The sequence below is a fragment of the Manis pentadactyla genome, chromosome 2, assembly GCF_030020395.1.
Source record: "Manis pentadactyla isolate mManPen7 chromosome 2, mManPen7.hap1, whole genome shotgun sequence".
Classification (NCBI taxonomy): domain Eukaryota; kingdom Metazoa; phylum Chordata; class Mammalia; order Pholidota; family Manidae; genus Manis; species Manis pentadactyla.
In genome coordinates this window covers 84,373,839-84,662,196 of record NC_080020.1, presented here as the reverse complement: position 1 = coordinate 84,662,196, position 288,358 = coordinate 84,373,839, and the positions used below count along the sequence as shown (strand labels likewise).

Below are 288,358 nucleotides of genomic sequence, written 5' to 3'. Positions count from 1 at the left end.
GGGAGGACGGAGAAGAAAGCATGAGGGCAGCAAAGACTGTGGTGGAGGGCCTTACCCAGCTGGCTGGGTAGTTGATTCATTCTGTAGGGAAAAGGTCTGGGGGATATGGAAGTAACTGGCAAGAGACCGGCTTCTGTGTTAAGGTCAACCCCGCGGTAAAAGCATCCAGAACTGTGGGCAAAGGCCAGAGGTCTTCAGATAAGGTGTTCATAGCCTTGGGCAGCCACAGGACTTTTCCAGGGGGTGCATATGCCAAACGGACCACTGGAAGGCAATCAATGCCTACACCCTTTAACTTCTATGTGTCCTTTTCTCTAAAAATGCCGATGATCAGAACACACTTGACAAAACACCCCTCTCCTCGGCCAAACCTTTTCTTGGTGGGTTGAAGAGCCCCTGGCACCTTAGCCATGCGCCTCGTGTCTTCCCTGTCATGTTGGTTCCTTCTGTTAAGAATGAAACTTGACCTTTGAGGGAGGTTCTGAATTCAGAACTGAAAGGAAAGGAGCGACACACAGCAGCAATTCACCGGAGAATTCCGCTTTATTAAGGAAAGGTGCTCGGTTATATAGGAAGGGGCATGAGCTGATTGAGGTGTCACTTCTACGGGGCTGGTGGCTATTGGCTAGGTGCTGGGATTGGGAGGGGGGCGAGGGGTGATTGGGCTTCAGGTGGCGCTGGCGGGAACCGAGGACCCAGAAGAGAAGCAGGAAGTTCGCCATCTTATGGGTGGGGGCCCTTCATTCCCCCCTTTCTCCTCTATGGGGTTGTGGACGTTGCTTTCTCTCTGACTGCTTCCTGCTGAACGGGGGCGGAGAAGGGAGTGAGGGCTTGAGGACTGGGAGGAAAGGGTTGATAGGACTCCCCACAGTAAGGACGAGTAGATGTGGACTTCTTCAGGTTGGAAATCAATGAAGGTTCCCTGTAACCATAGGTCGAGGACTTGTTGATTCCAATGGTGCCAAGAGGATACGGGTGCCAGAAGCCAGGCGTCTGCGGCCATTGTTTCCAGGAACAGTTTCCAGCGGAGAGAGGGGTCCATCTCAGCGTGTGGTGAGGAGGTTACGTGAGGGTGAGGGATCTTCTGTGGCTAAAAGCTGGTAGTTCCTGAGTAAAAGCTGGTTGAAAGTTTGATTAGAGATTTTACCGACTTGGGATTTGATAAACTTTACTGTACAAGGCAAGAAGAGACAGGCGAGAAGAATGATTATTATAGGGCCTGCAATGGGCCACAGCCAGGTGAGGAAGGGGTTTGTTAGTATTGAAGAGAATGGGTTGGAATTGGAAGCAGAGTGGAGACTGGAGGCAAGGTCGGTGAGTTTGGTAATGTCAGGTTCTACAATGCCGGATTCGTTGATGTAATAGCAGCACTCTTCCTGAAGGAAGACGCAGGTGCTGCCCTTTTCGGCTGTAAGCAGATCTAAGGCCCGCTGGTTTTGAAGGGTGACCTTAGCTAGCGAAGTGACCTGTCTTTGGAGAGAGGCCAGGGAATCGGCAGTGGATGTCAGGGCTCCCTCAAGTTTGACATTGAGATCTCTAATTGCCCATAGAGAATGACCCAAGGCTCATCCTGAAAACCCTGCCCCAATGCTGAGGTGGTCAAAGAGATACCGACCATGATGGGAAGGAAAGCAGCCCTTTTTGTGCGCGAGGGCAAGGGAGGTTGGAGCTCAAGAAATTCTGCCATGCTGTTAAGTGTAAGCTGTGGGATTAGGGTGACGAGAATGCAGGGTATATTGGAGTTGGGAGGCAGTGAGTTGAAAAGACTGCCATTACACCAAAAGAAGTGGCCTGGTTGCATAAAATTCTTAGAGCTGGAGGTAGGGGTGTAGATAGAGAGACAGTGAAGTGCGCTGGAGGGGGGAGGGGTTGGGCCTACACAGTGGTGGATGGTGAGATTGTTTACGTATTCTGGTTCCCATAGGGGTATGTCTGCCAGGGGATGGAAGGGTTGTCCTTCTGCATGGAAGGAGTAGTTGGAAATATTAAGGGGCATGGCGGCCAGCAGTGGATGCTGTAGTGATGCGCACAAAAAACAATTGGCGGTGTTGAGGGTGTGGTTGAGAAAGATGGTGGTGTCTTGAATGAGCGGTAACCAAGAGTAGGAGCGGGGGTAAGAAGATAAAGAGGCGCAGTCAAGAGTTTGGACAATGACTTTTTCAGAATGTCTGATGTCTGATGCAACTTGAGAGATCTGGGAATGAGAGAGAACATACTCTCGAGAGATATGAAGGGTACTGTGGGGGGTCGAGGACCCCCCATAGTAAACTGAAGCTGTGACTCCGGTGGCCCATCGAGAGTTTCAGGGATCTGGGATTGATAAGGAGAATGAGCTGTTGGGATATTTTATGAAACGGTTGGAGGAGTAATACTGTGGGTACCGGGAGTTACCCATGTAGTGAATGATGCAAGACCTGTAGGGACATCCCCTGTAGGTGTCTGGCCATCGCCTGCAATAGGCTTGTTTTTGGTCATAGAGGAAGCAGAGGTAGGGAGAATAAAGGTAGCTGCTAGTGAACACTTCGGTGGAGAGAGGAAAGTGGAGGTATAAAGGCTCAGAGCAGCCTTTCAGAGGGCAGTCTGATGTGGCAATGAGGGTAGTAACTTTCGTTTGATGCTGTGTGTAAGTCTGTCTGACTTTGAATCGCCATACAAAGGAGGCTGGGGTGGCGGGGAAAACAATAGGAATGAGGAAAAAAAGCGAGAGAGCAGTAAAGGAGGAAAAAGTCATGATTCGGGTATGGATGGCAAAGGGGGTGAATGGGAGATGCGGAGTTTCAAGGGATCAGAGGGATGAGGCGTGGTAGAGTAGACAGCATCTTGGGCTGTATCCAAAGGACTCTGGATTGTGACTGATGTGTCTTGGTTGTCCAGAGAAGGTGGGTCCAGGATTTAACCTGGAGATATGAATCCAAGGGGTGACAGAGTTATCAGGCAGTAAGAGCTTGGCGGCTGAGGGGGTGCAGAGAATAACTGGGTGTGGACCTTCCCATTTTGGGGTGAGAGAGGGCTGATCCTCTGGTGGCTTATAAAACACTAGTTGGCCGGGCTGTAAGACAGGGGGATATGGGGAGGCGGATGGATCAGGAAGGAGCCAATCCTGATATTTCCACAATTCAGTGCGGAGGAGAGAGAGTAGCGGAAGGGCCATATTGGGAGGAATCGGTCCTTTGTGGGAAGGGAGCCCTGGGGGTAGAATTGGGCGGCCGTACATGATCTCAAAGGGTGACAAGAAGGAAGGTTTCTTTGGGAGGGCCCAAATGCGGAGTAGAGCTAAGGGAAGTAAGTGAACCCAGTCAAGGTGTAGTTCTAGAGATAGTTTGGTCAGGATGTCTTTTAGAGTCCTATTGGCTCTTTCTACTTTTCCCGAAGCCTGTGGTCGATAAGGACAGTGTAGATGCCAGGGGAGTGAGAGTAACTTGGAGAGGTTCTGAATGATTTGGGCAGTGAACTCAGGGCCGTTATCTGATTGGAGGGAAGTGGGCATCCCGAACCTAGGAAAGATCTGGGTGAGGAGGATAGAGGCAACCGTGGATGCTCGTTTGTTAGTGGTGGGGAAAGCTTTGACCCATCCTGAAAATGTATCTACTAACACAAGTAGGTATCTGGTATGCTGTACAGGGGGCATGTTAGTGAAGTCTATTTGCCAATCTGTGGAGGGGACATTACCCCTTGCTTGATGAGCCAGGAAGGGTCGGGCCTTGAGGGGGTATTAGGGTTAGTGCATTGGCAAATGGTGCACCTGCGGGTGATTTGGTCAAGTAGGGTTTTGTCTTCAGGAGAGAGAGAAAAAAAGGATTGTAAAAAATGGATTAAGGATTGGGGGCTAGGATGGAACAGATCGTGTAAGAGGCAGAAGAGAGACTCTTTGTCCTGGCAACAGAGGGTGTCTTGTGATAAGGCTAAAACCGCAAGGGCAGACGGATCGCTGTCTGGTGCTTCTTCTGATAGGGCAATCAACTGGGCTACTCTGTCAGCTTTATTGTTACCTCTTGTAATGGGGGAGTCATCCTTTTGATGTGATTTGCAGTGGACTATGCCCAGTCAGTGTGGGAGTTGTGAAGCCTCTAGAAGTTTAGTAATTAAGGCTGAATTAGTGATGGAATTTCCTTTTGTGGTGAGGAGGCCTCATTCTTTCCATACTGCCACGTGAGACAAGAGAATGTGGAATACGTATTTGGAGTCAGTGTACAGTGTGAGAGACGTGTCCCGGGCCAGAGTGCAAGCTCTGGTGGCTGCAATGAGTTCGGCCTGTTGATTGGTTGTACCGGGGGGTAGGGCTCATGCCTTGATGACGTCTTCGAGGGAGACTACTGCGTATCCTGCGTAATGGGTGCCCTCATGTTTAAAGGAGGACCCATCAGTAAACCAGATGAGGTCGGAGTGTGAGAGGGCTCTTTCGGAGATTGTGGAGTGGCATGGAATGAAGTTGTGAAGGGCTTCCAGGCAATCATGCGAGGGAGTATGAGGAGAGTAGGGTAGAGGAAGAAGAGTGGCCGGATTCAGGGGCTGGCAGGAGAGGAAAGAAATGTCTGGATTTTGGAGGAAAGAGGACAGCAAGGTCAGGAGTCTGGAGGGAGGGAGAGTCTGTAAACTTTTGTAGGTTAAGAGATCCTTTAGGTGATGAGGGGACAGAATGGTAAGGGGCACCCCCAATGTCAGTTTATGAGCTTCCTTCTGCAAGAGCTGTCCAGCGGCTAATGCCCATAGGCAGGGGGCCCATCCCCGAACTGTGGGGCCTAATTGCTTGGAAAGGTAAGCTACTGGGGCAAAGGATGGGCCATAATGTTGGCCTAGGACTCCTAGAGCTTGACTGGACCTCTCATGAATATATAATGAAAAGGGCTTCAACAAATCAGGAAGATGGAGAGCTGGGGCTTCCACAAGGGCTCGACGAAGCTTAATGAAGGAGTGTCAGGGTGAGGAGGATAATGGTTCTTTAGGGGGGCCCTTGCTGAGGTCATACAGGGGTCTTGCCAACAGGGAGAAATTAGGGATCCACACTCTAAAATACCCAGCCAGGCCTAGAAAGGAAAGGATTTCTGTCTTGGTTTTGGGAATGGGCAGGTCAGAGAGGAGCCATTTTCTGTCTAAGGTAATAGACTTTCTTTGTTGAGATAGAAGGAATCCGAGGTAAGTGACAGAAGGGGAAGAGATTTGAGCTTTGACGGGAGATACCCGGTAACCTCTGGAAGCTAGAAGGTTAAGTAGGGAGGCAGTGTCAAGTTGAGACTGTTCCCATGAGGGACTGCAGAGTAGAAGATCGTCCACGTATTGTAATAAGGTGGACTCAGAGTGATCATGATGAAACTGTTTGAGGTCCTGAGCTAGGACCTGTCCAAAAATATGGGGACTATCTTGGAAGCCTTGTGGCAAAACTGTCCAAGTGAGTTGTTCAGAATGTCTTGTGTATGGGTCCGTCCAGGTAAAGGCGAAAAAATCTTGGGAGGAGGGATCCAGAGGGATAGAAAAAAATGCGTCCTTGAGATCTAGGACTGAGAAGTGGGAGGCCGAGGCAGGGATCTGCGATAAAAGGGTGTATGGATTTGGGACTAAGGGATGGATAGGGACGATGGCCATGTTGATGAGGGAAAGGTCTTGGACGAGGCAGAAAGATCTGTTGGTTTTTTTAACAGCTAATATGGAGGTATTAAATGGGGAGTGAGTGGGTCTGAGGTAATTTTTGTTTAAAAGATCTTGAATGATGGGTTGGAGGCCTATGAGGGCTGAAGTGGTTAGGGGGTATTGGGCCTGACAGATATACTGAGAGGGGTCACGTAATTTGATAGAGGCAGGAGGACATAGAGCCACGGAGGGGCTTGTAATGTCCCAAACTTTGGGATTTACAGGGTGTATGAGGGCAGAACTGGAGCTTTCATTGGGTAGAGGGGGGTCGTCGGCTATGAGGGCCATCAGAAAGGGAGTACTGGGGGCTGTGGGAGTGGATATAGTTATGGAAACATGGAGGAGAGAAAGGATGTCCTGTCCTAGTAAAGGGATGGGACACTGGGGCATAACCAGGAAGGAGTGGGAGAAAGGTATGGGATTGTCTTGGATTGTGCATAAAAGGCGGGGGGGAGTTTTAATCGGAAAATCTGTTTACCTCCTACCCCGACTATAGGAGTAATGGCAGGCATGGTAGGGCCCCGGTATTCCCACAAGACTGAGAAGGTGGCTCCTGTGTCTAGGAGGAAGGAGATGGGGCGACCGTCTACTATTAAAGTAACCCTGGGCTCCTGTTTGGTGATGGAAATGGTCGGGCGAGAAGCCCCCGGGCCCCGTCAATCTTCTTCTGCCAGCCCCACTACGGCGGGCTTAGGATGGGGGTTGTTCGTCCAGCCTCCCCTTTGGGTGGTTGGGCAATCAGACCCCCAGTGGCCCTTTTTGTGGCATCTGGGGCATGGGGTGGTAGGAGATCTGGGGGAGGGGCACGCCCTTGACCAATGTCCTTCTTTTCCGCACTTGAAACAAGCTCCTGTGGGGCTTGTTTGTAGAGGGGCGCCCAGGTTGTGGTTTTATCAGCTGGGCCAACATTTGGAAATTGGCCTGATCAGCCTTTTGTTTACGGCGTTCTTTCTCCTCCTCCTGGTTATGGAAGACTTTAAAGGCCACTGTTAGGATCTCAGTCTGTGGGGTAGCGGGGCCCTGTTCTAACTTTTTGAGTTTAGCTTTAATGTCGGGGTAGCTTTGAGCTAGGAAGTATGTCATAAGGACATGTCTCCCGTCAGGCGTTTCTGGGTCCAGGCTGGTAACTGTAATAGGGCTTGAGTGAGTCTGTCTAAGAACTCGGAGGGAGCTTTTGAAAATTGACTCTTTACGAGCTGCCTTTTTCAGACCTGCGATTAAGCAGCAGGCGAAGATATCTCTAGAGCGGAGACCCACAGTGGTGGGGGACTGAAGGGTTCTGGCTCAGTCTGTGGGGGAGAAACAGGTGATGGGGGCAAAGACGGAGGAGGCTCGTGGGACTTAGTTAGAGGGGGGCTGAAAGGCTCAGGCTTGATCTGCAGGGGGGTGAGGTGGGGGAGGAGATGGTGGGGGAGGAAGGGGGAGGGGCTGTTGTAGGAGAGGAGGGGGAAGGGAGTGAACGGGAGGCTTCTGCGGGGGAGACAGCTTGCAGGCTAGGAGAACTTGGGGGGAGGCGGGGGGAGGAGGAGGCGGCGGCGGCGAGGGAGGCAGGAGGAGGAGGCGGAAAGCTTCGGTATAGGGAATCTCCTTCCATTTTTTCAGGCGCTGGCAGTAGTTAAAGAGATCGCGAGTGATGTTAGGATCAAGAGTTCCCCCTGCGGGCCATTGGTTGTTATTGTCTAGGGGGTATGTCGGCCAGTCTTGGGAGCAGTATTTACGGAGAAGTTTTGGTTTTATATCAGGCGTCAGGGAGAGGGTGGCTAGATGCTTGAGCAGGCATTCAAGAGGTGAGCTTCCAGGGAGGGATGAGGAGGCTCCCATGGCTAAAGGACAGAGAAGGAGACAAACAGGGGAAGACGAACGGAGATCCTCGGACTGGGAACAGACCGCAAGGAGACAAAGGGCGTCCCCGATGATCCTTGGGGGTCTGCGGAAACTCGTATACGAGTCGGTTTCTTAGGAAGTGTGGGTCGTCACCCAGACTTCTCTAAGAAGGCAGAGTGCCGGAGTCCGAGGTACCTAGTACTAGGAATTTTCGGTGGAAGGAACGGAATTTTCGGTGGAAGGAATGGAAGGGGGGGCAGAGAAGGGAGCGTTCTCATCCGCAAAGGAGTCACCTCGTTTATGGCTGTTGGAGGAGGGGCCTGAGGGTCCGCCGCAGCCGTGAAGGCCTGAGGCCGGGAGAGTTCCCTCCTCGTCCCCGAGCGTCAGGGCCTTGCCGGACGATCACGGTCAATGGCGCTGCGATAGCTCGGGGAAGAGCGGCCCGCTCCGGGGGAAAACTTACCCAAAGGCCAGAGAGGAGTGGTGAGTGTGAGGAGCCAGCGCCGGAAAAAGAGGACGAGGGCAAGCTGCTGCTGGTGTCGGGGGAAGACGGGGTCCAGTTGGGGTGTCCCGTCTCCCAGGTTTCGGCACCAATGAAAGGAAAGGAGCGACACACAGCAGCAATTCACCAGAGAATTCTGCTTTATTGGGGAAAGGTGCTGGGTTATATAGGAAGGGGCATGGGGTGATTGAGGTGTCACTTCTACGGGGCTGGTGGCTATTGGCTAGGTGCTGGGATTGGGAGGGGGGCGAGGGGTGATTGGGCTTCAGGTGGCACCGGCGGGAACCGAGGACTCAGAAGAGAAGCAGGAGGTTCGCCATCTTATGGGTGGGGGCCCTTCAAGAACAATCAATGCAGTATGGATTAACAACATTGATCATTCAAATGTTCCTGGAAGATTTCCAATAATTATCAACTTTGGAAAGATAAGACCCCTAGGTAAAAATTCCATTTAAAGAATCTTTCTGATTCAAACAGCATTTCAGGAAGTCACCTAAAATATTTTATCAAATCTGCCATAAAAATCTTTATTTTATTTACAATCAGTTCTCATCTTATTTGAAATTATAATATGCCTAATACTTTCCACCTCCCATGAACTAAGAATGAACTTCTTTAAATTCACATGAAAAGTTTTAGACGTTAATTTAAATGTTTACAAGAGAGTATGTAGTTTTGGAAAACTCTGTTGGGAGTGCCCAAGCAAATGCGTTTTAAGAAATCCAACTTCCTTGGTTGGGCATGAACTGGGAAGGGCAACAAAGTAAGAGGGGTTGGTTTCTGTGCTGAGTTAAGTTTGAGAAATGCTGAGTTAGAGTGGGACAGGCCTCAGATCCATTTAATATGCTAATGATGTCAGGATTTTCTGACAGCCACAGTATTCCATCTCCCAAGGTTTGACCGTACAAAAGGGCAGCTCCTGGGGCGACTTGAGAGCTATTTAAGCCTTCTAGTCAATAATCTCCATCACTCTAGCCACCTCCCTAAACACGTAAACTGAGTGAATACAGTATCTATAAACATGAGCTTTAGGTAGCAGTTGCTAGAGCCTGTTCACAGGGGCTCACACCGGCAGCTGGGGCACAGCCAGCAAACAAAATGTCCCCTGAGGCAAAAGTTCCAGAGCAGTAGTTCAAATCAACCCTGAACATATTTACATCATACAAGAGAAGTAGACAACTGAAACAATTGTGAAAAAAATGCCAGACCCTTAAAATGTCTACATACTTCCCTTATAATATCCAGATGTGCAAACTGGATATTCCTTCTACTGAATTATCTGGAACTTGTTTCAGTTCTTAACATCCTTTTGTCTGAATACACACAGCCTCAGTTCATAGGATGCTTAGATCATTCCTGATTTGGGCTTTATTACTGAGAGACATATTCACATACCACAGTGAGCTAGAGGCATAGACCAGAAGTTGACACAAACCCCATGATAAAGAGCTTCTTCCTGTGTCACCAGTTCATGCTACAGATCAAATCCTATCCCCTGTCTATTCCACATGGTATGTCTTTCCAACATAATTACAGTATTGTCTTTGCCCTTCTTGAACAAGATTCCAAAAGTATACTTGAGCTCCCATATAATGCCCCCAAACATCTCCAATTTAGTTGGTTCTCTGAATAAAAAGATGGTTTTTCAATTCCAAAACTAAAAAAATGTCTTGTTTGGTATCAGTTTAACAAGATAACTATTGGTTGACCGAATCTTTGACTCTTCAATTGAGAATTTTGCCTTTGTGTCCAACAATGACATATGTCATTGTGCAAAATGGAAAGGCCATCTGGCAAGAGCTGTTCTGCTAGATAAGGAAGAAAGCTGGTATTCTTAACAGCAATGATGCTCAATGCCCAGCTATGTTGAATGCTATGCAAATAAAAGCTTCTCCAACGAAAAATGTCCTTCAGATGCAAGCTGCCTATCTCCCTGCCACATCTGTGCTGTCTCTGCACAATATCAAGTGATTCTGACATAGCTTTCCCTTGCCCTCAGAGTTCCCACAGAGCAGGCTAAAGGGCTTGGATAATTCTCTAATGTGGGTAAGCAGCACATAATTTCAAAAATTAAATGGAAGCCACTTTTCAAAAGACAGTGCCATTGTCTATGAACTTCCCTTTATTATAATACATCATTACATTATTTTGTAAATACGTATTTTCCAAGCCATCTGTTTCATCTGCTTAACCAATAGCTCCACATGGGTATGGGGTGTATGGGCCTTATTTATCTTCATATCCTCAACAGCCAGCACAGAGATGACATAAAGTAGGCACTCAATAAATATTTGTTAAATGAATGAATGGCAAATTGACTTAAGGAATAATGGATGAAGGAAGGACTTCAAGATTTGAATCACTGTCTTCTTCTAAACCAAGCAGTCTGATAAATTTAAGAACCATCCTAACAGCATCTTTGGATCAAAACGGTTGTCATGATCTGTCTGCACCATAGAGTGACAGGCAACAACAGGCATTTCTAGGTCTTTGAACTCTGCCCTATATTCTCTGAATAGTTGGACTAAAACATGTAGTCCATTCAACTTTGAGCTGTTCTAGACTTAGTCATACTTTTTGTGCTTTGATATTTAACCTCCCTTTTCTCCAGCTACTACTTTATTTCTGATGACGTTGATTTTCCTTACATGTGCATTTCTCCCCTATTTCTCTTCTCTGTCACTTTAAAAATATATCAATACATGCCGTTTTTACTGCCTGGTATTGTTCTAATTAAATTGCTTCTTTGGAAGAAAATTTCTATCTTTTTTGTTTCTTTTATTTCTTTCTATAATTTATTCCCTAGGGTCTTAAAAAAAAAGCTGTCCTCGACCCCTGAACTTAATACTGAATTCCCACAGCCACTTCCTCAGCTGGCCTGCCTGGCACTATCTCTCAGACATTCCTAGAATTGCTCCTTGCTGAGATCGAAACCCATGTGCACACCTTAATCTCAACTTATCTTGACAGCTCCAATTTTTCCATATATGGTCCACATACCTCCCTATTATCTGAAGGTCTACAGATGAAAATCCTGTCTCTTTCTTTGGTTGTCCCCGTCTCCTCTGACATTTTGGGACTTCTCTAGGCTAGCTTCCATCTCCAGAGCTGCCATTGCTCTTCTAAATTATTCCATTGGAGCCAGTGATCACATGTGGAGACTGGTGTTTGTTTTGTTTTTCCCCTGTCTCTGCTACTGACATGGTAAAAAGCTGGAGACAGGGTATTGAGCTTGACTCTCTCTGTGAGTATAAGGCAGGGATTTAAAATACTTGGCATTCATCCCGCTTTAGAGTGTAGCTTTAAGTCTGAATGAGTCTGTAACCATAGTAAAGAATTTACTATTATAGATCCCAATTAGCAATACTATAATTTCACTGCTGATCATGATGGAGTGCATAGTAATGTAATGAAATATATTGGCAGCATGGAAGCTTGGAAAGGCTCTATTTTCATGGTCTATGAGAGTTAACTGCCACCTGTACACCTTGCTTTCTCTAAACCAGACTGGATTTTTTTTTTTAACCAGTATCGAACTGTTCAGCAATGAATTTTTATCTTACCATTGTCTGTGGGTTACCTTTGTTCCAGAGAGATTATAAGACAACATAGGCTCATACTTAATCTTTCTCCCAATCCTCTGCAGTACCAGCTTTCAGTCAGGTCACATAAGTTCTCAATTAACACTTTTTGATTGGCAATATAATTTCATCCTGATGATTCTCTTTATCATAGTAAATTAAGGGTGGCTTATGACATCTAATGAGATTGCAAAGTTTAGAAGTTACTAAATTCAACTTTTTTAATATGTGTTGGGAAAAGAAATTGCTCCAAGCCCTCCCAAAGCCCTGAATGCAGAGCCCACCAATCCCTGTGCACTTACAGCTGAATGCCCAACGAGATTTCCCTGCTCCAGCGTGTTTCCTGCTCTCTGGAGTTGATGCTAAGTGGGAGCTCATTTCTTTTCAACTCACCCATGTTTTCTGGCCACATTCTCTCCAGCCTCCTCACTTTCATAGGTCAACTCCTGAAAATGCCATATTTATTGGAGACAATGGACCCAATGGGCACAATGGCAAATCCACACCAACCCCCACTTACCGCAATACTGTCCTTGCGGTCCCCCTCCTCTCATCTGCTGCTAAGGGAAGGAGGAATTTGCTTTTATTGAGTACCTGATCTGGGTCAGGGAGTCGTCTGCTGATTGCTTTACAATGTGTGTGTGTGCACGCGCTCAGGCATGCAGGTGCTTCTTCTCAAATCTCGCTCTCGCCCTCGCTCCTTTCTCATAGAGGGTTTGGGGAAGTAACGTACTGGTAAATGTGTAACGACCAGTCTGGTGGAGGGAGCCCTGATTTGTAGCATTGGAGATTGTCATGGTGACCAGTACCACCAGGACTGGTTTCAGTGGGAAACATGACACCACTGAATGCAGAGGTGGAAGGCAAACCCGCGGGGTGGAATAGGCTCTGGTTTGGGGTAAGAGTAGGTAGCTCTGCGACTCAGGACTCTCTTTCCCAAAGTTTCTGTGAAACCAGCTCATGAAAAATATGCATAAATTTGGCTTCATTATTTCTTTTGACATCTCAGTTTTAAAAGTTGACTTGGCTCCTTTGTTATACATGGAGGACCAGCTATTTACCCTGAAGGGTAGCAGAGTATGGCTCCCCAAGATACGCCACCCTCTGCCCAAGGTTCAGTATAGACTGCCTGGGCATGCAAAAAAACTTTTTTTTCCAGTTTTTGTCAATGCAAAGCTTGTAGGATAGTTTTAATGAAAGGTACTTAATAAGCAACAAATAGTACCTTAAGAGCATTCATACAGATGACTTCCTGACAATCCCTCAAAGTATCAACTAGCCCATAAGCTAATTATCCTGTTAATTTCCTTTTCTTCCCCACTGTGGAGGTGAGATCTAATTTGAAAGATTAAAATCTTTGCATGATTACAGTATATGGTAATTGTTAAGCTCTGTAGTTACATGCTCAATAGCTGCTAGAGGAATTACAAGGTGATTTGTGCCTGTAAGATAAATTCCAAGAATTCTGCTTTTACAAAAGGCAAGGAAGTGGAGGTGGCAGAATAACAGATGTGCTAAGTGGAGTAATTCATCATGAACTTCAGGAAAGAGACTTAGGGGTCTCTGGGTTCACAAACAGGCCAAGTCATAGAATACCTTTGCATGCGTTCTTGGGTTATGCTAAATTTTATTTACGTAAAAGCACTGCTCAAGTGGGTCAAGTTATCCAAGGAATACGAGGCTAAACTTCTGGAGGGGTTCTAAACTGTCTGCTTTTCTCACAGTAGAGGAACCAACTAAACTATATGTTCATCACTTTCAAACACAAAAAACAGGTACAGTCTTTGTGAACTCAATGCTAGAGCAACTTATATGTATATGTATAAATCTGAAAGGAAAAAATTAATTAAACTTTTAGTATTTATGTTCCCAACTCCATCACTATTTGGTTTTGTTCTAACCACTCTTAGCCTTAGTAGATTACACCAGAAAATCCATTCATTAAACAAATATTTATTCAGCACCAACTGCATACCAGGCTCCTGTTCTTGGCACTGAGGGCATAATGATAAATAAAATAGATAAGGTCCTGCTCTCATGGACTTAGAGTCCAGCAGGAAAGAAAGATTTACTAATACGAGTATGAATTACAATTACTAATGCTTACAAACACTACTTACAAGTCCTGGGAAAGAGAGGGGCAGCATACCATAGAGAGTGCAGGGACTATCCTAGTTTAGGAGTCGAAGAAAGCATCCATGAGGAAGTGACGTTTATTTTGAAACCTTAAAGTTGAATAGACATTATTAATTAGCTCAGAGAAGGGGTGAAAGCAAAGCCAGTCTTTTCTCCAGGCAAGCCTTGCAAAAGGATTTTCCAAAGCTCTTGTCTTTAAATGTTTCTCTCTCTCCAAACCATGATCTCCAGCTCAGTTTGCTTGTTGTAGCTAAGACTTAAATTTTCTGGATATAACTTCTGATGTTACTGATAGCTGCAGGCATAATTCTAAGAGAACAAGAAATATCAGACCTGGTGAAACTGGGCCTTTATGTAGACAGACAGGCAATAATGAGTCACTAGAAATTAAAACTCAGAATGGCCTGGGAGTGGCTTGTTCTAGCATCCACTCTGTGGAGGTATCCAGGAGTCTGGCTGCCCTAGAAAAAAGAAGAGGCCACCTGGGCAGGCCAGAGGAGGGGTGGTTGGACTCTGACAGAGTGACTGAGCTCCCACAGCATGGGGTAGATGTGGCTCACCACAGGGTAAACAGAACCATTTCAGTAACTGAAAAGGGTAATGTAAACTCCTTTCCTTGGAGGTTCACATATGCAAAATGATAAGCATAACTAGGTAACTGTCAATTTTAGGCCTTATTTTTTATTGTAATGACTCAGCTGAAACCATGTCAACATCCAGAATTTTGGGAAATTCACTCATTTTCCTTAATGGTAGGATTTTTCATCCAACACCAGAATAGGAGCCTCACAATTCCCTCATTTAGCCTAACAGTTGTAATGTGTTGCTATTGATGGTTTTTAATTAAATGTGTAATTTTTGAAGCATTGGTTTTTTAAAGAAACTTAGGAAAGTAGAAAAAAAGGAAATACATGATCCACAGCTAAATCATCATCCAAATAAGATCAGTTTACCTGTGTCTATTTCTTTTCAGCCTCTTGTGCATCATTTTTGGGTTTTGCCTTTTCTTCTTAATGTAACTAATTTAATACCCCACATACCACTCTGAGAGCTGCTTCGTTTTTATTTAAGATATGACATAACTTTTGTAAACACTGCATTTAATAGTTGCACAATAATCCATCAAGTGGATATGCCATCATCGTCTTCTATTGTTGGCCATTCAGGGCCTCCAGGAGGGTTCTTTTTCATCTGAAGCTTTCCAATAGTGAGAATTACTTCCACAGTAAGGACTCTCGGATGTGGCATTAACAGGGTCAAAGGTATCAAACTTTTAAGGATTCCTAAAATTTATAGTTCACGCTGGGTCTTAAAATATTGTGTCAATTTATACTCCCATTGACAATGTATGAAAGCCCTTGTTCTGCCACACCCTTCCACTTCCCTCTGTCTCTCTCTCCTAACTTTTACTAATTTGTCAGGAAAAAAATAAGGATGGTGTCCTGTCTTAATTTGCATTTCTGTGTGGTTGATCTTTTTCCCATATTTTTCAATAGTTTTCTTTCCTTTTGATGTATTGTCCATACACGTTTTTTGTTTCCAGTTAGCCATCTTTAATGCTTCTGGGGGATAAAAATGGCTCAGTTGCCTTAGAAGTTTTTAACATATAGAACTTTTCATATTTTTATGTTAGTTCTGAATTACAACTATAACAGAAATACGATTTTCATTTGAGATGCTATTAAAACACAGATCATTTTTATTTCAGATTAACTTGGCACTCTGAGACAGGCTCTATAATGTATCTTTTTACTGGATTCATGTCTTTTCTTGCTTATGTTCTTATAGCTTGCCTTCTTACTTTATCTATATATGTACCAATTCCATCAAATATTTGACTAAGGTATAGCTGCCCATTATATATGATGTTCTTGTCCTTAGAAGCATAAAAAAATTGACAATTGAATATAAAATAAAAACATTAAGTAATGAGAATGTTTTATGTAAAAAAAAAGCATGTAATTTTTAAAAAATAACTATTTGGAAGGCTGTGCGTGGATTTCACTGACAATATTTTTTTAGAATCCTCATTTGGAATTGCCTTCAGAATTTGTTTCTGATTCTCCTTAATTTTTGCCACAAATGATATTACTCAGGTTGATTACAATTCTTATTCACCTATTTTGATTTAACCTACTTTCAGAGAGTTCCAATGGTAAAGTTTCTCTCATCTCAAGAACTTGAGGATTGCCACGATGCATATCAGTTCATATTCCTGAGGACCTAAGTGCAAATCTAAAAACCAAAATGGGGAGGAGGCTGTGGTAATGGAATATCCTTGGAATAAGCATAAGAATCTAAAAGTGCCCATTTGACAGAGGGCAGGTTTATCCGCATATGCTGGTTCCAGTGGGGGTCTCCCTGAGTGGGTGTGCTGTGCCCACCAGTACCACCCAGTGGGATGGTCCTGCTTCTCCAGTGCACATTTGAAAAGTCCTTGGAGACCTTACTTGAAGCTCAAATACTCAGAATTGTTTTTGTTATTTTGTAAAAACTAGGAAAAGCATAAAATCAAGAGTAAATTGAAATTAGTAAGGCTGCAGCATATTAGTCTCATCAAAGTTTTGTTACATTAGCTGTGTACACAAATTTGTGTATTGCTTTTTCCGATGAAATATGAACTAGTCAATTCTACTAAGGTATGATACCATGAGTTAGAAATTATCACACTGTGAGTAGATGAATGAATAAAGAAGATGTGGTACATATACCCAATGGAATATTATTCAGCCATAAGAGGAAAATAAATCCTACCATTTGCAAAAACATGAATGCAGCTAGAGGGTATTATGCTCAGTGAAATAAGCCAGGTGGAGAGAGACAAGTATCAAATGCTTTCACTCATCTGTGGAATATAAGAACAAAGAAAAAAACTGAAGGAACAAAACAGCAGCAGAATCACAGAACCCAAGAATGGACTAACAGTTACCAAAGGGAAAGGGACTGGGGAGGATGGGTGAGAAGGGAGGGATAAGGGGAAAAAAAGGGGGGGCATTACTATTAGCAGACATAATGTATGTGGCAGGGGCACGGGAAGGGCTGTACAACACAGAGAAGATAAGTAGTGTTTCTAAAGCATTTTACTATGCTGATGGACAGTGACTGTAATGGGGTATGTTGGGGGGACTTGGTGATGGGGGGAGTCTAGTAAACATAACGTTCCTCATGTAATTGTAGATTAATGGTACCAAAATTTAAAAAAAATTATCACACTGTGAACCTTTGAGTGTAGAATGGCGCTTAGTCAAAATGCATTTGTTCGGGAATTCCTAAGCCACTCATCTTCTGAGGTGGAATCAGCAATGTGATCAATTATTCATTTAAAAAACACTCTTGGGCATCTTGGTAGATCAATAATTTTTCTTTCTAATCACAAGAAAAGAAACCCAGTGCTTCAGAAAAGTCATCAGCAAAAACATAAAAATATATGTGCCAGCTGTTTCTGGTAGCCAGCCGAAGAGGGGACAGAATAAAACAGTATGAAATATTGCCATATGTTGGGAGATGAGTGGTAATGGAAAATATTCACAAATGACTAACACTTGTCTGTATGTTATTCAGGTGCACAGATAAAACACATCCATCTCCTTAGCGTCTCTTCTGAATGCAAATTACTCTAAGGTTCTGGCAGTCATTTCCACAGCCTTGTAATTCCTCATGCAGATGGCACCATCAGCGGTGTCAGCAGTTTTGCTGCAGAAGCACTTTAAGATTGAATCCTAACATCTGAATTAGCATAGAGCATTCTGTATAAAATAATTCACATTAGAGGCTTTCCTTTTTGATTTTCCAGTTGACATTGCTGTTATCTTCTATTTCAAATCAGCTTAGAAATCTTTCCCTTTCCCTCTAACTCCACTTCCGTGCCAGTGGCTGTCATTCCTCATCAGATGGGCTGCTTCTGCTGGGGGCGACCGTCTGATGTAGGAGGAAAGGAATACACAGTCTGCCCCACCGAGGGTCAAATCCATCTTTGGAGAGAACAACCACTTCCCTTGTTTGTGCTGAGGCAGGCATGATAGATTCATTTCCTCCCAGAATCCGCTGCCTTCTAAAATTCAACATTGCCCGAGCAAGAAGCAGTTGAGCAGACAGAGGAGGCTGTAAAACTCCTACTAGGTAAAGGAAGCCTGAGATGGACTCTTCCCCTGATGTTAATAAATGAGTCAGCCATCGGAAAAATGAGATTGTGGCTTTGACAATCTGGCTCGGGTTCCAACGCTTGAGGGTGACATCCCCAGGCTTTATGGGAAAGCCAGGGAAGCCAACGCTCAAGGCTGTGGGATCCCAGGTATGACTTTGGTCTTGACCATGTGTGCATGTAGCCATGCAGACTCCTTTGGACTACTCTACTGAAATAGAGACCTAATAAAGGTTGACATATGTCTTGTTTTACAAAACCTTGAGAAAACAATTGTTTCAGACTGAAGCAGGGGATTAACTAACTGAATTCTCAAAGGAAGAGACATTACACTCTGGGAAGTATGGAAATTGTGGGAGTATTTTTGATTGTCCCACTGATGGTGAGGCACCACTAGCATTTATTGGATGGAGCCAGAGGTGGTAAACACCCTGCATAGTGGTGATATGGTCCACATGACAAAAAATATTCCCATATACAGCCCTAATTTCCAATGGATGTCAATTATTCAAGTGAAAAATGTGATAGTTATTTGAGCTTAATATCTAACTCCATTTAACATATAAACACAAAGTTTTTTTTTTTCACAGCTTTCATATACATTGAATTTTTCAAGAATGTACCCACTGTGTGTAAATACTTGTTTGTTTGGAATTTTACTAGGAATTGATCTCTCAGAAAACCTCTGATGACAATGTATCAGTCTGCATATGTAAGTGCATACGCCATTCCTTATTTCAAAACACCAAATATTAAGAAAGAGGTTCGACAGTATTCTGTTGAGTATTTTCTTCTCTTAAGCCCAAACTAATTCATTATAAATAGTTGTAAGTATGAGGTAAGTATTAGGCTACTTCATAATATCTTTTAGTTTAGCTGTACAAATATACATATGGTTTACTATAAGTTACCCTCCTATTGTTTTTTTTTTCTATTACGGTTGGTGCTGGACCATGTGCCCCTCCCAGATCCCTGTTGCAGGGCTTTTCCAGCCACTGGAGTGGGGACGGCTGACAGTCCCCAGCTGAGCCCACTTCCCCTCCCAGGAATCACTCCGGTCCCTAGAGGGCTGCTTCTTCCAAGGTGCCACCCCCAGACTTCTCCCTAGGAGTTGCCTGCAGCCATTTACTGGTGGCTGGGGGGTAATAAGGCTGCGAGGTGCACGATTCTGCAGCTCAGGAAGCTCCCTGTGGAATCTGCTGAGTCATTTGTGGGGTTGCATCAAAGCACAGCCGGACCTCGCCCTCTGCCCAGTCCGGCTTCTCTCTCCGCCACAAGTGTTGATCCTAAGAGCATGTCTCATACACGTCCTGTCCCCTAACACCGCCTCAGGTTCTGTTTTGGGGGAACCAAAACTCTGACACAATTAGAGCATTGTAATGGTTTTTAGTCATTGGGTGGTATGTTTTCTGGCAATTTTAATTTAGGATTAAATTAAAGGGGGAAATTACAAAGTATTTATAATAAAAAACGTGGCACTACATCTGGTGAGCATGAGACCCTCTGGGCTATGTGATCTCTTCAGGGTCCCTCAACCTTAAGACACTCCCTTTTAGGGCAGAAACACTGCTTGTAACCTAGGGCCGCAAGTAAGAAGACCCAATAGGTAGACTGGCCTGATGTGACTGTTCCTCAAGCACTTGAATAAACTAAACCGTTCTGTATAGTGCCCCCACACATGAGCACTCTTTCCCAGGTTATCCTCTCTCCATGCCACAAATCCCTCGGTAAGGACTTGCTAGATGTGAGGTGACCAGCGAAACGCCGAGTGCTGCCCCTCTGCTTACCGAGGCCACACGTCCAGCGGGCAGGTGCACCTTTAGCTCTGAGAGACACCAGGTGCCTGAGAAGATAATACGCTGACTCAGAAGCACCAGGCACTTTGTCCTTTGGGATCTTTTAGATGAGATACAGTTTTAATTTAATTCTTCATATCACAGTACTGTAGCTCTCTTTTAAATGGCAGTTTAAAAAGACCCACAAAGCAGAGTAGTGCTAGAGTGTGTGTACATACGTGCCAGCAGACCCTGTGATCTGCGTGGGGGAGTGCTTGCTGGCTGAAAGGACCGCAGGGGAGGTCAGTCCGAAAGCAAGGCCAACGGGACTACGTTTGTGCCTCTCATCTAACTTTCTGACCAGGCTGCCCCAAACCAAGGATTTGAAATCCTTTGAAGGTATTTAATTTTCTCTCATGCCAGATAAGTGTTCATTTTTGCTCAATAAAGCTGGAATGAAGATGATTTACCTGGTTCTGGGACTCCACTCAGATTGTTGCTCTACTACTTTGGTGTGCCACAGTGACATCAGCTATCTTAGACATTGGACAGACATTCCACACAGATACAGAAGGGTGAACGCTGTTCCTCAGCGCTGGCACGCTGCCCCCAGGCTGTCTGAGTATCAGGGGCTGCCTAGTTACTCAGTATCTCTTGACTGCTTGTCTTGTAATACTGGGATGCTGGTCACAATTTCCACCTCCAGTTCCTCCTAGGGGTGTGGTGATGATTAAAGTAATGTTTTTCAAGTACAGAGACATTCCAGATTAAAGACTGTGCATAATTGAACACATTCTGCGTCTAGTGGCATAGGTTGATGTAATTGCAAACTAGGAAAATGACATTAAGCCAGGTGTCCCTACTATAGCTACAGTACCACTGGCCTACTCTCGGGACTTAGGGCCTACCTGCCTCAATATAAAAAGAAACTCTTGCCCCCAAGAAAGAAGACTTCAGGTTGGAAAAGAATGCTTTCATTCATTTAATGTTCAGTTCACCAATAAAACAAATATGTACAATTCTATTCTATTCCAGTCACTTAGTTCACAGTTAAAAATAGAGTTAAAATAAATGGCACATCTATTTGTTCATCATATCATTTATACTTCAGAGAGAGCTTTTGTAAAAATATTTACATTGCTGTTAAAAACAGGAACACAATATAAGGTCCACCAGTTAATCTAGGTAAAGGTTTTGCATGTTCATTTTCCTCTTTCCCATACACAATTGCAATATTACCCTGTTACACATCTGCTCTGCCGCCCTACATGACAGCTCTTAACTGAACATGCCATGGCAATGCTGGTTGACATAGACTCTGGCACATCACTGGAGAGGTTCAGCAGTGCCAAGGTTACAAACCACAGTGGTGGAATCAAATGCATGGCAAAGATATCAAGAAAAGTAGTTTGGAGGTCTGAGTTCTTTGCCAACAGACTGTACTTCTGTAAAATGATGCTCATGAGAGATTGTATTAAAGAAGTTCTTTCCTCATCCAAGCCACTGAGAATACATTTTCTGATTCCACCCATTCAAACATGTTTAGAGTCCCAGGTCTAAACTGACAAAGGAAACAGAAGACAACAGTTAGAAGTGAGATACAAGTGTCTATTAGGCAGCTTGGATTGAGGAGGCCAGTGGGATGTGAAATAGGAAAGGACAAGGATGGATGATAGTTGAATCAACTACTTTTGGACCCCAAGACTTTAGGGATCATCATAGGAACTTCACTCATCAAGGATAACATCCTCTCTGTGGAAAGATGTGTCCCCAGTTTCAAACAATTCTTGCATCAGCTTTTAAACATAAGTCATTCTTAAAGGCCTTCAAAAGGTTGTTACAAAAATTTGTTAACTAAGGATCTACCTTGATTCTTATTTTTCAAAAGCTAGGTGGTTTCAGAAATTACCTCCCAATAGCAAGTTCACATGTTCTCATCATTGCTTATTTGGGCCTTTGGTGCATTTCTGTGGACCATCCCCAAAGGTGCCACATGAAAACCCAACCCTCACCTCCAATAATATTTCTTCAAATTCCCTGGAAAAATATCTCCATCTGGAACTATGACTCTCAGGTCAGATGACAAGTTGAGTATTTATTGTTACTTAAATAAATCTAGTTTTATGTACCACACTATAAAGTGAACAGCCCCAGTTACCAAGATATTTTAATTTTGGTAAAAAAGAAGTTTACAATTATTTTTATCAAGCTGAAACATGAAAACTCTCCAGTCAACTTTTTTTGTATTTTAGAAACTTATCCTTCATCATCTGTCATTTCTCCCTTGGTTAAATTCTAAGGAAGACTTTACAGCAAGGCATGTGGCTGTCAGCGAATCTATTTTAGCTCCTCAGGAACATTTCAAGTGGGTGAAGGACAGCACCCTGACCAGGTTTAACTTCATCTCCTGCTGTTAACATTTCAGCAGAAGGGCTCTTAGTGGAAGTCCTTTAATAACTCTCAAATTACAAATAACTTTATGACATAAAAAGGGAGGCCCCATTCATTTTTTTCCCTGTGACTAATACCGTTTCTTCTCCTCCTTCTTTAAGACCTTTAAGTGAATCACAGAGACAAACTAAAGGCTGAAAACAATGTGTCAGCTTTTTAATGAGTGACTGTCACAACAGAAAATTTAGCATAGGCTGAGAATCAGGGCTCAAAGTCAACCATAAACCCCAGACTGGTAATGAGCTCTGGTCCTGGGATAGGACGAGGGCTGTCTTTGGGGTAAAGAAGGGGTTCAGAGGAAACCTTCATGGAGCATGGAACAGGAGCTCTCAGCTTCAGGGTTGGGCCCCAGCTCAGACTCCTGTCAGGCCTTTCCTTCCCTCTGGAGCGTGACCAAAGGACCCTTGGGCAGGATGGGAACTCCAGGCTGCAGTGCGGGCCACTTAAACCATTCTCAGGCCCTGGCTGATGCCGTCAAGATGTTGGCATCAATTGCGGTCTTTTTTCCAAGGCATCTTCCAAAACTATATACCAAAGACAGAAAACTGAACTTGAAGAAAGATATATAATAAACCAAAGGTGACCAACCTGGGCTTCCGGCTGCTTCCAAAGCAGGCATGTACTCAATCCACACACTTTTCCTGAGCAACATAGGGGTTCCAGGAACACCCCTATGTTCCTGGCAGATGTCCTCAATCCACACACTTTTCCTGAGCAACATTATAGTAGTTTTGGGGTGGGGGGTGTGCAGAGGGCATTGATAGAAGGAAGAATAACTGTCGAACTCAGTGTGCTCAGTTCCTATTTTATAACAATGCTCAAAGGTCTCCACTGGAAAATCTTGAATACATGTAATAGTCATGCTTTTTTAAATGATCAAAAAGTGCTGGGCCATACAAGCATATGTGATTAATTAATATACGATAATGGAGCCATGGACATACAATGGGGAAATGACAGCCTCTTCAATAGCTGGTGTTAGCAAAACTGGACAGCTACATGTAAGAGAATGAAACTGGATTATTGTCTAACTCCGTACACAAAAGTAAATTCAAAATGGATCAAAGACCTGAATGTAAGTCATGAAACCATAAAACTCTTAGAAGAAAACATAGGCAAAACTCTCTTGAATATAAACATGAACAACTTCTTCATGAACATATCTCCATGGGAAAAGGAAACAAAAGCAAAAATGAACAAGTGGAACTATATAAAAAGCTTCTGTACAGCAAAGGACACCATCAGTAAAACAAATAGGCATCCTAAGTATGGGAGAATATATTCATAAATGACACATCCAAAAAGGGGTTGACATCCAAAATATACAAAGAGCTCACACACCTTAACAAACAAAAAGCAAATAATCCCATTAAAAATGGGCAGAAGATCTGAACAGACACTTCTCCAAAGAAGAAATTCAGATGGCCAACAGGCACTTGAAAAGCTGCTCCACATCACTAATTATCAGAGAAATGCAAATTAAAACCACAATGAGGTATCACCTCACTCCAGTTAGGATGGCCACCATCCAAAAGACAACAACATATGTTAGCGAGGTTGTGGAGAAAGGGGAACCCTCCTACACTGCTGGTGGAATGTAAATTAGTTCAACCATTGTGGAAAGCAGTATGGAGGCTCCTCAAAAAACTCAAAATAGAAATACCATTTGACCCAGGAATTCCACTCCTAGGAATTTACCCTAAGAATGCAGCAGCCCAGTTTGAAAAAGACATATGCACCCCTATGTTTATCGCAGCACTATTTACAATAGCCCAGGAATGGAAGCAACCTAAGTGTCCATCAGTAGAGGAATGGATGAAGATGTGGTACATATACACAATGGAATATTATTCAGCCATAAGAAGAAAACAAATCCTACCATTTGCAACAACATGGATGGAGCTAGAGGGTATTATGCTCAGTGAAATAAGCCAGGCGGAGAAAGACAAGTATCAAATGATTTCACTCATACGTGGAGCATAAGAACAAAGAAAAAGCTGAAGGAACAAAACGGCAGCAGACTCACAGAACCCAAGAATGGACTAACAGTTACCAAAGGGAAAGGGACTGGGGAGGGTGGGTGGAAGGGAGGGAGGGAGAAGGGGAAAAAGGAGCATTACGATTAACACACATAATGTAGGAGGTGGGGCACAGGGAAGGCAGTGTAGCACAGAGAAGACAAGTAGTGACTCTATAGCATCTTACTACGCTGATGGACAGTGACTGTAATGGGGTATGTGGTGGGGACTTGATAATGGGGGGAGTCTAGTAACCACAGTGTTGCTCCTGTAATTTAATATGAATGATACCAAAATTTTTTTTTTAAGTACTGGGCCATAGTTATATAGTAGAGCCATGTTATTCTAAAATGCACATTAAATGGCTCCCAAATCCTTTTACTCAAAACCCCCAGATAAAAGGAGCAGTTTCTTTTGAAAGAAACCAAGATTACTTCCTCCTCAGAGAATGAACTGTTAAAGCTGGTAAGACATTAGCAGATAGCCCATCTGAGCTACAAAGAAAAATAATGGTTTTGTTTTGTTAACATGGAAAAGTGCCATTACCTTAAAGCTTAGTTATAGATGGCCAAGGGATGATCACTACTGCTATTAACCACAGTGTTCTAATTGGGTATTAGCTCATTTATGGGCCAGAGTGAGGAAGAGTTTTTGCCCAGGTGACTTGTAACAAAATGAAATAAGCAGATGTTATGTATCCTGAAATTACTGCCAGTTTTCATGAGTTGTTAGATACTGAGATGCCTGGAAGTTCTGCCCAAAAATTGCAGCTTAGTTGTGAACAGAGCAATCATATCACCACGCTCAGGCAGACTGTTGCCAAATGTAAGAAGTTTTCAAAAAACATTTAGTCATCTCCCCAAATATAAAAAAGAAAGTGAAGAAACTAGCCTCCTGAAAGAGATACTAAAAGCTGGGCCACTGGAGTGATCTCAGCCCTTCTACAAACCTTCAGTCACCTGCCCCTGTGCCTGCCTCGACCACATGGGACCCCTGGGCCACAGCATGTGTTGTGATGGCAGTTGCTGTCCTCCCCTGCATCCCTCCTGAGTTAGTCTGGGTCCTCTAAGAGCTGATGTCAAGACAGGATTAGACCATATACAGGGGAGAGGGCTGGGCAGAATCAGGGGAGAAGGCCAGAGAGGGCAGAGAGAGCATTCAGACTGCAAGGCAGGGGTGACCCCTGTGCAGGGAGGGCGGAAGGATGGGAAGCACTCTCCTGAACTCTAACACTTCCTGTTGGTAGTGGGGCTCCTGTGGTGGACATGAGCTGCTCTGTCTACTCACAGCTCTTACCTTACCTTTCTTGCAGGTTCCATCTAGTGCCATAGAACAAAGACTACTGTGCCCTTTGTCCACTCTCTCATGCCTCTCCAGGCCCACCTGTGATCAAGGGTGTCCATGTGTGAACCAAACCCAGAAAGAGAGGGATGGGCAGATCGTCTCCTCTCTCTGTCTCCAATTCCTCACTTCCTGCTCCCTGATGCCTGGCCTCTGATTTCCAGTGCAATCACAACAGCCCCTTCCCACCTTGAGGGTGGCTGCTTTCCTCTCTGGCTGTGAAAGGGAACCTGTGAGCATTCTCGGAGATGGGAAGGCAGGGCTCATCTCCATCCCTGGCTCTCAGAAGCAGGGAAGATCTACTAATGACAACTTCCCACTCAGCCTGAGTAACTCACTGAAGGTTTAGGGTCAGAGTACAAGCAGTGCCAACCCAGAGACCTCAAGACTCCATGATCCTGTGCCCCTGGACATGGTTCTGGGAGGGCAGGAGAAGCTGTGAGGGCCACTCAGAGACTGTACAGGCAGTAACAGCCCTAAACCCACCCCTCACGGCCTTCTTTCTGGTTTGCTGGAAGCAAAAGGCATCCAGCAACATCTACTACCCTCCTTTCATGTCTCTGTACCCCCCATACTTCTCCACCCCTAGGGATCCCAAGGCTGCCCTAGCACAGACCAGCCCCCCAATCTACTGTCATGGGAGAGAAATGCTCTGCTTTCCCCTCGCTATCTTTAATCAGCTCTAGTAGGATTTTTTGAAAGGTCTATTGTTCTTCCCAAATGGTTTGGTTTATATTGGACATTTCTACATTTTCACCTGGGATTATTATCTCTTACCTGTTTTTTTTTTCCAGAAAATAAACCAATGAATGAAAAACTGAATTTCTGGTCACATATGGGCATCGTACAACCATTCAGTCACTTATGAAGTTTGTTTTCCACTCCAGAGAAATATCTGAAAAGGGAAATAAAAATATATTATTATAATCAAGTTTTGAACACTAAGGATTTTGGAGGAAAAATTCTTGCACAAATAGAAATCTCTGAATCAGCGTTTATACTGTGGGTGCAGATAATCACTTATAGGCATTTGCCAAAACACAGACTGTCATTAAGTGATGAGTGAGTTGGTTCTGACAGTGTGAGCTGTACGGTGGTAGCTTGGAATGCGGGACACATATCCTCCTAGCGGCAATGTTATAATTGGTGGTTGGGCTCCCCGATCAGCCATCATGTTTCTATATCTTAAGCCTCCATGGGTGCCTTCCTGATTCTGGGTCCTGGGACAAAGAAAGCAGGAATGAGAGGAAGAGTTTTCTCTTTCCAGTACATGGAGTCCACTCATAGTAACATTTTTCCCCCCAAAAGACTCCTTTTGCTTCTAATGTGATTTCTCATCATTTAGCAGACATTTTTGGAGCAGTTTGAGGTTCACAGCAAAATTGAGGTCAAAGTACAGAGTTCCCATATGCACTCCCCTATGCACAGTCTCCCCCTGCACCAGCATCCCATACCCCAATGGTACATTTGTCACAACCTACATCTGCTGAGAACTTACCTGGATGCATCATTATCACCCAAAGTCCACAGTTTACACTACAGTTCACTCTTGGTGTACATTCTATGGGTTTTGACAAATGTATAATGACATGACTCCACCACTGCAGTACACATGGAATAGTTTTACAGCCCTAAAAGTCTTCTGTGCTCTACTTATTCATCGTGTCCTCTTCCCCAACCATAATATTTTGAAGGAAAATTTCCCCTTTCTCATTCTTCTCTCTGCTGCTCGCACATCTACAGGCTTCCCACTCCTCATGTTCCCCTGAGTACGTGGTAGTGTGTGAGTCCCCCTCAGGCAAGTGCCCCCAGGCTTTCCTGGAATAGCTTGTCAGCATTCCCACCTCCCTCCCACCCTTCGGGGTGGCCTAATTCACATGGATGTGTGAATAAAGCCCCTGAAATGGGGCCTCAGGTATTTCCATTTTGAAAAAGGGTGCTGGTTGGTCCCCCTCCATCTGTTGGACAGGTACACCCCAGGGAGTACCTGAAAGTGATGTGAAGTGGGCCACCACCCACTGGACACCTCCCTGGGTGTATCTTCTGCTTTTTCCTCTCTCTGCCTTCCTTCCCTTCAGAGTGTACAGATGATTTCAAAATTCCAAGATTTGTTCTCTCACAATGTTCTCTGGCAGCAATGCCTTGGCCAGAATGTATGTGGGTGGCTGAGTAAGAAAGAGGTGTGTGCTATCCCAGGCTGGCATACATTTCAGTTAGAGAGCGAGATGCCATAGTTCTCATTTTACAGGTGCCGAGTTTTGTCTACCAAGAGGTGAACTTCATCTTCTTTGCAGTTAAAATGTTAGCGTATCATGCGGAAAAAAAGAAAAACTTCTGAGCCTTTCTAGACTATCCAATAAACACTCCCAGCACCATCTAAAAAAAGCAGTGTAGAAGAATTTCTCATAACAAAACAAATCATCTGATAACACAAGAGAAGGGTTAATGAGAAACTTTGAGGAGATTCCAACTGCCTTTCCTTGACGCAGTCCTCCATCTTCGTGCAGATAAAGGTTATGGTTGCCAAGGAGACAGGACCAGAGAAAGAGAGAAAGGCAGAAACTTTGTCTCATTCAGTTCCCCCCAGACTCACAGAACTGGCCTATAAGGAGAGCTGGATGAGATTATGGTAGATTTTTAATTTACTTAGTCAAATTGCTTTTAACTCATAGTCATGCCTCAATGTACTTTTTTTTTCCCTCTGAAAGTTAGGTCTCGTGCTTAGTTGTCCAACATCTGACAAATAACAGAGCTTTAAAATTCATTGTCTATGATTAAACTCAAATGCAGGACAGATGGCTGTCTGAGTCTGTGTCAGACAGGCAAAGCACTTAAGATTTGTGACAGGCAAGACCAGGAATTAATTGCTAAGTTTTTGTATTTATTCATACAGTCATGTGTACCATGAATATGCTGTAGAACTTACTTAAGTATTCTCACTTTATTCAAAATATTCCCCAACAAAGCAATTGCTCTCTTTTCAGCAAACCAGATGTCCTAATCTCAAACCCATTAACTCAAAATCCATTTTTCTCATACTATATGTATTGTGTACCTGTCATTTTATTCTAATAGTCATGATGAAAACAGCATCCTCTGAAAATCCAGCTTCCCCAGAACCCACAGTGTTAGTGTCTACCTCATTTTTACAAACCTTTTGATTCAAGTATTTAATTATTTCATTGAACAAACATCTGTCTGTGGAACTAAACAAAGACCAGCAAATGTGAAGAGGCAAAGGCTATTTATTCAGAGCTTGCTATCTAGCAAGAAAGTCTGCTACTGTCACTTGCATTTTGGCAGAGACTCAAAGGCAGGCAGAGGAGAGGGAAAGCTCTAGCACAGAGCAAAGGGAAGGCTCCAGGTGTGCCCGGATTGGAGGCTGGTGGCCTGGGCAGCTACAAGCAGGACATCCTCTATACTGCCTGGGGTGCTTCCTCGGCTTTCTCTTTTTTGGTCCTAAGTTGGAAGCCAGGACAAAAATTAGGGAAGGTATGTTATTAACCCAGTCCTGGCCATTTGGGGCCAATTGTTACAGGGGTCATTATTTCACTTCCTGGGCCAGTGGTCGGACTCCCACAGGTCTGAGTTGCAGATGACAGGCTGGCATCCTGGGCTGGCTGCTGCAGGTTGTAGGTCACAGTTCTATCTTTATATGGTCTCTATATTCTTGTGGTCTGACCACTGGCTGTTTATATGTCCACTGGCTGTTTCTATGTTCAATCTCTCAGTCAATAATCATTATACAAACAGAAAAGGACACATAGCTTAAGTGTACAGCTCAATGAATTGTCAAGTGTAACAACCACCTAGGGGCCTTCATTTATTTTTAAATTCTTCACAATTTTATTTTCAAAAACTTGTTGTCTAGGAACATTTGGAGTTGTGATGTGAACTCCTGTTGTGTGCTTCTTTAGTCCTTATGTCCAGGAGCTCATTCCCCAGCTGCAGCCTCCTCGGACATTCTCATGAAGTCAAGTCATCCCAGGCCTGATGGATGCAGGCAGTGCCAGGTTTCCCAGTGAGGCTCAGCCCCATGAGTCATCGTCCTTCACATTCAGGGACCTGGAGGAGCAGGTCAGAGACGTGCCTTGAAATCCAGGCTCCACCACTCCCTTGGGCAAGTTAGATAATCTCTCACAACCTGTTTCTTCATCTGCAAAATAGAGGCAGTCACAGTGCCCACTGTCACAGGGTTGCTGTGAGGATGAAATAAAGCAATGGGTGTGCAGACCTTTTGCACAATCCCTCACACAGAAAAGGCAGTCAGATTTAGATATATTGGATGTTTTTCTCCCAGTGGTTGGAAATGACAGTTGGAAATTACTGAGAACCTACAATGTGCCAGGCATCAAGCTCGGTGCTTTCTCTTCAATTTGTGATATTACTAAATATTTCTATCATAAATTATTAGCTATCCTTATTTTACAGATGAAGGAGCTGAGGCTCAGAGATGTTAAGAAACCTCCATTTGTTGTGAGAATTAAATGAGATGACTGTAAAACATGTTTAGTGCATCCTCAGCACATCATAACCAAGCAACAGGGCTACTGCTGAAAATGACCTTCTGATTATCCATTAACAGATGAAATCCTGTGCATCTGCTGATCCACCATGTTCTCCCTTTCATCGTTACTAATGAAATCACCTTTTTGTGTGGCAACGTGCCCTGATGAAAGGACTCCTCTCCTCAGTCTCCCTCATTTTGGAAGTTCATGTGACCTAGTTCTGGAGAGACAAGTGTAAGGCTCCTAGGTGGGCCTTTTGGGAAAACTATTACTGTCCCAAGAAAAAGGAATTGCTTCATCAGGTACATGCCTTTCCCCCTCTGCCCCTATCCTTGCTTCCTGGGAAGCACGAGTAATGCCACAAGGTGCAGCTGACACCCTGTAAGCAGGAGGGGATGGAAGGCCCCCACCTAAGATGGCAAAGCAGAAAGAGCCCTGGCCCCCCGATGGTCATCCCGCTGGCCCAGCCCTGGACAGCCAGTTTCCAAGCAGTTTTACCATTGTAATTAAACCACCATCACCAGATTTCTATCACAGGCAGCCAGAAGCAATCTGAATACAGCCACTGTTTGAAGTCATCTGAATGTCTGAATGACATTTCCAAATGCATGAAAATTTATTATTTGAAGCATCTGCTTTACACCAATCTACCTACATGTCCCAACTGAGATGATAAAGAACTCCAGGGAACAAAAGGTGGTTCCCAATCATCTCTATGCTAATTATTCAAAACCCTTCCAAGGATTAATATATCAAGTCTTTTCTTAACATCCAAGTACCACATGTCAACTCCTCACTGCTTACCTTCCCAATGTCCTTGTCACACAGCACTGGGTATGGTCAGTAGCAGGGTCTCCATGGGTTATCAGCAATTGCCCATGGCATCTGAGGACTCAGACTTGTTCCCAAAGTGTGGCTCTTCACGAGCATGGAATTGGATGGTCTTAATGTAATACCTGAGGTGTCTGCTCTGGCATCTTGGTCAAAGTCCAAAGGCTGTAATTGCATTCTGCCTACTTGTAAGCTCTCCTAGAGTTCTGATTAGGTAGTACATATTTTCTATCCCAAAAAGAGCATGCCCAACATCACTCTGCACACTAAAACAAGGGGTCCAAGCCAAGTGATAAAGGAGCAGTTCATTGTGACCAGAAGCAATCATGAAGTGGGAGGTTTGAGACTTCATCTGGCTTTAGGCTGAGCCGGTCGGGATAGTGCTTTTCTCCTTGGAAGAGGTTGGGTGTACCAGGAGGGTGGGACAGGAAACAGAAAGGTTTCCTGTGTCATTACTGGAAAAAAATATGCACATATTCCCACTTCTGTTAAATGATTTCTAAGGCCATGTTAGATGAAAAGAGGATGGAATCCAGTCTCTTCTCTCACAGCTTCCTTATCAGAATATAATCCACATGAGGACAAAATTAATTACTTCATATGCTCCCTTAACACTGCATGGTACGTAACTTCTTATATTCTTAGCTACGAATAACCCAGAAGTGAGGTCTTTTGTTTTGCTTAAAGAAATATCCTAAAAGGTAAACAATTTTAGTTTAATTAACATTGTCTTCATTAAGTGTATGTGACTAAATGGTGAGATAAAGGGCATTCAGAAATTATTTGAAATGATCTTTGATTAAATTAGAAAAGGCACAGCTTTCAAGTCTAAAATTATATTGTATTAAAATAAAGACTCACACACAATGAAGAGAAAATCTCTAATAATTTATTTGACCTTCAGTTTCACATTGTGAAAAACAAATTAACAGTTTTACAAAACCTCAAAAATGTAGTAGCAAACAGTACATATGAACATGAACACTTTACTTCAACTTACAGAGTTTCGTATGTGAACCACATATTCAATAGCCAAGAGAGGGATATTATTCAGCTCTAATCACTCTTATTCAGACAGGTGTCAAGCCCAGAGAAAAGCGGGCTACACAATTATACCAGAAGTGGAAGCCTGCCCTTTGTTATCCGTCTCCACAGCAACCAATCCACAGAATAAGAAGAACCTTCTCTGTCTTATGCCAAGGTTTTTGTGTGCACTGCACTGTGAATTGTATTTGCTTCAAAGTGGGGGACGTTTCATAGGGTGAAAATGGTCAAGTAGTGAGCCCAAATGCGTACATCAATTCAAAGAGTGGGAGTCCAGAAAGTTCCCTGCAGGCTGGGGGCCCACCCTGACCACGGCTCCCTTTGGCTCACACACAGTAATTAATAGAGGATTCAAGGACAGACCACAACTTTGAAACAGCTGCAGAAAATCCATTCTGCTTTCAGAAGCCATGCAGTGACACACACACATCGTGGCCGATTTGCATCAAAAACTAGAGCTGTAACTGCTACAATATAATGACACCAACTACACGGCCAGGGTACAATTAGACACTTGCATCGCTTAGAACACATCTAGGCGCCAGGGACTGACTGCTGGAAAAGCATTGTGATTCTTTCATCCCAACAGCTCATTTATTTTGGTCCAACTACAGCGCACTCATTCATGGCACAGACAATGTGTACAATTAGTCTAGTATTCAGGTGAAGAGAAATGTTAAGGATTTATCTGTCATTAGACAATGCAAACACACTCACAATGTAAAGGGTTATTATCAGTCTCAAGCCCTATTTTCTAAAATACAGTAATGTGAGAAACATTGATGCAAGCAGTGTGAGTTGCAAACTCTGGTCTTCCCCTCACACCTCTGAGGAAGCACCCGTGTGAGTCTAGCAATACCACCTATCACGACATGTTTAGTAAACAAGCACTCAAACTAGCAAAGAATGTATTCACAACAGATTACCAACTATCCCGGAAAACCTCTCAATCGGGGCCACTGCTCACAGTTCTTTGGTGTTTGGTAGCCCAATGTGTCATTTTTGTGCACCAAAGGGTAATCTTTTAGAGACTTACCTAAGGGTGAGCACTAAAGTATACGTTGTACCAATGTGAGTATTATCTGGGAGAACTTCCAGCACTTGCTAAATCGCTCAGCAAGACTAAAGAACAATGAATCCAGGTCAAGCAAATCCAACCAGCGACTTAATTTGTATCTGTGACTATTCAGTTTTTCCCCATTAACTGTGATTATGGCAAAGCATTCTCATAGGGTAATAAATAGATAAATAAATAACCTTTGGGTAGTGCCTTTACCTGTGCCCTATATACAGAACTATTCCATAGAATTTTCCAGGATTTCAGGATATTACACAAAGAAAAAACCTACAAAGCGATTTGGTCCTTTACAAATTTCAGTAGCAGAGACTGAAGTAAGTGAATCATCTGGGAAGGAGCAGGGGAGCAAGAAGGCTTCCCTCACTCCACGAGCTGTCAGCATGGCCAGAGCCCATGAAACGCCATTAAAAATTGGTGAGTCTAAGAAAGGGGACCTCCATGCTCTCTCTACCTCTAGGATGTTAAAGTTTGCATTTGTACTCCTTCCCTGTCTTGACATTTACACAATCCCCCCTCCCCAACCCACCCTCCAGTAATATTCCAAATTGTAACTCCAAAGTTTTTTTTGTGCAGCAAAGCACAGCACACAGCCACAAAATTGTGCAAAACATACAACCATTCACACAGGTCCATACACGTGAAGACAACCATAAGCAGTGTTTCAGCATGCAGGTATCAAACAATAAATAGCTAATATCTGTAACATTTCTGAACAGCCAAGGGAAAGTTCAAAGTCACTTATAAATAGAAATGAACACCTACCAAACAGCTAGCAACAATGTCCCCATTGTTCAGAACCCTTCCTGGGGTGCACAGCCCCTCAGACATCAGTGGAGTCTGCGACCCTCCCTCTGCAGCAAGCCCAGCCAGCTCCCCTCCAGCCCCACAGTTGGGCTTTCAATCTCCAACAGCAGCTGGTGTGGAGGCTTCAAGCTTGCTCCTCAGAGAGCGCTGACAACCATTTCAAATTTTACACATAAATGGTGGAGCCCATGTAAATCAAATGCTGAATATGGTACAGCAAGGGAAAGGGCTCGGCTTTTCTCTTCCATTGAAGGGCTGATTAACGCTGACATTAATCCACAATTACAAGACAAGGACTAGATCACAGGTTCATTCATTCATATTTAAACCATGTGCTACTTGCAATGAAAATCCCACCCCCTCCCCCACCCCTTCCTTCATGTTCAGTCAGAGCATTTACAAGATGAAGTGGATCGTATGAGTCTTGTAGCCACTTCTTTTTCTTTTCTTTCTCTTCATTGAATTTGGCCTCTCCAAAGTAGAATCTCATTTTGTCTCACCAAATGATAGAATGAGCTAAAACAGAGGAAAAGATTTCTGTTAGTAGCCTCAAAATAAAAAAAAATAAACTCAGGACAAAGCTGGTCAATATTGCTTCCAAAGGTCTGATACATGTTCAGTAGGAACTGTGCAAGGACGATTAAAGTTAAAGCTTTCAAGGCATTTCTCAAATGCATGTGCACCCGAATGCAGACCGCTTGTCCCACAAGAACAGTGGTGTCCAAAGGATCTGCAGTATTCTCCTAAACACACATAAGTCAAATTCAAACCTGTATACCTACAGGCTCTTAGGTAAGTTGCTGTCTCCTGCTTCCAACATTCACAATTCATCTCTGTGGTTGTTAAACAGAGTTGCTGTGAAAAGATCACCAGGTCAAAATATTCCTTCTAGGCCCATTTACCACAAAAGATTCCAAATTCAATTTATTTACCATGAGGCAGATATATTACTCCTCATTTTAAATGCATTTCTGCTCTTCGTTGTGGCAAAGTTGGGTCTCACTTCCTTCACACAGCAACATAAAGGACACTCAACAGCCCAAGGTTGGAGTTCATTCTCCAAGTTCATCTGTCCACATGTGGGAGACACCAGCTTCGTATGCAGTGCTACCACCTACGGATTCTACCAACATCAAATGTGAATATAAATTCAAGGTGCCATAACCCCAAAGCCTGCACATTTCATGGGAGCTGGAATTTCCACATTATCCACCATTTCTATGCATTTATCTTTAAATAAATGGGGAAATTTTGCAGAGGGCTTTTGTCTTTCCAGCATTCACCCTGTCTGCTCATAGAGAGTCCCAGCCCTCATGTAGCAATCTGTTTCCCTATGACTCTAAGTACAGACAAAGGGAATTCAGGAAGGGCCGCTCAGTAGTGGCACTTCATTATTCTCACTTGCGTGTTCAGAGGGTCTGATTGGTTTCATCAGTTGTTTCTTTTGGCAGTTCGGTAACAGTGATTCAAGCTTTCAAGGCATTCCTTACGCTACAGTGTCATCCCCCCACCTCCACCTCCTTGTAACCTATATATCAACATTAGGCCAAAAGAATGTATCCTGTAATAATATGAAATTTCAAGATGTTACATACTTAAGCAGGAAAAAAAAGAAGAGAAAAACTCTAAAAAGGGAAGAAACAAAGAAAATCAAAGTCCAAATGCTGTCAGGTTGGGGTCATGAAGCACCATAAAATGGACGGTAAATCAAAAGTAATTTCCTTTTTCTCCATCCTCCCCATGTCAGAGAAGCAGGCGATAGACAGTTCAGTTCTCTGGTGGGTGAGCTTTTAGACCAAGGGAAACTCTGTTAACACTGTAGTAGTTCAGTTAGCACCTCCACTTGGAGAGCAAAGAGATGTCACGGAAGTTTTTGCAGTTGAGGACTGAAACCTGCACAGCACCTCTTTTAAGTCACTCCATCCAGCTGATGTGTTTTAACATTATCTGGAGTATGGTAAACTTTAGAAATTTAAACCAACACTCTGTCGGAAACTGCAAGTGTGGCTTTGATCAGGTCCATGCTGCCCTTCCAAAAGGCAAAACCTGGCCCTGTCAAATGTTACGTGCTTAGCTCTCAGGCTGAAAGCACTAAGGTTGGGGGATTGTCATTTCCCATACAACCTAATACTTGATTTGCTCCATTTCCCAGGGACGAGAGGTGTGCGATTAGGTTCAAATACCCAGGATAGGGTGAATTCAAGTGTTTGCTGCAACATACTCTGGGCTGAGAAGAGAGACACCAAAAATGAAGTTTAAAGATAACAAGAAGATGATAATCAAAGCAACCTCATTTTCCCACCATATACAAAGCTAATTCCACTGCAAGCCAAGGTCTTATGTGGAGGGCGGCACTGGGACATATTTTCACCCCTTCCTCTTTTTTCTCCCCTCCTTTATCAATTCACTCAAGTCTGAATCAGGACAGATCTTAGGGGAAGCATAATTCCAATCACTCCAATTTGACCAAGGAGCAATTCGAATTCCACGAAGGTCCAGCCTCCAAAGTTTAGAACTGGAATCAGAAAGCACATGTGGCCACGTTCTGCCTCAACCTCCTTATTTGCCCCAAACATGCCAGTCGGTATACCAGCTACCACCCTGATGTACTGCCACCATCACTGGTGATTTTATGGCTCTCCTATGCAAATACAGGCAGCTCTGGACTAACACCCATCTTAGTTGCTGTTAATTGATGCTTTTGCCTAGGAGGTTCTTTAAACCTGCTTTAGAGGTGAGTCATGCATTCATATCGCAAATGAAATAACCACTCTCAGAGCATTTGTTTATTCAGGATTACTGAGATGCCAGCAGGGCCGCAAAAACCAGTCTGGTGTGGGACGCTGTCTGCCCAGGTGCTCCCCAGAGGTTTCTGACTGTTCCTGCTCTTCTGAAGGAGTTTCATTCCAAGGAAACATTACAGTACTAAGAACTCTACTGACTGTAATAAGCTGGAAGAGATAACTGAAGAACTGAAAAAAAATAGATTAATTGTGAAAGTGAGACCAATTTCAGCAGTTTTTAAGTGAGCTGTAAGAGGAAAGAAGAGGCAAATGAAGCAAAACTCCTCTTTGCTTTAGCTTCCAATGACCCCTGGACTTCCTATCTTCCCTCTGAAAGTCCCCTTCAAAGGTGTGAAACATTCTAGGGGAAAAGGAGGCAAAAGTTCCAAATAATGAGTTAGTTTCTATTGTAGTTCCTCCAAAGCAGTTTTAATTTTATTCTTTTATCATTAGCAATAAGCCCATGAATAACCAAAACAAATCAACACATTCCGTGTGTTCTGTGTTACACTCAGACACAATTAGGTGATTCCTGGGGCCAATACTAAGAGCGCTTAACAGCAGCAAAGCAGCTATTAGCGTCTCAAACACTGAACTGTGTTGGCCTATTAATTATTCGAGGCAAGAGTATAATATACTCTTAAGTACACAAGACAACCATTATGTGCTCAGATATACGACACAGAAACACAACTTTTGTTAGCCCTGACAATAGGGTCAGCCTGTCTGATTAACTCTGAAAGGCTGCAGACGAGGGACAGTATCGGTGGTGGTTCGGTGTATCCACACATCAGACAAATTTATACAATGCAGGTGCAAACTCTTACAAGGACAAACCTCGATTTTCCTCTGAAGTTAAGAAATACCCTAAAGGGAGCTTTTCTCTCTTTTTTTTTTTTCTTCTGAGGAGAATGTTAAATAAGCTAGTAAACAATTTTGGAGAGAAAAAATAAGTATAAGCCTTCAATTCTTCAGGCCCTACTTTATTCCAGAAAGGATTTGAGGAAGCTAAATTTGAATATCAACAAATGTCTCCTGGGCTGATATCAATATAAAGATCAAGTTTATTAAGTGGTAGTTCAGCATGACTCTCAATTGCTCCTGCTCTGGAGCCAGACTGCCTGGGTTGACTTCCTGACCGACTCTTCCACCTACTAAGTGCTATGACCTTGGACAACTCACCCTAACCTCTGTGTGCACGGGTGTTTTTATCTATAAAGTGCTGTTTGTATGATAGTTCACAAAGCTGTTGTCAGGATCAAAAGAAATGACCTACGTGAAACACACAACCAGCTGCAGGCACCCAGGGCGAGCTCAGTAAACATTAGCTGGCATTGTGAACAGAAGTCAGGGCTCTCGGTCTGGCTGTACAGGACTATCACTGGAAAACTTTCTAAAAATGCTGATGCCTGGGCCCCACCCAGACCAAGTGAAATCAGGTCTCTGGGATGGGCAGTTTTTGAAAAGCTCTTTGGGAGACTCTGAGGCTCAGAAAAGGCTGAGAACCACTGTCTTAAGTTTTGAGGAGTTACAGCTATGGTGAACACAAGTGTTTAAGTTTTGGGGTGTAAGTTATTCTATCTTCATAGTTTTTGTAGTACTTCTACAGGACAGGCTATATGGATGTCTCACTCCACATACAAACTTACCTACTGGCTCAATTACATACATACTTACAGCCAAACTGACTTCTTACCTCATGCTCACTTTCTTTAGGCTGTACTGAGTTTAAGAAGGTAGATGTTTCCAGGTGCTGACAAATGCAGTAGGAATTAGAGAGTATGGGACGGTGGTTATACTGCTCCACACATCTAATGTGGGATCATAGCAGTCCAGAGTTTTGCATCGCTGAATGCCAAAGTATCCCCCAACCACGTAGAGCTTGTTTCCGGAGGCCACAGCATGGCAGCTCATGCGCTTTGCTGTCACGTCTCCCACCTTGGTCCACTGGTAAGTCTCACTATTAAACTTATAAGCAGAGCAGGCTGAGAACTCTGTATCTCCCCCCATAATAAAAATCTGGTTACCCAGCACAGCTGCTGCTGTGTAACGCCAGGGCTGGGGACAGGTGGCCGGTACCGTCCACCTGTTTTCACACTGATCATAACACTGAACCTTGGGAAGCTTGTCATGACTGACGCTAGTACCTCCAAAAGCAAACAGCTTGAGTTTGGCACTCACTACTGCGGCATTGCTGACACCTTCTCGGAGTGGGGCCACCATGGTCCATTTGTTGGTTGTGGGGTCATAATGTTCTACTTGCTTTAGAGAGACTGAGGGGGAGGCCGGGAGGCAGCCGGTTGCGGCCGTGTGCCCCCCGACCACATACAGGCAGTGCTTTAGTTCAGCAGAGCCATGGCCAAACCTGGCCACCAGCATGGGGGCAGCTTTGGACCACTCCTCATGCAGGGTATCATAAACCCAGACATCTTTTGAGACTCCATTTTCAGACCCCCGCCCCCCAGTAATGTACACTTTGCAGCCAATTGCACATGCACTGAACTCTTTTCTTGGGCTGGGGATGTCGGCCTTGGGAATGATTTCTTTGGCCTTCTGGTCTACCAGATACAGCTTGTCACACATGAAAGTCTGCCCTCCCAAGAGAAAGAGGGCATGACCGGTTTTCCGAGGCCGGGCACAGAGGCTGGTTACCACGCCATCATTCTGCAGGATTTTCAGTTTGCACCTGATGGCCTCTTCCACAATCTCCTTGCTCTTCCTCTGCTTGGTGATGAGTTCCTCCATGGCCACATTTTCCATGAGATAGATGGCCGGCAGGAGAGCCAGCCTCACCGTCTGTAGCAGCTCTGGGAGGTAGCAGTAGCGCTTCTTCAGGTCATAGCTGATCCAGTTAATTGCAGACTCATACACAAGCCTCTCATCTTCTGTCTCCAGCTCTTCACTGGACAAGAGCTGCACTACCATGTCCTGGGGCAGCTGAAGGAAATCTTCGTTCTTCCTGATGGTTTGGAAGTTGCTGAGACACATCCTCCAGGAGAGCTCATACAGCTTGGTGCACTGGTGCGCATCCGACAGCAGTAGCATGCCCAGGCAGTTGGTGGGATGCAGGTTCTTCTCCAGGAACTCCGCACATGCATCCCGGATGTCTTGAAACTCTAGCATGTCGCCAGCTTCCAAAAGCGATTCTGCATTTTCTTCATTGATGATGACCCGGGAGGAGTACGCATAGTCGAGCAGCAGCTCCAGCACTTCTGGGTGGATGGAGTTGTCGAAGTTGACTTCACTATCCTGGCTTTCTTTCAGGCCGCCACTGAACATGGCTTCAAAGTAGCGGCTGCACGCAGCCAACACTGCCCGGTGACAAGGGAAGGTTCTATTTCCCGCATGGAGAAGGACATCAGTGAAAAGACGCTGCTGGCGTAAAAGGTTCAAGTGAGTGAGGACACTGTCAGCATAGGAAGATTTGTGGAACAGATAGATGTTAATGGAGCCACTGCTGGCCCTGGACTTGCGGTTCTCGTGCACGCTGACGGACATTGTGTTTCCACTCCTATAAAAAATCAAAACAAAATCACTGAATGTGACGTGATACCCCTGATGTTCAGAACAGCAGAAGAGAGCAACAAAGCAACAACCGTCCTGGACAGAGAAAACAGGACGCTTCCACGGGTCAGCCCTGCTGCTTGCAGCTCTGAATGGCCATCAGGCTGTTCCTGTACAAAGTTAGAGATAACTACCTATAAGGAAAGGCATTCATTGTAATACTGTTGAACTGTTTGAACTGTACACTGTTTAAAAAAAAATTCACTGCTTCAAAGCAGGTTCATCTTGGAAAACCTGATTGCCAACTTTCAGGATATTGAAGTCCTTGAGAATGTAAGTCAGCAAAAGCCAAGAGGAGCAAGGTATCACTCTCACAGCAACCTCTGCTTGCCCAGCTGATTCACTGCGGGCACTTAAAGTGCCAGGCCGCCAGCTCTCGTAACGCCAGGATGGGCACCGGCTTTTATGCTCTATGCAACATAAAACCATGTGTAAAACAAATACCTACTAATTAATTCCATTAAGAATTCCTTCAGTAAGATCCAGTCTCTCTGCATACACAGTAAATGGGAAATATGACACTAAAATCACAGGCTTAGGTCAACTTCTGCCAAAGATCAGACCTTGACTTAAATGTTACAAATAATTTCTAAACAGACAGTTCCACCACTCCAGAGCCTTAAAAGAGCCCCAGTGTAAACATTACCATATATTGATCAGCAGGCTTTCATGAAAGCACAGGAGATTCTGGCCACAATCACCACCCACCTTTCTTGCTCTGGACAGTTTCCAAAATGAGGATTTGGGCACCTAAAAGGAAGGGTATTTTGAATAGCATACTCCTCTGAGTGCTGCTTTTCTGTTCTTACTGCTTGATATCAATTCTTGGAAAACCAATCGTAAGGACAAAGGATCCATTCACCCCTTGCCTCTGATTTAACAGCGCTTCACCAGGACCATTCCTGTGTAACTGCAAAATGTTGGCATATGCATATAGAGTTCTAAATGCAAACATTGCTTTATTTAAATAAAGATACAAACACATATGCTTGTGTATGTACATATGCATATGTGTTATGCCAGCCATTGTTATTCAGGGCTGCCCTAGAATTTATTTGCTGACGAAAGTACTTTATTCTGAACCTAAATTGAAATTAAAGCAGAATCTAAACTGTTTTGGGCTTCTGTAGGTAAACTGTAGGCTAAAGATACAGAAAAATGCCTATCACCTATCTTCAAAAACTGAATCACATTCCCCTACCTTTTAAGTCCTACTGTTCTGTTACTTAAGAGGTATAAAGCCTTCAGAACTTGCCTGTCAAAAGATTCCTAAGTATGGTGATACCTGGTACCTAGAATTATCATGTATATAAATGTTGAGTCGCTGTGTTGTACACCTGAAACTAATGTAATGCAATGCTGTTGTCAACTACCCTTCAAAAAAAAAAAAAAAAAGATTCCTAAGGAAGCTGTTTACCCCAGGAAGGTTAGCTGCTTAGTTACAGTATCTGTTCCAACCACAGAACAGCCAGTCCTTTCAGCACAGCTGAAATTGATAGCAGCCTTGTTTCCTTCCACCAGATATTTGTTTCTTTAATTTATATCCCGGGAATTAATAAATAGAAATGAGTGATTTACCACAGGTCCATGCACTAGATGCTAAGCTGCCCTTCCCCTGACCAGCTGTGGCACAGCACAGAAAACAAGGGCAGGTGCCCAACTTCTTTGACACACTGTCCACATACCATTAGCTGATGCAACTTGTTTTCCTTTATTTTTGGAATGTAACTTTTCATTATGAGTAAACATGGAAGAAAGTAAGCAACAAAGTCAGTCCTAGGGCTCTGGTGTTGGGAAGACTTTACAAAGCACCCCTTAGTCTCCACAGAAACTTGGGATCTGACAAAGGGTAAGGAGCCGAGCGCCGCCCCCACCTCAGGCTAAGCCTCTAAAGTCTAGCCTGTGTTAACTAACCACTGTCCGCTGTTCCAGAACTGCCAACATGACCCTATGCGAACACACCAGGTTTCAAAAAAAACATGTATTAGCATCCCTGACACTCTACCACTGTAGTTGTCATTTGAATTATCAGTACATTCAATTTGAAGTATTTGGGGGAAGATTTTAAGCCTAAGTCATACAAGATAGTAAATACTCTATGCCTTATACAGAAATTTACAAAAATTCCTAATGAATAGCTGTGCTTTTTTTTTCTTTAAGCTAATACTTCCAAAGCAACCTCAAAAGCTGACTCCCTTCTGCTCTAACTAAAGAACAAGTCTCCCCATCCAAGGCGCATAAGCTCCAAAGTGCCTGCATATTGAGCTGGACTCACACCGGGTCCAGAACACGCATCCCTAGGCACTGGATTCTGGGCAGTGTGAAACAACATTCACAACCAGGTGTACACTTAATAAAACAGCCGTTTTAGAAGACCTTAGGATATAGGATCTCCATCTCCATACGTCCTGTGCTTATGCCCTGTATGTTCCAGGTTGGCCCATAAAACCAGAAAAAAATAGCCTAGCCTACCATCCAGACCGGGAAGCACTCACAGTTAAAATCCAAACTTCTTGCAGCACTATCTGCTTAAAATAAAAGATAAACTTGAAAACCCAAGGGAAACAACCTGCTTTCTGGTTTAAAATTATGCAAACATCAAAATATCAGCAGAAACCATTTATACAGTCACTAAACATACCTTCAACATTAAATGAATTATCTTTAGGCATTTTTTAAGCCCCCAGAGAAATAATATTCGCATGCCAAGAAATTGGCCCACAAAGTACACACATATACTTAACCTGCATCTACAAAGAAGGCGGAGAAAAGGGCTGCTAGTACTCTGATCATCAAAAGGGCTTCTGGTTACAGTAACTTCGGTTCGCTTAATGCTCCTTACCAAGGTGCTCTGCCTCCAATACTTGGGGTTCTGTCACATCTCTTTAGGTTTTGGACCTGATCTCAATGCATCAACGGAGAAATTAGGCGGATTTTTCTCGGGCATTCACATTTTGGTAACAATGGAACATTATTATAAAGATACTGTTGCCAAGAAAAGCACTTTACAATACAATCCTCTGTAACATTTCAAGGCTTTTTATAACACGCTGCCATGCCTGTGAGGGCGACACCAAATTACATGCGGAACAAGTTCAGTGGTTCATTCGCACCCCGACCACCAAGTCCTATTCTTCGAAAGTGAAGTCTCACGCTAAAGGTCAAATACTTGCAAGGAAAGAAACCGATTTTTCAGAAGCCAGTTTTCATTCATTCCTTAGAGACATTTCGCCGCAGTGAACGCGCCCTCGTCAGGAGTGTCTGCGCGTGGCCACCAAAGTGCCGGTTGGGGTGAAACGTGGGCCAACAATCCCGCACGCTCGGCCCGGGCCAAGCGTGGCTAAGTGCGAGGCAGCGGGACCTCCACCTCCAGGGAAGCGTTGGTTTCCGCGGGGGAAGGACCTAGGTCGTACCCTGGGCCGGCTCCCGGTTCCTCCAGCAGCTCGCCTGGGCGCTGCGCCGGCTCCCGCCTGCTATGGGAGGGCAGCGACAGACACCGAGGTCTCCGCCCCCAAACCCGTTCCCCTCCTCTGCCGAAGTCGGACCTCGGGGTCTAAGGGGCGAGCGCACACCCCTCGCGAACAACCCCCGCGGGCCAAGCAGCCCCGGAAGCCACAGCGCCCGCAACAGGTCCGGGCCAGTGGCGGAAACTTACAGCAGCGGCGACACTGGCCTCAGAGCACAACCAGCTGGGTTCTTGCCTGGATCACCGGGCGGGAGAGGACCTAGCCCGGGGCGCTGGCTCGCAGACCCGCTACCGCTGGCCGTTCGCCTTGGCCTCACGATCCGCACGCCGCGGACACGGTGCCGCGACCCCCGGGGCGTCTCGGGGACAGCGTCTCGGGAGGCGAGAGTGAGCCTGCGGCTGCAGGCGCCGCGGAAGGAGGCGGGCTGCACACTCGGGGGAGGGAGCTAGAAAGCGCCTTGTGCGCCGGCGGCCGCCTGGCGTCTGGACTCGGTCTCCGCAGCGCCACCGCCGCGCCGCCTCCTCCTCTGGCTGCCCCAGCAGTCTGCGCCCCGCTGCCGAGCGCCGGGCTATAAGCGGCGCTGCGCGGCGGGGAGGGCAGGGGAGGGGAGGGCAGGGCGCGTATGCAAAGAGAGTGACACCCGGGGCGGGAGGGAGGAAGCGCGTGCACGCGGCTCGCGGAGGGGCTGGAGGAAGACGAGGAGGAGGAAAAGGCGACTGGCTGGAGAAGAGCGTGTCGGGGGAGTTAACTGGCAGAGGAAGCGGGGGAGGGGGCTGCGGAGGGTGTGGAGACAAAGCGGACGCGGTATCTCCGCTACTAGCAGTTGCAGCCCTCAGGGACCGCGAATAAAATAAGTTTTCCCGGGTCAGAGTTCCGGCGCCTCTTTGGCCCAGCCTGGTTAATACAAAGTCCCGGGATTGAGGGACCCTGGGCAGGGGAACGCACCCCTGGCGGTGCGCTCCGTGCTGCCGGGGCCCTTGAGATGCTCAGGAGAGAGTAGCCAGGCGAGAGCTGGGTGTCCGCGTCATGCGTCCAGGCGCGCACAGCCCGCGCTCTGGGTAGAACACCTGGAGGGAGACCAGTGACAAGGAAGAGGACACACGTTTGGACACTCCGGGACGCTGAAGGTTGGGCAAAGCCGGGCCGGAGGGTTTCTCGCTGGCAGGAGGCCAGAGAGACTGGAGCCCCAGGCGTTTCCTCTGTGTCCTTTCTCCCACCCCGGGTGCGGCACCCCAGGCCGGACTCTGCCCCCAGCCGCCCTGTGCAGCTGCAGCCCCCCGCTCTGCAGCGGGGCGCGCACCGTGTGCTTGGCAGCCAATCGCCGCAGCCGCTTGATTCAAAGAAAACTGCTCAAAGGAGGGACCACAACAAATCCCTCTCCCAAGTGATAAAGCCTGAATCGCCCTCTCAGACTGGGCCCTTCCTGTCTTTTATTGCTCGATTGCATTGGTCGGGAGTTCAGCAAAGAAACGGCCCCACCACATGCATGTTTGAAGTGCCGCGTGCCGGGAGAAAGGAAGGCAATTCAAAAAATAATCTTGCACGGCGATCACTATTCACGAAACCCATTTTTGATCTTTACACTAAGGGCTTGTCTTTCCACTGGGAACTAAAATGCCTGTTTTTTATTAGGTATTTGGGCAAAAAAAAATCGATGAATGAACTGTAGAGATTACCGGTCCAACCCCCTCGTTTTACAGGCTAGCCAACTAGGCCTGGGGAGATGTGACTTGTCCAGTTCAAGATTACACAACCATTTAGCAGTTGCCCAGCCCTGCTGGTCGAGTGGAGATTCTCGACAGAGTTTTCTCCCATCCCCACTTCCCCACCTCTCAGCTTTTAAATACAAGACGCAGAAATGCCTTAAGCAGGAGGCTCCGCCTGGCGCTCCCAGAATCCAGAGCCTGCTGAAACTAAGACTGTTGGTTCTTTATTTTAATCCCACTTTTCTTTACCCGCTGTCCCTCCTGGTATGAGCTCTGAGAAATTTTGCTACTTCCAAAGAAAGACAGTGCCCTCTTAAGTCCTTTGTTAGCATTAACTCTTCAGCCTCACCATGAGCCTTTACACGTCTGTTTCATATTTTAGTTTCTTATGCAGAGTCTTGGGTTTGAGACTGTTCACCGAGCCGGAGAGAGCTGCATAAATTCACCGTAAGAACCATGTGCGGCGATTCTGCCAGCGGCACGGTGAAGGGAGGCACTCTGCCAGCCTTGCGCCTTGGCCTCACGATCCGCACACCGCGGACACTCCTGGAGCGTCTCCGGGACGGCGTCTTGGAGCCTGTTCCCAAAGATGCGGATAAAATCACTGAAGACCAAACTGATAGAAACGCTGTAGACGCCAGAGAGGTGCTGAAAAGAGGGAAGGTGGAAATGTGTAGGTATTGCACATGTGTCTTTTACAAACATGTTTCTGTAGCCTGTGGCAGGTGTACGCGGAAAGCTGATCTGGGCGACCTCAAAGGCACCTGGTAGAGTGCCTCTAGGTTTTGGGTCAAAAGCAAGCACGTTGGTTTTGAAGACCAAATGCTCATGTCTTCCTTTTGGGGAAATGATTCTATTTAAATTAAGAAATTAACACTGTTTCTCACTAAGGAGAAGTACTTGCTTTTTCAGTCACTCAAAAGATCTACCTAGATCTGCAGGGCCCTGCCTGTAAATAAAATATGTGCACACTCCGTTGGTTGGCTGGGGAATTTGTCAGAGGAAGCCACTGAGTTAGGAGCAGGCAGTCTTTCTGTTGTATCTTCACCACCTGGAACCTGTGGTGTCCTTAACCAAGGGGGCAGCAAAGTTTTCTTCTCTACAAATAGCTTTGCTAAGCAGGCAGGGACCCTCTGGCCACTGTATCCTCATCCACTCATGCCACTTTCCTGTGTCTGTTTCGTTTTTCTGTGCTTCAAGAGAAAAGAAGGAAAAAACATTATATATAGCCTGGGAAATCTTGAAGTGTATTCAGTGACCATAGATGTTTGCTTCCTCTGCCTCAGGGAGATCAGCAATGTGAGGCAAGGGGGAAAAATTAGCTTTTATAAGTTATAAAAACTGGAAAACATTTTCCTGCTGAGAGACACAGGAACTAAACTTGCATTTGGGGGAAAATGTGTGTGCTGCCAATGACCTCCTACAAGCTGTGCACTGGTTTGGTTAAACCAATGTAGGAAAACTTTTCAGGCCTATATGCAGTTTCTGATGGTTATTTCCACAGCTGAAAGAGTTTTTGCAAGTTAGCAAATTTATGATCACAGCAATGCAGACTGTGTTATTCCTCCAGCATCTCAGTCAATCCTAAAGGTAGCTCTTATCAGGAAGATTTTTACACAGGTAGCTCTTATCAGGAAGAATTTACACAGGAAGAAAAGGCAGGTTGTATACAGGAAGAACACTCTAGACCAGCCTGCAATCAAACTGGACAGTGATGGCACAGTAGACATCTGAATCACAAACAACTCAGAAGATGCCACAGACATCTGTGTTCCACAACAGCCACCACCTGACTCAAGATGTTAGGCCAGTCCTATAGGCCCCTGGGAGCTGGTCTTCGCCTCTGCCTTGTGACACCAAACCAAGGTCTCATTTTTAATGCTATTAAGAAGCTGTGCCCAAGGCTTTGGCCTTGTTATCTCCCTTAACATTATTTTGTTAGGCTGCAAAATAAGCAGCATGGGGTTAAATGTATTAGCTGTCTTCAAACCTAATTTATCTTCATTCCTTCCTAATTTACACTCAGGCTGAATTAATGAGAGTGATTTAATTAACAGTGTGACCATGGTACCAGGGACAGGACAGCTCAGGGGATTAGACCGAACAGTGGGCTAAGCAGCTGCCATCCTGCCCCCCGTGGTCTCCCAAAGCCCCACCCGAATTTTAGACACATTCCCTGCCAGGCTGCCAAAACGCCCTCTTTGTTCTTTGATCCACTTCCTGAATCTGCATGAGGAAGATGCACAACTTCCCCTCCTTGTATTATTTGTGAGATGGGCTTCAAGGCTGTGGCCTGTAGAACCAGTGTGGCAGAAGGGCCAGTTGCCCCCCAAAGATCTGTGTTCTTCCTCCCCGAATGTCAAGTTCACGCTGGGAAGTGGACACTCAGCCAGGAGTGACATCCCCCCAGCTGAACTTATGTCTTTGGGATCAACACCTGAGGAAGCAAAGGGAGGGAAGGAGGCTGGGCAGAGAGAGAAGCTGAGCTGGATGCAGTTCCAGCAAGGCCTTGGCCAGCCCGTGGAGCTCTGGAGCTGACACGACCTGGGAAAGTTGTCCCCAGTGAAGGCGAGAAGGCCAGGTTTTTGTTTTTTTGGGGGGGGGATTTAAAAGGGGCTTTTTATTCTCATGCAGTAGGTCTCAAGTCTCTCATCTGCTCTGTCCTCTCCCAGTTCTCCCTCCTGGCTTCCCTTCTCTGCTCTCCAAGCCCTCTGCTCCCGTGCTCTGGCTTAATCTTCCAGGAGCACCGGGGCTCCACGGCTCACAGCACTCCCCCAACTCTCCTGGGGGCCCTCTGCTTCCACACCCTGAGTACTGGGGGCAACCCAAGCTGGTCTCTGGTGACTAGTGGCCGCCTGACCAATTGTGTACCAGGAACTGAGGAGAGGAGAGAATGGGTATTTCACCTCCACCCCTCCCCTGGCGCAGCCACTCTGCCCCTGGTAAACATCCCATAGATGTGCAAACAGGAGAAGGCCAGGTTTTACATGGCTGCATCAACCAGTTGCTGAACGCAGGCTGCCCAGGAAAGAGGTCATGGTCTTGGGTAAAGTGGCCCTTTTCCACAGAGGCAATTCTGAAGATGGACGTCAACTGAGTGCCTTCTGGTGCCGGCACACCCATCGGGGAAGAAATCCTTCATTCTCAAGGAGGATCTGCAGGGCTCAGCATGGCATCCACTTAAACAGTTCACCCTAACACAGACATACAAACTAGAAAAATGAGACCTCAGTTCCTGCCAGCAATCCTCTGACTTTTCAAAAACAGAGGGAAATTTTTTTCATCTGGCTATTTATTAAAAAAACAAAGATAAGAAAAAAGTAAGGCAATCAACACAAGAAGTTACCAGCATTATGTAAATCAGCCATTTTTGTCTCTGGGGAAGAACAAGAGGTCTAAACTGATCATGTTCTGCATTTTGGTTGCCACCACTGCATTTACGTCTTCTTAACTGTGTTTGTGTTAAATATCTGTTATGATAAACCTTGAGAGTGTTCTTTAAATTGTGTCCAAATTGGCATGGTCATATTTTAAAAGTTCGGTTGCTTCCTACATCCAATATATGTACTGCCATCTTATATATATTTTGTGAATGAAATCAGATTATAGCATGACTTTTAAATTTCAAATCCCAGTTGTTCACTGCTGGTACATATGAATACAATGGACTTTCACGTTGTGACTTAATGGGGAGTTTTGTGTACAAGTTTGTGTCCTTTCAGTGTGAAGCTCCAGAGCCGTGTTGAACTCCTCTGCTCGGTGTTGTTGTAGGTGGGAAACTCATTCTTCCTTTGAGACTCCATCACCTTATGCAGCCCAAGTGACATTGCAAGGATAGACCATTTATTGGCTGCTTACAGGACACACAGGGACACATTGAGTCACTTTTCCTTGGTCTTACTCTATAGTGTGGTCATTAGTAAATAAAATAATCTAGGCTGCTCATGTTATTTCTACATCAGGATCCTTCAAGGTGAGACAGGGACCATGGATGTAGTCAGAGTAGGGTGAGGGCCTCCGGAAGGGGCAGGGCAGGATATTTGCAGTCACAGCAATGTAACTACATGCAAGGAAACCCCCCTACTAAAACTCTATGTTAAACATTAAGCTCTAGAATCATTCTTCAGTGAGATCAGTTAATGTTCCCCAGATAAAGAAGAGTAGCACATGTTTTATTATGCTAATCATTTGTAACCATGTGTAAGATTCACTTTAGCATGCTAAAAGGCCCAGGCCTATGTGCTGTCTTTCCTCCTTCAGATCTGACAGGTGATTTTGCAAACTGAGCAACTAACTTAGCATGCAGACCCAGCTGTAGATGGCATAGTAAAAGGCAGGAAGGATTCCACCTTAAAGATAAGATTGCATTTTAACACCCAGGAAGTTCAAGAGGCAAGATTCTTTAGCAAGTAGACAATACCTCAGCCCCCCTTGGGGGCTGGGCAGGCAGCCTTTTGATATGCTCCCAGACCAAGGCTCCTGTGTCCCAGAGAGAAACCAAGGCAGGAAATTCCTTATGTTAAGTTAATTTTTAATATTCAGGGACCACTTAACAAGTCCCCACCCCTAAGTTTTTTCATGTTCTCGAAAAATCCTCAACTGCCTATAAAACCCACTAGACAACGCACCAACGACGGACTCTCTTGTCCCCTCCTGGCGTGAGCCGGGAGCTCTGTCCTTTCACTTTATCTCTAAATAAAAGCCTGTACCTTGCTCTCCTACCCTGACTGTGAAGCTCATTCTTCGGCTCCGCAAACAAGAACCCCGGTATCAAAGGCAGTGATATTCATAGCCTACTGTAGGTGGCAGATTGTAGAGTAAGGCTTTTAAAGCAGTATTTGTTCTTTTCTCTCTGGTTACAAAAGCAACACATGGTAGAAATTCAGGGGGAAAAAAAGAGTAAAAGAAAAATAATTAACTATAAACCCACCACTTGGAAACAATGACATTAAGCATTTAAATTATCATTTTTCTATATCCATATAGTGTTATATTTTTAGTGGTTAAGTAAATGGCAGAGATCTAGAACCAAGCTGGAATTCCTGCTCCTACATTCACTAGCTGAGTGTTTTCAGGACAAGTACTACAGTATCTTGTCATGTTAGTTTCCAGTTTGCAATATGAGATAGATAATGGTACCTGGCTCAGAGCATTATGTTGCTGATTAAATAGACTAGCATATGTAAAGCACACAGAGCAGTGTATGGTAAGCACTGTTAATGCTTGCTGTTATGATTATAGTAAGCTGTTTGAGAAGAATGATATTCCTCCAACCCTATAGCTATTTCCAAGTAATTTTCCTAAGCAAATGTGATTTGAATCCTTACTAAAGGTCCTATTTCCACACCTGCCCAGTGGCACTGGGTTAAGGGATACTTCCTGTTTTGAATGAATTTATACACCCTGTTAGAGTGTGTATTTGAGGCTCTGCTCTTCTCGCAGACCCAGAGAAGTGACAGCTTGTGTAATGAAAGCTCACATTCATAGGATTTGCCTTTGCCTTCTTCCATCTCTTACTGATATTGTTCTCAGGTTTTGTACAGGGGCTGTTGGTCTTCAGTTGATGATGGAGAAACAATTCTTTACTCTCCATTACCTTAAAAAACTAAGCTGCTGCAAAGGGAGAAATATTTTAAACAATAGCACATTTTAAAAAGCAGCAGCTAGCTGTATTTAACAGAAGGCAGACAGGCCAAAACAGCTTACTGACTCCTACATTTTCCTGCCCTCATGATCCTTGCAGGGTACGTTTGGTAAAAGCTCACTCATATTTATCAGAATCACACCAGGTCTCTGTGGGGTGTGGCCTTTCACAGCCCAGGGGCATCCTAAACCAAACCATCTTCCCCCTATTTTCCATAATCTTTTGAGTGCCCCAAAGCTTCTGGATCTAAACTCTTAATTTGTTCTAAGTAATTACATTAAAGAATTGACTGTTCTGAGCAGTGAAACTGAAGGTTTTGTTTGGCCTATAAGCTTTGCTTCCAGGGCAAGATGCCAAGCCTCTGAGCATGTCTGGGCATGAAGAAGGGACCAGAAGAAGGGACCTTTGTGGTCCAAGAGCTTGTACCTTTGAATGAATATTAAAAGGATTTTATGACTCTCTGTGAGTACAGACTTTACTCACTACCTAGAGTTCAGTTCAGACAGGAGTCTGAAAAAAAAATCAGGAAGCTGCCAGTTAATGTTATCAGAATGAAGAAGAAATGAAAAAGGAGAGAGTGATAGTTGCTGGTGAATGTATTGTTTTAAAGTTTCTCATAACTATTTCCCTCATGATTTCGAAAACACAGCAAGAGCAAAGATATAAACTCACACAGGCATTTACAAATTCTCTTGGCTTCAGCAGTAATTTCAGAAAGCATTCACTATAAAATCCCAAATAAAGTTGGAAAGACATGCTGTTTCTTTATTTGAGGATATTTGGAAATACTGATATATCAGGAGGAAATGGTAACTTTAAAAAACATGCATATTCAAGTACTTATGAATAAGTTTTCATACCCACAATTTTCTGAGAAATTGTGGTTTCATTAGTTGTGATTTCATTCAGTCAATGAATCAGTCATTCATCCAGCAAGTGTTTGTTTATAGGTTTCATAGTAATACTTGGTGCTGGGGATAGTCCTCAGTTTCACTAGGTTTATTTCAGCCTCACATTGTGATTTTACACCGTGTAGGCTTGGCTTTCCATCAGCAAGCTTGTATTTGCATTTCAAATGAGTCTCCTTCACTCTGAACCCATGGAAAGAAGTCTACTATAGGGAAACTTTAGAGGAATGAGGGGGGAAAAGAACATAAACATAGGCCAAAAAGGAGCTCAATTTCTGTCACCCTTATTAAACTGCTGGTCTACAAGGAATCCATGAGAATGCAGACCACCTGGGATGTGAAATGGTCTTCCTTAATTGCCATTTTTCACCCAAGGATTATAAATAAAGTGATTCTTCAAAGTCTTGCCTCACTAGAAACTGGCTGGTTAAAAATGGTAAAGTGGCTTATAACAGCATAGGCCATGGATGGAGAAGACAAACCTCACAGGCAGAAGCAGCAGGTGAGTGTTAACACTTGCTCTTAAACACTTCTGTTTTCAAGAGGTTCTGAGTTTTGCTGCAGTGTGAGGAAATATCCCAGGCGTCCCAAAAACTGCACCAATTTCTTCTAGATCTTTTCCAACTTTGTAATGCCCCAAATGAGCAGGAACATCAAATCACACTCTAATTTTTCGGACAGTGGTTTTCTAGGCAGACCCTTTATCAATTTCATCAGCCTGCATTTTCTCTGTCTCATTTGTGCATTTTTAAAATTCCATACATAATTTTGCATACTTAAAAATTCTGTCAAGTCTCAATATATATTTTTGTATATTTCTTACTATAGACAACAGTTGTTGTTTTCCTACAAGCAGCCTAAGAAATGAAACTGCTACTCCAACAAAGCCAGGAATGGGACCCTGTAGCCCAGGACACAATGCAGGGCCCAGCAAGCTGCCATGCAGAGTTTGGGTGAAGCAACAGTGCCCTCTTCTGGCCGCAGTGAAGAACCAATTGAGGAAGAGTGACAAAATTTAAGATGAACATGTCCTAGATATATATTGTACAGTACGGTGCCCATAGTTAACAATATCGTATTGTGTACTTAAAATGTTTCCAAGAGGATAAGTCTTATGTTAAGCGTGCTTATCAAAATAATAATACATAAAGAAGGTGGGAAGAAACTTTTGGAGGTGATGGCTATGTTTATCCTAGATTGCTGTAAACTCATCAGGGTGTATATACATGTACAACTTTTTTCTTTGTCTATCATATTTCAATGAAGTGTTACTTTTTTTTAAATAAAAAACAATCCCAGCGTATTGAAAAAGAAAAGGTGAATATAGTGTGCAAACCCTTGTGGAGCCTTTTGAGCAGCTATGTAGCCCCAAAGATTAGGCCTCAGCTGAGCGATGCCCCGTGCAATCTGGGGCCTAGCCCATCTGCAGCATGTGATGCACTCCTATGCTCCACAGACAGGCAACAGGGCCCAGCTGGGCCGTCCGTCTCCCCACAGCCTGGGCAATGCCCACCTAGCCAGTCCAGTACCACCTCCCCATCTGCATTCACTGCTAATATTGTCCTCAGGGCTGCTAGACAGGGACCCATTTGTTCACTGGGATGGTTTTGGAGCTATCAAGAATGACTAAAATCCCTGACATTTATTTAGTCTAATTGTGTGCTAAGCACCCCATATACCCATCTCATTCAGTCCCTGCAGCAACCCCAAAGACTAAAGGTCTCATTGTGTGAAGCCAGAACCCAAAGTAGTTTTTATCCCACTAGAGTTGAATAGGCACTGACCTATACAGCCTCCTCTATTTTCCTGACTAGTCATTAAAAACCCAGATGGAGTCACTTATGCTAAGCCCCATGTCACCAAACCAAGACTGAATTGGTTTTATCCCTTCCAGAAATAGAATCTTAAACTAGTCAATCAGGAATCGCCTGATCAGCACTGGTCGGATAATCTGCCCGACAGACCCCTGCCATTCCCCAAACCCAAGTAACCTTGCAATAAGCAACCTACTTTGAACATTGTAGTGTAACATCCTGCTTCCTGCTCTCTTCTGCCTGTAAAAGTACAGCTCCTCGGAGCTCCTTTCTATCTGCTGGACTGGATACTGCCCAATTCAAATCAATTTCTGCTCAAGCTCTTAAAATTTTTAATATGCCTCATTTATCTCTTAACAAGGTCCTTGAGCAAGTCAGTCTACCTCTTGAGGCTTTCGTTTCCTAATTTATAAAAGGAAAGAATTGAACCAGATGGCTGGTTTTTTTTGTAAGTTATTTTTAATGTGATATAGAGTCCACATAGAAATAGCTTTACCTCTTAAAATTATTGTTTGGGCCATTTAGAATAATTTTCATTAAGCAATCAATGAAAGATTCTCAGGCATCAAACAATATTCATAAAGAACTACAGTTTTTAGAGTGTTTTATGCCATATAATCCTCAAATATCCTTGGCAAGCTAGAGATTATAGTTATCAGGCCCCATTTTCCTGATAAGAAACTGAGTTCAAGAGAATAAATACCTTGCCCAGGATTACATGGTCGCTATGTGGAGGTGTCACAGTCTGAACACAGATTGACTTGGCTTCCATTAGACAGTTAGGCTACGTTTTTTTATTTTTTGGTATCATTAATCTACATGAGGAACATTATGTTTACTAGACTCCCCCCATCACCAAGTCCCCCCCACAAACCCCATTACAGTCACTGTCCATCAGCTAGTAAGATGCTATAGAGTTACTACTTGTCTTGCCTATGTTGTACAACCCTCCCTGTGCCCCCCCACCTACATTATGTCTGCTAGTAGTAATGCCCCTTTTTTTCCCCCTTATCCCTCCCTTCCCACCCACCCTCCCTAGTCCCTTTCCCTTTGGTAACTGTTAGTCCATTCTTGGGTTCTGTGAGTCTGCTGCTGTTTTGTTCCCTCAGTTTTTTAATTTGTTCTTATACTCCACAGATGAGTGAAATCATTTGATACTTGTCTTTCTCCGCCTGGCTTATTTCACTGAGCATAATACCCTCTAGCTCCATCCATGTTGTTGCAAATGGTAGGATTTGTTTTCTTCTTATGGCTGAATAATATTCCATTGTGTATATGTACCACATCTTCTTTATCCATTCCTCTACTGATGGACACTTAGGTTGCTTCCATTTCTTGGCTATTGTTAATAGTGCTGCAATAAACATAGGGATGCATATATCTTTTTGAAACTGGGCTCCTGCATTCTTAGGGTAAATTCCCAGAAGTGGAATTCCTGGGTCAAATGGTATTTCTATTTTTAGTCTTTTGAGGAGCCTCCATACTGCTTTCCACAGTGGTTGAACTAATTTACATTCCCACCAGCAGTGTAGGAGGGTTCCCCTTTCTCCACAACCTTGCCAACATTTGTTGTTGTTTGTCTTTTGAAAGGTGGCGATCTTTACTGGTGTGAGGTGATATCTCATTGTGGTTTTAATTTGCATTTCTCTGATGACTAGTAATGTGGAGCATCTTTTCATGTGTCTGTTGGCCATCTGAGTTTCTTCTTTGGAGAAGTGTCTTTTCAGCTTCTCTGCCCATTTTTTAATTGGATTATTTGCTTTTTGTTTGTTGAGGTGCATGAGCTCTTTATATATTTTGGATGTCAACCCCTTTTGGATATGTCACTTATGAATATATTCTCCCATACTGTAGGATGTCTTTTTGTTGGTGATATCCTTTGCTGTACAGAAGCTTTTCAGCTTGGTATAGTCCCACTTGTTCATTTTTGCTTTTGTTTCCCTTGCCCAGGGAGATATGTTCATGAAGTTGCTCATGTTTATGTCCAAGAGATTTTGCCTATGTTTTTTTCTAAGGGTTTTATGGTTTCATGACTTACATTCAGGTCTTTGATCCATTTTGAATTTGCTTTTGTGTATGGGGTTAGACAATGATCCAGTTTCATTCTCTTACATGTAGCTGTCCAGTTTTGCCAACACGAGCTGTTGAAGCGGCTGCCATTTCCCCATTGTATGTCCATGGCTCCTTTATCGTATATTAATTGACCGTATATATTTGGGTTTATGTTTGACTTTTCACCACCATGTGCCCAGCCCCTAGCTCAGCACACAGTGGTTCAACAATAACTACTTGTAGGATGAACAAATGAATGGTTTAACAAATGAAAGAGTCTTCTAACTGTCTCACAAAGAATTATCCCAAGTATGCTTATTGTCCTGTCCTTCCTAAGGCAAGAAAGTCTAACAAAGTATTTAAAATAGATTTTCAATTGGGCTAAACTCATATGATATGTCTTACATTATCTGGAAAACCTCATTACCAGAATATTTTGCTTAATTACAGTCTCCCTGGATGCCTCAAGAAGTAGGGGCACATTCAGAGCCATGGGTCAGAAGAAAGGTCCCCCCAAACCTCCAGACAAGGACTGTCATCAGCATATGATGAATGAGCCTCTGCAGATAACTTAGGAAGCACGGGCCATTCCATCTGTGAACTGACCGGCATCACAGTGCTTTTCCTCTTGCGGTAAGAAGTGTTAAATCACCCAAGGAGCAAATCACCCAAGGGCGAGGTAATTTATTTCTACCCCTTGGTGATTAATTGACCTGTATCTTTGGTGCTAGAAATGATAAGACTTGGGTACTGGAAAACCAGAATATATCTCCCTGGTGGGAAAGCTTCACAGTAAGTAGAGGGTTGAGAATCCAACATGCCAGCCCACTTCCTCCTGGCCTGGGGTCAGGTACGTGAGTCTGTTCACCAGCTCTATGTTAAATTACCTTTATGCCAGACAGACTGGGAATTCCCTTAAAAGTCTGACCCTAAATTATTATTATTTTTTATCTAATACTTAAGTGTGGAGTGGGGAGTCTACACAGAAATTAAATTAATGCTCACTTTCAATTCCGTAGGTAATACATATACTTAGATCATCTATAAACAAAGCTTATGTCCACTGATAGCCACACCATGGCTTACCGAGTGTGTTGATTGCTCTCAATCATCCCATGAGGTAGGTACCATCATTATCCCTGGTTTGCTAATGAGGAAACAGGGGTAACAGTGCCCTTAACCTGTCAAAGAGTCCACAGTTAGTAGACAGCAAACTCCAGTCCCTAGACTTTGTTATGTAGAACCTGAGCCCTCCCTAGTTCGTGGGCCTCCTGTAGATCAGTGAACCCACTTGGGAAGCAAACAAGCAGCTCCTGAATAGAGCAGCTCTTTGCCTGCACATATTTTCTCAATCAGAGAATACTAATATTACAGCAGCTTTCATGCTTGTGGACATTCTGCAAAATTTTTTACATTGAAAGGGTCCTTACACTTGAGTAGTAATTATGAATTTAGAACAAAAGCTTGGAAGTATAAGAAATGTAATTAGATTTTTCTAGAACAGAACTTAATTTTTATTGTGAGCCCCTAATCTGCTGGTTTGGTGGGAATTTAATTTGAGTCGTTTAAGGAGTTCCCTTCCTCACCAATTCACTTTTCCTCCGGATTGTATCCAAGTTAGAATGCTTTTGAGAAGCTAAAAAGTCAAGGATGGAGGCCTGACTGGTCCTCCCCACCCTTGGCACCACCGCCAAGACAACCCTCACCCCCTCTGATCTTCATCAGGCGTTCCCCGGCCCTCACAGCTCCCCTGAGCCTTTGGCACCCTGTATGTTGGTAATGCTGCAAGGTTCTCCAAGGCCCTCTCTGTCTGAACCCACCACACAGCCTTCTCCCTCTGACGTCTTGCCAGTCTCAGGCTCATTCCTTAACAAGCAAGAGGAAAGCCTCCATCTCAGGGAACTACCCAGCCTACACCAGTGACACAGTGTCTGCTTTTTACATCGGTCATTTGTAATGCCCCATTTGCCTTCCTGAAATGGAATTCACAGACAATAGGATCTATCAAACATAATTTTTAAGAATTCCTTAACTGTAATATAAAGAGAAACAAACGGATATTAAATCATATAAATAAATAAAATGGAAGAAAAATCATTACTTAATTACTTAAATATGTAAATGCCCTAGCACAACTACACTAGAAGACATTATAAAAGAGTTAGATGGTCGCACACGTATGCAGAATCATCATGAATATGCATCTCCAGTGTAGACCGACACTGGGTACTGTACTACCACATTAGTCAGCAGCATGATTTAGGAAAATGATGATCAGCTCTTGAGAAAGTCCCAAACAAAACAGAGTTGTCCCTCAATTTTCTTAGTAGTCTCCCTCCTCAATAATCCAGTGAGTATTAAAACAACACAAAAATACTCTGAGTTTTTAAGGAAAATAGGCAACTTCTGCTTCTGGTCAAATGGAGTCAACAGGGACCAGATTTACCTTCCCATCTGAAACAACACAAACTGGATAAGGTATATGAAACAAGGGCCCTCAAGACAATGAGTCATCAGGCAACCTTGCAGGCCAAGGTCCAGCTTCCAGCCAGCTCTATTCCCGCAGGGCCTCCATTCTAAAACATTAAATACATCCTCTCTTTGCTTGAATGGACAGACATATAATAACAGTTTACTTAAATGAAGCCTCCACAGGAGCTACGGTGATGCTGATTTTGATGTTGCTAAATAAATAGTTTTGGCTAAAAGTGATAACATTAAGCTCTAAAAGTTCATGGAATTCTGTCCTGATTGCGTTCTTTCTGTTACAATGGATGGGATTATACACTCTGCTGACCTGAGAGCTATGAGAAGGCACAATGTACATCACTTAAGCCAAAATCCAGCCACAAACATTTATCGAGTACCCGCTGTGTGTCTGGTTAAGGAGGTGAGAGGAGCTCATTCAGGGAGCTCAGAGGCCAGTAGCGGGTCTTCTGCTCTAAGGGTTCAAAATCAGCGAAAAGGCCCCTCAAACATCTTAGTTTCCTATGCAACAAAGGTAAAGCTGTCACATATCCTGTGGACCCCAGCTAGGGCAGCTCCAGGGTGCAGTTGGTCAGACCTCCCAGCCCTCCCCTGGGGAAGCTGCCCTTTTTCCCTCCACCCACTCAGGTGCACGCTTGTGGGCCCACAAGCAGCCAGCTCACACTGGTGCCCAAACCGGGTGTGAGGAGCCAGCGCACCTCTGGAATCTGGACTGTTCAAAGCATCAGTCCCAGGAACTAGCAGGTATTTTATATTTCCTATTAAACTCTTGATACTAATAACCCTTACACCAGCGCTTCTCAAACTTTAATGTGCATACAGATCATCTGGGGATCTTGTTCAGCTGCTGATGCTTCCTCAGAAGGTCTGGGGTGGGAACAGAGATTCCACATTTCTAATGAGCTCCCATGTGACGTCTGTGCCACTGGGCTGCAGGCTGCACATGAGGAGTGCGGCCTTACAACATACAGTATGATGGAAGTCATCGTAACCACAGATCTCACAGAACATTCCCACGGGTAAGTTAGATGCACAGCTCTCCCACCCCCTCGGACTATGGCTCCTTGGTGATGAGTCTGCCTTCATTCCTCAGTTAAGGTGATCTGACGGACATACAGATAGGTTGCAGAGGGTGTAAAAGAACGATGCGCTTTCTGGGGAAGTCAGTGAAGACTGCCCGGAGGAAGTGATTTCTGAACTGGATGTGAAAAGATAGGAGTTCAGTGGGTGGAGAGGAGGAATAGGCACTGAGGGGCACATCCCTGAAAGACACACATAGCTACACTGAAAGGTTAAAGCAGAGAGACATAATTTAGCAGGTATGTGGAGCCTGTGACTGCAGTGGGAAGCAGGAACCCCATGCCCTCTGGATGCAGTACCTGGTGTCTCTGACTGGGACAGCCTGGGGAGAAGGGAGACAGTGGGCACAGCCGGGGGTGAGGGGGAGACAGTGGGCACAGCCGGGGGAGGGGATGGGGGAGCCAGTGGGCACAGCTGGGGGGAGAGGGGGAGCCAGTGGGTACAGCTGGGAGGGAGAGGGGGAGCCAGTGGGCACAGCCAGGGGGAGAGGGGGGAGACAGTGGGCACAGCTGGGGGGAGAGGGGGAAACAGTGGGCACAGCTGGGGGGGAAGTGGGGAGACAGTGGGCACAGCCAGGGGGCGGGGACAGTGGGTACAGCCAGGGAGGGGAGGGGGAGACAGTGGGCACAGCTGGGGGGAGAGGGGGAGACAGTGGGCACAGCCAGGGGAGGGGCGGGGGCCAGTGGGCACAGCCAGGGGAGGGGACAGGGTGGGGGGGAGACAGTAGGCACACCCGGGGGTCGGGGGAGCCAGTGGCACAGCCGGGGAGGGAGGAGCCAGTGGGCAGAGCTGTACTGATCCTGAGGTGGGGTGGGGTTAATGTCCAGGAAAGGGACCGGTGATCTGAAGCTGCTGTCTGACCTGGAGGATGGGTCTTGACCCCACATGTCTGTGGTGGGGGGTGCGTCATGTGGGGGGATGAGTCCTCCCAGGGAGGGTGGAGGTGCGGTGAGGCACTGGGAAAGCCACACTAACAGGTTCTTTGGCTCTGGGTGCCCTTTAATACTGGGGCACTAAGTATCCAATAAGATAAGAACATAAAATGACATGGTTGTTTATGCCAGGCTCTAGTAAGGACTGTGATAAAACATCAGGCTTTTAAGAATGTTCTAACCAACATCCAGATAAGCATGGTGATATTAACCCTTAAAGTGGTGAACTTTTTTTTTTAACTTTGAGTAGTTTTAGATTGCTGACCATTGGCCTCTCAGCATCTATAAAATCCTGCATTTAATATTGTGTAGGAAAGCCAATAGAACTAGTCAGCAATTAGTCTTTATGCTAATCACACAATTAGATACTAAACTATTATTAAATGCAAATAACTTGAAGAGATGGGGAAAAAAATCAGAGGTCACTATTTTTAAGGAAACCAAATCCCCTTTTGCCAATTAACAAAAGAAAAGTCAATTCTATACCAATGATTTTTCTTGCTGCTTTATGTTATTTTCTAGAACTTCTACATAGTAGGTTTTTTCAGGGTATACATATCTTACTGGTGCTTATTTTTAAGTATAATTCCAATAATCATTTTGTAACTTGAGAGATATAAATTATGGTTTGGAAGAATTTATTTTGATTATTAATAAGGGAAATGTATTCTCAGGATTACATACTCTGAAATATGAAAGAGAAGCAACATTTTCTGTCTTTCTTGAGTCACATAACATAAGAAAGATATTCCAGCAATTTGACAAATTTACTGGACTTTGATGCACACATTTTGTCTCTTCTGGTCAAATGAGTCTACTAATGACATTTATGCATAGGTAAGACACTGTACAGAAGCATGCACTTTAATTTTTTCTTGAATTTATTTCACATATATTTAATGAGCACATTAGGATCCAAATTGGTAATAAAAATAAAAGTGATCTGTTAAAACAATGACTGTCATTTCCATTATTTTTTGCATGCACAGTATTATTTAATTCTTGAGAATCTGTATAGAAATTAAAAAAAAATTATTTCCATTTACAGATAAGACTACTGGTGCTTACATGTTATTTTTCTGCTCTCAATGTTTCCTCAGAAATTTAGATATTGTATGTATACAAATTTATTTTTGAATGTGAGTAGAATAAAATTATTTAGATTTGGGAAAAAAAAACTACTGGTGCTTAAGAGATCAGATGACTTACCCGAGATAACATGGCTGTCAACAGCAAATTTGAGACTCCACCTGAGGTTACCTGTTCTGTGATGTCAGTTGCATACATATTCTAAAGTAAAACAGACGGCTTTTTTAAAGTATTCAAGGAAAAAGAAAATAGTAGAGTTTACTAAAAGAAGCTATTAAAAAGTCAGCTCACCACTCACCTCATGGACACTATAAATAGAAATGAAATCTGAATAAAGTCAGGCCACCTTGGGGCTGGTATTGGCAGAGATGTATCCAAAAGAAACATGAATCCAACTTCGAAAAAGCCTTGCAACTTAACATAAATGGTCTTTTGGAGAAGTAGCAAAGGGGTCACCACAGTGCATGATACCCAGCAGAACATTCCAAAACCCTTTTCCCAAAGTTTCCCTCATCTCAGTAGCTATTCCGCCTGAAGCTGCTCTTCCCCCGAAGATTTCCCTCAGTATCCCCTCTCTGCCACCTGCTGCCTCTTTGCTGGCCACCCCCACCCCAGTGACTTCCAGAATGTCTCTCTTTCCATGGTCACTGCACATACTTTCTACTGTTAAAAAGAAAGACGTGGGACCAACATGGTTTCATTTCTGCTGGGCCAGGGGACCTCACCGGGGCTCACCACCGAAGCTTAGTGCAGCAGCTTCCTCCCCCAGAAATGCAGTTAGTCAGGAATGTTCTCCTCAGCATCAATAAGATAATCGGTCACATGGCTCCTCCTTCCCCCAAAGGAATCCACCTGCTATCCTTATCCATCCTTTCATCCTTATCCTTTTCTGAAATGTACCACACCTGAAATAATACTTTTTTCTTTATGGCTTCCTTGTCCTGCCCTAACTTCTCCCTCTCTGCACCCCTTCAGAACACTTCTCTACTTGCAGAGGGGATACTGCCTCACTCACGAATCACTTGATAAAACCAATTAGATCTTCAAATTCAAAACAAATTTGGTTGAATTTTGTTTTTTAATACTGATATGAATTAGTTTAACTTCTCAGCTTCCTCTAAGGCTCTTCCACAGTTTCCCCCAGTCAAGATGATGATGGGACCGGGAGGCAAAGCAGAACCTCCCAGGCTGAGGATGGCAAAGGGTGTGTTTGTGTGCACATACATGAACTTTTGCTGTCCCTGAGATACAGGCTTATAGGTTACATCTTCCAGTGGCTTCCATCTCCCTTCCACAACCACAAGGCCCTGCTCATCTGGCCTCATCTCCACTCCCACTGCCCTGGCTGCCTCTTTTTTTTTTTTTTTTTTTTTTTTTTTTTTTAATCTTCTTTTTTTTTTTTTTTTTTTTTTTTAGATAATTATTTTTTATTGAAGGGTAGTTGACACACAGTATTACATTACATTAGTTTCAGGTGTACAACACAGTGATTCAACATTTATATACATGATAATTCTAAGTACCAGCTATCACCATACCAAGTTGTTACAATATTTTGACTATATTCCTTATGCTATACATTACATCCCGGTTGCTTATTTATTTTACAATTGGAAGTGTGTACTTTTTCTTGGTTGTTGTTGTTAGGGCATCTCTCATATTTATTGATCAAATGGTTGTTAACAACAATAAAATTCTGTATAGGGGAGTCAATGCTCAATGCACAATCATTAATCCACCCCAAGCCTAATTTTCGTCAGTCTCCAATCTTCTGAAGCATAACAAACAAGTTCTTACATGGAGAACAAATTCTTACATAGTGAATAAGTTACATGGTGAACAGTACAAGGGCAGTCATCACAGAAACTTTTGGTTTTGCTCATGCATTATGAACTATAAACAGTCAGTTCAAATATGAATACACATTTGATTTTTATACTTGATTTATATGTGGATACCACATTTCTCTCTTTATTATTTTTAATAAGATGCTGAAGTGGTAGGTAGATACATCATAAAGGTAGAAAACATAGTTTAGTGTTGTAAGAGAGCAAATGTAGATGATCAGGTGTGTGCCTGTAGACTATGTGTTAATCCAAGCTAGACAAGGGCAATAAAACATCCACATATGCAGAAGATTTCTCTCAGAACAGGGGGGGTGAGGTTCTAAGCCTCACCTCTGTTGATCCCCAATTTCTCACCTGATGGCCCCCCTGCGACTGTGCCTGTCTTAGGTTGTTCCTCCCTTGAGGAATCTTACCCGTCTCTGGCTAACCAGTCATCTTCCGGGGCCTGGCTGCCTCTTTCATCCCCAAACACACCAAGCACTCTCTAACCCCAGAACCATTGCACTTACTGTCCTTCTGCCTAGAACACTTTTCCATAGATATCCACATGATCAAGTAAAATGTCCCTCCTCTTATTCAAGTATCCTGATTAGTGAAACTGTCCCTGAGCTCCAGGCTAAGATAACGAGTTCTTCTTTTCCATTCCTTGGCCCTGCTCTACTTTTGGTCACTACAGTTATTACCACATCATATTGTATATTTATGTATTACTTATATCTCCCATTAGGAAGCAAGCTCTGTGAGGGAGGGACTTGGTCTATTTGCTCTCTGCTGAATCCTCAGCACCTAGAATGTTGCATGGTACCTGGTAAATACTCAATAAATATTTATTAAGTGGAACAGATAGCAATTATTCTTCAAAATCTTAATAGAAGGCTAATAAATCCTTCATTTAACCAAGAATGCATTTTCCTTCTGAAACATCACACTAATTATTTGTGTCACATATTTTCTAACGAATCTCCATGTTCTCTGTGTTCCTTTGTCTGCTTTTGTCATTGACTCTGTGCCTCACATGTTGTGTGGTGTCTCCCACCTGCCAGCCTACTTCACCCATCTGTTGCATGTAAGTCCAGGCTTTCCTGTCCAGTTTCCAACTCCAGATATTTGGTCTCTTTGAATCTCCTAAGACTTTGCTCCCCCAAATCTCTAGTTCAGATGTTCAGACTCTGACTTAGGTGATGGCAGGTCATCAGCTTCCAGAAATGTCAGTGGTCTGCGAACCCCCCAGGGCACTGGTGTCTTGAAACATGGAAGATTTCAGAGCCTTGCCTTGCTAGCATCTCTGATGTCCATGAGCTGCAGGGAGGGAAAGGTGAGGGACTTTGGTTGATGGGCCTCCCAGCATCGAGGGGACATTTCTGGCGCCAGAGTAACTAGGTTTGAATGCTGGAATCCACTAACGAGTTGCTGCCTCCGGGACGTCCCTGAGGTGAGCTTGTCTAGTTGGTGACAAAACATTCTGTGTGTTTTGTCACACATTGCTGCCAGGGGGGTAACATGTCCCAAGACCAACAGCAATTTGCTTTCAGAACCCTCCCAGACTCTGCTTTACATGTCTCTTCCTTTGGATTTTAATCTGTATCTTTTTTCTGTGATATACCATAAATATGAGTAGAATGGTTTTCAGTGGGTTCTGTAAGTCCTTTCTTCTACTGAATTACCAACACTGATGGTGGTTTGGGGAACCTCCTTCCTACAAACTTGCAGGTGTCAGAAGTGAGGACAGTTTTGGGGCCTGTGCCTTCAAACTTTGCAATTTGGCTACGCTGGATGTACCTCCTTCCCACAAGAAGATTGGAGCTTTTGATCCAAGGTTTTTCAATTAATACAATATGTACCCTCCTTTTTCCATTTAACTTTAACTGTTATTTTTATATTTCTTTACATCATATTTAAAGCTTTCGTAGACTAAAGGGATTTTTAAAACAGGAGAAAACATGTCTTTGATACTTAAGTAATATTTGCATCAATAAATCCCAAGATAATTTTAAACTATTGAATTTCAAAATGATCTCCCAGCACAGTATTAATTTTTCAGCATAATTAAGTCACCCGCCTAAGACCTCATAATGCTCATTGCAAAACTGAGAACAGAACATGAAATGCCTGATTTCTCGCTATCCAACAGACCATGGTCAGGGCCAGGACACATTAACCTTAGAACATGCTGGAAAACACATGATCCCCAGCATGGAGCAGGTGAAGGAGCTGAGCCAGGAGGCAAGGGAACCTGTCTGCCTCAGGAAAATTACGGAAATGATGAAGGGGAGCCACAGGCAATTCTGAATTTAAAGAGATCACACTGTGAAATAAGGTCCTTGCCAGCAGGAGAGAAGAAAGCAGAAAGAAAGAAGGAGGGAGAAGAAAGACACAGACACACTTAGTAGAATGTGACCATGGGGAATGTGGGGTGAGATGCCCTATAGACGAGCACCAAGAGCTGGGGAACAAGGCCAGCTCACTCCTGCTCTGGGGAAACCAAGGATTGTGCTAAATTCCTTCTCTCTTATCTTTTCAATTTGTCAACACTCAACACTAGGCCTTTAGCAAAAACTAGCATTGCCTTACTGTCAGTTGATGATGAATGCTTTTCTTCAACTCAGGAAATTGTTTTTTTGTTGAGAATAAATTTAACTTAAACCTTAAAAGCCTGATAAATATCTGATATCTAGTATCATAGTCAAAGAAGGCTTCTAATTTAGAAATAATGATCTTTTCCACCCTGAGGGTGAAGGGCTATCAGGGAATGACCGGCAATACTCTGACCATAACTGATGGAGTAGAAAAGGAGGGCAGGAGCCCAAAGGCAGAGGGAAAATCACCACATTAACAGAGCAAGAAGCAGAGGGAGAGGCGAGACTCTGACCTTTGTCAAAGGAAACAAGGGTCATTTGGAAAGGAAGCAAGGGGAAAGGGCATGTACGGGGCAGAGGCCACTTACACACACATCACGCCCAACTGCTGTTTCAAACCCTGATTTTACTCCAAATAGTGTGTCCAGCCTTAAGTAATAGAATCATAGCAACCCTGTTCCTTTTACTAAACACTTGATTTCCCAGCCTCCCTCTTAGCTTGGGTAGCTCTGCAACTCAGTTGGTGCTAATGAAATGTAACAGGAAGTGTGCTAGGGGATTTCTGGAAAATGTTTTGTTTTTCTGTTAAAAGAGACCAATATGGCCAGTAAACCTCTTTACCTCTTCTTCCTGCCTCCAAGCAGATCCATGATGCCTGAAGCTGCAGTGACCAACTTGTAGCTATGAGGGACAAGAGAGGAGCATCCCAGAGACATCAGCCTCAACTGACATCATTAAACCACTGAGTTGAGCCAGCAGCTGCCCACCTCCAGACCTCTTGGTAGATGAGAAAAATTAGAACTTGTTACTTAAGCTACCCTTCATTGTGTCTACTCTTCCTGGCAGCAGCTGAATGCAGCCTCAATACCAAAATGTCATTCCAAGAATTGTCTTTCAATTTTGAATTATTACCTTTATAACTAGTAAAATTGTATTTTAGATTATCACTGGAGAAGGCCCACAAAATTGAAAAAAAACTGTCTTAGAACTTATGCATCCCAACAAAGAGACCTCTGATCTTCCAGGTTCCACAAACTCCAGTTTGAGAACTGAACTGGATCAGAGACACAACTGCAGTAAGGGCAAGAAGGCAAGAAAGGGATCATCTCAAGAAAGCAAGAACATGGGAGCTGGAAAAGGGACACAGCCAGCATCCCTCTGGCGAAGGGGAAACTGGTAGCAAAAACTCTGCTTTGCTCAGCCTCCACCCTTCATGCCAGACAGCAGCAGACGGAGCCATGGGAAACTGTGTCTGTTGGTGCTGATCAGGGGTGCTGAGCAATAGGTCCCCTTCCTGGCTCCCAGCATGGCAAGTTCAGAGATTTAGCAGAGGACAATTACACATGTAACAAGCACTCATTAGATTCCCATAGCTCTCTGGAAGCAGAACATAAATTGAAGTCCACAGTCCTAGACCTCAAGAGTTATCCTCTGAATTAGAAAAAGAATGGGTTGGGGGGGATCAACAGGGATGCATAGAGGTGGAAAAGCAAAGCCAGAAAAGGAGCAGGTGTTACACAAACCAGCTGAGGACTCGTCTTCCTCTGTCTTAAGAAGCCATTTCTCTTAAAGTTCTGAATAGCATGACTTATATTTTGAAACTGAGTTCTACTTAAAGGAAATCCAACCTACACAAAAATCTAACTCTACAAAACAAATTGAAAGATCATTCACATTATGAATGGAGAGTTCATTTTACATAGTGAGAGTTTCTTCAATGAGCTTTTCTAGCACCTTCACATCACGATTTGAATTCAGCAGAATTCTTTCTCTTTCTGACTTATTTCACTTAGTGATACTTTCTAGGCCCTTCCATGTTATCACAAATGGCAAGATTTCCTTCTTTTTTATGTCTGAGTAATATTCCATTGCACATATATACCATCTATTATTTAGCCAATCATCTACCCATGGGCACTTGGGTTGCTTTCATATATTGGTTATTGTAAATAATGCAGCAATAAACACAGGGGTGCATATATCTAAGATGGATTATTTGTTAATGGAATATTGAATAAATGATGCTAACATGATCTGTTAACCATTTGGAAAAGGAAAAACTAGATTTCCCACTTCAGGCAATATGACAAAATCAGTTCTGGGTAGATTTGTGTCAAATACATAAATAAAACCACTAAAGAACTAGAAAAACACACATTTAAGAAAAGCCTAAGTCTAGAATCTAATTTCAAGCTGGGAAAGCTTAGAAGCCAAAGAAAGAAGACTCTATAAAGGAAAAAAATGAGAGAAAAGAAGTTTAAAACGTCTAAACAATGGGAGGAAGGGAAGAAAACTTGGCAAAACAAATAGAATTTTCCAGCTCATCATCCAAGTTAAAAGGCAAATATCAAACTAGGGAACCAGAGCAATTTAAACAGCAGGCAGAATATTAATATCTTCAATAAGGAACTGTTGCTAATGAGTGCGTGGAATCTGGAACACTCATAATCTTGTAGTGGGAGTGTACGACATACATCACTACACCCTTTCTAAGAACACCTGGGTGGGATGGTATGTATTAAAACAAAGTCTTAAAAATAAAAGCCCATACCCTATTGTTACAGGTTGAGTTTGTTCTGCTCGGTTCTTGTCCCCACCAAAACAAAGAATTGAAAGGCAGAAACGCAACAGTGAGGGAGAGCAAAAGTTTTACCTGAATACACTCCAGAGTGGGCCAGAGTCAAGGTAGACAAAGGCCTCGATCCCTTAGATGGGGGGCCTATATATTGCATTCTGGCTAGGAGGCTCCTCTTTGATTGACAAGGTCAGCTTATTTGATTGACAGGTCCATCTGCATAGCCATCCCTCTCAGTGTGCATGTCCTTTCCCATGGTGAAGCATGTTTTGGGAAGTTCTTAGTTCTGTTCAGTTGTGCCCACATTGGGATCCGGTTGGGAACAGCTAACCTGGTCCCCATAAGTGAAGAAGTTCTTTCCCTGCAAAACCTTGTCTTCATGTGGGACTCTCACCTGGGCAGGTTTGGCAGTTTTTTCCTTGAACCTATCTTCGCCTTTCCTGGCTGCTTATGTCTATCTTTCTACCTAACCCTTTGACCCAGCAATTCTACTTCTAGGAAAGAATAAGAGAGCTATAAAAAGACTTTTACATAAAGATATTTATCATAGCCTATTTATAGTAGTGAAAAAAATCTGAAAAATTTTAAATGTCCCGGAATAAACTAGTTCAGCAAAAATGGTTTGTCCATCAAGACTATATTTTAAAAGAATATTTAATAAAAGGAGAAATGTTCAGGGTATTCAAGTTCCACTGACAAAACAGTATACAGAGCATGATTGTAATTTTACAGAGTGAAAAGTACATATACAAAGAGTGGTGATAACTGGATATAGTTACAGATAATCATTTTCTTCTCATGCTTTTCTGTGTTTTCCAAACTTTCTAAAATAAAAAATAAACGTGTGTGTACATGTGTGTGAGTGTGTGTGTGTGTGTGTGTGTGGTGTTCAGGAGATTTGTGGAATAGTTGCACAGTGGACAATGTTCTAGATAGCTCCATTTACAACCCCCTCCACGTTCACACATGTTAAAAACATCTTGTTGGAACCCCACAAAGGGTTATAAAATGGAAACTGTACAGGTGGGTTGGCAGCTAAGCTTTCTTAATGAGAAACTGGGAAGAAGTGAACAGCAAGTTCAATGAAATCATTTCTTCATAAAACCATAAATATTACAGAAGACAGATAGGAACATAAACGACTGCAAGATCAAAGAATCTGTAGAAAAAAATCCACTAGGAGAGAAGGGGAAATTTATAGACTGAATTCTTTTTCTTAAGCCAGTTCCCTGTAAGTGTCCAGTTTAATGACTGTTTAAATTATATCTGCAATTTTCTAAGCAGTTCGCTTACTTTTCAAGTTTGTAAACCAACACATCAACAATTCTCAATCAATGGGATAGAGTTTCTCCAGGGAGCTATGAAAATATACCTTGCATTTTAAGTGCAATGAAAAGCATAGCTAAAATATGTCTCTGTTCTTCATAACACAGAAGTACTACATCTGGTCATTAAAAAAAGCCATTATATAGAGTTGTAAGGATGCCAGATACTTATTACAGAGAACTGTTTTATCCATTTAGCCCAATTTTCCAGATGTTTTATTACTTGGAGACAGGAGAATTGTTAAAACTAGTGATTGAAGCCTATTTATTTCACGGGGCTTGTATGCAAGCCACAGGAAACATTTCAGGGACAAGTAACTTACGACAGGCCACAAGAGAGAAGAGCTGTCATCTGTCAGGTCGCAAGAAATCCCAACAAAGGATAGAATAACCCATTATAGTAACACCCAGCTTCATTTGCAAAAATTGCCTCTTAGGCAAGTACTTAGTTGTCATTTCACATGCAAATGTTACTCTGGTAATTGGTGCAATTTCCATAATAGGTCAAGTTGGCCACGGCATTAAAAATGGCCCAGGGTGGTTGTGGTTGGAGGCCTGGTACTCATTGTCTACAGGCAGCAAAATTCTCACTTGGACCAGTTGGAAGTCTCGTCCTCATACAGACAACAGGACTGGGTTCATCACGAGCAGGTGACCCTTCCCCGTCTTTTCACCAACAAGCCCCACCCCCGCCACCCCCACCGCCGCCTGCAAACCGAGCATGCGGAGTGCTGGCCTTGGGCGTTAGCGGAGCTGGCCCCTGACCCCCGGCAGCCATTCCTGCTGCTTAATTAGAAAGCACCGCCCTTGGTCAGTTCTCTCCACCTGTCAGTCAAAGTAGGGATTTGAGAGCTGAGTAGAATCCTTTTTTAGCTTCACATCTCCGAAGTTAGCATCTCTGTGTGCTTCACACACACATAGTAAAAAGATGTAAAGGCATTGTGGAGAGGTGTTCTCAGACTGAAAGGGCACGTTGCAAACTGACATAAGCTAGTGTGTCTACAAGGCGGTGTTAGGTAACGTATATGTTGTTTCTTTTATACTTGTACATGCTGGCAGCCTCTGGCATTAGAGACAGTGGAGTCTGTACATCCTCTTCCTGACAACCTCACTACCAGGCTGTTTATTACAATGAAAGGGAGCCTGAGGCCAAATTCTGCTAAATGTGCCAGTGTTTATTAACAAGCAGGTTTAAAAATGATTGTGCAGTCCATTCTTGTGAGTTGGGAAAAGGTCCCATCTCTCTTCAGGCATTCCAGCTAGCTCTTTGCTTGAGAGGGCCACTCCAAGGAGGAACAGTACTTTTTTTTTTGAGAGGGCATCTCTCATATTTATTGATCAAATGGTTGTTAACAGTTAACAACAATAAAATTCTGTACAGGGGACTCAATGCACAATCATTAATCCACCCCAATCCTAATTCTCATCAGTCTCCGATCTTCTGAAGCACAACGAACAAGTTCTTACATGGTGAACAAATTCTTACATAGTGAATAAGTTCTTACATGGTGAACAGTACAAGGGCAGTCATCACAGAAACTTTCAGTTTTGATCACACATTATGAACTACAAACAATCAGGTCAGATACGAATATTCGTTTGATTTTTATACTTGATTTATATGTGAATCCCACATTTCTCCCTTATTATTATTATTTTTTTTTTTTTAATCAAATGCTGAAGTGGTAGGTAGATGCAAGATAAAGGTAGAAAACATAGTTTAGTGCTGTAAGAGAGCAAATGTAGATGATCAGGTGTGTGCCTATAGGCTAAGTATTAATCCAAGCTAGACAAGGGCAACAAAACATCCACGGATGCAGAAGATTTCTCTCAAAACAGGGGGGTTGAGGTTCTAAGCCTCACCTCTGTTGATCCCCAAGTTCTCACCTGATGGCCCCCCTGCGACTGTGCCTGTCTTAGGTAGGAACAGTATTTTTACAGCAGGATTAGTCAATTGTCTAGGTGGTCAGGAGCCATAGGCCCCAGGGCAAGCAAAAACACAGGGTCAAGTGAACATCTGAGGGTCAAGAACTGCTCCAAAGGCTTTGAGCTGGGCTTGCTGGATTCTCAAACGTGCTGGGGTGAGGGCAGTGGGGATAGGACAGTCTTTCTAGTCAGAGATAGATTTCAGCTCTGTCTTTCACCAATGGGGAAATCATTTCAATCATGCCTTCTGCTAGTTAACCAACCCTCTGTTGTTAGATTTCAAAAACTAAATTCAAATCCATAGTTCTAGAGTGTGTCTTCTTGATTAAGGTACTTAAGAGGTTAATTAATCCTCCCTGAACTGTAGATTCCTGATTAGGGGTCCTCAAATGCTAACAGCACCCACACACATCACACTGTTCATATTGGATATAACATTCAAGGAAATTATCATAGGGTATATGACTTTCACTATCCACAGTGGGTGTCTTGGGAAGGGACAAAGGCTCTCAGAGGACAGACAACCTGTCCCGTTTCTGCACAAAGCGATGGAGCCTGGCTCTTTGGGATCCAGCCATAAAATGCCTTGATTGCGATCTGTTTGGAGGCTGGACCCAGCCCAGGCAGGGTTACTTGAAGGAGACAGGAAACAGTTACCTGGATTGAAGATGGGGATGGGAGGGAGGGGGTGCCTTGAGCTGCAGCAGAGCGCCTCTTCCGGGAGCTAGTTTTATTTTGTTTTGTTTTTCCGCTGTACACGTCGTCCTTTGATCTTGAATTCTGCTTTTCTCTTCTGAGTCCTCATTCTGTTTTCTTATAACTTCTGTGCATCTTTATACCAGATTAGAGGTTGGGGAGGAGAAGGGGGAAGCATTTCCAGATTCAAGCTTCAACAACAGAAGCTGCTCTCTTCTTTACCAGCTGAGAGCATTTCACAGAGGCAAGCGAACCCACTGGAAGAAAGTAGAATGTGCACTTAGGCCAACTGGAGTTCAAGTCTTAGCTCTCAAACTTACTAGCAATCCTCTCTAAGCCTCATTCTCCTCACCTGTAAAATAAGACCAACCCTATGTACCTTGCACGGGCATCATAAGAGTTTAAGATACTGCGCATAAAGCAGCTGGTAAAAGCAGGGCTTTTAAAATGGCAGCTTCTCTTAGTCCCCAGGAGTCCCCAGCTGTGCAGAGCACCGGTAGAGATAAAACTACACATAACTAGTAATCAAGCATTGGTAATTAAGTGTACTTCATTAAGTGTTCTAATTGTCTTTAATCTTGAATGATGTACAAAGGATAGCATCTCATCTCATTTTTTTTAATAGTTCACATATTTGAGTGCAGCCAATAAGGTTGAACATTTGTCTATATTCATCAACCCACTGCATTTCTTTATTTGGACATATGTTCTCTGGCACTTTTTCAATAGAAGGTTTACTGTTTGTGTGAGCACTTTACATAGTAAATATATTATGCCATTACTCACTAGCTGTACTTGCCACAACGTTGTGTTTTTTTTTCTATTGATTGATTGATTGATTGATTTTTTATTAAGGTACGATTGATATACACTCTTATGAAGGTTTCACATGAAAAAACAATGTGGTTACTACATTTACCCATACCATAAAGTCCCCACCCATACCCCAGTGCAGTCACTGCTACAACGCTTTTTAAAGCTCAAAGATATATTTTAATTTAGGCTACTTTTTTGAAATGCAAAAGTATAATAAATTTTTTTTAATTACTGATTTTTTTCCTTTATGAGTATCACCCAAGTCTAAGCTAAGAGGGAAATACTCCTCCCTCTTCAAAGGTTTAATAAATATTCACTTTCAATTTCTTCTAGGCTTTTAAAATTTTACCTCATCAATAAATCTAGAATTAACTTTGGGAGGGCTGAGATAATTATCTGAACTGAGTTTTCCCCAAGGAGCTCATTAATTATTCCTATGCCATTTATTGACGATCCTTCTCTTCTGCCCTGATGTGTGGTGTCTCCTCCAGCATGTATTAAATTCTTACATCTAAAAGGGTCTGTGTCGGGGCTGTTAATCCTGTCATCAACCTGTTTGCCTCTTCATAGCCCAGCACCATGCTGACTGTGGAATGCTGACCAGCAGAGTAGGGGTGGAGCGTGCCGAGGAGGTGGGCAGAGAAGAAAGGGACGGACTTCCAGAGCAGACATGATCTGAGCGTGAACATTAAAAGGGAAAGTTTAAGGCCTCATAAGATAATGAAAGGTAAATATCTGAGTCTGGCAAGAGACTGGGGGACATAAGCAAGGGACCAGGGAAAACGAAGACTGGGAAGGCAGCAGGGATTGTACAGTGTGTACAGCCCGAGCCCCAGGTTAACAAGAAATTACCTTGTGCAGTGCTGGAAGAGGCAGACGACTGTGGAAGACATATTATTGCTGTCCTCAAGGGCTAGGGGAGTACACGGCAACACTGATGATAAAATGACAACGGAAACAAGGAGTAACACTGACACACGAGCATCACTAACAGTGCTCCAGGGCTAATAGCAATAGGTGTCTCCTCAGTCATCCCACCCAGATGTGGCATCACCTCTGTCAAACAATCCTGGAGGACGGGAAACAACCCAAATGTCTATCAACTGAAAAGCGGATACATTGTGGTATATCTGTACAATGGAGTGCTGCTCAGCAACACATAGGAACGAACTATTGATACACACTACAACATGCATGAATCTCAAAATAATTATGCTGAGTAAAAAAAAAAAAAAAGACCAAAGAAGAAAACATACTGTATGATTCTATTTCTATGAAATTCTAGAAAATACAAACTAATCTATGGTGACAGAAAGCAGATCAGCAGCTGTCCAGATGGGAGGTGAGGTGGGGCCAGTAGAAACATTTGGGGGTGAGGGATCTTCATGACCTTGATTATAGTAATGGCTCCGCTGTCAGATACATAAAACCTAACAAAGTATACACTGTAAATACATGCAGTTTAATTGTATGTCAATTATACTCAATAAGGTTATTTTTAAAAGTAGTAACCTCATCTTACAATCACTGATTCCTACTTAATAGATCTAGGCTGGAACTCACACATCAGTGTTTATTCTAAGCTCCCAAGGTGAACCATATGCACAATGATGCTGAGAACCCCTGGATGTATGAGCTGCTTCCTGGTTCCCACATTCTGTCTCTTCATAAGAGAGGATTCCTTGATGGACACTAGGACTTGCTTATATGGAGTCTGTACCTTGGTAAGACTAGGAAGTGGCCACTCCTTCACTGTTGGTTATTCCTGCTGCTCTTCCCACACTGGGACTTGGGGCTGATGAAGGCTGTGTGGCTCACTCTCCTGGAGGTCTCTGTTGGATCTGCTGCTGCCCCCGTGTATGCAATGCTTGTTCTGAAGGCATCTACCACACTTCAGCCTGCTCTGGTCCCATGACATGATGAACTACCAGAGGGGGTGGCCATGATCCCCCTCATCTCCCAGCCTTTCACATACCTGAGGGCATTTGGGGTTCATGTGCCCCCTTGTTCGGATAGGGCAGCTCTCCAGGGCAGCCTCTGGCCCCTCAATAAACCACCATGTCCTCAGCAAAAGGAGGAAGCTTCCGTTTGGCTCCCTTCAGAGGTTTGTGGCTGAGCTTTCTGGTCCTCCGCATACCACATCTGCAGCCCTTCATGCCAGCCCTGCCCAGAACCTTGTTTGAGTGCCTGCTGCCTGCAAGACCCGGTGAGAAATGGTCCCTCATGCCCCAGAGTCACCTTCACATGTCATGGGTGATTTTCTGGGGCTTCCCAACCTCTGAAGCAACAGACAGACTGAATGCCTCTGTCAGGGAACAGAACGAAATGTCAACCCTGAACCCCCCAAAACTTGGCTCTCCCCAGGAAGGCAAACATCCCCCAGCCCCACCTCTCCATGTGGGAGGTTAGGTCAGGGCGACACGCAGGCCCGGCAGCAGGACCCTCCTAATACAACCTGCACTGGGTGGCTACTGCCATTTCTTCTCACCTAAGAGATGTTCTCTCACATCCCCTGGTTCATCTACGTAAATCAAATTGAGTCCTTCTGCCCTTACATTTCCCAGCCCCAGCTGGTTCAGATCATCATGGCATCTCACATTCCATGACAAACCGGAGTGTGGGAGGAGGGTGGAGAAGGGGCATTTTTGCAGGGTAGGAGACATGCGGGTGCCAACATGACTCCTGCCCTCAGCCTAGAGCTTTTGGCTGTGGAAGTCTTAGGAGTTTAGTTCCTTGGATCTTTGCATTTTGTGGTGTCACAGCAGGATTTGGTCATAAGACTTGGGGTTTTTTATCTTTGGCCTGTTATGTGGTCTGCATTAACAGATTAAGTGACTAGCCAAGTTGCATACATATTATTCATCCACAGAGGAAGGTGGAGGTGGAACATTGGAGAAAGAGACAAAGCCTGGGTACACACAAGGTGGGACTGCTAACAGAGGAGGGCATGGACAGTTGTTTCTGCTGCTCATCTAAGCCAAATGGAGAAGTGCTTGCCAGTCACCAGAGCAGATTTAACTCCAAAGCCTCTTGCCCTTCGGGGAGAGCCCAGTTTAGCACTCCTGTGCCAAATGGAGCTCAGTCTCAGTTTGCATGATTGCAGTGAAAGAATTCTCAGATATTCCAGGATTGTTTATGGATATGCACTGAGAGCCGAGAACTGTAACCAAAAGGAAGATCCACATCTACCACCAGGAGCTCCCTCCCACCACAGACTGTGCACACTTCCTCCCGAGTGTGTGCTCACAAGTCCCAGCACATGCCCAACTGGGCAAGATGCAATGGGAAAGTGCTCCAGAGACCGAAACCAAAGACCAGGGAGCAGCATACGAGACATCAAGGTTTATTGGGACTGACGTACAGGGAGCAGTTGGCTAAACAGGGTTGCACACCATTATCATGGGTACCCGCTTATATGGGGTGAGGAGAAAGACTACATGCATGCCGAAGAGGATATGTGATCTCTGACTGTACTACATGTTTTGCTGGAAGGAATCATTCTTGTCCAACCATCACCCCAAGGGACAAAACCTTGGTCAGAGGGGTCTGCCTTCCAATAAGATGTTTCCATCAATAAGGCAGGCCTGGCTTTGGCCAGCCCCAGGCCATCAACATACCATATACTTAGCATGCTGCTCAAAGCAGGGGGCTGTATGGACACATGATTATTCTGGGACAAAAGGTTACACGTGGGCAGTGTTTGTCCCCACAAGAGTTAGGCTGCTTTGCCTACCTGTCTGTGCAGGTCCTAGACTGTCTGCACATCTCAATTAATTGTTTCACCTTTTGTGAAGGTGCTGAATTATTTCACTCATCATCCATCCATTTCAATGTCCTTCGTGTAGGTCTTATTATATAGGTTTTCCCATCATCTGCAAGTAAATCGTTCCTATGAAACCTTTTGTAAGCCAAAATGGAATAAAGTGAAGAAGCAATTACCATTAATTCATAGGGAAAAAATTTGAGCATTCCCAGACCTGAAGAATAACCTCTCTTAGGCTTCTCTCATACCTTAGGACACATCTTGCTACCTCATACACAAAATGAATTGAGCTAAGGCACAGACACTGCCAGACACACTTTAAAACCATGGTGGCTGGGTGCTGAGATGCTGAGCGGGTTCCCCTGGGAAGGCGCTTGGCAGGGCCGCTCCCGCTGCGGGGGATGGGCTGGGGTGGAGGGTGCTGCCTCTATAAATGGCTTGCTGCAAAAGAAATGCTGAATGCTGTTTTTGCTTTTTGCCTTTTTTGGTAAAAATAAAAATCCTCTCCAGGTTTCTTTCGGTTAGCGAAACAGATACTAATGTACAGCTTTCATAAAAGCAGAGTAGAGTAATATAAACTTTCAAAAGCAGATTACCTGCATTACAGAGGCAGGAAACTACTTTTCCCAGACTTGCTTGCTGCTGGGATTCCTTGTTCTTTAGCTTCTGTCCACTAGATGTAGTTACTTGAGAGTTGAATTCAGAAGTGAGTTAAGCGGAGATAGATACAGCACAGACCCTTTTGCTGGTGCAGACTGGAGCTGAAGTGGCATGATTTTAGAGTTAGCTGCAGTAGAGGCTTCTCCATCCAGCATTCTGCTTTCTAGTTACAATAGGAGCAATTGCTTGAAGAATTTCAGCTGAGAGTCAAGTTTTCAAGCTCCCACAAGATTCTGTTAACCACTTGATACCCTACAGGTAATTCATTTCTGCTAAAACCAGCTGGAGTGGATTCTGTTCCCTGCAACTGAGCCTTGAATGACTGATAAGTTATCTACTCACAAGCCTGTCCTAGAAATATGATGTTTCCTAAACACCCCCTTCCACCTCATTCCCTGTGGCTAACTGATCCAAAAATATTGTCTAAGTAAGTTGTTGAAAGAAATAATTACTCTGACACTTGTTACAATTGTAATGAAGACTTTATTCAGGACTATCACCATAAGGGAGAGAGACTGGGCTCAACTTTGAACACAAAGACAGCTGAGGTTTATAGCCAAGGAGGGGAGTAGGGGGTGGAGAGGAGGGAGTGTCAGTAGATAGGAAATTCCTAAGAAGAGACATCAAGAGTAAGGGAGGTTCTTGGTAAACTGAACCAAGAGGATTCTTGCTGAAGGAGGCCAGGGTTGAGAATATCAAAGGTAGGGGGATCCTCGATAAACTGACCTGTAAGGGTTCTTGCTAGAACTTGGCTATGCTCGTCAAGAAGAGGCTCAAAGTTTGATCAAAGAGACCCTCTGTCAGGTGATAGAAGAAACGTGCTCAGCATAGAGCAGGGCTGTACTAGTTCCCTTTTCCTTCCCCATTTTGCTAATTCCTGAGGTTGGGGTGTGAGGGAGGAGAAAGCTCAGTGGAGTCAAGCAACTGAAGGCCAGGATGCCTGGCTCCAGATAATCAACAGTGAACAGTATGATTATCCTGAGAGTCAGAGACCTGGGCAGTTGCCGGATTCTGCCACACCATGGGGATCATGTTAAGGAGCTTGCATTCCAGGGACAATGGGAAACAAGCCACTGAAATGTTTTGATAAGGAAGTGACATGATTTAGTTTACATTTTATGAAGGAGAGTTTGGAAGCTGTGTTTCCACACTGGCTGAGATAGGTGAGGCTGGTGGTACAAGCAGTAAGTGACAAGCTCTTTACAGGCCAGTATCTGAAGCTTTACTTCATTCCTTTATAATTTCTGGGGGGAAACTGGTATATGGAGAGATGGTGCATTCTATTAACACCAGCAACAAAAAATTGAAAATCTAGGAATGTGCCTAGCAATAAGAATGTTCATGTAGACTATGAAACTTTGGCAACAAGCATTAAGCAAATTAATTATTAAGAGAAAGTATTTCTAAGTGGTAAGACTCAATATGACAAAGATGTCAGTTCTCTCCAAAGTGATCAACAAAGTCAATGCAATTCTAATATTATCCAATAATATTTCTGGACCTTGGCAATCAAATCTTCAAGTTTATGTGGAAGGAAACATTGTTAAAAATGCCTAGAAATTTTAGAAATAAGAACAATGCGTGTGTATGCCTTTCAAGATAACAAAGCACAATTCAAATTTACAGTGGTTTAAACAGTATAGTATGGACAGCATAGCAATTTACTGGCCCAGGAAGAGATATGGAGACCAACAGAACAGAATATAGAGCACCAACAGAATTTCACACCTTTATAAAAACTTAGAATAAAATATAGGAAGTGTTTTAAATCAGTGCAGGAAATGGCCTGTTCAATATAAGGCATTTTGATGATAAGCTATCCATTTGGGGGGAAAAAAGTTAGAGCCTTACATCAACTATGCACAAAAGTAAACATCAGCTAGAGTATCAAAAATTATAAAAACATTAGAAAAAAACAAGAGAATTTTTATTTTATATTCTAATCAAGATAAATCCTGAAGCCTTAAAAAGAAGACTGACAAAGTAGAGCTCAAAAAAAGTTAAAACCACAAAATAAGTAAGACAAAATGTCACATACATAAAGATAAAAGAAAACTGATGGGTTGGGAGAAAATATTTACAATATACAGGAGATTAATATCCATAATTTAAAAATCACCCATTCAAATCATTAGAGAAAGAAAACAATCTGAAGCTATGAAAAGGCTCTCACTAGAAGAATATGTAAAATGGTCGTTTTATTCAGCCTCATAAGTAATCAAGGAAATACAAATCAAAATGATTTATAAAATTGAAAAAGATTAATAATATCGTGAGGTGAAGTTGTAGGAAAACAGACACTTCCATACACTTGCTGTTTTGGAGGGAAATTTGGTATTATCAAAATTTTAATTGTGCACATCCTTTAAGTGTTAGTAATATGTTACATGGAAACAGACAAAAAAATACCAGTTGTGATGCCTGGGAGTGAGGTGCTACCACAAAACACACTTAAGATGTGGGAGTGATATTGCAATCAGGCAGTGGGCAGGAGCTGGAATGACTTGGCAGACGGGGTTAGTGAAAGCATGAAGGACCTTACAATGACTATGTACAAGTACAGGCTTGAAGAGGCCCACTTAAGGGAGAGTGAGGAAAATCTCATTGGAAACTGGGGAGACTGCGATCCTTGTTATGCCATGGCAGTAAGATCAGCCACACCATGGCCGTCAGTAGAAGATATTCCCACCTAATGAGCTTGGGGTCTTGCTAAAGAGCTTCCCCAGGCGAGCGGCCCAGGTGCCGCCTGGCTTCATTTTTCTGCTAAAATGTGAGAGAACAAGATGACTGAAAGGAAGCACTGTCCAACACAAAGAAGCCGCGACTTAAATAAAGGCTTTAAAATTTTTCCAAGCACTCTAGGCAGCCAGCCACACTGAATGAAGGCTCAGCTTTCAGGCAGACACCAAGCCCAGGTGCTCTCAGGAAAACATGGTCTAAACATGAAACCAAGGTTGAGATTATAAAATACCGTGAGACCCCAGAATGATCTACTGTGGTGCCTCAGAGTATCTGTCAATGAGGCAAAATTTGGTCTAATATTTTAAGGGTGTGCCTGACGCATCTCTCAACTAAACAATAGGGTTTCTAAGGATGTTATTCTCGGCAGAAATCCAAGGTGCAGAAAGACCTATCTGGAAGAGCTTGCTGGGTGTAGCTTCTGTCTGATGGCAGGAACCTCAGTGAGATTCACAGGAATCCACAGGTTTTAACAAAGTATCAGCAGAAACACTCCCAGTTTGAACTAAAAGGAACAGGGACAGTACCACATGAAAAAAGTCTTTGGGCGCCCCCTCCTCACAAAGTTCTGTAAGTAGAAAGCAGGCTGAGAGAGCTACTCAGCTGTAAACACGTACTACTTTACATGAAAAGGAAAGATGACTCCGAAGGCAGAATTGGAAGTCCAGAGAGTGGAGGAGTCAAGAGCCATAGAGATTTCCAAGCTTTGAATCCTAACCAAGGAACTTCCAACATTTGCCTGGCTGGATTCGGGAATTGCTACAGACCCCTTGGTGCCTCCCATTTCCCCTCTTTTGAACAGAATTGCCTACACTGGTTATCTTATGCCTGTCCCACCACTGTGTTTTACACATATTGGGGGCAGATAACTTCTCTTTAGTTCAAAAGTCTTCAGATTAAGAGGATCCTCACTCAAGGATTTTTAACGATACATCCAAGGAACCTTAACCATGCTTAGAACTAAGATACCAATATTCTGAATTTCAAGTTAAGGGTCTAAACAGATAAGACTTTGGGGGTTCTTGGGAGGAAGGGAATATATTTTGCACATGGGAGGAATATAAATAATTTGTGGTCAGAGAGTGGAGTGCTCCCTTCAAAAGGAATAGCCTAATTCCTTCCCCTTGAATGTGGCTATAGTTAGTAACTCACTTTTAAGGGATAGAATGTGGTGGAAGTGTCATTTAAGAGATGAAGTCATGTAAGGCACTGGGTCACCCTTTTTGCTTTCATTATTTCTTGGATCATTTGCTGGGAAAGCCAGCTGCGGTGTTGTGGGTATACACAGGAAGCCCTGTGGAAAGAGTCATGTGGTAGGTAAATGAGGCCTTCAGCCAACATCAGCTTACTGTTCAGGTGTCTTGTCAAAAGCCACATAAGTTAGCTTAGAATGACATCCTCCAGCTTCATCCGAGCTTTCAGAAGAAAGCCTTCAGATGTCTGCAACCATGAGAGATAAAAGCCAGAATTACACAGCTAAGACTCCTGAATTCCTGATCCACAGAAACTATGAGATGCTTGTTATCTTATCATTGATTATTTATTATTATTTTAAGTTCCTAAATTTTGGAGTAATTTGTTACACAGCAATAGATAACTAAGACACAAGGTGAAAGGGTCATTAAATATATGGCAACTGCAGTAATATGAATTGGAGATTGAATCTTGGATGCATTGTGTGTGTTAGCCTTCAAATAATAGTGAAAAGTAGTGGTGAAGATGGATACTGCCAATTAAATTTATGTAAATTATAGGAAGAGGGAAGAAAGTGTGACACTGATGCTTGCCTTTATGGAAGAACTTCAAGCACTCCCCATAGTTTCTTTGAAGTCATTCCTTGCCGCTCTTTGTCAACATTTTCAGAGCCCTTACTATAGTAGATCTGTGGTTTTGGCCTACCTAGTACCCCTTTCTCCTTCTTCTGGCAACAGAACACCTCCTCCCGGGAGCCTCAGCATCCCCATTCCGTGTTGGTCATGGGGCTTCACTAGCTCTGCCAAGGAGTGGGTGTGAAATCAAGCTTGTCAGCTAGGATCGTTTACGAGGGAAAATATGTATAAGTGACGGGCATAAGCTTTCTTGAGAGGATGTCCTTGCTACTCAGTATAATGAAGAATGAGCCTAAGAATGAGGCGACTACAGAGAAAAAAATGAGTTGAAAGGTATATATATATATATATAAGGAGAGTGGTGGGAAGGTGAGGGGAGCGGTGGGAAGGGGCAAGATGACATTTGACTTCCTGCCACACTGCATCTAATGACATTGCCTTTTGCTTGCTTCTAGATCTATTTTATTTCCAAATGTTATATGTATACAGAGAAAGGCCTGACAGAAATGAGTATTTGGGTTGTCCTCAGGAATTCATTATAATTAGATTTTTTTTTTTTCCGGAACTTGAGTAGGGATGGAAGTGCCCAGGCTGTCAGACACATAGGGCTGAGTCACTGTAGGACACTACCCAATTTTTAAACTAAATTATGTAGCAATCTTATCCTAACATTGCTTTATAAAATTCTCTTCGAACCAGACTTACCACTGTAATAATTGTCTAATGAATGAGTTGAATAAAATCTGACATCTTTTTGTTCTATCTCATAATACATTGTTTTCAACTTTAAAATTGTAGTCTGACAATATTAAGCCCTCTGGTAATATTACCAATATATACCCTTTTTGTATCATCTGCCTCCTAACTTGGTTCATGATGTCCCTTCGAAGTTTTAATAAGTCCTCTACCCATCCTCCGCCAAGATATTCCCTCACGGAATATCTTCTGCATAATTTTTGACCTTCTACCAGTTCACAACTCTGCCCTAGGGAGTTCCGATGGGAGGCTTTATTGAAGCTGAGTTACCGTTATAGAAAAGCCTAGACTTTGGAGCAAATAGACAGGGCTCGCCGCCCCGGTCCTCTGGCGTTGGAGGCGGGGACCCGGGGAGTCCGCAGGCGCCCGCGGCCCGGGGGGAGCTCGAGAACCGCCCGCAGGAGCCCAGACCCGCCGCACCGCTGGCGCCCCAGCCCTCCGCCCGGCTCTAGTCCTCTCGCCCGCTCCGCGCTGAGGGTGGAAGAGCGTCTGCTCGGGCCCGGCACGCACCCGTCTGTCTTCGGCCTCATGGGGTGGTCGCCGGAAGCAGCTGCCCGGGCGGACGCCGGCGGGTAGGCGTAGTCGGGGCGGGGCGCGCTCGCCGCTCGGCGACCCACGCGCGCGGCGCTTCCTCCGCCCTGGCTCGGGGCGGGGAGTCAGTGCCGAAGCTATAGTCGGGCGGCTCCGGCCGACCCTGCCAGAGAGCAGTCGAGCGGCCATGGAGCTCTGCAGGCTGCGGCTGCCGAGGCTGCACGGGCTGCTGGCGCTGTTCGCGGCGCTGGCGCTGCGCGCTTCCGCCACGCCGGGCCCGGCCCTGTGGCCTATGCCGCTCTCCGTACAGATATCCCCGAACGTGCTGCACCTCTCTCCGCAGAGCTTCTCCATCACGCACGACCCCTCTTCCAAGGCCGGCGCCTCCTGCACCCCTCTACAGGAAGCGTTTCGGCGGTGAGCACTCCCGACGGGCAGCCGGACGCGGAGGGACCCGGCGCTCCCGGGCCGGGAGGGGCGGCCCAGCCCGGGACGCTGTGCCTCACCCGCGCAGCCACCCAGCCGCGTCGGCGCTCTCGACCCCATTGCACAGATGAGAAAAAGTGCAGCCGGTGACCCCACCAAAGCCACAGGCCCGGAAGAGAGCAGAGCCCGCTCCAACCAACTCAGACCGAAACCCAAGCTCTTCCCCGCCGCTCCTGCCTCCCGGGAGACTTCCCGGGGGCTCGGGGTCCCCGGTGTGCGTGCCGGGGTACTGAGTGGAAGGAGTGGGTTGCTCAATCTGTGGCCATGTTTCTGTCGGTGGGGAGAATTGGGTGATTGCAGGAGGGAGGGAAGTGGCAGCTTCTAAGTTGAATAGAGTACTAGAAGGAAGACGAGTGCTTAAAGCTTGGAGACCAGGGATTCCTCAAAGCTGGTTGTCATTTATAGGCCGTCTCACCTCCATCCCCTATCTGGTAACAGTTGAGATGGCAGGAAGTCCTCAGGTTGAAGCACTGCCTAAATCCTCCCTCCCAAATCTCTTTCATGTAAACGATGGATGTTTTCCTCAAAGTACAGTAACTTTGATAGGGTCAGTGCGCCTCAGTATCTGGTTTTCCTTTTGTTTTCCCAGCACCGGGCAGCTGAGTGTCCTCCTCTCAGCTTCCTGTTAAGTAACCCTTGGCCACAGACAGGGTGAATGTGTCTTGGGAGGCATCCCACAGCATGTCCAAGGCAGAGTGCACGGGGAGCTTTCAACATGCCACCTGCAGCCCCCGCGCAGTGCCACCTGTGCAGGCAGGACGCTTGGAGGTGTGTACAGTCCTGCAAGATTGTAATTTGGCACTGGTTGTGCCACCTCTTCCTGAGGCTTTTGTCTCTGTCCCCAGAACAGGCAGCTGGTGGAAAATGCAGAACCACCCCAAGACAGGCCCAGAGCAGAGGCTCAGGCTGAGAAGGCCCCAGGTGTTGATGGCATAGATGGTTCGTTCTCCCTTTCAGTTTTCCACAACTAAATGGATATTGTGACCCTTTTCCCAGGTGCATATGCTAAGCCTTTGGAATTGGATCTGCTACCTAGTTAGAATGGTTAGAGTTGGGTAAAACCAATGTGGTTGGTTGCCTTGGGATACAGAGTAGGAAAAGTACCTAAAGGTCATTTAAAGAAAGATAAGGCTAAGAAACCTAACAACAAAAAAACTTGCCATGTTTGCTTTGGGATTCAGTTTGTAAAACTGGATTTTCCTTACATACCATACTGCTAGTAAAACAAGGAATTGGTAATATTCTGAAATGGTATGAGTGTGGCAAGAAAGCATGGATGACATAAGTTAACAATGGTTGGATAACTAGGACTTGAATCAGCTGTGAGATGGTTTAAAATGAAGGCTTGGCATTTCAACGTAGTGCACAATTATCAGAAGAGTTTGCCTAATTCATGCCCTGGGTGTGAAGCAGCTATTAATTATACCCTACATTGTTAGGAAGCAGGTTATAAGACATTAGCCCTATGGCTAAGACTTGAAATCATCAGCTGAGGAATCCTGGAACTCGGAGGGATAGCATCTCTTTCAGAGTAAAAGAATAATGACACCAGAAGGATTTAGAGCTGATGGCGATGTCCTGAAAGCTCTGGTGGTCAGGAACACAGCCCGGCCCCTAGATTGTTCAGAACCCCAAGGCTCCTGTTGTTGAAGTGCCCCACTTATATCACAAACCCTGCTTTGAAGCAGTATGCATTTTGCAGGCAGAAAGTTCAGTCTGTTTGGTGTCTGGCTGCTTTGTCAGAACTTCTGTAATGAAGTCCACATACTAGTAACTCATTTTTTTAAATGAATGAATAGCTTTACTCCCTCAGTTCCTGAAAGGCTAAATTAACCCAAATACCTTGGACACCAGTGCCTCGGAACCCTTTGAGTTTTCTGTTAGAGTTTTAATATCCAGGGCCAAGATTTTCTTTATTTGGAACAAGTCAGCCCCTAACTCGGATCTCAAATTTGCTGGCAGCTTTTAATTTTGTTAAAAAAAAAATTTTTTTTTTAATTTTTAGTTGTGGTAAAATGCACATAAGATAAAACCTACCATGTTTATCATTTTTAAGTATACAGTTCAGTGATCTTAATTTTCTTTTGAATCTGTTGAGGTTTTCCTATAAAAAAGCCCTCAGCACTGTCATCCATTCCGTTCTCTCACTGGTGAACTTCCATCCACTTCCAAACTTCAGAACTTTCCTACCTCTCCTTACTTCTCTGGAAACACACAAGACATTCTTACACATAAATAACATGTGCAACCTTCTGATTTATCAAAACCCAAAAGATATTATTTAAATAATTGCTTTGAAGCCCATCTGATCTCTTATAATTTAGCACCTTTAAATGTTTGATATCCTCTTTCTGATATTTGGATACCAGCAGAACATAAATTTGCAAGGCCCTGGTGAAAAATCTGTGGGCTGGTGACCCTCTTTTTCAGGCTTTATGTGTATATTAGCTAAGATACTTTGGTTGGAAGGTGATAGGAATGCTGACTCAGTATGGCTTAAGCAATAAGAAAACCTATTACCTCACTTATCAGGAGAGGATGTCAGGCTAGTTAACCGAGTGGCTCAACAGTATCATTAGGGAATCTAAATTCCTTCCATTTCTGCTCTGATAGCTTTAGTGTGCCTGCGCATGATCCATGACTCTTGTAGTAACCAAAAATAGTGACAGAGGAAGAAAGGTTCTTGTGGTTCACTTAGGAGAGGGAACTCCTGCCACCACCCTCCCTGACTCCCCGTTCCCACCACTGGTCGGAATTCAGCTTATCCACCCAAGAGTGATGAGATTACTATTATTAGCTTGATTGCTGGTTCCGAACAAGACCTCAGATGAGTTGCTTGGAAATGTGTGTCCCGGGCTTTTTAAATGCCCATGCCTGGGTCCCTCTCACAGATTCTGATTCTGATTCTGAAGGTCTGGACATCGGTATTTTCAAAACGCTCCCCAGGTGATTCTGATGTGCAGCTTGGGGTGAGCCTCTACTAGTTGGACTCATCAATATTGGGTAGCATGGATTTTCAGACTCAGTTACAATGTCTTCTACCACACATGGTATTTAAAATGCTTAAAAAATTTATTTGAATTTATTTCTCACACAGATATTATGACTATATTTTTGGTTACTACAAGAATCTTGATCACCCTGCTGTGTTTTCTACTGAAATGGAGTTGCAGCAACTTCTTGTCTCAGTCATCCTGGATTCAGAGTGTGACACCTTCCCCAGTATCACTTCAGATGAGTCCTGTGAGTACCTGTGTAATGTGAATATATTGTAGTCAAAGCTGCTTGTTATCTTCTTCCATTCAGCTTTGCAAACCCACTGTACTCAGAAAAGTGAGACTTCTTGGGACAAATAGATTGTCCCAATTTGAAATTTTCTGGTTGAAGGATAAACTAGTTTTAAATTTTTAACTAGTTGATGATGATGATAAAAGAACATTCACAAATGGAAGTAACAAGATACCAACTGTTGTTGAAGTGTTAGAAGTGACATGTTACAACATTATCTATTAAAAATAAAAATATGTATACTCCTCGAGTCAGAAGTACACTGGTTTCTACTGAGGAGATTTAATTGCATATATCAAGGATGTTTGATGCAGTTTGCCTATCATAGTGAAGAACTGTAAACAAAATTAAATTTTTATCCATAGAAGGATGGCTAAATATATCTTGCCAGTCCACACTGAAAAATACTATACAGCAGTTAAGAGTAAAGAAGCAGGGTTACAAAGAACTGACATGGAAAGCTTGCCAAGATAAACTGCTGAACTGGACAAAGGAACTTGTATAGTAGGATACCTTTTATATATCAATACACATGCAAGAACACACACATAACGCAATCCTGTATTTTCTTGCTGCACGTATGTATGTGTAAATGCCTAGGAAAAGGTCTGGTAAGTGTTCCCTCCAAGGAAAGTAGAGGGAGTTGAGTGGGCATCTCAAAGGGGATTTTAGCCTCATCTATAATATTTTATTATTTTTAAAGAAGGATATATTGCTTTTGTATGTACACCATTTAAAACCAAAGTATTTGTGGTACAAAAAGTACAGAAGGGGATAACTGAAAATCAAAGATGCCACTCCCATCCCATGTCAGGGAGATAGTCACTATTAACACTAATAATTTGAAATAAAAATTGAAATTCTATAGCTTATATATCCATATATTTAGAAAACAAAATCTCCTTCTAACTGCTTTATATTTGTGGGTTTTCCACTGAGTTGAATCAGAATCCATTTTAATAACAGCCAGTCCTCAGCTACTGGAAAAATAACTGGCATAAAAACTAAAATGTGGCAAAAAACGTTTTTTAGATGGTGACCAATGGAATAGTGAGCTCTAGGTAGCTAAGAATTTGACACAGATGGAGAGGAAACATGGTAGACTGTACTCATAATAGCAGTACTGTTCTTAACCTTGCATTTCGCTACCTCATCACTGTGGCCTTCTGACAGGAAAGGCTATCTTGTCAGAAGACTGTCACCTGAAAGGGTCACATGATTGGCTGTTGATGGAGCTCTTTTTCCCACCTGCAGCCGACTGTGGCGTGAGTCTGGGTGGTAGTGGTGCAGCCCAGACACAACATTAAATCATTAACCTGCAGCCCTTGAGTATCTTCACTGTGGCAAAGTCTGCATCTGTCACACCCATCAGCTTTCTCTGTACCATCTGGTGCTGTGCTTCATTGTGGCTGATTCCACCCCAAAGCCCTCTAACAGACTAAAATGACTGCAGCAATCCTAGGGAAAGTGATTTCCAAGATTGAGAGATTAGCCCCACTTTGCCACAAGCAGCCAACTGGTGTCCCGATCTAGAAGGATGTAAACTTTTTATTGATTGAGACAAAGCTGAATTTAGATAAAGTGAGTTAGGTAGTGGGTCTTAAAGCAGATTTAGGGTGATATTGGGGAGAAGGTGATGCAGGGCAAGTAGAGAAGCACAGAAGTAGAAGAGAAAGAGTAGAGATATTAGGGAGTGAAGATTTGAGTGATACCTGAAACCTGAACAAGGAATTTGGGCAGCGAGGAATTTGACACTTTTGATTTAAAATTGTAGCTTAACTAGGCCCCTACTCTGTTGAGGTGCAGTTGGAGAGAATAACTCTCCTGGAGGGGAAAATGAGTCATGGAGATGACACCCAGGTTCCTGATTTGAGCAACTCAACTGGTTGGAGGCTGTGCCATGTCTCAACAGAGATGAGGAGCACAGGAGACGGGCTGGGGAAAGAGGGCAGAGTTTAGTTTGGGGCATGTAGTGGTGAAGGAACTTAACAGATCTATGGGAAGATGTTTGTATAGGAGGCAGTTGGAGAAACAGGTCTGGAGCTCAAGAGAAAAGAGTGGTCCAGAAATATCAACTACATGTTTAGGGAAGTTAACCATGTGTCATTGAGGGATTAATAAACAGAAACATGTTTTTCCCCCAATACAGATTTTTTATATGTGAAAGGACCAGTGGCTTTCCTCAAGGCCAACAGAGTTTGGGGGGCATTACGAGGTAAGTTCTATGCAGTTTCATGTTATTTTCTAGTAAAGAAATATTTTCAGTTGGTGCTTTGGGAAATCACACGGAGGAAAACTTTGCTTCCTTGGTCGCTTCATGGAATAGTTTGTCCCATATTCCCAAAATGATTGCTGTTAAACATACACCCCTTAAAGCACAGGAGAAAGATCATTTGCCCTTTCCCAAAATGCTTGAGGGTTATTACATTTATACATAAGATATTAATTGTATTTGTATTATATTAATATAATACCCAGATACATAAGTAATTCATTGATGCTCTTGGAACTGTAATGTTTATAGTTATAAATGACCCAACCTGCTCTGATTAGGGGATTTTGTTTCAGTTTTCACACCATTTCTTGATGCCTTCAGTAGCAAGCATCTCCCTTCCCCTATTTAAGAAATTCATTTTCAAACAGGTCTCACATACTTATTACTGAACCAGTCTACTAGTGCAGAAGCCTAGAAACAAAGAGAAAAAACATTATTTTCCCAATAAAACTGGTCAGATAATGGTATTTTGAGCTTGCTATGGTAACGTCTAGTGACCATGACAGAACAAAATGTGTGTTCCCTCTCCTGTGCAGTTCCTTACAGAATGGACTGGGTTTTTCTCCAGGGTCTCGTTGGAGTTGCACCTGATTTTATTGCCAGTTTTCATCTGATTCACTGGGGAATGGAATGATTCGCTTTTGTTTCTTGGCCAGGAATTACTTAGTCCTGAAAGTCTTGTGAGAAGACACAGAGAGGAACAGAGTCCGCTGCACAAGCCACAGTGGTAAAGGGAGAGAGCCCTTCCCTGCTTTTAAATTCCTATGCATTTAGAAACAGCCAAGTTTACAGGAGGAGTGTTTAAGACAAATATACTCCAGAGGGGTTGGAGGCAGTGGACAGAGAGGAACTTAACATCTTTTATGAATTTCAGAGTTTGAACTTCAAAGTTTGGTTACGGGGACATTTACATTTGTTGTTCAGAGATTTTTTCGCCTCTTCTAAGTACATAAGATACTATACTCACTTCCAAATAGTAGGGTATTTAAAAAGGAGAGTAATTTTCTTTAATGTGAGCTAATAAACCAAAGTTAAGTAATTAAAAATTTTTAAAAAGGCTTTGGATTTAACTCAGGTTGAATGTTATCTAAAATAAAATAATCATTGTTATTCTGTTTCACAGTCATACTAATAATGGTATGATTATAATATTTAAATAGAACATGAAAATATCTAAGATATTTACTATAAATATAACTGCAATCATTGTCATCTAGATCATTTATCATCAGTGTCATGTGGTTTCAAGCTTTTATTAATCTGATCTGCCGGTCTTGTCTGGGATCTGCTAGGAAAACAGAGCCTTACTGATGTTTGCCCTGATTTATATCACAATAAAGAACTTCTGAGAACATTCAGTGAGTCGGTTCTCATCCAAGAAGTCATTATTTTCTGTTTATCACAGGACTTTCAAAGTAACATACTCTAAATGATAATTGGGTGTATTGCCACTTCACAGAAAATTCCAGTTATTCTCCCCAGTATGGGCCTATATTTGGGGGCGTTGGGGGCATTAGCAAAAATAACTTTGAACTATTTTTTTTCTTTCATATTTCCTAACTTTTTAAAAATTGAGTTATAATTGATACAGAATTACTTAGTTTCAGGTGTACAGCATAATGATAGATGTTTGTATACATTGCTAAATGATCACAAGTCTAGTTAACATCCATTACCATACATAGTTACAAATTTTTTTGTGATGAGAATTTCTAAGATTTGCTCTTGGCAACTTTGAAACATGCAATCCAGTATTATTAACTACAGTCCCCATTGTGTACATTACATCCCCGTGATTTACTTATTTTATAATGGGAAGTTTGTGCCTTTTGACCCTCTTCACCCCTTTTGTCCACCTTCCACCTTCCACCTTCCACCTCTGGGAACCACAAATCTGTTCCATACAAATCTGGTTGGTTTGTTCTGCTTCTGTGAAAAATACCATTAAAATTTTTATAAGGATTGTACTGAATCTGTAGATTGCTATGGGTGGTAGGACACTTAAACAATATTCTTCCTATCCATGAGCATGGAATATCTTGCCATTTATTTGTGTCTTCTTCAGTTTCTTTCATCAGTGTCATATAATTTTCAGAGTAGAGGTCCATCACCCACTTGGTTAAAATATTCCTAGGTATTTTACTTTTTGATAAACACTTATAAAGGGTTGTTTTCTTAATTTTTTCTGATAGTTCATTACTAATATGTAGAAATGCAACATTTTTTCCCTCTTATTGATTTTGTATACCACAGCTTTACTGAATCAGTCAATTAGTTCTAACAGTTTTTTGGTGGAGTGTTAGGGTTTTCTTTACATAATATCATATAATCTGCAAATAATGACATTTTTACTTCCTCCTTTCTGATTTGGATGCCTTTTCTAATTTCTGTGGCTTTGAATTCTAATACTGTTGAATAAACATAGTGGGAGTATCTTGTCCTGTTCTTGATCTTAGATGAAAAGTTTTCAGCTTTTTACCACTGAGTATGATGTTAGCTGTTCGCTTGTTATAAATGGCCCCTATTTTGTTGAGATGTATTCCCTCTAAACCCACTTTGTTAAGAGTTTTTACCTTAAATGGGTTGAATTTTGTCTAATGGTTTTTCTGCAACTATTGAGGTGATCATATGGTTTTTATCCTTCATTTTGTTAATGTGGTAGATAACATTGATTTGCAGATGGACTTGCATCCCTGGAGTTAATTCCATTTAATCATGTATGATCATGTATGGTCCTTTAAATGTATTATTGAATTCAGTTTGTTAATTTTTTGCTGAGGATCTTTGCCTGTCTGTTCATCAGAATATTGCTCTTTTTTTTCCTGTGGGGTGTCTTTGGTTTTGGTGTCAGGAAAATGCTGGCCTTGTAAAATGAATTTGGAAGCATTCCCTCCTTTTCAGTTTTTTGGAAGAGTTTGAGTGTGATTGGCATTAATTTTTTAAATGTATGGTACAATTCACTATTGTAGTGTCTGGTCCTAGGATTTTGTTTTTTGGAGATTTTTGATTAATGATTCAATTTCCTTACTAGTAATTGATCTGTTTAGGTTTTCTATACCTCAAGATTCAGTCTTGGTAGGATGTATGCTCCTAGGCATGTATCCACTTTTTCTACATTGTCAAATTTGTTTGCATGTAATTGTTCATAGTAGTCTCTTATGTTCCTTTGTATTTCTGTATCAGTTATAATGCCTCGTCTTTCATTTCTGACTTCAAACTGTTCTTAAATTAAAACTTTCCCTGGCTATATAGTTGACAGCAAAAATCACAGATTTTGGTAAAGTAGGAATTGGCATGTAATATAGTTTATTAGGGAAACAATCCATTTGGGTAAAAAATGTTCAGATCATCTTTGCTGCTATGAATAAAATACTAAGTTTTAAGTTGCACCTTTATTTAATTTCATGGTGGTTTTTTAGCCTTTTTTCTCTGTTAATTTAGTACCTTCTGAAGTAAATATAATATTTTATAAAAATTTATCACAAAAATCTTATAATGCTATAAATATATTAAGGAACTGGTATTTTATTAAACCTCTTTGGTGTGTGTGTTTATCATTAAGACAAAACCCAGGATAAGGGTACAATGAAATTACATTTTTATTAGATGGTAACAGGGATCTTTTTATTTTAGAAATTATGTTAGAGGGTATAGGTATAATTCTATCTCATTATGCACCTTATCTGGTTATGGGTCTATGTTTGCATAATATAACTTATTTACTCAATTTGTTATTTGATAAATTAATGCAATAAATTATAAATTTTACTTTCCCTAGGTTTAGAGACTTTTAGTCAACTAATTTACCAAGATCTTTATGGAACTGTAAGTATGATTACTATATGTTACTGAAAACTTGTTGGATAAACATACTACAAGAAAAATGTAAAGTTTTTAGCTATTTACTACTTTCTGAAGGTTTCTTCTCCCCAAATATTTATATTAGATAATAAATGTAAATTTCATACTTTCTTTGGTTCTAAATTAATCTTTTATCCAATATTTGCATAGATGTAGTCTTCACTGAGCTCAGGTCAAGAGAAAATCCCCAAAATAATCAAAATTTTATTTTGTCTTATAGTTCACCATCAATGAATCCAACATTACTGATTCTCCAAGGTTTTCTCATAGAGGAATTTTAATTGACACAGCCAGACACTTTCTATCAGTTAAGACTATTCTTAAAACTCTGGTAGGTAATTATCTTACTTTATTCTAAAAATGAGTCCTTTTATGTGTTACAGTGGTTACTTACACTGTTGTACAGGTTGGAACAGGGAGATTTGTTTTGCATGTACTAAGCATTAAGCATTGTGCTTTCTTCCCTCCCTCCCTGGGAAATAGATTCTCTCAGCTGAGAAGCAAAGGCTCCCTAGGGAATCACCCTCATTTTCCTTGGGATGGGCAGGGGAGTGCCCAACAATTTAGCCAGGATGAAGAGAAAAACAGTTATACTGCCCATTAACCCTCTATGTATACTTCCGTTTGTCAAATCATGGGTCTAAACTTTAGGTTAGGAATATATGGTCACCCTTTGTCTAGTTAGTGTCCTTTAATTTTACGACCTACACTTAAATTCTTTAAAGGGGCATAGGAAGGAGTTTAGATGCTGCTTTATACCTAGGAAAATGCTCCAAAGGAATATGGAACCTCAGGTGCTGGGAGCTGGGAAGGCTGATTATGACTGTTTTCTTCTATGGACTTCTTAGTTGGTTGATCCCTACCACTACCACCAATTCACAGGGCTGGGAGGTTTTCCTCTTAAATTTTTCTTCGCCTTCATTTGATCATTTATAAACATACAATGTTATAAAAAATCGTTTTTACATTTACATTAGTACCATGAATTTTTTTCCCAAAATACATTGTCATTAATATCAAAGAAATAAATGCCTAGTGTAAAAAATTTGAATATAGACATGCAAAAAATAGTTATCCCATAATTTCATTTACCAAAGGTTGATTTAATTTCTATGTGCCATTTATCTTTTTTAGACTTAAAAAATAAATATATGAACCCATAGAACATGACTTCTTAAAAAATTTTTAAAGGATTACATTTCTTGCACTTTAGCTATTTCAAAAAAATTTTATAGATACCTTTCTATGAAAGAATATATAAGGTCTATATCATCTTTTTAAACAGGTGGATATTCCATTTTATGTACCATGATTAGTATTTAGCCAGTCTCCTGTTGATGGACATCTAGGTTAATTTATTACTATCACAAACACTATTATAGAGTTAAGTGTTCTTATATTTTGCCACTTGTCAGGATTGTCCTCAGGATAAAAGTCTTAAAAGTGAGTATCTGGGTTTTAAAAATACATTTTTTTCTTTTGTACATTGTAACCTTTGGTACATACTGTCAGATTACCTTCTAGAGAGGCCATGCCATTGTATGCTTGGCCAACAGTGGGTCCCACCTTTGCTATATTTGCTAATCTGGTGATAAAGTGTATCTCTGTTTTAATCTGCACTTCTTTGACTTTTAGTGAATAAAATAAGCCTCTTATGTATTAGCTATTTGTATTTTTATATTGCAAACTCCAAGTTTATTTTCAATGTCCATTTTGTCTTCTAGAATGTGGATTCCTTCCTTGGTTTAAGAGCTCTTTAGTGTTGTATTTGTTTATAGACATGTCAGACAGGTTTTATATGCTTATATATTTATACATCATGCACTGTGATGTTTTCTAAATTTGTTTTCATAATGTTTATAGTATCTTTTGCCTGTAGAAGTTTTAATTTTTAATGAAATAGTATCTTTCAATCTGATCCTTTATGGGTTTTGGCCTTGGTGAATATGCTAAGAAATGCCTCCAAAACAAGGGTTTGAATTTAAAAATAACTTCTCAAATTTTCTTTTACTATTCCATATTTACATAGTAAATTCTTGATGTGGTTAGAATTTAGAGTATTGTAGATGACAGATATTTTATTTTTTTATTTTAAAACTTTGTTAAAATAGTTGATAGATACTTAATTTTTTCTTCTTAATGGTTAGTTAGCCTAGAGTCCCAATATCATTTTTAAGCAATCTTTAATTTCACCATTGCTTCCAATATCATGAATAGTGAATACTAAATTCCCAAACACGGGTCAGTTTCTGAACTCTTCAGTCTGTCTATTATACCAGTTAACCTTGGGCCAGTACAGATAGTTTAAATATCTATAATTTCAGAAGTTTATTTTTCTTTGAAGTATTTTTAAAGTTAGAAAAATTGTAAGAAAAATGCAAAGAACACTCACACATCCCAACTTTAAAATTGTATCATATTTGCCTCCTCCTCCCTATTTAAACATTTTTTTCCTAAACCATATGTAAGTTGTGATTCCCAATACCCCTTAATATGTCTTGTTTGGATTTCCTTAACTAGAAAAACTAAAAATACCTCAGTAACTAGCCATCAAAAATCAGGAAATTGACGTATTGCTACCATCTAATCCACAGACCACCTTCAGATTTCATAAAGGACTTCAGATGTCCTTTATAAGTCAGTATCCAATCCAGGATCAGGTGTTGCATTTATTTGTCGTGTCTCTTTAGTCACCTTCAATTTGGAACCATTTATCTTTCCTGGTCTTTTAAGACCATGGCATTTTGAAGAGGCCAGTTACCTTGTAGAATAAACTGCAGCATGTCTGTTTTCCACATGATTAGTAGGTTCAGGTTATGCATTTTTGGCAGGAATGAGGTAGTGATACTGTGTTCTTCTCTGTGTTTATCAGGTGGCATTATGCCTTATTTATTTATTCCCTTACTAGTAATGTAACTCTTATAACTTGGCCAAGATGTCAGCTGCCAGATGTCATCTGCACTGTAAAGTTAAAAATCATTTTGTACTTATTAATAAGTAAGTATCTTGTGGAGCAGTATTTTGAGATTATGTAAAATTCGTTCAGCATTTACCTACTAGTCTTAGCATTGATAGATCGTTCTTGCCTAAATCAGTTATAAAGATGGGTGCCAAGTGGTAATTTTTCTAATTTCATTATTCCATCTATATTAGTTGGCATTTAACTGTAACATAGAGCATCTTTAAGTATTTATTATTGTTATCAGTATATACTAAGGGATTACTGTCAGTCTTTGAGTACTTTCATACTTTTTAGTAAATGATATTCCAGGCTTAATTTTTCTCTTTCGCAGTCCTGGAGTCATTTTTCTCCAAGGAGCCCTTTTAGTAGTGAATGTTATTTTGAAACCAAAATCTGGGCCGTAGGTGTACTCAGTGCTTCCAGGCCCTCTCACCTAGAAAATACATGTGTATATATATATATATATATGTACATATACATTTATATGAACACACATACATGCATCTTTACCTGTTTCTACATCTGTGTATAGTAGGGGTTGGCAAACTACAGGCCAGGGACCAAATACAGATTGTCACCCATTTTTTGAGGTTTTGCAGAAATACAGCCTTGTCCATTTGTTTATATACTGTCTCGCTCCACAACTGCAGAACTAGTGGTGACAGAAACCATGGCTCACAAAACCAAAATTTTATTGTCTGACCCTTTATGTAAAAAGTTTGCCAACCCCTTGTCTTAATTAAAAACCATGAAGAACTTTCTTCTCTGATGGTAAAAAATCATGCCATTGTCCTCTAAAAACTGTGTTTACTTCTCTGCACAATTACCTTTTATGTAAACTACTTGCTGACAATGGAGAAAGTTTTGATTATCTGTAGGACACATCTCCCCCCTTTATTATCTTTTTCAAATAGTCTGTTTATACTTTATATAAATATTGTTTATGCCTACAGAGTATACATGAAATCATTATCAGTTAGCCCAAAAATTTCTAAGAATTTTTATTGAATATACTCAATTTTTATTGAGTATATTCTAAATTTCTTTGTAAGGTTTGGCACTCAAATCTCAGAATTGTGGGAATTATAAGCTCTGGTACTTAAAAGAATGTCCCATTTTCCCTCTGCTCCATATCCAAACAATAGCAATAGCAGCCAGTAATTTTCCATTCTTGGCTGACCCTAAATATTTGGAACTTATAAGTTATAAATCACTGTTTAGAATATGAGTTCTGTATAGGTTTTTTGAAAAGCGATGTCTCATGTAAAGTATAAAGGCTAAATTATACTTCCTCTACATTCTTTCTTTGTTGAAAAAGAATTTTAAAACAAAATAGACACATTGGAAACAATTCCAAATCTATGTAAATTAGATTGTGTATGTAATTTTTTTAACATGTTTGCTTTCAGGATGCCATGGCTTTTAATAAGTTTAATGTTCTTCACTGGCACATAGTTGATGACCAGTCCTTTCCTTATCAGAGCATCATTTTTCCTGGGCTAAGCAATCAAGTGAGTAATTCATGTTATTGTAGGCTGTCTATAAAAATGTTTTCTATAGTTTAATTAAAAGTTTGTAGCTTAAACGTCTTCTTATGGATAGAATTAAAGTGTAAATGTTACAAGCGTAAAGTTTAAAGGTTTAAAAAAATTTTAATAGGCTGTGGCTTAGCAATTTAGAGCCATAAAACTTGTTATATTTATAATTGCTATGTTACTGTAAATGTAAAAATCTCTAGGGGTTATACAAATAAAATTTTTAAAATTTAATGAATGTAGAAGACCTGAAGCATTCATGGCTAATATAAGGTTAAGCAATTATATATATCACGTAGTCCAACACTGTGTTTGTTTTAAATTGTTTTGAATCATGCAAATGACTTTTTCTCTCTGAAAAACTTCATCAAGAAGGTCATTTTAGAGATGAGAGCTCCTTTTAAAAAATAATGTTTGAGAGAATTGTTCAAACTGATTGTGTTATTGACCAGTGGAACTCGGAGCAAGCCTCAACATCATCTAGTTTAATCCCTCTAAAACCCAGACAGTAACCTACACCCAGAGAAGCTGTATGCCTCCTCCAAAGTTGCAGTTAGGATGGCACAGACCCACGACTCTAAATTTTGTCCTCTGGCCACAGTTCCAAAGCTTTCTCCAATGTTACAGCGCAGTATAGGCTGAAATACTAGCAGCAGCATTCCTGGTTTTGTTTACTTTTATTTTACTTTTTACTATGGAAGATTGCAAACATAAACAGACATAGAATAATTTGATGACTTCCATGTCCACATCACCTAGCTTCTATTCATGGCCAATCTTGTATCACTTATAATCCCTCCCACCATTATTTTGAAATCCCAGCCCTCCTACCTCATTTGTAAAAAAGTTTGTTTAAAAAAACAAAGAACACATATTATCACAGCTAAAAAAAATCAAGTAGCAAATCATTATTCATGTTTCCACAAGGGTCTTTATCATAAAAAAAATTATTTGCATTGGGGTTCAGATAAGGTCCAGATGTTATAGTTAATTAATGTCTGTTTTCTTCTGATCTACAGGTGCCCACCCTGCCCATCTTTTTTCCCTTGTAATTCGCTATTTTTATTGAAGAAACTAAGTAATTTGTCCTATAGTTCCCAGTTTGCTGGTTGCATTAGTGGCAATTAACATGTTCTTCTATATTTAACATGTTCCCCTATATTTTACTATAAGTTGATAGTTAGATCTAATCTTGATTAGGTATAAACGATGGTGGGGATGGGCAACATTACTTTTTAGAAGTTGAACATTTATACTTATATATGTTTATATGTTATATATACTTATATTTAGATACATTACATGTAATTTATGTGTAATATTTATATATTTATATCTTGAAAAATGTGCTATAATATTACCTTTAATGGACCCACCTTTAGTTACAACTAATATTGAGTTCTGATTTTTCAGGTGATCTCTAAAGGAAGTGAGGGCAATTAAAAAAACCAGGTTACTTATCAGAGCATCTTCAGGGGAAATTTTAAAGCTGATCGTAATTAAAGTGACTTTGTAAGACAACAGCTAAGCTTTGTAATTATGTGGATTTTGATTATTCTAAAACTGACAAGGGCAGTGTAGTCAGAAGTTTCACTTTGGAGTCAAACATTTTATTTGTGTTCCATTGTGTGGTTACATAAGGTTGAAACAGCATGATGGTAGACCTTCCTGAAACAAGAGGCACTGGTAGAGAGTTCTGTCAGTAAATCTGAAAATAACACAAAGTGTGCCAAGAGCTTATTGGTAAGATCCAATAAACAGATAATTTAAATGAGTCATCTAACATCTAGTGGGGTTATTTAATATATTGTGATACTGTGAAAATCAGCTATATCTAAGTGTCAACAACTGTTAACAATTCCCAGGAATAAATCCACCTTGTACATTTTAATTTTAATAAATGTGGCTTTTACAGGGGAGCTATTCTTTGTCTCATGTTTATACACCAAATGATGTCAGTACAGTGATTGAATATGCCCGATTACGAGGGATTCGGGTCATACCAGAATTTGATACCCCTGGACATTCACAGTCTTGGGGAAAAGGTAAGGAGTGTGTTTTTTAAGTTGCAAAAAGTGAACATTTGGGGTGCTGCATCTCTTATATTATGACTTGGTGTTTTCTCATTTTGTTTTTAATTCTGATTTGCACAAAGGTAGCAGTATTGACATAAAATTCAAAAACTGTTATGTGTCTATTATGAGCAAGTGTAGGCACTGCCTAAACTATAAAACTAGAGCCAAAGGAAAACATAAAAATAATTGCAACAAGTAGAACATGATAAGTGAATCCAATAAATGGTTTCACGGGTGAAGTAACAGTTAAAATGCTTTTGGGCAATCAAAGAATATATTCATATCTCTGGTAGAGGGAATAACATGAAGAAAGGCATTAATATAGTTGGAGTATAGTGGAGCAAAGAGTAGGAAGTACTATAGGGTTGTTAAGAACAAATTCTGGAGCCAGACTGCCTTGGTTTGAATCCTGCCTCTGCCATTTATAAACCAAATGACCTTAGGTTAAGTTATAGATCATCTCATCCTCAGTTACCCCACCTCTAAAATGGGGATATTAGTAGTAGCCATCATGTAAATTTTTTAAGGACAGAATAATGAATGTAAAGCACATAGCATAACACCTGCCATTTGTAACTGTTCAGTAAATATAGGGAAAGACATGGAGAATATTGGGAAATAAGCCTGGAAAAGTACAATGTTGGCTTTTTTTTTTACTCTAAAATGGAGATTTAAAAAAAGTACAATTCCTTTGGCTGAGGAATGTGGGCTCCCGTGGGACCCATGAAAACCAGTGGAAGTTGTAGAGCAGAAGAGTGCTATGACGGGAGCCACACTACAGGGAAATCTGTGTCAAAGTGACAGCCTCAGAGAGACTGAAGTCTTAGACCACAATGGTGATCGTGGGAATAAAAAATAATGTACAGAACTAAGACATTCTGGAAATCTAATCCATAGAAACTTAGCAACTGACTCCAAGGAGGAGAGGGAAGAGTTATAGACTAGGAGGTTGGTGGTACCCTTACTTTACAGAATGTGAAAATCAGAAACTGCAGGAAGAATTTAGGGAACAGAGAATTTGTTTTTTGTTAGGTTGTATTTGAAGTGCCACTAGGCTTTCTAATTGTCTTCAGCAGGGAATTTGAAATACGGATTATAGCTCAAGAAAAAGGATTGGGGCAAACTGGATATTTATGAATTTGTAATATTCGAGATACTATTTGAAGTGGATAAAAGTCTTAGGCCAGGGAAAGGGAGACAAAGAGGTACAGGGATAGGATTTAGGAAACAATTCTCCTTTTATGCGGAAGAAATTACCATAGTAACTCTTAATAAAATGCTTATTTTTTTCTGTATAAAGTCTTACTGCTTCAACAAAACAAAATACTGTAGTCATGTACAAAGCCACATCTTTGTGATTCATATACTTCCTTAGAAAATAATCTTTGTATTTTCTTCTAGGTCAGAAAGACCTCCTGACTCCATGTTATAGTCAACATGTGCCGACTGGGACCTTTGGACCTATAAACCCTATTCTCAATTCAACTTACAGCTTTCTGTATCAGTTTTTCAAAGAAATTAGTATGGTGTTTCCAGATCAGTTCATTCATTTGGGAGGAGATGAAGTGGAATTTGATTGTTGGTATGACAATTCTTTTTTTTTTTTTTTTTTAAACCATTGCATTTGAAGTAGATGTAGCAGCTCCACTTGGAAATTAAAGACTTGTGGTAAGATCTCTGTTTGCAGGGTTTTACCTTAGCAAGACGCCACTCCTGAGATGAGTTTCTGTAAGAATGTACATATGGGTGGTCAAACAGTAAAAGCTGCAAGGAAGGAGGATCAAGATGCAGAAGAAAATGAAGATTTAAAAAATGACTATAGTGAATGGAACAGCTTTAGCAAAAGAAAGTGGTGATTAAGTGGAGATTTCTTTCAAATAATTTCTTTGCAGACTGATAGAGTCTGCAAGATGGAGGAGAGAGGCAGGAGGTAGGGAAAGCCATTTTTAAAAGAAATCAGCCTCTGGAAAAAAATCTGCAGTGGAAAACTGAGGTAACTCATAATTAAGTTTTTAGGCTTATTTTATTCCCTATAAACTTAGTTTTAAATCTGTACAAATGATGTTAGAGATATATGATGCTTTAAATAGACTGGGCATGTCAAACTTTTAATGAAATTTTAATCATTGTTTTTAAGGAAGTCCAATCCAGATATCCAAGATTTCATGAAGCAGAAAGGCTTTTACCAAGATTTTTCAAAACTAGAATCTTTCTATATTCAAAAGTAAGTTACTTGAAAGCTTCCTTCTGTTATTATTTCATCAATGCTTTTGTGAAAGTTTTAGTCATTTAGTACTTTTTTTCATTTTCTCTCCAACCCTTGCCAAAGTGAAGATGTTGTATACAGTATAAATTAAAAATCATAAGAAAGCCAGATCAGTAACATTGAGACTCTAAGCTTTTTGCAATAACTGCTTAGTAAAAGAGCAGTCATTTGTTCTATGAACTCAGTTCAAAGCACTGGCTGCCCTATGAAATCTTCATCACCATCCTGCCCCTAGAAGTCATTCCCTTTTGTCAATGGTAGGAGCATATCTTTTACTTTACACCAGTGCTGTCCAGTATGGAAGGCATAGCCACATGTGCTATTTGTATTTAAAAGGAAGAACATGACAGATTCATTTCCTCAGTTACATTAGTCACATTTCAAGGGTTCAACAGGTGGGTGAGGCTAGTAGCTACCATATTGGAAAGTGCATATATACAACATTTCCATCATTGCCTGATGTTCTACCAAACCAGTGCTGCTCTATACTAGGGGTCAGTAAACCTGTAAAGGGCCAGATAGTAAATATTTTAGGCTTCATGAGCCACATACGATTGCATATTCTAATTTTTTAAACAATGATGTACAAAGGTAAAAACTATTCTCAGCTCGTGAGCCATACAAAACAGTTTTCAGGCTATAGTTTGCCAACCCCTGCATTGGGCAAACCCAGATTCTAGCCTTTTCCTGTTTAGCTTTTCATGTATCACACTCTAATTTTATCCTGCAGAACACCTGGCATTGTCTAAATATCAGGAAATATTTGTGGACTGATTGTCAACAACTGTTGAATATTATTTAGGTGATATCACAGGAGAGATTATAATTTCCTTTATCCTAAGATACTCTTGAAATTACCAGAGATTGCTATTCATATACATCCCTATGAGTAGAGCCTATCTTTGGGGCATGCTCTGCTTATTCATTTGGCAAATGACTATTAAACCCCACTATGTGTATCAGATTCTGAGACACATGATAGAAAGAAGGAATTACATGGGTCAACACTCAACTATAGCTGTTTCTGCTACAAAGCTGTGCTATACTGAAAGGCACCTTTCCATGTGCAATCCTTGGTAGGAAACATACATGCTTTAAACATACTGTTAAGCTTGTAATCTGAAATAACTTTGTAATTTTTTTCAATGGTAGGCTTTTGAATATTACCTCAACCACAGAAAAGGGATCCATAGTCTGGCAAGAGGTTTTTGATGATAAAGTGAAGGTGAGAGTATGAAAACTACATTTGATCCTGATAGTATGAGAGATTTAATATTCTAGCATCTTGGATGGAAGGAACCCTAAATGAAGTTTCCCCCAACATTATGAGTAAATTAGCTTACTTTTCCATTTAATCTTTTGTTAGGCAACAGTGGTAGCCTTAAACTAGTGACAATGGTATTGTTTCTTTTCCTTGATTTACTTTACTCTTTAGTGCCACCACCTCCGCATCTCTTCCTGCCATCTCGTAACCATAAATTAAAGTGCTTTGAGGTTAAGTTCCTTTTTTCAGAAGGGCAGAACAAACAGATAAGAATGAATTAGTCTGTCTTGCTAAGATAGTTCTAAGTAAAATTTTCAATGTACATTTCTAATTTTAAATAGCATTTTTCTCTGGCATAGCCAGACTTCTTTATTTTCCTTTGCGGCAACTGAGAATTTGCAAGTCCAGCCAGCAGCACTACCCTTCCAGGAGTTTGGTGTCATCCTTCAGTTCCAAAGTAAATAAAAAGTAGTGGGGTAGAAATGGGACTAAAGCATTAGATCATTATACCTATATAGAGTTATATACAGGCAAAAGTTAAATATCCAATTGATGAAACTTCTAATTTTAAGCCCCTACAATGAATAGCATTTGGCATAAACTCTGAGGGGGAAGGGGAAATAAGGAAACATTTGGCTTTAGACTTTAAATTTCATCTACTGCATTTGCTAGACTAATAATACATATTGCTTGTAACTTTAATAGCTCCCGGCGGGCACAATAGTTCAAGTATGGAAAGGGCAGAAGTATCGTGATGAACTACATGATGTCACAACAGCTGGCTTCCCTGTGCTCCTTTCTGCCCCTTGGTACTTAGATTGGATTAGTTATGGACAAGACTGGAGAAAATACTATGAAGTGGAACCTCTTGATTTTGATGGTAAGTGAAACAGCCATCATTACCTTGATTTGTTAGTTTTCCCTACTCTCCCACCAGGAAATCCTTATTAGATATTACCTACTATTCATCCTCCCTTTTGTTTGATCCTTGAGTTTGTGTTTACCCTTTTAAACTTTGTGAAAGAAACCACATAAAACAACTTCAAAAGTAGATTCCCGTAGATTGTATCTCCTCTTCTGAATTGCCTCTCCAATATAAAACACCTAAGCAAGGCTACAGTCTAGTTCAGTGGATTTCAGGCTTAGTAGTCATACTGTTCCGAGGAATAGGCATTTCGTGGGAGGGGCTGGTGGGAGGAAATGTCTGAGTGCAGAGCTTCAGGCTCTCAGACCTCCTTCCTTAAGAAAAGTTCTATGTTGTCAAATTTTGCATACTAGACTTCAAAACTTTTAAGAATTAACTTAGTCCCTTTTTAAATATCAAGAAATAGATGCTGAAGGCAGAGGGGTAGTCACTAGCATTCCAACTTGTATTTCCTGGCACAATATTCAATTAGTTGACATATGCTGACAAGCACTGTGTGAACCATGGGACCAGGGAGTGGGGAATAAAGTTGACACCTTTTTTGTGCCACTATCTTGAACATCTCCCAAGTTCCTGATGAGAGAAATGTTGCTTTATGATAAAGATAGAATGAGAAATCAGTTACTGATTTGTAGACAAGCCTTGGCCTGCAACTGCTTAACTTACATCAATTCAATGATTTTAATGTAGGTTCTCCAGAACAGAAAAAACTTGTCATGGGTGGAGAAGCTTGTCTGTGGGGAGAATATGTGGATTCAACTAACCTCACTCCGAGATTATGGTATGGAATTTAAGTGATAACATTTGAATTAAGGATTAAAGTGCCTTAGCTTTCCTTCTCCATCTAAGTAGGAAAGCATTAGGAACTTCCCCAAGCACATGATTTAGATGGTTAAGAAAACATGAAGTTAAACTGCTTTGGAAGACATGTGGTTTAAATTTCAGGCCTAGGGCAAGTGCAGTTGGTGAGAGATTGTGGAGTCACAAAGAGGTCAGAAATCTGGATGATGCCTACAAAAGACTCACAGGTCACCGCTGCAGAATGGTCAGGTAAGACAGATCCTTCAGTGTTCACTGGCTTCTTGGTTTTTTTTTTTTAACTACAAATAGAAATGTATGTCACCTGAGATTTAATTAGGAGAAACTGGGAACTTTCTTTGTAGGTAAGAGAATTATACCTATAAGGAGAAGATATACTTGGAGGACTTAGAACTCTTATATAGATATATTAAATTTCAACTCAATCTTGAATCACTTTCACAGTCTTTGTTCAATAATTAATGCTATGGCTTAGTGAGTCTGATTTAAACCATTAAGTTCCTAAGAAGGAGATGAGTTACATTAATCTAAAACGTCTCTTACTCATACTTTATCTATTCTACAGACGTGGAATAGCTGCAGAACCTCTTTTTACTGGATACTGTACTCATGAGGCAAGATGAGGCCAGAATGTAAAAGTGAGCTGAAATGAAGAATAGGAGGGGGAAAAGCCCACAGCAATCAACTTGCATTTGAAATCATGTAAATTAAGATTTGGTATACTGTTTTTAAATAAAATGTCTTTTTAATGATTGAACCTCCATCTTATCATACATTACATATAGAAGACTGGCATCTTCCTTGTGAGAGAAGCTCAAAAAACCAAAAAAAACTTGTGATATCACTCAATAGATTCCAAAGGGCTGAGTCTTTACTACTGACCATAGATACACACTGTAGTTCAGGTACATATAAACTTTCAACATCAAAGCACATTGCTCATCATATCAAATAGAAAGGAAACTCAGCTCCAGTTCTCAAGTTACATCTTTATAATTAAACAATAGTTTGTCTAATAACACAATAAAAATTGGTCTTACTGCAGGCAAATGGAGGCAGGTATTCACTCCTGAATTGCTCTTCTCTGCAAGGGCCCAAAGCACTTAGGTCAGGCCACTTCTCCGGCTCAGCAGTGCGCTTTGTTCTTGAGGGTTCATTGCTTGAAAATTAGATACCTCTAAGGCAAAAGTAGCTGAGCCTGAAGTCAGTGTTCGAAGCACAGTTGAATAACCCTAATCAAAATACTGTCAGTCAGTTACCAGATTTAAGCCTGAGTTTCTCTTCCTGCTGTTTCTTTTGGCCATTATCAGGAAATACATAAAACTTAACCATATAATAATTTCCTTTGAGTGGATCATTTAGCCATTTGGGGGTAAAATCTTGATACAGAAATACTGCGGAGGACAGAAAACATAGTAGTGTGGGTATGCTTCAGATGTATTCCTTGGTCCCAGAATTTGGTATGATGCCCTACCTACTATTCTGCCAGCACTCCGATGCCTAGAGCAGAAGAGGTTGGACTGAAGGATGACGGGCTGCCTGAAAACCGGCAGTGAATGGAAGCAGTAGGTTAAACACTTGGAAAGGGGCCTAGACAGTGGGAATGCTCATTTAGGTTGGTCCCACATTTTGGTACAGCATACCTCCAACCTCTGTGCAGGGCTGGAAATGACCCCCAAGTGGCTGTAATCCCCTGGATTTCCCCCAACAAAGTCCTAACAGTTCCCATTGGTTGAAACTTCACATAACTCCTAAATCTAAAGCCCCAGTGCTGTTTTCTGATGTTCCTGATGACCTATCTATTGTGCTCAGTATATATATACCCTGTATTAAAAATACACACTTTTCAGTCACAGCGTACCTACCATAGTTTCTGCTAAGGGAACAAATCCAATAACAACTTTGTTGTCCTGACGAGTCTGGATTTCCTGAATGTTCCCTCTTCTTTGTGCTAGATCTGCCAGAACAGGGCTGAGGTAATCTCTAGTCACTGTAACCTCGAGATTCATTAGGGGCTCCAAAATTTGCTTATCAGCTTTCTTCAGAACCTAAAGAAATTAGAGAAGAGGGGTTAACATTCTTTAAATTGGAAATGAAATTTCTGTTAAAATTCATAAAACCTTAGTATGTAAATACTGCTCACACTCTTAAGCCTAAAGCTGTAAAATAACATTTTATGGGAAATTCCAATATTTGCTGTACATGTGACAACAGTATGTCTGAGATCTCCTGAAGGGTGTGTTGTAAGGGTGTGCTTAGAAAACCTTCATTATACAGAGTACCTGTGAACATGTGGCCAGACATACAGTGAAAGAAAATGACTTTCCCCTTTTAATCAAAGACATTTCTTCATATTTAAACCACCTCCTGTTTGTTCCTGATGCCTAGTTATAGTCCATGCCACATGTCAGGACAATCAAGGAGAGAAAGAAAGGTGGAGCTTTAAAAAAAAAAAGTTTAACATAATAGGGTAGTAGAAACACATTCTCTATTTAAAATAAACAGATTGTTACCTGTTCCAAATTTTAAACTTCAAAGGGAAAGAAGAACAAAACAAAAAACTAAAATAGTGTAGGGCAAGGAAGAAGTGGAAGAAAACTGGAGAGTTAGCACCAATATAAAGAAAACTTACTGACCGTCCCAGTCAGCCACTATTTTTAATAGTATTATTACATCAGACAAATTGGTAAATGGGTTTATGGATGCATTTGCAAGCACCTAAGTAATGGGTTTGATGTAAAAAACTACCCTACTTTTCCAGCCTGCCAGAGTTCAAAAGCAAAATGATTACCTATGGATTCTAAACTCATGTTCGGTTATCAGGAGAGAGTAATAAACTGAGACTTAGCAATGGAAACCAGATAAATGAGAAGCTCTGGAATATGCTCTAACCTTTATCTGGGTTTAGTGGATAACCTTTCTGCTCTCACCTAACACTCATTATTACTAAGGCCTTAGATGGGGGCAGTAACATAGTGTATATTGTCAAATAATGGCTTGGGGCCTCTCACCCTTCAGTCCCCGATACCTCACTTCCACCCCACTACTCTTCCCCTGCTCCTTACCCTCAAAATCAGTAAAAATGGTCAGATGAGTCAAACCAATACATTCTCTTTATCATAGAAATTTCAAAAAATATCACATGCATATAATATTAAAACAATCTCTTGGTTCTTCATAGCTGATTAAACCTTTAGAATCCTCAATTGGAATGACTCAACTATAGAAAATGTACCCGGTAGTCCTTCTTGAATGAAAATATTACTAAAAAATGATAGTCAACAACAAACAACTAACTTTATATCCTCTCTATTCTTGCAATTCTTACCAAGAGCTTTATGCCACTTTATATAATGTCTTTTAGAACAAAATTAACAGAGTGGGAAAAGGTAAAAATTAAGAGGAGAAATGCTATAACTGAGGAAGGGACTGGATTCTATGCAACTAAATAGGGTATGACTGCACTTGTGGGTCTGTCCTTATCTCTCATTCCTCTTCACAATCTTTTCTTGGCAACACTGCCTAATTGCACAGCTTCTAAAACATTTATGTAGCTTCCTTAAAAACTTGAAATTCCACCTGGCCCAGGCCCTGAGTGCTCCATCCTTGTACTCCACTGGCCTGCTGTGGGATGGCATCTGAAGATAGTACAGCAACTCAACAGGCCCCACACCGAGCTCATCATTTTCTCTAAGCACCCTTGCTGCTCTTCCCTATTTCTGCTGATGGTTTCACCAGTCTTCAGTTCACCAGGACATGCACCTTTGACTTCCTTTTCCCCAGGTAAGCTGTAAGAGTTCCATTCCTATTGCTGGCATCCCAGTTCAGACTCCCTGCTCTGGATTCTCTCTTACCTACCCCTCCAATCTCTTCTGTATTCTGATGATTGTGCTGCCTTCATAAAAAATTTTAAATTATTCACTGCTGTTCTTAAACTTCAAACACCTAGTTTTTAAAGGTTTCTCCACAGTCTGACACTATTTTTTACTTTTCCAACATTATTCTTCACTTCTCAGCTTTCTTCATCGGATATTACAGCTAAAGGGATTCTTTAATTTCCCTGTCTGGAATGCTCCACACTGTGAAAAATTCCTCCAAGTCATCATTGCTCAAATATTAACTCCTTTCCAAGAATCCTGCCCAATACCCCACTTCACAGCTTTTATGGTTTTCAGTCTGTTCCAAGTAATATTGTGGCTAGTTAGCTATATTTAATTCCTTCTTAATTATAAGCTCCTTCAGGTCGAGAAAAGCATGAGTCCTATTTGTCTATCCAGTACCCAGTATACTAGAAGCACAACACGAATGTCTTAGTAAATATATGAAGCATCATTAATTTCTCATAAGGAGGGAAAAGGAGCTTCTCTATTAGACGAATCTTAGCAATGGCTGCAGTACCTCCATTAGGAGTGTTTCATTTAAGTTAATACATTAAAACTGAAGATTAAATGTAAACCCCCATAAAGTTAATTCATGTTCTTTGATATGATCTTAAAAAGGCCAACCAACTCAGAAATACTTACAGATGTTATTTTTAGAAGGAAGGACCAATAAATAGATTAGAAGGACTAATTATTTTTAGAAGGAAGGACCAATAAATAGATTAGAAGGACTAATAAAAATATGAAAATATTAGATTTTGAAGGACTGGCCAATATACTGGGGCTTGGGATTAATTTAGAACCCTTACATCACTTTAGGTTACTGTTATTTCAATACTAAAACCAATTTCAGGAGAAATTTTACAAATTACTGGAAGGTAAACAGCCTCAACAATTCAATCATGACTACTTACAGGTGATATTTCTAACTATATGCTTAGACAAACAATATTTAAATAATTCTATTTTTTGAATGGTTCCTTTTTAAATAAAAAAAAAACCTAAGTATGAATTTGAACTTGTATGAAAGAGACTAAATTTAAGTTCAGCCTGCTTAGAAAGTGAGGTACTTACACAGTTAATTTAAATACCCTAATTATGGATTCAAATAAGACTACAGAAAAATCACAGTCCAAATACAGTCCAAAATATTAGAAATGTTATAAAAGCAAGGGTTTTACAGCAGTGGACTCAAAGACACTGGGAAGTGACTAGTGATTATCAAGGGGGAAAGGCTGGAGCGGGTTTTGAGGGAGGGTGGCAGGGATAAAGGGGCAGAATAATTTGCAATCACAGTATAAGTTGGTCACGGGGGCTACAGTACAGCATGGAGAATATAGCCAATGATCCTGTAACATCTTACTACACTGGTAGATAGTAACTGCCCTAGAGGGGTGAGGATTTAATAATATGGGTAACTGTTGAACTACTATTATACATCTGAAACCAATATAAGATTATGTATCACAAGACATCTGTGTTGTGCTTCATTAAAAAAAAAAAAAGTTTTAATGTGAAATCAGTCTCCTACAAAACTAGAGTATTCCCACACTGAGAAGAATGCATGGAATCACCCTTCAGCCCGCTAAGGTCCTGGAAGTCAACCCATCTCTGGTAGATTATTGGGCAAGACGCTCAAAGACATACCCCCAGGTAACTGTGCCAAGACCAGACTGTTTGATGCTTTGAGAAAGGAAGATGCTTATTCTGAATCTGTTATTCAGGGGAACTTACCTGATTTCAATGACTCTTGATTAAAGTAATCTTACTTGAATAAACATGAACTCCAAAACTGGAACCAATATTACACCTTCAATGTCCTTTGGATTATAGTCCACTTTGAGCTAAGCTGACCCCAGAAATGTCCTCTACTCAAACCCACAAAGCTTGCTGCTAATGGCTATATCTCTGGGATGGGGAAAGCAGAGATACCACTTAAGGAAACTTTCCTCTCTGCCAAAATCAGAGGATATTTCATAGCAATCTGTGTTAAACAGTTAAGTAGATCCTCTTTCAATACAACCCTTGTGATTAAGAAATCAAAGATTCTGCAAGGTTAAAAACTCTTGTTGACTGTAAGGCTCAGGAGAAAAAGACACGAGGTTGGGCACGGCAAGCACAGCTGTCTGCGGGTCAGTGGTGTGCACTGCTGGGAGAGCTACCTGAAGCACAGGGAACTAGGGATCATTCTATACCTTTTGGACACATCTTGAGACACAGGCAGAAATCATGGTTGTGGAGGTACCAGGATGAATTATCAGTGAATGTAAAGTAATTGCCACATCTTGAACTGGGGATCCAAGCAGTGGTCCTAGGTGAGGGAAAAAATTTTATTGTATTAGGACTCTATATACAATATGGAGTAAGTGAGAAGCATGAACAGATAGCAAGAGGACTTCCAGTTTCCAGCTCTACATATAAGGAGCCTAGGAGTCATTATGTTGTTCTCAAAACAATAGCAGAACAATCTAAAAAACCAACTCTTCTTGGATCCATGAGAGAGGGGAGGACAAAGGGCAAACCATTATCCCCAAGACTGGAGAGAGTGATGAATACAGGGAGTCACAGCTTCCTGGAGCAGAGACTCACTAGCAGAAACTGTCCCAGGAACCAGAGTCAGGGCACAAAAACCAAAAACGTAATTGATGAATTGCTGAAGGCTCAGTGTAGACAAGTCTGAGAGTTAGAAACTCCAGGGGGACCCAGTCATAAGGGGAAGGTCCCCACAATTTTGAGATTACCTCCAGGAGGTCTAGCAGATTCTAACAGTAAGCATCAGAGAAAAATCTGTGCTGTTGAAAGGGGAAGGGAAGAGAAACTTATGAAACACTCCAGGGTACTCTCTTCTTAACAGGGCCTGCCTTCAGGGCAAACTAGTTAACCAGAGCCTAGCTTGCTAGGGGTATTATAAGAGCCTAACTGACCTGAGGGAAATATCCAACTCCAGCCCACTCTAGCCACCCTGTCCAACTAAGGCAGGTGGAAAAAACTTGAGGGCACTCATGCAGTTCACAGCCCAGAAGCACAGGCTCACCAGAAGACTGACAGCTAATCTGAGGACTACAGAACACTTCCCCTCCCCCATATCTCACCACCACATCCCTAAAGGGCTGTTTATAGCAGCTCTTTACTGAGAACATCATGTCTGGCTATCAAGAAAAAAGTTACAAAGCATATTAAAAGGCAAAGAGCACAATTTGAATAGACAAAGCAAACACCAGACCACACATGACAGAGATGGTGAATGACCTGAATGGGAATATGGCATTGATTTGTATGCTAAGGGCCCTAATAGATAAAGCATGCAAGAACAGAGATGGGTGAAGAAGACAGAGTAATAAAAGTCCTAAGGAAGAGCCAAAAAGAAATGCTTGAGATCAAAATTACTATAACCGAAATGAAGAATATGCCTTTGATGGGCTTATAAATACACTGGACTCAGCTGAGGAAAGTCTCTGACTTAGAAGATAAAGCAGTAAAAACCTCAAAAACAGAAAAATAAAGGGAAGGAAAGACTACAAAAAAAAAAAAATATCCTAGGACTGTGGGACTATAAAAGGTGTAAGATACACATAATTGGATGAGATAAGGAGAAAATACTATCAAAGTTAGAAAAAAACACTGAAATACTCTAAAACAGTAGAAGAAATTGAACTACAGAGTGATATTAGTGCTTACTTTTATTTGAGTACCTTACCTTGGAGGCATGCACTGTGAATTCCATTTTCAATAGCCTCTTGGGAGGCCTTCAAAAGGTCTTTACTAATACTTTCAGCATACTCGATAACTGGCCTACCAGATGATGACTCAGATGGCTTTGCTTCCAGTTCTACAGTCACAAGATTCCGTTTGTCTCCCAAAGTTCTATCTAAGGTATCTGTAAACAAATTGAATATAGTACCTCAGAGATTTGTACTGGAAAGGTGTTAAGGTGCCACAACTGGCAAAATTACGATCCACAAGTTCAAAGCATCATAGAACATGAAGTGGGAGAAAATACTAATAATGGCACAAAATACAGTATAAAAATAGTTTTACCAAGAAAGCATCTACTTCCATATTTATCAATGTTAAAAAAATGCTCTGAATCACCTATTAATACTGCTTTAGTGTAATGTGTTAAGTCACATTATTTCGCACAAATTTTGGTATGCAGATTATACTTTTAAACTTTCTGAAACAATTCTTACATCGACTGAAATTCTTTTATTTACAAAATTTTTATTTGAAAGTAAAACAGAGTACAAAAGGTTATCTAATGAAAATTAAAAGGCATTTAACCCTGCTAATCTACAAACTGTTAAATTTCATATATTCTTCCAGTAATACTTCATGCATTTAATGTTTGATTCCTCTCCCAAAAATCTAGTGAAATGTTTTTTTAAGATTAAAAATAGTATCTCTCATTTGCTAACAACCAACAGCCTGTCACCAATTCTAATATTTTACTAGAACATAACTATGCTACATTTATGAGTGACCATATAACACTGTGACTCATGGCCCAAATTCAAAACTAAGAATTATAGTCTACAGTTCCTCTTCATAATTCCTTTTTAAGCGCTTTTATATTATGAAATATTTTATACTTAAAAATAGATGCATAAACTAAAAATACAATGTCATGAAACCTAAAACTACTGAAGAATACCAGTAACCTCGAAGCCTCCTGAAGCAACCACTAACATATCTTATTTAATCACTCCTATGATGTTCTTTAATTGTATCACATATGCATGGATTCCTAAATAATATAGTGAAGAAAATCAAAACAAAGTAGAAGTACTTATATTGTATGTATTCTGCAACTTGCTGTTTTTGTTTCACATTTGTGGGTCATCTGGGCTAATGGTGATGTAGCCCATTCTTTTTCAGTGCTGTTTAATATTTCATTCTATGACCACAGTCAATTTATTTGTCCATTCTCTATCCACAAATATTTGGGCTGCTTTTTGTACTTAGTTTTTTTTATTTTAATTTGAATGCTACAGTGAAGATTCTTGTGTGTCTCTTACTACACATGTATAAGAGTTTCCCTAGGCCATATACTTAGAAATGGAATTCCTGAACATTAAGTTCTGCACATGATAAACTTCACTAGAAAGCTGAGAAACTGTTTTCATAGTAATTATATAATTAACATTCCTACCAGAAGTTTTTATGAGTTTCCATTACTCAACATCACTAACACTTGGCATTCTCTTACTGTAATCTTGCCAAGTTTGTTGTTATAAATGGTAACCTATACTTTTAACTTGTATGATCCTAATTACCACTGAGATTGATAATCTTTTAATGTGTTCATGTGCCTTTTAGGTATCCTCTTTTGTGACATATTTATTCAATCTTTTGCTCACTCTTCAACTTGGTTGTTTACCATGTTTTTACTGATTTTTTGAAGTTCTTTATTATGAAGACTAATCTTTTGTCAGTTTTATATAAGTATCTTCTCTCAGCTTTTGATGTATTTCTGCTCTCTTTATAGTATATTCTAAAAATTCCAATTTTACCAAACTTACAATATCTTTTAGTTCATGGTTTCAAGTTTTGGTGTTATGGAAGTCCCACCCTATCCTGGTAAGACAATTCTCCATATTTTTCCAAAAACTGGAAGGTTTTCCCTGCATAAAGTTTTGGAGTTGTTTTTACATATATAGCATTTATTTTCTTTAAACTTCTGTGCTGCAAGGGAGATTTTGCAACCTTCTTTCATATTTAGGTTTTTTAATTCACTTAGAATTGACTTTTGTGTATGGTATGAAGTAGGAATCTAATTAAATCTTTTTCTATATAGATAATATTCCAGTCCCATTTATTTGAATAGTCAGTCCATCCTTAGCCATTGAGCTGCAATATTACTGACTTAAATCAAATTTCCACATATGCATATGAGTCTGTTTCTAGGTTTTCTGGTTTGGTCTATTTGTGTACGCCTAGCTTGATTATTAGTATTCTAATGACTATGGCTTTATAATATGTATAACGTCTGGTACACTTTTTTGGATAGAATTGGTAGCTGTAGGATATTTAGTTTTATCTATGAATAAGTTTTCTATTTAACTTATGTCTTTTTTAATGTCTGCAAATTTTTACAGTTTTCTAAATATACACAAAGTCAATCTGCCTCTCATTAGTGATGTGTGGTCATCTGTGATTTGATTGTCCAGTCAAGTTGTGTTCTAAATGCTGCCACATCTAGTTACTAGTTTTTTACCTTCCAAGTAATAAGCAATCTGTGGGGAAACACTTTGAAACCATGCAAATATGCTGTTCCCCAACACTGTACCCAATATTAAGCATTCATCATAGTTGCAGACTGTTTCCTACTCCAGTCTGCACCCTTGACATTTAATAGTCAGCACTTGACATTCCACTATAAGGAAGAACCCTCTCATCTTGCCCATTTATCAATTATCAGTAGAGATTCACAAGTTCCTACTTTTCTCAGTAGCCTATATAATAATTGTACTTAATTATTTTAGTATTCAAATTAATCCAGATTTGGCCAGTGGAGCCTCAAGTAAGTTCCTATGCCCTGCTTATGACATGCCCAATCATTTTTTTGAGCATTTCCTTCCTTTCTCATATAACATGATGTTCCATTGCTTGCTCATTTTGGACAGTCTTCTTGTTCCTCATACTTTCCATCCCGTTTTATTTCCTCAAAAATAATAAGTATTGTATAATTACTTTATATTCTTCATCTGTAATCCAGTATCAGAAGCCTTTGATTCTGATGTTTGTTGTTTCTACTTTTTGCTCATTATGCCTCTTCTATGGTTTTATGATTTTAAAACGTTTAAATTATAAGTTCTTATTCCTTTCATCTGCGGGATTTTGAGGACTGGATTGAAGATACGTTTATCTAGAGCAGCCCTGTGTTTGTTTTCTGCAGGTTCCTTGGGATATTATTAACCCATGAACACTTTGCATTAAATTCTTCTTGGTTTGGAGTTTTTCAAAAGTCACACTGGTTCCGTAAATTTAGGCTGAACACCCCATCAGAAGTCTATGGTTACAAATTCTCGGTAATTTTGCCCCTTGCAGCCAGAGCCAGTCAGACAAGTTTCCTTGTCCTCATCTTTTATTAAGAATCCTAGTTAGAGAGAGGGGCGGAAGATGGCGGCGTGAGTAGAGCAGCGGAAATCTCTTCCCAAAACCACATATATCTATGAAAATATAACAAAGACAACCCTTCCTAGAATAAAGACCAGAGGACACAGGACAATATCCAGACCACATCCGCAACTGAGAGAACCCAGCGCCTCGCGAAAGGGGTAAGATACAAGCCCCGGCCCCGCGGGAGCAGAGCGCCCCTCCCCCCAGCTCCCGGCGGGAGAGGAGCGGGCGAAGCGGGAGGGAGACGGAGCCCAGGACTGCCGAACACCCAGCCCCAGCCATCCGGGCCAGAGTGCAGGGCGCTAGACACTAGGAAAACAGGGCAGCAAGAACAGTGAGCAGGCACTGGAGGCTGGGCGCCAGAGGACATAAGAAAAGCACGCGACCATTTTTTTTTTATTTTTTGCTGTTTTGTTTTGGAGAGCGCTTTTTGGAAGTCTTAAAGGGATAGGGACCCCAATACTAAGGAAACAGGGCAGAAAGACCGGTGAGCAGAGGCCTAAGGCTGGCACCGGAGAATAAAGAAAAACGAAAGACTACCTTTTTTTTTTTTTTTAATTAAAAACTTTTTTTTTTTAATTAAAAAATTTTTTTTTCTTTTTTTTTTTTTTTTTTTGTTGGTCGTTGCTTTGTTTTAGCGGGTGCTTTTTGGAAGTCTTAAAGGGGCAGGGCGGGTCACTTAATCCAGAGGTAGGGAATCCGGGATCTCTGGGCACCCTAACCCCTGGGCTGCAGGGAGCAGGGAGGCCCCTTACGGAGATAAATAGCCTCCCAGCAGCTCCTGCTCCAACGCGACTCCACCATTTTGGAGTAGCTGCCCGAGCCAGGCCACGCCCACAGCAACAGCGGAGATTAACTCCATAGCAGCCGGGCAGGAAGCAGAAACCCTGTCTGCACGCAGCTACCCAGCACAAGCCACTAGAGGTCGCTGTTCTCCCAGGAGAGGAGGGCCACAAACCAACAAGAAGGGAAGTCCTTCCAGCCGTCACTCATCCCAGTTCTGCAGACTATTCCTATCACTATGAAAAGGCAAAGCTACAGGCAGACAAAGATCACAGAGACAACACCAGAGAAGGAGACAGACCTAGCCAGTCTTCCTGACAAAGAATTCAAAATAAGAATCATAAACATGCTGACAGAGATGCAGAGAAATATGCAAGAGAAATGGGATGAAGTCCGGAAGGAGATCACAGATGCCAGAAAGGAGATCGCAGAAATGAAACAAACTCTGGAAGGGTTTATAAGCAGAATGGATAGAATGCAAGAGGCCATTGATGGAATTGAAATCAGAGAACAGGAACGCATAGAAGCTGACATAGAGAGAGACAAAAGGATCTCCAGGAATGAAACAATATTAAGAGAACTGTGTGACCAATCCAAAAGGAACAATATCCATATTATAGGGGTCCCAGAAGAAGAAGAGAGAGGAAAAGAGATGGAAAGTATCTTAGAAGAAATAATTGCTGAAAACTTCCCCACACTGGGGGAGGAAGTAATCGAACAGACCACGGAAATACACAGAACCCCCAACAGAAAGGATCCAAGAAGGGCAACACCAAGACACATAATAATTAAAATGGCAAAGATCAAGGACAAGGAAAGAGTGTTAAAGGCAGCTAGAGAGAAAAAGGTCACCTATAAAGGGAAACCCATCAGGCTAACGTCAGATTTCTCAACAGAAACCCTACAGGCCAGAAGAGAATGGCATGATATATTTAATACAATGAAACAGAAGGGCCTTGAACCAAGGATACTGTATGCAGCACGACTATCATTCAAATATGACAGTGGGATTAAACAATTCCCAGACAAACAAAAGCTGAGGGAATTTGCTTTCCACAAACCACCTCTACAGAACATCTTACAGGGACTGCTCTAGATGGGAGCACTCCTAGAAAGAGCACAGCACAAAACACCCAACATATGAAGAATCAAGGAGGAGGAACAAGAAGGGAGAGAAGAAAAGAATCTCCAGACACTGTATATAACAGCTCAATAAGCGAGCTAAGTTAGGCAGTAAGATACTAAAGAGGCTAACCTTGAACCTTTGGTAACCACGAATTTAAAGCCTGCAATGGCAATAAGTACATATCTTTCAATAGTCACCCTAAATGTTAATGGATTGAATGCACCAATCAAAAGACACAGAGTAACAGAATGGATAAAAAAGCAAGACCCATCTATATGCTGCTTACAAGAAACTCACCTCAAACCCAAAGACATGTACAGACTAAAAGTCAAGGGATGGAAAAACATATTTCAGGCAAACAACAGCGAGAAGAAAGCAGGGGTTGCAGTACTAATATCAGACAAAATAGACTTCAAAACAAGGAAAGTAACAAGAGATAAAGAAGGACACTACATAATGATAAAGGGCTCAGTCCAACAAGAGGATATAACCATTCTAAATATATATGCACCCAACACAGGAGCACCAGCATATGTGAAACAAATACTAACAGAACTAAAGGGGGAAATAGACTGCAATGCATTCATTCTAGGAGACTTCAACACACCACTCACCCCAAAGGATAGATCCACCGGGCAGAAAATAAGTAAGGACACAGAAGCACTGAACAACACAGTAGAGCAGATGGACCTAATAGACATCTACAGAACTCTACATCCAAAAGCAACAGGATATACATTCTTCTCAAGTGCACATGGAACATTCTCCAGAATAGACCACATACTAGGCCACAAAAAGAGCCTCAGAAAATTCCAAAAGATTGAAATCGTACCAACCAACTTTTCAGACCACAAAGGCATAAAACTAGAAATAAACTGTACAAAGAAAGCAAAGAGGCTCACAAACACATGGAGGCTTAACAACACGCTCCTAAATAATCAATGGATCAATGACCAAATCAAAATGGAGATCCAGCAATATATGGAAACAAATGACAACAACAACACTAAGCCCCAACTTCTGTGGGACACAGCAAAAGCAGTCTTAATGGGAAAGTATATAGCAATCCAAGAATATTTAAAAAAGGAAGAGCAATCCCAAATGAATGGTCTAATGTCACAATTATCAAAATTGGAAAAAGAAGAACAGATGAGGCCTAAGGTCAGCAGAAGGAGGGACATAATAAAGATCAGAGAAGAAATAAATAAAATTGAGAAGAACAAAACAATAGCAAAAATCAATGAAACCAAGAGCTGCTTCTTCGAGAAAATAAACAAAATAGATAAGCCTCTAGCCAGACTTATTAAGAAGAAAAGAGAGTCAACACAAATCAACAGTATCAGAAACAAGAAAGGAAAAATCACGACGGACCCCAGGAAATGCAAAGAATTATTGGAGAATACTATGAAAACCTATATGCTAACAAGCTGGGAAACCTAGGAGAAATGGACAACTTCCTAGAAAAATATAACCTTCCAAGATTGACCCAGGAAGAAACAGAAAATCTAAACAGACCAATTACCAGCAACGAAATTGAAGCGGTAATCAAAAAATTACCAAAGAACAAAACCCCCAGGCCAGATGGATTTACCTCGGAATTTTATCAGACATACAGGGAAGACATAATACCCATTCTCCTTAAAGTTTTCCAAAAAATAGAGGAGGAGGGGATACTCCCAAACTCATTCTATGAAGCTAACATCACCCTAATACCAAAACCAGGCAAAGACACCACCAAAAAAGAAAACTACAGACCAATATCCCTGATGAACGTAGATGCAAAAATACTCAACAAAATATTAGCAAACTGAATTCAAAAATACATCAAAAGGATCATACACCATGACCAAGTGGGATTCATCCCAGGGATGCAAGGATGGTACAACATTCGAAAGTCCATCAACATCATCCACCACAACAACAAAAAGAAAGACAAAAACCACATGATCATCTCCATAGATGCTGAAAAAGCATTTGACAAAGTTCAACATCCATTCATGTTAAAAACTCTCAGCAAAATGGGAATAGAGGGCAAGTACCTCAACATAATAAAGGCCATCTATGATAAACCCACAGCCAACATTATATTGAACAGCGAGAAGCTGAAAGCATTTCCTCTGAGATCGGGAACTAGACAGGGATGCCCACTCTCTCCACTGTTATTTAACATAGTAGTGGAGGTCCTAGCCACGGCAATCAGACAAAATAAAGAAATACAAGGAATCCAGATTGGTAAAGAAGAAGTTAAACTGTCACTATTTGCAGATGACATGATACTGTACATAAAAAAACCCTAAAGACTCCACCCCAAAACTACTAGAACTGATATCGGAATACAGCAAAGTTGCAGGATACAAAATCAACACACAGAAATCTGTGGCTTTCCTATATACTAACAATGAACCAACAGAAAGAGAAATCAGGAAAACAACTCCATTCACAATTGCATCAAAAAATATAAAATACCTAGGAATAAACCTAACCAAAGAAGTGAAAGACTTATACTCTGAAAACTACAAGTCACTCTTAAGAGAAATTAAAGGGGACACTAACAGATGGAAACTCATCCCATGCTCGTGGCTAGGAAGAATTAATATCGTTAAAATGGCCAACCTGCCCAAAGCAATATACAGATTTGATGCAATCCCTATGAAACTACCAGCAACATTCTTCAATGAACTGGAACAAATAATTCAAAAATTCATATAGAAACACCAAAGACCCCGAATAACCAAAGCAATCCTGAGAAAGAAGAATAAAGTAGGGGGGATATCACTCCCCAACTTCAAGCTCTACTATAAAGCCATAGTAATCAAGACAATTTGGTACTGGCACAAGAGCAGAGCCACAGACCAATGGAACAGACTAGAGAATCCAGACATTAACCCAGACATATATGGTCAATTAATATTTGATAAAGGATCCATGGACATACAATGGCGAAATGACAGTCTCTTCAACAGGTGGTGCTGGCAAAACTGGACAGCTACATGTAGGAGAATGAAACTGGACCATTGTCTAACCCCATATACAAAAGTAAACTCAAAATGGATCAAAGACCTGAATGTAAGTCACGAAACCATTAAACTCTTGGAAGAAAACATAGGCACAAACCTCTTAGACATAAACATGAGTGACCTCTTCTTGAACATATCTCCCCGGGCAAGGAAAACAACAGCAAAAATGAACAAGTGGGACTATATTAAGCTGAAAAGCTTCTGTACAGCAAAAGACACCATCAATAGAACAAGAAGGATCCCTACAGTATGGGAGAATATATTTGAAAATGACACATCCGATAAAGGCTTGACGTCCAGAATATATAAAGAGCTCACACGCCTCAACAAACAAAAAACAAATAACCCTATTAAAAAATGGGCAGAGGAACTAAACAGACAGTTCTCCAAAAAAGAAATACAGATGGCCAACAGACACATGAAAAGATGCTCCACATCGCTAATTATCAGAGAAATGCAAATTAAAACTACAATGAGGTATCACCTCACACCAGTAAGGATGGCTGCCATCCAAAAGACAAACAACAACAAATGTTGGCGAGGTTGTGGAGAAAGGGGAACCCTCCTACACTGCTGGTGGGAATGTAAGTTAGTTCAACCATTGTGGAAAGCAGTATGGAGGTACATCAAAATGCTCAAAACAGACTTACCATTTGACCCAGGAATTCCACTCCTAGGAATTTACCCTAAGAACGCAGCAATCAAGTTTGAGAAAGACAGATGCACCCCTATGTTTATTGCAGCACTATTTACAATAGCCAAGAATTGGAAGCAACCTAAATGTCCATCAGTAGATGAATGGATAAAGAAGATGTGGTACATATACACAATGGAATACTACTCAGCCATAAGAAAAGGGCAAATCCAATCATTTGCAGCAACATGGATGGAGCTGGAGGGTATTATGCTCAGTGAAACAAGCCAAGCGGAGAAAGAGAAATACCAAATGATTTCACTTATCTGTGGAATATAAGAACAAAGGAAAAACTGAAGGAACAAAACAGCAGCAGAATCACAGAACTCAAGAATGGACTAACAGGTACCAAAGGGAAAGGGACTGGGGAGGATGGGTGGGTAGGGAGGGATAGGGGGGGAGAAGTAGGGGGGTATTAAGATTAACATGCATGGGGGGGTAGGAGAAAAGGGAGGGCTGTACAACACAGAGAAGGCAAGTAGTGATTCTACAACATTTTGCTATGCTGATGGACAGTGACTGTAAAGGGGTTTATAGGGGAGACCTGGTATAGGGGAGAGCCTAGTAAACATAATATTCGTCATGTAAGTGTAGATTAGTGATAGCAAAAAAAAAAAAAAAAAAAAAAAAAAAGGGCAGTTCCTGTGTGGTAACCTCCAACGAGTTCTACACAAGGGTATAAAGGGCATATAAAAGTGTAGGCAAAGGGTCTGTTTGTGTTTATACAGAGGATCAAAGCCTAATTGGGCTACCCCGAAAATGAACTAAGATACGATATGAAAAAGAACTTCCAACATCTGCACTCTCTGGAAGACTCATGCCAGAAGATGATCATCAAAAAACCCCAACAAAGATCCACGCACTGCTACAGCTGTAGATGCACTCATCCCACCGGTTCCTGGACTTGCCATGGGAATGAGGGAGGAGATATCTAAGCTGGCCTGTGCATACAGTAAAACAACAAATTTGACTGGATCTATACTGTTGGAACTCAACCAAGAATTTGGAGAAGTGCAAATTGTAGCGCTCCAAAGTCTTACAACTACAGACTATTTACTGTTAAAAGAACATAAGGGATGTGAACAGTCCCCAGGAATGGGTTGTTTTAATTTGTCTGATTTCTCTCAGACTGTTCAAGTTCAGTTGGACAATATCCACCATATCATAGATAAGTTTTCACAAATGCCTAAGGTGCCTAACTGGTTTTCTTGGTTTCACTGGAGATGGCTGGTAATTACAGATATGCTTTGGTTATGTAACTATACTCCTATTATGTTAATGTGTGTGCGCAATTTAAGTAGTAGCTTAAAACCTATACATGCTGAAGTTACTCTACAAGAAGATATGTCAAAGAAATAATCAATCTTCCCATGTTTTCTTCCGCCTGCTACTTCTATAGCTTTTCTTCTTCCTTCCTAATTACAACCCTTAAATAGAATTCGTGCCTCATATCAAATTTACCGAGTATCATAATTCTTCCAAGTGGTAAAGATACCTCAAGACAAATGCTGGGCATAGAAGCCACAGGGCATAAATATGCAAAGAAGTAAAAAGCTAACCTTTTCAAACAATAAGGCTTCCCTCTCACTTACCAACTTCACATTTCCCTGTATGGCCCCGGAAGATGACTGGTTAGCCAGAGACAGGTAAGATTCCTCAAGGGAGGAACAACCTAAGACAGGCACAGTCGCAGGGGGGCCATCAAGTGTGAGAAATTGGGGATCAACAGAGGTGAGGCTTCGAACCTCACCCCCCCTGTTCTGAGAGAAATCTTCTGCATACGTGGATGTTTTATTGCCCTGGTCTAGCTTGGATTAACACATAGTCTACAGGCACACACCTGATCATCTACATTTGCTCTCTTACAACACTAAACTATGTTTTCTACCTTTATCTTGTATCTACCTACCACTTCAGCATTTTATTAAATATAATAATAATAAAGAGAGAAATGTGGTATCCACATATAAATCAAGTATAAAAACCAAATGAGTATTCATATTTGAACTGACTGTTTAGAGTTCATAATGCATGAGCAAAACCGAAAGTTTCTGTGATGACTGCCCTTGTACTGTTCACTATGTAACTTATTCATTATGTAAGAATTTGTTCTACATGTAAGAACTTGTTTGTTATGCCTCAGAAGATTGGAGACTGACGAAAATTAGGCTTGGGGTGGATTAATGATTGTGCATTGAGCATTGACTCCCCTATACAGAATTTTATTGTCGTTAACAACCATTTGATCAATAAATATGAGAGATGCCCTCACAAAAAAAAAAAAAAAAAAAAAGGACAGACTTCCAATGGTAAAATAAATAAGTAACCGGGATGTAATGTATAGCATAAGGAATATAGTCAAGATATTGTAACAGCTTGGTAGGGTGATAGCTGGAACCTAGAATTATGTATATAAATGTTTTACCACTGTGTTGTACACTTGAAACTAATGTAATGTAATACTGTGCGTCAACTACCCTTCAATAAAAAATAATTATTTAAAAAAAAAAAGAATCCTAGTTAATTATTTCCATGGTGTGGCCCACAAGGACTAGATCAGAGATGGCTGCAGATCCTCCAGAGCAGCTAGTGGCTTTGATGCTAACTCATTTTCAGAGATTCCTGCTGCAGCTTACTTTTTGACCTCTAGAAATTTCCATTCTAACCAGCTCAGACATTAATTTAATAGATAGCATGTATGGAAAATTTAAATGCTGGGAAAATACAAACCCAGAAATAGAAATCCTCGTGTCATTTGCTCCTATATTCTGCTTAATTTTTCAAGCTTCAGTGAAAAGTAATTACTTGGCTTTTTTTTTTTCTCACATATTTTTTTTTGTTATCATTAATCTACAATTACATGAAGAACATTATGTTTATTAGGGACCCCCCTTCACCAAGTCCCCCCCACAAGCCCCATTACAGTCACTGTCCATCAGCGTAGTAAGATGTTGTAGAATCACTACTTGTCTTCTCTGTGTTGCACAGCCCTCCCAATGCCCCCCCCAACACATTATGCATGATAATCATAATAACCCCTTTCTTTTACCCTGCCCGTATCCCTCTCTTCCCTCCCATCCTCCCCAGTCCCTTTCCCTTTAGTAACTGTTAGTCCATTCTTGGGTTCTGTGATTCTGCTGCTGTTTTGTTCCTTCAGTTTTTCTTTATTCTTATACTCCACATATGAGTGAAATCATTTGGTTTTTGTCTCTCTCTGCCTGGCTTATTTCACTCAACATAATACTCTGTAGCTCCATCCAGGTTGTTGCAAATGGTAGGATTTGTTTTCTTCTTATGGCTGAATAATATTCCATTGTGTATATGTACCACATCTTGTTTATCCATTCATCTACTGATGGACACTTAGGTTGCTTCCATTTCTTGGCTATTGTAAATAGTGTTGCGGTAAACATAGGGGTGCATCTGTCTTTTTCAAACTGGGCTGCTGCATTCTTAGGGTAAATTATTACTTGGCATTTTTATAAATCACTGAGTTACTTAAAAGCACCTAGTTATCCTAAAAAATCTTTACTCTGTATTTTTTTCCATAAACTTATCCATGTTTAGTACTCAAAGAGAATAGCAATTGTCATGTTCTTTTGTTTAAGGGAACCCAATTAAAACTATCTTATTTGGAAAATCATGAATTCTTTACATTTGGGGACAGACATATAAAAACTGCACTTTCTAAGAATACAATCAGCATAGTGTTACCATATTTATTAAATAGAGAAAATTATTTTTCACTCTCTTTATAGAGTCAAATCAACTTCAAATTCTCATACTTATCCTAGTAGTGAGGACTGGGATTAGCCATCAACTTCAGTGGCTTCTTCTACCCCATAACCAAAGAAAAGCTCATTTGTTTCATAAGTGGCTCATCCAGTAAATGTAATGAGTGGTAACAGATTAGGGCTTTGTTTAAAACCAAACCAAAAAAATCCTAAAATATAAGAAAACCTGTCCCACAGATGAAAACACTAGTGACTGTAAACCCTGCATATGCACCTAAACTAAGAGATTCAGAAAGTACTGGAGAGAGAGAAACAAAGAAACAAACAAAAATTCTAAATGATTTTCTTTTTACCTGTGGCACGAACTGAATTTAGGATGGTCTCTCGGTATGCCACCTGGAGAGGTCCTAGATAGGTTTCCAGTCCATATTCACTCTTGATTCGGTCATGAATAATCTCAATATGTAATTCACCCATACCACAGAGAACAGTCTAGTTAGAAGAGAAATAAAATGAAGGTCAAGGAAAAAATTGCATTTATCAGAAAACACTATAAAAAAGTATGATATCAATATGTATTATTTTTCATTAATTACAAACTCCATTTCTTTTGCAATTTTTTTTTTGGCTCCTACATGAAAGCACTCTTTTTAAATTTTCTGAGTGGAATAATAAATCAATCAATTACTAGGTCATTTTATCCTTTTTCCATGAGGGTTGCTTTATCATTTCAGCAAGTGTCATCCAGTTAAGACTACACTGCCCAACCACATAGCTAAGTTCTGGCCAATGAAACATATAAGTAGTAACTTCTGGGTTGTGCCTTTAAGGAAAGGGTAAAGCCCTTATCATAATGAAGATAAAGGTAGCTATCTTGAAACATGGATAAGGGTAACATCTTGGGAATGGGGGAGAATAACCTTTACCCCAAACATTCCAAACTGAATAGGTATTTCCCAACCATCTTGGGCACCAGTTTTCCAGACTTGCTTGCACCTTTATGTAACAAGGAAATTGACTTTTCTTTGGACCAATGTTATTTAAGTCCTTGTTAAAACAGCCAACTGTGTGTATCAAAACCAATGAAAATGGGAGATCTGGGAGAAAAAGATGGCAGACTAGGAAGGCAAGACAAAATCCTCCTTCCAAAAACACATAAAACACGAAAACACAGCAAATACAACTAAACTTAAAAATGACCTGAAGACTGCAGAACTGACTATCTACATCTGGGGAAGAAGAGAAGACCTCACAGAAAAGGGTAAAGTGGCAAAGCCGAGATCCAGTGGGACCCAAGCCCTCCCCAACCCCAGCCTACAGGTAGGAGAAAGAGGAATGGAGCAGGGAAGGGAAAGGAGCCCAAGATCACTGAGCAACTGACCCTGGAGATCTGCTCCAGGAGCATGAGTCCACAATACATGGTGCTCTAGTGATTAGTGGGGCTGGACAACAAAGACAGAAGGAACACTCAAGGAGGCTAAGATCCCAGCCACTTGTGGAGAACAGGCATGCTCTATCAGCCCCCCTGAGACAAAAGCAAAGCAGACAGTTTGAAAGTCTTCCAAGCAGCAGGAGGGCTGCCAAAAGTGCAAGTATTAGATGGAGCTCTCTTCTCAGAAGAAAGTGCAGGTGGATGATATATCTCCAGCCTGTCCTCAGCCCAACAGGTTGGGAACTCTCAGGAGGCCCAGACACTCCATCCCCCTTGCTGGCAACACAGCCCCAAGGTTCCTGCTTGTGTGCACAGACAGTGGATGGCCCACTTGGCCCAGAATTGGTGCCAGACTTTGGTGCTGAGTAGGTAGAGGGAGACCCTCCCAGCTTTCTTGGCTCTGTTTTGGCCCATAGGGGAGATGCCTGCTGGAGCCAGCCCTTCCTCCCCATAGGAGCTAGGTCCTGCATGCCTGCAGCCCCTGCTATAGCTGCAGGCCAGATAGAAGGTGGCCCCACCCACAGCAATTTCAGCAAAGCAGCCCCGAAGCATTTCCCTGCATGCACAGCCAGCAGACAACCCACTTGGCCCAGCAGTGGTGTCAGACTTACTCTTCAGTAGGCAGAGGGAGACCCTCCCAGCTTTCTTGGCTCCATTTCAACCCAAAAGGGGAGGTGCATGCAGGCACCAGCCCCAAGAGCTCCTTCTTCCCCATGGGCGCTGAGTCCTGCAAGCCTGCAGCCCCTGCCTTTGCTGCAGGCCAGGCAGAGGGCAACCCTGCCCACAGCAACTCCAGCAGAGGCTTTTGCACTGATCACAAAGGCCTGGTCAAAGCAAACAGCCTGTCTAGAAACAGACCACTACAAGTCAGAAAGAAAGGTAGCCCTGCCCACTGCACACCAACAGCTGGCTCCCACACTTGTAAGTAAAGAGTCTTGAGCTTCTGTGCACTAGAGGGCACCTCCTTCATAAAGCTATTACTCCACAGGAAGAAACACAGAAACCCTGGCAAAATGAGAAGGCCAAGGAGTATGTCCCAAACAAAACCATAAGACAAAACACCAGAAAGAGGACTGCATGAAACACAAATCACCAATCTTCTTGATAAAGATGTCAAAGTTAAAGTTATAAACATGCTCACAGATCTATAGAAAAATATTCAAGATCTCAGGGCTGCAAAAGAACCACTCAGAGCTAAGAATACAGAATCTGAAATGAAACACACACAGGAGGGATTTAATAGATTATTATGGATTGAAGAAGTTATAAATGATATGGAAATTAGGGAACAAGAAAACAATGAAGCTGAAAAACAGAGAAAAAAGTATCTCTAGGAATGAAAGAATAATGAGAGCTGTGTGACCAATCCAAATGGAACAATATTCACATTATCAGAAGGAAAAGATAACAACAAAGGGATAGAAAGTCTCTTTGAGGAAATAATTGTTGAAAACTTCCCAATTAGGGGAAGGAAACAGACACTCAGGTCACAGAAGCAGAGAGAGCTCCTAACAGAAGGAACCCCAGGAAGACAACACCAAACATATAGTACTTAAAATGGCAAAGATCAAGAATAAGGAGAAAGTATTCAAAGCAGCCAAAGAGAGAAAAAAGGATTACTTATAAAGGAAACCCCATCACAGTATTAGCAAACTTCTCAGCAAAAACTCTACAGGTCAGAAGGGAGTGGCATGATATATTTAATGTAATAAAACAGGACTTCCAACCAAGAACCCTCTACTTGGCAAAATTATCATTTAAATTTGAAGCAGGGGTTAAACAATTTTCAGATAAACAAAAATTGAAGGAATTCACCACCACTAAGCCAACCATGAAGGATATGTTAAAGGGACTGCTATAGATGGAAATGTTCCTAAGGCTAAATAGCTTCCACCAAAGAAAATAAATCCACAGTAAAGGTAATAGACCAATTAATTAGCAACCAAGTATGAAATTAAAACAAAAGAAGCAAAATCAGCTACTCACAAAATCAGTCGAGGGATACACCAATAGTACAGATTATGACATCTAAACATAAAGTGTGGAGGAGGAGGAAGAAGGGAAAAAAAGTACCTATAGATTGTGTTTGAAATAGAGTAATCAGCATTTAAGATAGACTGTTATTTATTAAGAAAGCTATCCTTGAACCTTTGGTAACCACAAAACTAAAGCCTACAATGAAAGGAAGGAAGGGAGGGAGAGAGGAAGAAAGGAAGGATCCAATCAAAACACTAAAGAAATCCATCAAATAACGAGAGAGAAAAAGAAACAGGAAGGAGATATAAAAACAACCAGAAAACAATAAATACAATGGCAGTAAGTACATACGTATACTCATAAATACTTATCTACTGAATGCACCAATCAAAAGATACAGAGTGGCAGAATGGATACCAAAAAAAAGACCCATCTAATATATGCTGCCTATAAGAGAATCACTTCAGACCCAAAAACATACACAGACTGAAAGTGAAGGAATAGAAAAAGATATTTCATGCAAATAATAGGGAGAAAACAGAAGAGGGAGCAGTACTTACATCAGACAAAATAGATTTCAAAACAAAAAAAGTAATGAGACAAAGTACGACATTACATCATGATAAAGGGGTCAGTCCAACAAGAGGATATAACCATTATAAATACCAATGCACCCAACATAGGGGCACCTAAATATGTAAAACAAATATTAACAGAATTAAAGGGGAAAATAGAATGCAACTCATTCCTAATATTAGGAGACTAACACACCACTTAAATAAACAGATCAACCAGACAGAAAATAAGGAAACAGAGGCACTGAACAACATATTAGATCAGGTGGGTATCTACAGAACATCCCACCCAAAAGTAGTAGGATACACATTCTTCTCAAGTGTACATGGAATGTTTTCCAGAATAGATCACATACTAGGCCACAAAAAGAGCCTCAATAAATTCAAAGAGATTGAAATTGTATCAAGCAGCTTCTCTAACCACAGGTATGAAATAAATTACACAAAGAAAACAAAAAAGCCTACAAACACACAGAGGCTAAACAACATGATTCTAAATAATCAATGGATCAATGAACAAATCAAAACAGAAATAAGCAATACATGGAGACAAATGAAAACAAAGATACAACTGTCAAAAATTGTGGGATGCTGCAAAAGCAGTTCTAAGAGGGAAGTACACAGAGATATAGGCCATCCTCAAGAAAAAGAACAATCCCAAATAAACAGTCTAAACTTACTATAAAAAGAACAATGAAACCCAAAGTTAGTAAAAGAGGGACATAATAAGGATTAGAGCAGAAATAAATAAAACAGAGAATAAAAAAACAGGAAAAAATCAATGAAACCAAGAACTGGTTCTTTGAGAAGATAAATAAAATAGACAAACCCCTAGCCAGACTTATAGATAAAAAGAGAGGACATAAATAAATAAACTCAGAAATGAAAAAGGAATAGTAACAACAGATACCACAGAAATACAAGTAATTATTAGAGAATTCTATGAAAAAGTATATGCCAATAAATTGGACAACCTAGAGGAAATGGACAAGCCTAGAAAAATACAACCTTCCAAGACTGATCTAGTAAAAACAGAAAATCTGAACAGACCAATTACTAACAATGAAATTGAGTAAGTAATCAAACAATTCCCAACAAAGAAAAGTCAAGGTCCAGATGGCTTCACAGCTCAATTCTACCAAACATTTAAAACAAGTACTCCAAAAAGTAGTAGAGAATACTTTCAAACTTATCCTATGAGGCGTCTCTCACTCTAATACCAAAACCAGACACCACAAAAAAAGCAAATTTTAGACCAAGGTCCCTGATGAACATAGATGCAAAAATCTTCAATAAAATATTAGCAAAGTGAATTAAAAAATACATCAAAAGGATCATGCATCACAATGCAGGATTTATTCTAGGATGCAAGGATAGTATATTTGTAAATCATCAATATCATACACCACATTAACTAAAAGGATAAAAACCACACGATCATCTCAATAGATGCCGAAAAAGCATTTGACAAAATTCATCATCCATTCATGATAAAAACTCTCAACAATAAGGGTGTACAAGATATGTACCTCAACATAATAAAGGCCATATATGACAAACCCACAGCTAACATCATATTCAATGGAGAAAAGCTGAAAGCTTTTCTTCTAAGATCAGGAACAAAACAAGGATGCCCACTCTCACCACTCTTATTCAACATAGTACTGAAAGTCCTAGTCATGGAAGTCTTACAAGATAAAGAGATAAAAGGCATCCAAATGGGTAATCAAGAAGTCAAACCGTCACTATTTGCAGATGACATGACACTACACAAGAAAACCCTAAAGACTCCACCAAACAAACTATTAGAACTAATAACTGGATTCAGCAAAGTTGCAGAATGCAAAATTAATACACAGAAATCTGCTGTGTTCCTATATACTAACAACAAACAACAAACAAGCAGATGAGAAATCAGGAAAACAATTCCATTTACAATTAAATAAAAAAGAATAAAATACCTAGGAAGAAACCTATAAGACCTGTACTCTGAAAATTATAAGAGACTCATGAGAGAAATTAAAGAAGACACAAATAAATGGAAATACATCTCATGCTCATGAATAGGAAGAATTAATAGTAAAAATGGCCATTCTGCCCAAAGCAATTTACAGATTCAATGCAATCCCTATTAAAGTATCAAAGGCATTTTTCAATGAACTAGAGCAAATAATCCTAAAATTCATATGGAACCATGAAAGACCTACAATAGCCAAAGCAAACCTGAGAAAGATGAACAAAACTGAGGGGATTATACTCCCTGACTTCAGGTTATACTACAAAGCAACAGTAATCGAGAGTATGGTACTGGCACAAGAAGAGACTCATAGATCAATGGAACAGAATAGATAGCCCAGATATTAACCCTCACATATATGATCAATTAATATATAATAAAGTAGCCATGAATATACAATAGAGAAAAGACAGCCTCTTCAATTACTGGTGTTGGGAAAACTGAACAACTACATGCAAGAGAATGAAACTGGATTATTCTCTAACTCCATACACTATAGCAAACTCAAAATGGATCCAAGACCTGAATGTAAGGCATGAAACCATAAAATTTGAAAAAAACAAGCAAAAATCTCTTGAACATAAACATGAGTGATTTTTTCTTGGACACATCTCTTTGGGTAAGGGAAACAAAATAAAAAATGAACAAGTGGGACTACAAACTAAAAAGCTTCTGTACAGCAAAGGACACCATTAACAGAACAAAAAGGCACCCTACAGTATGGAAGAATATATGTGTAAACGATTTATCCAATAAGGGGTTAACATCCAAAATATATAGAGAACTTGTATGCCTCACACCAAAAAAACAAATAGCCTTATTAAAAAATTGGCAGAGTACCCGAACAGAGATTTCTCCAAAAAGAAATACCAATGACCAACAGGCACATGAAATAATGATTAGAAATGTTCCACATCTCTAATCATTAGGGAAATGCAAATTAAACCACAATGAGATATCTCCTCACACCAGTCAGAATGGCCACTATCCAAAAGACAAGAAATAACAAGTGTTGGCGAGGACATAGAGGAACGTGAGCCCTCCCACACTGTTGGTAAGAATGTACATTGGTGCAGACACTGTGGAAAATGGTATGGAGCTTCCTCAAAAAACTAAATATAAAAATATCATTTGCCTCAATAATTCTACTTCTAGGAATTTACCCAAAGAAAACAAAATCCCTGATTCAAAAAGACATGTGCACCTTTATGTTTACTGCCGTATTATTTACAGCAGCCAAGATAGAGAAGCAACCAAAGTGTCTATCAATAGATGAATGGATAAAGAAAATGTGGTATACATACAGAATGGAATATTATTCAGCTGGAAAAAGGAAAGGAATCCTGCCATTTGCAACTAGAGGGTATTATGCTAAGTGAAATAAGCCAGGCAGAGAAAAACAAATACTATGATTTCACTTATTTGTAGAATATAAAAACAAAACTAAAGAAAATGAACAGAATAGAAGTAGACTCAGACACTGAGAGTGACTGGTGGTTACCATGGGGGAGTGGATGGGGTGGGTAGCTGGCAAGGGTGAAGGGGTAAAGGGGCACAAAAATTCTCAATTATAATATAAGTTAGTCATGGGGATAGTAGTACAAACATGGAGCATATAGCCAATGATTTTGTAACATCTTCCTATGCTGACAGAGTAAACTGCACTGGTGAGGGTGAGGATTTAATAATATGGGGAACTGTTGAACCACTGGGTTGTATACTTGAAACCAATATAAGATTGTATATCAAGTATATTCAATAAAAAAAAAAAGAGGGAGAGTCTTAATTCTCACTTTGTACACTTATGTGTTATTTGCTATTTTAGAAGAATATATGTATTGGTATTTTTAAAATAAAAGTTTCTGTACATAAAGAGTTTCTGTTTTAATTGCTGCTGTAGTCTTCAGGATCAATTAAACAAAATTAACACCTCATTTAGCTAGCATTTGGGAAAATAAAGTACTCCATATTTTTCAGATTATCCTTTTTAAAGACAAATTCATAATCTTTTTTAAGGAACTTTTTCTAAAATCTTATATAAACTTTACCCTGCCTTCATAAAAAGAAAATGCAGCATAATTATATAATGTGATATACAGCACAGCTATATATCTAGTTTAGAACTCTATTTCCTCCCACATTATTAGGTTTTAACCTATCACTTATCATCCATCTCATGTATGTTGTCATTTAAAACACCTCGACATTATCCATATCCATATGCTTAAGCCTTAGCATAAGATAGGCTCAAAACTTTGTCTCAGAGTTGAACCTTATTTCAAAATTTTGCAGAAGACTGCTATCTGGAAGGTCAAAATGTTAGAGGGTGGTTTATATAAGTGAGGAACAATTGTACTGAGGAATTAAGGAAAATCTATCATCTTGATTGTCAACACAATAATCAAAAATTTATGGAAGAACCAAAAGAGAAAGCTTTTTCTTTCAGGGACAAAAACCAATAAATGTTTTAGTAATATGCACTTGCACACTCATACAAAAACACATGCACACACACAAATGCTATCATTCAAAGATTTCTTGGATTGAGTAGTAATATGCCTACTTGTCCAGAGTCAGGATCTAACCTCACTTTCAAGCTGGGATCTTCACGCTGAAGGCATTTCAATGCATAATCCAAATCTAGGAGATAAACAATAACTGTTACCTTTACATTTCACTTTTTAGATAATGTATCATACATTCTAGTAGGGAAAACAGAGGAACAAGCAAACAAATTTTGAAAAAGAAAATTTCAGAGCCATAAATATTTTGTAGAGAATAGAACAAGGGGATATGATAGTGATGGGAGGTTACCTGAGATTAGGTGATCTGGAAAGGTCTCTCTAGAATGATTTAGGAAAAGACACAAATAAAAAGAATGACCTAATAAACAAAATTCTGCGGGAAAAAAAAGAGACAGGAAATGGCTGTACAAGGAGTAGTTTGCTATTGGAAAAACACAAGAAGGCCAGTGTAGCTGGATATTGATGGGCAAAAGGAAGAGTAGCATCAGACAAGGGGGAAGATGTGTGGCAGGGATCATATCATGTAAGGTCTTGTAGGCCATGGTGAGGAGTTTGGATTTGCACTGAGAAGTCATGGAAGGGTTTAAGTGGAACAGTAACATAATCTGATTATGTTTTGTAAAATCAGTCCAGGAACTGACAAAAAAGCAAAAATGTCTCCAGAAACACAGGCAATAATGAGAAGCTGGCCAAAGGAATAATGAGATGTTCATATGATCACTCTGATGAATTATCACAACCAAAGAAGAAATAATGTATTATTTGCATTAATTATGCCATCAAAAGTAAGGTGATACTTTGATACAATCAATTAACTGGTAAGTACATTCTCTCTCTTTATAAAAGACATTAGAAGTTCAGAGACATAAGCATAGCTGAACGAAAGAGCTCAGCAATGGATTAATGAACTAACCTTATCAGTCACATATTTAAACTGTTCTTAGGTACATAAACGAAGTACATTAACTTACAGACCTGCACTGTCCAAATGGTTGCCACTACCCATCTTAGTAGTAGGTATTACTAGTCCAAATTGACATATGCTATAAGTATAAAATACATACCAGGTTTTAAAGGCTTAACATGAAAAAAAAAGGAAAATATCTCAATAATTTTTATATTGATTACATATTAAAATAGTATTTTTGATATACTGAGTTAAGTAAAACATATTATTGAAATTAATTTTTCCATTTTTAACTTTCTTAATGTGGCTATAAGAAAATTTTAAATTACATGTGTATCATGTTATATTTCTACTGAACACTACTCTTCTAAACTTTTGATATCCCAAAGTTGGGTCCAAGGACCAGCAATACCGGCATCACCAGGCACTGGTCAGAAATGCAGAATCTCATGTTCCAAACTCAATCAGTCTACATTTAACAAGAACCCCAAGAGAGATACATGCACATAAAGATTAGGAAGCATTTTAGATAATATTTTATTTTTAAGTACTACAGATACTCAAAGAAAGTAACAATGCTTATGATACTCTGTGGCTTTTGGAATGAAAAGACAGTACCTTTATTGTGAAATAAATACATTCAAAAATATTTATAAAGAATCTATCCTTCAGGAGTTTACTGAGGTGAAAACAGCTTATAACACACGGGGTCAAATGCTATAATAAGAGCATGGGGTAAATATAGTGCAATTACAGAAAAACGAATACACAGATGTGCCTGAAAGAAGTCTTGAGTAAGGGAGGCTCATGGAAATCCCCTCCTCTGTGGGACCTGGGACCTCTAAGCTAATGCCCATTAATTAGACTGTCTTTGGACACCAAACTTTTTCTCCTGAAGTAGTTAAGGCTTGAGGCCTTAGATTTAAAATTAGCTGATGCAATTTAACTGCAATCCCACTATTTGAATTAAGGTGCCAACGCTACATTTGAAAGGTTAACTAACTTTCAAATATATTTAAAAGAACTCATAGGTTTGGGCAGCCCCTGCTTCAGTGCCTAGCCTCCCTTGCTGTAACTAGCTTGTCAACTCTGATGTAACTGGGCACCCAGTTTCCTGCCACCTGGTCCTCTCCCACTAGAGTCAAGAGTACATTCAGCTGGCCTCCAGGCACTGCCATATAACAAGAGAACTGCTGCTATACCTGTTTGAACTTCAATGCTGCTCCTTTACCAACTGAACAAGTAGAGTTTCCCTCGGTACTGGGGGCTGTCCTACGCCTGTATTCAGATTTCTTTCACATGAACTCCAACTGGGGAGGTGAGGAACTGGAACCCCTACTTGGCTAGGGAATCCTCCTTTTCCCCCACTGTGTACTCAAGAGGACATGGTAGGCTTCTTCTCAACTTGTTTTCAAGGGGGGAAAAATGCTACCTCTAGACCTAGAATATTTGTCCTTAGAAGGTCTAATAAAGGAATTCATGAGGGCCTCAAAAAGAGGTGATGATTGAGCTGAAACCTGAAGAGAGATTGAATGTTTCCAGGCAGACAAGTTCAAGGGGTGCCATAGAATGCAGGAGAGAACAAATGAAAAGAACAGCAATGCGAAGAGAGCAGGCATCTTCGGGAAATTGGAACTACTTTATTACAGGAGTCCTAAAGTGTAAGTGTAACTAGTTGCTTTGTTCTTTTTGTTTGGGTGAAAGAAGAGGGTTCAGAATGGAGAAGGAACTTTCAAGAAATGAGGTCAGGTAAGAAGTCAAGGATGCTAGTGGTCTTCCACTGTATTCTGCTGCTCCCTGGCTAAAGTGCCACTGTTACCCTGACTTCCTTGCAAGTGGACAGCTGTATTTCTAAGTGACGGCCAAAGACACATAAGAAATCTTAAAAGGATAAGGGATACATCTTCTTTCTCCCCCTTACTCTTTTTTGCTGTCCGATGTGATGCCCAAGGCTCAGCAGCCATGATGAGATGACTAAGGATAGGAGCAAGGCTGAAAGATGAGTGCCTGGGCGCCTAATGACATTGTGCAGTTGCCCTCTAACCCTTGGGCTAGCAACATAAGGCACACTTTACAAGAGAAAGAAATGAACTTCTGCCATTAAAGCAACTATTATTTTTTTTTTTTGCAGTATGTAACCAAATATAATTGGAAATTATACATATGTAATCATAAGCTTTATATACCATACTAAGGAGTTTGGGCTTGGGATGTGAGTAAAAGCTACTGAAGAATTTTGAGCGCATATGCTAAAGAACACAGTATATAACATTCAGAAAGGTCAAATAACATTAGCCACAGTCCATAAATATCTTCACTGAGTTCTAAAGGATGAGCTAGAAGACAAGGAAAAGTAGCATTTTTATAAATGGTGATGTGAAACCCTTATGAACTGGTTACTGTCTAATCTCATATACTGGAAGGGCAGCCGTGAGGTCAATTATTTAGAATACCATAGACAGCACCACAAGAACAAAAATAAGAGAGAATATGATGTGAGAAAAATGGCCAAGACAAAAAACCAAAAGGAGTTTGTAAAAATCAAAACATCTTCAATACAAAACTAGACCCATCACAAGAAATACTTGCCAATATAAAGTCTGATAAAATTGAACTCAATCACATATGAAATTTTTTGAGGGTATAATGTAACTATTTTATCTAAATTATCAGAGCACTAATTGAGATACCAAGAGTATTTGTACCTGACTGCTTGGCCACTGAAGGGGGTTCTATGGTACAGAAGAAAACAGGTTCTGGAATCTCTACCCCAGCCAATAAAAGTCTGTCTGCTTCATTGTTTTGTCTGTGCAGCTTTTCTCCTTCTGTTTTGGCTCGACGAGCTGCAGCTAATGCACTGGACTTGGATGAGACAATTGTGTCTCCAGTGGTAGTCTGCAAGCAAGCAAGATGCCTTGGAACAAAACAGGCTGTTGGCCAGCATTTCACTTCCACCAAGAACAACGAAATAAGAAAAAGTTTAATGTAGCACTACTTTCTTTTCATTAGAACTTAAAAGCAAGACAAATTCACAAAGTTCATAACTTTACACAGGTAAAGCTCATTTAATTTGTGTAAGAATTCTATCCAAAATACTGTTGTAATAAATTCTAAAACACATACACACACACACACAACACATTCAAAATTCATTTGGCAAAAAAAAACGTACTTTCGTAACTTTTCAATCATGTCAAGACAGGTTAGGCAGAAGTCCATTACAGCATTTCATCACAGTAAAATTTGTTTGTTTCTATTTTACAGAAAATCCTCCATTAACCAAAAGTTCTGTGCCAGTTTTATTCTCTGTAAAGATATTTCTCCTAAAGCAACATTCCAAACATATTTAACTCCTTCAGATAAGTACAAGGAGCTCCTAACTTTGGGTAGACAGAAAGGACACTTCAGTGCTAGAGGTCCAACAGCCAGACTGTGACAATTTTCTACTAAAGGATCTTGAATCTTACAGTCAACCATAGTTTTAAATGTTAAAAGTAAGAATGGTAATCATAAATGCCCAATATAATAAAGTTTAATGAGAAATTGCATTTGACTTAATCCATATAAAAACTAAATGTCCTTAGTTTTAACTCATCAAAAACATACACAGCATCAAGTTATTTTCATCCATTCATCCTATAAAAGTCATGGATTACCTACTGTATGCAATACACACTGATTTAGGGACTAAGGATAGAGAATAACAGAAACAAAAATACTTGCTCTCCTGGAGCCTTCATTGGCAAAATATTTTTTGCTGACTGGTTAGTTTAGATTGTCTACAATGATCAAAACAGGAAAAAACTAATAGGAATAACACAATATTTTATCAAATTTAAAACATATGTATGTAACAACAGTGTATTATTTTACTTGGATTTGAACTTTGTATGAACTATATATATTATTTTATCCATACTATTTATAGTCTTTTGTAATTTTCTATTAAATATATGAGATACAATCATGTTGATAAATATGGTTGTTCCACTATTCACTATTCCACTATTGATGACTATTCGGATTGTTTATGAGTTTTTACTATTACACAATACCTACTTTCGATTAAGCATTTAAGCTATTATTTCCGAGAGACCATTTGGTCACTTACATGTTTAAGCCCAACAGTCAAAGCAATGTTACCAGCACTGAGTGAAGGGATTTCTATATGTTGGTCAGCAAATGGCAAAAGCAGACGACTTATTCTCTCCCTGTAGAACCACGATTTATATTAGTAAAAGTATTTTTAAAGAAATTAATGCAGTTTTAGAAAATAACCTAAGCTTCTACTTACGTGCAGTTTCCATTAATATTATGGATGGCTGACTGGGGTTTTATCATTCCCGAGTAAATGCGCATAAAAACCAGCGGCCCTCGGTGCTTGTCATGGAGAACTTTAAATGCCAGTGCACATAAGTCATCCTTATACCACTGCCTATAAAATTAAGGCGACATTCCCATCAATAGATGAATGGATAAAGAAGATGTGGTACATATATGCAATGGAATATTATTCAGCCATAAAAAGAAATCCTGCCATTTGTAACAACATGGATGTATCTAGAGGGTATTATACTCAGTGAAATAAGAAGCCAGGTGGAGAAAAACAAATACCATATGATTTCACTTATTTGTAGAATATAAAAACAAAGCAAAACAGAAGAAACAAAATAGCAGTAGACTCACAGGCACTGAGAAGTGACTAATGGTTACCAAGGGGGAAGGGAGATATGGGGGTTGGGGGAGGGGGAGGGGGACTGTTGAAGCACTGTGATGTACATTTGGTAAGATAAGAATTATAAAAATAAAATAATTAAGGACATTCTAGAAAAGCTCTTAAAATACAATTGCATATATCTATACAGATCAGATCAGAATCACTGTACAAACTTAACCTTAATATCTTCCAAAGATCCCTCAAATCTTCAAGTTTAGCTACCTGGGCCAATTAAATAGTATCAGAACTATGTATCTCTCTTCCTCCACTGGACTAAATTACTTAATGGAGATCTTACCATTAATTCCTCTAAACTAAAAATAATGGATTCTTTTCCAAATATTACCTCTATTTGAAAATAATTCCATTGTCAGGAGTTACTTCCTCAGAAAATATAACTAGAAATATCACACTTCTCATAAAACCTGTACAGGGTAAACCAACAGGTACTTTCCAATTACTGCTTTCACTCTCCTCTCACTTTCTCTTCAGTTGCATAGCCATATAAATCTACACTATAAACTTGAATTTGTTTACACAGCCAACATTCTCACAGAATGATGTTCTTAAGCTGTTGTTCACTGATAGGTTTCAGAAAGTTTGAATCCTTGTGAAATTGACAAATTTTCTGTATAGGTACATTTTTCTCAGGAAAAGCTCACATTGTCATTAGTTTCAAGAGTGCACAATTCAAAGTAGGTTAGATACGAGAGGAGCCAAGATGGCAGCATGAGTAGGGCAGCTGAAATCTCCTCCCAAAACCATATATATTTTTGAAAATACAACAAATACAACTATTCCTAAAAGGGAGACCAGAGGATACAGTACAACAGCCAGGTTACATCTACATCTGTGGTAACTTAGCATCTCACAAAGGGGGTAAGATACAAGCCACTGCCCGGTGAGACCCGAGTGCTCCACCCAACCCCAACCCAGATCACTGGTGGGAGGAGAGGAGTCGGAACGGGGAGAGAGTGGAAGCGCAGGACTGCTAAATAACCAGCCCTAGCCATCTGCACTGGGAGCGCAGACACATTCCATGGTATGCTGGATATTAGGGAAATGGAAGAGGAAAATCTGCAAGTGGGTCCCTGCAGCCGGCTCCCCTGGAACAAAAGAAAAGCGAGTGCTTTTTGAAAGTCTTAAAGGGACAGGGGCTTCACAGCTGGATGGAGTCATCCCAGCACACTCATCCCAGCAGCTGGGAATCCTGAGGAACTTCAGGCACCCCAGCCCCTTGGGGGGCAACACAGCTCTGAAGCCCCTCATGGCGATAAGCAGCCTGCCAGTGATTCCCCCTGGCCGGTGCTGCCCCACCACAGTGGCTGAGCAGCCAGAAAGCAACCACACCCACAGCAACCCACCCAGAGTCTCCTCCCAGCGCACAGCTGCCCAGGCCAAACCCAGAGGCCGCCGCAGGCACGCAGCTGCCTGGCGCAGGCAGAGGAGACTGGGACAAGGCGCGAAGGGGCGCCCTTCTCGCAGGAGAACACGCCTGGCGTGCCTACCTCTCCCCGCAGGTCTCTGGGCTACCCCAACAGCTGCCCCGCCCACGGCAGCTTAGGGGATTAATCCAGAGGCTGTTCCTGGTGTGCAGGTAACTGACACAGGTAGCGGAGAAGGGCAAGGTGACCAGCAAGCAGGAAGGGACTTTGTTCTCCCAGATGACACACGTGCCACCTGCCTACAACTACCTCTATCACCATGAAAAGGCAGAATTTGGTCCAGTCCAGAATTACCCAGAAAACCCCTGAGAGAGGGCCTGGGGAGACAGATATAACCAATCTTCCTGAAAAAGAATTCAAAATAAAGGTCATAACCATGCTGATGGACCTGCAGAGAAATATGCAAGAGCTAAGGGATGAAGTCAGGAGGGAGAATACAGAACTAAAACAATCTCTGGAAGGATTTGAGAGCAGACTGGATGAGGTGCAAGAGACTGTTAATGGAATAGAAATCAGAGAACAGGAATACAGAGAAGCTGAGGCAGAGAGAGATAAAAGGATCTCCAGGAATGGAAGAATATTAAGAGAACTGTGTGACCAATCCAAATGGAACAATATTTGCATTATAGGGGTACCAGAAGAAGAAGAGAGAGAAAAAGGGATAGAAAGTGTCTTTGAAGAAATAATTGCTGAAAACTTCCCCAAACTGGGGGAGGAAATAGTCTCTCAGATCATGGAAGTCCACAGATCTCTCTAAGTAGGTTAGACACTTTCACAGAACTTCTCCAGTTCCAGTTCCATGTGCTTTATAAGTATTAATTCATGTCTTGTAACAATCCAATGAGAGAGGTTCTGTTCTCTACATTTTACACATGAGGAGTTAAGTAACTTAGAAGAGCTGATTTAAAGATTTAAATCCAGGTAGTACACAGTCCATGCTCATAAGCACTTCAACAAAATGGCCTCTCCAACTGGGAGATATCAAAAGTGATTAATGTCCTAGCTGATAGGATTAAAGTCCACTACTGTCTGCCATTTTGCACAATACTCATTCAGGTTTTAGAGGATTTATTACTAAGTACAAAGCTGATAGTGACAACAAGAGAAAATAATGCCCTTTCTTTATAGCCACAAAATATTTTGAGCTTATGAAAAACCTTGAAATCTACAACAAATAAATATAGCTACAGAACACTTACTGAATATCCCCAGTATACCTTTTTTTAAATTAAAATGGCAGGGCTAACACTTATACTTTTACCCAGCAAAAAGACACATTCTTAGCTCCATCTGTAAACACAGCAGGTTACAAGAGATAACAAATGTCCCTTTCAAATAAAAATTACTATGGCTCTCTATTGTAAGATAAATTCTAGCCAAAATAAGCAGGCGAAGAGAGGCAAAAAAGGGCCAGGTAGTTTATTTGAACGCAAATTCTCAGGTGATGTTCCGTGGTCTGGCTATCACAGGCCGGGGAAGTCACACTCAGCAGGGCAGGCAGCGAGTTTTTAAAGAAGGTAGGGGGAGGCAGAGCTTAGATTTACAGCAGTGTGAGGATTGGCTAGCTTAAGGCACATTTTTCAGGTTGGGAGGGGGCAGCAGCCGGAGACTTTGGCCCATCATCAGTGTCTGACGTGCTCACCCCTCCCCCCAGTGCCTTCAACCTTACATTCCAGCCTTTTGGTCATAATGGACAATGACTTGATCTGGCTACTTTTGGCTGATAAGGGGCATTGTGGGGGGGGTAGTTTCATAGCATGTAGTTACATTGCTCTGACTGCAAATATCTTGCCTTGCTTTCTCTAGAGGCTCTCACTTTATTCTGTCTAAGCTTATGGTTTCTGTCTCATTTTTTCCTCTATAGATAGAGACTTTAGTTGCTGCCAGGGAAAAGGGGTGATGACCGCTCTGGCTGCTTCATGCTGAGAAGGGGCGCAGTAAAGGGTGCAGCTAGGTTTTTACTACTGGTCAGTTGAGAGGGCCTCGGAAGGTTGGCGCTTCTATTCTGGAGGACAAATTTGATGAGATTAAGAATACATGGCTGAATATGAGAACTAGAAATATGAAGAGTCTAATTGAGAATCATAGCTAGGTATCATGTGGAAACTAAAATTCTGGATCGAGCTTACATCTCAATGACTAGTATTAGGATTTAGCATAGATAAGACTGCATTATTGAAACAATACTTTTCTCTAAAATCACCCTTATTTTTACTAGAAGTAGCCAGATTAAGAAAATAATTAAAAGTTGGCTTGATTATTTGCATAAGTGCAGCAAGAAGAGCAATTGATTACACAGGCTCTTTTAAATGTGCTTTGCTGGAACTTTTTGTAAGGAATTTCAGATTGAACTTTTAAAGGCCTCTCGAGGCCAGAAAGCCAAGCCAGACTTGCCATCAGGTTTTGCCTGCAGTACCTGTAGATTTGGGTGAATTCCTCTCTTCTCGAGGTCTCCAAGACATCTTGAGGTTCCTGCTCTTGTCAGGAAGTGACCTTCTTTACTCACCTGGTAAGGCTGCTGGGAACTCTGTAAGCAAGGTACTAGGCCAGTTCTTCCAAGGGGCTTTGTTGGCTTTATAAAGTTAATCTTAGTTTTTTAAAGTTGTCTGTTCATATCTGAGTTTACACATGTGTCATCTCTTAGGTATGATGTTCCAGTTAAAGCTTTGGTAATATAACTAGTGTTTCTAATTGGTTTGCTTACAAGGAAAGCAGATTCTTATTGAACTTGTGCAAATAAACATACTGCCATGAAATATAAAAACACTTACTGAGAGTTTTTTTTTAAATTTTGGAGGGATCAGGTAGAGAGAAAGATAAAGTTTCAATTCTGCTTATAAAGGCAGTCATTTACTAAACTGTTGTCAGCTTAAGAGAAAAAGCTTAAAACACTTTATCATCGGGAGGGTGGAGCCAAGATGGCAGCGTGAGTAGGACAGTAGGAATCTCCTCCCAAAAACATACATATTTTTGAAAATACAACAAATACAACTATCCCTAAAAGAGAGACCAGAAGACACAGGACAACAGCCAGACTACATCCACACCTGCGAGAACCCAGCGCCTGGTGAAAGGGGTAAGATACAAGCCGCAGCCCAGCAGGACCCGAGGCCCCTCACCTGAGCTCCCAGCGGGAGGAGAGGAGTCGGAGCGGGGAGGGAGAGGGAGCCCAGGACTGCTAAACACCCAGCCCTAGCCATCCGCACCAGAGCGCAGACACAGTGCATGCGTGGGGTGCTGGAAACCAGGGAAGCAGGACACTAAGACCTGTGAGCGGATCCCGCAGCCAGCCCCCCTGTGACAAAGAAAAGCATGTGCTATTTGAAAGTCTTAAAGGGACAGGGACCCCACAGCTGGACGGAAGCATCCCAGGTCACAGTCCAACAGCTGGAAATTCCAGGGAACCCGGGCGCACTAACCCCCTGGGCAACAGCTATGAGACCCCTCACAGAGCTAAACAGCCAAACAGCCCCCTGTCCATTACCCCTCCGGGGCCCCACCATAGCAGAGCAGCAGCCTAAGGCTGGCCATGCCCACAGCAAGGGAGCTTCCTCCATACCGGCCGGGCAAGATACAGAGACCCAGTCTACACGCAATTGCCCAACACAAGCCACTAGGGGTCGCAGTTGTCCCAGTAAAAAAAGGCCAGGAGTCAAGTGGAAAGAAAGAGTCTTGACTCTCCCAGCTGACAGACACATCAATAGCATACCATTGCAACTATCAACATGAAAAGGCAAAAAATTTGATCCAGACAAGACTAACCCAGACAGCTTCGACATCTTCTAAATCTTCCCCTGAGAAGGAACCTGGGGAGATAGATTTAACCAGTCTTCCTGAAAAAGAATTAAAAACAAAAGTCATAACCATGCTGATGGACTTGCAGAGAAATATGCAAGAACTAAGGAGGAAGAATATAGAAATAAAACAAGCTCTGGAAGGACTTCAAAACAGAATGGACGAGATGCAAGAGACCATTAATGGACTAGAAAACAGAGAACAGGAACGCAGAGAAGCTGATGTAAAAAGAGATAAAAGGATCTCCAGGAATGAAAGAATTTTAAGAGAACTGTGTGACCAATTGAAACGGAACAATATCCGCATTATAGGGGTACCAGAAGAAGAAAAGAGAGAAAAAGGGATAGAAAGTGTCTTTGAAGAAATAATTGCTGACAAATTCCGAAACTAGGGGAGGAAATGGCCTCTCAGACCACAGAGGTACACAGATCTCCCATGACAAGGGATCCAAGGAAGGCAACACCAAGACACATAATTAAAATGGCAAAGATCAAAGACAAGGACAAAGTATTAAAGGCAGCCAGAGAGAAAAAAAAGGTCACCTACAAAGGAAAACCCATCAGGCTATCATCAGACTTCTCAACAGAAACCCTACAGGCCAGAAGAGAATGGCATGATATACTTAATGCAATGAAACAGAAGGGCCTCGGAACAAGAATACTGTATCCAGCACGATTATCATTTAAATATGAAGGAGGGATTAAACAATTCCCAGACAAGCAAAAGTTGAGGGAATTTGCCTCCCACAAACCACCTCTACAGAACATCTTACAGGGACTGCTCTAGATGGGAGCACTCCTAAAAAGAGCACAGAACGAAACACCCAATATATGAAGAATGGAGGAGGAGGAATAAGAAGGGATAGAAATAAAGAATCATCAGACCATGTTTATAATAGCTCAATAAGCGAGTTAATTTAGACAGTAAGATAGTAAAGAAGCTAACCTTGAACCCTTGGTAACCACAAACTTAAAGCCCGCAATGGCAATAAGTAAATACCTTTCAATAATCACCCTAAATGTAAATGGACTGAATGCACCAATCAAGACACAGAGTAATAGAATGGATAAAAAAGCAAGACCCATCCATATGCTGCTTACAAGAGACTCACCTCAAACCCAAAGACATGCACAGAGTTAAAGTCAAGGGATGGAAAAGATATTTCATGCAAACAACAGAGAGAAAAAAGCAGGTGTTGCAATACTAGTATCAGACAAAATAGACTTCAAAATAAAGAAAGTAACAAAAGACAAAGAAGAACATTACATAATGATAAAGGGCCCAGTCCAACAAGAGGATATAACCATTATAAATATATATGCACCCAATACAGGAGCACCAACATATGTGAAACAAACACTAACAGAATTAAAGAAGGAAATAGAATGCAATGCATTCATTTTGGGAGACTTCAACACACCACTCACTCCAAAGGACAGATCCACCAGACAGAAAATAAGTAAGAACACAGAGGCACTGAACAACACACTAGAACAGATAGACCTAATAGACATCTACAGAACTCTACATCCAAAAGCAACAGGATACACATTCTTCTCAAGTGCACATGGAACATTCTCCAGAATAGACCACATACTAAGCCACAAAAAGAGCCTCAGAAAATTCCAAAAGATTGAAATCCTACCAACCAACTTTCAGACCACAAAGGCATAAAACTAGAAATAAACTGTACAAAGAAAGCAAAGAGGCTCACAAACACATGGAGGCTCAACAACACGCTCCTAAATAATCAATGGATCAATGACCAAATCAAAATGGAGATCCAGCAATATATGGAAACAAATGACAACAACAACACTAAGCCCCAACTACTCTGGGATACAGCAAAAGCAGTCTTAAGAGGAAAGTATATAGCAATCCAGGCATATTTAAAGAAGGAAGAACAATCCCAAATGAATGGTCTAATGTCACAATTATCGAAATTGGAAAAAGAAGAACAAATGAGGCCTAAGGTCAGCAGAAGGAGGGACATAATAAAGATCAGAGAAGAAATAAATAAAATTGAGAAGAATAAAACAATAGCAAAAATCAATGAAACCAAGAGCTGGTTCTTTGAGAAAATAAACAAAATAGATAAGCCTCTAGCCAGACTTATTAGGAGGAAAAGAGAGTCAACACACGTCAACAGAATCAGAAACGAGAAAGGAAAAATCACGACGGACCCACAGAAATACAAAGAATTCTTAGAGAATACTATGAAAACCTATATGCTAATAAGCTGGGAAACCTAGGAGAAATGGACAACTTCCTAGAAAAATACAACCTTCCAAGACTGACCCAGAAAGAAACAGAAAATCTAAACAGACCAATTACCAGCAATGAAATTGAAGCGGTAATCAAAAAACTACCAAAGAACAAAACCCCTGGGCCAGATGGATTTACCTCAGAATTTTATCAGACATACAGAGAAGACGTAATACCCATTCTCCTGAAAGTTTTCCAAAAAATAGAAGAGGAGGGAATACTCCTAAACTCATTCTATGAAGCCAACATCACCCTAATATCAAAAACAGGCAAAGACCCCACTAAAAAAAACTAAACAAAACACTTTATCATCAACATTTGAAACAAAAAGCCACAAAATCATCTTCTTTAGTTTACTTAATCTTATGTAACTAATACTTGTTCTGCTGAAATCTAGTTCTTTACTAGCTTAAGAGAATAAAACAGTGCGTATAAATAATAAAAGACTTACAAATGACAATGGTTAAAGATCTGATGAGAGCTTACTGTAAGACAGTTGACATAAGGAAATTCTGATATTTCTGTAACACAAAACATTCAGTAAGAAAGTTTAGCATTATTATTTTTGACAGTGCTTTCTAGGTAATTAAGCAGGTAATTATATATCAGATAAATAAGCTGAATTAGCTAAATACTTTCTTTAATGAGAACAAGTTCCTCTGACATGTTCCAGAGGCCCTCTGGAAAATATCAGAGTTAACTAGAGGTAAAAGTACCTTTTTGAATTTGATTTTGGGAAGCTGTTAAAAGTTTTAAGGCACTTGCTTAAATAGGATTATAGGTTGCTATGAAGCAATACTTATCTATGTAACTAGAATGACAACAAAATACCTCAAAGGCAAATAAAGAAGGTTACACAGTTGTTAGCAAACTTTAGCTTTTAGTCCTTTTAATATTAAGATTTTATTTTCTTAAATACTCTGACAACTCATTGAGAGTTTAAGCATGAGAAACTGTTTTGATAAAACAATTACAGAACTTTTTGCAATCTTTCAATATTAAGAGCAGACTAACAGGTAAGAAAACTTTCTATTTTTAACTGAAAACAAAATTCTAATTTTGCCATGTACTTGATACTGAGACTCATTTGCTTTAATTTTATATAGCATGACCATATTAAATTCTTCTACAAACTTTCTACAACTTTTTTACATTTAGATTTCTCTCTCTAAATAAACAGCTGTACTTTACAACAAAGTTACTTTCTTTTATCAAAAGACACATTCTTTAGCATGCAGAAGTGTTTTCTTTATTACTTTAAGTAGTTTTAATTAGAACTTAAAACTATTAGGTACCTTAATTTTTAGTGAATACTGAGAAGTAGGCTATTATAAACTGTTACACTAGCATTCTTTGGATCGACAAATTTATGAACATTTTATAATTTCTGTTAACTATGAGCTTTACAACACAATCTCTCACTAGGCACAAAGTATATCTTTTTAACTCGGCAAAATTTTAAGGTTTTAGGTTACTATAAAGATTTCTAGGCTGTAGGTAGGTATACACACTAACACACAATTAAAAAGGTGTTTACTTGCCACACTTTAGTTCACTCATTCGTAACAACTATGCTAGATTACTTACAAGACTTCTACTCAATACTAGACAAAGCTAAGCTTTTAAGCATTTTATTCTTAAAAGATTTAGCAGATAACATCAACTTAAATGACTTTAGGTAAACTTAGGCAGCTGATAACTACAAGGACATGCTCGCTTCAGCCAAACTCAAATTAGCATTAATGCTTAACATTTTTTATCAGATTTTCTGGAAGTTTTAGAATGCCTAATTTTCACAAGTGCTTGTTTTTAAATTAATTTTTATTAATACTATCTAAAGGTAGGAAAATATTTTTCATCCATACACTTAGACACACAAACATACAAACTGAGATATGACTACAGTCAGCAACACTCCCCACACAAAAACATATACACAGACAGACAAACTGATATAAAGACTTGAGTCACTGATATCTAATTGCTTTCCCTCTCTTTAGCTTCTTGTCTGTGGCTTCCGGAACTAGAGGGCAGGAGGAGCATGTTCTGGTCGGGGAAGAGGGCAGTGAAGATGGAAGGGGTGGGGGAGGAGGTGGTGCAGCCACTGGAAGAGGAGAGCAGGACAATGGCATGGTTGAGAATGTAGGACTTTAAGATGGCAGTGACACATGTGAAGACAAAGGACTTAAAGATGGTGGTGGAGAGAGGGGGAGGGGATTGCGAGCTACGATTTCGGATGGACCAGGTGAAACAGAGTTAGTAAGGGAAACAGACTGGGGGAAACTGAGAGACTCACTGGAAAATAGTCCACTTAGCGGAGAGCAGGCTGAGGTCTCGGGTCGGGGAAGGAGGGGGCAGGGCCACCGGTGGCCGGTCAGGGCTCTGTGCTCACACTCCTTCCCAGGTTTCGGCACCAAATGTAAGATAAATTCTAGCCAAAATAAGCAGGCAAAGAGAGGCAACAAAGGGCCAGGTAGTTTATTTGAACGCAAATTCCCGGGTGATGTTCCGCGGTCTGGCTATCACAGGCTGGGGAAGTCACACTCAGCAGGGCAGGCAGCGAGTTTTTAAAGAAGGTAGAGGGAAACAGAGCTTAGATTTACAGCAGTGTGAAGATTGGCTAGCTTAAGGCACATTTTTCATGTTGGGAGGGGGCAGCAGCTGGAGACTTTGGCACGTCATCAGTATCTGATGTGCTCACTCCTCTCCCCAGTGCCTTCAACCTTACATCTATCATATTATTTACAATGATATTCTTCATCAGTGTTATTCCAAAATTGTGATTCAACTACTTCTAAAACAAGATCTATTTGCCTACTTGTTTTCTCAAGGCTTGGATATTTTAGTCCACATACTTGCATACTTACAGGAATTCAAGGTTGCGTTCTTCAGGTGAAGGCAAGTACATAGCAACAGCATCTAACAAGGGCTGGACCCCTCTGTTTTTCAGGGCACTTCCACAAAGCACAGGTACTGCTGTCTGAGCCAGTGTTACTCTGTGAATTGCAGTCTGTAGCTACAAAGCAGAGATGTACTTAATGTGCAGCATACTGGTCTTGGCCAAAATCTCTCAGAATTCAACACTGCCTTTATTTATACTGCCTTACCAACCATGTAAAACAGCACCCCTCAGCACACTTCCATCATTCTTTAGGGACTTATTCTCCTTTATTTTTCTTTATAACATCAATAACTACAACTGGTATATCAGATAAGCATTTATTAGCTTATTGTCTGTCTCCCCAGATCCACTAGAATGTAAAACTCCTATGAACATTATAGTAAGTACCATAAAAACACTGCTAAATCCCAAGAAACTAGAAAAATCCTTAAAATAAAGTAAGTGCTTAAAAGTATTTCTTCAATAAATGAATTGATATACTTGTGATTCAACCCTGACAGTCACACAGGAACTGGTCAGAAATTTAAAATATGAGTTACAATTTCTTCAAATGAATTTAGATCTACATTAAGTAAAATCCAAAGAAAAATGAGAAATCAAAGTAGAAAAAAATTTTAAAGACCTCAGAAACCAGCTTAAATGTGCTTGAAGCTACTGCTAAAGGAAATAGTACTGGGTCAATTCCACTCTAGATTGTAAGCTCTTTGAAAACAGAGAAAAATGTTGTGTGACCACAGGGCATAATAAACATTTAAAAGTTCAAACATTAAGCACAAAATTTCAAAAATTGTGGCATTTCATTCAAAAGGGAAAAAATCTTTTTTTTCCACCTCTAATTTCAAATGGCTCAAAATTAATCTACAGATCTTGTGTTTTCTTTAGTTCTTTTCATGAAAAATAACAAAGTGAATTTGCTGGACCCCATTAAACACATTACCACTTGCAAACACTTTGCTTGTTAACTCTTATGTTTCATAAAGGAAAATAAAGAGTAAGTTTGCCAAATTCATAGGCAAAGATCCCTGGCAGAAAAAAACAGAAATGCCTTGAAGAAATATCATAGTTCACTTACTATCAGTATTTTACTTGCCTAGTCTTTGGTTTAATGTATTTCAAAAGAAGAAAAGAAAAGAAAAGGCCTATAATGAGTTTCCATTAAAAATTATAACAGATTCAGAAAAAAAATGTTCTGAGAAAAATGTGATCATTGTTATAGTCTGAAAAAACAGTAAATTTTAAGTACAAAATTTTTACCTGTGATTTCCCTAAAAATACTTAGAGAAATGATTACAATGAAGAGAAAAGACTGCACAGAATGAACAATTAATTTACCTGACTCAATAAAGGTAAAAAAGATTCATTATTTCTAACTTTGTAAAGTATATCTGAAAATAGTAAATCTTTGCCATTACTTAGTACCTGTAGTGGCTCTATCTTACTTAGTGTTCTAATTTTTAAGTGAGCATTTTCTAAAGGTATGAAAAGTTGGAAAACAAAACAAAACCCCTAAAACAGAGAAATCAAGCCACATCCAATTAGTAAAACTTGGTTAAAGTAAATGAGTATGGAAATTTACCTTTTCAGCTGGTAGCAAATCAAAATTTTCACTAAATTCTCCTAAAACCAGATCTGCAAATTCATCATCCAAATCTGCAACCTGTAAAGAAAGACTTTATTTACATCTATAACTTTCATTTAATGTCACAACTATTAATGTAAGTCTCAGTACCATAAATATACATTATCCAAATATTTCAAGATAGCTACATGATCTACCTTATTCAGACCAAGGATATCTTCATCCTCTCAAAGGAAAGGAGACTGAAAATTGGGGACAGGCTCTTATGAGTTTCCTAACTTCATGGGAAGCCAAGGCAGGTAAAGCATCTTAATAAAGTGCTGTCGACTTAGTGCAAAAAAAAAAAAAAATACCCCACAGAAAATGCACAATTTACAGCCAATGATAATACATACAATGGATTGCTGTTTTTAGATAAAACTGGGGGGTCTTAATTCATGAAAGTTTCATCTGTATTATTCTAATATTCTGGATGTTCACCAGACTGCCTTAAACAGTCAAAGTAAAAGAACTAATCTTATTGTGATCCTGCACTGAGGGAATAAATTTAAATTGGGCATTGTAGGCATCATTTCAGTAATACAATTTCAATTTTAATTAATCTAATTCATGTTCTTTTCATATCATCTGTCTACATGAAATAGGAGAATTCAGCTGACAATAAAGTTAATAAAAGTTTCAAACATTTTTAATAGTACAAGGGAACAAAACATTCAACCTTGATGAGAAAAACACTTTTAACAGCTAACTGTAGTAGAAATGTACCTAACCATCCTCCTGAAAAGCAGCAGATGTGATGTGGTTAAGCACAGCCTCTGGAATCAACCTGCCTGGAAATGGCTCGGCTCATTATTAACTTGTTTAAAATGGTCAAGTTACACCACCTCTCTTTGCCTTCCTTAGTTATGGAGATAGTAGTACCTACCTCACAGGGCTGTTGTGAGGAGTAAATAACCAATTCAAATTATGTTTCCAGACATAAACAAAAACTCAAATTATGTTTCCAGAACATATAGTACAAGTATACAATAAATATTATTTTTGTTATCACTGTTTGCCTTTACAGCACAGGAAGCTGCTTCTAGTCCACACTAATCTCATTTTAAAGAAAATTGTATTTGTGGTAGAACATTCAACATAAAACTGTTCTAAGTGAACAGTTCAGTAATGTTAAGTATATTCACACTGTTGTAGAACTAATCTCCACAACTTTTTCATTTCGTGAAACCAAAACTATACCCATGAAACAACTCTTCCTCATTCTCCCTACCCCCAGCCCGACAACTGTTCTTCTATGTCCTGCCTCTACGAATCTGAGTACTCTACATACCTCAGTAAGTGGAATCATACAGTGTTTATCTTTTTGTGACTGGCCTATTTCAATTAGCACAAGGTCCTCAAGGTTCATCCATAAATGTAGCATGTGTCAGAATTTCCTTCCTTTTGAAGTCTGAAAAATATTCCATTGCATGTACATACCACATTTTGCTTATCCTTTCATCTCTTGATGAACACTGGTTTGCTTCCACTTCTGGCTATTACAAATAATGCTGCTATGAACAAGGATGGGCAAATATCTCCTTGAGCCCCAGCTTTCAATTATTTTGGATATCCACCCAGAAGTGGAAATGATATATCATATGGTAATTCTATTTTCAATTTTCTGAAGAACCACCATACTGTTTTCCATAGCAGCTGTATCATTTTCAATCCCACCAACAGTACACAAAGATTACAAATTCTCTACATCCTTGCCAACACTTATAGTTTATTTTCACTAGTAGCCATCCTATCAGGTATGATGTGGTCTTATATTCTAATTCTGTCCATATGTATATATTCCTTGTAATTAGAACTTCATTATTATCTACTGATAGTATATAATGAAAATAGAGAAAATTTGAAACTATCATGTCCTACAATATGAGATATATTTACAAGTGTATCATGGCTCCTCAACTAGATTACAAAACCCTTAGGTTTACTCTGATAGTCCATTGGTATAAGATAAATAAAAAAACTTCAAGAGTGTACCAATCACTGATTAATAAATGTCAATTCCACCTGTATTCTTTATATGCCCTCCCAGATTAAAGAAGCCATAAAGCATTAAGAGCTCTAGCTTTAAGCTTAGACCTCTAAACTGAGACAAATCTGAGACAGATTCCAGCTCTGCTACTTATTAGCTATAAGACAATTCATTTAAGCACTCTAAGTCCATTTTCTCACCTGTAAACTGGCAATAATACAGGTTGCTGTGAGAGTTAAATAATATATGTAAAGCAATTAAGCTAGATCATAGTAAGTCCTCAATAACTGTTATCCAGTAATAAAAATAACAATGATCGTTATTATATTAATAATGAAGTTTATGACTACTGTGTATTATAATGGAAGATAGTTACTTAAAAAAAAGAGTGAAAAAAATTAATGATGAGACCTATTTTGACCAGTTTAATTTAGAAGTAAAACATCAAACAGTTCAGACTCAAATGTTTTTCTCTAACATAAAATTCAGGGAGTTTATTTACAGTATGTTTTACTTACTGCTCTATATACTAACAATATTGTATGAATATTGTAAGTGTTAACAATCTTACTATTCTCTATTGACATTTTGAGAGTGGATGAGGCCCAGAGTTATATATTAACTATAAAATTGATCATTTAAAACTTTACTAAGTAATTTGACATCTGGCAAAATAAAAGATAGACATAGCCTTTGACCCATCAATTCCACTCCTAGGTTTAACCCTGAACAAATTCTTGCACATGTGCACAAGGTGACACATACATAGACATTCACAACAATACTGTTTGTAATAGCAAAAAAGATGAAACAACCTCAAAGTCCATCCACAGGAGAACAGACAATAAATTGTGGTATAATCATTCAAGAACACTATACAGATTGAAAATGAATGAAGTATAACCAGACATATATAAGAACATGGATCAACCTCCAATATAATGTTGAATAATGCAATAAAATACATACAGTATCATTCCATTTCTATAAAGTTGAAAAACATGGAAAATTAACTTCTCTAGAGATACACACATTTGTAGTAAACTATAAAGAAAAGCACATGAAAGATAAACACTACAATCAAGATAGTGGTGGTGGGGAGTAAATGATTAGCATAAGGGAGAGAGAGATGAACAGCAAGTAGCGCATGGAGACTAAAGTCTATTGCCAATACTCTACTTCTTAAGTGGGGTGGTACATACATTAGTGTTCATTTTATTATTCATTATACTTTACATATTCCACATGTAACTTCATATAAAGTTTCATAATAGAGGGGATTGGAAGATGGCGGCGTGAGTAGAGCAGCAGAAATCTCCTCCCAAAACCACATATATCTATGAAAATATAACAAAGACAACCCTTCCTACAATAAAGACCAGAGGACACAGGACAATATCCAGACCACATCCGCACCTGAGAGAACCCAGCGCCTCGCGAAGGGGGTAAGATACAAGCCCTGACCCGGTGGGAGCCAAGCACCCATCCCTCCAACTCCCGGCGGGAGAAGAATAGGCAGAGCAGGAGGGAGACGGAGCCTAGGACTGCCGAACACCCAACCCCAGCCATCCGGGCCAGAGTGCAGACACAGTGCGTGTGCAGGGGGTGCTGGATACTAGGAAAACAGGGCAGCAAGAACAGTGAACAGGCACCGGAGGCCGGGCGCTGGAGGACAAAAGAAAAGCAAGTGAACAATTTTTTTTCATTTTTTTTTTGCTGTTTTGTTTTGACAAGCGCTTTTTGGAAGTCTTAAAGGGATAGGGACCCCAATACTAGGGAAACAGGGCAGCAAGAACAGTGAGTGGGCACCGGTGGCCTGGCGCCGGAGGACACCAGAAAACCGAGCAACCAATTTGTTTTTTTTTTTTTTTTTGCTGTTTTGTTCTGGCGAGCGCTTTCTGGAAGTCTTAAAGGGATAGGGACCCCAATACTAGGGAAACACGGTAGCAAGACCGGTGAGCAGATGCCTGAGGCTGGCACCGGAGAATAAAGAAAAACCAGTGACCACCTTTTTCTTCTTTTTTAATTAAAATAATTTCTTTTTTAATTAAAAATAATTTTTTTTTTTTCTGGTCGTTGTTTTGTTTTGGCAGGTGCTTTTTGGAAGTCTTAAAGGGCCAGGGCGGGACACTTAATCCAGAGGTAGGGAATCCGGGGATCTCTGGGCACCCTAACCCTTAAGCTGCAGGGAGCAGGGAGGCCCCTTACGGAGATAAATAGCCTCCAGGCCGCTACTCCTCCAACGCCACTCCACCACTTTGGAGCAGAGGCCCGAGCCAGGCCACGCCCACAGCAACAGCAGAGATTAACTCCATAGCAGCCGGGCAGGAAGCAGAAACCCTGTCTGCGCGCAGCTGCCCAGCACAAGCCACTAGAGGTCACTGTTCTCCCAGGAGAGGAGGGCCACAAACCAACAAGAAGGGAAGTTCTTCCAGCTGTCACTCGTCCCAGCTCTGCAAACTATTCCTATCACCATGAAAAGGCAAAGCTACAGGCAGACAAAGACCACAGAGACAACACCAGAGAAGGAGACAGACCTAACCAGTCTTCCTGACAAAGAATTCAAAATAAGAATCATAAACATGCTGACAGAGATGTAGAGAATTACGCAACAGAAATAGGATGAAGTCCGGAGGGAGATCACAGATGCCAGAAATGAGATTACAGAAATGAAACAAACTCTGGAAGGGTTTATAAGCAGAATGGATAGGATGCAAGAGGCCATTGATGGAATTGAAACCAGAGAAAAGGAACGCATAGAAGCTGTCATAGAGAGATAAAAGGATCTCCAGGAATGAAACAATGTTAAGAGAACTGTGTGACCAATCCAAAAGGAATAATATCCGCATTACAGGGGTACCAGTAGAAGAAGAGAGAGAAAAAGGGATAGAAAGGGTCTTTGAAGAAATAATTGCTGAAAACTTCCCCAAACTGGGGGAGGAAATAATCGAACAGACCACGGAAATACACAGAACCCCCAACAGAAAGGATCCAAGGAGGACAACATCAAGACACATAATTAAAATGGCAAAGATCAAGGACAAGGAAAGAGTTTTAAAGGCAGCTAGAGAGAAAAAGGTCACCTATAAAAGAAAACCCATCAGGCTAACATCAGACTTCTCGAAAGAAACCCTACAGGCCAGAAGAGAATGGCATGATATATTTAATACAATGAAACAGAGGGGCCTTGAACCAAGGATACTGTATCCAGCACAACTATCATTCAAATATGACGGTGGGATTAAACAATTCCCAGACAAACAAAAGCTGAGGGAATTTGCTTCCCACAAACCACCTCTACACAACATCTTACAGGGACTGCTCTAGACGGGAGCACCCTTAGAAAGAGCACAGCACAAAACACCCAACATATGAAGAATCGAGGACGAGGAATAACAAGGGAGAGAAGAAAAGAATCTCCAGATAGTGTATATAACAGCTCAATAAGCGAGCTAAGTTAGGCAATAAGATACTAAAGAGGCTAACCTTGACCTTTGGTAACCACGAATTTAAAGCCTGCAATGGCAATAAGTACATATCTTTCAATAGTCACCCTAAATGTTAATGGGCTGAATGCACCAATCAAATGACACAGAGTAATAGAATGGATAAAAAAGCAAGACCCATCTATATGCTGCTTAAAGAAACTCACCTCAAACCCAACGACATGTACAGACTAAAAGTCAAGGGATGGAAAAACATATTTCAAGCAAACAACAGTGAGAAGAAAGCAAGGTTTGCAGTACTACTATCAGACAAAATAGACTTCAAAACAAAGAAAGTAACAAGAGATAAAGAAGGACACTACATAATGATAAAGGGCTCAGTCCAACAAGAGGATATAACCATTCTAAATATATATGCACCCAACACAGGAGCACCAGCATATGTGAAACAAATACTAACAGAACTAAAGGGGGAAATAGACTGCAATGCATTCATTCTAGGAGACTTCAACACACCACTCACCCCAAAGGATAGATCCACTGGGCAGAAAATAACTAAGGACACGGAAGCACTGAACAACACAGTAGAGCAGATGGACCTAACAGACATCTATAGAACTCTACATCCAAAAACAACAGGATATACATTCTTCTCAAGTGCACATGAAACATTCTCCAGAATAGACCACATACTAGTCCACAAAAAGAGCCTCAGAAAATTCCAAAAGATTGAAATCCTACCAACCAACTTTTCAGACCACAAAGGCATAAAACTAGAAATAAACTGTACAAAGAAAGCAAAGAGGCTCACAAACATATGGAGGCTTAACAACACGCTCCAAAATAATCAATGGATCAATGACCAAATCAAAATGGAGATCCAGCAATATATGGAAACAAATGACAACAACAACACTAAGCCCCAACTTCTGTGGGATACAGCAAAAGCAGTCTTAAGAGGAAAGTATATAGAAATCCAAGCATATTTAAAAAAGGAAAAACAATCCCAAATGAATGGTCTAATGTCACAATTATCGAAATTGGAAAAAGAAGAACAAATGAGGCCTAAGGTCAGCAGAAGGTGGGACATAATAAAGATCAGAGAAGAAATAAATAAAATTGAGAAGAATAAAACAATAGCAAAAATCAATGAAACCAAGAGCTGGTTCTTTGAGAAAATAAACAAAATAGATAAGCCTCTAGCGAGACTTATTAAGAAGAAAAGAGAGTCAACGCAAATCAACAGTATCAGAAACGAGAAAGGAAAAATCACGACGGACCCCACAGAAATACAAAGAATTATTAGAGAATACTATAAAAACCTATATGCTAATAAGCTGGGAAACCTAGGAGAAATGGACAACTTCCTAGAAAAATATAACCTTCCAAGATTGACCCAGGAAGAAACAGAAAATCTAAACAGACCAATTACCAGCAACGAAATTGAAGCGGTAATCAAAAAACTACCAAAGAACAAAACCCCCAGGCCAGATGGATTTACCTCGGAATTTTATCAGACATACAGGGAAGACATAATACCCATTCTCCTGAAAGTTTTCCAAAAAATAGAGGAGGAGGGGATACTCCCAAACTCATTCTATGAAGCTAACATCACCCTAATACCAAAACCAGGCAAAGACACCACCAAAAAAGAAAACTACAGACCAAAATCCCTGATGAACGTGGATGCAAAATTACTCAACAAAATATTAGCAAGCCGAATTCAAAAATACATCAAAAGGATCATACACCATGACCAAGTGGGATTCATCCCAGGGATGCAAGGATGGTACAACATTTGAAAGTCCATCAACATCATCCATTACATCAACAAAAAGAAAGACAAAAACCACATGATCATCTCCATAGATGCTGAAAAACCATTTGACAAAGTTCAACATCCATTCATGATAAAAACTCTCAGCAAAATGGGAATAGAGCGCAAGTACCTCAACATAATAAAGGCCATCTATGATAAACCCACAGCCAACATTATATTGAACAGCGAGAAGCTGAAAGCATTTCCTCTGAGATCGGGAACTAGACAGGGATGCCCACTCTCTCCACTGTTATTTAACATAGTACTGGAGGTCATAGCCATGGCAATCAGACAAAACAAAGAAATACAAGGTATCCCACCAGTTCCTGGACTTGCCATGGGAATGAGGAAGGAGATATCTAAGCTGGCCTGTGCATACAGTAAAACAACAAATTTGACTGGATCTATACTGTTGGAACTCAACCAAGAATTTGGAGAAGTGCAAATTGTAGCGCTCCAAAGTCTTACAACTACAGACTATTTACTGTTAAAAGAACATATGGCATGTGAACAGTCCCCAGGAATGGGTTGTTTTAATTTGTCTGATTTCTCTCAGACTGTTCAAGTTCAGTTGGACAATATCCACCATATCATAGATAAGTTTTCACAAATGCCTAAGGTGCCTAACTGGTTTTCTTGGTTTCACTGGAGATGGCTGGTAATTACAGATATGCTTTGGTTATGTAACTATACTCCTATTATGTTAATGTGTGTGCGCAATTTAAGTAGTAGCTTAAAACCTATACATGCTGAAGTTACTCTACAAGAAGATATGTCAAAGAAATAATCAATCTTCCCATGTTTTCTTCCGTCTGCTACTTCTATAGCTTTTCTTCTTCCTTCCTAATTACAACCCTTAAATAGAATTCGTGCCTCATATCAAATTTACCGAGTATCATAACTCCTCCAAGTGGTAAAGATACCTCAAGACAAATGCTGGGCATAGAAGCCACAGGGCATAAATATGCAAAGAAGTAAAAAGCTAACCTTTTCAAACAGTAAGGCTTCCCTCTCACTTACCAACTTCACATTTCCCTGTATGGCTCCGGAAGATGACTGGTTAGCCAGAGACGGGTAAGATTCCTCAAGGGAGGAACAACCTAAGACAGGCACAGTCGCAGGGGGGCCATCAGGTGAGAAATTGGGGATCAACAGAGGTGAGGCTTAGAACCTCACCCCCCCTGTTCTGAGAGAAATCTTCTGCATACGTGGATGTTTTATTGCCCTGGTCTAGCTTGGATTAACACATAGTATACAGGCACACACCTGATCATCTACATTTGCTCTCTTACAACACTAAACTATGTTTTCTACCTTTATCTTGTATCTACCTACCACTTCAGCATTTTATTAAAAATAATAATAATAAAGAGAGAAATGTGGTATCCACATATAAAACAAGTATAAAAACCAAATGAGTATTCATATTTGAACTGACTGTTTATAGTTCATAATGCATGAGCAAAACCGAAAGTTTCTGTGATGACTGCCCTTGTACTGTTCACTATGTAACTTATTCACTATGTAAGAATTTGTTCTCCATGTAAGAACTTGTTTGTTATGCCTCAGAAGATTGGAGACTGACGAAAATTAGGCTTGGGGTGGATTAATGATTGTGCATTGAGCATTGACTCCCCTATACAGAATTTTATTGTCGTTAACAACCATTTGATCAATAAATATGAGAGATGCCCTCACAAAAAAAAAAAAAAAAAAAAAAGGACAGACTTCCAATGGTAAAATAAATAAGTAACCGGGATGTAATGTATAGCATAAGGAATATAGTCAAGATATTTTAATAGCTTGGTAGGGTGATAGCTGGAACCTAGAATTATGTATATAAATGTTCTACCACTGTGTTGTACACTTGAAACTAATGTAATGTAATACTGTGCATCAACTACCCTTCAATAAAAAATAATTATTTAAAAAAAAAAAAAAAAAAAAAAAAAGAAATACAAGGAATCCAGATTGGTAAAGAAGAAGTTAAACTGTCACTATTTGCAGATGACATGATACTGTACATAAAAAAACCCTAAAGACTCCACCCCAAAACTATTAGAACTGATATCGGAATACAGCAAAGTTGCAGGATACAAAATCAACACACAGAAATCTGTGGCTTTCCTATACACTAACAATGAACCAACAGAAAGAGAAATCAGGAAAACAACTCCATTCACAATTGCATCAAAAAAAATAAAATACCTAGGAATAAACCTAACCAAGGAAGTGAAAGACTTATACTCTGAAAACTACAAGTCACTCTTAAGAGAAATTCAAGGGGACACTAACAGATGGAAACTCATCCCATGCTCGTGGCTAGGAAGAATTAATATCGTCAAAATGGCCATCCTGCCCAAAGCAATATACAGATTTGATGCAATCCCTATGAAACTACCAGCAACATTCTTCAATGAACTGGAACAAATAATTCAAAAATTCATATGGAAACACCAAAGACCCCGAATAGCCAAAGCAATCCTGAGAAAGAAGAATAAAGTAGGGGGGATATCACTCCCCAACTTCAAGCTCTACTATAAAGCCATAGTAATCAAGACAATTTGGTACTGGCACAAGAGCAGAGCCACAGACCAATGGAACAGACTAGAGAATCCAGACATTAACCCAGACATATATGGTCAATTAATATTTGATAAAGGAGCCATGGACATACAATGGCAAAATGACAGTCTCTTCAACAGGTGGTGCTGGCAAAACTGGACAGCTACATGTAGGAGAATGAAACTGGACCATTGTCTAACCCAATATACAAAAGTAAACTCAAAATGGATCAAAGACCTGAATGTAAGTCATGAAACCATTAAACTCTTGGAAGAAAACATAGGCAAAAACCTCTTACACATAAACATGAGTGACCTCTTCTTGAACATATCTCCCCGGGCAAGGAAAACAACAGCAAAAATGAACAAGTGGGACTATATTAAGCTGAAAAGCTTCTGTACAGCAAAAGACACCATCAATAGAACAAAAAGGAACCCTACAGTTTGCGAGAATATATTTGAAAATGACACATCCGATAAAGGCTTGACGTCCAGAATATATAAAGAGCTCACACGCCTCAACAAACAAAAAACAAATAACCCAATTAAAAAATGGGCAGAGGAACTGAACAGGCAGTTCTCCAAAAAGAAATACAGATGGCCAACAGACACATGAAAAGATGCTCCACATCGCTAATTATCAGAGAAATGCAAATTAAAACTACAATGAGGTATCACCTCACACCAGTAAGGATGGCTGCCATCCAAAAGACAAACAACAACAAATGTTGGCGAGGCTGTGGAGAAAGGGGAACCCTCCTACACTGCTGGTGGGAATGTAAGTTAGTTCAACCATTGTGGAAAGCAGTATGGAGGTACATCAAAATGCTCAAAACAGACTTACCATTTGACCCAGGAATTGCACTCCTAGGAATTTAACCTAAGAATGCAGCATCAAGTATGAGAAAGATCAGTGCACCCCTATGTTTATCGCAGCACTATTTACAATAGCCAAGAATTGGAAGCAACCTAAATGTCCATCGATAGATGAAATGGATAAAGAAGATGTGGTACATATACACAATGGAATACTACTCAGCCATAAGAAAAGGGCAAATCCAACCATTTGCAGCAACATGGATGGAGCTGGAGGGTATTATGCTCAGTGAAACAAGCCAAGCAGAGAAAGAGAAATACCAAATGATTTCACTTATCTGTGGAATATAAGAACAAAGGAAAAACTGAAGGAACAAAACAGCAGCAGAATCACAGAACTCAAGAATGGACTAACAGGTACCAAAGGGTGGGTAGGGAGGGATAAGGGGGGGAGGGAAGTAGGGGGGTATTAAGATTAGCATGCATGGGGGGTAGGAGAAAAGGGAGGGTCGTACAACACAGAGAAGGCAAATAGGGATTCTACAACATTTTGCTATGCTGATGGACAGTGACTGTAAAGGGGTTTATAGGGGGGACCTGGTATAGGGGAGAGCCTAGTAAACATAATATTCGTCATGTAAGTGTAGATTAGTGATACCAAAAAAAAAAAAAAAAGGCAGTTCCTGTGTGGTAACCTCCAATGAGTTCTACACAAGGGTATAAAGGGCATATAAAAGTGTAGGTAAAGTGTCTGTTTGTGTTTATACAGAGGATCAAAGCCTAATTGGGCTACCCCGAAAATGAACTAAGATATGATATGAAAAAGAACTTCCAACATCAGCACTCTCTGGAAGACTCATGCCAGATGATGATCATCAAAAAACCCCAACAAAGATCCACGCACTGCTACAGCTGTAGATGCACTCATCCCACCAGTTCCTGGACTTGCCATGGGAATGAAGGAGACATCTAAGCTGGCCTGTGCATACAGTAAAACAACAAATTTGACTGGATCTATACTGTTGGAACTCAATCAAGAATTAGGAGAAGTGCAAATTGTAGTGCTCCAAAATCTTACAACTATTTACTGTTAAAAGAACATAAGGGATGTGAACATTCCCCAGGAATGGGTTGTTTTAATTTGTCTGATTTCTCTCAGACTGTTCAAGTTCAGTTGGACAATATCCACCATATCATAGATAAGTTTTCACAAATGCCTAAGGTGCCTAACTGGTTTTCTTGGTTTCACTGGACATTGCTGGTAAATACAGGTATGCTTTGGTTATGTAACTATACTCCTATTATGTTAATGTGTGTGCGCAATTTAAGTAGTAGCTTAAAACCTATACATGCTGAAGTTACTCTAAAAGAAGATATATCAAAGAAATAATCAATCTTCCCATGTTTTCTTCCGCCTGCTACTTCTATAGCTTTTCTTCTTCCTTCCTAATTACAACCCTTAAATAGAATTCGTGCCTCATATCAAATTTACCGAGTATCATAATTTTCCCAAGTGGTAAAGATACCTCAAGACAAATGCTGGGCATAGAAGCCACAGGGCATAAATATGCAAAGAAATAAAAAGCTAACCATTTCAAACAATAAGGCTTCTCTCTCACTTACCAACTTTACATTTCCCTGTATGGCCCCGGAAGATCACTGGTTAGCCAGAGACGGGTAAGATTCCTCAAGGGAGGAACAACCTAAGACAGGCACAGTCACAGGGGGGTCATCAGGTGAGAAATTGGGGCTCAACAGAGGTGAGGCTTAGAACCTCACCCCCCCTGTTCTGAGAAAAATCTTCTGCATACGTGGATGTTTTATTGCCCTGGTCTAGCTTGGATTAACACATAGTCTACAGGCACACACCTGATCATCTACATTTGCTCTCTTACAACACTAAACTATGTTTTCTACCTTTATCTTGTATCTACCTACCACTTCAGCATTTTATTAAAAATAATAATAATAAAGAGAGAAATGTGGTATCCACATATAAATCAAGTATAAAAACCAAATGAGTATTCATATTTGAACTGACTGTTTATAGTTCATAATGCATGAGCAAAACCGAAAGTTTCTGTGATGACTGCCCTTGTACTGTTCACTATGTAACTTATTCATTATGTAAGAATTTGTTCTACATGTAAGAACTTGTTTGTTATGCCTCAGAAGATTGGAGACTGACGAAAATTAGGCTTGGGGTGGATTAATGATTGTGCATTGAGCATTGACTCCCCTATACAGAATTTTATTGTTGTTAACAACCATTTGATCAATAAGTATGAGAGATGCCCTCACAAACAAACAAAACAAACATAAAAAAGTACACACTTCCAATGGTAAAATAAATAAGTAACCGGGATGTAATGTATAGCATAAGGAATATAGTCAAGATATTGTAACAGCTTGGTAGGGTGATAGCTGGTACCTAGAATTGTCATGTATATAAATGTTGAATCACTATGTTGTACACCTGAAACTAATGTAATGTAATACTGTGTGTCAGCTACCCTTCAATAAAGAATAATTATCTACAAAAAAAAAAAAAGTTTCATAATAAATAAAATACTTTTTTAAAGTTTCTAAAGATTTCTGCAATTTTGAACTCAAAGTATTTATTTTACTTGTTCAATTAAGGCATTCCTTGCTTCAGTTGTCTCCTTCAGCAATTGAGGATCACTCATTTCCAAGAGCAGTTTTCTCTCAAAGTCTTTTCCATCATCTGAATTGGGGTTCCAAAGAAATTTTTCTTTACTTACTACATCCACCACTCCTCTGAAAGTTTTGGCTTCACCAATTGGCAACTGTAAGTCAGAGTGAGATTGACTTTACTAAATGATACCCAATATTAGAACTACACTGGTGATCAAATTTATCTTTCCCCACTTACCCCAAAATGTCTATTATCATTAGTACAGTAATCTATACCAACCTCAACTTCTTCCAAAAAGGATTTGACACAGCTTCATCAATAAAATTGATAAGGAAAACTGAGACGGAGCTGTTGCTATCAATCAACCAACCTGTAAAAGCAAAGGCTTTGCCTTCAACTTCTCTTTGATGCTTTCAACTGCATAGTTAAAACTGTAGAAAGCAAAATAATTATAGTTAAAAATGTTAAGATTCTTAAAACAGGTTTAAGAATGTTCTTTAACATTATAACCCTTTTTATTGCCCCTAATGTTCACCATTTAAGAGTTTTTCATATGACAGCATCTTGAATATATTTTTAATTCCAATTTCAGATAATAATGATTGAGTACCATAATCCTGCCACACCAGTATTTAGGGTATTATTATTGTGAGCGTCACTTAACTGAAGTTTGAGGTTAAGGTTAACTGAAGTGACCAAGGTCACATGATAAACTGCTGTTCAGATTCAAATATAAGATTTGTGATTACAAGTCAAGGATTCTTTCTTCTAACAGCTACACTGGCTATCTATCACACATGCCTACCAGCTTTCTTCCAAGAGCCAGCTTGACTATTTCTTCTATACTTTTATCTTAGGCCTTCTTAATATCATATGCTACACTGTTTATTTCTGTGCTAACACTGGGGTCAGCTACCTGTGAAACACATGCCATCTCTGGCACATGGGCTGATTAATACATAAATGCAAATCATTCTAGTTCCAGTTTCTCTGAGTACCAGCCTAGTATCCAGTCACCTCCCTCTCCATCACCACAGGTGCTGTTAGTCGGTAAAGGCAGTACTTCCATCTATCTCAAGGAACTCCAAACACAAGAGGGTCAAAGCTTGAGCCTAGCATATTTTGAGGTTTGCTATGCTTTTACTCATCAAGACAAAAGTCCTCTAAACCAACAGCCTTAGAATTACTGCAGAGAGTTACATAAATGCAAAGCATACTCTGTGGTTTTAGGGAGACAGATAGTTTGTTTTATATTTGCTACTCTCACACAACAGGCCAGGATCTCTCCCTATCCCAGTTCCCCAGAATCTTTTATATTCCTGATTCTCTCCCTTTCCTTCAAAAAACGACTTGGTTTTTTCTCCAAATCCTTCAGATATTCTTGATCCTCTGAATTCTGTTCTCAGAACAATATATCCATTTTAGATTATCACTAAGTCCCTGAGCATTGCCAATGTATCAGCATTAACTCTTTTGCCCTAATATGCAGATCTTAAAACATCTACATTCTTCTTTCTCAGTTCCCTTTTATGGAAAGCATGTTTGCTCAGTAGCTAAAGAAAACCAGTGGACAAAGAAGAACATTGTTCTCTGAGTCAACTGCAGGAAACAATTCTCTACTTTCAACCTTTAGCAATAATGGGGAACACCATAACCTTCAGTAATACAGGGACTATACCATACAGCTCTAAACAGAACCAGTAGAATCCACAAGACATCACTTTCTCAGGACCCTAGAAAATGGGATACAGCCTCTACATTACAATCAGGATGCAACATCATCTATCAGCTCTCTAGTTACTTACTTACTGTTAAGTAAGTAACCTACATTGTTACTTAACCTACAAATTAAGCTGCTTTGATTTTTTTTAAATGGGACTGAATTCAAATTTCATTGAATATTCATACTTTTTAGGGAACAGATGTTTCTAAATTTAAGTTACAGTCCATTAAAAGCTCAAATTGTATTCTTACTTTGGTAAAGCCAAAGAAACACACTTTTAGTACCTTGCTCCAGTTTTGTCCATCTTGTTTAAAAAACAGATTCGAGGTATCTTGTGTTTATCAGCTTGCCTCCACACTGTGAGAGTTTGTGCCTAAAGCAAATAATGAAAAAAACACACAAAAATAACTATGCTACTCTATATGAAATAAACAGGTCTAAGAATCTATTACAACAGAGAATCGGGCCCTATTCTAGCACAGAATTAGTGCCACTCTACTTACACTTCTAGAGTCACACTCTTTTGCTATCAGACTGACTCAGCTAAGAACATGGTAAGTGTGCTTCAAACAAAGGAGAACTAGGTGAACTAGGTTACCACAAAAGAGAATGAACAGCTGGGAGGTACTGAGAGTCATGGAAAGATTTAATAAAGAATTGGAAGACCTACTTTTTGATCAGCTTCACGTTACCTAGTACAAGTCACACAATATTGAATTTATCAGTTTTCCGATCTGTGAAATAGGGACTTCTGCCTTAATTCAAACAGTTGTTGTGATGTAAAAAGAACAAATAGAGGAGTACACGATAAATATGCTATTGTGATAATCCTGTGTTTATTTTGTATATATGAGTGTTCATGTGACCTGCTGGGGACTTAAGGGGGGGAAAAGAAGCCAATACCTGTATTTATAAGTTGGAATTTTCATATGCTTTTCTGTTTGACTTCTTTTAATTCTACTTTTTAAAATTAAGGTATCATTGACATACAATCTTGTGAAGGTTTTGCATGAGCAACATTGTGGTTACTATATTCACCTATATTATCAAGTCCCCCCCATGCCCCATTGCAGTCACTGTCCATCAGCATAGTAAGATGCTGTCGAGTCACTACTTATCTTCTCTGTGCCGTACTGCCTTCCCAGTGACCCCCTACATTATGTATGCTAATCATAATGCCCCTTAATCCCCTTCCCCCTCTCTCCCCACCCATCTTCACCAACATCTTCCCTTTGGTAACCACTGTCACTTCTTGGAATCTGTGAGTCTGCTGCTGCTTTGTTCCTTCAGTTTTGCTTTGTTGTTATACTCCAGAAATGAGTGAAATCATTTGGCAATTGTTTTACTCCACCTGGCTTATTTCACTGAGCATAATACCCTCTAGCTCCATCCATGCTGTTGCAAATGGTAGGATTTGTTTTCTTCTTATGGCTGAATAATATTTACTGTGTATATGTACCATATCTTCTTTATCCATTCATCTACTGATGGACACTTAGGTTGCTTCCATATTTTAGCTATCATAAATAGTGCTGTGATAAACAGAGGGGACCATATGTCTTTTTGAATCTGCATCTTGTTTTCTTTGGGTAAATTCATAGGAGTGGAATTACTGGGTCAAATGGTATTTTTAGTTTTAGTTTTCTGAGGACCCTCCACACTGCTTTCCACAATGGTTGAACTAATTTACATTCCCAACATCAACAGTGTATGAGGATTCCCTTCTCTGCATTCTCGCCAGCATTTGTTGTTGCTTGTCTTTTGGATGTTGGTCATCCTTACTGGTGTGAGGTGGTATCTCACTGTGGTTTCAATTTGCATTTCCCTGATAATTAGCAATGTGGAGCATCTTTCCATGTGCCTGTTGTCCATCTGAATTTCTTCTTTGGAGAAGTGTCTGTTCAGATTGTCTGCCCATTTTTTAATTGGATTATTTGCTTTTTGGGTGTTGACGTGTGTGAGTTCTTTATATATTTTGGATGTTAACCCCTTGTGAGATATGTCGTTTATGAATATATTCTCCCATACTGTAGGATGCCTTTTTGTTCTACTGATGGTGTCCTTTGCTGTACAGAAGCCTTTTAGTTTGATGTAGTTCCATTTGTTCATTTTTGCTTTTGTTTGCCTTGCCCATGTGTTCAGGAAAAAGTTGCTCGTGTTTATATTTAAGAGATTTTGCCTGTTTTCTTCTAAGAGTTTTATGGTTTCATGACTTACATTCAGGTCTTTGACCCATTTGGAGTTTACTTTTGTGTATGGAGTTATGCAATAATCCAGTTTCATTCTCTTACATGTAGCTGTCCAGTCTTGCCAACACCATTTTTGAAGAGGCTGTCATTTACCCATTGTATATACATGGGTCCTTTATAGTATATTAATTGGTCATAAATGTGTGGGTTTATATATGGGCCCTCTATTCTGTTCTATTGATCTATGGGTCTGTTCTTGTGCCAGTACCAAATTGTTTTGATTACTGTGGCTTTATAGTAGAGTTTGAAGTTGGGGAGCATAATCCCTTAATTCAACTTTTCATACTCATTAAGTATAAATAGTTTGAGTCTATTATATCTGTGCTACTGGAGTCTAAAAGCCCTGAAGGAGAGCATAAAAAGCCTAATGTGCTGACATTAGTTAAAATAGAAGCCAATTTGTAATTTGATTGTTTTGTTAGGTAAAACTTATATATAACAAAATACACAGATCTTATGTAGCTCAAAGAGTTTAAATAAATGTATACATTTGTATAACTACTACCCCAAGCAAATACAGAAATAAGAAATTTTTCTTAAGTTCCACCCCCAATAAGCAACCTGCTCTAATTTCTGTCACCATAGATTCATACTGCTTATTCTTGAACCTCATATAAATAGCATGGCTGCTTTCACTCAACATAGTGTTTCTGACATTCCTTCATGTTGTTGGGTATACTATTTCATTCATTTTTAGTGCTAAATTTCTTTACATAAAAGTACCAGTTTGTCCTATCCTCTTGTGGTTGTGCATGTGGGTTGTTTTTAGTTTGGGGCTATTAGAAATTTAGCTGCTATAAACATTCTGAACAAATCTTTGATGGAAAATTGTTTTGACTCCCTTGGAAAAAGTTATGGTAGTAGAATTGCTGGGTTAGGACAGGTGTATCTTTAACTTTATAAGATACTTTCAGATAGTCTTCCAAAATGGCTGTAATATTTTAAGAATCCATCAACAATGTATAAGAGTTCCAGTTGCTCCACATCCTCAACCAACATTTACCATCATTTTTTTCAATTTTAGCCACTCTTGTGGATGTGGAATGGTCTCTCTGTAATTTTAATTTGCAGTTCCCTGATGACCAATGAGACTGAGCATCTTTTCATGGGCTTACTGACCATTCATGTCTTCTTTCACATGGTGATTTCTGACCATTTTTTTTATTGGGTTGTTATTTTTTATTATTGATTTGTAGTTCTTCATATCTTCTGGAAGCAAATCTTTGGTCATTCACGTGTATTGTGAAAATTTCAGCACATACTTCCTAAGAAATTCCTATGACATTCTCTATTGATAATAGTATATCATCCTGGAAATTTAACATATGCATGTTATTTTCTCTAATATTACAAATTTTCTCAAAGCCTATAGCTTAACACCACTGCTCCCCTTTTATTTTAAAGTTTTAATGAGAAGAAGTAATTTTGATAAGGTCCAATGAGTCAACTTTTCCTGTTTTATCCTTCTTGTGTCATCTCTAAGAAATTGGTACCTACTACCCTCAAGGTTTTGTAAATATTGCATTTTTCCTCTAGAAGCTCTAAAGATTTAGCTCCACACTATGATCTACTCCGAACTAACTTCTGTATATGGTAAGGTTGGGGGTGAGGGGGAATATACTACAAATGTCCCAGGACTAATACCTTAAAAAATAAGAATTCTCATCATCCCATCTGTTAGCTAAAAGCCAATCTATCGTTTTAGCAGATAAGAGCCTCACCCCCTGTATCACAAATTCAGAAACTTCCTATGCTAGCATATTTCAATCTTAAAAAGAATGCAATCTGTTTGAATGATTAAATGTCAAATTTAATAAAGAAGTTATAATGACAGAAAGGATTTAACCATTAGTAAATGAAGTGACTAAAAAAAATAGAAACAGTATATAATCAATCTCAGACTTCAGTGTTAGGCTTTATATCAAGCAAATATCACTGCTTATCAGTGGTCCTCAAGTGGGGCTTTCAAAAACTGTACTGTTCCCCCAACTTTTCATTTCGAAATACTTCATACATATCTAGAAAAAAGGTGAAAGAATAGCACAATAAATATCCATGTATTCATCACCTAGAGTCACCAAATATTAACACTTTGCCACACTTGTCTTTCCTCTTTCTCTATAAACATGTATCTATGCACATGACATATGTGTGTGGTAGCTGTTAAAAAAGGCCACTTAGATCTACTACAAAGAGCATAATTAACTGATAGCCTCAACTGCTGCCCTTCTACATCTACCACCATGTTCTCTCAAGGCCCAGCTTCTTGGGGTCTGCTCCCAGCTAATGACTAAGCACAGAAGTGCTAACAGAGGCCTATTCCTGCAAAACACAGAACTCCTCTAACAGATGACTTCGGCTTGAGGACTCGTCAGCTTAGCCAAACTCTTTCTGGAAGGGTGCTGTATTCTGAGACTCCTCCTACCCCTCTCCTGCCCCTTCTCCTTCACAGATAGGTGTCAGACCTGCCCTGTGATCTGAGTGTTCTCTCCCACTTCTCTCTTTTCTCCCTTATTCTTCACAGGCATTTCCTCAATAAAACTGAAGAGCTAATCCTATCTTGGCACCTGATGCTCAAAGTACCTAAACTAACACCATGTGTGTATGTGTGGGTAGGTGGGAGCTGAACTATTAGAACAAGTTGCAGATATCATGTCACTTCAATCCTAAATACTTCACATTCTCTTACTTAACCAATTACAATGATCACATTCAGAAAAATTTAAGTTGATACAATACTTCCATCTAATACATATAGTCCATATTCAAATTTCTCATTTTCCTCAATGATGTCCTTGGTACCTTTTTTTTTGGATCCAGGATCTAATTTTCTTGTCTCTTTAGAATCCTTTAATCTAGAACAGTTCCCCAGCTTTCCCCCAAACAATCACTCATTTTTCCTTAATTTTTTTTTCCAGTTCCTGAAAAGTCCTAGCTACCTGTTTTGCAGAATGTCTTTTAAATTACATTTATCTGATTGTTTTCTAATGATTAGATTTGGTCCAAACATTTTGCCAGGTATATAACATAGGTAATGTTGTCCTTCTTGAAGCATCATATGAGGAGGTCCCTTGTGTCAATTTGTCCTATTTTGAGGGATGTTAATTTTGACCATTTAATTAAGATACCACTTTTAATAAACTTAAGATTAGAAGAACTAATGTGGATTCTACATTCAACATAAAGACAATCTTGGAATTACAAAACAAATGGGGTACCAGCTAAAGAGAACATAAATGGCCCTAGTAGCATTACTTTATTATTAATCCATTTTCAAGATTTCTTCAGAGAGCTTTATTTTAACTATTGGGAAACAACTTTTCACAGGTTTCTCACATTTTAGCATGTTTTGTTAAGAAAGTCACTGACTACCTTTGAAAAGTATCTTTTTAAAAATGTTTACATAATGAAAGTGTCTCTCTAGAGCAAAAGGAAGGTTTGCTTTAATCCTGGAAGATAAATATCTCCCTCCAAAGCAAAGAGCAGGCAAGATATATAAAATATATAAATTTTATATACAATGGGAATTAGGGACCAACACAAGAAAATGCTGATACTCTGGCTATTTCGATTTCCATGAACATAAAGTCCCTTTATCTCTAATTCAGTAGTCTTGTGTCTTCTCCCAGAATTCATAAACAATGTCAGGCTAATCGTTAGCTTGAAAGTAAGGCAGAATCTCAGGGCCTTCACAGTTCTCAACACTAACATTCATATTTCCTACAGAAAAGCAAACTTTAATTTCCTTTTACTATGAAATAGCTCAGATCACATATATACCACATTCTCAATATTATATTACAACTTCCTTTAACTATAATTTGACTTATATGAACTTACCAAATAAAGGGTTATAGCTAAACCTGATATTCTGGTTTTTTAAAAATCATGCTGTTTTATCTTCACTTTACTTTGGCAATATTTTTACCTCCACTCCAGCAGAGGCATCAAATACAGCCACTGCACCATCCAACACTCTGAGGCAGCGCTCAACCTCCAAGGTAAAGTCCACATGACCTGAGAAAAAGATGACAAATGTAATATTGAAAGTCTTATCAAAAAAGGAAAATATGACCCAGCAAACCCACTTTTGGGTAGGCATCCGAAAGAACTGAAAGGAGGGTCCTGAGGAGATATTTGCATACCCAAGTTCATAGCAGCACTTAAGATGGAAAATTTTATGATATATTTTTTACCATAATTAAAAAATACACATACACAAAAAAAGCCTCAATGATGCATTGCTAGAATAGCATCATACCTGGCGTATCAATTAGATTTACTCTATAGCCCTTCCAATCAAATGTGACAGCAGCAGATTGAATTGTAATGCCTCTTTCTCGCTCTTGAGCCATGAAATCTGTCACTGTGTCTCCATCATCAACATCTAATCAGGAAAAAGATGAAATAATTAGGCTTAATAGCAAGTATATGTTTTTGGTATTTGATATCTACCTAACAGTTCAATTTGCTTTAAGAAAAAAATATTCATATATTTGGTTTAATATTTAAGCCCTTATTCTTTCTTTAAATAAATCCTTGCTTCAGGGAAAGCTTTTACAGTAAGATTAGTAATTTTCCCAAAAAAATAATTTTTCTGTAACAACTAAGATTACAATCTGTTTAAATATTTTAATTTTACTGAACTATATATTTCTTTCATTTTTTTCCTAGTCTAACTTTCATTATTCCTTCTTTATCTAACATTCTTCATGCCTGATCTTTTGACAGGAGGCAGAACAGCACACTGTAAGAGCATAAAGAGACCTAGATTCAAATCTCAACTTTAATACTTACTACTCTATGATCTTGAGCAAGTTACTTAACCTAGTTTGTAAAATCAAGCTATTACAGCCAACTTTGCCAGGTTGTTATATTCATGAAATGAGACTATATATATATATATATATACATATATATACATACATATAAACTACCAGGCTTAGTAAATGATACATAAATGGTAGTTACATGGAACAAAGTAGATGAAAAAATTCCTCCAAAGTAAAAATTTCCTTTACAAACCCTTCTCATTACTAAATTTTCCAAAAAAGTGGTTTATTTGTACAAATGCAGATAAAAGTCTTGGTAGAGCTTCTACAGCATAAAGTCTTGGATAAAGTTCTTACTGACTATCAAAAAGGTTACTCAAATTACTCAACAGTAAAATTTCTGAATTATGCATTTTATTCTGATTAAATGTGTACAGTAAAAGAAATGAGAAGGAACTCACCTTTACCAACCAAAATTTGAGATCACAAGTTTTCATGGCCTTGTACTACCACTACTTCAGTCAGTATTAAACCCCTAAAATGCTAGTTCCCCCTTTCCTGTTTGTGTGTATGTACACATCCATATAAAAATACGTACATATGCACCAACAGATGGGGAAATAAGGAGAAAAATGTATCTTGTCAGCAACTCAAAATATCTATGTTAAAGAGTTGTACTAGTGTTGCACAATACTAGTATTCGCAACATAACTAACCAAGAAACCAAACATCATTAGGGAGACAAAGACCAAACAACTAACCAAAAGTTCTACTAAGGCAGTTAAGTTTTTAAAATACTTATTACAAGATTTTCCACAATGATAAAGATCTTTATATTTTGTTATCTCTACTTACACGACTAATAAAATCAACCCTGAATCAACAAGTCCTGTCACGATTTAGATATTTCTAGGCTTCTGAAATGAACAAGTACTTCAAAAGATATCTTACATATACATGCAACGGAATATTACTCAACTTTAAAAATGGATATTCTGACTCATGCCACAACATGATGAACCTTGAGGACATTAGGCTAAGTGTTAAATAAACCAGTTACAAAAAGACAAATACTATATGATTCACTTAGATGGGGTACCTAGAGTAGTCAAATTCATAGAAGGAGAAAACAGAATGGAGGTTTCCAGGAATTGAGAGGAAGGGGAAATGGGGAGTTGTTACTTAATGGGTATAGAATTTGGGTTATGTAAGATGAAAAAGTTCTGGAGATTGGTTGTAAACAGTGTGAATATATTCAACACTACTGAACTGTTACCGTTAGACATGATTAAGAGATGGTAAGTTTAATGTTATATGTTTTTTACCAGAATTTTTAAAAAGGTAACTTGGGCCCTCCTCATCCCTCACTTCAGGAAACTGGGGATGTTAGGGCAAAGTTCCTATCAGATCTGGGACATAACAGAGGAAGTCTAACCATGTTTCATGTTTTCCTGTGCCTTATATCCCCATCTACAGAGCAGTAATTCTATGAGATATTCATGTATTTATACATTCAGGAACATATCATCATGAAGAGTCTAATCCTGGGTGTTCTTTTCCAATTCCAAGGGTCTAGAAAAATAGTTGTCAATAGAGTACATTTCAAAATCACTGCAGTTTTTGAAAAATTCATTTCCACTTTTGGCATTATGGACCTGATGATCTTCATCTCAAATTTCAAAATGAATTGTTTTGTCAGAGATAAAGGTACTTCATGACCAAAGGGTTAAATTCATCAGAGAAACATAACAATTATGAATGTGTGAGTCAGATACAGAGTTTCCAAACACATGACAAAAAAATACAGACATCAAAGTCACACCACAGACTTGCTGAATCTTAATTTCCTGATGAGTTGGGGCACTGTTATTTAAAAACAAAACAACTACACGGGGATTCAAATGTACATGCCTGGTCAAAAACCACAGTTTTTGACATGTTATAATTAAAAAATAAATTTAAAACTTAGGTAAATACTGCTACTGTGGATTAAGGGTTAACAAACTCTTTCCTTTTTCTGAATCTGAACTCTGGTTAACTTCCTTTTCTTCTAGAAACCAGAAAACAGAAGTATATCAACTATGTTCCTAGGCAACCTATCTTAAGGAAAAAATAATTTCTGATTGGTAAACTATATCTGAATTTGGAAGAACTATAAATGGAATACCTGATAAAGATACAAAGCTTTAGGCTTCCCTGAGTTAGGTATGGTATGTCCCTTGTGAAGAACAATAAGATGAAGACAGCTCACACAGCTGTAACAGGAGAAACTCATTCCTATGGGGCATCAGTCTTTTAAGCCAAGGTGGTGCCTTGAACCTTGTTACCTTGCAACTAAGGTATCACTTCTGGGTGGCCGAAGGAGATAGTTCCCAGATAGCTATGTGGACTGCTACAGGAACTCCTGTAGAAGTAATACCTATTGCTGATCTGCTGGTCATATGCCCCTGTCCAATAGCCTTCTGAGTAGACCAATGCCAACTGTGACCCAAGACAGTCCTAGGAGTCTGAAGGTTTAGTTGAACCTAAGAAGCCCCTTTGGTGGGTGTTACAACTACCTTATCTTTATATTGTGATTTAGACATCAGTGCCTCCATGTCAGACTCAAGACCTCTAGGTTGACTACTTAACCACAATATTTTCCAATGTAGTTTTTGCTGGCTGGAGCAGAAGGTGGGGGGTGGAGGGGGTGTGTGAGAAATCCCATTCTAACCTCCCAGTGATCTTGTATATCCAGAATAGTACAATATTCTTTCTGTGGTGGTAGTTTTGCCTGCGTCAATATGAGCCATAATTCCAATGTTACGGATTCTGTTTAAAAGGGAGAAGGAAAGACATGTATTATACGATGGACATTACTAAAATTGTAAAAGCTAAATATCTATGCTATGCAAATTTGAAAGCTTTTGGTATTCTGTAATTTATACAATGGTGTAAAAACTAGAAAGAGGGAAACCTATCCATACCACATTACTCTGAAAAAATAGCTAAGTAACAAAAGAGCTAACTACAATCTTGTGAATCTTATTTCTATGAAAAGTGTGCTGTTGCTACATTAAAAATATTTAGCATTGAACTGAGAAAAGAAAATAGCTTTTTAGATACCAACAAACATCTATTTATAGTTAACCAGGGCAAAAGTCACAGAAATTAGAGCATTCACTAACAATGCTAAATTAAGCTCATGAGAGAAACCTGTAATTTTCATGGTAGCCTATGGAAAAGACAGATCAATGATGGTACTTACTTAGCTATAGGAGGATTGATGATGGAATGAAGGGATTTGATATCATCTCCTATTAAACCTAATGAGAAGAGGATTAAAATTGAACTGTTACATTTCAGAAATTTTCCTTTAATTTATAAGTGAAAGAATATAAGTGAAAGTAAATACTATAATTCCAATTAAAGTAAAATAAAAGCAAAATAAAACTCTCATTCAGCTAAATTTTATTTTCCTGGAGTCTCTAAAGAAAAGGCTGTGGATGACAATATAAACTTCGAACGTCAATTTCTAGAATCAAATCCTTATAAAAATATGGATTTAGCCCAACTCTGCCACCTTCTACAATTCTATAATAAACTATAAAATTAGAATGAATGTTCATAACAATAATCTAACGGCACTAGTAGATCTTGAACCAAAGAAAAAAAAATAACACGTACAGTCCTGTAAACCTGTATTGCCAAGGCCTGAAGAGCTAAAAGCGGTCTCCATATCAGCTGACAATGAATTTTTGTACAATTTGGAACCCATTTTCCCCCACAATTCCAAGGACATAATATCTTTACAGAGAGCCTGGGAGGTATCACTGAACAGAAGCTATAACCACCTACTATTTCTAAAAGGCAATATTCTAATATTGGAATAAACAAAGTCCATCATGACTTAGTCCATGCTTACCATATATTTCATTAATAATATTAAGCAATGATGCAGTTACATATATAAGGTTAATCTGTACCTTCTTGCTATTTAAACTAGTCCTCCCAAATTTCTGTAATAAATTAAGAAGAATTCTATTATATTTTGAAAATTCCATAGCAGTTTGAAGACTGAAAAGAAATCTGCTGGTGGGAATGTTAATTGCTGCAGCCACTGTGAAAAGCAATATGGAGCCTCCTCAAAACACTAAAAATAGAAATACCATTTGACTCAATAATTCCACTTCTAGGATTTACCCAAAGAGAACAAATTCCTGATTCAAAAAGATACATACTCCCCTATGTTTATTGCCACATTATTTACAATAGCCAAGATATGGAAGCAACCAAAGTGTCCATCAACAGATGAATGGATAAAGAAGATGTAGTGTATATATACACACACACACACACAAGCACACACAATGGAATATTATTCAGCCATAAAAAGGGAAGAAATCCTGCCATTTGCAACAACATGGATGGACCTAGAGGGTATTATACTAAGTGAAATAAGCCAAGTGGAGAAAGAAAAATCCATATGATTTCACCTTCTTGTAGAATATAAAAATGAAACAAAACAAAATAAACAAAATAGCAGTAGACTCATAGACACTGAGAAGTGACTGGTAGTTATTATGGGGGAGGGGTTCGGATGGGTTGGGGGGAGGGTTGGGGGGATAAAAGGGCACAAAAATTCTCTATCATAATGTAGGCTGGTCATAGGGATGGCAGTACAGCATGGAGAATATAGCCAATGGTTCTGTAATATCTTTCTGTGTTGACAGATAGTAACTGCACTAGTGGGGGTGAGGATTTAATAATATGGGTAACCTGAAACCAATATAAGATTGTGTATCAATAATACTTCAATTAAAAAAAAAGATAATCTGTACTACTACAGATAAATGTGCATAGGCAAAATATAGAAACCTAGATATACATTATATATCAATAATGCAGGCTGCTAATTTCACATGCCCTTACAAGTTACACAGCCAATCAGTATTTCTACTCCATTATTCTCACATGACAAATGAGAACACCAACCAAATGGAACTAGTTTCATCAAGTATCCCATATGCTTGCTTACTTCAAATACAGAACAGACATTCAGAATTAGGTAGTCAATTTCTTAGCCTTCCAGTTTTTTATAGTCCTATTACCTAAACTATTCCAGATAAATATTTAATCAAACTATTCTTAAGAATCTTCAAAATAAATTATTCTGGAACTTTCTATTGGCAGAAAAGACTTTTGTATAAAAAATAGAAATGGACTAGAAAATCAACATTTTACAGCAAGAGCACTCTACAAGTAGCTTCACCTGCTAAACTCTTGAGCCATCTACTGAAGCCACCCAATCCTTCCCTTTGTTCAGGTCATTAGGATGGCCAGCAGATAAGGAGTATAGGTCTACTTGTGTTCCCTCCTGGCATCTAACAGAATGCTCCCAATTCCTAATAATCTCAAGGAAACAGTCAAGAAGTAAAAAGGAGTCACTGTTTTCAAAATGGTTGGAGACTCCAAATATAAAAAGGAGATTGTTGCAAATGAGAAAGATGGGAGGTGGGATATGGAAAAAGCAAGCAGGCAGTTTAAGTAAAATGAGAGGAATCAATATTCATACCTGGTAGAGAACTGTAATTTCTTCCAAGAAGCATATGTGGGTGCAATCTTTTTAAACTTGCTCTTATTTTAGAGCAACACATATTCTAGTGAGGAGAAAAAGAAACGACATTAATTTTATTTTAACATGACTTATTACAGTAGCTTTAGCATCCTAACTATGCTTTGTCAGAGGACAAAATACTTTGAATCCCCTTAAAGTAGTCCGAACTTATAAAGTCCAATTCTTTTAAAAAGTGACGATCCAATATTATACTACAGTAAAGAATTAAGGCTAAATTAACACTCATATACTATTTTCAACTGACCTTAGATGATGGTTCTGTTAGACTTGCAGCATTCACATCATGAAAAACTTGTTTGAAAGACAAATTCTTAGGACCCATTCCAAACACGAGAATCAGAAACTCTGGGAATGAGGCCAGAACAATGTGTTTTAACAAGCCCTCCAGGTGATTCTGATAGCTTCAGCTTGAGAACCATGACCCTGAAGCTTCCAGTGAGCCAGAAAGGTTAAATAAAGTCTCTCAGCCTTGGCTATTCCTTGGTTCTCTTCTACAGCTGCTAAGAACTGGTGTGGTCATGAACTCTAAAACATTAGCTGTTTTCAGGATTCATACTAGTGGCTACACATTAGAATCACAGGAAAAGCTTTTTAAAAACATTTGGTTTGGAGAAGTTGGGGGAAATATGGACTGATATTTTTTAAAGTTTCCCAGGTTATCTTCTAATGTTCCCACATAAAGGCTGAATATTCTCCATCCCAATTTATCCCTAGATATACATTTAACAGCTCTGAATATATTTGGAATTGTTACAGTGGTGGTGTATGATTTTGGGCTGCCACGATCTGCCTTTTATGCATGCCTATACCCTCTATATTATTTCTACATTAGTTACAAAGGTTCTGGCACTATAACACTAATTATCCTAAGAAAACATTTCAAGAGTCGAAAAGAAACTCCTAGCTATTTATATTTCCACTGTGTAATAGCCAGGGCCGGACAGTATCTCTCTAAGAGAGGGTGTGCATTCTGAAAGCAGCAGCAATGAAAATACTTTAGAAAAACTGTGCAACTCCTTGAGCCACTAATGACCTCAACATGTAATAAAGAAATACTCTTCAAAATGCTGCACAGGTGATTTTAATGTAGCAAAATGAATTCACAGACTAATGATAAAGCATGTTTCCTCTTGGTAACAGGTTCTCCCATATTCCATTAAGAAACTGCTGAAGATATACTATTATGACACATATTAGGCCTTTGGGAAGTAAAATAACTGAAGTTGTTGAAGTACATTTAATTTTACAAGGAAGGCTTACATTAATGTGCAAGATGGATATTTTCTTATGACTCACTGCAAATTTCCTCAAGTTGGACATCATCGTGGCCCTCTAAATTGTTATTCTCTGAAAAAGAAATATACAAAATTATAAAACTAAGTTCATGTATTACATGTCAATAAGACATATGTAGGCAAGGCATATGTGACAGATATGGTAAAAAAAGTATTACTTTTTAAAAGAACAATATTTTTAGCTATCAAAAATTGTACCATTCAGAAAATGAAAATTCTGACTGAATGAGAAATAAAGTTCTCAAGCTTAAGTTTTTTCAACATGCTTTAATTCATCAACAAAGATACTAAAGATACTGAATTAAGCATAGAAAGGTTAAGCATCTACATGTTGATTTGGTAATTTCTCACAGGTACTGTAATTTTTTGGTTTATTTACTCTCATTTTTCTATTACAAACATGTAAAAAATCATGTAAAAACACACAAAAGTCCTCTTCTGTGATTATAGAACTAAGCATCTTGGGTTTAAACACTTACTAAATATTCTATTTCAAGTACACTATCAAAGCTATGAAAAATGCATGGAAGCATCTGAGACTTTGGGGAAGCAGCGAGACAAGTAAACAGGTAAGTTAAACCATTGTGCACTATGGTATGTGAACAGGCATGTCAAAACTCATGATTCTTCCTAAATCTGCTCCTCTAGCTTATCTTAAAACAGAAACATTCACTATTCTTATTTAAAAGACACAAATCCTCTGGATTTTATTTCCTAAATATATCTTGAAATCCATTCCCTCTTCTTCGTTTGCAATGCCAAAGTTCAAGATGTTGTAAAAGTTTGCATGGTAAGATTCTGAAACAGAATAACAAATTCTAATAGAAGATGACACAAAAAGCTCACTAACGTGGCTTGATTCCACATTGTAATTAACCTTTAAGCAACTACCACTTCAAAGCATGTTATAGCATCTAAAATGGTCTACAATTTTCTGAATAGACTTTTAAAATACTCCTCCCTTTCCCAACTACATACATGAATGAGGCTGGATTTTCTTCATATACTTCAACCGAAAATAAAATACATACATATGCAGAGTAATATTAAATACAGATGCTGATATGTCAGCTGTTTTTCATTACGCGACACATTAAAAAGAGACTTGCAAAATTGTAAAGCAAAACATTCTCCAAACTAAATTATTTTTGTTTTGGAAAATACAGGTATTTTTTCATAAAACTAATTACTTATATTAACATTTAATAGATTTATTATTTTTAAATGAATTACTAAAATATTTTAAGGTTTTAATTTCTAATATTTGAATGTCAATTATAACCCACATAAACAAAACTCTGTGGAGCTCTGAGTCATTTTCAAGAGTGTGAAGGGTTCCTATAAACCAAAAATTTTGAAAACTTATTCTAACACTGTTTCCCCAAGTGAATGTCCATGATTACTAGGTTGTAGACAAAACAATTTACTAAATGAATATTAGAAAAAAACAGCCAATAAATCCATGACTTTGTAGACAGTGTTAAGATGAAGTTTATTTACATGAAAATGTGAATTAATATAAAGAATAAATAGTATTAAGTAAATACAACACAGGCCAACAGTCATATGTAATCAGTCATTAAAGGTAGTATTCAAATCACTAAAGTGGAAGTACTGCTTTAATCCATTCTTTACTCATATCTTCAAATAACTTCATCTTGTCAGTCACTTCCCTACTTAAAAACTTTTAAATACAACAAATCTGTCCCCAGCTACCTTCATAGCTTTATACTCACCTACTCCCTACTCCATACCAGGGAGCTCTAGCCAAAATTCCCCAGAAACACCATGCTCTGAAACCTTCACTCACACCTTTCCAGAAAATGTTGCCACTGCCAAAGAGCAGTCCTAGAATCCCCAAAGTCCCATACCTGGTAAATTTCTATTCAATCTTCAAGCCCCACCTTGGAAGACTTTCTGAATTTCCTAGAAAATTTTAATACTGCCTTCTCTGTGTTTTCATAACACTTGGAAAGCATATTTACTCATGACAAATATGATATTTACAGGTTATGTCCACTACTGTGAGTGCCCCATCTCCTACCAGCAATGCCTAGAACAATGTCTCATTTTTTTGACCTATAAAGTTATTTATGGCCATCCACTGATTTTCCTTTTCCCCATGGGTCGATGATTTTCAATGAAAATGATTTCATACTACTGCCATAAAGTGAGTTTTCGATTAAGGCCCAGTCCTCAGTAGACCTTGTAAAATACACACGCACTACTAAAAGCTTTCAATACATGATGGCATAAGAAGGGCAGTAATGACCAAAAAACAGGTAAATACCCATTCTGTACTATTAGCAACCAATTACACTACCAACAAACAAAAAGAATCCATAGACTATTAAAAAAAAATTAGTGGACTGTCATGCCTGTAAGGCTTACTACACAAAATAGGAATCATGGGACACTAAAGGACAATCACAAAACACATTAGTATGCAAGCAGAATTGAAGATGATGTCACTGAGGATCAAGTAATAAAAGAGAGCCTAAAGCATCAAGTTAAAGTAGCCTGTGTTTGCATACAGTATTTGTTACCATACTTAGCAATTACTTCGAAATCAGAAACTTCACTTCAGATTTGTGTTACATCCCACGTTTCTACAGAAAAGCATCAAGTATGAATTAGGCCAATATGTTCATTACTGATTAATGCCAATCCCTGATACCTTCTTTGCCTTTTTTTCTATATGTTAAATAGATCATCTCAAGCTATCAATGTAAATATTCATTTTCACTAAATTTTTGGCATAAATTCTAAAACAAACCATTAGCCTAAGTTTTAAAAATTAGTTCCAGTCTTTAACTTCATTGATAAAAAAGTTTGCCAAATTAACTTTTAGTTGCTGAAAAAAAAAAAAAACAGTAAAGATTCACTTAAAATTAGGTCAGCTGGACTGATAAAGCACCTTTCAATATCTAACATTTATTGAAGCAACACAAGGAATTGGTTATAATATAAAAATGAGTAACACACACAAAACCGAAAGTTTCTGTGATGACTGCCCTTGTACTGTTCACCATGTAAGAACTTACTCACTATGTAAGAATTTGTTCACCATATAAGAACTTGTTCGTTATGCTTCAGAAGATTGGAGACTGATGAGAATTAGGCTTGGGGTGGATTAATGATTGCGCATTGAGCACTGAGTCCCCTATACAGAATTTTATTGTTGTTAACAACCATTTGATCAATAAATATGAGAGATGCCCTCTAAAAAAAAAAAAAAAAAAGAATAGAAAACACACACACACAAAAAAATGAGTAACACATGATCCACAACCTCAAAAAAAAGTTAGCTTTAAAAATTCAAGTCTGTCTTCTACATATCACAATAACAAACATTTCATTCATAATGCTTTTTGCAAAGCTCTTACTACTCTTCCTGTTCCTCTTTAACATAAGCTTGATTTTTTTAACCATACACAATCTATTAACTCCCACATCCTACTGGTTTACTGCTTTTAATCTTATCTATACTAATAAATACTATCTTTTTGAAGTTTTGCCAGGATCAGAGGTATATATTTTCATGCTTTCAATTGCCAAATGCAAAGAGTGGGTATTTAGCATATAATTTTGGTAAATGTAACAAAGTGATGATGATACCCGGTTTAGCTACTGCCAAGTACATAGGCAGTAATTTTTTAAAGAAAGTTTTGCCGACACTGATCTGTTCAGGTCATTTTTACCCTGCACTTAGAGCTGAAAGTAAGAACAACTGATAAATAACAACCACTTTGCCTCCTGTTTTACACAAATCAAAATGTGACCACTGCTTAACATTTAAAACTTCATTTATTTTCTATTCCTGATTTAGAAGGCAAAAAAAAAATCAGTGACTCTAAGAATTGTAAAAAATATATATATACACTGAGTTCACAACTTAAGTAAACTATTAAAAATTTCCATAAGCTGAAAGAGCTACAACAGCAACAAGGATAAACCTCAATGTTAAGCAAAAGGGACCAACACAAAAGAGTCCATACTGTATGATTTCAATTTTGTAAAGTGTAAAACAGGTGAAACTAATCCATTCTGTTCGCCGTGAGGATAGTGTTTATCCTTGGGAATAGCAGTGACAAGAAAGGCATGAGGAGGGTTTCTGGGGTGCAGGTTAATGTGATTTCTTGATTTGGGTGCTGCTTACATGGGTGTGTTCAGGTTTTAAAAACCCACTGACGTGTACATCTATGGTACACATTTTCTGTGTGTATGTTACACTTATATAAGGTCTTTTAAAAACTCTCCATAAACTTTTAATTGTAATAGAAATGTCAAGGGGGCCCTTTGATTGTGGTGGAAAGACCAGACTACGCTTTACAGCCTTCAATCAATCACTTAAAATCTCCGAATTTGTCTTTTCATCTATCACATCCCAGGATCGGTATGAGAAATTAAATTCATTTCATTTATTCAAAAATTTATTGTGCACCTACCACTGCCTTCTAGATAATGGGATTAACAGCAGTGAACGAAGATAACAATCCCTGCACTGATACTGTCTCTATCCTGATAGATAGCGGATACAGACAATAAACAAAATAAATAAATAACATACATATCACCTCCTATGGTGATAGGTCTGTAGACAATTACACAGGATAGAGGAATTACGGCAGGTGTAATTTTAAGTAAGGAGGTCACCAAAGGCCTCAATAAAACAATGACATTTAAGCAAAGACCTGACTGAAGTAGGCGAGATAGGCAATACCAGGAGTAAGTATATTCAAAGAAGAGAAATTATATAACATATTGAACCTGAAAATCCACAAATGCTAGTTAGAATTAGTTTGGGCTTTACAGAAAATGATAAATCATAAGACGGGCCTTAAAAACTGCCTCAAATCGAAGCACTAAGATTAGTAATTTGGATTTTGGTATGGTTATTTTCTCTCCCATCATTAACTGAATAACGTTCCAAAACGTGGGGCAACTACGGGAACTTCTGTGACGGTGCAGCAAAAAAAGGGATAACCGACAGTTTTCTTAAGTAGACGTACTGTCTTACAGCGAATTACTTCCGTCATGGCACTAGAGACACCGATGCAGACCCACCCAGCACGTTGTCTAATGCACCACAAGCCTCGGGAATTTCAGAAATTGGTCCAGAAAAACACAACGTTCTCTTTCTTTTTCTGTTGATGGGTCCAGCACTTTTACTTTCTCTACAAAAAATTTCATTCCACGGAATCCTCCTCAATCGCGCACACATGACACACCGTGACAGGAGCAGAGATCCGGCGCTCTCGCTTAAGGGACAGAGAAACGTCCCTGCGTGGACGGGGTCAGCAGCCCTAGCGTCCTGCTGCGTGGATGGCAGCTGCATCCTTGGACGTCGACGGTGCCCAGTGTGGGGCAGTCATAGCACACGGAGTCGCACGAACCTACCTGGCACTGGGTCGCATACCGGAGGCCAGCTTTTTCCCACCGTAATGTTGAGGGCGGAGGCGTAAGACGCGCCAAAGTCTACAAAGGCCTCACCTCACGGTACTACCTCGGCGACACCTGATAACACCACGATGGAACGAGATCGCCGCTCTTCACCACTTCCGGCAGTGCACCACTCAAATGCCGCCTGCCAGCAACTTCCGCCCTTCTACCTAAAAGCGGACAACAGAAGCTCGGAACGCGTGCATCGCGCTCTCAGGAGTCGGTCGTTTTAGAAGGGTCCCTTTCCTGTTGCGGGTTGCGTGGAGTTGCCTCGTGGGTCTCTGGGACCCGAAAATTAAGAGCTTCTCTGTGCCCCGGCGACTGCACCAGGCGGCTCGGCGGCCGTCACCATGGTGAGAAGGTTGCTTCGGGCGCTCAGGACGTGGGGCGTCTGAGTTGGTGGTGCCTGTGGGCCCGGGGGCCCGGAGGCTGGAAGGGTGACAGGCGGAAATGAGGTACTGCTGAAGGGAATGAGGGTAGATTCCGCGGAGTGGGCTCCATGGAGTGAAAAAAATCTCCAACTGGGGGACACAGTGGAGTATAATTCTGGTGATGTTACTGAAATACCAGATTACTGATACTCAGAAAAAGAGAGATCCTGGAATCAGATCATCTCTTGTGTGGTCCAGTGGATTTCGGATAGTACCCGTCAATGAACAGTAACTTTCACTGAAATGTTTTACAGATCAGATCCCAAAGCCTCATGTTATGCAGAATCAAAATTTAACTTACACTATGTGAACAGGCTTAATAGTGCAAGAGTCACTGAAGCAAGTGAACATTTGGATGATATAGGGCCATTATATACTGCTTTAAAAAATATTTGAGTAATTCCGTCAGTTTTTAAATTAAAGGTAACTTTTTTGCATTATGTGACAGCCACAAAACGAACATATTGAGTTACACCGTAAACGCTATGGATATCGTTTGGATTACCATGAGAAAAAGAGGAAGAAGGAAGGTCGAGAGGCTCATGAACGTTCAAAGAAGGCAAAAAAGATGATCGGTCTGAAAGCTAAGCTCTACCATAAACAGCGTCATGCTGAGAAAATACAAATGAAAAAGACGTAAGTGATCATTTGTTACTCAGTATGTAACATTACTCAAAATGAAATCTTATTTTGAGTAATAGTTTTAAAACTGATAATCTTGAATCTTTTTCCTCCTTGGTAGTATCAAGATGCATGAAAAGAGAAACACCAAACAAAAGAATGATGAAAAGACTCCACAAGGAGCAGTACCTGCGTATCTTCTGGACAGAGAGGGACAGTCCCGAGCTAAAGTACTTTCCAATATGATTAAACAAAAACGAAAAGAGAAAGCGGTAAGCAATACAAATTTAAGTCTTAATTTCTTTTGTTAGGGAGAATTGAATTCAAATGTAGTTTGTTTCTTCGGTTTAATTGGAAACATGAAGTCCACCTACTATTTCCATTATTTAAATGTTGTAGTCTTTGTAAATTTCATTTTGTATAAAATGTTTGAGTAATAAAAAATTTGCTTTCTCATCACCAGAACATTTTAGCATGTAACAGGGTTTTTTCAACTTTTTAGAATGCCACACATCTCTAGTTTTAAAATATTATTTAAAAATACAAACAGTGAGAAAGCAGAAAATACTCAATCTCAAATTCAGTATTTTTATGGCTTCTTATACTAGACAGCTAAAGCTGTGTTGTCGTGGAGAAAGACACAAACTGCTTCTTGTTTTTGCTGCCCTGCAGTGCCAAAACTGGTTAAAAAGCACAGTAGTGGAAAACACCTTAAACGATTTGACTTAAAAACTCAACAATTTAAAAAAATATTCCTGGATTGCACTGGGTGTCAAATTAACTTCTGCTAAAAAGAGAAAAGGCATAGATGCTGTTTTTAAACACCCTGGATAGATTGACAGAAACCCAGGCAACTGCTAAATATGTAGTATCTATATTAAAGGACTTAGTCTTGAAATTTGATTTCAAAAATCTTACTGCTAGTTTTTTGGTATTTAATTATCCAAAATTAGAATGGGAGAACTTTAGCACCAAAAGTAACTTTAGAGATTATCTACTTAACCCCTCCTCATCTTACAGATAAAGAGACCAGGAGGTTGTTTATCGTTCTTCATGGTCATATATCTATGAAATGGTAGAGCTCTTCTAGAATTTATGTCTTAGTAATATATCTTAGTAATAAGTTTCTTCCTACTGGCCTTGTATTGCTTCAGCTTTTTCATAGAATTTGTACAAGGTACAAAATATCTGGTGATGATTTTTTTGTCTGATAATGTAATCTAAAAATCTTTTTGGGGTAGAAATACAAAGATATATTCAGAGGTGGAGAAAGTCTTCCAGTTTACACTGTAATTTAGTAGTAAACACATATACTGCTTTCAGAAATCACTGCCTTATCACAGGTAGTATTTTTTAGTATTTTTCATCCATAATAAGGCATTAAGATTTTTAGCTTTGGCAAACTATTTTATTTAATGTACCCATGATATGTAAACTTTAGTTCTAATTAATTTGGAGCTTGTGAGGAGATACAGTATAGACCCCTTGAAAACACCTCAGCCAAAATCTTGTTGGTTAAGGAAAAAAAAGTAAATCTACATTGTACAATTAAAACACATTTTACTTTTCATAATCTTTTACTAACCACATAAATTTCAACTGTGGTCTATTTTTAGGGAAAATGGGAAGTCCCTCTGCCCAAAGTTCGTGCCCAGGGAGAAACAGAAGTATTAAAGGTTATTCGAACAGGAAAGAGAAAGAAAAAGGCATGGAAAAGGATGGTTACTAAAGTCTGCTTTGTTGGAGATGGCTTTACTCGAAAACCACCTAAATATGAAAGATTCATTAGGCCAATGGTAAGTCCCTTCAAGTGTGATGACTTAAATATTAGTTCCTGTGTTAAATGAGATAAAATATATTACAATCTCCTGAAATCACTAAAATTGATAAGAAAACCAGGTTGAAAGATGTTTTTATGCTATTTTTGTTAATGAATCCTGACTTTTAAATATGACATACTAGGATCTTCATTTTCTATATGAAGTCATTTTACTCATTCAACAAATGATGTACTATATCCCTCATACTTGCTTTGAGAATAGTTAGAAAACTTGAGTAGGCCTTTTTCAAAAGATCAATTTTGGTTTAGTAAGGGAAGTATCTTAATGTTTTTGAAAACATTCAAAATTGCAATCATTGAAAAAAGGGAACTTAATATAAAAGCAGGACCTAATTTCTGTTGACAGCAGTGATAGGACCAATCTCCTTTCCCAAATATAACTGAAGATGGAATTTTGCAAAATCCCTTTAAATAAACTGAATTACTCTCCCAACTGGATATCCAGCCTGCTTAGAAAAACAAAGAATCAGAGAAGAAAGTTGACAGTCTAAGTCTAGCTCTCAACCTGAGTAATTTTTAATGGATTAAAATACTGTCAAACAGCTTGTTTCTGTAAATAAAGTTCTGTTGAAACTCAGCCATACCCCATTCATTTACTTACTATCTATGGCTATTTTTTTCTATAGTTTGAGTAGTTACAAGAGAGACCATATAGCCTGCAAAGTCTACAGTGTTCACTATTTGGTCATTTAAAACATTGACCCATCCCTGTATTACATCATGGATACCCCTCCCCCCCCCTTATTTTGATTTCATATTCATAATCTAAATAGATTTTGGTAATCTTATGAGTTCTATAGGAAGAGAATATACTAGTGAGGCTGTTCTAGGATTTCTGTAGCTTGGCAGGTTATTTCTTATTGTGAATTAATTAGATAGCATTCTGATATGCGTAAGTTCTTTCTAAGCTTGATTATTGAGTCTGTTACCAAGAACTTGATTTAATATCATTTGTCCCTACCCCCAAACAGGCAAATATCAAATTTAAGAGACTGCAAAGTATTAGAGCTTCTAAAGTGCTACACTCCAAACACTATATTCAGGTGATTGGGTGACTCTTTTCTCTATAACAGACCTCTCTAGGCTTTCTCTGGTCTTGACCAGTGTGACCATCAACACAAAGAAAGCTGACGGCCCGCTTCCTTTTTCATCATGGAAGGTAGCTGAGGTAAATAAAGACTTAGAATCAGGATAATTAAGTTTGATTCCATCCACACAACATACAACTTGGAAATAAGTTCTTTAACCTGTCAATCCTTGTTTTATCATTTTAAAAAACAATGGGAGTTTAAGGTTATGTTTAAATGAGCTACTTGTGAGCTGTAACATAGTGCCTGGCATGTATCAAGTCCTAAGTGTCTACACTAATTAGTCCTAATTAGACAAAGGAAAATCTGAGTGTGATGCTAAGTAATAGTTCCATGGTAAAAATTTAAGGAGTACATGTTTGGTGTTTTCCCCACAAATGTATCCCATAACTATCAGGTTTCTAGCATACAGAATTAATTGTAAGTATTGTATTTGATGCCTTATGATTTGATATTGTTCAGTCATGCCTCTTTGGAGGCAACTGGGAAAAATAAGCAAAAAGAACCATTACTCTTTGTTAATATTTTAGACTCAAAACATTTTGTGTTTGTTTTAGGGTTTACGTTTCAAGAAGGCCCATGTAACACATCCTGAACTGAAAGCCACCTTTTGCCTGCCAATACTTAGTGTAAAGAAGAATCCCTCATCTCCACTATATACAACTTTGGGTGTTATTACCAAAGGTACTGTCATTGAGGTGAATGTAAGCGAGTTGGGCCTTGTGACACAAGGAGGCAAGGTTATTTGGGGTAAGTAAATTTTTGAATATGAGGCTGCTGTTAGAATCATAAAATAGAAAATTTCAAGTAAAGGACATAAAGTACATAGCTAATGTTAATGCAGAAAAGCTAGATAACTTAAAACGATGTAATCAAATTTAAATCTTTATAAGGAATACTATTTGTAGGAAAAAAGCATGCAATTCTTTTTAATTTACCTAATTGGTTTGTTACATAAAGTGTACTATGTAATTTTGTGTGAATTTTGATGGTATTTAAAAAGGCATTAATTATGAGGGAAGCAGATGCAGTTATGATTAGAACTAAAGTATATTGGAAGAAAATATAATAAATTAACCATGAGCAGGGGAAGGGAGGTATGTATCAAACACACAACCACACTATTTCAGTAATTACAAGCTATATAATGTGTCATGCAGCGAATTTTCATTCTTCTTTTTACCTCATTTTCTTAGTTTTTGTTTTTAGTGCTCAGAAATTTCTAAACTTTAATGTTCTTTGAAAGGAAAAAATGCACTCTACAACTTCTTGATTGAATCTTTTTATGAGTCACTGGCTCATACTTCACATTGGCTAACCTCATTTTACAATAGGATGTTAAATTGATTTGAGACTTAAATTGTGATGCATTTTCCAGTAAGAATTTCATGTGGAAAAGTTGTAATGCTTAGGTAAATCCACAAAGGCTTGTTAATAAAATGTACTAACAGTGGAGCTGACCACCATTTGTAAAAGCAGTATTTATATAAAAATTGTTTTCAGAAGTGAAACTTGGTCTTTACTGATTTAATTTTGTACTTTAATTTAGTGATTTCATTTATACTACTATTGGTTACTTTTTCTTTCTTAAAAGTGGTAATTATAAATATTTTGGGCAAAGGTTATATTCTTTAAAATCTTATTAGTTAACATCCCTTTTTTCATTTTTCTTTAGGAAAATATGCCCAGGTTACAAACAATCCTGAAAATGATGGATGTATAAATGCAGTCTTACTGGTTTGACAGCAGTTTCATATAAGTAACTCTTAATTATTGAAGACAACAGACCAACTAGGAAAAGCACTAATTCTGTGATGTTTCTGATACCACCAAACCACCTTACATGTGTGCAGTCATCTAAAGAACTACTTACTGTGTTGTACAAAAACATTAAAATAGCCCAGTTTACAAGTTGGTCTTTATTTTCAGGTCTCCTTATCATTTAGATAGTCATAAAGTTCAATGATTAAAAAAGCAAGTATAGAAATATCTTACTTCATCAGTATCTGCATTAGTAAATGGGTACTCAGCAATATAGATCATTATAGGAAACACAAATGTGGTTGAAATCACCTTTTATCATAAAGGCCAGTGCACACTGAAATAAGGAGCCTAGGCTACAAACCTGTCACTTCCGAGACCTTACCTGAAGTCTCTTTCACCTCACTGTTCATCATTAGTCCTAAGAAATATTGCATTAATGCACAGTAATGTTTGTTAAGTTTATATTTACATGGAGTATATATGAGAGAAAGCACACTAAATAGAAAAGGTTCAGAAGAACTTACCTAGATAAATCTTTTCACCTCTAATTAATCCTTAATTTCTTCATACAGTAAGTCAGTGGATTAGTATTTTAAACATCCTTTTCCCCTCTTATTCATCATCATACATAGTAATACCTAGAACTGTATTTTCTACTCAAAACATGAAAAATATATAGCAACATATTTATATTTCTAGCATTTTCTATATTCTAAACTTAGGGTAGTATATTTATGTTTTGAGAATGGTAAAAAGTTTAAAGTCCATGTAAAATTGTTTTAAAAAGAAAAAGACTACACTGATAACCTTAAAGAGAAATTTATTCCATTACTTAAACAAGGTCATGTATTAGGCTTGTAAGTTGGTTAAAGCACATTTGTGATCTGAATTATGTTTGTGGCTTTGAGATTTTAGGGTATCTATATATTACATTAATCTATAATCACACTAATTGTTTTAAATTGTTTATTTTTTAAAGTCTGTCTTGAAAGTATGACCACAGATTGTGCCTTTAACAAGATTTTTGTCTAAATAAATTCAATATCTAAATACATCTTCATCAATGAAATTAGGGAAAAGGGAAATAATTTCAAAACACAGACCAGGAAACAATCACAAAATAGAGGTTTAATGACTATTTTTAAACTTAAAAAAACTACCAAGAAAACAAACATGAGTACCTCAGTAAGACTTGCTATTCTGAATAATGTAACATCTTCTCTAAGTTCTACAAACAGAAATCTTAGAACACATAGATACTTAGGAAAAGAAAGGCTAGTCCTTGGAAATGACTACCCAGTGTGTTATTACTTAAGAATGACAAAAGCTGAACCTTTCTTACAATTAGATTTTAACAAATAATTTTGCCACTAACAGAAATGGGTAATGTGTGAAAGACTTAACTTTTGGAAAGTGAAAGAAAAATATCAACTAAAGATAAGCACTGGATACTACAGAACTGAGGTTTGCTTATTTTTTAGAACCAAAAATAAGCAAATTATCTTGTACAAAGAAAGCTTGATACTGAGTATACAAACGAAAGTAACATTTTTAATCACACCCAAGAAAATCTGGATCACACCTTAAAATATATTGCTACTAGTGGACATACAGGCAGAAATTTATTTCTAAAATACTGTTACACCGATGAGTAATGTTTATATAAATTATTTACATTAAGATCTGTTTCAGTTTGCTGGTGTGACCAAACCTTGGAAGGAAATCCATAAGGGTAAAGCAGAACATAAGAGCAGTACACTTAGATATTAGGTAAAGATTCAATTTGATACAATCATAAACCTCCAAGATACCTTTCTAAAGTCACTGAAACCATTTTATATAGTATTCTGGTGGTCAGCTAACTGAACCATTCATCACTAGTAGTTGTTATCTTTGCCATAATTCTCTGCACTGAATGGAAACACCATTGAATATAGACACATTTTAAATAGAAGACTGACATTCTGTCATGCTATTTGATTTTATAAAAAAATCATAATAGACCCTCTCACCTTTGAAAGTTGTAGAGGAGCTCTATAATAAATTCTTAAATATATTTCTGTGATGTCTAGTAATTGAATAAACTTGAACATAGAACTAAAATTTAGCCAATAACTGCTTTATATTACACAAGGAAATACATACTTATTTACACAAACTGAAGTGAATTCCCTTCTCCATAAATAAGACTTCTAAATAAAAAAGCAGCTCACAAAGGACTGTAGAATATGACTGGACGCTCAACAACTAGACTGACTGAAATCAGATTTCAGTCCTCTAATTATGAGTCCTTTCAATTTCTTGTAAAAAACTATGAGTATCTGAGTTTTATTTAGATTTCTTTTGAGGATAAATTTTGTTGTAAATTCTACACTAAGTATAGAACTCATTTACTGAACATGAAAGTCAGGTTTTTCCATGTAACCTAACATTTTCTCCTCTACCATCTATACCAAAATAATATTTTTTGTCAGAACTGATACGTAACTAAAGTTTTGTGAGCTGAACAAGAAGCTTTAAAAGTGTTCAAAATGCTCTTCCTGTTTAAGAATAAACTAACAGGTTTAACTAGTATAAGTTTATACTGTTTGTCCCCAGTGATCATATATGAATAAATAAACCTTTTTTGTGAACTCAGCAACTATATTCACACATCAAGAATTGTCAGTAAGCTCAGTCTTCTCAAACTGCACCTTTATAAAGTATTTTAAGAGAACAATGAACCATCCAAGTAAAAAGTGTTAGCTTTAGGTTTTTTAATCTTAAGAAATTAAAAATGGAAAGGTTAAGAATATGCTAAATCTTTATTTCCCCAATTGTGGTATTAACAAAAGTTTCTCACAAAATACAGAAAGCTGCATAAACATTTGCTAGATAAACTAGTATTACTTTCACTTAATTAGCATTTGTTGAGAAAATGGTTGAAGTGTTTTCATTTGAAGTGAAATGTGAATAAAGGTGAAATAACCAATAAAGAAAATGTAAAGGATACAAGTACATGAATAAGAGAGTTTGCTATTTTGCCTATTCAAATATTTAACTCAATTTATTAGATCTTTCTAAAATATCAGCATCACAAAATGAAATTCAATGACATTACCTGACTGTAGACAAAAAAACCTTCAACCTCAATCCTTAGCACCTCAAATAATGACACAAAGTTGTAAAATGTTTTCTCATGTAAGAACCAAGCTGTTTTATAACATTCTAAATGGTCTCAAAGCATTCTCTGATTTATATGCAAATCTGAATACACACAAAAAGAGAAGGACTGTTTCAAGATTCTCTTTGGAGTCAAAGAATAACAATTTTGTTCATTTTTTAATAAATCACAAAAATAAGCAATAGAGGGATTTTTTTTTTAAGTTTTTCTAGACTAAGGCCTTTGCTAAGGCAACACAATGCACACACACAAGACTAGCTCATAGCCTGTGCTCACAGAACAAATAAGATGAACAAGACAAAAGGGACAACCAAAGCCTCCAATTTGACTGAAGCTTTTTTAACTACAGCATCTAGGGCAGAGTTATTCCTGCCATCTAGGTCTAAGATTGTGGGGGCACAGTTCCAAACCTACCCAAAAATGGATGCCAAGGACATAAGCTGGCAGGAAGGCAGGCAGGCAGGCAGATCTTTTGACAAGAATCACTCTTATGAGTTAGGGAAGTGGATGAAACCTGAGGGGAATATAAATAAGATTTTAGAATAAAGGCAGTAGCAAGATTAAGGAAAACTCGTAACACTTCTGAAGTTTTCACACTTCTGAAGTATACATGTTAATTGAGTGAGGACAAAAGTGTAGTACCCTGCTTCAAATGTAATTTTTAAAATAATTCTATTAGTGCCACAGGCCAGAGGTAAATCTCTAGCATACTGTTAGTATCAGATGTTATAGAGTGAGTTGGAAATAGATTTTGTACCTTTTGTACCTTTAACCAGACATTGAAGTCAAAGGAAGAAACCGTAACTATACAGCTAAGAATTAAGAGGCCAGAATACCACTTTCATAAACCTTTGACCATAACTTGCCATATTTGTGCTCTCAGTTGAAGTATATTTATTCTAACTTACTGGTTTTTGTTTAAGCATGCCTACATTTAAAAAAATGGCCATTTGTTTTGATATTTAAGATAAAATTTCTAGAACTCTCACCAAGTTTACTATTAAAACCCTTAGTATAAAAGATTTCTGTGATCCTTACAAGTAATGGAAAGCCTACTACTTTCAGTTTTTTAATCTTCTGAAATATTAATGGTCAGATGTCCCCAACTACTAAAGAAAATATAGTATGATCTGGTTTCCCAAAATCGAAATATGGTTAATAAAAATAAAAAATTGTATTTACACAAAACAGCCTGAAAAATAAAAAAGAATGGTGAATCCTAGGTCCTAAACGGGGAAGGAAAACTGGCATCATAAGTTCAAATTGAAATTTTGGAATTTTTGCCCTGTGCCCCATGCTATTTATTATATTTTAAAAACAACAATTATGTTACAAAGAAGAGGATTTATCATCTCCCTTTCTTCTTCAGGTCAGCTTGGCTTTCTTCTTAGCAGGCCCTTTATGCCCTTTAGCCTTTCTTCTTAAATTCCTCCTGTCTACAACAGGCACCTCCACTTCTATTTCCTCTGAGCTGCTATCTGCAGTTTTTTCTGCTGACTGTGTGAACTGATCCAGCTGCTCAGAAGAGGCTTCAGACTGCTCCTCTGACTGGTTTTTCTGTCCTGCATTCTGTGAAAATGGTACATCTTCAAGTTCAACTTCAATCAAAGAACTCTGGGGAAGAGCTGTAGATGTTTCCTGGGGCTCAGGTACCCCCTCCTCACCCTGGTCTTCTAATGAGGAAGTAGTATTGGGTGATAAATTTTCAGAGATTGATTCTTCAGAGAATTCAGCTATCACAGAGTTTGGAAAACCACTGTCAGATCGTTCTTCATTTGGGATAGTAGCAACACTGTCTGAACTCCCAAAATGGGCTTTCTTTCTTGAAGCCATTGGCAGTTTCTCTTCAGGGTGCCCCTTTTCATCAGATGGGCCTTCATCTAGCAACATTTCTGAGTCAGTTACATGTAAGGTCTGAAAACAAAAAATTAGTGAACAAACTTTCGCAATATAATTCTTACATAAGTTATTCTGAGACACTAATATGCAATGAAACTGAACTGCATTTTAAAGAATTCAATATTTTTAATGTGTACTCTGAACACAACTCAATTTCTTCAAAATTGGATTAATTTCTTGCTTTAAAGATATAATAAAAGTAATTATTTTACCTCACAAAGTACTTCAGATATCTTAAACTTTTTATCAAGACTCTTAAAAACTATGATTAATTCGAAGTTTTTTAGGTTCTTGGTGTTACTGAAGCCAGAACCAAGAGTCCCTTGGGACTTGACATTGCCACCCCACTAAGTTTGACTGTGGTTTCATTAGATGATGGGTGAGGGCAATGGAAATTTGATCATTTATTTCTGTGAGACACTATAACATACTGCTGTTTAGTAATTTTTAGCCTTAAATTAAAATACTCAAAACTAAAAATTAAATTTCTTTTAGAATACCCCATCAAGATTTCTTCCCATTAAGTTAATCTGTCTCCCTAATTAAAACAAATTAAAATGACTGTATTGGTCATAGGCTATTTAATACCTTTTAGCCATAGGTATTCAAATATTTGGTAGATAATGTTTTATCCATTTTTCTAAGCTTCTCCCTAAATCTACAAAAACTCATGTTGATGCCATAAGTCAGCTATCAGTAAGGTTAGAGAGTTTTGATTTTATGGACTACTATTGATTGCATCTTCTTAAAATACCTACTCCAACATAAAATTCAACTGTCCTGACAGACTGTATATGTTAAGGTAGAGGAATATATATGTAATTACATTGTCCCACAATGTCAACACTGGAACATTTTAACTCTAAAACAACTAGGTTATTTTCCCCCTCACCTTATCCTGTGCAACAGTCTCAGGGGGTTTTGAAGATTCTACCACCAGTGGAACAAGATTCATAGAGTCTTCGCTGGAATTAAGAGATTGCAATTTTAATTCGTCATCTAAAACTTCACTAGTGGAGTCCTCCTCTTCAGTTATAAGTGAAGTCTTAGGAGTATCATCCATTATCTCACCGTTCATAGGTTCTAATTCAGATTCCTACACAATTAGGGGGGAAAGTAAGTGAGGACATGATTACAGACTTATTTTTCATGCAAGATGGGTCCATTCTCAGTCCCCACCTGTCATGCACCAGGACTCAACATAAACTCTACCACATTATAGGGCATGCATCAGGAGATAGTCTTACTGGGGAAAGGGGACACTTATGAGGCAGGGTCAGTAAAAGAAAAGAATCCGTAAGTATCCCAAATTCCCCCTGTTCTCATGGAGAGGGGACAGGACCAGGATGTTCTGCAGACAGAGTATGAGTCTAAGGTTCTGTGGAGAGACCCTGCCCACTTCTTGCTCTTTCTTCTTATAGAATAATAGGAAGAATCTTTTCAGTAAAAAGGCACCAAGGAGAATCTAGATTTGCTGCCAGCTCTTTACTGGCCAGCAGATGAGCTCTTGGAATCTTTGGGACCTGTGGGAAATTACAAGTAACCCTACCAAGGGAAGGAAGCACTACCAGTCCTGTGGAAAGTTGAGTTTCAATATAGCTTCTTGCTGAGAGAAGGAGCCCTCAATCTCAGCTAGCTCATTGTCCAGACAACCAGACAACCCAGAGTCATTTCAACAATCTTGTTCCTCACATTAAAATATATAAAGTCAATCTGGTAACACTAACTCTACAATTTCTGAAATTCTTCCAATGTTCATAAATTTATAAGGCTTCTATTTAATGTCTAATATTTCTAATTAATCCTAGTGACATTCTAATAATTAGAGGGCAATTTATTACCATTTAAAAATTTTTAAACCTGATGCACTCATGTGTTCAGAAATCAATTTGGTTGTATTCTATAGGACGACTGAAATCATATAAGGGAAGTTTTCCATGGGGATATTGAAATCAGAGACTCAGAAAAATTAATCTGACCAGATAGTATGAATAGATTGCACACAGAAGGCAATTACAATAAAACTCCTAAAAGCACTAAATAGGGTAAGAGAAATGTTAAAAGAAGAAAATAAGAAAGCCTCAGAAAAGCTTAAAAAAACAGAATTTTGGTGAGTGACTAAATGTGAGCAGTAATAGAAGAGAAAAACTCAGTCCTTCAAGTTTTAAGTTTGGGAACAGAATGAAAGATAAGAAACAAGGAGAAATGCTCAATGCAGAAGTGATAAGAATAGAGATTATGTTGAATTTAAGATGATAAAAGACTTCTGTGTAAATAGAAATATTCAGAAGACAAGTAACATTATGTGACTACTAACTGGACCAGAATCAAAAGTCTAGAGTTATTGGTCATCCTCACAGAGATGACAGTTGAGCCATTATACCAGATGTATTTTCTAAAAAGAGAGCATGAACCAAAGAGCAGAAAGTCTGAGCTTCTAACAGACACAAATAAAGGAAAAAGAGCAGGAAGCACAAGAGTCAAAAAATAAATAAAACAAACAAACAAAAATCCGCCAGAGATAGGAAAACCAAGAAACCAAAGTACAACCGTGTTATAAAGCCAGGGGACTAGAGAATCCTGGGAAGACAGTAGTCGGTCTAGGTAAGGAGAGCTACTGGAATTAAACCGAAGTGTCACTGGTGACCTACAAGAGTATGTGTTCAATGTATTGTTGGGAAAATGAAACAGGTTACATGAAGTATGTATGGTATAATCTTAAGTTTATGAAAGAGAAAATATATACATATATTCCCAAATACATCTAGAGCCTCCTAACCCCTTTTTAAAATATGTGCTTTACTTTCCCAATTTTTTACAAGAAAAGAAAAATATTTCCATTCAAAAATACAGTTTCATAAAGTACAGGAAGCAGGAGCTAAATTGGAGTAAGTTAAGAAAATAAAATTGGTAATGGAATTTCACTTGTTCATAGGCTTGGCATACAGGTAAAAGATTTTAAAAGAAACTTAAAACATATGGAAGAAGAAATAAGGAACCTGTAGAATGTAAAAGATTGACAATATTAAAGAAAAAGAAGGGAAAGAAAGGAAATGGACAGTGAAGAAAAAAAGAAGATAGGGACAAATACTTGAGGAGCTGCAGAAATTAAGCCAGAGTTTCAGAGTTTACTTAGTCACACAGGATTTTCCCATTTGTTTTCTAGTGTTAAAAAAAAAAATGAATGTAGTTATTTTTTCAGAAATTTGTAAATCAATTGTAGTCATATATATTTGTTTTTCTGGACAAAATTTAACTCTATCCTTCTAACCAAAATAGGGGTGCAGCTGAAGGCTTGTTGAAACTTAAGCTAACAACTCTAAATGGTTCCATGTGGTAGACCTTGTAGTCACATCATTTGTGTCTCCTCTTAAGTATGTTTAATTCCACAAATTAATTTACATTTTAAGTACACTGAGGGGCCTTACTAAACATTTCTAGTTTATCTTTGCTGTATGTCAAACTTTTAAGAACTCCATTTGAAGTATGAAATGATTATTGTAACTTTATTCTCTCCCCAACTTCAGTTGCTGACCTTGATATAGAAATATGATTTTTAACATTAAATACAATTTCTACACCTAAATTTATTTTTAAATACAATTTCTAACATCTAAAATACATAATTAAAAAAGTTAAAACTTAGGTTACTTCCATTCATTTTATTTAATAAGTGATCTCTTACCTTTTCACCATCTTGCTTTTCTAGACATGTCTGGGTTTCTGGTGTAGGCCGAGCATCCTTATCAACACTTTCATCCTCAAATTCAATCACACTCTGTTCAGGTTCTTCTTCCAGAAGCTCTTCGGAGCTCTCTGATGTGCGTGCAGCAAACTCCAGTCTAGAAAACAAAAGAAAACCATTCTTATGTATTTTATTAAGGTTGAATATAAAATTTCAGTAATCTCTTAATAATAAAGTAACGCTTTAGAGTATCAACTAAGTATTGTCCAGTCAACAACTTCAAAATTTACAGACCCAAAATCAATTTCTTCATCTTATAAATTTGTACTCTTTCCTACCTTGTTCTCCAGTTTGATTAACAACATCACCATCTTCTTAATCATTAAACCAGACCTTTCTTTTACTCTATCTATATTCTGATTGGATCTTATTCCATTAAAATGAATGTACTGAGATGGAACAGTCCAGTTTATAGCTTTTGTCCCAGCACTGTCATAATTATTAATAATGCCCCTTTCATTCTCAAAAATGCCAGCTCAGACAATAATGATATGGTTTAGTTCTACCTCTGAAATGCCTTTCAAACATATCATATCCCTAACTTTCTATTCCTACTTCATGGGCCTCCTTCACACCCCAATTCTCTGTGGACACTGTAACTTCTTCCCACCTCACCCTCAGACCTGTACTACATTCTTTCTTTAGTAATTTTCAGAGCTATGTTTCTAACACATGTATCTGTACCTGTGACAGACCAGCTCAGACAATTGTGATGGTTTCCTATGGTTTAGAGAAAACAGTATACCTCCTTCCAAAGCCTAACATGACCAGACCCTTGTATTTTTATCTCCTACTATATGCAGCCATTTACCTTATATACCAGTTAACCTTATCAACATTCCTCCTTGCTTTGCGCCTTTGCTCGTGTTATTCCTGTAATCTAGATCTTCGTGGTACAATACAGCAGCCGCATAACACATGTCATTATTTGTATTTATTAAAATTAAATGAAATTAAAACTTAAGTTCCTCACTGGCCACATTTCAAGTACTCAATAGGCATCCTGAGTAGTGGCTGACATAATGGGCAGGGCAGATACAGAACATTTCCATCACAGAAAGTTCTTTGGACAGCAGTAGTACAAACCAAAGGTCAGCAAACTTCCTTGGCTATAAGTCTTTGTGGACCATATGGTCTCTGGACAACTACTCAGCTCTGCCACTGTAACACAAAAACAACCATAATAAACAGGTAAACTAATGAGCATGGATATATTACAACATAATTTTATTTACAACAATAGGTGATGGGGCCAGATTTGGCCTATAGACTATAGTTTGTGGAACACTGGGCTATAAAGTCTTCTCTGTTATTGAGTTTCTACTAAAGAAGGCCTTGCTGAAATGCCAAATCTCTCCATCCCCTCAACTGGAATCAATCACGCTCTCCTCTGCATCACAGCATTGTGCAGTTATTAGTGTACCATCCCCATCCACTTTGCCATGCTCTTCATCAGAATCACTGATACAAATGTGTATTAGAAACCACCAGGCCGTCGACATTTTAAGGGCAAAGACGGAGTTTTATTCTTCGTAGTATCTGAGTAAGCATTCAAGCATTAAGTCTTACTGTTACTCTTCTGTTAATGAAAGGCAAACAAAATTCCACAATAGTTCTAGGATGTTCAATTTAAAATGCAGTTACATTCCCTTCTAAAATGGGTAGTAAATCAAAATGTCGCTCAATGCAAAGAGCATAATTAATTATCTCAACTCTCAGATTATTCTTTTCACAAATTGCTAAATATTTACTTATATTTGCCTTTAACATGAACTTTTCACCAAAATAAAATTTACATACTCAATTACCCAAATTTAAAATTATTTACATAATGAAATTAGCCTAACTATCAGAATTCTTAACTGAGTGAAATAATTTCACAGCTAAAAATGGCAGAGCTATGAATGGCTGACTCAGAAGCAGCTAGTAGGACTATTAGAGCAAAAGTCTAATTTTGCTTTCCTTAGGATTCAAAGGAAGATAGAGAATAAAGTTTTGACCCAAGTGTCCTGTTGATTCAGCTGACTACTAAAATCCTGGAGGAGTTGACAACACTATTTATGGTTATTGCTAATTTACATTATGTCCAACATCCCACCCAGTAAAACAAACCCCTTATAAAGTAAAATTGAAGGTTTTAAAAATTGACTATAAACCTCAGCATTACTAAAAACTATAGTTACTGTCAAATTCAAAGCTGGTGATAATGACTCGTTTGGAATAATATTCTCCTGGATTTTCATACATGAGAGATTAAACTATGAGTTGATTCCACTCTCTTACTAGCAATTTCTCCCTCTACCACAAAGAGACAATTCAAAGAATTCAAATGAATTCAAAAGAAAACACAAATTTCTACACCAAGGTCATTTGTTGTACAAACAATATAACAGCCTCTTCCTTAAATAGTAAATACTAGTAATATAAAAATAAAAATAAACAAACTAATGAGAGTAAAATAAATAATTACTTACTTGTTTATTGAAGCTGTAGGTGAAGTCTGAGCAGTCTTTTCATCTTCCCCTTGAGAACTACTAAATTCAGAATCCTGAAACCGCTTTCCAATCTTTGGCCGTTTCAGATGACTACTTCGAGTACGAGTGGAAACAGGTGTTTTATCGTGACCTGAGAAAAACACCAAAACTATAATTTATTATTAATTCAAAGATTACCTGTTAAAATACACAGAAATGCAAGAACTATGGTAATTATACTTATATCCCCACCATTACACACTTTTCTCTCACACTAGGCAAGAAACAATGTGAGAAAAACAATTATTTTCCAAATTATGAAGGAACTTAGTCAATATTCATTCCTCACACTTCCCTGTTACCTTGAGCTTTGCAAAGTGTTTATGCATTTTTACTTATATTCTTTCCCAAAAGCTTGGGAAATAAACAAAGTAGATATTACTGTCCCTATTTTACAGGTGAGGACATGAGGAAAAGAGGTACAGCAAACTTACTCTGAACAGCAAAATCAGTAGTGGTAGCATTAGAACCCAGATCCAGCTTTTGTAGCTGGTTAAGTCATCACTTACTCTAAGGGACCCACAAATACACATACACAAACACACAAATACATAACCTAATTCTAAGCACTTCACTTACTGACAGCCCAGCAGAATTTCTTACCTTCAGAAGTACTTGCAAAGGCATCTTTTAGAGAATCAATCTACAATAGAGATACAGGTTAAAACCAAAAGTTTTAGATCATTTTTCACTCTATGGATCTACTTCATTCAGCATAGAATAAAATCTTTTAAAACATTTTTCTATTATGATATTTCTGTATTCACTTTTCATCAATGAAGAAAACTCACACAAGATACAAAAGTCTGTGTTACAGCCTCAGTTATTATCAGCCTAAGAATTTATCAAGCCATCTAAATATGTTACAATAGTGTAACACTGCGGTTCCCTAGTATTCTGTCCTGAGCTACCTTCTGTTTTCAGTTCACATGCTCTTCCTCTGTAATACCTACTACCTTTACTTCAACATCTACTTGCTCATGAATCCAAATATACACTTTCAACTCCCTAACCTCTTTCCTGATTTCCAAACCTCTATTTCAAATGAAGTATCTTCCCAGTGGATACTCCACCCAGTTCTAATCCAAAAGGTCCCAAACTGAACTCTTCTCTTTTCCCATTACTATTCCCTATCTCAGTTAATGGCAATAACAATTCAGTAAGCCATTCTGGCCAAAAACCTGTGAAACAGTAATGACTTCTTATGCCTCATTTAACCAACCACAAAGCCTGCCAATTTTGACTCTGAAGAATCTCTCAAAGCTGCCCCCTCCTTTACATTACCAATGCTTTAGTTCAGGCCCTTACCATCTTTAATGTGAACTACTCCAATATCATCCTTAGGGGGGTACCCCTGCTATATCACATGTCCAGTAATCCCCTCCACCCCGATCATAGAGACACTTCTAAGTCACAAACTGTGACCCTCCTTTGTTTTAAAAACACAACAAACTATAATGGCTCATCACGGCCTAGAATACAAACTCTCAATCTCTTCAATACTAAACACCTCTTACATTCCAAACATGCCATTTTCTTTCACACCTGTGCTTGTTAACATGCCCTTCTTTGGAATGCCCAAACAACTTCTGTTATGGAAAAAGTCAGCTCAGTTACTACTCACCTATTCCAGGCCATGAGTAGTAGTAATACTCTGCCATGTACTTTCAATCACTTGCTATGCTCTATTCAGGCAAGTATTATCCTATGGTAATTTGCTTATGTATCTATTTCTAATAATGGACCATCTACTTCTCCCATGCTTATAGGAGCCCTATTTTTGTATGTCCTATGCTTGCTACAGTACCTGTTTTATTATATACACTGCTACCCATTCATTCATCACACTTTCATTGAAATTCTACTATATGGTAAGCATACAGACTTCAAGAATGTCAAATGTCTGCTTATAGGACACAGACAAATGAGGGAGCAACCTATCACACACGATAACATAAAAATCCTGTCTTCAAGAAGTGTTCAACTAGACAGGGTTAGGACTTTGAAGATGAATAAATAAAAGGTTTAAAAAGTACCATATAAGAAATACATGTACTATTTTATGTCCAAAAATTGGAAAAAGCAAACAGAAATATTATCCTCAACTGAGAATAAATCATGTAGTGATGATCATTTCACCATGTACATCAACACATCAAATTGTACATCTTAAATATGTATAATTTTTGTCAATTATCTTAATAAAGCTAAAAAAAATACCCTGTAGTTAAAATAAACAAAACCATACCTCATGTGGTTACTGTTTAATAAGAGAGTTTAACATGATACATTTTCCTTGAACTAATTAAGATATTAAGTTATATGAAGACTATGAATTTCTAAAATGAAAGAAAATTTAATGTATGTTGCCAACCTTATGACATGGTGCAATTTTAATATATTCTCATCAGAATTATATTATTTAAAATTATTTGGCTTAATATTAAAGTAAATCACTGATCTCACTACATGTATGGGAAGAGTAAATTTTTTCTACTATCCCTGGTTGTATGATATCTGACCAATACTAAATGAATCTATCTGAGAAATTTGGACTATAACAAAACAGAACCACGGCTTATTCTGAAATTTGAAGTTCCAAATGTAGAAAAAATAAAACGAAAAATCTAACTCCTTTATATATAGTAACTATGTTATTTATATTATTCCTTAAAAATGCTTCAAAATTTTCAAATAGTTAACACTCATGCTAATTAAGACAGGTAAATAAGAGGCACAATTTCCAAAAGCACTTGTCTCTGAAATGGAAATGCATTTACATAGACATATTCAACACTCACTAAAAACATACTCAGATACCCATGTGAAAAAGAAATATGACTGTTTTAAATGCTACAACAAAACACTGAATATAAATAGACTTCTAAAATCCCATCAGTGGACCCATACTTTAACTAATAACAAGTAAGTTATAGAAAAGCATCTGTCAAGAGAGGATTCAAGATGGCGGCATGAGAGATGAGACAAAGAACTCCTGCCAAAACCACATATATTATGAAAATATAGTTAATACAACTAATCCTAAAATAGCAAAATGAAAGAAGGCTGTACCAGACTGCATACACCTGGAGAACAGAGCAGACCTCACAAAACAGGGTAACATCCCAAAGCCTTGATAGGGTGGGACCCAAGCCCTACCTCCATCCCAGCTCACAGGCAGGAGGAAGAGAAATAGAGCAGGGAGGGGGAGAAAGCCTAGGACTGCTGAACACCCAGCCCTGGAGATCTGTTTTGGGAGCACAAACCTACATTGCATGGTGCTCTGGAGATTAGTGGGGTTGGAAAGCTAAGAGAGGTGGAATACTTGGAGAGACTGAGATTCCAGCCATTTATGGAGGACAGGGATCCATATCTGGCTGCTGTGGGACAAAGGAAAGGTGGACAATGTAAGAGGCTTCCTAGAAACGAGAGGGTTGTCGAAGGGCCAGGGTTTGCACGGAGCTTGCTGCGCAGGAGAATAGATAGGAGGACAAGGTTGTCTGGGCGTGCTCTGCCCAGCAGGTTGGGAACTTTCAGGAGCTGCAGACACTCCATCCCTCTGGCTGGCTACTAAGCTCTGAGGCACCCCACTGTGATACACAGCCTGCTGCACCTTCCTCCTGGCCTGCTGGCACTGGCTCACATACCAGCAGTCCCTTCCCAGGCATCAGGCCAGCCAGAGGGAGGCCCCACCTATGACAGCTACAGAGGCAAAGCACAGAGGTTTACGCCTGTGTGATAGCCCTGTGGTTCTGACAGTGGAGACAGGCACACAGCCAGGAATCAGAAAACAGCCCATTCCTCCCCCCAGGCACCAGAACCACTCCCCTGCAACCCCAGACATCACTCCAGGGGCTGAGCAGCTCCAGAGACTAGAGCTTCTGGACACTAGAGGGGGCCACATACAAATATGAAATGACAAACTTGGTTCAAAAAAAAAATCTTAAGAACATCAGAAAAAAGAGCCAAATGAGACTGAACTCACCAATCTGCCAGAAAGAGAGTTCAAAATAAAAATCATAAAAATGCTTATGGAGGTAGAAAAAATATTCAAGAACTCAGGGATGAATTTAGGAATGAGATTCAGTCATTGAGAAATTCTGTATCTGAAATGAAACATACAATGCAGGGATTTAAAAGCAGATTAGATATAGTAGAAAAAATGGTAAATGGAATAGAAATTAGAGAAGAGGAATACAAAGAAGCTGAGGAACAGAGAGAAAGAAGGATCTCTAAGAATGAAAGAATATTGAGAGAACTGTGTGACCAATCCAAATGGAACAATATTCACATTATAGGGGTACCAGAAGAAGAGAGAGAAAAAGGGGTAGAAAGTGTCTTTGAGAAAGTAATTGCAGAAAACTTCCCCAGTCTGGGAAAGGAGATAGTCTCTCAGGCCATGAAGGTGCACAGATCGCCCAACAGAAGGGACCCAAGGAAGACAACACCAACACACATAATTAAAATGGCAAGATCAAGGATAAGGACAGACATTTAAAAGCAGATGGAGAGAGAAAAAAGATCACATACAAGGGAAAACCCATCAGGCTATCATCAAACTTCGCAACAGAAACCTTATAGGCCAGAAGGAAGTGACATGATATAATTAATGCAATGAAGCAGAAGGGCCTCGAACCAAGAATACTCTACCTGGCAAGATTATGATTTAAATTTGAAGGAGGGATTAAACAATTTTCAGATAAGCAAAAGCTGAGAGAACTTACCTCCCACAAACCACCTCTACAGTACATTTTGGAGGGACTGCTATAGATGGAAGTATTCCTAAGGCTAAATAGCTGTCACCAGGGGAAATAAAACCACAGCAAAGAAAATAGAACAATTAATTACTAAGCAGATGCAAAATCAAATCTACTACCACCAAAATCAATCAAGGGATAGACAAAGAATACAGAATATGATACCTAATAAATAAAGAATGGAGGAGTATGAAGAGGAAAAAAAAAGAATGTTTAGGTTATTATTTGTAAAACCATACTAAGTGAGTTAAATTAGACTGTTAGATAGTAAGGGAATTACCCTTGAAGCTTTGGTAACCATGAACCTAAGCCTGCAATGGCAATAAGTACATAACTATCGATAATCACCCTAAATATAAATGGTCTGAATGCACCAATCAAAATATATAGAGTCACTTAATGGATAAACAAGACCTGTCTAAGCTGCATACAAGAGACTCACTTCAATCCCAAAGACATACACAGACTGAAAGTAAAGGGATGGAAAAAGATATTTCATGCAACTAACAGGGAGAAAAAAGCAGGAGATGCAGTACTTGTATTAGACAAAATACACTTCAAAACAAAGAAAGTCACAAGAGACAAAGAAGGACATTACATAATGATAACGGGGTCAGTCCAACAAGACGATATAACCATTATAAATATCAATGCACCCAAAACAGGAGCACCTACATATGTGAAACAAATACTAACAGAATTATAGCGGGAAATAGAATGCAATGCGTACATTTTAGGAGACTTCAACACACCACTCAGTCCAAAGGACAGATCGACCAGACAAAATAAGGAGACAGAGGCAATGAACAACGTATTAGAACAGATGGACCTAACAGACATCTACAGAACACTCCATCCAAAAGCAACAAGATACACATTCTTCTCAAGTGCACACTGAACATTTTCAAGAATAGATCATACAAACTAGGCCATAAAAAGAGCCTCAGTAAATTCAAAAAGACTGAAACTGTAACAACAAGCTTCTCAGATTACAAAGGTATGAAACTAGAAATAAATTACACAAAGAAAACAAAAAAGCCCAGAAACACATGGAGGCTTAATAACATGGTCCTAAATAATCAAAGGATCAATGACCAAATAAAAACAGAGATCAAGGAATACAGGGAGACAAATGACAATAATTCAACACCGCAAAATCTGGGGGATGCAGCAAAAGCCATGCTTAGAGGAAAGTATACTACAAAACAGGCCTACCTCAGGAAAGAAGAACAATCCCAAATAAACAGCCTAAATTCACAATTAACAAAACTAGAAAAGGAAGAACAAATGAGACCCAAAGTCAACAGAACGAGGGACATGATAAAGACTAGAGCAGAAATAAATAAACTCAAGAAGAATAATACAATAGAAAGAATCAATGAAACCAGGAGCTGGTTCTTCAAGAAAATTAACAAAATAGATAATCCCCTAGCCAGACTTATCAAGAAAAAAAGAGAGTCTACACACATAAACAGAATCACAAATGAGAAAGGAAAAATCACTACGGACACCACAGAAATACAGAGAATTGTGAAAGAATACTATGAAAAATTATATGCTAACTAACTGGATAACTTAGAAGAAATGCACAACTTTCTAGAAAAATACAACTTTCCGAGGCTGACGCAGGAAGAAACAGAAAAGTTGAATAGACCAATTACCAGCAATGAAATTGAATCAGTAATCAAAAAACTACCTAAGAACAAAACTCCTGGATTAGATGGTTTCACTGCTGAATTTTATCAAACATTTAGTGAAGACCTAATACTCATCCTCCTTAAAGTTTTCCAAACAGTAGAAGAGGAGGGGATACTCCCAAACTCATTCTATGAAGCCAGCATCACTCTAATACCAAAACCAGGAAAGACCCCATCAGAAAAGAAAATTACAGACCAATACCCCTGATGAACATAGATGCAAAAATACTAAACAAAATACAGCAAAACAAATTTAAAAATACACCAAAAAAGTTATTCATCATGATCAAATAGGATTTATTCCAAGGATGCAAGGATGGTACAATATTCGAAAATCCATCAACATCATCCACCACATCAACAAAAAGAAGGACAAAAACCACATGATCATCTCCATAGATGCTGAAAAAGCATTTGACAAAATTCAACATCCATTCATGATAAAAACTCTCAACAAAATGGGTATAGAGGGCAAGTACCTCAACATAATAAAGGCCATATATGACAAAGCCACAGCCAACATCATACTTAACAGCAAGAAGCTGAAAGCTTTTCCCCTAAGATAGGGAACACGAGAAGGATGCCCACTCCCCCCAATTTTATTCAACATAGTTCTGGAGGTCCTAGCCACACAAAGAAATAAAAGGCATCCAGATTGGTAAGGAAGAAGCCAAACTGTCACTGTTTACAGATGACATGATGTTGTACATAAAAAACACTAAAGAATCCACTCCAAAACTACTAGAACTAATATCTGAATTCAGCAAAGTTACAGGATACAAAATTAATACACAGAAATCTCTTGCATTCATATACACTAATGATCAACTAGCAGAAAGAGAAATCAGGAAAACAAGTCCATTCACAATCGCATCAAAAAGAATAAAATACCTGGGAATAAACCTAACCAAGGAAGAGAAAGGCCTATACCCTGAAAACTACAAGACACTCTTAAGATAAATTAAAGAGGACACTAACTGGAAATTCATCCCATGCTCTTGGATAGGGAGAATTAATATTGTCAAATTGGCCATTCTGCCTAAAGCAATCTACAGATTCAATGCAATCCTTATCAAAATACTGACAGCATTCTTCAACGAACTGGAACAAATAGTTCTAAAATTCATATGGAGCCACAAAAGACACTGAATAGCCAAAGCAATCCTGAGAAGGAAGAATAAAGTGGGGGGGATCTCGCTCCCCAACTTTAAGCTCTACAAAAAAGCCACAATAATCAAGACAATATGATACTGGCACATGAACAGACCCCATAGGCTAGTGGAACAGAATAGGGAGTCCAGACATTAACGCAAACATATATGGTCAATTAATATTCGATAAAGGAGCCATGGATATACAATGGGGAAATGACAGCCTCTTCAACAGCTGGTGTTGGCAAAACTGGACAGCTACATGTAAGAGAATGAAACTTGATTACTGCCTAACTCCATATACAAAAGTAAACTCGAAATAGATCAAAGGCCTAAATGTAAGTCATGAAACTATAAAACCGTAAGAAGAAAACATAGGCAAAACTCTTTTGGACATAAACATGAGCAACTTCTTCATGAACAAGTGAAACAAAAGGAAAAATGAACAACTGGGTCTGTATCAAACTAGATATAGTTTTTTTAATGGACACCATTACAAAAGGCATCCTACAGTATGTGAGAATATATTTATAAAAGACATATCCGATAAGGGGTGGACATACAAAATATATAAAGAGCTCATGCACTTCCACAAACAAAAAGCAAATAATTTAATTAAAAAATGGGCAGAGGATCGGAACAGACACTTCTCCAAATAAGAAATTCAGATAGCCAACAGATACGTGAAAAGATGCTCCACATCGCTATTCATCAGAGAAATGCAAATTAAAACCACAATGAGATATCACCTCACACCAGTTAGGATGGACAACATCCAAAAGACAAAACAACAACAAATGTTGGCAAGGATGTGGAGAAAGGGGAACCCTCCTACACTGCTGGTGGGAATGTAAAATAGTTCAACCATTGTGAAAAGCAGTATGGAGGTTCCTCAAAATACTAAAAATAGAAATACCATTTAAGTTAGGAATTCCACTCCTAGGAATTTACCCTAAGAATGCAGGGGCCCAGTTTCAAAAAAATATATGCTCCCCTGTTTATTGCAGCACTATTTACAATGGCCAAGAAATGGAAGCAACCTAAGTGTCCATCAGTAGAGGAATGGGTAAAGAAGAGGTGGTACATATACACAATGGAATATTATTCAATCATAAGAAGAAAACAAATCTTCCCATTTGCAATAACATGTATGGAGCTAGAGGGGATTATGCTCAGTGAAATAAGGCAGGTGGAAAAAGACAAGTATCAAATGATTTCACTCATCTGTGGAATATAAAAACAAAGGAAAAACTGAAGGAACAAAACAGCAGCAGACTCACAGAACCCAAGAATGGACTAACAGTTATTATCAAAGGGAAAGGGACTGGGGAGGATGGGAGGGAAAGGAGGGATAAGGGAAAAAAGGGGCATTACGATTAGCACACATAATGTAAGGGGGGTGGCACAGGGAAGGCAGTAAAACAGAGAAGACAAGTAGTAACTCTATAGCATCTTACTACACTGATGGACAGTGACTGTAGTGGGGTATGTGGTGGAGACTTCATAATGTGCGGAATCTAGTAACCACAATGTTGCTCATGTGATTGTATATTAATGATACCAAAATTTTAAAAATGAAAAATAAAAAAAAAAGAAAGCACTATGCCAAAAGAAAAAAAAAGAAAAAGAAAAGAAAAGCATCTGTCAAGTCCTCTAGAGTTCAGTAATGAGACCTGTCCTTCTACTTTCAGGTTACCTAGTATTTGCAAAGTCATTATAGTCTATAAAAACCTAGCATGTATAGCCATAAACTTCATAACTTTTGCCCTACTACTTATTCTACTTCAAGAAATTTATCTGTGCAAGGAAATAATTACATATGAACAAAGACACATGTGTAAATGTGTTCACTGCTGAGCCACATGTAAGTGTAAAAAAACTTAAGTATAATATGTTAAGGAAATAAGTGATAGTTTTACATATAATAGAATAATGTGCTGCTATTTAACAATTATGTTTTAAAATAGGAATGCCATAGAAATGCTTACATTAAAAAGAAAAGCACAGAGGGGCGGAAGATGGCGGTGTTGAGTAGAGCAGCAGAAATCTCCTTGCAAAACCACGTATATCTATGAAAATATAACAAAGACGACCCTTCCTAGAATAAAGACCAGAGGACACAGGACAATATCTAGACCACATCCGCACCTGAGAGAACCCAGCGCCTCGTGAAGGGGGTAAGATACAAGCTCCGGCCCGGCGGGAGCCGAGCGCCCATCCCCCCAGCTCCCGGCCGCAGAAGAATAGGCAGAGCGGGAGGGAGACGGAGCACAGGACTGCCGAACACCCACCCCAGCCATCCGGGCCAGAGTGCAGACACAGTACGTGCCCAGGGGGCCCTGGATGCTAGGGACACAGAGCAGCAAGAACAGTGAGCGGGGACCGGAGGCCGGGTGCCAGAGGACATAAGAAAAGCAAGTGACCTTTTTTTTTTTTTTTTTTTGCTGTTTTGTTTTGGCGAGCGCTTTTTGGAAGTCTTAAAGGGATAGGGCCCCCAATACTAGGGAAACAGGGCAGCAAGAACAGTGAGCGGGCACCAGTGGCCTGGCACTGGAGGAGACCAGAAAAGCATGCGACCATTTTCTTTTTTTTGCTGTTTTGTTCTGGCGAGCGCATTTTGAAAGTCTTAAAGGGATAGGGCCCCCAATATTAGGGAAACAGGGCAGCAAGACCGGTGAGCAGATGCCTGAGGCTGGCGCTGGAGAATAAAGAAAAACGAGCGGCCACTTTTGTTCTTTTTTTTTTTTTAATTTAAATTTTTTGTGTGTGTGGTCGTTGTTTTGTTTTGGCGGGTGCTTTTTGGAAGTCTTAAAGGGGCAGGGTGGGACACTTAATCCAGAGGTAGGGAATCCGGGGATCTCTGGGAACCCTAACCCCTGGGCTGCAGGGAGCAGGAAGGCCCCTTATGGAGATAAATAGCCTCCCAGCCGCTCCCCCCCCAACGCGACTCCACCACTTTGGAGTAGCTGCCCGAGCCAGGCCACGCCCACAGCAACAGCGGAGATTAACTCCATAGCAGCCCGGCAGGAAGCAGAAACCCTGTCTGCGCGCAGCTGCCCAGCACAAGCCACTAGAGGACGCTGATCACCCAAGAGAGGAGGGCCACAAACGAACAAGAAGGGAAGTTCTTCCAGCTGTCACTCGTCCCAGCTCTGCAAACTATTCCTATCACCATGAAAAGGCAAAGCTACAGGCAGACAAAGATCACAGAGACAACACCAGAGAAGGAGACAGACCTAACCAGTCTTCCTGACAAAGAATTCAAAATAAGAATCATAAACATGCTGACAGAGATGCAGAGAAATACGCAAGAGATATGGGATGAAGTCCAGAGGGAGATCACAGATGCGAGAAAGGAGATCGCAGAAATGAAACAAACTCTGGAAGGGTTTATAAGCAGAATGGATAGGATGCAAGAAGCCATTGATGGAATTGAAACCAGAGAACAGGAACGCATAGAAGCTGACATAGAGAGAGATAAAAGGATCTCCAGGAATGAAACAATGTTAAGAGAACTGTGTGTCTAATCCAAAAGGAACAATATCCGTATTATAGGGGTTCCAGAAGAAGAAGACAGAGGAAAAGAGATGGAAAGTATCTTAGAAGAAATAATTGCTGAAAACTTCCCCAAACTGGGGGAGGAAATAATCGAACAGACCACGGAAATACACAGAACCCCCAACAGAAAGGATCCAAGGAGGACAACATCAAGACACATAATAATTAAAATGGCAAAGATCAAGGACAAGGAAAGAGTTTTAAAGGCAGCTAGAGAGAAAAAGGTCACCTATAAAAGAAAACCCATCAGGCTAACATCAGACTTCTCGACAGAAACCCTACAGGCCAGAAGAGAATGGCATGATATATTTAATGCAATGAAACAGAAGGGCCTTGAACCAAGGATACTGTATCCAGCAGAACTATCATTTAAATATGATGGTGGGATTAAACAATTCCCAGACAAACAAAAGCTGAGGGAATTTGCTTCCCACAAACCACCTCTACAGAACATCTTACAGGGACTGCTCTAGATGGGAGCACTCCTAGAAAGAGCACAGAAAAAAACACCCAACATACGAAGAATGGAGGAGGAGCAATAAGAAGGGAGAGAAGAAAAGAATCTCCAAACAGTGTATATAACACCTCAATAAGCGAGCTAAGTTAGGCAGTAAGATACTAAAGAGGCTAACCTTAAACCTTTGGTAACCACGAATTTAAAGACTGCAATGGCAATAAGTACATATATTTCAATAGTCACCCTAAATGTTAATGGGCTGAATGCACCAATCAAACGACACAGGGTAATAGAATGGATAAAGAAGCAAGATCCATCTATATGCTGCTTACAAGAAACTCACCTCAAACCCAAAGACATGTACAGACTAAAAGTCAAGGGATGGAAAAACATATTTCAGGCAAACAACAGCGAGAAGAAAGCAGGGGTTGCAGTACTAATATCAGACAAAATAGACTTCAAAACAAAGAAAGTAACAAGAGATAAAGAAGGACATTACATAATGATAAAGGGCTCAGTCCAACAAGAGGATATAACCATTCTAAATATATATGCACCCAACACAGGAGCACCAGCATATGTGAAACAAATACTAACAGAACTAAAGGGGGAAATAGACTGCAATGCATTCATTCTAGGAGACTTCAACACACCGCTCACCCCAAAGGATAGATCCACCGGGCAGAAAATAAGTAAGGACACAGAAGCACTGAACAACACAGGGAGCAGACGGACCTAATAGACATCTACAGAACTCTACATCCAAAAGCAACAGGATATACATTCTTCTCAAGTGCACATGGAATATTCTCCAGAATAGACCACATACTAGGCCACAAAAAGAGCCTCAGAAAATTCCAAAAGATTGAAATCCTACCAACCAACTTTTCAGACCACAAAGGCATAAAACTAGAAATAAACTGTACAAATAAAGCAAAGAGGCTCACAAACACATGGAGGCTTAACAACACGCTCCTAAATAATCAATGGACCAATGACCAAATCAAAATGGAGATCCAGCAATATATGGAAACAAATCACAACAAAAACACTAAGCCCCAACTTCTGTGGGAGGCAGCAAAACTGTCTTAAGAGGAAAGTATACAGCAATCCAAGAATATTTTAAAAAGGGAGAACAATCCCAAACGAATGATCTAATGTCACAATTATCGAAATTGGAAAAAGAAGAACAAATGAGGCCTAAGGTCAGCAGAAGGAGGGACATAATAAAGATCAGAGAAGAAATAAATAAAATTGAGAAGAAAAAAACAATAGCAGAAATCAATGAAACCAGGAGCTGCTTCTTGGAGAAAATAAACAAAATAGATAAGCCTCTAGCCAGACTTATTAAGAAGAAAAGAGTCAACACAAATCAACAGTATCAGAAACGAGAAAGGGAAAAATCATGACGGACCCCACAGAAATACAAAGAATTATTAGAGAATACTATGAAAACCTATGTGCTAACAAGCTGGGAAACCTAGGAGAAATGGACAACTTCCTAGAAAAATACAACCTTCCAAGATTGACACAGAAAGAAACAGAAAATCTAAACAAACCAATTATCAGCAACGAAATTGAAGCGGTAATCAAAAAACTACCAAAGAACAAAACCCCCGGACCAGATGGATTTACCTCGGAATTTTATCAGACATATAGGGAAGACATAATACCCATTCTCCTTAAAGTTTTTCAAAAAATAGAGGAGGAGGGGATACTCCCAAACTCATTCCATGAAGCTAACATCACCCTAATACCAAAACCAGGCAAAGACTCCACCAAAAAAGAAAACTACAGACCAATATCCCTGATGAACGTAGATGCAAAAATACTCAACAAAACATTAGCAAACCGAATCAAAAACACATCAAAAGGATCATACACCATGACCAAGTGGGATTCATCCCAGGGATGCAAGGATGGTACAACATTCGGAAGACCATCAACATCATCCACCACATCAACAAAAAGAAAGACAAAAACCACATGATCATCTCCATAGATGGTGAAAAAGCATTTGACAAAGTTCAACATCCATTCATGTTAAAAACTCTCAGCAAAATGGGAATAGAGGGCAAGTACCTCAACATAATAAAGGCTATCTATGATAAACCCACAGCCAACATTATATTGAACAGCGAGAAGCTGAAAGCAATTCCGCTGAGATCGGGAACTAGACAGGGATGCCCACTCTCTCCACTGTTATTTAACATAGTAGTGGAGGTCCTAGCCACGGCAATCAGACAAAATAAAGAAATACAAGGAATCCAGATTGGTAAAGAAGAAGTTAAACTGTCACTATTTGCAGATGACATGATACTGTACATAAAAAGCCCTAAAGACTCCACCCCAAAACTACTAGAACTGATATCGGAATACAGCAAAGTTGCAGGATACAAAGTCAATACACAGAAATCTGTGGCTTTCCTATACACTAACAATGAACCAACAGAAAGAGAAATCAGGAAAACAACTCCATTCACAATTGCATCAAAAAATATAAAATACCTAGGAATAAACCTAACCAAAGAAGTGAAAGACTTATACTCTGAAAACTACAAGTCACTCTTAAGAGAAATTAAAGGGGACACTAACAGATGGAAACTCATCCCATGCTCGTGGCTAGGAAGAATTAATACCGTCAAAATGGCCATCCTGCCCAAAGCAATATACAGATTTGATGCAATCCCTATGAAACTACCAGCAACATTCTTCAATGAACTGGAACAAATAATTCAAAAATTCATATGGAAACACCGAAGACCCTGAATAGCCAAAGCAATCCTGAGAAAGAAGAATAAAGTAGGGGGGATGTCCCTCCCCAACTTCAAGCTCTACTATAAAGCCATAGTAATCAAGACAATTTGGTACTGGCACAAGAGCAGAGCCACAGACCAATGGAACAGACTAGAGAATCCAGACATTAACCCAGACATATATGGTCAATTAATATTTGATAAAGTAGCCATGGACATACAATGGCAAAATGACAGTCTCTTCAACAGATGGTGCTGGCAAAACTAGATAGCTACATGTAGGAGAATGAAACTGGACCATTGTCTAATCCCATATACAAAAGTAAACTCAAAATGGATCAAAGACCTGAATGTAAGTCATGAAACCATTAAACTCTTGGAAGAAAACATAGGCAAAAACCTCTTACACATAAACATGAGTGACCTCTTCTTGAACATATCTCCCCGGGCAAGGAAAACAACAGCAAAAATGAACAAGTGGGACTATATTAAGCTGAAAAGCTTCTGTACAGCAAAAGACACCATCAATACAACAAAAACGAACCCTACAGTATGGGAGAATATATTTGAAAATGACACATCTGATAAAGGCTTGACGTCCAGAATATATAAAGAGCTCACACGCCTCAACAAACAAAAAACAAATAACCCAATTAAAAAATGGGCAGAGGAACTGAACAGACAGTTCTCCAAAACAGAAATACAGATGGCCAACAGACACATGAAAAGATGCTCCACATCGCTAATTATCAGAGAAATGCAAATTAAAACTACAATGAGGTATCACCTCACACCAGTAAGGATGGCTGCCATCCAAAAGACAAACAACAACAAATGTTGGCGAGGCTGTGGAGAAAGGGGAACCCTCCTACACTGCTGGTGGGAATGTAAATTAGTTCAGCCATTGTGGAAAGCAGTATGGAGGTACATCAAAATGCTCAAAACAGACTTACCATTTGACCCAGGAATTGCACTCCTAGGAATTTACCCTAAGAATGCAGCAATCAAGTATGAGAAAGATCAGTGCACCCCTATGTTTATCGCAGCAGTATTTACAATAGCCAAGAATTGGAAGCAATCTAAATGTTCATCGATAGATGAATGGATAAAGAAGATGTAGTACATATACACAATGGAATACTACTCAGCCATAAGAAAAGGGCAAATGCAACCATTTGCAGCAACATGGATGGAGCTGGAGGGTATTATGCTCAGTGAAACACGCCAAGCGGAGAAAGAGAAATACCAAATGATTTCACTTATCTGTGGAATATAAGAACAAAGGAAAAACTGAAGGAACAAAACAGCACCAGAATCACAGAACTCAAGAATGGACTAACAGGTACCAAAGGGAAAGGGACTGGGGAGGATGGGTGGGTAGGGAGGGATAAGGGGGGGAGAAGTAGGGGGGTATTAAGATTAACATGCATGGGGGGGTAGGAGAAAAGGGAGGGCTGTACAACACAGAGAAGGCAAGTAGTGATTCTACAACATTTTGCTATGCTGATGGACAGTGACTGTAAAGGGGTTTATAGGGGAGACCTGGTATAGGGGAGAGCCTAGTAAACATAATATTCGTCATGTAAGTGTAGATTAGTGATAGCAAAAAAAAAAAAAAAAAAAAAAAAGGGCAGTTCCTGTGTGGTAACCTCCAACGAGTTCTACACAAGGGTATAAAGGGCATATAAAAGTGTAGGCAAAGGGTCTGTTTGTGTTTATACAGAGGATCAGAGCCTAATTGGGCTACCCCGAAAATGAACTAAGATACAATATGAAAAAGAACTTCCAACATCAGCACTCTCTGGAAGACTCATCCCAGACGATGATTATCAAAAAACCCCAACAAAGATCCACACACTGCTACAGCTGTAGATGCACTCATCCCACCAGTTCCTGGACTTGCCATGGGAATGAGGAAGGAGATATCTAAGCTGGCCTGTGCATACAGTAAAACAACAAATTTGACTGGATCTATACTGTTGGAACTCAATCAAGAATTAGGAGAACTGCAAATTGTAGTGCTCCAAAATCTTACAACTACAGACTATTTACTATTAAAAGAACATAAGGGATGTGAACATTCCCCAGGAATGGGTTGTTTTAATTTGTCTGATTTCTCTCAGACTGTTCAAGTTCAGTTGGACAATACCCACCATATCATAGATAAGTTTTCACAAATGCCTAAGGTGCCTAACTGGTTTTCTTGGTTTCACTGGAGATGGCTGGTAATTACAGGTATGCCTTGGTTATGTAACTATACTCCTATTATGTTAATGTGTGTGTGCAATTTAAGTAGTAGCTTAAAACCTATACATGCTGAAGTTACTCTACAAGAAGATATGTCAAAGAAATAATCAATCTTCCCATGTTTTCTTCCGCCTGCTACTTCTATAGCTTTTCTTCTTCCTTCCTAATTACAACCCTTAAATAGAATTCGTGCCTCATATCAAATTTACTGAGTATCATAATTCTTCCAAGTGGTAAAGATACCTCAAGACAAATGCTGGGCATAGAAGCTACAGGGCATAAATATGCAAAGAAATAAAAAGTTAACCATTTCAAACAATAAGGCTTCTCTCTCACTTACCAACTTTACATTTCCCTGTATGGCCCTGGAATATGACTGGTTAGCCAGAGACAGATAAGATTCCTCAAGGGAGGAACAACCTAAGACAGGCACAGTCGCAGGGGGGTCATCAGGTGAGAAATTGGGGATCAACAGAGGTGAGGCTTAGAACCTCACCCCCCCGTTCTGAGAGAAATCTTCTGCATACGAGGATGTTTTATTGCCCTTGTCTAGCTTGGATTAACACATAGTCTACAGGCACACACTTGATCATCTACATTTGCTCTCTTACAACACTAAACTATGTTTTCTACCTTTATCTTGCATCTACCTACCACTTCAGCATTTTATTAAAAATAATAATAATAAAGAGAGAAATGTGGTATCCACATATAAATCAAGTATAAAAACCAAATGAGTATTCATATTTGAACTGACTGTTTATAGTTCATAATGCATGAGCAAAACCGAAGGTTTCTGTGATGGCTGCCCTTGTACTGTTCACCATGTAAGAACTTATTCACTATGTAACAATTTGTTCTCCATGTAAGAACTTGTTTGTTATTCCTCAGAAGATTGGAGACTGACGAAAATTAGGCTTGGGGTGGATTAATGATTGTGCATTGAGCATTGACTCCCCTATACAGAATTTGATTGTCGTTAGCAACCATATGATCAATAAATATGAGAGATGCCCTCACAAAAAAAAAAGTATACACTTCCAATAGTAAAATAGTAAGTAACCGGGATGTAATGAATATAGTCAAGATATTGTAACAGCTTGGTATGGTGATAGCTGGTACCTAGAATTGTCATGTATATAAATGTTGAATCACTATGTTGTACACCTGAAACTAATGTAATGTAATACCGTGTGTCAACTACCCTTCAACAAAAAAATAATTATCTGAAAAAAAAAAAAAAAAAGTAAAGCAGTTCAAAGCAGCATAAAATAAAAACCAATCAAAAGGTATGCAGATATATATGTTTGCAATATATATTAAGTACATACAGAAAAATATTAACAGTTCCTATGTCTGGGGTAGTGGGATTACAGATTTTTATTTTCTTCTGTATTATTTTATGTGTATTCCAAATTATTTTTCAAAGAAAATTAAGTCCTTAGTAATCAATTAACAGAAGATGCCAAGCAAACTAACCAAGTGGAAATTATTATATAAGTTTGTTGAATTATAACATTTCAAAAATTAAATATTAGCTGAATCTATTTTAAAGAAACAGAAGAATTTTTATTCCTAAACATACAGTATACCTACAGTTAGCTGCATCTCACTAGACTCATTGTCTTCAGTTCCTGCTTCATATTCTGGAACAGATGCAAGACCATATTCTCCACACACGGGTCTTTTAGCTTCATTCTGAGAAATTGCTGTGTGTAGAATTTTAAAAGTTATAACCCTATTAGTATTTGTTTTTTAATTATGATTTTGTTTGTACTGATTTTCACAAAAGCCCTGAAGAGCAGCTTGAACAGAAGGGTGCTGAAAATCAAGGTGTGGGATAGCCCCTTCACCAATATCTTGGAATGAAACCTTGCAATTAGTCTTAAATAGTAACCTATATACTTAGTGGCTTTGAGTAGAGATGCATGAGACTGGGTAGGGGCTACCTTTGATCCCCTGATGCTATCTGTGCTGTTTCAGTAGTCTGTTTATTTCCTACCCACCAATTCCCACTGGATTGTTATACTCTGCTGGTTATTCTAGGTCCTCCTATTACTCATCAGTCAAATGTTAATACATAAGAAAAATTCAAACTTTAGAAGAGAGGGTCTGTTACTAGCAAGATCACATTACAATATGCCACTACTCTGCACTGTAACATATAACCATTAGGCACTGCTTTTTAAGCTAAATGTGTGTTCAAACTAAAAACAATCTTACCTGTAAGTTTAAGTGTTTCTCTCTGTAATGCTCTGGTGACTGGTATTCGCTGGTACCAGTGTCCAACACCTTCAACTTCCCAAAGGAGCTCATTGTCTCCTGGATACTTTTCAAAGTATTCCTTGCAAGCTGAAAAACACGTTTAGAATTTTCTAGAACCTAGTTATCAATTGTTTCAGAAAACAGAAAGAAGATGGAAAGTGAGCTGCCCAACACACTTAATGGGATTAGCATAACCTTGATTCCAAAAACACCAAAGCAACTCAAGAAAATTATACAGCAGGCTCATTTATAAATAAAAATCCTAAATTAAATTTCATTTTAGAATTTTAACATAACCAAGCAGTAAAAATCCCACTAAAAGATGTGCTTCACCTTTAAGAAGAAAATTGCTAAATGTTACTGAGGGACATAAAGTTAGAATAAAAGGACTATTAGAATCTAGACTCAAATGTGTAAAAACACCAATTATCATCAGACTATTCCATAAATACCATGCAATTTAAACAAGATTCCAAAAGAGTGTTTATTTCATAGAGGAACTTGACAAAACTTGACCCCAGACTTGAAATGAAAAAACAAAGTTGGTTAAAAAAGAATATTCAGGCCAATTTTGAAGAAAAGAGGAGCAGAAGAATTTATGCTAGCAGATATCAAGAATCATCATAAAGGCATATTCATTAAAACAACCTGGTATAGACAAAAACATAAGGAAAAGGAGGAAGAGAAAGAAGAAAATTTTAAATACCAGGAGGAAGAAAAAGAGCAACATGAAAGAGACACACACACACACACACACTAAAACCTGGCAAGTGACAGAGGAAGCAGGACACCTCAGCAGGGAATGCATCAACTGTTACAGTGATGATGTTAGAATAAAAATCCATATAATCAGGTTTTGACCTCACATCAACATTATTCATAAAAAATAAACTCTAGATGTATCCTAAGACTTATTATGAAAAGCAGAATATTTAAAAGGAAATATAAGAGAATATCTACAGGACTTTAGGGTACTAAAGGACTTCTTATAAAAGATACACAAATCACAATACGTAATGAAATATGACAAACCTAATTTTAAAGTTTAAAATTTGTATATCAGGGCAATGCAACAGAACTTTCTACAATGATGGAAATGTCCTGTAGCAGCGCCATCCAGTACAGTAGTCACTAGTCACTGGGCTACTGAGGAAATGAACTAATTTTATTTAATCTTAATTAACTTAAACTTATATTTAATTTATATTAATGTGTACTGTATTGGACCTCATGGTTTTATATTAAAGAGATACCATAAAACACAGATCAGGAAATATTAAAACAAAAGATCAGTATTCTGAGCATATAAAAAATTCCTAAAATTTAATTAGAAACACAAAATAACTTCAAAGAAAAACTGGTACAGGCAATGAACAGGAAATTCACACATAATTAAACCTGAATGGTCACTAAACAAACTAAAGATGATAAACCTACCTCGCTGTCAAGGAAATGTAAGATGAACACAGCAAGATACCATGTTCACACCCATCAGATAATAATGAGTATCAGAAGAATAGGGAAATGGAAACTCCCCCACTCTACTGGTGTGAGAACAATTCTGCAGTAATTAGTAAAGCTTAAGAGACATATTTTATGATTCCACTGTTTCCAAGTATATACCCTAAGACATACATATGCACAAGAAGACATTTATAATGTTCACTACAGGGCTGTTTATAAACTAGGGTAAACTAAATAAGCACACATCATAATGGGATATATAAGTAAATTATAATATGTATACAATAGAATACTACACAGTAGCTATGACAAACTACAGCTGCATATATCAGCACTGATATTTTTTTTTAAGTCAGTATATGTACAAAAATGATGTCATTCATATAAAGTTTAAAAACACATTAAACAAAATGATGCAGCCTCTGTGGAAAACAGTTTGGCAATTTCTTAAAAACTTTGACATAGAGTACCATATAACCCAGCAATTTCATTTTCAGGTATTTATCCAAAAGAATTGAAAGTATGGACCCGACAGATATCTATCTGTACACCAACGTCCAGAGCAGCATTATTCATACAGACAAAAGGTAGAAGCAATCCAGGCATCTGCCAACAGATGAACAGACAAAAGCAATATTCACACAAAAATCTACTCAACCATAGAAAGGAATGAAATTTTAATACATTACAACACAGATTAACCTTAAACATTAGCTAAATGAAATAAGACAGACACAGAAGGACAAATATTGTATGAGTCCACTTATATTAAGTACCTAGAATAGGCAAATTCAGAGAGACAGAGAGGGTACAAATTACTAGAGAATGGAGGCAAGGGAGAAAAGGGAATTCTTGTTTAAAGGGTACAGAGTTTATGTTGGGAATGATAAAGTTTTGGGTATAAATGGTGGTGATGGATAATAGTGATGAGTATGATTACTGCCACTAAATTATACACCTACAAATGATTAAAATGATAAATATTAGGTATATTTTATCACAAAAAATTTTTAATTTTAAAATAAAAAAGCACACTAAATGCTCTATGGAATTTATGGACAAAGATATAAGTATAAAACCACAGGCAGGAAGGATTTACACCCATTTCAGGAACACAATTATTTCTGGGGAAGAAAAGAGAAAGGGAAATGGGATTAGGGAGAGGTCCAAAGAGAACATCAACTGTATTTATGATGTTTTGTTTAGTTCTCCCTAAAAATAATTGAAAACATAGATAGCAAAACCTTAACATTTGTTAATCTGGATACTGGACACATGGACACTAGGATATTATTCTCATTTTTTTCCTACATGTTTGAAAATATTTCTCATGTATTCTGGTTCTAGTTTCCACACCTACTTGGAAGGGAGAAGCTGGAGAAAACACAACAGGCCACACCAATTCCTTTGTCAGAATTAAAATGACTAAAATAGTGAAGAATGCTCACATAAAGAAGTACTTTACAAAAGCCCTAATTCACAAGTGTCTAACCAGAGGGTCATGGTCAAAGGAAGAGAACTCTTACACTTTACACCTTTCAGCTAAGTAATACAAATGGTATGTGCCCACAAGAAAGAAACTTCATCAGTTAAGCAGCAGTGGCTATTCCTTCTTCCAGTTTGAGAGACTTTCTTCATTCCCTCAGGGCCACTCTACATGTACAACTAAGACATCCACCCTTGCCATGTAATGCTTTCAAAGCCTCAGCTTTACAATATGGACTCTACACTTCTCCATAGATGGTCCCCAATGCTATTTTAACATTCTTTGCCTCACAGAATATTTTCACAGCCATTTACTGGGCACATTCATTCACTCAGTACTAAACTGAAAGCTGTTAAAGAAGAAATATTCATAGAATTTATCCACAAGGAATTCAAAGTCTAAAATGGTATTAAAACAAAAACCTAAGGAAACAATGTAAGCTAGAAAGTGGTTAAGGAGCATAAAAGCACTATAGGTAAAGCACCACAAAATTTAGAGGAATAAAGATAAATTTAGGGGGGGGGGGGCAGAGATTAGGCAAGTCTTTTGGTATGGACCCTAACAAAGAAGTAGATACTGGGAAACTCAAAATTAACTATGGAGTATTATGACAACTCTAGTGATGTGGCTGGGTACAAAATTAATACACATGAAAATCAATACCCTTCACTCATATAATTAACCACCAAGAAATAATGAAGGAAACACATTTACAACAGCAACATTTTTTTTAAAAGGATAAACTACCTAAGTATACACATTTTTTTCCTGAATTAACTTCAAGAACTGCATAAAGAAAATGTAAACGCTAATTTGAGCAAAATCATGCAATTGTACAATTACAATATCATTGGATAGGAAAAAAAAAAAAAGGTAACGACGTCACTTCTCCATAAACTAGTATCTAAGCTTAAAAGTGATCCCAGTAAAATCCCAACAGAATTTTTTTTAATCTAGAAAGTAGATTCTGAAGTCCACAGAGGAAAATAAATAAGCAAAGTCATAACTATTAGATGAGGAAGAAGACTAGTCTCAGATATTGAAAAGCTAAAAAAAATACAACAGTGAAGAGGTATTGGAACTTAAAAGATTAATAGAAATAAATAAGAATATGAAAAGTACACAGAAGTGTGTATATATACACATAAATTTAATGCATGAACTAGATTAACGATTAGCAAACTTTTTCTTAAAGGGACAGATAATATTATAAGCTTGCAAGCCATATGGTCACTGAAATAACTAACCAACTCTGACATTTTAGTGTAAAAGAAGCCATATACACCATGTACCTGAATGATTATGGCTATGTTCCAATAAAACTTTATTTATAAAAAGACTTAGCAGGCTACCGCACCATTGTTTGCTGGCCCCCAATGCAGATACAAGTGTAAATCAGTGCAACAAGATAAATTATTAAATAAATGATACCATAGCAACTAGATAACTGTCAGGTAAAGTAAACGTGGATCTGTTCCGCACATGGTACACCAGGATAAACTCCAGATGGACAAAGATTCATGAGACCTTACTTATTCCATGTATCTCAGCATACATGCTATAGTACTGTGTAATCAATGTCCCACAGTTCGCTAATCATCTACTTTAGCCTGAGATAAAGCACATCCGTACTTGGTACTCATTACCTATTTGTGTAATGAACAAAATTATCTCTATATTTTTAAAAAGCTTACAATGTAAAACACTATAATCTTTCTTAAAATGTTCAAAAAATATTCCTGTAGGTGAAGGTCATCGAAGAACTACTGGATATATAAGCAACGTCAAGGAACTACTAATTAACCAAGTTAAAAGAGAAAATCAAATGGAAATCTAAGTCCTTCAAACATGATAAGCATTGTACAGGAGAGTCAATTAAAAGCAAGAACAGAAAATGATAGAAAAGCAACATGGTCTAAAAATTTCTATTCTCAATATATTCCTTTATTTTCACATTTCAAAGAGCTTTATTCACAAAATTATACAGCATGTAAACTGAAAGAAAAGTTAAAGAGTTCAAGCTCACCACCTTTATACAAAGATAGAAATTAGCTGAAATGTACCTGTGATTCATTTGGTATTCAATTTATTTATCATTAGAATCCTAGAAAAGAGTTAAGTACTAAGAGATTCTGCCTCTAGTGGATGTGTCGACATTCCCCCTCAAAATTAGTGAAGCAATAATGAGACTTTAAGAGGGAAATCAATTTTTGGATTACCCAAAGGCATGCAGGGTTCATTTCATTTTCATGTATGGGTCTAGAGGGAAACTATGATTCAAGATGGGCACTCAACACTTGTTTCCTTTTTGCTGGATTTTTTTATATTAAAAAGGAGAAGGAAATTTAGAGCAAAAATATATTATCAGTGGAAACGAAATCTGATTATAGACTAAAATCAATGGTAAATTTTATTTTATAAAAATTTTCAAATAATGGGTCAAAGATATGAACAGACACTTCTCCAAATAAGAAATTCAGATGGCCAACAGGCACATGAAAAGATGCTCCACATTGCTAATCATCAGAGAAATGAAAATTAAAACCACAATGAGGTATCACTTCACACCAGTTAGGATGGACAACATCCAAAAGACAAAACAACAACAAATGTTGGCAAGGATGTGGAGAAACGGGAACCCTCCTACACTGCTGGTGGGAATGTAAATTAGTTCAACCATTGTGGAAAGCAGTATGGAGGTTCCTCAAAAAACTAAAAATAGAAATACCATTTGACCTAGGAATTCCACTCCTAGGAATTTACCCTAAGAATACAGGAGCCCAGTTTCAAAAAGACATATGGACCCCTATGTTTATCGTAGCACTGCTTACAATAGCCAAGAAATGGAAGCAACCTAAGTGTCCATCAGTAGATGAATGGATAAAGAAGAGGTGGTACATATACACAATGGAATACTATTCAGCCATAAGAAAAAAACATATCCTACCATTTGCAACAACATGGATGGAGCTAAACGGGATTAGGCTCAGCGAAATAAGCCAGGCAGAGAAAGACAAGTACCAGATCATTTCACTCATCTGTGGAGTATAAGAACAAAGAAAAAACTGAAGGAACAAAACAGCAGCAGACTCACAGAACCCAAGAATGGAGTAACAGTTACTAAAGGGAAAGGGACTGGGGAGAATGGGTGGGAAGGGAGGGATAAAGGGAATAAGGGGCATTACGATTAGCACATATAACACAGGTAGGGCACAGGGAAGGCAGTATAGCACAAAGACAACTAATGACTCTATAGCATCTTACTCTGCTGATAGACAGTGACTATAATGGGGTATGTGGTGGGGACTTGATAATGGGGGAAATCTAGTAACCACAGTGCTGTTCATGTGATTGTATATTAATGATACCAAAATAAAAAAAGAGAAAGATAACAGAGCAAGGAAAAACAAAAAAGAACTAGGTAAGTACACTGAGAAATGAGATACTTTTCAGACCCTACTGAATAAACAGTGCTGCAATACAAAAAAAAAATTTTTTTCAAATAACTTTCCAGAATTAAATCTTAGCTCATAAAGAAAAAGGCAGCTGTGTGGCTTTACAAAAATGCAAATATTAATCCACTAATAGTTTTTAAAATATCACCACATAGTATATCCATAGAATGGAACACTAAACAACATTGAAAATGAATAGAGCTATGTTAATCCATATGGATGAATCTCATAAACCTAACATGAGTAGACAGAGCAAACTACAGAAGAATTTATACAGTACATATCATTTATATAAAGTTTTTATATAAAACATACTGTTGGAGGATCTATACACATATATTAAAAGTGTAACAAACACACAGGGAAAATAGATTGAGAAATTGAGAAGAGTGCTACTGTCAGGGAGGGGAGTGAGCTAATTGGATAGGAGTACTGCTGTGATAGCAATGATCCATTTTTCATAGATGGTACATACTGAATGGTGTGTCCATTGTTACTTTATTTATCTTCTTTGTAGGTCTGAAATTATTATTTGTTTTTATTTAAAAAGCTATCACAGACCAAAGAAAAAATGGTCTAGGTATCTGAATAGGCTTATCTCCAAAGAAGATACAGATATGGCCAATAAGCACATGAAAAGATGAAAATCAAAATTATAATGAGATGCCACCTCATACCACGAGTATGGCTATAATAAAAAACACAGATAATAACAAGTATTAGCAACGGTGTGGAGAAACTACAACTTTTATATGTTGTTTATGGGACTGTGACATGGCGCATGCCTGGCAATTCATTAAAATGTTATAAACACAGAGTCACTACATAACCCAGCAATTCTATCCACACCTAGGTATGTATACAGAAATCTCCACACAAAAACTACACAAATGTTCACAGCAGCATTACTCATAACACTAAAAGGTACAAACAACCCCAAAGTCCATCAACTGATGATGGAGAAAATACATGGCATATCAATACAATGGATAAAATGGAACACTGATTCGTGCTACAACATGGATGAACCTTGAAACATTATGCAAAAGGCAAGAAGGTAGGAGGTGGAGCCAAGATGGTGGCGTGAGTAGAGCAGCGGAAATCTCATCCCAAAACCACATATATCTATGAAAATATAACAAAGACAACTATTCCTAGAATAAAGACCAGAGGACACAGGACAACATCCAGACCACATCCACACCTGCGAGAACCCAGTGCCTCGTAACGGGGTAAGACACAAGCCCTGGCCGGTGGGACCCAAGCGCCCCTCCCCCCAGCTCCTGGTGGGAGAAGAATAGGCAGAGCGGGAGTGAGACGGAGCCCAGGACTGCTGAACACCCAGCCCCCGCTATCCAGACCAGAGCGCAGACACAGTGTATGCGCAGGGCCCTGGATACAAGGGAAACAGGGCAGTAAGACCGGTGAGCAGGTACCGGAGGCCTGACGCCAGAGGGAATAAGAAAAGTGAGCAGCCATTTTTTTTTTCTTTCTGTTTTGTTTTGGTCAGCGCTTTTTGGAAGTTTTAAAGGGATAGGGAAGGGACCCCAATACCAGGAAAAAAGGGGAGCAAGACCGGTGAGCAGATGGCTGAGGCTGGTGCAGGAGAATAAAGAAAAACGAGCGGTCGTTTATTACTTATTTTTTTTTTTTTTTAATTTTTAATTTTTTGGTCGTTGTGTTTTGGCGGGTGCTTTTTGGAAGACTTAAAGGGGCAGGACGGGACACTTAATTCAGAGGTAGGGAATCCGGGGATCTCTGGGCACCCTAATCCCCTGGGCTGCAGGGAGCAGGGAGGCCCCTTACGGAGATAAATAGCCTCCCAGCCGCTCCTGCTCCAACGCAACCCCACCATTTTGGAGTAGCTGCCCGAGCCAGGCCACGCCCACAGCAACAGCGGAGATTAACTCCATAGCAGCCCGGCAGGAAGCAGAAACCCTGTCTGCGCGCAGCTGCCCAGCACAAGCCACTAGAGGTCGCTGTTCTCCCAGGAGAGGAGGGCCACAAAGAAACAAGAAGGGAAGTCCTTCCAGCCGTCACTCGTCCCAGCTTTGCAAACTACTCCTATCACCATGAAAAGGCAAAGCTACAGGCCAACAAAGATCACAGAGACAACACCAGAGAAGGAGACAGACCTAACCAGTCTTCCTGACAAAGAATTCAAAATAAAAATCATAAACATGCTGACAGAGATGCAGAGAAATACGCAAGAGATATGGGATGAAGTCCAGAGGGAGATCACAGATGCCAGAAAGGAGATTACAGAAATGAAACAAACTCTGGAAGGGTTTATAAGCAGAATGGATAGGATGCAAGAGGCCATTGATGGAATTGAAACCAGAGAACAGGAACGCATAGAAGCTGACATATAGAGAGATAAAAGGATCTCCAGGAATGAAACAATGTTAAGAGAACGGTGTGACCAATCCAACAGGAACAATATCTGCATTACAGGGGTACCAGAAGAAGAAGAGAGAGAAAAAGGGATAGAAAGGGTCTTTGAAGAAATAATTGCTGAAAACTTCCCCAAACTGGGGGAGGAAATAATCGAACAGACCACGGAAATACACAGAACCCCCAACAGAAAGGATCCAAGGAGGACAACATCAAGACACATAATAATTAAAATGGCAAAGATCAAGGACAAGGAAAGAGTTTTAAAGGCAGCTAGAGAGAAAAAGGTCACCTATAAAAGAAAACCCATCAGGCTAACATCAGACTTCTCGACAGAAACCCTACAGGCCAGAAGAGAATGGCATGATATATTTAATGCAATGAAACAGAAGGGCCTTGAACCAAGGATACTGTATCCAGCAGAACTATCATTTAAATATGATGGTGGGATTAAACAATTCCCAGACAAACAAAAGCTGAGGGAATTTGCTTCCCACAAACCACCTCTACAGAACATCTTACAGGGACTGCTCTAGATGGGAGCACTCCTAGAAAGAGCACAGAAAAAAACACCCAACATACGAAGAATGGAGGAGGAGCAATAAGAAGGGAGAGAAGAAAAGAATCTCCAAACAGTGTATATAACACCTCAATAAGCGAGCTAAGTTAGGCAGTAAGATACTAAAGAGGCTAACCTTAAACCTTTGGTAACCACGAATTTAAAGACTGCAATGGCAATAAGTACATATATTTCAATAGTCACCCTAAATGTTAATGGGCTGAATGCACCAATCAAAACACACAGAGTAATAGAATGGATAAAAAAGCAAGACCCATCTATATGCTGCTTAAAGAAACTCACCTCAAACCCAAAGACATGTACAGACTAAAAGTCAAGGGATGGAAAAATATATTTCAGGCAAACAACAGCGAGAAGCACGGGTTGCAGTACTAATATCAGACAAAATAGACTTCAAAACAAAGAAAGTAACAAGAGATAAAGAAGGACACTACATAATGATAAAGGGCTCAGTCCAACAAGAGGATATAACCATTCTAAATATATATGCACCCAACACAGGAGCACCAGCATATGTGAAACAAATACTAACAGAACTAAAGGGGGAAATAGACTGCAATGCATTCATTCTAGGAGATTTCAACACACCACTCACCCCAAAGGATAGATCCACCGGGCAGAAAATAAGTAAGGACACGGAAGCACTGAACAACACACTAGAACAAATGGACCTAATAAACATCTACAGAACTCTACATCCAAAAGCAACAGGATACACATTATTCTCAAGTGCACATGGAACATTCTCCAGAATAGACCACAGACCAGGCCACAAAAAGAGCCTCAGTAAATTCCAAAAGATTGAAATTCTACCAACCAACTTTTCAGACCACAAAGGCATAAAACTAGAAATAAACTGTACAAAGAGAGCAAACAGGCTCACAAACACATGGAGGCTTAAGAACACGCTCTTATTTAATCAATGGATCAATGACCAAATCAAAATGGAGATCCAGCAATATATGGAAACAAATGACAACAACAACACTAAGCCCCAACTTCTTTGGGACGCAGCAAAAGCAGTCTTAAGAGGAAAGTATATAGCAATCCAAGCATATTTAAAAAAGGAAGAGCAATCCCAAATGAATGGTCTAATGTCACAATTATCGAAATTGGAAAAAGAAGAACAGATGAGGCCTAAGGTCAGCAGAAGGAGGGACATAATAAAGATCAGAGAAGAAATAAATAAAATTGAGAAGAATAAAACAATAGCAAAAATCAATGAAACCAAGAGCTGGTTCTTCGAGAAAATAAACAAAATAGATAAGCCTCTAGCCAGACTTATTAAGAGGAAAAGAGAGTCAACACAAATCAACAGTATCAGAAACGAGAAAGGGAAAAATCACGACGGACCCCACAGAAATACAAAGAATTATTAGAGAATACTATGAAAACCTATATGTTAACAAGCTGGAAACCTAGGAGAAATGGACAACTTCCTAGAAAAATACAACCTTCCAAGACTGACCCAGAAAGAAACAGAAAATCTAAACAGACTAATTACCAGCAACGAAATTGAAGCAGTAATCAAAAAACTACCAATGAACAAAACCCCCGGACCAGATGGATTTACCTCGGAATTTTATCAGACATACAGGGAAGACATAATACCCATTCTCCTTAAAGTTTTCCAAAAAATAGAGGAGGGGGGGATACTCCCAAACTCATTCTATGAAGTTAACATCACCCTAATACCAAAACCAGGCAAAGACCCCACCAAAAAAGAAAACTACAGACCAATATCCCTGATGAACGTGGATGCAAAAATACTCAACAAAATATTAGCAAACCGAATTCAAAAATACATCAAAAAGATCATACACCATGACCAAGTGGGATTCATCCCAGGGATGCAAGGATGGTACAACATTCGAAAGTCCATCAACATCATCCATCACATCAACAAAAAGAAAGACAAAAACCACATGATCATCTCCATAGATGGTGAAAGAGCATTTGACAAAGTTCAACATCCGTTCATGATAAAAACTCTCAGCAAAATGGGAATAGAGGGCAAGTACCTCAACATAATAAAGGCCATCTATGATAAACCCACAGCCAACATTATATTCAACAGCGAGAAGCTGAAAGCATTTCTGCTGAGATCGGGAACTAGACAGGGATGCCCACTCTCCCCACTGTTATTTAACATAGTAGTGGAGGTCCTAGCCACGGCAATCAGACAAAATAAAGAAATACAAGGAATCCAGATTGGTAAAGAAGAAGTTAAACTGTCACTATTTGCAGATGACATGATACTGTACATAAAAAACCCTAAAGACTCCACCCCAAAACTACTAGAACTGATATCGGAATACAGCAAAGTTGCAGGATACAAAATCAACATACAGAAATCTGTGGTTTTCCTATACACTAACAATGAACCAACAGAAAGAGAAATCAGGAAAACAACTCCATTCACAATTGCATCAAAAAATATAAACTACCTAGGAATAAACCTAACCAAAGAAGTGAAAGACTTATACTCTGAAAACTACAAGTCACTCTTAAGAGAAATTAAAGGGGACACTAACAGATGGAAACTCATCCCATGCTCGTGGCTAGGGAGAATTAATATCGACAAAATGGCCATCCTGCCCAAAGCAATATACAGATTTGATGCAATCCCTATGAAACTACCAGCAACATTCTTCAATGAACTGGAACAAATAATTCAAAAATTCATATGGAAACACCAAAGACCCCAAATAGCCAAAGCAATCTTGAGAAAGAAGAATAAAGTAGGGGGGAATCTCACTCCCCAACTTCAAGCTCTACCATAAAGCCATAGTAATCAAGACAATTTGGTACTGGCACAAGAACAGAGCCACAGACCAATGGAACAGACTAGAGAATCCAGACATTAATCCAGACATATATGGTCAATTAATATTTGATAAAGGAGCCATGGACATACAATGCCAAAATGACAGTCTCTTCAACAGATGGTGCTGGCAAAACTGGACAGCTACATGTAGGAGAATGAAACTGGACCATTGTCTAACCCAATATACAAAAGTAAACTCAAAATGGATCAAAGACCTGAATGTAAGTCATGAAACCATTAAACTCTTGGAAGAAAACATAGGCAAAAACCTCTTACACATAAACATGAGTGACCTCTTCTTGAACATATCTCCCCGGGCAAGGAAAACAACAGCAAAAATGAACAAGTAGGACTATATTAAGCTGAAAAGCTTCTGTACAGCAAAAGACACCATCAATAGAACAAAAAGGAACCCTACAGTATGGGAGAATATATTTGAAAATGACACATCCGATAAAGTCTTGACGTCCAGAATATATAAAGAGCTCACACGCCTCAACAAACAAAAAACAAATAACCCAATTAAAAAATGGGCAGAGGAACTGAACAGACAGTTCTCCAAAACAGAAATACAGATGGCCAACAGACACATGAAAAGATGCTCCACATCGCTAATTATCAGAGAAATGCAAATTAAAACTACAATGAGGTATCACCTCACACCAGTAAGAATGGCTGCCATCCAAAAGACAAACAACAACAAATGTTGGCGAGGCTGTGGAGAAAGGGGAACCTTCCTACACTGCTGGTGGGAATGTAAATTAATTCAGCCATTGTGGAAAGCAGTATGGAGGTACATCAAAATGCTCAAAACAGACTTAACATTTGACCCAGGAATTGCACTCCTAGGAATTTACCCTAGGAATGCAGCAATCAAGTATGAGAAAGATCAGTGCACCCCTATGTTTATCGCAGCACTATTTACAATAGCCAAGAATTGGAAGCAACCTAAATGTCCATCGATAGATGAATGGATAAAGAAGATGTAGTACATATACACAATGGAATACTACTCAGCCATAAGAAAAGGGCAAATGCAACCATTTGCAGCAACATGGATGGAGCTGGAGGGTATTATGCTCAGTGAAACAAGCCAAGCGGGGAAAGAGAAATACCAAATGATTTCACTCATCTGTGGAATATAAGTACAAAGGAAAAACTGAAGGAACAAAACAGCAGCAGAATCACAGAACTCAAGAATGGACTAACAAGTACCAAGGGGAAAGGGACTGGGGAGGATGGGTGGGTAGGGAGGGATAAGGGGGGGGAGAAGAAGGGGGGTATTAAGATTAGCATACATGGGGGGGTGGGAGAAAGGGGAGCGCTGTACAACACAGAGAAGGCAAGTAGTGATTCTACAACATTTTGCTATGCTGATGGACAGTAACTGTATAGGGGTTTATAGGGGGGACCTGGTATAGGGGAGAGCCTAGAAAACATAATATTCATCATGTAAGTGTAGATTAATGATACAAAAAAAAAAGAAGGCAGTTCCTGTGTGGTGACCTCCAATGAGTTCTACACAAGGGTATAAAGGGCATATAAAAGTGTAGGCAAAGGGCCTGTTTGTGTTTATACAGAGGATCAAAGCCTAACTGGGCTACCCCGAAAATCAACTAGGATACGATATGAAAAAGAACTTCCAACATCAGCACTCTCTGGAAGACTCATGCCAGAAGATGATCATCAAAAAACCCCAACAAAGATCCATGCACTGCTACAGGTGTAGATGCACTCATCCCACCAGTTCCTGGACTTGCCATGGGAATGAAGGAGGAGATATCTAAGCTGGCCTGTGCATACAGTAAAACAACAAATTTGACTGGATCTATAACTGTTGGAACTCAACCAAGAATTAGGAGAAGTGCAAATTGTAGCGCTCCAAAATCTTACAACTACAGACTATTTACTGTTGAAAGAACATATGGGATGTGAACAGTCCCCAGGAATGGGTTGTTTTAATTTGTCTGATTGCTCTCAGACTGTTCAAGTTCAGTTGGACAATACCCACCATATCATAGATAAGTTTTCACAAATGCCTAAGGTGCCTAACTGGTTTTCTTGGTTTCACTGGAGATGGCTGGTAATTACAGGTATGCTTTGGTTATGTAACTATACTCCTATTATGTTAATGTGTGTGCGCAGTTTAATTAGTAGTTTAAAACCTATACATGCTGAAGTTACTCTACAAGAAGATATGTCAAAGAAAAAATCAATCATCCCATGTTTTCTTCCGCCTGCTACTTCTATAGCTTTTCTTCTTCCTTCCTAATTACAACCCTTAAATAGAATTCGTGCTTCATATCAAATTTACCGAGTATCATAATTCTTCCAAGTGGTAAAGATACCTCAAGACAAATGCTGGGCATAGAAGCTACAGGGCATAAATATGCAAAGAAATAAAAAGCTAACCATTTCAAACAATAAGGCTTCTCTCTCACTTACCAACTTTACATTTCCCTGTATGGCTCCGGAAGATGACTGGTTAGCCAGAGACGGGTAAGATTCCTCAAGGGAGGAACAACCTAAGACAGGCACAGTCACAGGGGGGCCATCAGGTGAGAAACTGGGGATCAACAGAGGTGAGGCTTAGAACCTCACCCCCACCCCGTTCTGAGAGAAATCTTCTGCATCTGTGGATGTTTTATTGCCCTTGTCTAGCTTGGATTAACACATAGTCTACAGGCACACACCTGATCATCTACATTTGCTCTCTTACAACACTAAACTATGTTTTCTACCTTTATCTTGTATCTACCTACCATTTCAGCATTTTATTAAAAATAGTAATAATAAAGGGAGAAATGTGGTATCCACATATAAATCAAGTATAAAAATCAAATGAGTATTCATATTTGAACTGTTTATAGTTCATAATGCATGAGCAAAACCGAAAGTTTCTGTGATGACTGCCCTTGTACTGTTCACCATGTAACTCATTCACTATGTAAGAATTTGTTCTCCATGTAAGAACTTGTTTGTTATGCCTCAGAAGATTGGAGACTGACGAAAATTAGGCTTGGGGTGGATTAATGATTGTGCATTGAGCATTGACTCCCCTATACAGAATTTTATTGTTGTTAACAACCATTTGATCAATAAATATGAGAGATGCCCTCAGAACAACAACAACAACAACAAAAAAAAAAGTACACACTTCCAATTGTAAAATAAATAAGTAACTGGGATGTAATGTATAGCATAAGGAATATAGTCAAAATATTGTAACAACTTGGTATGGTGATAGCTGGTACCTAGAATTATCATGTATATAAATGTTGAATCACTGTGTTGTACACCTGAAACTAATGTAATACTGTGTGTCAACTACCCTTCAATAAAAAATAATTATGTACAAAAAAAAAAAAGGCAAGAAGGTAGACACACAAAGGGCTTATAAGATAATTATATCATATGACTCTTCATATGAAATGCTCAGAACAATAAATCCATAGAGACAGAAAATAGATTAGTGGTTCCTAGTGAATTGAGGAATGGGGAAATGAAAAGTGACCACTAATTAGTACAGGGTTTCTTTTTGTAGTAAGGAGAATGTTCTGCAATTAGACAGTGGTTATGGGGGCACAGATGTGAATATACTAAAACCACTGAGTTGTACACTTTAAGAGGGTAAATTTTATGGTATGTGAATTATATTTCCATTTTTTTAAAAAGCTATCACACCCCTGAAAAGCCATATAAATGAGATAACGGCACATTTGCAAAATTAAGCCCAGGAACTAAAGAATTCAAATTATTTAATATTGATATACGCACACTTACAATATTCTATAGAAACAAATCAGAAGTGACACTGACACAAATTTAACATTTTTAACTTAATCCACTTTACCTGTGTACATGAGAGAGGACAGAGGATATCGCAAGCCAAGTGCATCTTCTGTAAAGGAATCAACAAAGTCCTCTAGCATATGAAGCCCAAAATCCTTGCCTCGATATTTCTTTCTTATAAACATTGTATCAAGAACTGGCAGCTGGTAGCTTTGGGTAAGAAATGAGGCACATATGCTTCCTGCAGTCATAAAAAACAGAAACCCAACAATATTTCACATTAAAAGACCATATACGTACACACATTTACAGAACATGAGTTAACAGTCTTTCCAAAAATGATTTATTCCTATATAAAGAATTTTAAAGAATGTATAAATTTTATAAAATAAAATGCTTTCCAGCTGCTATTATACATCATAATGTACACATGTGATAATGAGAGCTGTGTATTTTGTTTGCCATCAATAACATCTAGACAAATAAGTATTACCATTTTAAGAACTACATAGTTGAATATATGTCTTGCCTACGGTTTTCAGCCCCCAGGGCAAGTTCACCATGGATTCAGTGAGACTAAGAAATGACAACAGAATATTCTTGGGGTGAAAGGCTTTATACCCAGCTTTATTCTCATGGTGGTAGGTCAAGCACTAGAATAACATGTGCATCCAGCAGTCTGCAGGTCCATAATCCACCTCTGTCTCTGGCACTGCCCAGAGCACTGGGCAGAGCTCTTAATATAGTGACTCAGTCATTAATAGCTCATTGCCTATGGGTGGGGGAGCATTAGCTTAGCAGTAGGCCAATTACATCATCAAGTAGTTTAGGGTCAGGTGATGATCCTGGCCATAGGAACTTCCATTTTCCCTACAATATCTATCACTGTTTATAGACTTATACAACTTTAAAATTCATCGACTACTATTCAAATTAAAGGAGTATTTGATTATTGTATATAATTTGTAATATATGAAGTATCTAATCCCAACCTTAGTACCTGAACGTTCACCATTTCCCTTTACTTTTTCTCTAGTGAAGTCTGAATTTTATATACTTAGTGAAGTCTGAATTTTATATATATGATGACAAAAGTTAATTAGTTTTTCACATTGTTAAGGACTAAGGATTAGGACTAATTGAGAATATCTGTCTTAGAAATGATTAAGTCAGTAATCTTTTTGCTGTGAACATACTACTTAAAATATCTTGTATGTTTAAGGTTAAACAGAAGAAATAATTTGAAGCAATATCTAAGTATGCCTCTCATTATACAGCTGTACTGATTTTTCTTTTAAGAACCCTGATTCGGGTTTTGACTCTCCAAATGGATGTGTTAGCTCCTTTAATATTAATATCTTAAAGTTTAGGGCATCCAATTTTCTATTAACTTTAATATTTATTCATAATTATCAATTTTCTACTCTTTTTGTTCTCAAATAAAATAATCTATTCTCAGATGATTCATGTAATTTTGGATAATCTTAAACAAAATTTTGGTTAATAAACATCTCACAAATTGACTTTTGCCAATTATATAACTTGATGAGTTAATCGATATAAAGACTTTTTTTACTTCAACCAAATGATTTGTTTTTTATGATTAAATTGGAGAATTTCAGCAACTTTTTGTAATAGTCTCCAAGGCTATCAACTAATTTAAATTTAGAATAGGTAATGCCTATTGTTATATACTTAGATTTTAACTGCTGACATTCAGGATATTTCTAAAGGTCAAAGTATCTTATATAGTTGACTATAATTAATAATATTGTATACTTGAAATTTGCTAAATAAGAAGGTGTATCTTAAGTGTTATCATAACACACATAAAAAAGAAAATGGTAACTGTGAGGCAGTAGACATGTTAATTCAAGAAATTTTAGTGAATATTTCATAATGTGTAAGTGTATCATATCATCAAGTTGTACATCTTAAATAAATATAACTTTTAATTGTCAATTATACTCAATAAAGCTGAAATAAATACATTTCTCACACAAGTCTAACAGGTAGTCTCACCAACAAGCTACTATGACCACTTAAGTTTTTAATGTGTTGAAATCAGGGTTTTCTCATAACTGCTAAAAGTGATTAAGAAATTAAAAGACATTATTTTGAAAGTAGTAGCAGTTCAAAGGACAAAGTGAAAGTGAGGAAAGAAAGCACTACATACTTCTAGTTCTCAATACAAAGTCTGTCCATAAGTATTGTGCATGCTTAAGTTTTCTTACAAAAGAATACTAAGTTTAGGAAGGAAATTTCCTACAATTTTTTTTTCCACATAAACATTCCTTTTAGTAGAGAAAAGCTAAATTCCAACACCTATAATAGCATTAAGTGGTAAATTTAGGAAACTAGTACTGTTCATGAAGTTTAGAGCTCTTCTACTATTTACGTGCCATGCACATATTCATTTCAAAAAAATAAAGGGCAAAAAAACTTCCCATGTTACCAGAGTTTCTTCAGACATTTCAACAGCTGCAAAAGATAGCACAATTGCCTAGGAAAGCAAAAACCACAATCTACCACCTTAGATGAAGTTTTCATTAAATTTATTGACTGAAATGAAGTTAAATTTAGCATTGCACATGGTAGACTGAATATCTGTATTCCTCAAAGTTCTATCTTTAGCCACCTTCTCTTTCTATGTGCTCTCTCTGGGTAATCTCACCAACTTCCAAATCTCCTACCATTTATCCAAATGCTGATAACCACTAATCTTTACTTTCTGTAATGAATGAGACTTATTTCAAGACCAAGAATGGAAGAGATCATATAAAGGTAAATACAAACCATATGATCATTTCAATATATGGAGAAAAAGCTTTTGACAAAATCCAGTATCCTTCATGATAAAAATATTCAATGTCTTCAACCTGATAAAGGGATCAATGAAACCCACAGGTAACATCACACTTAATGATGAAAGACTGGATATGTCCACCTAAAAATTAGGAAGACAAAAATGTTCACGCTCACTTCTCTTCAACATTGTACTGGAGGTTGTAGCCAGGGCAATTAGGCAAGAAAAGGAAATAAAAGGCACTCAGATTGGAAAGAAAGGAGCTAAACTATATTCACAGATGGCATGATCTTGTATACAAGAAAAATCTTGTATACAAAAAAAAATTTATTAAAACTAGTAAGTTCAGCAAGATTGCAGGATGCAAGATCAATATACAAAAATCAACTGTATTTCTATAACCAGCAATGAATAATCTAAAAATTAAGAAAACAATTCCAATTACATTAATATCAACAAATAATAAAATTCTTTGGAATAAATTTAACAAAAGAAGTGTAAAAATTGTATACTGAAAACTAGAAACATTGGTATAACAAAATTAAAGAATACATAAATAAATGGAAATAGATCCCATGTTCATGGATAGGAAGACTTAACATTGTTAAGATGTCTAATAGTCCTCAAATTGACCTACATATTCAAAATCCCAGCTGGATTTTTTGCAAATTGACAAGGTGATTCTAAAATTTTATGGAAATACAAAAGACCACAAATAGCCAAAACAATTCTAACAAAGAAGAACAAGTTAGAAGACTCAGGAAAACTTACAAAGGCACAGTAATCAAAACAGTGTCGTACTAGCACAAAAATAGATAAAGAGATCAATAGACTAGAATTGAGGGTTCAGAAACACAACCTCATATTTATGGTCAACTGATTTTCAACAGGAGTTTTAAGGCAACTCTACGGGAAAAAAATAGTCTTTTCCACGAATGGTGCTGGGAAAATGAGATATCCACATACTCAAAAGAGTAATGTTGGACTTCCTCACATCATATACAAAAGTTAACTACAAGTGGATCATTAACCTAAATCTGAGTGCTAAAACTATAGAACTCTTAAAAGAAAACATGGTGGTAAATCTTCCACCTGCATGTCTCCTAACAAACACTTATCTGCTGTCTATTATTACAGATTAGCTTACTTGAAATTTTATAAAATGGAATCATAAAGTATATACATTTTTTTTAGTCTGGGTTCTTCCACTCAACATAGTTGTTTTGAGGTCCATTCTATTATAATTCACATTATCATAAAATTCACCCTTTAAAGTGATTTTTAGCTTGTTCATAAAGTTGCACAACCATTACCACTATCTAATTCCATAACATTTTCATCACCTCAAAAAGAACTGTATACCCATTAGCAGTCACTCCTCAGTTCCCTTACCCATAATCCCTAGAAACCATCGATCTACTTTCTGTCTGGATTATTTATCTTCAATTTTTAAAAATCTTTTATTGTGTTAAGAACACATATGATCTACTCTCAACAGATTTTTAAGTATAGAATACAATATTGTTAACTATAGGCATAAAGTTATACAGCAGATATCTAAAATTTACTCATCGTTCATCACTGAAGCTTTAAACCTATTAATTAGCAATTCCCCATTTCTCCCTCCCTTTGCCCTTGGTAACCACTGTTCTGTTCTCTGTTTCTATGAGTCTGAATATCTTAGATAGATCACATAATTGCAATCATGCAGCTACCGTCCTTCTGTGAGTGGTTTATTTCACTTAGCAAAATGTCCTCAGGTTCACTCACATTGTTCCAGGACTTATTTTTTTTAAGGCTGAATGTATTTCATTATATACATACATATATATATATAAAATACACACACACACACACACACCACATTTTCTTTATCCATTTATCCACTGATGGACATTTAGGTTATTACCACATCTTGGCTATTGTGAAAAGTACTACAATGAATATGGGATTACTAGTATCTCTTTGGGATCCTCATTTCCATTCTTTTGGATAAATATCCAGATATAGGATTGCTGGATCATATAGTAGTTCTATCTTTAATTTTTTGAGGAAACTCCATGCTATTTTTCATAGGGGTTGCACCATTTAGCATTCCCATAACAGTGTACAAGGGTTCCAATTTTCTATATTCTCACCAACACTTGTCTTTTTGTTTTAACAGTCACCTGACAGGTATGAAGTAATACCTTGATGTAGTTTTGATTTGCATTTTCTCGATCATTAGTGATGTTGAACATTTTCTGCTACATCTATTGGCCACTTGTATGTCTTCTTTGGAGAAATGTCTATTCAAATACTTAGTTATAATCAGCTTTTATTTGCCTTTTTATTATCAAGTTATAAGCATTCTTTCTATACTCTGGATACAAGCCCTCTATTAGATAAATAATTTGGAAAAATTTTCTTCCATTTTGTGAGTTGTATTATAACAAACCAAACAGGGAAGCTTAACATAAGAAGTTTCATTTTTGCTTAACTAACAGTCTTAAACAGGTGTTCCTATAAGTGGATGGCTTTCTGACAATCATCTGGCAACTGTTTCAGTTACCTGATGTTGCCAAGCAAACCAGACCAAAATGTATTGGCTTCAAACAAAAATATATCACTTCATTATTAATCACCCCTCATACGGTATCACATAGGGCACTGGAACAGTGAAAGGTCCAAATGGCTTCACTCCCCCAGCAGGCAGTTTATACTGACTGCTGACTGGAAGCACAGCTGGGCTTCCCAGCTGGCTCCTCAGTTCTTTTCAATGTAACTGTTTGGGCTTCCTCACCACATGGTGGTCTTGTGGAAGTTTTATTACTTACATGGTGACTAACTATTGAGAGTACTAACATGGAAACTGACAGGCCTTAAGATTTAGCACAATGTCAGTTGCACTCTATTCTAAATGGTTAAAGTGAGTCACAGGGCCAGCCCAGATTCAAGCAGGGCACACAAGAACATAAATACTACACAAGGAAGCATGGTTCACTGGGAGCCACCACAGTGACAGACTACCACAGGAACTCAGGTTCCTTCTATCTTGTGGCTTCCCCATCCCCTAGGTTCTCAAGAGTCTTTTGCATTCAGAATACAGATGTGGAAAAAAAATGCATCTTAACGACTTTGATTAAATACTTAATGTGATTAAATGCTTAATCACATTACCCTTACATAAAATTCTTTGATAGCTTCCTTGCCAATAAGATAAAATTCCGTATTTCATTACTAGTCACATAGTTCCACCTAGTTGTGAAAGTGAATAGAAAATATGATCCTGGATTGGACAGCTGCTGTTAAAAGACTAATATATAGAAAAGAAATCACAAATATTGGTGGACAACTACATCCTCAGCCAATTTTCCCCTTTCTCTTACCTCCAAATCAATTAACATTTCCTTTTTAACTGTCAGGAAGTCAATGATCACATCTCAGCAGATAATAATACCTTTTGCTGGCAGACTCCCTCCATAGTAATTTTGATTACCTCAGGTTGTTTTCTGTAATTTGTATCTTCATACCAATACTCACAAACAGACATACTTTGACTGATCTCATCCACATTTTAAAGTTACATTGACTTCTGTGGCCTACATAAATATCCACATTTCCCTCATGTGATCCGACTTATATTTTTAACTGCATATCTCTACTATGTCCCATAGGAAAATTGAACTTTAGGTGTCAAAACTGAACTCAAGTATTACTAAATCCACCTCCTTCTGTATTCCCAGTCTTAGTTAACAGCTTCCCATCTGTTAAAAGATGGGAAAGGCACCCAGCCAAAACCCTCAACATTCATCAACTGTTCTTCCCCTTCCCTTCTAGAAAACAGACAATGGAGTCACGATATTCTGTCTTCCAAACATCTCCTCTCAATGTTTCCTTGTCTATCCCTACAGCCACTTCCCTGGTGTTGGTGTTTCCTTCAACAGGACTTCTAAAACAGTTCTTTTAATTGACTTCCCTAACTTCAGAATTTCCCTACCCATCACCAAGTTCTGCAAAAATTATCTCCCGAAAATACTTTAATCACATTACCCCCACATAAAGTCTTTGATAGCTTCCTTGCCAATAACATAAAAATCCAAATTTCAATATGGCATTTAAGACTCTTCACAAGAGGACCTCCATCTTCACCTCTCCCCACTCCATAATCCCTACCCTTTAGTCCACCAGCTTTATTCAGGATGGCATACCAAATACACCATGAACTTTCATAACTCTGTACCTTCTTTCATATATGTATATTCTATTCATAAGTTCATTAAGAATATTCTTTTCCTTTCCCCCATCTCTGTCTACTGACATCCTATTACTCTTCAAAGCCACTTTTAAATATTTCTCAATGATACCTTCCTCCAGCTAAAATTAACTGCTCTACTCTTCAAGGACTACTACTGTAGATACTTCAAATATAGTACTTATCCAACTGAATTATGATTAATTGTTTACCGACTGTAGTTTTCTGTCTCATGTACTAGATTTTTGGTGCTTTGAGGGCTGAACCCATGACCAGAAATCTTTGTCTCCACTGTGAATGGAGTCAGCCCCATCTCCAAAAAACAGAACCCTACTGGAAAGCATATATGCTTTTTCAGATGGCTAAAACTTCATTTGAAAGCAAAGTAGCCACTTCATTCCCCAGTGATACATTTCAGGTAGCCACAGCGTAGTGTAGGTCTCCCCTATGCCTTAGCTCCTTTCCTTAAAAAAAAGCATTATACATGAACAAAACCGAAAGCTTCTGTGATGACTGCCCTTGCACTGTTCACCATGTAACTTATTCACTATGTAAGAATTTGTACTCCATGTAAGAATTTGTTCGTTATGCATCAGAAGATTGGAGACTGACAAAAATTAGGCTTGGGGTGGATTAATGATTGTGCATTGAGTATTGACCCCCCTATACAGAAATTTATTGTTGTTAACAACTATTTGATCAATAAATATGAGAGATGCCCTCACAAAATATATATATATATATATATATATATATATATATATATATAAACACACTTCCAATTGTAAAATAAATAAGTAACCAGGATGTAATGTATAGCATAAGGAATATAGTCAAAATATTGTAACAACTTGGTATGGTGATAGCTGGTACCTAGAATTATCATGTATATAAATGTTGAATCACTGTGTTGTACACCTGAAACTAATGTAATGTAATACTGTTGTCAACTACCCTTCAATAAAAAAAATAAAAAAAAAGAAATGAACTCTAAAGAATATTTTTCTGAAAAATACCAGGTCACATGGGGACAACCTTTGGCTGAAATATTTTTACCATATTTAATCCGCTTTGATTAAAAAAACATTATCAGGTTTACCTTTTAGTTTCTTATTTGTTCATATTCAAAATGTCAAACATACATAAAAGAAAATGTATAATTTTAAAAAAAAGCATTATATCTGGACAGACTCAAGGAGCTAAACTATAACCTCAATCCTTATCTAACAAACTTGTGCTCTGTTCTGCCTTTAACTATACTACCAATCCTTATTATTTTGTATCACAGTTTTATTATTCCTTAAAATAAATTTAGAACAGAAAGGCCAGAAATCTGAATTTCAGTGAAAAGGAAATGAGTGACCTGTTCAAAAAAAGAGGGAATCATAGATGCACCTCTCTAGGTGTATCTATAAGGAAAGCTGACTAGCAAATGAAGAAAGGGAAAAAATGCTTCCATTATAAATTAGTTCAAATGGAGATTACAAAAACCAAAAATATGTTCCCTAGTACTGATCATAAACTTTCAGTGGTGAGTCAATAGCAAATCAACAAGTTGATTTTATACTAGTTGACTGATTGTGTTTCCCCCATATGATTCTTTGTACTTTCCCAAAATATGGGTCTTCAAACTGGATCAAGGTAGTTCATAGCTGAAGCCAAATAATGACATTTCCAAAATAGCAGCTATTGAGTATCCTCAATTTTACTTTTTTCCTCTCAGCTTGACTACACTAAAGCATGGTGTTTTATTTGTATGTTTATCTTTCATATTTCTTGACACAGGGCAAAACAGTTATAAAGTGCTACTGAATTAAAAGAGGACTTGTTTTGTTTTTCATTAGCAGCTTTCTAGTTAGCATATCCCTTTTAACAGGTAGACCTGATCACTATAGGCCCTGTGAAGACTGGTTTTGTGATAGACACTGATTAGATTCTGGGAACAGGACTATTTTTTTTTAATGTTCACTTTTTGTTTTTAATCAAAGTTTTACATGGACATTGTTTAGAGTACAACAGTCCTTTAAGACATGTTGGGGGAAAAACCAGTCATGTGACTGCTTCCCTGACCCACACACACAAACACAGCTTCCATTCCCCAGAAACGATTTTGAAATCACTTAACTGACCTTCTGGTATTTACTTCTGCATCTCTGAAGAACTTACTACTACTCGATATTTTCACTGTAGGCATGATTAACTGACTTATCATATGGAAGATGAGAATTCTCTCTCATTTACATTCACACACCCTAGTCCCAATACCACCATAACCACACTTTCTTTATATACTCCACCCCATTACCCAAATATAGTTACTTATGATTCTTGATCAAATTCAGTGTTTGCATCATATGTATATATAATATATTTATACTTTTTTTGACAACTGAGTCATGTAGTATGACTTTTCATTTCCTGCACTACTTTTTGATTTGCATTAAAATGGTTTATGACTATTATTTGCCTCTAACTTATCCCCCAAAGTATCCCATAACTGTAAATCTTATCCTGATTAAGTACAAATATATCAGGTATTCCATATTCTTGAATCCATGTCCCAGAGCTTTCTGACCTGCTACAATCTGATCAATCTCTAGAAAAATGCTGACCAAAAGAACTTTCTACAATGATGGAAATATTCTGTATCCTTTTCAATGTGGTAGTCCCTAGCCATATGTGGCTATTGAACACTTACAATGTGACTAGTATGACTGAAAATTGATTTTTAATTCTATTTAACTTTAATAGCCACGTAAAACTATTCGCTACCAATCTAGACAGAGCATTTCCAGAATTATTACATAGCTGTGATTTGGGGATCTCTTTTCTTTCCTTAGTTTCCTGACCTGATTAGCTTTCTTGATTACTTCCTTATTTTATTACTTGATTACATCCTTCCTTTACTTTCACCAGTTTTCCCATAAACTGTACTAGCTTCCTGAAAAAAGGGTGCATGACAGGTAACTTTTTTTTAATTGACCTTTTACTCATACAAAATTTCTTTTACTATCATACTTCATTGATAATTTGGACATATAGAAATTACTGAGTATCATAATTCTTCCAAGTGGTAAAGATACCTGAAGACAAATGCTGGGCATAGAAGCCACAGGGCATAAATATGCAAAGAAATAAAAAGCTAACCTTTTCAAACAATATGGCTTCTCTCTCACTTGCCAACTTTACATTTCCCTGTATGGCCCCGGAAGATGACTGGTTAGCCAGAGACGGGTAAGATTCCTCAAGGGAGGAACAACCTAAGACAGGCACAGTCGCAGGGGGGCCATCAGGTGAGAAATTGGGGATCAACAGAGGTGAGGCTTAGAATCTCACCCCCCCTTGTTTTGAGAGAAATCTTCTGCATCCGTGGATGTTTTATTGCCCTTGTCTAGCTTGGATTAACACATAGTCTACAGGCACACACCTGATCATCTACATTTGCTCTCTTACAACACTAAACTATGTTTTCTACCTTTATCTTGTATCTACCTACCACTTCAGCATTTTATTAAAAATAATAATAATAATAATAATAATAATAAGGGAGAAATGTGGGATTCACATATAAATCAAGTATAAAAATCAAACGAATAATCATAATTGACCTGATTGTTAATAGTTCATGGTGCGTGATCAAAACCGAAGGTTTCTGTGATGACTGCCCTTGCACTGTTTACCATGTAAGAACTTATTCACTATGTAAGAACTTGTTCACCATGTAAAAACTTGTTCATTATGCTTCAGAAGATTGGAGACTGTCAAGAATTAGGCTTGGGGTTGATGAATGATTGTGCATTGAGTCCCCTATACAGAATTTTATTGTTGTTAACAACCATTTGATCAATAAATATGAGAGATGCCCTCTCAAAAAAAAAAAAAAAAGCTGCTTAGATGCTCTGTGTGGACGGTAGGTATTGCTGACACAGTTGATGATCTGACTGGGTCCTTGCCCAGGGGAACCCCTTATATGTATTCGTATTTTTAGAATTTTTTGCTCTTAGCCAAGTCAAATTCCTCAAAGGAAACTTTTTTGCTCCTTAACCATTACATAATTTTGAAATGCCATGTAGTTACACACCTTTGGTAACATCTAAGATTTTCATCTTAAATTTCAATAATTACATGAATATAATTTCCAGCATATTATCAAGATTAACTTCTAAGAAACTATTTACTTTAAAAATAATGTTAGACTTACAGAGAAGTTACAAAAATATATGAAGAGTTCCCATATGCCCTTCACCCAGTTTCCCCTAATGTTAACATCTTATCTCTCCAAAGTACTACTATCAAAATCAAGAAACCAATGTTGATAAAATAGTATTAAACTATAGACCTTATATAAATTTCACCAGTTTTCCCACTAATGCCTTTTTTCTGTTTCAGATTCCAATCCAGGATCCCACAATACATTTAGTAGTATCCACTTCAACTCTAGTCTTTGATAATTCTTCCATCTTTCCTTGTCTTTCATGATTTTGAAACACTGGAAAATTATTGATTAGCTGTTTGGTAGAATAGCCTTCAATTTGGCCTGTCTTATGTCTTCTCATGAGAAAATTAAGATTATGCATTTGGGCAAAGTTACCACAGAAATGATGGCATGCCCTTCTCAGACATTATATATATCAGGGGCCCCTGATGTTGACATGTCTTACTCCTAGTGATGCTAACCATGACCTATTAGTTAATACGATGTCTGGCATAATTGTCTGTGTAAATTTACTTTGCCCCTTTTCAATTAACAAATAATATTAGTTAGAGAAAAAACAAAAACTGTATCACTCTTTCAAATGTACAAAATGGACCCCAAAAACTATTATCAATTTGATAACTGTCATGATACATTTAACAAACTATTCCTTTACTATTGAACTAACCACTCCTTAACACTCAATTTTACATTGTTCCTTTTTTCCCTTGAATTTATATTTCTATGTTTATTCTATAGAACTATCCTGATGTAATATATTTTTATTTGGATTACAGACTTACTGATCATTCAATCATTCTTCCCTGCAAAAACATATCTTACATAAACACAAATTTTTTTAATTTTCTGCAACCATATGGTTCTAAGTATCAATCTAAAAGAAATTTTGAATTAGCATCATAATTAGTATTAGTACATGATGGGTCAAAACACAAGTATACTATACATTTGGAGAACTAATTATTAAGCAAAATATAAAATTTTACAGAAAAGGCATCTCTTAATGATGGAGCTTACTTCTTTTTCTTTGGTTTATGAGTTCAGGAATGAATATTCCTTACTAACACAATGAGACAAGCTTCAGCATTAATCCTATTCCTATTTTTTATTTTCACAGGTAAAAGTGCCTAGTAACTATAAAAAAGACCAGGAAAACCTATCATTGTAGTGACATTACTCAACTCTGTGAGCTCCCTTAGTTATGTGCCAGATTATCACCCAACGATCTATTGTAAAAAAACTATTTTTAATAATCTGACATCCACCCAACCCAAAAATACAAACTATAAGTCCCTCACAGTGATATCTTTACTTCAGGCAAAAAAGTATTCATATATTTCTTTGAATTTCATTGTACTATAATAGGATTTGATCTCATAAACAAAGTCTCCTTATATATATCAAGGCTATTTATGTCTGTTATTATCCCAATATACCTATTGTTCATTAAAAATCATTAATAAGTGATATCATATGGCTTTCATTAACTATAAGTTTGTTTAATGAAGACTTTATCTTTCTGCTACTGGAACAGCTTTTTTCCTGGTATGTTTATTAGAAATACTTCTGTCACAAAGTATTTTAATATTTGTTCTGGACTATTTTTCCACAATATTTTATGTTGTTTCCTCTGTAGAAAAAAATACTTCCAGAGTAAGTTAAATGGTTACTCATTCAAAGGTTAGTGTAAGCACACCTAATTCACTATTATCTGGTAGATGGGACCCAGAGCTTAAAGTGGGAAAGAACTAAAATAAATAGTAAGACATAAGGCAATTAGTAGAGAAGCATGGAAGGTGCTAAAAGTGGTATACAAGTAGCAGTTGGGAGCTTGAGGATATAAAATTTAGTTAAGAACCAGAACAAGCAAAAATAGACACCAGGTCCCAGAGGAGAGGGGGAGACCCAAATGCACATAAAATGAAGAGTAGCACACTCCTACAATCAAGTACTGATCAGAAATATTAAAGAGGGGATATTATGCCTTTTAACTGTGTGTCTTTCATCTAAAGCAAGCTCTGAAAAAAAAAAGTATAAACTAATAATGTACTCCAAATGTCTATGAGCTAGTATCAAGTAGGTAACTCCCCTGGGGCCAGAGTGAGAAGCGAAAAGCCTCCAATTCCCACAGGAATTATCTTGTATATAATAAAGCATAATGTAATTAAACCATACCCCAGCCCCAAACTTTTTTAAACATTTTAAAAACAACAAAATGATGCCTTTTATGTGATGCAGCACTAAGCTTCCATCTAGCAAACATTACTCTACCCCATATGATATTTTTCTGAAGTTACATGAATTAATGGTTCTGTATCAAATTTATACAAGAATAAAAGAGCATATTAAAGGTAAATCAAAGTATTTACTGAACAGCAAAACCATTTTTAACTATACATCAGTTTTTATTCTTGAGAAAAAGTGACCTTCTTTTTATTGACTAAATGTATTAATTCTCATCATAAATCTGTACTATGTGAATAAGGTATCAGTCACTAATGTTCTTCAAATCAGCAGTGAATATGGTGTGATATTTAGACTGGATCTGACCAAATTTGGCTAAATTTGGAAGGTCTGAAATGAAAAGAGAAAAAGAACACAAATGTTCTCTGTGAAAGGTCTTTTCGTAAAGTACAGAACAAGGCTGACTTTGTTACATGGTGGTCATGAGTAGGGTGTATGTGTAACATGGAGTAGGCAGGTTAGAGCTTTCTGGCTCCAGTAGCTCTAGGGAGCTGAATGAACTGGAAAACAGGGAAAGCCAGATGAAGCTGCACTAATCTCTCAGGAATAGGGTATAGCTGGGTCTTAGGATCAGAAATTCAAACTTCAGATTAACAATTTCAAAGCTGCTTGGACTCTCTAAATATATTAAAGTACTTTGTTTTTCATGGTAATTGGCAAAGGCTGCCTTTAATATGTCAGGCTGAATCAGCTGTATTAGGCAGAAAAAGACTATGTACTTGGTCCACAGGTAGGCAGGGTTTTTAAAAGGAGCCAGTGACAGTGATAGCAGCAGGCATCAAAGTGCTAAGCTTTAAATAAAAGGAAGGAAGTGGGAGGGAGAGAAGACAGACAAATCTGAGGCTCAACATGTAACTCTCTGTCCACAGTCGTGGAGAAATCTTCCTCTCTGTCAAATGCTTATTTTTATTTTTTTTAATTCAAAACACTTCCCTAACAATCTTCACTTATGTAGAATAGTTGAATCAAAGTTACTCCCAAGAAATAATGAGTAAAATCACCTCAATCTGCACCCTAGAATTTAATTTAAAAGGGATACCAACACAGTTGGGGTAAAAAAAGGAGGTTTCCATAATACATAGTTAAAATAACTGTTCAAGACTCACCTGTAGGCTTAACTGAATAAAACCCAATGGCCTCTCCTCTCTTCCACAGAATCTTAGCATAATCAGTACCGCTATGACACAGGAATGGTATCTCATTTCTCTCCATTTCCTGTTTTCTATAAATAATTCGATTCAGAACATACAGAACCACTCTCTCCCCAAGAGTTCTCACCTACAAAGAGAGTCAGACACCAAGCACAACAGTTATAATATGCATCAATTCAGGGGCGCTATTTACCTTGTGCTCCCTGCCTCCACACCTCATACGGGCATTCAAAGCACACTGAATGCATTCAAAATGACTTATAAAACATTTCATCATCACAGGGATGAGACTAATCATTCATACCAACAACAATCCATTTCTATAAACATATGTTCCGCATGGAATACTGCCTCTCAGCAAAATTCTTAAACAGGCAAAATGGGTTTCCAGTGTACCAATCCTCAGCATGCCTTCTCTAACACTCAGTGTTTTTTTTCAGCTTCCACCTGCCCAGATCTACCCTACCCTAACTTGCTCCCACCACCTCTACTGTTTCAACTCTTTTTCACCCAATTCCAGCCTGAGAAAAAAAGAAAATTAAAAAAACATCTAGTTTTATCCCCCTGAAGACTTGAAAGACAACAGCCTCATTTGATGAGCAAAGCCATAATTATGGTCTTGAGAAAGGAATCTGTCTCATGGTTTCCAGGTAAACTCTCCTTGAACAGTTGTGTCTTTGTCATCTAACTCTAAGGAATACCGACCTCTGCGGACACACATACCCCTCTGCCAGACCAGATGAGGAATGACAGTGGCACCAGGGAAGTCAGGTAAAAACATCCTTGGGGCAATCACAGAATGAAAACAAAGCTTCACTTTCTACATGCAGGGCTACACAGTCACAGGGACCCTCTCACCAACTTTCTAATATAAGACAATGGAATTTTCCCCATAGACGTGTTTCACTGCTCAAAACAAGAGCTCTAGCCATGAAGTCTATTTTCCCCAAGTCTTTTTAAAGAAAAACTAGAGTGTCTGCCAATTAGGTGAGTGGAGACAAAAAGCATTAACCATACTAACCATCCACCCACACCCTACTCTAAAAAACATCCCCAGTAGGGGATCTGTGATACCAAACCACATCTGAAATAAAGTTCACTAGCTTACAAGGGAACCCGTTCCTTCCTTGAAGAGCTCTGACCAGCATAAAATTCCTCATACTGAGCTGAAATCTACTTCCCAAAGACTATACTTTGATATTCTGGAGCCACACAGCCTATAAATATTTCAAGAGAGCCATGATATCTCCCTAAATTTCATACAAAAGCTAAACATAGGAGCAACTGAAGGAAAAGACTAATCTAATGCAATTGTGGGTACGCTTCCCATTCCAGTCCTCTCCCTTGAAATTGCTCCAGATCCCTAACATCTTTCTTCATAGTGGGCGTGCAGATCCTACAGATATGAACACTAAAGACACTACTAAGACAATGGAGCTTTTCTGAATAAACTTAAGGTTTTTTATTAGCTTTCTTACTTACCCTAATTTCACTTACAATTAACTAAAGCCAAATCTTTTTCATATGTGTTGTTTTAGTTTGGTCTCCATGGTGTAACATGTGCAGTTAATTACTTGAATGCATAGGTACTACTTGTCATCATGTTAGATCCATTTCTTTGTTTCTTAATTCTGCCGTTCACCGATTACTTCTCCCATTCAGCACTGTGCCAGACAGGATTGATAAACATGCTATCTATGTCTTCTTCTAAGTAACTGATAAAAATGGGGACCAGGACAGAAAAAAGAACAAAGTTTTACAGGAAGTTACTGAGGACTTCACTTCCTTTCCACTGTTTAGTACACTGACTAGACCACTGAAATGGCCCTACTGATAAGCAGGTTTCCTGGTCAGTTTCTCCTGGAGACAGAGAACCTAAGCAAGCACAATAGAGAGAACTAGCTTTATCTCTACCCAGTAAGAAAATCGGAAATTGAAGTTGATATGGGTAACTACAGCTCAACTAACCATAGTTAGAATAACCATAGGCATTCATTCTTCCTCACCCAATTCCCAGGTAACATTAGAACCACATAAAATTGAGGAAACCCAATCTGAGTGTCAGTTTCATCATTAACAATGATACTTTAAGAGTTTAATATAACCTGGTTACACTAACATGGACAAGATCTCAATAACTTCAAAAACCATCACAGTTTATGGTAAACATATTGTGAAATGGCTTTAAAAGAAACACTTTCAAAATTACAGTATCTTGTTACCTGCTTAAGCCCCTCTCTGGAAGGGACAGATGTTTTCACAATATCATCAATAGCCCACCACTGATCAGCAAGGTAAAATGCCACAGCTAAAACAGAATAAATGATTATAAACATTTAAGTCTTAAGCCTTAAAGTATACAATATTACTATTTGGAAAGGTTTAAAAAGATACACTTAAATATAACAATGCTTTATAATACAATGTGTCCCCAATTTATACTATTTTCACTTTATTTTACTCATTAAACATTTAATTATAAGCAATTGAGAAGTATATCTTCCTAAATTTACAGTTTAAGTTTTCTTTCTAAAAATTTCTTCAATGTAGCTATCTTTTAATAACTTTCTAATTGTTTGGAGAAAAATTCCTCAATTTACAGAGTAAGCAAAAAAGAGACCTGTGAGTGAGTCCTCAGGTGCAAAAAGAGCAAGAATTTTCTGAGTCTGATATCCACCATAAAGAGGTACAAAGCCTACATTTGAGAGGCTAATAGGAATCTGAAATGACAATTGATTAAAGATTAGTGAAGGGTCTGTTAAGAAAATAAATAAAAGGCAAAAATACCATGCTTCTACCAAAATATCAAACTTTTCCTACATTAACGCTAATTATATTATTTCATTTCATAGACAATATTTCTAGTCTCAAAAAAAGTGCAAATCAGATAGACTTCCCTTTTGTGGGAATATTATCTTGCAGAAAAAAATAAAAGTTTATTTCAATAAATATTACTGGGCTCTAGCCATATGTCTGAATAAAGACAAAAGCATGATACACTCCATGAAATCATTAAAAAACAACTACATTTTAACATGTGTTATTTAGACTACTTGAGCGAGCAAAAATTCCATTTTCTAGTAAAAGCACTAGACAGGTAGGTTTATTATTCCAGCAAGATACATACTTTTTTTCTGCTTTTCTTAATCCCACACTAATTCCCTATTTGTGGACAACATTACAACTCAGATAATTATTAAAATATTGGTGCTGGAGACTTTCAAGAATCCCTTAAATCAACACCATTTTGCAGAAGACAAATTTGGGGACTGGAAAGGTTAGGTAATTTGCCTACCATCAAGTTTACAGTGGAATTCTAATGATTACAAGCCTAAGGATCTTTCTATCACAGATTACTAATTAGAAATTTTGATTTTACTATTCTAGAAAAAGGAAGATTTGTGACTCAAAAATGTGTAACTTAAGTGTTTTGCTGATTTTCTTAAAAAATTTCTAAAATCAAAAATGCCAAACCTGAAGTAAATTTAATAGAGTTACTTAGCTCAAATATAGTAACCAGGCTTAGCAAAACTGGTAAACTAAAGGCACAAGATAAATATTAAGCAAAAACCTGTGGAGTTTGTCTTTAAAACCTGATCATGCTGCTGACTAACCAATCAATAATTTATCCATACTCAATAGCCTTCCAATAAAAATTTCAAAAATGATTAGTTTACACTAAAACGATTTTTTTTTAAAGGATATTGATTTCATGTATAAATTTAACCAAAAAGATTGATGAAAAATCACTACCAGATGCCTTACCGTAATATTGAGAAGAGAAAAACAGTCAGGATTTTCAGGGTCCCCACACCTTAGATCTGACATGTAATCTTCAGCAGAATTTTCCAGTTCCTCATGACTGCAATTATCCAGCATATCCACAGGGAATGCCATCCTCTTTAACAAATAACATGGGATAAAATGTTTCAGAGTATGTAATGTTACCTTCCTTTAGTCATAAAAAAAATCTTTTTATTGTAATATTGTAGCATTTTAGTTTAAGGAGACTTCTTTTCCACTATGCCAACAGAGACCAAAACTTGAGCCTGCTGATTCAACAATGTATGTCAGAAAGAAAACTTTTAAACATAATTCATTTGCATTAAAAAAAGCAATGGAATAGAAATTAATAGATGATTCCATAAATGATAAAAATATTTTTATAGGTATAGGATATACTTGCAGATAAACACACATACATATAAAATATATCTTCATATACCTATAAACATAAAAGTAAAGGCATAACGGAACTTTTTAGAATGATAGAAATGTTCTAAAACTGGATTATGGTGATGGTTGCACAATCCTATACACATTTACTAAAAAAAGTAAATCATTGAATTGTACAGCTGCAATGGATAAATCTATAGAATGTAAATTATCTCTCTCATATATATGGCTGTTAAAAAAAAAAAAAAAAAAGCCAGCACCTTAATGAGGAAACACTAAAGACTTTCCCACTGAAGTCAAGAAAAATAAGCAATCTACCAATACGTAACATTATATAAGTACTTGTCATTGCAATTAGACAAGAGAAAGCAATTACAGGGATAACAACTAGGGATGTATACAAGGGCTGGGCAGGGTGAGACTATCTCTACCTCAACTTGTAAATAATGTACTTAATTGAAAAACCAGAAAGAAGCCATGAAAAACTATTTGAAGCAGTAAGAAAAGGCAATAAACTAGCAGGATATAAAATTACATACAGAAATCAAGCCATAACATATAATAACCAGTAAGAAGAAATAATGAATGGAAAATTAAATTAAAAAAATAGAAAAGATCCCATTTATGACAGCAAAAATTAAATTTAACAACAATAAACAGTACAAAATAGGCTTAAATTGAACATTAAGTAATACGAAACTTATATAAGGAAAACTATAAAACATTCCTGAAAGAGGGGAACGGGAAAGACAAACCATGTTCTTGGAAAGGAAGATTCAACATCGGAATTTTCTAAGAAAACCCATTAATTTAATTCAATCTTAATGAAGCTAACTTAAGGGTTTTATTTTTTCCTAAGGCAAGACAAGTTGATTATAAAGTTAATTTGAAAGAAAAGAATAGCCAGAAAAATCTTGAAAAGGCAGAGCAATGATTGGACAAACGCTATCAAGATAGTAAAACATGTTATAAAACTTCCTATGATAAAACAATGTGATACAGGCATATGAATAGACAGACCTCCATAATAAGATACAGAAATATATCCTAATGCCTATGAAAATGGAGTATATGATTCAGAAGCTATCTCAATTAGTGGGGGAAGAAGGCCTTCTTAATAGGTAGTATTTTTTCATTGGCCTTACCATATGGTTAAATGAAACATTAATTTTGCCTATTTTTAAACTCCTCATATCTGAAATCATACAATATGTTCTCTGTTGTGTCAACTTTTCTCACTCAACATTATTTCTGTAAGAAACATTAAGTGTTGTGGCAGCTACCAGTTATTTTGTTCCTTTTTATTGCTATGTTGTAGTCCATCAAATACAAACACAATTTATTTACCCATTCTACTGCTGATGGACAGCTGGGCTGCTAAGAGCATTCTTGCATGAATATTTTAGTGGATATATGCACTCATTTGTGCTAAGTCTGTATACCCACACTAATCAATCTTACTAAAAGCAAGACAAGCAGGCATGATATGCATCCTGATGTGATACAAGAAAATCTAACCAAGCCATTAAACAAACATATTAAATGAGACCTTAAGTACGTAGCCAGCCAACTTTACAAAAACTCAGTTTCTTCAATAAAATATATGGCATGGAGTTTAAAGAGTGGAAATGATGTAATTAAAAGAAACTTAAGTTATCAATATCAGATTCACTGTAGAGAGGATCCTGATCTGTGTACTCTTGAAAATTTCCAAAGGTAAAAATATAAAAAAAAAACTTATGATTTATGTCAAATTCTAAGTTACTAGTCCTTAAAGGAAGTATAAATAAAGCTAATGCAGATTATCTTGTTTTAAAAGCTCCCTGTTTCATATCTACCCAAAATAAAACTGCAGAGCCCAACTGCCATAACTGTCAATAACCTCTTCAATTTTGATTCGTTAAAAATTTGTAAAGGGAAAGGCAGGAGACAATCAACTGAGAAAATAAAAGTTACTTTTCTCTGAAGTGACCTTCAAATCCCATTTTATCACAGCAAAAGTAATAGGAGGTAAGGAACTGACAAATCTAATAGAAATATGAGTTAAATACATAAAAGGACAAATATATATAGTAACAGTTATATATAAATATATTTTTCTGAATTTTGAAGATATGATGATAATGATAGGAACTTATTTTTTTACCATAAACTGAAACGCTGGTCCTTAGGGCTTTAAAACTTGGTGTACATATGATTGGGGACTTAATTTTATATAAATATGTATATATTTTATTTTTAAGCAAATTGATTTTTATTAATTTTTAAAATCAATGCCTACAAAGAGAACACACAAATTCAGCCCATCAATTAGTAAATGTAAATGCCTAAATGAAGGGACAAAGCAAGAAAAATTTATAAAATTATTTATGAAAGCAATATCACAGGATTTCCAGTCAACTTATAAAAAAGTGAAAAAAACTGAATTCAAGCAGATCAACAAGGAGCTTATGTAGATAAGATGTTATATTTAGAGAAAGGCAGTAAAACAAAACAGTAGCTCTATTATTTAAGAAGTTTATTTTCAGGAAGAGTCACAAGGTCCATGTCATTTAAATCTTTCTTGGGAGTTGTATTAATAATTTTACTCTGGACCAGGTTCCGTTGGCGGTCCATATTTGTATATGGCGCCCTCTAGTGTCCAAAAGCTCTACTCTGGAGCTGCTCAGCCCCTGAAGCAATCAGGGGTCGCAGGGGAGCGGTATTGGTGTCTGGGGGAGGAAAGAACTGTTGCCCGCCTCCCAGCTGCTTTGCCTCTCTCCACTGCTTGAGCCAGTGGGCCGGTCACACAGGTATAAGTTTTTGTCCCAGAGCAGCCGGATATGGATCCCTGCTTTCCACAAGCAGCTGGAATCTCAAGTCTCTCCAGGAATTCTGTTTGTCTTAGCTTTCCAATCCTGTAATCACACGATAATCATGAAAGCACCATGAAATGTAGGTTTGTGCTCCGAGAGCAGATCTCCGGAGTTAGGTATTCAGCAGTCCCAGGCCTTCCACTCCCTCCCTGCTCCGTTTCTCTTCCTCCCGCCGGTGAGCTGGGGTGGGGAAAGGGCTTGGGTCGGGCCGGCCATTACCCTGTTCCCTGAGGTCTGCTCTTTTCTCCAGGTGTGTGCAGTCTGGCGCAGTCCTCTTTCCTGTTGCTCTTTCAGGATTAGTTGCACCAACTATATTTTCTAATTGTATACGGTTTTAGGAGGAGGCCTCTGTCACTCCTCTCACGCCGCCACCTTTAGTCCTCCAAGAAGTTTATTTTATTAATTTGGGCAAATCTTTGTATCTCAATCAAAATCAAATGTAAAAGCAAACTAAAGAAATCCAACATTATATTCAACATCAGATTTAACAATTCTAATGAAGATTAAAATTTTAGATAGAACTAAAAACACAAAACAAATGGTGAATAGCATATGAAAGAAGCATATTAGGACATTAGTTAAGAGACTGTATTAACTGTTTTTCCATTCTTATAGACAAGGTCCCAGCTTTGGATCCAAATTAAACATTAAGAGACATTTAATATACCATAACACTGACTAGATGAAGCTCAAGGATTAACATCACAGGACTCCCCTTAAACCAACTCAGAAGACTCTTCTTAAATATTAGCCACCAAAACAAGGTATGAATGAAACACATTTAAAAATGTCATTTGCTAAGACTAACGATCTAAAGGATGAAATGTAAATTAATATTTGAAGAATGCTGCCCAAAACTTCATCTACAAAAGCATAGTTAATTACAATCACATAAAAAGTATATATTTGGCATTCTAGACAAATAATACAAAATAGACATATGGAAAAAGAGTCTGACAAACAGCAAGTTTATGGGTGATTTTCTTTCTTGTTCATCTACCGTTACTATGATATTGTGGTTCTTACAAGATTTTAAATGCTAATGTCATGTTTAAAATTCATTTTTTAAAATTTTACTACTGAAAGGAAGAAAATTCTAATAAATAGGTAAAGTAGGTCATGTGAATAAAGAACACAATGGCATACATAGCCCAGAATAAGAGAATTTGGGAATAGTAAGTAGGCTCAGAGGTCTTGGCTTTTATCTAATACGCTTTAGATCACAATCATGCACAGGCCCACACTACTAGTTCATGGCAAAGTGAAACTGGAACACAGACCAGGTCTCCCTAAGCCTTTGATCTTTCCTCTATGCTAATGTTGCCTGAACTTCAATAATTTACATACCACCACAAACATTTTTTCAAGTGTATAAAGTGCCTACATCACTATTTAATATTTTTCCCAACTGACTTTTAAAAAAATACACCCACACACACACCCATCCCATTTCCTCCCCTCCTGTTTCTTAGTTTGGTTAAATACATACATAAAAACTACCATTTTAACCATTACTAAATTTATAATTCAGTGGTAGCAAGTACATTAACACTATTGTACAACCATCATTACTCTCCATTTCCAGAACTTTTTCATTATCCTAAAGAGGAACTACATACCCATTAAACAATAACTTGCCATTCTCTCTGCCCCCTAACCCCTGGTAACCACCATTCTACTTTCTGTCTCTATGAATTTGCCTATTCTAGGAACCTCCTAAGTGGAGCCCTACAGTAATTGTTCTTGCGCATCTGGCTTACTTCAGTGAACAATGGTTTCAAGGGTCACGCATGTTGTAGCATGTATTAGAATCTCAACTCACTTTTTTAGAAACATTTTATTGACCCTTAACTATGAAACCTATGAAATCACCAATTTGATATATTAGATTATAAATTTTCCCAATCAGCATTAAAATTTCTAACATAATTTAAATGTCACCTAAATACCAGTTAAAAACATCTCCTAAATCATCAATAAAATGTCAGCACTTTAGAAAACACTGCACTATACATACATATGGGATTGCTTACTATAAGCAGACACTAAAACAGGCCAAAGGGAAGTAGAACATGACTAAATTAATATGTAAAAACACAAACTCATCCTTTAATTCTTAAACCTTTTTAGATCAGGTCTCTAAATAGAAAAATAATTGCTTCTAGGCTTATTTTTATTTCAAAGATTATTCATACAACACACACATATGCACACACAAATGAAACAATCCTGTTTTCCTGAAATCCAGCAATTTAAACACTCTGAAATTTGCATAAAGAGCATAATGTGGGGGAGACTTCACTTAGAAGTTGCGATTTTTTAATACAACTTAAAAACTACAGCATAAGATTTTAATATGCAGAAAGGTAGAAAATATTTCCATGATTCCAAAGACCCAGAAACATACACATAACCCTTCTAAAATATTTGTGTCTGCAAATCTGTCCTTAAATCCATTAGTTTTAGTACAGTCTCTCTCAATACTCAATTTTATCAGCTAAATAATCACCTATTTGTACTTAAAGGAAGATGAAAGAACCAGGAATTACTATAAATCACTTAATAGCAGCAGGTAACATTTACTGACTATATACCAGACTTTAAAGAGATTGTCACATTTACTACATAAGGAAGTACTTGTATCAGCCCTACTCCATAGATGAACAGAGCTTTAGAGATTAAAAGACTTAACCAATGTCCTACCAGCCACCAGTGGGCTATTAGAATATAAATCCAAACAATCAATTTTATATCTTCTAATATAATTATTTTAATTTAATATGTAAAATTAGTATCATGGTTATATGAAATTTCCTTTTATAAAATATTATAATAATTACCTAGTTATTAGATATTCGATCCACATATAGACCAGAAAGAGGATCAGAATTCTGTGACCTCGTTTCCTGGGACAGCTCTGCCACTAATGAGTTCTGTGACCCTAGACAAGTTACTTACCCTCTTCAGGCTTCTCTGTTCTCATTAGTAATGTGATATAACCGGACAGGATAATCCTAAGGACCTTTTTACCCATAAATGTTTATAATTTTTTATTAAAAAAACACTGGTTAACTTAAGACTGTGTAAATTATTAGTCTTATGGTGGTTCTGCTAGTTTAGAGAGGCAAGAGAAGGATGGTAAGGTTCTGGGGAGAAATATAGGTTGCTATAATAAATCACTCACTTCTCCCTTTTTTTGTTTTTAAGCTTCTTTTCTGTTACATAACTATAATGCTGTCAGATCAAATTTTGTCAAGTACTTTACGCTCTGTCCATGAGATAAACCAAAAGGCCTAACTAGATTCTACATGAATGAGAAAGCTTAATGTCACTGTAAGCAAACTAACTCATCAAAAATCTTACACAGAATGGACAATGAAGTGTAAAAACTGTCCATATTAATTTATGAATTAAGCAAATGGTATGCTCATTTACCCTGGCTAGCTTGTATAAAATTGTAATACTCAAGACCTCTTACATAAGAGCTCTCAGATGCCCATCAGCTATTTTACATCCGTCTTTTAATAATTTTACCCCCTTTTCCTGAAAAAGTATACAACTCTTTGAAAGATGAACTCTCTTAAACCATATGCAAAAGAGGTTTGTGATTTTTCCCTATTTAAGGTTAATTACTACATGTTCACTACTCTTAAAAGGGAGGAACACATTTTATAAATACAGTTTCTAAATTATTTCAAGACTCTTATAGGTTATTGCTATTATTTGGGAGTTTTAGGGGTAGGGGAAGATCCAAAAAAAAAAAAAAATAGAGAGAAAGAGACATGTTAGAGCTGAAGAAGTTCTTAGAGAAAAAATAATTATCTCAACCAATCAAAGACAAGATCCTACCTCACTTGACTGTTTCCCCAACACCGAAAATAGGTTAGGTATTCAGGCAACATAATCAGCAATGATCTCAACCTTTTACACAAAAAGCCCGTTTCTGAATCTTATTATGATTCTCCTCGATTCTTCCCTTTTCTATTTTCTCCCTAACATCATTTTCTTCCTTTACTAACCTAGCCCCTTGTACTACATAGATCTGCTCAACTGATCTCTATCTTACTCTTATTCTTCTATCCTTCCTGCCTTACACAAGGCCCTAAATTCTAGGTAACCCTTCTCCACTCTTAGAGCTACAGTTTTGAGTATGACAACAATGAGACCAGTGAACAGACTACTACAAGTATCTAATCTCAGGTAGGCTCCATGCTGCTCAGAAATCCTCTTCTGTCCTCTGGGAAAGAAACAAGACTTGATTACATATGGGTGAGGACTACCTGTAAGTTTGTTGGTAACGGAGCAGCAAGTTAGATGGGACTCATGCCTGTTGCCTCTTTTTATTTCAAGTCGGAAGCAAAATCGTACTTTGAAGTAATAAGCACTGAGCCAACAGTGGACTATGTGCCTGGTTCTATCTGAAACACTTCACATGTATTCCCTGATACAGCTGTCATCAAAAGCCCATGAAGTGGGTAATTTAATTACCTTCACCTGTCAGGTGAAGAAACTAAGGCACAAAGCAGCTGGGAACCTTGTTCAAGGGCACACTATAGGAAGCAGCAGAGCTAGTATCTGAACCCAGGCAATCTGGCTCTGATGTCTTATTCTTTCAATCACAACGCTATGCCTGAAAGCACAGCATCTTAGGAGCCGTAGGATGGTTAAAGATTGCTTACAGTTATCAGGGGAAGTCTTACAAGTTTTCTTTCTTAGCTAAGCATTGAACTCCCTCCTCATATCCTAGCAAATAGTCCATTATCTAAGAAATCATTTAAACATGAAGGCACTGGGTATTCGGTATGTTTTAGGGCCTCAAAGGCAAAACCCAGTCAAATGGTACAGAATTTTGTGCACCTGAAAAGTAGAATAAGTAGAATATTAGTCAAGGGAGTGTGCTCTTGAGCCAAACTGCCAGGATTTACTAGTGCTATGACCATAGGTAAATTACCTGGAAAGAGGAAGAGGATCTGAGGAAGGAATAAATTGCAAGGCTAAACACTAATAACTTTGAATACACTTAAAAATTTTTACATCTAAAAACAAAAAACTCACAGCAAACTAGTACCAATATAACTCACAAGAATTACAATCTTTAATACAAATTCAATGTTTTTTTAAAACCAAGATGCAAGAAATAAATGGCATGAACAGACAATTCACAGAATAGAAAAAACAAACCTCAAAAATACTCAGCTCTTAATTTTTTTAAAGGCCAACTTGCAAAGTTTGTTTTAAACAAATTAATTTATGAAAAATGTTTATATTTACATTTTTGTATGGAAAATTATCTGAAAGGGCTTATATTATATTGTTAACAGTAGTTATTTCTGGTGAAGGAGGAAGTCCCCAAGGGAGAAGACAGAGGGCAAGAAAGACGATTCCAGATAAAGCTTCCTTCCCCAGTACCTCACTTTGTAGTACAGTCTTGGATGCATCTGACTGGCAAAATTTAGGTTACATGCCTACATCCAAACTCCAAGGTGACAGAATGTGATTTAGGGCAGGGGGTGGTTCTACCTTGGGAAGGCAAAACAGGACTCATAGGATTGAAATGAGATTCATCAGCAAAAATGAGTCACCACACAAAATAAATACTAAAATATTCAGGAATGGATGCTAAATCCTTATCTTACTATCTGTACACTTTAAGCAGGATGTAAAGCTACTTCTCATATACATAGGCAAAAGCCTAACATGAATTAATACTTGGAAAGAAATGAAAATGTGCTTATAACCAAATATTCCACTTTGAAGCTTCCACTTGACAAACGATGTATTGTATGGCAGAAAATATATTTGCCTCTACGTCAGCTACTGTAATACTTCATGACCCAGATTAATGAACACTATTTATAATCTCACCATAGTTTACCAAATTCAGGAGAGACTAAATAAAAACTATATAAATGAATATACCATAAGATTTTCTCTTTCATTTCAACATTCAACAATCTAAAAATCTTAACTTTTTTCCCTGACTTCACCATATAACAGACCTAATTTTGTAGTGTTTTCTTAAAGTTAACAGAGGCTTTGGCATAGTAAACCTCAAGGACACAGCCAACTTTTTAAAACAGAAGTCTAAATAATATGCACAGTGTTGTAGATATCTTTACCATAAAATATCATGAAAGTTTCTCATTTAGAACCATGAAGATTAATGTTTTGTTTTAAAGGAAATATGTCTAACTCTAAACAAAAGCAAAAACAAAATTTGATGCTTAATTTAAGAAATACTCCAGTGAGCCACCCTCACCAGCAGCACCCCCACCCAATTCCCTAACATTTTCACTATACAGCTAAGACCATGTAACCAAGCATTTCCACTATCGGCAGAGTATAATACCAATTGGGAAAAACAGCAGCGTCAGAACCACAGAGTAACCATTCTTCTTTCCCTCCCAGGCCTCTCCAACACCACACCATGAGTCATGGCCCCATACACCTGCCCTGCCATCCTCCTGCAAGCTCAGGTGAGTTTACTTACCCACAGTAAGTAAAACTGTTTCCTAACCTTTCACTGGCAGCAGGTCTAGGGGAAAAAAGAAATACCGACTTTTCTGACTTCAATGTATATTTACTAAATAAATAAATAAATAAACAAAAGTTTGTATAAATAAACCACACACCTGTTACTAAGGACAAGAGCTGCCACAGATTAAAGACATGTAAAGTTGATGAAAAGCAAAAAGATGGTCTTTCAACAGCCACAGCGAGAGGGGAAGGCACTCTAAAAAGACGCAATATGCTAAACGGAAGCCAAAAGCATGCTGAGAATGAAAAGCACTTGGATTTACCAAGAAAGTTAAGACATATAAAGACAAGTAGTAATAGGAATACTAGGAAAACAAACAAATTGAGGACAGAACAGAAAAGTCCAAGAATACCAAACTAAAGAGTTTAGACTTTATTTTGTACACAATAGGAGGCAATTTAAGGATATGGAACAGGAAAAGACATCGAAAGCTATATGCTTCGTGACACTTTACCCAACAGCTGTGTGTAGGATGGATTAATAGGGAGAACTAAAAGGAGACAAGATGAGAAACTCTAGTAAGTACCCTGTATATGCCTCTTTGAATATACTTATCACGTGGCAATGTGGTTATTTCTCTTCATATGTCTATCCTACCAGGCTCAAAACTCCAGGGAAGCATAATCCACTTGTTCCAAACATTTAAAAAGTAGAGATGCATCAAATGATCTCTGATGTCTCTTCTACTTAATAATCTATGAATCTCTACACTTGATTACTTAGAGAAAGAGGAGGAAAAACGGTGTTAATTCACAAAGGGATGGTATCATCAAAATTCATAATCATTTTTTTTAAACTCAGAATGTGTTTTATGATGACTTTCTATCACTTCTTACCTTGCACCAAGCATTATGCTTGACACTCTGTACATATCCCTCAAAATGATTCTATGAAGCAGCCTCAGGTGTGGAGATGTAAAAAGTAAGTCGCCCAAGTTCACAAAGCTAGTAAGTGGCTCTAAACCTAGGCAATCTGTCTCCCAAGGGACTTAACCTGGTGGCCAGGTTCCCACATCAAGACAAAAGGCCAGAATAACCTAGGATGTATCTGCTCACACAATTACAGAATACATCAACCATACTGCTCAGTCACTCCTTAGGAGTTACATTTTTTAAATCCAGTAACATTCTTTCTTCAGACTTTAGTCTGTTCTAGTCACTACGATCCATCCTCAAAATTTTTAAATGGCTACTACATAATAAATACAAAACCAGTTGTTTTAAAATTAAAAAATAAAAGGGAAATAAAAACAAAGTAAAATGCCTACTGAATGTTTAACAAACTACAAAATAGAAGAAGAAATGAAATTCACTAAGTTGCATTACAGTGTTTTAATTACTCATTGATGAAGGACAGAGAGAAATGAGACTTTGAGACTGAGATCATAGTAGATTCAGTATGAACTATGAGCAAGTTTTTAAAGGTAAGGCAAAATAACCCCAGAACTTTCCATAGATCAATGGAACAGAACAGAGAGCCCAAATATAAACCCACACACATGATCAATTAACATGATAAAAGAGCTATGAATACTAAATGGGGCACAATGGGGAAAGACAGCCTCTTCAAAACTGATGTTGGGAAAACTGCATGCAAGAGAATGAAACTGGATTACTGTCTAGCCCCATACACAAAAGTAAACTCAAAATGGATCAAAGACCTGAATGCAAGACATGAAACCATAAAACTCTTAGAAGAAAACATAGGCAAAAATCTCTTCAATACAAACAAGAGCAACTTTTCTGAACACATCTGCTCAGGCAAGGGAAAACAAAAGCAAAAATGAACAAATGGGACTGCATCAAACTAAATAGCTTCTGTACAGCAAAGGACACCATTGGCACAACTAAAAGGCATCCCACAGTATAGCACATATTCATAAAATATTTAACCAATGCAAAATATATAAAGAACTCATACACCTCAACACCCAAAAACCAAATAACCTGATTAAAAAATGGGCAGATGACCTGAACAGATACTTCTCCAAAGAAATACAAATGGCCAAAGGCACATGAAAAGATGCTTCACATCACTAATCAGGGAAATGCAAATGAAAACCACATGAGATATCACCTCACACCAGATAGAATGGCCACTATCCAAAAGACAAGAAATAACAAGTGTTGGCAAGGATGTGAAGAAATGGGAACCCTCCCACACTTATTGGTAGGAATGTCAATTGGTGCAGCCACTGTGGAAAGCAGTATGGAGGTTCCTCAAAAAACTAAAAATGGAAATACCATTTGACCCCGTAATTCTACTTCTAGGAATTTACCCAAAGAAAACAAAATCCCTGATTCAAAAAGATATATGTACCCCTTTATTTTTATCACCACATTATTTACAATATCCAAGATAATGGAAGCAACCAAAGTGTCCATCAGTAGATGAATGGATAAAGGTGTGGTACATATACACAATGGAATATTATTCAGCCATAAGGAAAAAAGAAATCCTGCCATTTGCAACAACATGGATGGACCTAGAGTGTATTACACTCAGCGAAATAAGCCAGGTGGAGAAAGACAAATGCCATATGATTTCACTTATTTGTGGATTAAAAACGGAATGAGTAAAACAGTAGCAGACTCTAGACACTGAGAAGTGATTACTGGTTACCATGGAGGAGGGGTTGCAGTGTGTGGGTGGGGAGGGCAAGGGGGACAAAGGCCCATAAAAATTCTCAATCATAATATAAGATCGTCAGGGGGATGGTAGTACAGCATGAGGAATATAGTTAATGATTCTGTAACTCTTTCCACATTGACAGTAAATGCACTAGTCCGGGTGAGGATTTAATAATATGGGTAACTGCGGAACCACAGTGTTGCATATTTGAAACCAACATAAGTTTGTATGTATCAATCACACTTCAAGAAAAAGAAAAAAAAAAACACAAAACAGGGCTACAGTCTTAGCATTACAACTCTAGATCCAAAGGTGGAAAAGTGTCCCTGTACTCCTCAGGGTAGGACAGCTCCAGTTTTCTACTCCATTCCAAGGATCACATTTTAAGAAAAATCACACTGAAAACTGGAATGCCTCCAATGTTGTGCATAGGGTAGGTATACAGAAGTTATACAGAAGATAATAAAAGGGGGAAAAAGTGGAGAACAACCAGGATGGTCAGTGGATCTGGAAACCAGAGTACAGTAAATGAGGAACAGGAATTGGGAGAGATTAGTGAGGGGAAGTCACTTATTATTGGGGGAAGGAGGCAAGAAAGTCATCCTTCAAATATCTGAAGAGTCACTAAACAGATGAAAACTTAGACTTGTTCTGTGTCTCTAAAAAGTAAAAGAAATGGACCTTTCCAACAATGAAGTCTACCCACAAATGAATTACACCGCATAAAACAGAGCAGCCAACTAGCTGATCAAAGAGAACTCTTGGTTACAGCTGGTACACTTCAACCCCACACCCAGATAGGAGAAACATCTCTCCACCCATTGTAAGTACAGGCACAAGAACTTCCCCAGTCTCCATCCAAGCTAGTATCAGAGTTCTGGAAAGGAGGGCAAAGGTCCATAGACTTCAGTGTCAGAATGAGACCCAGAGGTCATTTGTGTATGAAATTGTAAAGCCATATGTATCATTTTATAAAATAAAACTGACTTTTTAAAAGAACCATTCTAAGAAGCTACTCAGGTACAGAGTATTCTCCAAACAAAATTTATTATTCAGAATCAATTTTTTTTATTTAGAAAATATTATCAATACATTTACTCAGCCTTGAAATTTATTTCCAGTACATTTACATGTTTTCTATTTCAAAGCCAAATATCAAGACTTCTAACATGTGATTGTTTTTCATTAAATTTAGCTATATTTTCCACTCAAGAGCATAATTAATAGAAAATAGGACCAGATCTAAAATTAGAAGATAGATTCTTAGTCTGGGATCCACAAAAACCATAAAGAGGTTATACTTTATCTCATGCAAAGCAAAAGCTCTGACAAGTAGATAAATCACAATCTTAAAAATGAAAATGTGAATTACTGCTTTGAAATGTACCTCAACAAAGTGTTGTGCATAGGGTAGGTATATAGAAGTTATATAGAAGAAAATAAAAGGGGGGAAAAGATGAACAATGAGCTAGATTATTAAAACTATCCTAATTTCATTGACAATATCATTAGTAGCTTACCTTACAACGTATTATCACATTTAATTCTGCCAGCATTTTGAGATAGGCTCTGTTATAACTATTCCTTTACAGAAGGACATGGTGTGGGTAATAGGTGTACAAAAAACAGGTGTACAATAGTACAACCTGAAGCTGAGAGAGACTTAGTATCTTTAACAAAAGCCAGGGTTCAAAGCTATGTCCCTTCAGCTTAAATTGTGAAATTATACAGCCTCTGTACAATAACTACTGTTAACTTAAGAATCAGAGTTAAGTTCATCAAGTATATCAGGGGCCAATCCAAACTTAAAAGCACTGATACATATGTATAAAGGATTTTAGACTGTAAATTCCTGTCAGTACAGCTTATTACTGTATCAATCATTGTGTAACAAAAAGTCAAGTTCACTGACATTTTTACCATGCCTTTCATTCCTAAATTGGCTTCACTATCTAAAAGCCTCGAATAAACTCTCAACCCCCAAATTCAATGGATTATTTTCATTCTCACCTCCTTGACCTTACAACAGACTGGACCCAGACCAGACCTAACTAACCATTGTCTGCCGCTTGAAGTTTCTCTCCTTTGACAACACTCTATCCCAATTCTACTTCGTGTTTTTCAGCAACCAAATCCTCTCCTCTACACTACCATGAGTGCAGGGGCCCCTCCCCCACCACCGCCAATTTCCTTTTAATGCAAGAACTGAATTGATTTGTTCCCAATTCATATTTGCAAAAATCTTTGTGCATTTAGATCTGAAGTAATCTTTAACATTTTCATCCTCATATTCACTAAACTAGAATTCCATGAGGGTGGGGCCTATTTGTTCTGTGCCACAACATACAATAGATACTAAGCGTTTATTGAATAAATGAAAGTTATCTTGGCATAGCCTAAAACTAACATCTCATTGGAGCAGGAAGTAACAAATGATATTCTTTGGAAAAAAAAAAAAGATACTGGTTAAGTCACAAACTTTTTAACCCAAAGAACAGGTAAGTCACAAACTTTCTGGCCCATATACCAGCTCTCAAATTCAACTGGTCTAATAATTACTTTATGAAGTCTTTAGTAAATTATCAGCTTTTTCCTGATCACTTTAAATCATGACAACTTTTCTTTAATAAATTTAACGTTGGGTAATTTGTTGTTGGTGGAAACAACGGTGAAATACCCTTACTACCAATGAAACACAACAAATTTAGAACTTTAATTTCAAGGTTAAATACACAAAGGATCAAAGGCTTAATGGTATGTGAAGAGAAATCATCTTAAACACAATAATCATGCAATTTCTTTTTTCAATTTACAACAAAATCTTAAAAATGGGAAGAAACATGAAAGTTGTATTTAACTTCCTACCTAACCAATGCTTTCTATAGAATGCTTGGTAAACTATTTTTTGAACCTCTGCCAGAATACTTAATCCTCTTACATTCTAACTACTTTAAAAAATTAAATGTCTGCATATCTAGGCAAATAACTGAAGATATCACACGTAAGGCTTTAAAAGGGTTAAAGAGGTAAGAACTAATGGAAAAAAACATTATTTTCTTTCTGATTTCTCAACTAGTAAAACAATGCTCAAATTCTCATGCTAAATTAGATGAAAAGCACACCAAAATCACTTTCAAATCCTAGTTACTCAAATGTAATAGTACAATTCAGTGAACCTCTCTGACGTGTATTTACAGAATCAATGTAAAGGTATAGAAACTATGTTTGACTCAGAGCTGAACTTGCTGGAAAGAACAATCGCATTCTCCATGGACCTGGGATAGATCCCATCAGGACACCTGCAATCCCTAGCAGGCAATCTCTGCTTATTTAAGTTTCCTAAAATATGACTCCTCTCTCAATATGAAAGGTCCCTTCACCTTCGTAATTCTCCCCCTAGAACATGTCCTTAATAAGTCATAACATCTCTGATAGGAAAGGTACATGATATGGAATCACCCGTTTGTAGAGAAAATTAGTGTAAGAAAAAAGGTTTAATTTCATAAGTAGAGTGACACTGAAATATTACTACCCGAAGCATCTAACTATAAAGTATTTTGTTTTCTCCAAATAAGACTTAAGCCCTTTGTTAGATGTACATAGTACTTTTATTAGGGAAATTAGGTCATCTGTAATTATTTGAATACTATGTCAAAGGTTAGACTAATTTGGAACTTTTCAGAACCTTAAATCCACAGGGAAAGCATCTTATAATTATTCATGTAGCAGGCTAATATTGCTACTCATACATGCTATTTCTGTGTTCCCTAAACGAATTCTCATCATAAATTCAAAGAGAGGAGTCCACTACCACAACTACAAGTTTTCCATGAAAGACTGTATTTTATACTGGAATTCTTACCACACGTGGATTTTTCCCAGGTTCCTCTCACCATTTCATTCCCTGTCCTTCCCTTTCCCCTCTGCCAAAAAACACAATAACTTAGTGTGGTTCGTATTAGTCACTAAAAATCTTTCGTCTTGTAGGAGAAAAACAGGATACAGCTTGCAAAACAACCAGTACATCTTATATGCAATACATAAATAGATAAATACAAGCAGATGATACATGGTACATCAAAGCCATATCCATTGTGGTGAATTCCCTCTAGGGCCCCAATGTGGGTATTACGCAACAGCCATCACTCCAGATTTTAATCCCTGTCCGTGATGCAGTGAGAAAACACAAATGGCACGAGTATAATCCACTAGGTACTCAGGTACACTTGCAAGGAGATAAATTAAAACAAGAATTACCAAATTCTCAGGAACCTTGAAATTGACAAATTGTGTAACATTTCTGAATCACAATTACTTTTCCTTTCCGTAGTCTTTTAGTAACCTGTCCTTCCCTTCCCAATCTCCTCAAATATCCTTACATGTGAGCATTTTAATCGAGGTTTTGAAAGGATCTCTCAAAGGGGGAAGGGGTCTGCATCAGGTGGTTATCTTAGAATCTACTCCAGATACAATACCCACAACCAACTTCCAGAAGCTGAAAAGCGAGAAAGATGTTTCATCATTTCTCCCAAAGGACAATAATGGGAGTGAATGTAGTCCAGATCCCCGAGCCATAAACAACCCAGGGCTCAATGCTTCACCCATCCCCAGGGGCACAGGCCCTGAAAACTGCATAATGGGTAGCTAAGAATTCGAATAAAATTGCAATGACCTGCGTCCTAGAAGAGAACCTATACAATACCTATTCCAAAAGTAGGTAAAGGTAAGGGAGGTGGTCAGAGCATCTCCGGAGGCCACTTGCGTGGTTGAATCCGTGCCTAAACGCTTCAGTTCGACACCTCACCAGGGCCGCTTTTCACCCAGCCACCGCAATCCAGAGAGCGGAGGGCTCCAGGTGGGGGAAGTGGGAGAGGAAGGGGCTCATTAGCGGCAGCTGGGAAACAGAACGAGATCGAAGGCGAGCGGAGGAGGGAGGCATTCCCTCACACAAAATGGTGGCGCTGCCGCGGAGGCCGGCGCACCTGAGGGCGCACCACACGCCCCTCGCGGACCGGCCGGCCGCCCGCAGCTGTATGCGCGCCGGGGGCCCGGGCGGCGGGCGTGGGCCTGCGCCGAGGCCGAGTCCGCTGGGCGGCCCGCAGCTGGAGGCCCGCGGAGGCGCGGGGCCGGTCGAGGCAGCGCTGGCCTCAGCCCGCGGCCCCCGCCCGGAACGGGCAGCGCACTCACCTCGGACGCGCGCCGGGAGACACTGGAGCCCGGGAAAGGAGGCGGAGCCGCGGGAATGAATGGAGCCCGCTGATCGCAGGCGACCCCCGGCCGATTCCGGCCGCGCCACTCGCGGCTGCCAGGGCGAGAGCGGCCGCCTCCCCTCGCCCGGGTCGGCCGCAGCCCACCGTGCCCTCCGCCGGCGTGACGCACTCGCGCCGCAACGCCTCCAGCCCTTGCAGCCGCGCCGCGCCCGCGCCCACCGCGAATCCCCCCGCCTGCGCCGTTCGGCCCCTCCTCGGCGCCGGAGACGCCGCCCTCCCTCCCTCGGGGCCCGGCCGTCAGGCGGCGGCCGGGCAGGTGCGAGCTCGGCCAGCCTGGGGACGCCAGGCGGCCCCCGCCTCGCCCCCGGCGCCCCCTCTCCCCGTCCTGGTTGCCTTCGACAGAGCGCGACGCCCCAGCTCAGGGCTAAGGCCCAGTGTTAAAGAGTGACCTTGGCTTAGATACAAAAATAGGTGTGGGTAAGCTGCGGGGACTACGACTCTGAATTTGCGTATTTTCTGGACGTCAACATTCGCAGACTCCCGTTTGCACACCCCAGTGGAGTTCTCCAGGCTGGAGGGGGCCCCGTCGCGAACGTACACTGGGGTGGTCGAAACCATCCCGGCCTCCGGGCAGGCATGCGAAGGGCGCGGGCGAGGACCGCCTGCCTCTGCCCCGCCACCTCTTTTCTAGACCCAACGCCACCTAGGAAAATGCAAAAGAATAGAAGTCGAACGGCCCTTTCACTATCTGCTCTAGCCCAGGAGGCCGGACTTCCATCTTGAGATAACAAGGAATTACTAAATTACTGCGTTAACTGTTTCTCTTTCAGGATCTGCACACACGAACTAACCCTGACCCAGAGGACGGGAGCTTCACCCTCCTTTGCTTCCCCTTCCAACTCATTTCTGATCCCTTTAGCGCCTAGAGCCCTTTTGCTAATTACAGTCCCATGGAGGAAAGGTAGGCCCCTCAGGTATCGAAAGCAGGATAGATTTCTTAAGAGTAACGCCTGTCATGGTTTAAATATGTTTAAGACATGTATTGAGGAGCAGCACTGCATTTCTGTAATGTTATACATAAAGTCTGGAAAATAAGCATCAACCAGGAGCCATGATACTGCTTTCAGCTTATCCAGTAAATTTGAAATTGCTTCTTTCATCCCTCAGAAATATTTAGCAATCACAATACCATTTCACGATTTACTAATTATCAACGAGATCAAAGAGTTCAAAGAATATTTGTTTATAGAGATATATTTGACTCATTTTTTTAAATCAAATAGACTTTTCTGCTTCAAGTTACTCATGAAAATCAACCTGTTTAATTTTTATATTAGAAATCTTAAATTGTTATGCATCAAACATTTACCATTTTTAGTGGACCTCAACAATGAACTAAATTTAATTGAGAAGGAATTTTTAATAGTTGGGTTTTATCCACAGCAAACCTTAAATGAAAAATTTTACAGATAAATATAGATATATAGATAACTTGAATTTATACCTGTAGAGCTGTGTGTAAGTAGGAGACTCCAGGGGAATCCCAAACAATTGCTACTTTGGGAAGATAACAATTTTTTTGAGTACCAGATACTACAGGTGTTGAAGCCTTAGACCTTAGTGTAAAGCTAGCCAATACAACTTTTTTATAATGTTGGAAATACATGAGTGTGGTTGGCTTTTAGCGTTTTTTTAGTTGGTGGGTACTTGTACCTGGAAGGCTTGTCTCCCACATGTCTGGCCATGATGTTAGGAATCAGAACTATACCTGTTAGGCAGAAAGAAGTGAGTGGGATGAAAAGGAGAGAGGGGTCCCCCAAAAATGACTCAGGGAGTTGATCAGATAGAGCCAGAGAGCCAGAAATGACTCAGAGAGTTAATCAGATGTAGCCCCAGGGTTCAAGACTCAGGAATGTCCAGGGTCTCCCCAGATAAAACATCAGAAACATAGGCACAGCACAGCCCATGTTCTCATTCCACCAATCAGAATAAACCTAGAGGGCCAAGAGCTGTCAATCAAGGACTTTTTTTGCCCTGCCAAAACAACATAAAAGAAGGCTTAGAAAGAGCAGCCTCACCTGTCCCACCGTAGTCAGGCCTGCTCTGTTACTCGATAGAGTACATTAAAACTGACTTTGCTTTCTTGACTTTGGTTTCTCGCCTCACTATACCTGACTTCCCTGCGACACGGAGCTGAGTTCCTTCCTTCCTAGCACACACACCCAGCTCCATAAAAGAGAGGGCCAATGGCCTTCAGCCAGACAGCTAAGTCCAGCTCTCTTCTTGTGGCAAGAGTCCTCCCTGCTGAGGCCTAGGAAAGAAGTTCTGTCTTCCTAGGTGAGGAGCATCCAGTGAGAACACCCTGGCTTCATTCTCTTTTCTCTTATTTAAAACATGTTGCAGCTTCCTATTTAAGAGGAAAAAATCATTTACTTCCCTCTTTGGCTAAGGTACATTAAATTTCGCTTGTGTATTTACCCATACTCTGAGGATCCATGAGCTCTAGTGGGCAAAGAACTAAAAAATGAGTTAACATGAATATATACTGTAAATTGCTACCAAAATATTTTGAAATAGGCTTTGAAGCTTTTGTCTAAAAAGTTTTGAAGAGAGTAAAAGGATTATTGCTTTGGCTTATGTTTTTGCATATGCTTGCTTTATTTGTTAAGTTATAAGCCGAAGGAAATATGTTGAATTCTCTGCAGTTCCAGTATATGCTAAAAAGGGAGTAGAACCATCTTAAGACAAGTTTGCCACAGCACTGGAGGTTGGAGGTTGCTAATAAAAATGACCCAGAAAAGAGCCTTTAAATTGTACTGGAAAAGAGGAACTTCTAATGGCTAATGTTTTTGACTGCTAGTAAATTGCCAGACACTCTACTAACTTCTCGTGGACATTAATTCATTTAATTCTCATAACCATCCTTTGAGGCACATACTAATGTTATCCTCAGTTTACATAAGAGGAGATTGAGGCATTCAGAGAAGCTAAGTAATTTGCCCATGGTCACACAGTTAATAATCCTGGCTGTTTGGCTCAAGAGCACACTCTTTTAACCAGTATTCTATACTACCTCTCATGTACACAATATCTTATGTCATATGATTGAATTTTGCTTTTGAGGCCCTAAAACATACCAAATACCTGGTGCCTTCATGTTTAAATGATTTCTTAGATCTAGGAGTATTTTCCTGGACATGAGAGAATTAAACCCTTAATTAGAAAGAAACCTTGTAAAATTTGTGATAAATATTAAGAAAAATTATATTAATCTGTAAATTAGAAAGAAAAAAATTTTGACATCTTTTAAGGGTAATTGCTCCCAAGTTTTTTTCAAGTTTCAGAGTATAATAGTAAGTTTTATTAATTTAGTGAGAGGAAGAAACACATTTCCTCAGAAAAGATTCATCACCAGCTTTGACCCTTCATTAGACTTAAATGGGTAGAATTAGGTTCCAATGTATACAATGTAAGTTAAATTCATAAAATCACAGTGGGAAGGTTTTAAGGACTGAAGCAGCACAGGGAGTTCTAAATCTAAGATACTAGCAAATTAGTTAACAAGTTAGCTAATAATGGCAGTCATGGCAAAGGAAAATGAGAATGCACTCTCTCATGCTGGTACTAGAAAAGGGACTCCCATCCAGGAATGCTTTATGTCTTCCTCTGATACATATGTCACAGGAATGCTTTTAAGATTAAAATCAGTATTTTGATAGGGTTTTCTTTGTCAAACACCATTACTATCTTGCAGATTTCAAATTCCTGAGTGATACTATGCACTGAGGAAAACAGAACCATCTGAAGAAGGAGAGAAGGAACAGGTTTGAGAAGGCTGGTTACATTTGTTTCTTCTGCTTTGGTTTGGTCTAATATGACAGAATGTTACGTTTCCTTTGCTTTTAAGAGAACATGTGGTATTTCTCATACTACTAATGAAAAATGACACAGTATTTCCCTCCATGGCAGGTACTGCAAAATGCCTGATCAATATCTTTCTCCCCTCTTCTCTGACAGACCCAGTTTTCAGGGTGGCATGTGCCCAACTAAAACTATTTTCCTCCCAAGACTCCTCTTTTAGCTTGAATAGATTTATGATCATTTCAGCCAATTAAATGTAAGCAGTAAACTATTCAGTATGACTTCCTGATAAAAAAAGGACAGACTCAAATCCTAGATATCCCTTTGCCTTTGCCATTTGTACATTTTTCTTCTTCCTATCTTGAAGGAATACTTAAATCTTGGATCAAAGCAGTCCTCTTGTAAATTATGAGCTGCCAACAAGAAGGAAATCCATGCATTAACCAAGCCAGAGTCAAGAGATAGGAACCTGGGATAACGAGGACATTCTGGAGCAGCCATACCAGTTCCTGACTGCCTACCTGCTCTCCTCTGTTACTTGCCAACAAATGCAATCCTAAGAATCAAAGCTAAATGCTGTCTCCTTAATATAGCTAGAAAAAAAGAACACTCTCTATAACATACATATACTATACTAAAAAGACACTATTCTTTGATTTTGCTGTTGTATTAAGTACCCTCATTTTGCAGAAGTCAGTGCTCTCTTTGACTTACCTACCCAGTGTTTTGTGAAGAAAACACATCAATTCCTGATGATGAAAAGAATATCTTATATTTAACCATATAGTGCACTTGATTTTACACAGTTCACACATGACCTCAGTTAAGTCTCCACTATCACCGTAAAAGCTGACAAGTAGCTGTCATAGTCAGGAAACAAGTTACTGGCCAAAGTGATCACCATGCCAAGTATAAAAGGAATACACAGATAAGTATAATGACGTTTTTCATTTTTAATTAAAAACAAGTAGAAGACTCAGGATGTTAAACACGGATCCTAAAATTAGAGTAAGTAGTCTGTATTTTATAGAAAGCATCCTGGTGATACATAACAAAAGAGATGAAAATGTAAATGTGTTACCTATAATACTACTCTTGGAAATTTATCCAAAGGAAACTCTAGGAAGAAGAAAAAAAGTTATGTGCATGAAGATGTCATGAAAGCATTTTTTAAAGAAAGCCAAAATGTATAAATGCCATGCTGTCTAATAATAGGTACATTGCTATTAATCAAAGAAATCTAAAGGTTTTGCCTATCTTATTGCAGGCCATAAGAGGTATTATTTTTAATTTCTAATAGCCACTGGCAAGGCTTATTGAAATAGCCATACACTCTATAACAGGTTGGCATGCAAAACAAAATACCCATCTGCAGGCAATGTATTACGCATGATCATGGTTGCCATTATTGCTGGATTACACTTACTAAACACTTACATGCCAGATAGTGCACCAATGGGGTTCAGAGCAAGCCACCCCAAAGTGGGCCGCTTTAGCATGCACATTTTTAAGAGCTGAAGACAATCAAGGCCCAACAGATTTAAGAACAGCTTTTAAGCTCCCCCTTAACTGCCTAAAGATTTTAGATAGGGTATCTGAACCAAGAAGAGAGGCATTACCAAAGATAACTTTTTTACATAAGACAGACTTTTCCACAGGACATGGCAAACATGTTTGCCAGACAGTTAGTTACTCTCCCCATTTTCTTGTGAATTTGTCTTCCCCCCTTCTCCTTAGCTCAGGATGCTATGTAAACCTCAATTGCCTGACTGTGGACAGACTCTCATGTCTTTGTGGGGCTCCCATACATGTATGTATGTAATTAAATTTGTTTTCTCCTGTCAATCTGTTTTATGTCAATTTAATTATTAGACAAGCCAAAGAACCTAGAAGGGAAGAAAGTTTTCCTCCCCTACAGTACAAAATACTTAAGATGTCTTGTTTAATCCCTGTGCTTTCTCTAAGGTAGATATTGCATCTTCATTTCAAAGATGAGAAAACTGAGGTTCAGAGAGGTAAAGGAATTAATTCAAGGTGACAGAGGAAGAATCTGAATCATCATACTGAATTACTCTAGACTTTAGACACTACAGACCTAACTGAGACAGGGACTGTGGGTGTAGTCAGAGTAGGGGAAGGGCCTCTGGAAAAAGACCCCTACCAAAACTCTGTATTAAACAATTAAGCAAAGTCAGAGTCATATTGATTCTCTAAAGTAAAATATCAAACTTGGAATATAAGCATTCTTCAGTGAGATTAGTTAAAACTAAAAAGCCAGGAGTAACTTGGCCTGGAATGTTTGAATATCCCCAGACAAGAAAATGAGGTCAGCATAGCCCATGTCTTCATTGTGTCAATTAAATGAGGCTATTGTAAAATGTACTTTAGCCTGCTGAAAGGCCCAGCTTATCTTCTTTAACTTTCCCTAGATACTGCTTTTCCTCCTCCAGCCACTAGTCAAGTACTAGATAACCTGGGCAATTAATATAGCAAGCGAGCCCAGTCACAAACAACACAGTAAAAACAAGAAAGATTCCATCTTATAGATAAGATTGCATTTTAAAACCCAAAAAGAAAAAAATAGGTTTCTTAACATAACAGACAATAACCCAGGCCACCTTGGGAGCAGGACAGGCAGTCTTGATTAATATGCTCCCAAATCAAGAAGCTGCTATTCTGGGAAAGAATCAAATCAGTAAATTTCTTGTGTTAACTGTGCAAAATAATCCAGAAGACTGATAAGAAACTTAGTATCTCTTCAAAGATAAACATTTGAGGACCATTTGGTGGGTCTGCATCCATAGTCCTTTAAAACCCAGACAATGCACCACCACAAGCTCTCTTGTCCCCTCCTGGATTGAGCCAGGAGCTCTATCCTCTCCTGTATCTCTAAATAAAAGCCTTTCCCTGGCTCTCCTACCTTGAGTGTTTGCTAAGTTCATTCTTTGACTCTGCAAGCAAGAACCCCCGCATAGTAACTATACTGCTTCTCTGTTAATACACATTCAACTTCTAGAAAACATTTATATTAACACCCTCTCACCCAATATTTATACACTGATTAGCTCAACACATGTCTTTGAAATGTCTGTTATGCCATGCACTATGCTAGATAAACCTTCAGATGTGATAACACGTTGACTGGAACAGCCAGAGCCAGCAAGAAATGTGGATGTGGCCTGTAGAACAATGGCTTGCTAGCAGAATTGAGAAAACAACTAGCATTTTTAAGTGTGTGGAATATCAAGAAAAGAGGCTGAAAAAGCAGGTAGGACCAGTTATTCTTTTTAAAAGTCCTGGTCAACCATGGTAAAATTGTAATATTTCCAGAATATCTCACCTGGCTTTAGCACATCTGCATATCAATACATGTTCAGAGGTGGAAAGTATGGCTTTAGTGCATTTGTACCATTCCTCAGGAGTGGAGACAAGTTCATCTCCATAGCAATGCGTAATTACCTGGGCAACGGGGAGGGCTTATCTGTACCTGAGAGGTGAGGGGGAAGCCTTGCTGGTTTTGCTTCTGTCGGAGCAGGAGAGAGAAATGGCCCTGGACTGCAGTTTGTAAGCAATAAACCGGTTTTAAACTTTATTTCTCTGTTTGACTGATTTTGGTTTTTAGAGGTATTTTGCCCCGAGATTTCCCCTCCCTGGACTTACACATGGGAAGGAGTACACTCAATCCCAAAGGCAATGGAGAGGTACTTAAAGTTTGTTTCAAGACTAACATGAACACTTGTACTTAGCACATTTTCTCAGGCTGCAATGTGGAAAATGAATTGAAAAATAAGACTGAAGGCAGGGAGCCAGTTACAGAACTGATTGATTAATCTGGAAAGTCTGGTCTAGAGGTAAAAGTGAGGATGAAGAGTAAATGGATTCTAAGGCTCAAAAGAGGGAAGTAGAATATGGGTAAAATTGCAGTATTTCCAGAATCTCTCACCTGGCCTTAGTGCTTCTCCACGTCATTAGGTATTTCCAAAGGTGGACAGAAGTAGTCTATCTCCATATTAATAGGTGATTACAAGGGTTGGGGGAGCAAAGGCATATCTGGACCAGAGAGGTTGGTTGGGGTCCTTTTTGGCAGTCAGGTCGTGAGAGACATGGGTGAGACAGAAGTGAACAACTGCTTGTAGGCAATAAATGAGTTTCTCCCACTTTATTTCCCCCTTTGACTGATTTCAGATTTAAAGGTAATTTGCTCCAGGCTGGGAACTTATTTTCCCCCAGAGTTATACTTGGCAATAGTCAGCAGGACCTCTGAACTCAAAATCTGTCTTCATGGGTGCAATTCTTGGGCAGGCGGCCCCTAGGTGATGCCGGGGTTCTTGTTCATAGAGCCGAAGAATGAACTTCTCAAACAGTCAAGGTAGGAGAGCAAGGCAGAGGCTTTTCTTTAGAGAGAAAGTGAAAAGACAGAGCTCCTGGCTCAAACCAGGAAGGGACAAGAGAGTCCTGGGGTGGTATGTTGTCTAGGGGTGTGGATAAAATGAGAGTTCCTGTGGCCAGGATTTTCACCTGGCTGTGGTTGACTAGCTCACTGCACACCTGTGGGCAATACATGGCTGTTGACTCCATAAAAAGAGCTCCACCCAGTGCTATGGGCACTACATGGTGGCAGGGCTGCAAGGCTGCAGGAGAGCAGAGGCTGGAGTGGTGGCAGCGCCAGGGACAGAGGCCCAGAGGATGGTTGTGCAGGACGGCTGTGCAGCCAGAGGGGCCCAGAGGCAAGGGGAGAGACCTGCATGCAGACTTGCTCTGAGTGAACAGGATTTTAGTGACTGACCTGCCACCTGGAAATAAAGTTGGGCATATCCCTTTCACCCCAAAGAACATTTTGCAGTCAATTTCTTTGGTCACATTGAATCCATAGCGAACTTGCCTGGGGCTGAAACCCATTGGCAAGACAATTGGCGAAAGTTGGCAGGGTTCATTGTTGACCAAGAAAAAAGACAGGCTGCCCTTATGGGACGGGTGCTTCAGCAGGCTGCCCCTGTGAATGAGGAAACAGTGGATCATTCCCCAGTGGGTATGTGGTCTGAGGTGGCTTGCCTCCTACAGTACTGGGCCCCACCCCAGGACTGGAGGTGAGTGGAGGTGACACCTGAGGCAGTAGGGGTGGCTCTTAGTATAGTAAGCAGATCCTTTGAGAAGTAGAGTGCCCAGGAGGCAGCAGTGACTGTGGGTTGGTTGCTTCTCACAGTCTTAAAAAGCTCTATAGAGGAGACCCAAGAAATGGTGGTGGAGAACGCGAGCTGCAAACCTCTGTGGATTCCCTGAGGAAGGAGATGGCATTAATGCAGGAGGAGGCAGCACAAGAGCGCCGGCAGCAAGGTGCCATTGGAGACAATACAGCAGCGCTGCCAGGTGTTCTGAAGGAGGAAGAGGTCATCAAGGAAAAAGATGAACTCCTGAGGGAGGCACAGGTGGAGGTGGCATGAGAACATCAGCTGCGAAGCATTGAGTTGAAGATAAGAGACCTTCTGAAGACCGAGCTGAAATTGTTGCGACACACTGTAACAGAGGAGACACTTGGGGGAGTTGAGAGAAAGGTACCATCAGCCCCAGAAATGGAGGAGCTGGGGAAGGATGAAGGGGTGGTGCCAGAGGCACTGGCCCCTCCTCTATTGAAAGTTCCCCAAGCAGAGGAGCAGCACCCTCCCCAGGTCATGGAGCACTCTATGCTCTGCTCTATACTCAGGCTGAGCCAGTGGCTGTGGGTCTTAGGGGTGGATGGAATTGTTCTGTTGGGATCAGAGATGGGAAAGCTGTCTTCCCTGACAGTGCAGCCCGCCTTGAGGCAAGCAATTACAAAATGCAAGGTGACATGTACAGTAGCTGAAACAACAAGAACCTGGAAAGAAATAAGACCTGTTACAGGAGGAATCTGAGGGGCCTTGTGAGGGTTATGAGGACCCAGATGTGGGTTGATTTGATATGGGCAAGAGTAGATGGAACAAAATTAGGAAGCCAAATAGGATCTTACTAGAGCTATGGCAACAGCTGAAACCAGAGCAGCAGTTCCAGCCATTAAGACCAAAGAGGCAGAGGTCAGAGACAGCCATGAGTCCAGTCTGTGTGACTGCAAGACTTTTCGCTGGAGAGGCTGGAGAACAATGTTCGAGCTTCCTTGCACAGGGACCATTGCAGAGGACTAAGGGTACTTAGATTGAGAGGAGAGAATCCTGGAGGGGTGGAGTGTGGATAAAATGAGAGTTCCTGTGGCCAGGATTCTCACCTGGCCGTGGTTGACTAGCTCACTGCACACCTGTGGGCAATACATAGCTGTTGACTCTATAAAAAGAGCTCTGCCCAGTGCTATGGCACTACATGGTGGCAGGGCTGCAGGAGAGCAGAGGCGGCTGGAGTGGTGGCAGTGCCAAGGACAGAGGCCCAGAGGACACCTGTGCGGGAAGACTGTGCAGAGAGGCCCTGAGGACAGCTGTGTGGGATGGCTGTGCAGCCAGAGGAGCCCAGAGGATGGCTGTGCAGACAGAGGTGCCCAGAGGCAAGGGGGGAGCCTGGCTTGCTGCATGCAGACTCGCTCTGAGTGAACAGGATTTTAGTGACTGACCTGCCACCTGGAAATAAAGTTGGGTATATCCCTTTCACCCCAAAGAACGTTTTGCTGTCAATTTCTTTTGTCACACTGAATCCATAGTGAACTCACCTGGGGCTGAAACCCATTGGCAAGACAAGGGGTTTTAAAGGCAGTTGAGAGACAAAATGCTAGGGATGTACACCCGCTAAGTGGTCTCAAATACTTCTGAAGAAACACTAAGTCTCTTATTAGTCTTCCTGGTTATTTACAAGAATTTTACTGTTCTGATTTCCTCCCAGGATAGCAGCTTCCTGGTCTGGGAGCATATCACTCAAGGCTGCCTGCTTTGCTCCCAAGGTGGGCTGAGTTATTGTCTTACTTTTTAACTAATTGGGTTTCAAGATGGAATCCTTCCTGTTTTTACTATGTTGTTTTGGGCTTGCAGTAGTTTTCGGCTTGCTTGCTACATTGCCCAAGTTGCAGCAAATCATTTGTTTGGGGCTGGAGGAAGAAAAGCAGCACTTGAGTAAAGTTAGAACAATAAGCTGGGCCCCCCAGCAGGCCAAAGCAAATCTCACAATGGTTATCTTGCTTTGTTTTTTTCCAGAGGCCTTCACCCTTCTCTATCTAAGCCCATGGTCCCTGTCTCATTCCCCCCTCTACAGATGGAGACCCTAGCTGCTGCTTGGGGAAAGGGGGTGATGAACACTCTGGCTGCTTCATGCTGAGAGGGGGCTCAGTTAGGGGTGCAGTTAGGTCTCCATCAGTGGTCGGTCAAGAGGGCCTCAGAAAATGGGCACTTCTATCCTGGGTTCCATTTTTATCACTATTTGCAGTTTTATGGCTTCTAGGTAAGATAGAACAAATCGTGTTATTAGGTTAAGTAGAAACATCTGGAGTTGGATTTTCTATTCTGTAAGAACAGACTTGACAAGGAGATTAAAGGATGCATGGCTGAATATGAGGATTAGAAATAGTAAAACTCTAATTGAGAATCATAGCCAGATATCTTGGGGAAACTAGAATTCTGGATCTAGTGTATGTCCCAATGACTAGTATTAGGACTCAGTATAGATAAGGCTGCATTATTGAAATAGCTCTCTTCTCTAAAATCACCCTCATTTGTATTAGAAGTAACCAGATTAAGAAAATAATTAATACTTGGCTTGATTATTTGCATAAGTGCAGCAAGAAGAATAATTGATTACATAGGCTCTTTTAAATGTTCTTTGTTGGAACTTTTTGTAAAGAATTTCAGATTGGACATTTAAAGGCCTCTCGAGGCCAGAAAGCCAAGCCAGACTTGCCATCAGGTTTTTCCTGCAGTACCTGTAGATTTGGGCGAATTCCTCTTTTCTTGAGGTCCCCAAGACATTCTGAGGTTCCTGCACCTGCCAGGAAGTGACCTTCCTTCTCACCTGGTAAGGCTGCTGGGAACCCTGTAAACAAAGTACCAGGCCAGTTCTTCCAAGGGACTTTGTTAGCTCTATAAAGCCAGTCTTAGTTCTTTAAAGCTGTCTGTTCATGTCTGAGTTTATGCACATGTCTCTCAGGTATGGCATCCAGTCAAAGCCTTGGCAATATAACCAGTGTTTTTATTTGGTCTTGTTACAAGGAAAGCAGATTCTTATTGAGCTTATGCAAATAAACATAGTGCCATGAAGTATAAAAATAGTCACTTAGAGTTTTTAAATTCTGGAGGGATCAGGTAGAGAGAAAGATAAAGTTTCAATTCTGCTTACAAAGGTATTGTTATTTACTAAAGTGTTGTCAGCTTAAGAGAAAAAGCTTAAAACACTTTATCAGCAACATTTGAAATAAAAGGTCATAAAATTATTTTCCTTAGTTTACTTAATCTTATGCAACCAATACTTGCTCTGTTAGAATCTAGTTCTTCACCAGTTTAGGAGTAATCAAACAGTGACTATAAATGACAAAAGAATTAGAAATGACAATGCTTAAAGATCTGATGAGAGCTTACTATAAGACGGTTGACATAAGGAAATTTGGATATTTCTGTAACATAAAACATTCAGTAACAAAGTTTATCATCATTCTTTTTGACAGTGCTTTCTAGGTAATTATATATCAGATAAATAAGCCAAATTAGCCAAATATTTTTCCTGATGAGGAGAAAAAAGAATCCTATGACATGTTCCAGGGGCCCTCTGGAAAATATCAGTTAATTAGAGGTAAAAGCACCTTTTTGAATTTGATTTTGGGAAGCTGTCACAAAGTTTTTAAGGCACTTGCCTAAATAGCCTAAATAGAATCGTAAGTCACATTGCAACAATACTTTTATCTATTTAACCAGAATTATAATAAAAGATTTTAAAGGCAAATACAGAAGGCTACACATTTGTTAGCAAAACTTAGCTTTTAGTCCTTTTAATAGTAAGATCTTATTTTTCTTAAATACCCAGACAACTCATTGAGACTTTAAGCATGAGAAACTGCTTTGATAAAACAATCAGAAAGCTCTTTGCAATCTTTCAACATTAAGAGCAGACTAACAGTTTAAGAAAACTTTGTCCTTTTAACTGAGAACAAAATTCTAATTTTGCTGTGTACTTGATATCAAGATATTGCTTTAATTTCACATAGCATGACTGTATCAATTCTTCTATAAACTTTTTACAACTTTCTACATTCAGAGTTCTCCCTTTTTAAATAAACAGGTGCACCTTAGAACAGTTACTTTCTTTTACCCTCAACAAAACAAATTTCCATTCCTCATACCTTCTCTTATAAAAACACACATCTTTTCTAGCAAGCAGAGATGTTTTCCCTATTACTTTAAGTAGTCTTATTTAGAACTTAAAACCATTAAGAACCTTAATTTTCAGTGAACATTGAGAAGTGGGCTATTGTAAACCATTACACTAGCATTCTTTAGATTAACAAATTTATGAACACATTTCATAATTTCTGGAACCATGCACTTTACAGCACAATCTCTAAGTATAAAATATGTCTGTACTTAACTTAGCAAAACTAAGGTTTTAGGTTACCACAAAGATTCTCAGGTATTTTGTAGGTATACGCACTGTAATACACAATTAAGATGTTCACTTGCTGCATTTACTTAGTTTACTCATTTTTAACAACTGTGTTTTTACCAAACATTAGACAAAGTCAAGCCTAAGCATTTTTCTTGAAAGATTTAACAGATAACATCAACTTAAATGACTTTAGGTAAACAGGCAGCTGATAACCGTATAAGGACATGTCCATTTCAGTTCAACTTAAATTAGCATTAATGTTTAATATTTTTTATTAGAATTTTCTGGAAGTTTTAGAATGCCCAATTTTCACAAGCACTTGTCTTTATATCAATTTTTATTAATACCATCTGGAGGTAGAAAAATCTTTCATTTACACACTTAGACATACAAACATACAGATTGAAACATAATAACTACACTTAGCATTATTTTTCATAAAAACATATACACAGACAGATAAACTGATAAAAATATTTGAGTTACTAATATCTAATTGCCTTCTTTCTTTTTAGCTTATTTGATTAAAAGTATCTCAGTTTTCAAGAATACACTCTAAAGGCGAGCAGTTTATATAACTGGGTTAAGGTTTAGATGGCCCCAGCTGAACAGGGCCGATGAAGGCTCTGTACTGATAGGGACTGTGTGTGTCCAGGGGCTGGAAATGAAATGCAAGTACAATTCTAGCACCAGTTATTTAAAGCTAGGCTGTATTGCAGAAGATAAATTTATTTTGGTGTCAAGGAGTCCAATTTAAAAAAACCTCCTAATTTTTGAGGATAACGATGAACCCAATAAGTAGAATAGATTTTCACTTAAAAATTTTTAGAAAATTAGTCTCATATTGTAGTAGTTTAAGAGACTTTTTGACTATTTTCCTTCCTTGTGGCAAAATATATTTAGCTGCATAACCTTATTATATTGCATACTTATTTCAGAGGCCAAGCCTCTCTAATCAGAGAGTTTGTATTGAGGCCAGGCTTGTGTGCAGAAGATAAGACACTTTTTCAGGGTCTGGGGATCA

General features: G+C 39.0%; 5 protein-coding genes and 1 long non-coding RNA gene across 15 annotated transcripts; 3 read left to right on the top strand and 3 right to left on the bottom strand.

The window, feature by feature from the left end:
- Positions 1-31,602: 31,602 nt before the first annotated feature.
- On the bottom strand, positions 31,603-44,013 carry ENC1 (ectodermal-neural cortex 1). Of its 3 annotated transcripts, none has more exons than XM_036886066.2 (3): positions 43,662-44,011; positions 38,139-39,953; positions 31,603-34,175 (listed from the first exon to the last, which is right to left on the bottom strand). In XM_036886066.2, exon 2 carries the CDS (start codon positions 39,938-39,940, stop codon positions 38,171-38,173), a length of 1,770 nt encoding a protein of 589 aa, XP_036741961.1. In that variant the 5' UTR covers positions 39,941-39,953; positions 43,662-44,011; the 3' UTR covers positions 31,603-34,175; positions 38,139-38,170. The 3 variants fall into 3 exon arrangements, with proteins under 3 accessions (XP_036741961.1, XP_036741963.1, XP_036741962.1); XM_036886068.2 differs by lacking the exon at positions 31,603-34,175 and adding an exon at positions 36,433-36,623 and having other exon boundaries at positions 43,662-44,013; XM_036886067.2 differs by lacking the exon at positions 31,603-34,175 and adding an exon at positions 36,640-36,803 and having other exon boundaries at positions 43,662-44,013.
- Positions 44,014-83,288: 39,275 nt separating this feature from the next.
- On the top strand, positions 83,289-105,737 carry HEXB (hexosaminidase subunit beta). 2 transcript variants are annotated; one of them, XM_036886083.2, is made up of 14 exons: positions 83,295-83,641; positions 86,808-86,953; positions 89,148-89,213; positions 93,052-93,098; positions 93,355-93,465; positions 97,506-97,607; positions 99,547-99,676; positions 101,108-101,288; positions 101,844-101,930; positions 103,125-103,197; positions 103,942-104,116; positions 104,852-104,942; positions 105,107-105,211; positions 105,546-105,737. In XM_036886083.2, the coding sequence occupies exons 1-14, from the start codon at positions 83,412-83,414 to the stop codon at positions 105,601-105,603; spliced, it is 1,602 nt and encodes a 533-aa protein (XP_036741978.2). In that variant the 5' UTR covers positions 83,295-83,411; the 3' UTR covers positions 105,604-105,737. The 2 variants fall into 2 exon arrangements, with proteins under 2 accessions (XP_057350320.1, XP_036741978.2); XM_057494337.1 differs by lacking the exon at positions 105,107-105,211 and having other exon boundaries at positions 83,289-83,641.
- Positions 105,738-105,949: 212 nt separating this feature from the next.
- Positions 105,950-196,083, bottom strand: GFM2 (GTP dependent ribosome recycling factor mitochondrial 2). 4 transcript variants are annotated; one of them, XM_057494299.1, is made up of 22 exons: positions 185,857-186,000; positions 180,422-180,508; positions 179,406-179,506; positions 179,099-179,183; positions 176,792-176,849; positions 176,258-176,355; positions 173,034-173,159; positions 172,701-172,789; positions 166,808-166,896; positions 165,171-165,231; positions 164,772-164,951; positions 151,468-151,548; positions 149,857-150,005; positions 139,062-139,202; positions 138,879-138,978; positions 137,473-137,662; positions 133,899-133,975; positions 125,688-125,826; positions 112,559-112,738; positions 111,057-111,172; positions 106,846-107,028; positions 105,950-106,212 (listed from the first exon to the last, which is right to left on the bottom strand). In XM_057494299.1, the coding sequence occupies exons 3-22, from the start codon at positions 179,481-179,483 to the stop codon at positions 106,084-106,086; spliced, it is 2,349 nt and encodes a 782-aa protein (XP_057350282.1). In that variant the 5' UTR covers positions 179,484-179,506; positions 180,422-180,508; positions 185,857-186,000; the 3' UTR covers positions 105,950-106,083. The 4 variants fall into 4 exon arrangements, with proteins under 4 accessions (XP_057350282.1, XP_036741973.2, XP_036741972.2 ...); XM_036886078.2 differs by lacking the exons at positions 179,406-179,506; positions 185,857-186,000 and adding an exon at positions 195,220-196,083; XM_036886077.2 differs by lacking the exon at positions 179,406-179,506 and having other exon boundaries at positions 185,857-186,009.
- LOC130681369 (uncharacterized) lies at positions 151,555-154,772 on the top strand. Its single transcript, XR_008994478.1, has 2 exons — positions 151,555-152,491; positions 152,542-154,772. It is a non-coding gene; the product is annotated as an uncharacterized LOC130681369 (long non-coding RNA).
- Positions 186,104-191,790, top strand: NSA2 (NSA2 ribosome biogenesis factor). The gene is made up of 6 exons (XM_036886084.2): positions 186,104-186,251; positions 186,778-186,965; positions 187,072-187,222; positions 188,567-188,746; positions 190,436-190,628; positions 191,554-191,790. The coding sequence occupies exons 1-6, from the start codon at positions 186,249-186,251 to the stop codon at positions 191,619-191,621; spliced, it is 783 nt and encodes a 260-aa protein (XP_036741979.1). The 5' UTR covers positions 186,104-186,248; the 3' UTR covers positions 191,622-191,790.
- On the bottom strand, positions 192,751-274,095 carry FAM169A (family with sequence similarity 169 member A). 4 transcript variants are annotated; one of them, XM_036886080.2, is made up of 13 exons: positions 273,908-274,095; positions 256,286-256,420; positions 255,141-255,240; positions 254,743-254,828; positions 252,476-252,647; positions 237,931-238,110; positions 221,830-221,958; positions 221,203-221,315; positions 203,587-203,626; positions 202,924-203,074; positions 200,390-200,546; positions 197,597-197,800; positions 192,751-196,719 (listed from the first exon to the last, which is right to left on the bottom strand). In XM_036886080.2, exons 2-13 carry the CDS (start codon positions 256,415-256,417, stop codon positions 196,171-196,173), a joined length of 2,013 nt encoding a protein of 670 aa, XP_036741975.2. In that variant the 5' UTR covers positions 256,418-256,420; positions 273,908-274,095; the 3' UTR covers positions 192,751-196,170. The 4 variants fall into 4 exon arrangements, with proteins under 4 accessions (XP_036741975.2, XP_036741976.2, XP_057350301.1 ...); XM_036886081.2 differs by lacking the exon at positions 273,908-274,095 and adding an exon at positions 273,423-273,634; XM_057494318.1 differs by lacking the exons at positions 255,141-255,240; positions 256,286-256,420; positions 273,908-274,095 and adding an exon at positions 254,018-254,235 and having other exon boundaries at positions 254,743-254,830.
- Between the last annotated feature and the right edge of the window lie 14,263 nt (positions 274,096-288,358).

Excerpts from the sequence above, each read along its gene's own strand:
- NSA2 (XM_036886084.2), top strand. Across the intron at positions 187,223-188,566 it reads AAAAACGAAAAGAGAAAGCG|GGAAAATGGGAAGTCCCTCT; the intron begins GTAAGCAATACA and ends GTCTATTTTTAG. Across the intron at positions 190,629-191,553 it reads AGGAGGCAAGGTTATTTGGG|GAAAATATGCCCAGGTTACA; the intron begins GTAAGTAAATTT and ends ATTTTTCTTTAG.
- ENC1 (XM_036886068.2), bottom strand. The coding sequence starts at position 39,940 with ATGTCCGTCAGCGTGCACGAGAACCGCAAGTCCAGGGCCAGCAGTGGC.
- FAM169A (XM_036886080.2), bottom strand. The coding sequence starts at position 256,417 with ATGGCATTCCCTGTGGATATGCTGGATAATTGCAGTCATGAGGAACTG. Across the intron at positions 254,829-255,140 it reads ACCTGAGGACTCACTCACAG|CTGTGGCATTTTACCTTGCT; the intron begins GTCTCTTTTTTG and ends ATTCTGTTTTAG. Across the intron at positions 238,111-252,475 it reads TTATTCAGTTAAGCCTACAG|GAAGCATATGTGCCTCATTT; the intron begins GTGAGTCTTGAA and ends TTATGACTGCAG.
- HEXB (XM_036886083.2), top strand. The coding sequence starts at position 83,412 with ATGGAGCTCTGCAGGCTGCGGCTGCCGAGGCTGCACGGGCTGCTGGCG. Across the intron at positions 93,099-93,354 it reads ACCAAGATCTTTATGGAACT|TTCACCATCAATGAATCCAA; the intron begins GTAAGTATGATT and ends TTTGTCTTATAG. Across the intron at positions 99,677-101,107 it reads TTCACAGTCTTGGGGAAAAG|GTCAGAAAGACCTCCTGACT; the intron begins GTAAGGAGTGTG and ends ATTTTCTTCTAG.
- GFM2 (XM_057494299.1), bottom strand. The coding sequence starts at position 179,483 with ATGGGTCCTAAGAATTTGTCTTTCAAACAAGTTTTTCATGATGTGAAT. Across the intron at positions 164,952-165,170 it reads CAAAGCCTTTGCTTTTACAG|TTGCCAATTGGTGAAGCCAA; the intron begins GTTGGTTGATTG and ends TCTGACTTACAG. Across the intron at positions 137,663-138,878 it reads TGACTGTTGGGCTTAAACAT|ACTACCACTGGAGACACAAT; the intron begins GTAAGTGACCAA and ends GCTTGCTTGCAG.